This window comes from Neoarius graeffei, chromosome 1, assembly GCF_027579695.1.
Source record: "Neoarius graeffei isolate fNeoGra1 chromosome 1, fNeoGra1.pri, whole genome shotgun sequence".
Classification (NCBI taxonomy): Eukaryota; Metazoa; Chordata; class Actinopteri; order Siluriformes; family Ariidae; genus Neoarius; species Neoarius graeffei.
In genome coordinates, this window is record NC_083569.1 from 86,062,403 (window position 1) to 86,278,340 (window position 215,938).

The window sequence follows — 215,938 nt, forward strand, 5'->3', positions numbered from 1 at the left end:
GCTATTAACAAAAATGCTTTCAAAAACAAGCATCAGCACGCTAACTGTAAATAAAAATGCTGTCAAACTCTAGCGTTTGTCTGCTAAATGTTAAAGTCAAATACAAGTGTCAGCACACTAACTTAACAAAAACTGTCAAACAATAATATTAGTGCACTAACGTTTAACAAAAATGCTGTCAAACTGAAACATTAGAACACTAACTGTTAATGCTGTCAGACTTGACCGTTAGCATGCTAACGTTTAACAAAAACACTTTCAAACACTAGCATTAGTGTGCTAACTTAACAAAAATGTTGTCAAACTCTAGCATTAGCGTGCTAACTGGGAATAAAAACACCTTTCAAAAAACGAGCATCAGCATGCTAACTGTAAACAAACACGCTGTCAAACTAACGTTAACACGCTGTGAACAAAAATGAGCATCAGTGCGCTAACTGAACAGAAATGAGCATCTTCACAAAAACGCTATCAAACTCACGTTAGCATGCTTACTGAACAAAAATGTTGTCAATCTCTAGCGTTAGTGTGCTAACTTAACAAAAACGCTTTCAAACATGAACGTTAGCGTGCTAACTTAACAAAAACGGTTTCAAAAACAATTAGCGCTCTAACTGTGAACAAAAATGCTGTGAAACTTTAACGTTAGTGTGCTAACTTAACAAAAACACTGTCAAACATGATAGTGCGTTAACTGTTAACAAAATGCTGTCAAACTCTAGTGTGAGCATGCTAACTGTTAACAAAAACGCTTTCAAACACTAGCGTTAGCACACCGTTAGAAAAATGCTTTCAATCACTAGCGTTAGCATGCTAACTTAACAAAAACACCGTCAAACTAGCATTAGTGTGCTAACTGTTAACAGAAACGCTTTCAGACACTAGCATTAGCGTGCTAGCATTTAACAAAAACGGTCTGAAATGCTAATGTGAGTGCGCTAAGTGATCACAAAAATATTTATTCATGTAGTTTATTTATTTATGTAAAGAAGAGAATGCAGTGTTTGTAAATAAAAGCTGAAGTTGATGGTGTTTGTGTGTGATGAAGTGTGAAGGAGAAACACAGTGGTGTTGGGTTTTATCTACACAGACATCAGCAGCTGAACTTCATCCATTTTATTGATCAGATTCAATTCTGCAGTAAATCTCAGTGTGAACTGTAAATCAGCTTTATTCAGATTTGATTCGCAACGACAAACTTCCACAATCATAATGTGTAAAAAACAGACTGGAGGATTCAAATGATTTATTGATGAGAAAACAAACCCCAGGTATTAAAATAAACTGTACGGCACTTTAAAAGGGGAAATGTCTTTCTAACATTCACCAGAAAAAGTAAAATATTTCTTTTGATTCTCACCATTTAATAGCTGATTAAATCTGTGAGGTGAAAATTCATTCAGGTTTAAATACAGGAGAGATGATCAGTGGGGCTGCGTTTTTACCTCCATAACTGAACCAAGGATTGAAGAATGGATAGAGTTTCTGAGTGAAAGACTGAGCAGTGAAAGAGTAGATATGAGATCTGGACTTCACATCATAAAAGGAGACCAGACCCTCATCATAATCCACAAACACCCCCACCGTCTCCAGCTTCTCTCTCAGTGGGAGGGGGACAGCGGGATCAGCATTAGCCCAGTACTGATTCTCATTCCTCAGTCCCACAGTCCAGAATCCATTCTGAGGTTTCAGTGTAATCCACCCCTTCCTGTTAATGTTCTCTCTCACAACTCCTAAATCCCACACAGTTTTCCCTCTGACCTGCACCTCATAATAAAATCTCCCTGAGGAGAAACTCTGCTTTCCCACAACATAGGGATACAGATCAAACCTCTGTGGTGTATCAGTGAGTTTCTGCCGCTTGTCTCCATCTGTCACTTGTTTTCCATCAGCAGACAGGATGAGTTCAGGATGAGCTGTATCAGGATCCAGAGTCACATCCACTGAGAGAAACACACAGTGTGTGATGTGAGTTTGCAGGTAAAAAAGATTAAATCATCATCCAGTGGCTCAGATTCATTCGGATTTATAAGAGGATTTGTAGAAGATTAAATAATTCAACGTTTTTAAATGATCTCTTGTAAAAAGAGAAAACTTGTCCACACTGTTCCAAATGTCTGTCGTTTTCACAGCATTTTTACTGAATAATGAACAAATGCTGACTGTCGAACCTGTAGACAGCATGTTGCTGTAGATGTGAAAAGCATCATGGTCTAAACTCTCTGCTGGGTGAATTCCACACTCAATAGATTTTTCCTGTGAAATACAACACCGTCATTTTGAGAGGGATTTTTTTAGCCGGATCTTTTTCACCTGCTTTTCTCCAGACAGTTTTGTTGTCAGAGTTTACTGATAAGATTCCACAATTTCTTCAGCCTTTGACTTCAGTAAGGTCACTGAGCTCATTATTTTACTATTGTACGGTAATTGATCAGTTTTCAGGTTCCCTGTGTGTGTAAGTTTAAAAGCGCACTGGGAGAGAGAAGGAGAGAGACACACCTTCATTAGCTCGTAGGCGAGTGTGTATAATATTCCCAAAATAAACTATTTACACACAGCATTGTGAGAGATTTTATTATCTGGAGGCATTTAGTTGATGACGGTTTGGTGTCGGAGTAACATTATTGGATAAAAGCGAAAGTGGAATCGTGTGTGTGTGTGTGTCACTGAGCTCTGTGTAAAATCTGGAGGGCTCAGAGCCCATCCCCTGCTGTAGAGACGAGTGAAGCCACCTGGCCGCCATCTTACTGCTCACATCGCGTGTATTTGGTTTATGTGTTAAAGCGTCGTATCCGATCAAATTTGCCCCAAGAAAAGTATCTCCTGACTTTTTCCTCTTTCATTCCCTCCTCTTATTTTCTCCACTTTATCCCCCATTCCTTACAGATCTTTATCGCACTCCGCTTCACTGTTATTGGTTTTTCCCTTTTCCAGTTCAGTCTCTGATCTTTTTTTTGAACGGCTCTTTTACTCCTATAATTATTTTTATGGAGATTATTTCAGTTTCTCTTATACATTCGATATTTCTCTTTCGTATATTTCTTCTTCCTTTCTATCTATCTAGAGCAGCAGCTACAATTATCGACAGTCCATAATTATCGACACCTTTTCAGATTTACCAATAAAAACAATTTTACAAAAGGTGAGTTTCAGTGATAACAGTTATTATTGGTTAATTAATCAACCGGAAGACCCGCCTCACCCTTTGATCATGTCGTCTGATGACACAGCTCGTTACCTGAGATGGAATTTTTTAGCATGATCAGCAATTTGAGGAAAACCCGGGCGTCATCATCGCAGGTAAGCATGGTGGAAAGATCATGGACATGTTTTTACTGATCAAATTCACCGATATTTCATGATCTCCTTGTCGAAACCTACTTTGTTTCTGACTCTTTCATTTGACAGTTGCCATTTTGTATCTAAACGCGTGTTTGAGAGTCACGTGAGGTGTCGATAATAGTGATCACTTTCATTTAGTAGATATGTTACGTTCATTATGTCTTCTTATTAAATCAAATCATTAGTTTTCTTTTGTTTCAGACATGTAAAAGTTTTTTCCTTTACCTGACATGTTTCGACGGTGTGACCTCCCTGTCAATATTGACCCTCTGATGAAGACGGAAGTTACACCGTCGAAACATGTCAGGTAAAGGAAAAAACTTTTACATGTCTGAAACAAAAGAAAACTAATGATTTGAATAGTGATCACTTTCACCGGTGTCCACCATTATCGACACCCTGTGGAATTAAGGGACATTTACAACTGTTATGGATCGATCTTTGTGTAACATTGTTGAAGTAGATGAAGTACTTAAAAAAATATATAAAAGTGCTGTGATTTGTAATAATTTTTTTTCTGATTGATAACAGAATGGAATGTTTATCGAGTATTTGGAATCCGATTGCAAGAAATAGAATTACAGCAGAATTAAATTCCTAACATATAAAAAATTACATGCTTGAAATATTCAGATTTTTCAATTCCATTCAGATTTTTTTTTTGCAGTTTGTTGTAAATATCGACCACATATTACAATATCAGGAGACATTTTATATTTTGGTTTGAGGAATGACATGCGACCTTTGACCCGGATGTCCATGTGGTTACAATGTCAGTTGCCTGTTGAGATTTATTGGTAAACGACAAAACTAGAAATTAATACAAACAACAATGAATGACGAACAAAATATGATCGATGAGAATACTTAGAAAGTGGAACAAAAAGATTTTCTGACAGGTTCAACATTATCAGTTCATTTGTTTACAAACATTAGAATTACTTCCTCATTTACGTAAACACCCACATCCATATATTTATATAAAAGATATTTTGTACTAAATATAAAAGTCTATGTAAAACTAATTTGAAATAAAAACTGTTTTGTTAACTTAATACCACATACCGACTATTTTTTAATGTAAATAATCATCTGGATGTCGATAATTGTGGAACGGTGTCACGTGATCTGATACGCTCAGTAATCAGGAATCAACTCTTGTTTTTTTTTTCCCCAGTGGAAGTTTGAGTCATTATTCATGCACAATTTACATATTGAAAGTCTTTTATACTTTAGCAACGGCCAAAAGATCGTTAAAGTGCCGATAATTGTAGCCGCTGCTCGCTCTATCTATCTATCTATCTATCTATCTATCTATCTATCTATCTATCTATCTATCTATCTATCTATCTATCTATCTATCTATCTATCTATCTATCTATTAATTATTATACAAACACACAGGCTGTACAATATTTCCTTTCTATTTCGGACAGTTGCTGAAACAGGATTATTTTCTCGTGTTATTTGCCATTTTCACTTCATTCTCACAGTCATGTCTTAACAGTGTTTATTGGTCACATAATTCACCGTCATTTTAGACACAAACAACTCAATTTTGATGCTTTTTCTTTTTAAGACCGCACAGTGTTTAGTAAATGGTGTGACCTTTAATGTGTGAAACAAATGCAATGAGAAATAGAACTTGGCAAATGATGCGACAAACAAATGCGACTTTTATCCGCACAAACGGCGCTGTGCGCACACGTGTAAAAATGATCACACTATCAACACTCGCAGGTGAAATGTCCGTCCACAGCCTTTGACCTGACGGTTTGTACAGTTCACTGCTGCACATGCAGACGTTTTTCTTGTCATTTTTCTCACCAACTCCATAAATAACTTGTCCAGTTTTTTCTCCTTGTCAAACCGGCCGAGTCGACAGATTTGTTGATTTTCGAAGGTAAATCTGCCATAATTTTCTGAATATTGTTGCTATTAACATCAGGTTTGTGAAAATCATTAGATGATGAAATCTAAAAAATATTGGTTAATAAGTTAGTTAATGAAATCTTATTTCTTTGACATCACCATTCACTAGTTACTGCTCACAGATTCACTGGGTAAGTCCTTTATCTTTCAAATGAATATGTACATGTATTTATATGGTCATGTGACCTTACTAATGAAGTGTTAATTCGTATTAAAACAATTCTATGATCAATAAAGTCAATAAAGAAGCAGCATCAATATCTGCATATCTGTAATGTGTGTACAATGTCTCATCTCATCTCATCATCTCTAGCCGCTTTATCCTGTTCTACAGGGTCGCAGGCAAGCTGGAGCCTATCCCAGCTGACTACGGGCGAAAGGCGGGGTACACCCTGGACAAGTCGCCAGGTCATCACAGGGCTGACACATAGACACAGACAACCATTCACACTCACATTCACACCTACGGTCAATTTAGAGTCACCAGTTAACCTAACCTGCATGTCTTTGGACTGTGGGGGAAACCGGAGCACCCGGAGGAAACCCACGCGGACAACATGCAAACTCCACACAGAAAGGCCCTCGCCGGCCCCGGGGCTCGAACCCAGGACCTTCTTGCTGTGAGGCGACAGCGCTAACCACTACACCACCGTGCCGCCCTGTGTGTACAATGTGTTTAAATTATTCATTTAATCCCTATAATACGCCCTTTAATGTCCCTCGGCCCACATCATTTTAAATGTATAAAGTTATAAATGTGGTATTTTGGGATCATAATGTAGCCCCCTACTAATTTTAGTTCATCCTTTTGTATTTTTTTTGTTGTTATCTGCAGTGTAGGGTTGCCCTGGTTTATAAAATATCACCTCATTTATTACTTGTGATTTATTTTATGCATTAAAAGAGGAAACTGTATTTTTGTTAAAGTGTTCAAATATCCCATGTTTAGAGCAGACCTTGAACTTCTCATGTCTGTTTTCTGCGGGGGATAGACAGGTGTCAATCAAACAAGTTGGGATAGACTTTTGCCCTGTTGGATTTTGTGAGGGGCGGGACTTAGTTCAGACACGACGATACGGAGCGAGGAGAGAAAAAGAGGATAATACCTGTTTTAAGTTCATTTTATTCTTTGGAAATACTTTTTTTTGGAAGAATTAAAAACCCAGTGGGATTGCGACTTTGTGTAACTCTAACCAGCGGAGTGTGGGCTGCGTTGGGAGACGTTTTAGTGCAAACCTGGGCATTTTCTGGCCCGCGGGCCGCATCCAGCCCTTTGGTTCATTCTGACCGGCCCGCGTAAGGTTAATTAGAAATTACAAAATAAACGTATTTTCTAATTTTACCTCATGCATGGACTGAATGTGCATTGCTTTTATTTTGAAGTTGTGTTCAACAAAAACGCAATGCGCGCGACATGAACATGACATGAAATCCCACGAAACCTAATCCCGCGATAACTACTTCCGTAATTTTTTTTTTTTTAATTTTTTTTTTAATTAAAGAAAAATCAATTGGCAGTACATTACACAGTAACAAAAAAGAACAATGTCATTACTAGTAATTACAAATAAGCACATTAATAAAATTGTAATTGCTATTGCTATCAGGGGGTTACTGATTTACAGGCAAGTTAAAAATATATACAGAGTTCAGCACAAGCATTGATAGTCCTGTTAGCTTTCAAATTGGGGGAACACAGTATAGAATACACATATTGGCTCATTTCATTCTGAAAGGCACAGAATGATGGCTTGCTGCCCAGGAATTTACCTCTGTGTATGTGATATTTAGCCATTAAAATGATAAGGTTAATGATGTGTGTGTGTGTGTGTGTGCTACTGCGTGTTTCACAATCTGGGAGACCAAAAAGAACATCCTTCCAGTATAGTACAAATTTCTCCCCTGTTACCTTTGAAATAAAACCACAAAGATCGTACCAAAAATCATACACAAAAGGGCAATACCAAAACAAGTGAATAACAGACTCAGGGTATGACTGACAAAACGTACAATTCTCTTCAATGTCAAGTTTGAATTTGGATTTAATGTAGGATTTAGCTGGATATATTCTATGTAATAACTTAAAAGTGACTTCTTTTACTTTATTGGAGATAAGAAAACGGTTTGGCAGAAGCCAGACCTTCCTCCACTTTATATCCTTCACAAGTTGATTCCAGTAAACTACTGAGTGTGGTGTACCAGATGTCTCTTTTTGGAGCAGTGTTCTCACAAGCTTATTACTGCATGATATTGAGAGCAAGCTTTCTCCTATGGGGGTAGAAGTTGGTGAGAATGTTGGAGTGAGTGTGAGTGTGTGGTGTATTCTTGCTTGACCCCTGTATAACATACATACGGGAAATGAGATCGCACCAAAGACCTTTGCATAATCCCCAGGTGTTACTGGGATTTTGTATTCTGCCAAAAATTCTTCATGGGAAAAGAGCAAGCCATCCCTGTTAAATAATTGGTCAACCAGAAAAATATTGTTGATAAACCATTGTTCCAAAAACATAGATTTACGTCTGTACAAAATATCCTTATTGTTCCATATGTAATATTTATGAGGAGAGAAGTTATGTTTGTAAATGAGACACCAAGTGAGGAAGGCCTGTCGGTGGAAAGACGACATTTTTATAGGAATTTTATGTACGTCAAAGTTACACGTGAGAAAGAAATTTAAGCCACCCAATTTTGAGATAACATGGAGCGGAATAATATTCCAAACAGATGAAGGATTGCAAAACAGATATCTTACCCAGTTCAACTTGAAGGTGTTATTTAAAGTTGTGAAGTCTATAAAGTTCATTCCTCCCTTTTCGTATGTGTTCATAAGAGTTGTTTTCTTTAAATGATGTATTCTATTTTTCCATATGAAGTTGATGAGAAGCCTATCAATTTCTCTGAGCAGTTTGTCATCCAGGTGCAAAGCGAGCGCTGCATATGTCAGTCTAGAAATGCCCTCCGCTTTGGTGATTAGAATTCTGCCTCTTAGTGATAAGTCTCTCAAGAGCCATTGATTAAGTTTTCTACGTGTTTTATCAATAATAGGGTTAAAGTTTGAAGTTACTCTTCTGTTTTCATCTTTACTGACTATAATACCTAGATATACAATTTCGTTTTTTACTGGGATGTTGTAGAGTGAGGAGACGGCACACTCCTTGATAGCCATAAGTTCACACTTGTTTATATTCAGACACAAGCCTGAGGCCTTAGAGAATTCTGTGACGGCTTCTATTGCAACTGGTATTTGTTTCTCATCTTTTAAAAAAAGAGTGGTGTCATCTGCCAGTTGGGTTATGGTTATTTCTTTGCCCACTATAGAGATACCGTCTACTGTACTAGCTTTTATATGGTCCGTTAAAAGCTGAGCTACCAGGAGGAAGAGGTAGGGGGAGGCAGGACAACCCTGCCTGATCCCTCTAGACAGACTAAACCTCGGGGATGTACCACCTTTTAGTTTAATACAACTGCTACCGTCCTTATACAGAGTTTTGATTGCTGTATAGAAGTAAGCCCCAAATCCGAATTTCTTAAGCGACTGTAGAATAAATGCATGCTCTATGGTATCAAACACTTTATAGAAATCTAAAAATAAAATAAAACCATTACTCTCAATCAGTTCTGAGTAGTCTAGAAGATCCAGGACAAGCCTGATGTTATTAGTGATATGTCTTTTAAGCATAAAGCCAGACTGTGTTTCTGCAATCACAGAATTGAGGACTGATTTTAGTCTTCTTGCTAATAAGAGCGCAAATATTTTATAGTCGTTATTAAGCAAACATATCGGACGCCAGTTATCTATAAATAACTTGTCCTTGTGGGGTTTGGGGATTAAAGTAGTAAGACCCTGAGTCAGTGTAGGTGGAAGTTGCTCATTCATCATGCTTTCAGAAAAAACTTTAACAAGAAAGGGGGCAAGTTTTTCATTAAATAACTTGTAAAATTCTGCTGTTAGGCCATCAATACCTGGAGCTTTGTTCTTTTTAAGACCATCCACTGCGTTTATTTCTTCCACTGAAATTAGCTTGTCACATGTCTCCATATCACACTTATCAATAGTTTTCACTGTCAGAGTGTTCATGAAATTGTCAGAGGAAGACTGTGAGAATCTGGATGTATATAAGTCATTATAAAAGTTGCAACAAAAGTGAGAAATCTTCTTCAGGTCCTCTGTGACCATCCCGTTTATGTTTAACCGATTAATGTCATTATTGTTGGAGTGATGTTTTTCTAGATTAAAGAAGTAATGAGAGTTCTGTTCACCTTCTTCGAGCCATTTTGCTCTAGACCTGATAAACGCACCCTTTGCTTTGAGAGTGTATAGATCATCTAACTTGACCTGTAAATTAGCTAATTCCAGTTTTTCATCATGTGACAAAGTGTTAGGTAACTGATAAGAGAGTGATGAGATTCTAGACACCAACTTCACTTCCTCTTCCCTTTTCAACTTTGCTTTAATACTGCCAGTTTTTCTGAAAAATTGACCCAATTCAAATTTTAAAAGTTCCCAGTTCCTACCAAAACAGTTTTCTTCATTTGCTTTGAACCAGTAGAGAGAAATAAGTCTATCAGCCTCTTTTTTGACTTCATCATCTTTCAGTAAGGAGTTATTAAGCTTCCAGTATATAGAGTGTGTGGTTAGTTTAGAAGGGCAGAGATTTAATTTAATGTGTATTGCTTTATGGTCTGTAAGAGGGGTAGGGCATACTTCAACCTCTACCACTTCCTTATTTAAGTTCTTAGAAATTAACCAGAAATCTATTCTAGACTTACAAGAACCTGTTTTGTTACTCCACGTGTATATCTTATCAGATGGGTGTTTTTCTCTCCAAATATCTACCAAATTAAATTTATCCATAAAACATTGGAGAAATGTGTTAGATCTGTTACGGTGCCCAGAAGGCCACTTATCCAGCTCGCTATTCAACACCATATTAAAGTCTCCCCCTAACAACAATATGGCATTAGGGAAAGAGTTAAGCCAGCTTACTAGTATGTTTTCTATAGATAATAGTAGGTTTACATTTTCTGTTCTGTTGTTATACCCATATATGTTGGCAATTAATATTATTTTGTCGTTGCACTTAATGGCATGACAAATAAAATGACCCACAGGATCGCATTCTGTTCTCAAAATTTCCCCGCTAAAACGGTTTTTCAAAGTGGCTACCCCAGCCGACCGTTCTGTGCCATGAGAGAGCCATATTGAGTTACCCCATTGTGATCTCCAGAAGTTGTCATCATTTAAAGTAGAGTGAGCCTCTTGGAAAAAGAAAATATCTGATTTAAACTGCTTAGCAAAAAGAAATAAAGCTTTGCGCTTGACATTGTTACGTAACCCCCTGGCATTGAGTGATACGAAAGACAGAGACAGATTAACAACTCTAAACAGAACAAGCTAAAGCGTTTTGTTTTTGTTAGTGGATTGGAATCTTAATATCGAGCTCAGCACCGAATTGCTGAATCTATTTATAACTTATTGGACCCCTCACGTTTAAACTAAAATTTGAACATTTTGTGAGAAGTTATAATCCTTTGATATACTTGAGAAGTTGGTGAAATACGGATGAGAGATAAAAAAGTAGTGAGCCTAACGTGAACCAATGGCTCATTCATCCGAAGCTCAACAGAAGACCTCTTGAGGATGACTCCATGTGAATTGAAAAACAATGCAGAGGTATGTGTAAAATACAAAAAAGAAATCAACCATAATGCGAGTAGTGAGTGTAGATTAGTTAACACTAAGTTTAACTATGAATTTCAGACGCTTCAATGAAACCCTTACCACCTACAAAGTAGGCATTTTTCCCATTATCCCGTGCAGCTTTGATTTTTGGCCACAGTTTCTTACGATTGTCTCTGTCCTCTTTAGTTAAATCCTCGGCGAAGCGGAGACCGTTGTCCTGGAGGAAGGAGTTTTTCTTGGCTGCCTTCCACACTGCATCCCTTAGCCGACGGGAGATGAACCGGAGGATGATGCCACGCGGCTTCGAATCAGTGCGCTTGTTTTTCCCCAGTCTGTGAGCAACATCTATAGCATCTGCTAGTTTTTCTTTCTCTGAAGGAAGCGTTTCTTGACAAATGTTGGTTACCTCATCCATTATGTTTTCCTTAACATTTTCCTTCTCAGGCTCCGGCACACCGTACAGTATCAGGTTCCAACGTCGCCCATACCGCTCCAGATTTGACACCCGGTTCCTGCAGTCCTTTCCCGCCACTTCATAGTCTTCTACACGCTTTTCGATGCTGTTCACTTTTTCGTTCAGAGTTTGCATGTCCATGTGCACCGCCTCCAGCATTTTTTCAAGTGCATCACTTCTTGAGTTGATCAGCTTTGCCAGGGCACGGACCGAGTCATCAGAAATCACTTTGTCCAAGCTTACATTATCTTTCCTGACCTGTTCACGAGCTGGCTTTTTTGCAAGAGGAGGCTTACTTGGTGTGGCAGGCAACTCAGGAAATTCATGCCAGTCGTCCACACGTAAATCCTGGCCATCGTAGCTGTGGTCGTTGAAGATTCCATTCATGCTGCATAAGGTTTCTTCCTCACTTTGTTCACTTGATCTTTTTTGTGCAGTATTCATTTCCAAGGTTCAAAGGTTCCAACTTATAGCTTTACTTTTGTAGAAGTATCTACTCATATAAGTGACCATATAAACAGTAAAAATAAAAGTGGTGCTGAGAGCTCAACAAAGTTCGACTACTCACGCCGCCATTTTCGACATGAACATGACATGAAATCCCACGAAACCTAATCCCGCGATAACTACTTCCGTAATTTGTCCAGACCAACCACAAACTTGTACGTCATCCTTCAAACGGTCCAGCCAATCACAGAGTGTGACGTCACCAGCAGGCGCCGGAGCCCGAGCCGATCTGTAGATCTGATTCCTACTTTTTGGTGAATAATCCCATTATTTTTACAAAATATTACATACGCAAGTGTCGATATGCCAAATCCCCCCTTCATGGCCTGCTCTTAAGAATGAACTGTCCTTGTTACAAAAATGTCTGAAATATATCAACAATCCCCATGCAGATATACTGTACACATTCAGAGCAGAAGTTAACCTTTCATAAACCCCTCGTTTTTTTGTTGGTTTTTTTTTCATTTTACATATATTGTATATACATGTATTTGATGAGTTTTCTTTTTATATTATATTTTCAGAGGAGGTGTGATTTTATGCTGTAATATAAAATAATTGTTTGTTTGAATTTAATAAAAAAAAATCTGATTCCTACACCGAATCGACTGATGATCATCTGCCAGCTGTGCTTCGCATCTCCACCTCAGACATTCAACCTGACTCTGATGCACTCGTTAAAGACCAACAGAGACTAGATTTCTCTCACTGAACAAATACAAAACTGAAAAACACCAAATGAGGTGATTAGACTACAAATGTGGGCATCATTATTATAATATGATGTATCTTGCTTGATATTTGGAGTAGAAAGACAATATTGTGATGTCTTTATTGTGTTTTGGGGTGAATGTGACTGAAAAAAATGGTACAAACGTTCACATTTTGTTAACCATCGTTTTGGGAAATTTGATTGAATAAATGACATTTTTTGTAAGGCAACCTCGTTTTTTCCATACTCTTACCAGTCTTAGCAGCTTGTAAAAACAATGTTATTTACTGCTTTATATAAAGAAATACAATTAATATTATGCAGAATTTAGTTCAGCCTTTTGGTCCGGCCCTCCACAAAATTTTCTGTTTCTCATGTGGCCCCATGGAAAAAATAATTGCCCACCCCTGTTTTAGTGAGTATGGTGACTGAGCTCGTTCTTACCGTTAGTTGCTAAGCTACTACTGTTAGCATGTAAACGGAGTTAGCTGACTAGCGTGCGCCTTCACAGGAGCGAAGGAGACCTGCGTTGGGCTGCATGTAGGAAGCCTGGGATTATTTACAAGTTTCTGAGTGAGTATAGGTATTGTGGATGCTAAAATTATGCACATGGTTGTTCATCAGTGTATTCATTTGAGATTTTGACTTTCAATGTTAGTGTGCTTCAGACATCGCCACTCATGCTGCTGCAATAGAGGTGCTCAGGACTTGCAGCTGCCAGGGACTTTCTGCACGTGGACCGAGTTTTTCTTCGTCCTCCTGCTCACTGTGTGCGGAAGGTTTGAATGGACTGTTACTACCATCTTTCTGAGTTTCCAAGGGACTGAGAGTACTAACTATTCTCCAGCTGAGGGTTACATATGAGCTCCAACAGCGCAGCAACGAACATGGTACCATAGACTGAGTTAGAAAATCCCGGGTAATATTATTATTTTCATTTGTTTATTTTATTTATTTATTTTTTTTTTTGGGGGGGGGGTTGAAATAAATACTGTGATATTTTTGCAATCAATGTGTGTGTATGAGAGTGATTCGTGTTCAATAGTGATGTAAGCCATTTCACTGCAAGATCTGATTTATGTGGAACATTAAAGGGCCATATCTGAGTAAGTACGAAGCATGGGAGTTAAAGCTCACACATACAGTATAGCTAAATTATAAGCTAACTGGGCCTCTTTGCACCTTGGTTTGAATCATGTTTTTTTTTGTACAACCCTGATTCCAAAAAAGTTGGGACAAAGTACAAATTGTAAATAAAAACGGAATGCAATGATGTGGAAGTTTCAAAATTCCAAAAATTAATTCAGAATAGAACATAGATGACATATCAAACGTTTAAACTGAGAAAATGTATCATTTAAAGAGAAAAATTAGGTGATTTTAAATTTCATGACAACAACACATCTCAAAAAAGTTGGGACAAGGCCATGTTTCCCACTGTGAGACATCCCCTTTTCTCTTTACAACAGTCTGTAAACGTCTGGGGACTGAGGAGACAAGTTGCTCAAGTTTAGGGATAGGAATGTTAACCCATTCTTGTCTAATGTAGGATTCTAGTTGCTCAACTGTCTTAGGTCTTTTTTGTCGTATCTTCCATTTTATGATGCGCCAGATGTTTTCTATGGGTGAAAGATCTGGACTGCAGGCTGGCCAGTTCAGTACCCGGACCCTTCTTCTACCCAGCCATGATGCTGTAATTGATGCAGTATGTGGTTTGGCATTGTCATGTTGGAAAATGCAAGGTCTTCCCTGAAAGAGACGTCGTCTGGATGGGAGCACATGTTGCTCTAGAACGTGGATATACCTTTCAGCATTGATGGTGTCTTTCCAGATGTGTAAGCTGCCCATGCCACACGCACTAATGCAACCCCATACCATCAGAGATGCAGGCTTCTGAACTGAGCGCTGATAACAACTTGGGTTGTCCTTCTCCTCTTTAGTCCGAATGACACGGTGTCCCTGATTTCCATAAAGAACTTCAAATTTTGATTCGTCTGACCACAGAACAGTTTTCCACTTTGCCACAGTCCATTTTAAATGAGCCTTGTCCCAGAGAAGACGTCTGCGCTTCTGGATCATGTTTAGATACGGCTTCTTCTTTCAACTATAGAGTTTTAGCTGGCAACGGCGGATGGCACGGTGAATTGTGTTCACTGATAATGTTCTCTGGAAATATTCCTGAGCCCATTTTGTGATTTCCAATACAGAAGCATGCCTGTATGTGATGCAGTGCCATCTAAGGGCCCGAAGATCACGGGCACCCAGTATGGTTTTCCGGCCTTGACCCTTACGCACAGAGATTCTTCCAGATTCTCTCAATCTTTTGATGACATTATGCACTGTAGATTATGATATGTTCAAACTCTTTGCAATTTTACACTGTCGAACTCCTTTCTGATATTGCTCCATTATTTGTCGGCGCAGAATTAGGGGGATTGGTGATCCTCTTCCCATCTTTACTTCTGAGAGCCGCTGCCACTCCAAGATGCTCTTTTTATACCCAGTCATGTTAATGACCTACAGTATTGCCAATGGAGCACTTGCATGTGACGTCACAGCCGATCCAGATTGTGACAGACGCCATCTTGTCGGTCAAACACCATATTTCCGCCTTCTACTTCTACTTCTGGTTCTACTTCTGCTTTTACTTCTACCTTTTCTTCTGGAAAACCCTACCATATACAATTCTACTACAACGGCTGCGGCTACAAGCTCTCCCTACCTGTGCACGTTTTTGGTGTGTATTTTTGCGTGTTCTTCGTCTGTACTGGACTTCAATATCCACTACAACCGTATGGACTTACTGGACATTGGTTTCCAGCAGAAAATGACGGTTTGTAGCGATTTCCATCGCATGCACAACATTCCGGACGAGATAGCGAGACCAGCGGGGTCTCCGTGGATTGTTATCGGAAGCAAAGCGAAGGAGGCGGCGCCGGGAGAGGAAGCAAAAGCGAGGCTGCAGGCAGAGCCGGCCTGTTGACTAAGCTCAGAAAACAACCACTCAAATCTCCACTACTAAGCCTCTACCTCTCCAACGCCAGATCCATGGTAAACAACACGGACGATTTGGAATTACAGCTGGAATTACCTTATTCTATTCTATAATTGGCTGGTCAGTGCTATACCCAATACTTAAGTGACTTACCTGTCCAATGAGGATTATTTTCTTGTTTACAAGATGCCACATCTGAGTCGCTGACAAATCCTGAATTTCTGTAAAGATAACTGTCCAGAGATTCATAAGCACGCAGTGCTTCACCACTGAACAGCGAGGGAAAGTTAATGAGGTAATTATACACGTCCGGGTATTCCGCTGGCAGTTCAATATCCACTGACACGGTTGTGAAAACTCCGTCCGGTAAGCCATAAGGGTCACTAATCTGTAGATCGTTTATTTTAGACATATATCTAGTTATCTATTCGTTAGAAAAATGAGCCGTGTAGTCCGTCGGTTGAAATTGATCCATTCTGTACACCAGTGCAGCAGTATTCAGCGGTGTTTTTGACCGACACGATGGCGGCTGTGTACTTTCCGGTCACGTGACTGCAAGATCTCTATTGACCTAATGAGTTGCAATTTGGTCCTCCAGCTGTTCCTTTTTTGTACCTTTAACTTTTCCAGCCTCTTATTGCCCCTGTCCCAACTTTTTTGAGATGTGTTGCTGTCATGAAATTTCAAATGAGCCAATATTTGGCATGAAATTTCAAAATGTCTCACTTTCGACATTTGATATGTTGTCTATGTTCTATTGTGAATACAATATCAGTTTTTGAGATTTGCAAATTATTGCATTCTGTTTTTATTTACAATTTGTACTTTGTCCCAACTTTTTTGGAATCGGGGTTGTACGCAATTCCCAGTTTTATATTTGTAGCCATCACCTATTCCTCTCCCATGCTAAAAGGTGTTTAAAGGGTAGTGTGTACTCACAAGGGTGTGTTAAAGAATAGGAATTGAGTGAGGGGGCTACAATAATATTTCATTGTTTCATTATGTTTCATGAAAGCTGCTGTTGTGGTCAGAAATATAATTTATTTTTGTTGGCTGTAATCATTCATGCAGAGAGAGATTCATATTTTTCCAGCTTGGTAAAGCAGCATGTTTAACATGTGATGTTTACTAATAACTTCTCTTATCGCCCGCTGGCGGTCGTGACTCCTGACATTTATTTATTGTAGATCAGGATTTTAAAACATGAATCAGCCTCAGAGATGCGCAGAAACGTCAGCAGTGATTCCATAATATCCATGCAAATTTAAGCTCCAAGATTCATGTCGGGGAAATAATATGGTTTTAAAAAGCGATGACTGAGACAATTCTTTGTATATTTGAGAGGAAACATCAACTTCGAGTGTTTGTGTCACTTGTTGATATTCCACGTGCGCCGGATCCGCCATGTTTCTATCGCAGAGTCGAGGTCGGCAGTGAGGAGACTCGAGCTAAAAAACTCACGAGGTGCAGGTTCACATCAGATTATTTGAGCTCACGCCAATATATATATGAGACCATCTAAGCTTCTGTTTATGTAAAAATTGATGGATTTTACAATTATCGAGCCGTTTTGTAATCAGAACTAAAGGTTGAATTGAACAGTTAAACCACTTACAGTGGGGTGATGGGCTTAATTTTTATCTGAAAATGCGGCTGAAGAGACGATCGATTAGTCTGTCAGTGTTTAAACCTCTGTGGGAAACTGAGCAAGCCGTCAGAAAACAAAAGAAAAGATGAATCTCTCTTTTCTCTGTTCCTGCTTTTGTGTTCTCGTTTCTTTCTCTGTAAGATCAAAACATTAGGTGTATAACTCCATACTCACTACTGTGGAGTCGAGCCCATGCGTTCTCAGGCTAAGATCGCTAAGCGCCAGCTAGAACAATTTGAACAATCTGTCCAGAAAAATGATGTCATCTAATCCTGCTCTCTCTTCCAGCTGCACTCACTAGTCAGGTTTTCCTTTTCTTTTCCTCTGGAGGGAGAGTCGAGTCCGCCATGTTTGCCCACGCCGATGTGTTTCGGTTAAAAGTAGGTCAGACGCCGCATGGTGGTCACGTGATATTGTTGCTCACTTGCTTCAGCAATCTCCAGAATTGTAAAATGCGGGACGCTTTTTATCTCAGCAAAACATTTACACACAGGATACACGGTGTGTGCAGCAGCAAAACATCTCCAAACTCCAACAGCAACAGAAATAAAACATTTTACCCAGAATTCAACTTTGCAGTCAGAACCTTTAACTGCATGATGATAAAACTCTTCGACTTCTTTGTCCAGCACAACAACAACATTCACCTCTGAAAGGGAAAGAGTTTTATACTCATCACTTTTCCACACACATGGTGGAACAAATCATTCTTTCAGAATAATCTGTTTTTTCCACACAATGTTTTACTCACATTTATAATCTTTCATTTTTACAAGTGAAGCTGAATTCAATCAAATCATAAAGCTGAACAGGGCGTCACGGTGGTGTAGTGGTTAGCGCTGTCGCCTCACAGCAAGAAGGTCCTGGGTTCGAGCCCCGGGGCCGGCGAGGGCCTTTCTGTGCGGAGTTTGCATGTTCTCCCCGTGTCCGTGTGGGTTTCCTCCGGGTGCTCCGGTTTCCCCCACAGTCCAAAGACATGCAGGTTAGGTTAACTGGTGACTCTAAATTGACCGTAGGTGTGAATGTGAATGGTTGTCTGTGTCTATGTGTCAGCCCTGTGATGACCTGGCGACTTGTCCAGGGTGTACCCCGCCTTTCACCCGTAGTCAGCTGGGATAGGCTCCAGCTTGCCTGCGACCCTGTAGAGCAGGATAAAGCGGCTAGAGATAATGAGATGAGATGAGATAAAGCTGAACAGTGAAGGCTAAAGAACAGTGGTTTACTCAGTCTGGGGATTTGGACTCAACCCCTTCCAGTCTGATCTACCAGCGGATAAATAGTTTGTATGATCTATAACGATGTCCAAAGTTGATGCTAATCTGTGTTTCTCTCCTATGAATGAATGAATGAAAAGTACAAACAGGTCTCGGGTGCTCCATTATAACTCACTAACTCCCCCACACTCCTGCTGCAGACTCCGGAGAAAGAAATAACCTGAGAGTTATAAAACACATTTCTTTATGGATCTGATTCAAATCCACGATGACCTTCACTGTGTTCTGTTGCTATAGTGATGCAGGTGCGCGCTCGTGAGAGGGGAGACATTTAATGGCAGGAGATGTGAAACGGTACGACACGCTCCAGACTCGATGGCCTTTGCCTCGCCCAGAGTAACCCGGATGTTCAACTGGAATATTTGTGGTGTTGAATTTTGCAGCCTGAATCTGACTGGTTGAATCCGACACTGAAATTAGCGACCTGAATCCAGATTTCTGAAGATCTGAAAACTCAATTATTCTGTCTGAATTTGTGAACACTGAAAAAATATATTTGAAGAAACATCCTTGATTTTTTTTAATCTGAATTTTAAAACATGAATCTCTGAACACTGAAGAACAATAACTTGCATTTCAAGGATGTTAATTCAGAATAAATAAATACAGACATGAGGTTTGCAACTGTATATATTTCACTCCTGGGTGTAAATTAGAGTGTTTTGGGTTTTAACCCCCCAATAATCAAAAGCAGCCAATACAACGCCCCAAATAATCATATCGTCATGATGAATGAAAAATATTCACTGTTATAAAACATGATAAAGTGGTCGGTTTTCTTGATTCGATGTAATTAGGAAGTAAAGAATGACATTTCTTTCAGCCCCCCGTCCCTGTGTAAGACATGTTTGTGGAACCCATCCTCCTCTCCCCGCGTCTTCTCACAAGCAGTAGCCGGTGCGAGCGGGAGCGAGCCGTCATACAAAATGAAAAGAGGAGCAACAAAAAACCAACCGACAGCTTTAACTTGTTGGTGTAAGAAAAAGAGAAAAGCCTCTTCCCAACAGGAGGTATGTTACTGTAATGGCGCTGACACTCATGAGTCAAAGAACTGAATGAAAGTCTGATTTTCTGCTGTGGTTTCACTGTGTGAGGTGAACTGTTCGCTAACTAGACTAGCCTTCAGAGAATCACCGCTTTCATCTGAGAGACTCACTAACTGTGATCATCTCGATTATTTCTAAGGTTTATCAAGATATTATTTATTGTTAAATAATAATAATTTAGGAATTCCCCATTGCCAGGGTTTTAACAGCTATTAATGCTGCAATAACGATTCATTCAGTTCATGATTTGAGTCCCGATATTTATGAAAGGGAAAAAAAGGAATTTACCACAAAATTGCAGCATTTATTTTCCTATTCTTTATCAACTAAAATATTCATTTTCTTTAAAAAAAAAAAAAAACTTTCGTTTTACATGCACACGATTTTTCCCATTTTTGTCTGAATGCTAATTTTTATACATCTATGAGGGTCATTTATGAGATCAGTGTAAATTCTTGGGGTTAAAAAAAAGTGTTTTTTGCTGGGTTTTTTTTTTTGGGGGGGGGGGGGGGGGATTGCTTGGGCTCGGGTTCGGGCTGCACCATTATGTCTAGTTCTGTCTGACGTGGTCGATGTTATTCCTCAGTGTTTATAACACATGTTTTGATGCTGCCGTGTCCTTCGTGCTTCTCGGCTCAGTGTCGATGTTGCTGATTGGTTGGTTGGGGATAATTTTGACGAAGGATTGCAATGCTGTGAACTGTGTGGCATGAACAAAATGGCAACAATAAAGATTTGGATTCTTCCGTAAAAATAAATCGAGGTGGTCATGGCTAAAAGAAGAAATAGTGATATAAAATTACTGGATGACAAGGGTGAGAAAGTTATACAACTCAAACCGGGAGAGTTTATTAAAAAGATCAATCAGCCGGGCAAAGCCATCTGTGAACTTTGCACAGATACCATCAACTACAGAGCACAGAGTAGGTTAAATATAAACATTTGAATAATTAGTGTGGAAATATTCTAGATCAAGGCTTCCTTCTGTCTTAATGTAAATTAAGCCAAATGTGTGTATAAAACTACAGTACTCCCAGCTTCCCAGAGTAAACTTGTGTGTGTAAGACAGAATGCACAGTAGTTGGTCTCCCTGCTTCTGGATCGAGGTAGGAATCAGATCCACTGTTGACACTCTGCAGTGTCCATGTTGTCTAAAGTCTGGCAAAGGGTGCAGGCTGTCATATTATATATATGTTATTTCCCAGCTGGGAGGTCTGTATGGTGAAATACCGTGACCGAGGTCTTGAAAGTACTGACTGAGGCCCTCTGGGCCGAGGTTAGTATTCAGGGCCAAGGTGAAATACCGTGACCTCGGCCCAGAGGGCCTCAGTCAGTACTTTCAAGACCTCGGTCACGGTATTTCACCATACGGACCGACCTTAAGCTGATAAATAATATATTTATTTTTTTCTTTACCAAATTCTAACAGAAAACGAGAGCGCCCGAAAGGGAAAACCGAGCCGAGCCGCTATTTTGAATCCTCATTCACGTCTGTAATGCAAATGGCTTCCTCCTCGGTATACAAGTGCACTTTCATGGCAGGAAAAAAACTACATTTTGCCACCTATGTAGTCCCCTATTTATACAAATAGGAGTCATTCAGGATTCAGCCATGTTTTTGCTCGGCGTTAGCAACAGTTAGAGGTTTTTAGCTTTCTCCTGAAATGTTTTTTCTTTAATTTCTTCTTCCTCAGGGTAGTAAAACTCGCTTTCACTGTGAACACTGTCGTTATCGCTATCCATGATGTAAAATTAATGCTATTCTCATGAGAAATGCGAAAATAAATGTTGACAAAAATTGCGACTATGTTGTTTGTTGTTGTGAACGAGCGAATCGCTAGATGTCCGTAACTGCGGTCCGTATCTTAGGATATGGGCCCGCTTGCCAGCCAATCAGAGTGCAGGATTTGATGGAAACCGGACCGCGAAAAAAAATAAGAGAGTTTATTATATGGACACGAGTGTTTTACTGGGAAATACACCACTCATATTTATCATACCAACTTCATCCAGGACATTCCATATTTTCCAATATCTTCCCTCGTGAAGAAATTGATGAATTGTTTTGATTAACTTGTGTAGTTTTTGTTTATGGATGTATTGATAGAATAAAAAGAAAAATTACACAATGGCTTGAAGATGTGAAGTTTATCTTCTCATGTTGAAAAATTCATTTTCATACGAAATACATCCCAAACCTGAGTGACATTTTACACACACACACACACACACACACACACACACACACACACACACACACAGAGTACAGACTGTTATTTAACTGTACTGAAGATAAAAAATTCAGATTGTTCTTACCTGCAAATAACTTCTTTAGAAGCACTGAAATATGAAAAGATTTTAGATTAATTTTCCAAACAACTAGATTCAACAAAAAAGTAAAATAAAATTATAATGTGAATGATGTTTACAGACCAAAAGTAAAAAATATGGTACAAATTAATATTTGAGATCAAAAACAAGTTTATTGCCAACAGTAGATTTTTCCTAAAAACACTGAATGTAAAGAAAGAAGAAAAATATAAATCTCATAATCTGTTCCTCTTACTATATATATATACAGTTCCCTCCATAATGTTTGGGATAAAGGCAGATGTTTTATTTGCCCCTGAACTCCACAGTTTTAAATTTGTACTCAAACAATTCACATGTGGTTATAGTGCACATCCTCAGATTTTAATAAAGCAAATGTTTGTCCATTATAGTTTGACCATGTAGAAATTACAGCACTTTTTAATCCATACACACACAAGGCACCAGAAAACAGGGTGTTTCAAAAATTTGACATCATTTCACAGTCTAATAACTTTGCCAATTCTCGTTCAATTGACCTCAAATTTTAACAGCATGTGTGGAAACAGGTCAAAATTTTATGTTTCATGTTTTTAGGTATAGAAATGCCATTCACTGGAAAAGAAAAGGTGTTTTGTGTGTTAGAGTACGCTCGAATACAGTCAAACAAGACTGTGCAGCGTGCATTTATGAGAGAATTCGGTAAAAATGCACCAACTGCAATGCAGATTTGGACACGGCACAAAAAGTTGAAAGAGGAAAGCTGACTGTGTGTGTGTGTCAGGCGGCACGCATGTTGAAAATCTGTGAAATCCTTCATGGAATCCACATACCTTTTGAATTTCTCATTCAAATTTTGAGGAATAAATCTTATATTGCTCACCATTAAGCCTGCTCAGTTTCATTTGCCTAGACTATGTAGTTTCTGGGATATTTACATCTCAAATAATATCACATTTTTTGAAACACCCTGGATTTGGGACACGGGGCTTCACAGGTGCGAGTGATTATTCAGGTGTTTAATTGCTTCATTAGTGCCGTCACCTTTAGAGTCGTCTTTTACTGTTTGTCAGCACGAGGAACAGAGTTGTGCCAGTGAAAGTCAAGGACACATTAAAAGGTCGAGAGACGAAAATAAAACAGTGAGAGACATTGGCCAAACTTTAGGCTCAGCAAAACCAACTGTTTGGAACGTTCTTAAGAAGAAAGAGAGAACGGGTGAGCTTAGTAACCATAAAGGGTCTGGTAGGCCAAGGAAGAGCTCCACAGCTGATAACAGAAGAATTCTCACCATAATGAAGGAAAATCCCCATAAACCTGTCTGACAGATCAAAAACACTCTTCAGGAGGTAGGTGTGGATTTGTCAGTGAAAAATGTCTGCAGAAGACGTCATGAACAGAAATACAGAGGCGACACTGCAAGATGCAAACCACGAGTTCGCCACAGGAACAGGAGGGTCAGGATAGTTTAGTAAAAAGTGATTAAAGGAGCCTGCAGCGTTCTGGAAAAAGGTCTTATGGACAGATAAGAGCAAGATTACAGTCGTGCTTGAAAGTTTGTGAACCCTTTAGAATTTTCTAGATTTCTGCATAAATATGACCTAAAACAATCAGATTTTCACACAAGTCCTAAAAGTAGATAAAGAGAACCCAGTTAAACAAATGAGACAAAATATTATACTTGGTCATTTATTTATTGAGGAAAATGATCCAATATTACTGTGGGGCAAAAAAGTATTTAGTCAGTCACCAATTGTGCAAGTTCTCCCACTTAAAAAGATGAGAGGCCTGTAATTTTCATCATAGGTATACCTCAACTATGAGAGACAAAATGAGAAAAAAAATCCAGAAAATCACATGGTCTGATTTTTAAAGAATTTATTTGCAAATTATGGTGGAAAATAAGTATTTGGTCAATATCAAAAGTTCATCTCAATACTTTGTTATATACCCTTTGATAGCAATAACAGAGGTCAAATGTTTTCTGTAAGTCTTCACAAGGTTTTCACACACTGTTGCTGGTATTTTGGCCCATTCCTCCATGCAGATCTCCTCTAGAGCAGTGATGTTTTGGGGCTGTCGCTGGGCAACACGGACTTTCAACTCCCTCCAAAGATTTTCTCTGGGGTTGAGATCTGGAGACTGGCTAGGCCACTCCAGGACCTTGAAATGCTTCTTACGAAGCCACTCCTTCGTTGCCCGGGCAGTGTGTTTGGGATCATTGTCATGCTGAAAGACCCAGCCACGTTTCATCTTCAATGCCCTTGCTGATGGAAGGAGGTTTTCACTCAAAATCTCACGATACATGGGCCCATTCATTCTTTCCTTTACACGGATCAGTCGTCCTGGTCCCTTTGCAGAAAAACGGCCCCAAAGCATGATGTTTCCACCCCCATGCTTCACAGTAGGTATGGTGTTCTTTGGATGCAACTCAGCATTCTTTCTCCTCCAAACACGACAAGTTGAGTTTTTACCAAAAAGTTCTATTTTGGTTTCATCTGACCATATGACATTCTCCCAATCCTCTTCTGAATCATCCAAATGCTCTCTAGCAAACTTCAGATGGGCCTGGACATGTACTGGCTTAAGCAGGGGGACACATCTGGCACTGCAGGATTTGAGTCCCTGGCGGCGTAGTGTGTTGCTGATGGTAGCCTTTGTTACTTTGGTCCCAGCTCTCTGCAGGTCATTCAGTAGGTCCTCCCGTGTGGTTCTGGGATTTTTGCTCACCGTTCTTGTGATCATTTTGACCCCACGGGGTGAGATCTTGCGTGGAGCCCCAGATCGAGGGAGATTATCAGTGGTCTTGTATGTCTTCCATTTTCTAATAATTGCTCCCACAGTTGATTTCTTCACACCAAGCTGCTTACCTATTGCAGATTCAGTCTTCCCAGCCTGGTGCAGGTCTACAATTTTGTTTCTGGTGTCCTTTGACAGCTCTTTGGTCTTGGCCATAGTGGAGTTTGGAGTGTGACTGTTTGAGGTTGTGGACAAGTGTCTTTTATACTGATAACGAGTTCAAACAGGTGCCATTAATACAGGTAACGAGTGGAGGACAGAGGAGCCTCTTAAAGAAGTTGTTACAGGTCTGTGAGAGCCAGAAATCTTGCTTGTTTGTAGGTGACCAAATACTTATTTTACTGAGGAATTTACCAATTAATTCATTAAAAATCCTACAATGTGATTTCCTGGATTCTTTCCCCCCATTCTGTCTCTCATAGTTGAAGTGTACTTATGATGAAAATTACTGGCCTCTCATCTTTTTAAAGAGCCCATGGCATGAAATTTTCACTTTCTGAGGTTTTTTAACGTTAAAATGAGTTCCTCTGACCTTCTTAAGTCACCCCAGTGGCTAGAAATTTCATAATGTGTAAACCAAACTAGGCCCAACATTTGAGAATGGCGCGTCAAAACGGCGCGTTGAGAAGCTCTTCCCTTGCCGACGTCAGCAAGGGAGATGATCCCCACGCCCCCCCCTCTGGATTCCCACCCACCGTATGGATTGCCCGCCCAACTCAAAAGTTGCGGTTTGTCCTACCAAGCCTACTGCGCATGCGCAAAGCCTACTGCGCATGCGCAGAACACATGACTACATTTTGTAGTGAGGAGCCCATAGAAGACACAACATGGAAATTGCGCTATACATGGATGTGACAACACAGAAAGAGTCTGTTTTTACTGCCGACGGGAGAGCCCCTGAAGACGCAGTGGCTTAATTTTATTTACTTCAATAATACGCCGTGGAGTCTACCTAAGACGCTGTATGTTTGTCAGAAGCATTTTCCTGAGGAATGTTTCCACAACTTGGGACAGTACAGGGCAGGTTTTGCACATCAACTGTCACTGAAGCCTGGGTCTGTGCCAAGCATCCCTGCCGCATCAGCAACAAACACCAAACAAGTAAGTGTATAACTGGTCATTTTGCCGTGTTTTAAAATTGGTGCGTTAGCCTAGCAATGGCTACATTATCTGTGCAGTTAACCGCTTCCTGCAGTTAGCCAGGTACTCTGCGCTACCTCTGTTATAATAGCCAATCAAAGCAGTTTTTACAAAGACACCCACATTCTTTTTAAGTCACTCGTTCATTTTATTTGTTTGTTCAGTAAAAACCCAAACATTTGTTGAATTTATTTTATTTCCTCGCGTCGCACCTTAATGACGTCAGCGCGCGGTATTTAAAACTGCTCAGTTTTACCATGGGCCTCAGGCTGAAAAAAAAACGACAAAGTCCCAGTTTTACCATGGGCTCGAGGTGTACCATTTTTTTTTAGACAGGGCGGACGGACCAGGGCATTCGCCCACCTGGCCGTGCCCGACGAGGAGCGCTCTTCGCCGGCTTGGGAGGCAGATGGCAGCCTCTCCCCCATGGCACGGCCACACCCTCTACCCTTCCCCGCCTCCTGCTTCTCATTAGCAAAACGACGCACTGGGAAAAGCGCTGAAATGGGGCTTTCTTCCAGGAGACTATATCTACGTTCCGAGGGTTCATTTCGAGAAAGGCTGCGGATATAACATCCGGAAGCCTCCACGATCCCATTTAAAGCATCAACAAACCACCATGCCATGGGACCTTTAAGTGGGAGAACTTGCACAATTGGTGGCTGACTAAATACTTTTTTACCCCACTGTACATATCTGTGAGTGGCAAAAATACAACCCCAATTCCAAAAAAGTTGGGACAAAGTACAAATTGTAAATAAAAACGGAATGCAATAATTTACAAATCTCAAAAACTGATATTGTATTCACAATAGAACATCGACAACATATCAAATGTCGAAAGTGAGACATTTTGAAATTTCATGCCAAATATTGGCTCATTTGAAATTTCATGACAGCAACACATCTCAAAAAAGTTGGGACAGGGGCAATAAGAGGCTGGAAAAGTTAAAGGTACAAAAAAGGAACAGCTGGAGGACCAAATTTCAACTCATTAGGTCAATTGGCAATAGGTCATTAACATGACTGCAGGGTTCCTACAAGTTTCTTCAAGTCAAATTCAAGGCTTTTTCAAGGCTTTTTAAGACCAATAATCCACAAATTTAAGACCTTTATCGCAGTTCACCATAATTCACCGGAAACAAACATCTCAAGTTGTGTGTACTCGTTTCTTAGAAAAATGTGAAAATGCGCAAAGGATGATGTACAGAGTACTCACCGAACACCACCACAATACAAAATCATGTAATGTTCAGCAGACGATGCTTAATTAAGAGACTGTTATTTATTTTCGGGGTCAATGGAGGATGTCCTTTTGTGTGATAACTTTGTGTGACACCTTGCTGAATTAATTTCTGTCTCTAAGTTGTCTTTGACGTTAAAAGATTCTGGATATTCTGAGTCACTGATAATACATTGCATAGGCTTCACTTCCAAATTCTGTGAATGAAAAACACATTTAAGTTTACCATTAACAGATTTATTAAAATTATTAACAACAGTTATTAACAACAGTGACTTACCACAAGAGCTATGCCTTTACATCCATTCCTGCCTAAAGCATCATAAAAAAAAAAAACCACTTGCTAAATGACAACCATTTTTGGGCAACACGTACTTCAAGTTAAAAAAAACATTTTAGGTGAGAACCTTCGTTGCCATTGTAGGACTGGTGTTGGGCTACTGTGTGTAGCGTCCACAACACCTCAGCCTTCATCGTAGGTGTTGAACCGAGTGTTGTCCGCAAATCAACTCTAGTACTAGGGACTACTGTAGCGGCAACAGACTGGCCATCCTTAGCCGTGCTAGGTAGTTGGCTAGGTACCAGCTGGCTAACGTCAACAGCTGGTCGAAACACAGATGAAACAGACGGCGTTTGCCGTTTATCATTGAGAAGAGCCATGTGTTTTGAAGACTGCGCGTGAGAATCCAGCGCCTTAACGCCCATTGTGCCCAATTTAAACGTCCTTTTGCAAACTGAACAAAAAGCTGCGAATATGTCACCATCCACTGGTTTAACCCATTCTCGAAATGAACTATGATGTAGCCATAACTGGTTAAACTTACATTTGCCCATTTTTACACCGTCGAGTTATCGTTTAGCCTGCTTCCACCTCCCTGACCTTCCGAATTTCCATTAATCGCCAGCTGTAAACTATTAGCAGCTACCTCAGTCGGTGTGCGCGCGTAATTGTTCCGCCCACAACTCCAGTTCCACCACTATTGGCTACTTGGCCACCCGTGCCTCATTTACTAAAACAATGACGAAAAAATAACGCCTGCTGGGGTATTTAAGTAATGAACAATGCTAAAATACAAATTATCATCGGTGCACAAATTTAAGACCTACACATTAAAATTCAATGCTTTTTCAAGGCTTTTCAAGGTATTATTTCCAAATTCTCGAATTCAATGCTTTTAAGACTTTTTAAGACCTCGCGGGAACCCTGTGACTGGGTATAAAAAGAGCATCTTGGAGTGGCAGCGGCTCTCAGAAGTAAAGATGGGAAGAGGATCACCAATCCCCCTAATTCTGCGCCGACAAATAGTGGAGCAATATCAGAAAGGAGTTCGACAGTGTAAAATTGCAAAGAGTTTGAACATATCATCATCTACAGTACATAATATCATCAAAAAATTCAGAGAATCTGGAAGAATCTCTGTGCGTAAGGGTCAAGGCTGGAAAACCATACTGGGTGCCGTGATCTTTGGGCCCTTAGACGGCACTACATCACATACAGGCATGCTTCTGTATTGGAAATCACAAAATGGGCTCAGGAATATTTCCAGAGAACATTGTCTGTGAACACAATTCACTGTGTCATCCGCCGTTGCCAGCTAAAATGCTATAGTTCAAAGAAGAAGCCGTATCTAAACATGATCCAGAAGCGCAGACATCTTCTCTGGGCCAAGGCTCATTTAAAATGGACTGTGGCAAAGTGGAAAACTGTTCTGTGGTCAGACAAATCAAAATTTGAAGTTCTTTATGGAAATCAGGGACGCCATGTCATTTGGACTAAAGAGGAGAAGGACGACCCAAGTTATCATCAGCGCTCAGTTCAGAAGCCTGCATCTCTGATGGTATGGGGTTGCATTAGTGCGTGTGGCATGGGCAGCTTACACATCTGGAAAGACACCATCAATGCTGAAAGGTATATCCAGGTTCTAGAGCAACATATGCTCCCATCCAGACGACGTCTCTTTCAGGGAAGACCTTGCATTTTCCAACATGACAATGCCAAACCACATACTGCATCAATTACAGCATCATGGCTGCGTAGAAGAAGGGTCCGGGTACTGAACTGGCCAGCCTGCAGTCCAGATCTTTCACCCACAGAAAACATTTAGCACATCATAAAACGGAAGATACGACAAAAAAGACCTAAGACAGTTGAGCAATTAGAATCCTACATTAGACAAGAATGGGTTAATATTCCTATCCCTAAACTTGAGCAACTTGTCTCCTCGGTCCCCAGACGTTTACAGACTCTTGTAAAGAGAAAAGGGGATGTCTCACAGTGGTAAACATGGCCTTGTCCCAACTTTGAGATGTGTTGTTGTCATGAAATTTAAAATCACCTAATTTTTCTCTTTAAATGATAAATTTTCTCAGTTTAAACATTTGATATGTCATCTATGTTCTATTCTGAATAAAATATGGAATTTTGAAACTTCCACATCATTGTATTCCATTTTTATTTACAATTTGTACTTTGTCCCAACTTTTTTAGAATCGGGGTTGTATGTGAACTTCTAGGATTAGCAGTTAATTTGAAGGTGAAATTAGAGTCAGGTGTTTTCAATCAGTGGAATGACAATCAGGTGTGAGTGGGCACCCTGTTTTATTTAAAGAACAGGGATCTATCAAAGTCTGATCTTCACAACACATGTTTGTGGAAGTGTATCATGGCACACACAAAGAAGATTTCTGAGGACCTCAGAAAAAGCGTTGTTGATGCTCATCAGGCTGGAAAAGGTTACAAAACCATCTCTAAAGAGTTTGGACTCCACCAATCCACAGTCAGACTGATTGTGTACAAATGGAGGAAATTCAAGACCATTGTTACCCTCCCCAGGAGTGGTCGACCAGCAAAGATCATTCTAAGAGCAAGGCGTGTAATAGTCGTCAAAGTCACAAAGGACCCCAGGGTAACTTCTAAGCAACTGAAGGCCTCTCTCACATTGGCTGATGTTAATGTTCATGAGTCCACCATCAGGAGAACACTGAACAACAATGGTGTGCATGGCAGGGTTGCAAGGAGAATGCCACTGCTCTCCAAAAAGAACATTGCTGCTCATCTGCAGTTTGCTAAAGATCACATGGACAAACCCGAAGGCTATTGGAAAAATGTTTTGTTGACATCTGAGACCAAAATAGAACATTTTGGTTTAAATGAGAAGCGTTATGTTTGGAGAAAGGGAAACACTGCATTCCAGCATAAGAACCTTATCCTATCTGTGAAACATGGTGGTGGTAGTATCATGATTTGGGCCTGTTTTGCTGCATCTGGGCCAGGACAGCTTGTCATCATTGATGGAACAATGAATTCTGAATTATACCAGTGAATTCTAAAGGAAAATGTCAGGACATCTGTCCATGAACTGAATCTCAAGAGAAAGTGGGTCATGCAGCAAGACAATGACCCGAAGCACACAAGTCGTTCTACCAAAGAATGGATCTCATCTCATTATCTCTAGCCGCTCCATCCCTCTACAGGGTCGCAGGCAAGCTGGAGCCTATCCCAGCTGACTACGGGCGAAAGGCGGGGTACACCCTGGACAAGTCGCCAGGTCATCACAGGGCTGACACATAGACACAGACAACCATTCACACTCACACCTACGGTCAATTTAGAGTCACCAGTTAACCTAACCTGCATGTCTTTGGACTGTGGGGGAAACCGGAGCACCCAGAGGAAACCCACGCGGACACGGGGAGAACATGCAAACTCCACACAGAAAGGCCCTCGCCGGCCCCGGGGCTCAAACCCAAGACCTTCTTGCTGTGAGGCGACAGCGCTAACCACTACACCACCGTGCCGCCCCAAGAATGGATAAAGAAGAATAAAGTTAAATGTTTTGGAATGGCCAAGTCAAAGTCCTGACCTTAATCCAATCAAAATGTTGTGGAAGGACCTGAAGTAAGCAGTTCATGTGAGGAAACCCACCAACATCCCAGAGTTGAAGCTGTTCTGTACGGAGGAATGGGCTAAAATTCCTCCAAGCCGGTGTGCAGGACTGATCAACAGTTACCGGAAACGTTTAGTTGCAGTTATTGCTGCACAAGGGGGTCACACCAGATACTGAAAGCAAAGGTTCACATACTTTTGCCACTCACAGATATGTAATATTGGATCATTTTCCTCAATAAATAAATGACCAAGTATAATATTTTTGTCTCCTTTGTTTAACTGGGTTCTCTTTATCTACTTTTAGGGCTTGTGTGAAAATCTGATGCTGTTTTAGGCCATATTTATGCAGAAATATAGAAAATTCTAAAGGGTTCACAAACTTTCAAGCACCACTCTAGCTTGTATTAGAGTGATAGCAAGAGCAGAGTGTGGAGGTGAAAAGGGACTGTCCAAGATCCAAAGCACACCACCTCATCTGTGAAACATGGGCCTGTATGGCTGCCTCAGGTACTGGCTCACTCATCTTCACTGATGATGGAACTGCTGATGGCAGCAGCACAATGAATTCTGAGTGCTGTAATGTCCATATGGTAAAACTCAGGAGGATAAAAATACCCTTTATTAAAATCTGAGGATGTGCACTTTAACCACGTGACAATGGATTGAGTACAAATTTAAAATTGTGGAGTGCAGAGGCAAATAATATATGCTTTTTCCCAAATATTTTGTGTCTAATTTCTGTTTTTACAGTTCTTCACAAATTGGGGGGGGTTCCCAAAAAGTTTCACAAAGTCAGATGTCCTTACCTTCATCCACTTCCTGTTTCTGCAGCTCTAAAAGAGAAACATATTTTAGCAGAAAAATAATAATGGCGTAAATAATCCACGTCGTTCACGTTCATTATACCAGAGTCTGTAACACGCCTACTGGTGACGTAATACAAATTCTAACCAAATGGCTTAGAATTTTTAGAAATATTTGTTCATTGGTGTGCACAATTAAGGGGGCGTGTCACGCTGTGTAGTCACATGACACGGTTGCATCTGATTGGCTGTATGACCCTACAACAGAGAGAGTCTCCCTGACTACAGCACTGGGTTCATTACAGTTCACCCACAGACTCGCACTTTATATCATTCTGTGTGTGTGTGTGTGGTTTTTTTGATTGTTTGTTTTTTTGTACGACCGCTAGTGCTGCTGTTACACTCGGTTTAAAAAAAAACCTCAATCATATTTTAAACGTTTGTTGACCGCAGATAAGATGATGTGCATGCCCGACATGAAAAATTATGTTGACTGCTTGCACTGACATCACATTTATGTTCGCAACCATCACTACCCTTGTCCTGGGGGACAAGTGAACTTTGTTTACATACTGTTCACATACTGAATCCAAGAGAAGATGTCCAGTGTCTGTTGCTGTTGTCCAAAGAAAACTACAGCTAAAAAAAAGCTCTACTACTGGATTACTTGGATAATCTTTGTCAGAAAGAAGTGAAGGATAGATATACGTGGAATTAGTGTTTATTAGCGGTTACGATCAGTACAAAATTCCTTGAAACGACTGGAGACAGTGCAGATGTGTGACCTAGTGTTAGTGTTAGCTACATGTTGGAATATACCTTCTTTTTCCCAAGAGTCCCGACACGGAAGAACAGTTTAAAAACAAAACAAAAACTACAAAAGCAAGAAAACCTTCTTTCTGTAAAGACTTTTTCCCCCAGACATCAGCTTTTGGGAACAGAATATTGCAAAAGCCAAAGCATTTACTCTCAAAGGACTCCGACCTGAACTGTGGGCTAGATGGTATTCCCACCCCTCTGTCTCAGCAACCCTAAAGCCTAGGTCACAACCAGACGTAGGATTTTTTGGCCGTGCGATTTTTGGCGTTTCCCAAATCGCTGCATTTTTTTTGTTCATGGAGAAAGACGCGCGTTGGCCGTAAGTTTGTCTTGCAACCTGAAAAAAATGCAAGCGCCCGTACAGTTTGTTTGACATGACAAAGAACCTCTGCGGCCGGTCTGCGGCCAGTCTACGGCTTGAAAATCAGCATGTCACACGCGCGCCCTCCGTGCATTTCATGCACACCCTCCGTGCATTTCTTGCGTTTTTTGCACGTAGACCGGCCGTAGGAGCACGTATGGCCAGTTGTGACCGAGGCTTAAGGACATCTGGTTACACAGCTATCTGCACTCTGTCATTTATACAGCGATACTTATTCTTGTTAAAATAATATCCAAAGTGTTATTTGTAAAATAACAAAATATCTTGCTCTAGACTTTCAAACAATATTGTAAGATTTGATTTTAATTTTATCTAATAGTGGATGGTACAATAATTAAACACTAACAGAATCAGCACATTCCCGTTGTAGCTGTAGTCATATCATAACTATAATCAATGATTTCAGTAAACAGTTAATGTTCAGTTCCCTCTTTGTTTATTCTCCATTCAAAAGGCACAACTGAGTCACACAGGTTGATCAGTGTATAACGAACAATAACAATTTTATTCAAAATAGTTTTTCCTGCCTTAGTCGATTTATTTCCGTTTCACATGCATGCAGCTGTTGTAAAGTTCAGTGTGTTTGTGTAGAACTCTCTCAGACTGTAGGGTCATTTCTACACTCTGACTCCATGGAGACATTTTGCACAGAACTGGGTTCCTCTGATAACAGAAACAAAGCTTCAGCGCTCTCTGCTCTTAATCTCTACTGTTCTTTCAGGATATATCGTGCATGCTGCTCCTTGTTGGTGTTTTTTACTGAATTGAGTCCGAGTTGTTTGAAACCAATCTGGGAAGCTGCTTCACCTGTAAGAAAATCATTTGATTTTGATAAAACACTTTCATGAAAAAGCGAACTCAAAAGTGAGCAGAAACAAAACGAGATTCTTAAGCAAACGCTTCCATACTCACGACTTTCTATTTAAAAAAATAAAACATTTTAAATACATTTGTGAATTTCTCTGGAGGTTTTAGGCTTGGTTCTTCTCATCGTATTCTCTTTAACCAATCATTTCTTTGTTGTTCTTGAAGCATTTGCTTCTCTTTAACATTTTCCTTGATAGCGGGGAGACGCTAATACCTTTTATGTATTTCTCTGTTTGAACAATTGGAACCAAAAACAGCGCAAAAATGAACCATATTTGAAGACAGATTAAACCTTGCTTAGAATCCTTGACTTGCAAATGACGTCAAAGCAAAATAGAAATCCGGATGTCGGCCATGTTGGTGGATATACAAATGTGGGGTCAAGTGACATTCCATACAAAACATGTGCTGTATATGGTTGTGGTCACAACAGCACTCGTGACCGTGGCACGTTCTGATTTTTTAGAATTCCGTCTGTGATTCAGAAAGAGGGTGAGGAAACTCTGAGGCTTAGAACAGAGAGGAGATGAGCATGGCTGAACAACATCGGCAGGGCTGATCTAACAGAGGCTAAAACCAAAACAGCTCGTGTTTGCAGTACAGTAGACCCCCGCCTATTCGCGGTTCAGTATTCGCGAATTCACATATTCGCGGGATTTTATATAGAACAAAACTCCTATACATTCGCGGAAATCTCAGCGATTCACGGTCATTTGCGCTGAACATATTGAACGTTTACGCACTGCGAACGTTTACGCACTGCTACATTCTCGGAGCCGAATGCTCGCTCGCTATTGGCTGAAGTTTGAATGGCGGGCTGCTGCTCATTGGCTGATACGAATGAGTGCATTGTACAGTACAGTCTCGCGGTTCCCGTAGTTCAGATTTGTTCACGTGTTGTCCGTTCTTGGTATTTTTGAATAATTTTTACGCCCTACAATGGCTCCTAAATGCTCTGCATCTCCTGCCGAGGAACCTAAGCGCCAGAAGAAGGTAATGATGCTGCAGGAGAAGGTAGGACTTCTCGATATGCTAAAGGAAGGGAAGAGTTTTGCGGCAGTGGCTCGTACATATTTTCAAAAACTGTCTACAAATTGGTCAGAAGTGTATCTAAAGTGTTTGGGATCATAGCCTAGGGTATAGGGAGTGTTTTAGACATCAAAATAAGCATTTGTGAGCAGTTTTTTTTTTTGGGGGGGGGGGGTTTACAAGTATTCGCGATTTTGGCTTATTTGCGGCCATGTTCTGTCCCTAACCCCCGCGAATACTGAGGGTTTACTGTAATCATTTTATCTCAGGTGAGATTCAAAAGCTTTCTCAATAATATCGTGGAATAATTTTATTTCGTGTTGCTAGAATTTTGCTATAAAATGAGCGTTCTCTTGTCATAGTTCACTCGGTCGTTGTTATAATTTTAATATGTGTATTACCATTTTCGCTTCTAGGAGCGACAGCAAAATTATACGATAGAAACAATCCAGACTGGGCACCCACTCAGAAAATGGGCTATATTTCGTCCAAGGTTGGACTTGATTCTTCGGCAGCCAAACCTGATAGAACGCGATACCTGGGTACTCAATGGTTGTTAGAAGCGTCTTATCTTAAGAAAAGTCTGACTTTTTTAAATAATATGTGTGGTTTTGACACATATCTATCTACTCTTTGTATCGAATCTTCTCTTTGTATTGACCGTTCAAATCGTAGTAATTCTGAGAAAATTCAGCCTCGCTTACAGACATGCTTGCGGCTGCTGTCCTAGTTGCTTTGTATATCCACCATCATGGCGGATGCTCGTGACGTAGCACATTTTGATCATGTCGTTGCAAGTCATCTATGGAGGCTTTGCACCATCACATGACCCCATACCAACGGTAACTACACCGCCATGACGGGGCATGCTTGTAGTGCTTCATTCAGCCGAGTTAATTGCTACTGATTGGTATGGGAAGGTTTTGCTGCATTTTTGGATATGTTCTGAATGAAACAAAGACATCAAATTTTTTTAATTTACCAAAAGTAATTCATCATCTGGGAAAAAATCTAGAGATATTTCTAATCTTAGAAGGGAAAATGGGGGAAAGGACAAACATTCAGCGGAGCTTTGTGTCAAATGGACAGGTTAAAAACCCTATCGTAGGGGGCGCTATTGAGCGAGCAATGGAGTAGGACGTATGTGGTTTGAGCTCCTGCCGAACTTTTGTTTTATTTCGAATTAAGGTTCGCCTTACATTACAAAACACTGTGAAATTGACTCCAAGCATCTGTTAAGGTTAAAACCACAGTTTAGATTTAGGTTGATGGCCTCAAAACCATACGACTTGCGTAAATATTCGTACAGACCGTCGAGCAGCACGAGGCCCGACATGGCCCTGACCTCAAGTTCCACTGACACGCCGGCCACGACTCCGCTTCAATCAGAACAAACCGCGAAGATGGACGCTGAAGCCCTGAAAAAAGATATTCTCCTCTCGTTGAAGGCGGACATTGCGCAAGTGATAAAATCAGAAGTGAAAAATGCACTTGCAGAAGACTTCAACTTTCTTAAAAGCGAGTTACAAACCGTCAGAGGGGAGATAAAAAACAACACTATAGCGATTCACTCTGAACTCGACACAATGAAGGCTACAATTAAGGAGATGGAAGGCGGGTTGAATACGTGCTCAGACGAGGTGACAGCTTTGCAGACTACGGTATCCGACCTGAAAGCAGAGGTGAAGGGGCTTCGGGAGAAATGTGAGGATATGGAAGGAAGATTAAGGAGGTGCAACATCAGAATCCTGGGGGTGGCAGAGACGAATGGATCATGCTCCACAACATCGGTCTCAAATCTGCTGAGAGAAGCGTTACATTTGGATAAGGACGTGCTCGTGGACCGCTCACACAGGAGCTCGGCTCCGAAGAGATCAGCTGGGAAACCGCGCGCCATAGTTGCTAAGCTCCACTACTATCAGGACTGTGTAGAGGTGCTTAAACGTGCCCGCACCCATACCCCAATCCGATTCAACGGGGAGACAATTGCCATCTTTCCGGATTACACCGCAAGCGTCGCCAAAGCCAGGGCAGCGTTCAACAACGTGAGGAAACTGTTGCGCAACCACCAGAGTGTCCGGTATGGTATAATGTTCCCAGCCAAGCTGCGCATTACGCACAATGGAGAGGAGAGGGAGTTCACGGATGCAGTCAAAGCGATGGCCTACGTGAAGAAGAATATTGCCCAAACAGAGGTCTGAATGTGAATGTGGGACTGAGTTTTACTCATGCAGCATTTAAAGCTGTATAACCTACCTACCCCAAGGAAACAATATTTTTTGTATTGTGGCAAATGTAGCCTAAATGGCTAGACTTTTCTGTTTATTTTTGTTTTTGCCTTTTTCCTCTGATATTTGGGGTAGGTTGATACTTGTTCAAATAGCCTAATAGGGGGGGATAAGAAAAGGAAATTGAGGCCTGTAACTGTTACTGCCAATGCTGCTACAGTTCGATTTAGCGTTTCTCTTTTAAGGCAGTGGTTTTAATACAGGTGTTAATACAGTAGCAGTCTAATGTCCTTCCCCATTCATTAGCTTTAATGCTCTGATACATTTCAAACGTTAACTTCATGGGGCAATTTGCCACAGTGAATAATTTTTGATATGTGATAAAGTTCGGCGGGAGTTTGAGCGGGTGGCTCTTTAGGGATCCCAAACACTGTTTTACCTGCAGCTTATGGGTGGGGAGATAAGCTTAGGTGTGTGTATATATGTGTGTGTGGGGGGTGGGGGGATGATGGGGGGATGGGAGGGGGCAGGGCATGTTTTTGTCTTGTTTTTCTGTTTTGTCTTTTTTACTCTCACTCATTTTCTTATTCTTCCTGTTTCTCTCTCCACTCACTCTGTTTATTCTCAAGTGTAACTCTACACTCAAGAAAATGTTGTTATTGTGTGAAATAGTAATAGATTTGCTAGTATATATGGCTGTTTGTCTGAACCAGATAGTGTTCCACAATTATTTGAACATCAAATTTTGCTATGGCAGATAATCCAATGATGCAAACACAGGATGGTATACATGACGGGGGAAGAGGAGGTCTTACATTAGCCAGCTGGAATGTACGTGGTCTTAATGGCCCAATCAAAAGAGGGAGGGTTTTTGCTCATCTCAAATCGTTAACACCAGACATAATATTTTTACAAGAGACACATTTGAAAAATGACTCTCATGCCAGGCTGCAGTGTAAATGGATAGGACGTATATTTCATTCATCATTCAATGCTAGAGCTAGGGCTACAGCAATTATGATACGGAAGAATACTCCCTTTATTCACGCAACCACAATATCTGATAAGGAAGGACGCTTTTTGATTGTAACCGGTGAAATATACTCTACGCCCCTCACTTTACTGAACATATATGCACGCAATGTAGACAGCCCTTCATTCTTTAAAAAAAAGTGTTTTCTCTAATACCAGATATATCCCAGACAAATCTTATTATTGCAGGGGATTTCAATTGCATCCTGGACCCATACTTAGACAGGTCCTCTACACGTAGAATAGATAAAAGCAATTCATGTGTCTTTCTTAATACTTTCATTAATGATACTAACATGACTGATATTTGGAGAATTGCAAACCCTACTGGTAGAGAATATTCTTATTATTCAGTGACACATAACTCATACACCAGGATAGAATATTCCCTCATTGATGCAAAATTGATGCCATATGCTACAAATGCAAAATATCATAATATAGTGATCTCAGTTCACAGCCCTCTCACTTGCACCCTGGCTATTCAGAATATGGTGAGACCACAATGGACCTGGAGATTAAATCCTGTCTTACTAACCGAAAAGGAGTTCTGTGAATATCTAAAAGCTCAAATAACTCTTTATTTTGAAACTAATGATAACACGGAGACTTCCCCTGCTATACTATGGGAGGCGTTTAAAGCCTTCCTTAGAGGCTCTGCTATTTCATTTGAAGCATTACAGAAAAAAGAAGAATAGAGCCAGATTAGTGGAAATAGAGCAGCAAATTAATATACTAGACAAAGAGAATGCTAGGACACCGTCTGGTGATCTGTATAAAAGGATATCATCCCTAAAATATGAATACAACAAGATACTCTCAGCAAAAGTTAGTAAGTCCTTTTTATACATCAGACAGAAATATTTTGAGTTTAGTGACAAACCACACAGACTTTTAGCGCGGCAACTTAGAAAGCAAGAAAATGACCGTATAATACATAAAATTAAGTCAGCCAAAGGGGATGTTTTGATGAAACCCAAAGATATTAATGACCGATTTTTACAATTTTACAAAAACTTATATACATCCAATAAAAATTTAGACTACGCTGCTATGCAAGAATTCTTAGATGGTTGCAACCTCTCTCAATTAGATGAAGAAGAGTCAGCCCACCTGGACTCTGAAATTTCTGTTGAGGAAATTCAAAGGGCCATCATGTCACTTAAAAGTAACAAAGCCCCTGGCCCTGATGGCCTCCCAGGGGAGCTGTATAAAAAGTTCAGCGAAATTCTCTGTCCGTATTTACATAAGGTGTTCACCCAAGCCAACAATGACGGTGTTTTACCTCCAACGCTAACAGAAGCAGTTATAACAGTTATATATAAAAAAGCTAAAGACCCAGAAGAAGTCGGCTCTTATCGTCCCATCTCCCTACTAAATCTGGATGGAAAGTTGTTTTCTAAAATCTTGGCCAATAGAGTGAGCCCTCTTTTAAATAAATTAATACACCCAGATCAGACTGGTTTTATACCAAATAGAAAGTCTTTTTTCAATCTCAGACGGCTATTCAACATAATATATTCTACTGATAGACAGAAAGAAGAGCTTGCCATTCTGTCACTCGATGCAGAAAAGGCATTCGACCAAGTCGAATGGCCTTACCTGTTCGAAACTTTGAAAAGATTTAAATTTGGTCAAAAATTCATTTCAATGGTCAAGCTCCTATATAACAGCCCTTCGGCGCAAATCCTCACAAATCAAATATTATCTCCTCGTTTCAATCTACACAGAGGCACAAGACAAGGTTGCCCTTTGTCTCCCTTGATCTTCGCCCTTGTAATTGAACCTCTCGCTGAGAGCATTCGTTCAGACCCTTTAATTTATGGTCATATATCAGAAAAATCAATAAATAAAATATTGTTATATGCTGCTGATGTTCTTTTGTATATTACTCAGCCGGAAGCCACTATTGCAAAAATTTTAGAGAAAATCAATCTATTTGTGACCTTCTCTGGGTATAGGATAAATTGGAATAAGAGCGAACTAATGCCAATACATATGCGAGATGCCTCTTGGTTACAGACTCTCCCTCTCAAAATATCACTGGACAAATTTACATATTTGGGAATCCAAATTACGAAACACCACAATATGTTATTCAACGCAAATTTTCCTCCATTACTGTCTGAACTACAGTCGAAAATACAATTTTGGAGGACTCTTCCAATATCACTACTGGGCAGAGTTAATGCTATTAAAATGGTATTCCTACCCCAATTATTGTATTTATTTCAGAATATCCCAGTGTCTCTTGCCAACTCATTCTTTAAACAATTAGATGCGATTGTAAACCCCTTTTTGTGGGATTACAAAACACATAGAATTGGCAAGAGACATCTCTGCAAATCTAAAGGAGAGGGGGGCCTTGCACTCCCAAATTTTCTATTTTACTATTGGGCTTCAAATATTACGATTATAACACACTGGTTAGATGACACAACATCTCCACCAAATTGGCTTAAATTGGAACAAGAGGCATGTCAACCCTACTCGTTGGGAGCCATCCTTCTGTCTCCGTCCATTGTTGAAAAGTCTGTATATAAGAGCAGTATAGTGATCCACACCACTCTGCGCATTTGGAAAAAAATCAGATCACACTTTAACTTACCTCCCATATCCTATGCCCTACCCATTGTCGGAAACCCTGGTTTTCCACCATCTAATCTGGACTGTGCTTTTAAGCTTTGGAAAGGGGCAGGCATCCACACAATAGGAGACTTGTACATTGGAGATACATTTGCCTCCTTTGCACAACTACAGAGTAAATATAAGTTGCAAGGGATTGACCACCTTAGATATCTGCAGATAAGAGATTATGTAAGGAAACACCTACCAAATTTTGAGACCTTTGCAGGTTCTAGTCTAGATGGATGTCTCTGACTCACATCATGCTCGGTTAAAACAATATCTTATATATATCACCTTACAATCCCTTAGTCCAGTTGATTCCAACCGAATAAAATTGAAGTGGGAGGAAGAAATGGGCATTGTGATCTCTGACATAACATGGAAGGGGGGGTTGGAGCACGTCCATCGATGCTCTAATAATGAAAGGCACTGCTTAATTCAATTTAAAATCCTACATCGTCTTCACTATTCCAAGGAGAGATTACATAAAATATATCCTGAGCTCTCCCCGATATGTGACAAATGCCTGTCAGCAGATAATACACTACTACATAGCTTTGTTGACTGTCCCAAGGTTCAGGCTTATTGGATCAATATTTTCAGATCAATATCTGAAATACTTCAAATCCAATTGGAACCAGACCCACTAATTATCATTTTAGGAGTATCTGATGATACTATGAAGTTGACCAACGCTCAGCAATGTTTCCTTTCCTACAGTCTTATTACTGCAAGGAGGTTGCTTCTCATGCACTGGAAAGAGAAGGAGGCCCCTCCTACAAAGTTGTGGCTCAGTGATCTTATGAACACACTCCACCTAGAAAGAATACGATAGACTCTTATGGACAAACTCCCCTACTTTGATAAGGTGTGGTCACCTCTAAGTATCTGGCAAATTAAAATCATGGTTCACTTAATGTCATTAAGCTTGACGGGGGAATAGGGTGGGGCCTGGGGAGAGTCGGGAATAGAACTCTGAGACTAAGTTAATGGAGAGTCCTTTTTTTTTAAAAATTGTTGTTCATGTTTTTTGTTTTCTTTTGTTCTATTATGTTTTGGTCCTGTGGGTATTTTGTGTGTGTACGGGTGTTCATGGGGAAAAAAGGAAAAAGAGCAACAAATGATGAAACATGTGCGTGTGAAAGATACGAGACATACTGTATGTATATACTGTATATATGTATACATTGCTCAAATAAAACATATTTGAAAAACCCTATCGTATGCTCACTTAATTTCCACGAAGGTAAGAATTCCAAAAAAAAAAAAAAAATTCACAACTACAGCAAGGTGCTTATTCTTATACAGTGAAGTGACCATGAACAACACAGCGACTCTGCAGAGCCTCACTGAGATTTAAAGCACCTTTACATTCGGGAGCCTTCGGAGTGCGTTGTGCGCACGCTCGGGACCCAGTCATTATGGGAAACCCCTGATACTGATTTGAGCACAATCGGGACACTGTTTTCACAGAGACTTTGAAGTATTCTCCCAGGTATGTGGTGATAGATGGGTCTAAGTGCAGGAAGAGTATTTATTAGCAGGTGTGATATTTACAAAAACAAAACACAAATGAAACTGAAAGCAGAGTCATAAGCATGGCTACAAACAAACGTGACTGTGATAATGATAATACTTCACAAAGCCTCTGTGTCCTTATATGCATGTGCTGACTGCATTCAAATCAATATCAGGTGTTTCCCATAATGACTGGGTCCCAAGTGCACGCACAATGCGCTCCGAAGGATTCCAGAATGTAAATGCACTTTGAGTCTTGGTGAAAGTTGGGCTGTGCAGAGCCGCTGTGCTGCTCATGTTCACTTCACTGTATAAGAATGAGCACCGCACTGCAATTGTGAAATTATTATTATTAGAATTCTTACCTTCGTGGAAATGAAGTGAGCATATTGTAGGGTTTTTGTCCTCTCCATTTGACACTCAGTCCCGCTGAATAGAAAAAAAAATCCCCTTTCTAAGTTTAGAAATTTCCCTAGTTTTTCCCCCAATGATGAATTACTTTTGGTAAATTAAAAACCTGATGTCTTTGTTTCATTCAGAACGATTTGCCTATCCAAAACGCAGCAAAACCTTCCCATACTGATCAATAACAACTAACTCGGCTGAATGAAGCACTACAAGCGTGCCCCCTGTCATGGTGGCATAGTTACCATTGTTATGGGGTCACGTGATGGTGCAACGTCTCTATAGATTTTTTTACCTTTGAAAGCTGGGCGGGGCTTATCCCTGCTAGCCCATTGATCCGAGCCGTCCCTGCATTACCATATAATGGATTTATTTACAGAAAACTATTGTGTTCATATAAATCTATTATAGAGCTAAAGTGTGAAGCTGTAGTTCAGTATAACGGTGAGTTTAATCCTGTAGGATCAGACTTTACTTTCTCTTTCTTCTAACAGACTCCCAGTAAACTCCCAGTGTAGGTGATGGAAACCACAGCAACCCAATAACAACTATTGTTACTCCATGATTAATGAACTGTGGATTTAAATACGAGTTACATTAAAATTTTCCAAACAAAACCTGCTCAAGCAGAGGAGATGATAAATTTCAGAATTCACTAGTCTTTTTTCCCTCAGCACTTTTGTTTCAAAACAAAATAATGTCTGTTAGCTTCTTTTTATTATTCCCACAAGGAAACACGAAAGATTCTGGTGTGGGTTGTGTAACAGTGCCTCCTACAGAACACACTCAGGTTATGGGCAAGCAGTGGTGGACAGTAACAAAGTAGATGTAATTCATTACTGTACTTTACCAAAGTATTTCTATTTGGGGAGACTTTATACTCTGACTCCACTATGTTTCAAAGTCAAATGTTTTTACTCCACTATATTATGCGAAACCTATCGTTCCTTTTTACCAACGTGGATAAAAACTGTAACCTGTCAAAACAACTGCACCGCAAGCACACCAATCAGGAAACAGTGCACGATTTTCTCTGAACTTGTTTTGATGTGTTATTTATACAGTCTGTGGTTGGAACAGTGCCTTGTAGGTTGGCTATCCATCACGATACTTCATCACTGCAGCATTTTGAGAGCGCTTATGCCTATATAATTCATTTAGTGATGGAAGAAACACCTGACACTGACTTGCTACAACACCCGTAGCCTTATGAGTGAATTTTTTTGGAATAGTTGAAAAGAAGAATGACTCGTTTATTTTTAAGTGCCTTCTCTGCCTGCATCAGCATCATACCATTTCCTCTTTCAAGAATTCGCCATCCAATTTGAAGAAACACAGAGACGTAAATAATTTTCATTCTAGTGAGTATTTTCTCTAAATGACTAATCTAACCGTACCTTGGAACAAACAATTATTTTAAAAATATACACGCACGACTAAACATCTCATCTCGCTGCTTTATCCTGTTCTACAGGGTCGCAGGCAAGCTGGAGCCTATCCCAGCTGACTACAGGCGAAAGGCGGGGTACACCCTGGACAAGTCGCCAGGTCATCACAGGGCTGACACATAGACACAGACAACCATTCACACTCACATTCACACCTACGGTCAATTTAGAGTCACCAGTTAACCTAACCTGCATGTCTTTGGACTGTGGGGGAAACCGGAGCAAACCCCCGCGGACAACATGAAAACTCTGCACAGAAAGGCCCTCACCGGCCACGGGACTCGAACCCGGACCTTGAACCCGGACCTTCTTGCTGTGAGGCGACAGCGCTAACCACTACACCACCGTGCCGCCACGACTAAACATACATTGCCTAAACATTGTGTGTATTTGTGTGCTTGGCTAAGTTAGTTAACTATCAGCGAGCTCAGTAACACCACTCAAAGAGACATAGCAACGCAGGCTCGAGCTATTTTATTCAAATTCCATTCACAGGTAATCTATTTATTATTGTTTCACTGCAGTTCATAGAATTTGTAGATGAATGCTGAAATGATAAACATTCAATGTTAACAGGTGAAGTTGGAACATAAAATCTACTGCATTTGACTAGTTTTACATGCAAGTTATGGCACTTAAACAGCTGGCTGTTGGAGTCTGCTACTGAACTGAGATCACCTATTTTGTAAAGACGAGCTATGATAAAAATATCAACATACTCTGTAACCTACATCTAGGGCATGCTACAACTCATGAAATGTGTATTGTATTTATCAGAAAGACGGACATTAGTACGTGGATATGTTGTTAATGATTGGAATGTTTTCTTTTTGCAGAGGAAGCATAAAAGTCACATGGGTAGATACGATGCTCTGACAGCCCCACGGAAAAGAAAAGCAGAAAGCCAGGTGGCTCTTTCAACCTCTTCCAGACAGTTGAAGCTTGGTGAAACGAAGCTAGTTACTCAGAGGAGTGTTGATTGTGCGGTATTGAATTTTGTAACCCAGAGTCTCCAACCCTTTAGTGTGGTGGACCAGCCAGCATTTCCAGCTTTCTTGCTAGATCTTCAGCCCAACTCCTCTCTGATGTCAAGGACCACCTTGCGGTGTAAGATAGACAAGGCTGCACTTGAAATGAAGAGGAATATTAAAAAAGCAATGTCAACAATAGATTTCACTGCTACGACAACAGACTGTTGGAGTGCAAGGAGAAGAGGTTTTCTTGGCATCACTGCCCACTGGATTGATCCAAATAGTCTGGAGAGGTGCTCAGTAGCGCTAGCATGAAGGCAGTTCAAAGGTTCACACACTTTTGATGTCTTGGGTAATGCATTAAATGACAAATTCTGAATTTGGCATACAGAACAAGATTGTATGAACTACCACAGACAATGGGTCCAACTTCTTAAAAGGATTTTGAATATATAGAGATCAAGATGAGAACAACAACTGCGCTTCAGGTGAAGCTGAAGATTGTGTGTTTAGTGATGAGATGGGTGATGAGGACCAGGAAGTGGATGGAGTTGAAGTGGACTTTGTTGAGGTCACATCTATCTTAAATAAAGATGATGGTTTACAATTTCAACTCCCCAAGCATCACTGATGTGCCTGCCACTTATACCTTGTCTCCACAGTGGATGCAGCCAAAGCCATCTCAAAGGATGTGTACAAAAGGCTGTCTTGATCAGCTTTCTCAAAATGCCCTGCACTGCCGAACAAATGTGGAAGATCTTCTATGCTGCAGAGATTGTAGAGGATGTGTGCAAAATTCGGTTGATCGGCCCCAACGCAACAAGATGGAATTCCTTGTTTCTTGCCATTGAGAGAATCATTCGATTGTAAAGCTCAGGGAGAGGGGGTGCTCAGAACTGTATGCACTTCACTCAAGTTGGCAATGTAAGTGTTGTTTTTTGGAGTTGCTTTTAAATTCATGTCTGGCTTCAAATTGATTGAAATTCATTCCAGTATGTAATAATCTATACGGTAAAACTGCTTTGTAAAACCTCTTAGCGTCAGTTGTTGCATAACTACTTGGTGGTCAGTAGGTAAAGTGGAAATGGAGCGCTAGCCTTGCAATGCCACTTTGTAAAATGACCCTCCCCATCACCACCACACACACACACACACACACACGTGTGATCACATGAAATGATGAATTGTTGTTCCTTGAATGTCTGTTACGTTGAATCCAATTGAAATTGCCTTTCTGGAGGAGTATGCCAGAACCATGAGCCCACTCTTCAAAGCCCTCAACATTCTTCAACCTGAAACCGATGTTCAGATGGGATGGCTTTTGCCTACTCTGATGCTCCTCATCACGAAGCTCGACCGAATCTGCATTAATTCCAGGTACTGCAAACCTCTGGTGGATGCTGTACAGTAGCAGTTTGGAGATATGCTTGTGGAACCAGAGTTTATTGCTGCTGCAATCCTTGTCCCGAAATTTAAAACATCATGGACAGTGGATGAAAACATAGTCATCCCTAATTTGACTATCTTAGCGAGCCAGTTTTATTTCAGAAAAGTGTCACAATTTAGATTCACAGAAACAAAGTAACCAAAACACTTTAAAAAGCTATCAAACTCAACTGGGTTTACGCAAGTTTTAAATGTACCTTCAAAATACATGGGCCAGTATTGTTGTTTTGATATAACATGGAGGGATATATGATTACTATGACTTGATTTTTTGCATCTGTGGAAATATCCATGTCAGGTCTGGACTACATCAAGGACCATCTGAAGGAAGAGACTTCACATCAGTCGCCAGCCAGTGGTTCAAGTGCTTCGTATGATGAGGACTTTTTTTGCAAGCATGAAGACAACTCATGGGCAGGAAAGGATAAAACAATTAGAAAGCTACCTTGCCTCAAAAATAGACAACAAAGAGATACTGCGGTCTTATCCTGCAGTGTGTAAATTGTTTCTGAAAATCAACACTGCATTACCGGCCTCTGCTGCCTGCGAACGTCTTTTTAGCATCGCTGGACTGATTTTCAGTCCGACGAGGGCAAGGTTGGATGCCACAAATTTTGAGAATCAGCTCCTCTTAAAACTAAATTAAAAATATTTTAGCTTTAGGTAGGTCATTTAGTTAACAACTCACTGCCATTTTAGGCTTGCTGTTTTAGCACGTCACTTGTGATGTCTGGTTAAGTAGTTTTTGACTTTCTTCTCTGTTTGTATCAGAGTATTACGAGATACTACTTTATAGTCTTCTGCGCAAACTGGTATAACATTATGGTTCCTGATTTTGTGGAATTTATGCAAACACTAGTTCCTGTAATGGTAAATAAAGATTTATGTTTACACACAGACATACAGATGTGATGTAGTAAAGGAAAACTCATTTGTGAAAACTTGCAACTAAGTTACAAATACATCTTAAATTGGATCTTTGTTTGTTCTCGAATCCTGTTATTTCATAACCACTTGGTTCTACTTAATGGAAATGGTTTGCTTTTAGTGTTCTGTGCTTATGATCATTTTAATAGACATCAGCGTCAGACAAATGAGTAACAATCTATTTAAAGATTGGTGTGCCAAGAGTGGCATTAGTCTTTTCACCTAAAATAAGTTGATTGAGCAAGAGTTTTGGTGCGAAAATGATAATAGGACATTTGGAACCATAATACATCAAGGTACTTTTACTTTTGATACGCAAGTACATATCTCATTATCTGTAGCCGCTTTATCCTGTTCTACAGGGTCGCAGGCAAGCTGGAGCCTATCCCAGCTGACTACGGGCGAAAGGCGAGGTACACCCTGGACAAGTCGCCAGGTCATCACAGGACTGACAATACTTAAGTACATTTGAAGGCAAATACTTTTATACTTTTACTCAAGTGGAAGTTTAAAGGGAGTACTTCCACTTTTACTGGAGTAATATTTTATATTAGGTATCTCTACTTTAACTCAAGTACATAGTTTGTGTACTTCGGCCACCACTGCGGACAAGAAGGAAAACTTCACTCTGTGTGAGACATCAGTGTAACATGTCCTGACTTTCACACAGAGTACATCTCAGCCCTCATATATAATCAACACACACACACACACACACACACACACACACACATCTATCTCTGTGGGGACACTCATTGATGTAATGTATTCCCTAGTCCCTTAACTTCAAGCTAGATGGCCTTTCGATTTCATAAAAATGGGTGAAATTTAGTTTCCTCTGAAATTTGGTCATTGTGATGTATTCATTTCTATAATGTCTCAAAAACAGGTCATTCTGCGGCTGGGAAGTTATTTAATTTGAGAGGATTCCCAAGCAAATAATGTGCATGAAATAATCTCTTGCATCACACAGTCAGGCAGACACAGTAAGTCCGTGTGCGAATGCACAGGTTTACCTTCTTCTTTTGGGTTTTACGGCAGCTGGCATCCACAGTGTTGCATTACTGCTTTAAATTTGACCGTGCACTGACAGTTACATCATTCTGTCGCTAAATGAACAGCTGATCATACCGAGGTGCTCGCTGACCGCCAATATTTATTAGTTTGGTCCTGTGTTTCCTTTTCTTTGCAACATAATGTCTTTTCTTCTTGCTTTGTTACTGTAGTTGGTCTTTTCACATTTCATTTGCACACTCACATCCTCCGTTTTCCTCTAATGTTTCACATTTGTATCCCACAATGCCTTGTGCAAACAGGGAAAGCCCACCACGTGATGCATGGTGCAGTATCTTGAATTGGGTCATGGTGAAGCAGGAAAAAATAGCAGAGAATTTAGGGTCATGTGGCTCTAAATTCATTAATTCTTCTATTTAAAAAAACAAAACAAACAAATAAAATTGGAAGTCTGTGATTCGAATTCAGTAGTTTACGGTCCACTAAACAAAAATAACTGGGTGTCAGGGAAAATTCTTTTTATGGTCTAAACTTGAAAAATCTGAAAGGCAGTCTACCGTTAACTTGCGTATTTTTTTTTTTGGTGTGTGGATGTGTCGATACAACATAAAGAATATTACATGTTGGCTTGCAGATATGAAGTTTATCTTCTCATGTTGAAAAATATTTCACTTGTTCGCTTTGCTCACTTGTGAAATTATGGATTCTCTGAGGTGACTGGCATAGGAGTATTTTGTGAGGGGCGCAGAACCGAACATGGCAGGCAGCCCTTCTTCTTTTGTTTTATTAACCAGGCCCGCAGTAATTGGTGTAAACTGTTGTGGTGACGACGGCATGGTGGTGTAGTGGTTAGCACTGTCGCCTCACAGCAAGAAGGTCCGGGTTCGAGCCCCATGGCCGGCGAGGGCCTTTCTGTGCGGAGTTTGCATGTTCTCCCTGTGTCCGCGTGGGTTTCCTCTGGGTGCTCCGGTTTCCCCCACAGTCCAAAGACATGCAGGTTAGGTTAACTGGTGACTCTAAATTGACCGTAGGTGTGAATGTGAGTGTGAATGGTTGTCTGTGTCTATGTGTCAGCCCTGTGATGACCTGGCGACTTGTCCAGGGTGTACCCCGCCTTTCGCCCATAGTCAGCTGGGATAGGTTCCAGCTTGCCTGCGACCCTGTAGAACAGGATAAAGTGGCTAGAGATAATGAGATGAGATGTTGTGGTGACTCTGCCTAAGTGTAATTGTACTTATTATTTTGTTTTCTTGTACATGTTATTTTCAATTATGATATCAAGGCGAAGCTCAATAAAATAAAATAATAAACAGCCATGTTTGTTGTTTACTTCGGAGCGACTTTCAACCTGTGCATGTGCAATGTACCATGCTATTGTCTGCCCCGTTAGGCATGATCAGGACACGTAGATCTACACACACAGAAATGCTTGTGGAGCCACAGCTGTGACTCGAGTTGGCCGTATGGCTTGAAATTGTGATGTCAGTTCATGGTAAATCCAGGATATACTGTGACTGACTTACACCATATCCAATTTTTTTTTTTGACGCCGCGAGATACATGCTTAATCAATGGTGGAACTATTTTATGTCACGTGAGCCATCCTTGGCCAATCCCTGCACAGGAATTTTTTTTATCAGAATATATCCCTCACTAAAAGACTCCCATGCAGGAATTGACCAAGGATGGCTCATGTGGCATAAAATAGTATGTATACTATTTATAGTAATTATATAAACACACACACACACACACTATAATAGTATATAAACAGTAGAGACTCTTATTTAATTGGCTTGAAAATAAAAGTGCAAATTGTTCTTACCTGAAAACAAGTTATTCTTTATAAACTCTGAAATATGAAGCAATATTTGAGATTAATTTATCCAAATAACTAAATTCAACAATAAAATTAAATAATTTTGCAAAAAATATTTACACTACAGACCAAAAGTACAAAACACAGTACAAATACTGAAAATACAAAAAAAAAAAAAAAAGTTCATTGCCATCAGTAGATTTTCCCTCAAAATAGAGAATGTAAAGAAAGGAGAGAAATATAAATCTCTGTTCCTCTTACTAAATATATACAGTTCCCTCCATAATGTTTGGGATAAAGGCAGATGTTTTATTTGCTCCTGAACTCCACAGTTTTAAATTTGGACTCAAACAATTCACATGTGGTTAAAGTGCACATCCTCAGATTTTAATAAAGCAAATGTTTATCCATTATAGTTTGACCATGTAGAAATGACAGCACTTTTTATCCATACACACACAAGGCACCATAATATTTGGGACACAGGGCTTCACAGGTGTGAGTGATTATTCAGGTGTGTTTAATTGCTTCATTAGTGCCGTCACCTTTAGAGTCGTCTTTTACTGTTTGTCAGCACGAGGAACAGAGTTGTGCCAGTGAAAGTCAAGGACACATTAAAAGGTCGAGAGACGAAAATAAAACGGTGAGACATCAGCCAAACTTTAGGCTCACCAAAATCAACTGTTTGGAACGTTCTTAAGAAGAAAGAGAGAACGGGTGAGCTTAGTAACCATAAAGGGTCTGGTAGGCCAAGGAAGAGCTCCACAGCTGATAACAGAAGAATTCTCACCATAATGAAGGAAAATCCCCATAAACCTGTGTGATAGATCAGAAACACTCTTCAGGAGGTAGGTGTGGATTTGTCAGTGAAAAATGTCTGCAGAAGACGTCATGAACAGAAATACAGAGGCGACACTGCAAGATGCAAACCACGAGTTCGCCACGGGAACAGGAGGGTCAGGATAGTTTAGTAAAAAGTGATTAAAGGAGCCTGCAGCGTTCTGGAAAAAGGTCTTGTGGACAGATAAGAGCAAGATGAACTTGTATTAGAGTGATGGCAAGAGCAGAGTGTGGAGGTGAAAAGGGACTGTCCAAGATCCAAAGCACACCACCTCATCTGTTAAACATGGGCCTGTATGGCTGCCTCAGGTACTGGCTCACTCATCTTCACTGATGATGGAACTGCTGATGGCAGCAGCACAAGTGCTGTAATGCTGAGTGCTGTAATGTCCACATGGTAAAACTCAGGAGGATAAAAATACCCTTTATGAAAATCTGAGGATATGCACTCTAACCGCATGACAATGGTTTCAGTACAAATTTAAAATTGTGGAGTGCAGAGGCAAATAAAAACAATATGCTTTGTCCCAAACATTATCCATCTAACATCTCTTCTCACAATTCTTCACAAATTTGGGGGAAAAAACCTCAGAGCTGTAAAAAGAGAAAAAAAATCATATTGCAGATTAGACATATTTGTAGGATACTGTTTAATACACTTATTGTTTTCCCATTGTGTTAGTTGTACATATTTAATAAAATCAGAGAGTCCCCTTTATTTATATTTCTACTTCTCTACTATACATTTTTATGGAGAGTAAAATCATGGTGGTTAACGCATGAATGCATTCATATGTATAATATTATATACACTACATGGACAAAAGTATATGGACACCTGACCATCACACCTCCTGTGCATGAGCTTGTTGGACGTCCCATTCCAAAACCATGGCTATTAATATGGAGTTGGCATTGCGCATAGTGATCTTAAACTTGTGTGCAGATGCTTGGCCATGGAAACCTATTTCATGAAGCTCCTGATGCACATTTCATGTGCTGATGTTACAACCCCAAATCCAAAAAGTTGGGACGTTGTGTAAAACATAAATAAAAAAAAAGGATGCAATAATTTACGAAATCTTGGAAACCCTATATTTCATTGAAAATAGTACAAAGACAACATATCAAATGTTGAAACTGAGAAATTCTGTTGTTTTTTGAAAAATATGCTCATTTTGAATTTGATGTCAGCAACACATTTCAAAAAAAGTTGGGACAGGGCATGTTTACCGCTGTGTTACATCACCTCTACTTTTAACAACACTCTGTAAATGTTTGGGAACTGAGGAGACCAAGTGCTGTAGTATTGAAAGAGAAATGTTGCCCCATTCTTGCCTGATATACAATTTAAGTTGTTCAACATTTCAGGGCCTCCTTTGTCATATTTTGTGCTTCATAATGTGGCAAATATTTTCAATGGGAGACAGGTCTGCACTGCAGGCAGGCCAGTTTAGCACCCAAACTCTTTTACTACAGAGCTATGCAGTTTTAATTTGTGCAGAAAGCAGTTTGTCATTGTCTTGCTGAAAGAAGGAAGGCCTTCCCTGAAAAAGATTTTGTCTGGATGGCAGCATATTGCTCTGCAACGTGTATATATCATTCATCATTAATGATGCCTTCCTAGATGTACAAGCTACCCATGTCACGTGCACTAATGCACCCTCATACCATCACACATGCTGGCTTTCGAACTGTGTACTGATGATAAGCTGGATGGTTTCTCTCCTCTTTAGTCTGGATGATGGAAAAAAAGAATTTCTACTTTTGATTCATCAGACCTCAGGACAATTTTCCGCTTCGCCTCAGACCATCATAAAAGAGCTCGGGCCCAGAGAAGGTGGCGGTGTTTCTGGATATTATTTATATCTGGTTTTAACTTGCATTTGTGGATGCAGTAATAAACTGTTTTCACAGGCGATGGTTTTGTGAAGTGTTTCTGAGCCCATACAGTGATTTCCACTACAGACACGTGTCTGCTTTTAATGCAGCATCTCCTGAGGGCCTGAAGATCACAGACATCCAATGTCAGTTTTCAGCCTTGTCTCTTGCATACAGAGATTTCTCCAGATTCTCTGAATCTTTTAATAATATTATGTACCATAGATGATGCTATCCCCAAATTCTTTGCAATTTTATATTGAGGAACATTATTCTGAAGTTGTTGCACTATTTGCCCATGCAATCTTTCACAGAGTGGTGAACCCCTCCCCATTTTACTTCTGAGAATCTCCACCTCCCTGGGATGCTCTTTTTATACCCAATCATGTTACTGACCTGTTGCCAATTAACCAAATTAGGTTTTTTAAGCATTACACAACTTTTTCAGTCTTTTGTTGCCCCTGTCCCAACTTTTCCGAAACATGTTGCTGACATCAAATTCAACATGAGCAATATTTTTCACAAAACAATAAAATTTCTCAGTTTCAACATTTGATATGTTGTCTTTGTACTAAAGCGGTAGCTACAATTATCGACAGTCCATAGTTATCAACACCTTTTCAGATTTACCAATAAAAAAAACAATTTTACAAAGGTGAGTTTCAGTTCCAACAGTTATTGTTGGTTAATTAATCAACCGGAAGACCCCCCTCACCCTTTGATCTTATCGTCTGATGACACAGCCGAGATGGAATTTTTTAGCATGATCAGCAATTTGAGGAAACCCCGGACATCATCATCGCAGGTAAGCATGGTGGAAAGCTCATGGACATGTTTTTACTGATCAAATTCACCGATATTTCATGATCTCCTTGTCGAAACCTACTTTGTTTCTTACTCTTTCATTTGACAGTCGCCATTTTGTATCTAAACGTGTGTTTGAGAAGTCACGTGAGGTGTCGATAATAGTGATCACTTTCACCGGTGTCCACCATTATCGACACCCTGTGGAATTAAGTGACATTTACAACTGTTATGGATTGATCTTTGTGTGCTCCCACTTGGGCAAATTATCAAGAACAATTCAATTTTATATCACTGCTATGCAGATGATACCCAAATTTATCTTGCTCTATCACCTAATGATTATGCCCCCCTTGAATGTCTCTACCAGTGTATCGATCAAATCAACAACTGGATGTCACAAAATTTTCTTCAGCTGAACACAGATAAAACAGAAGTAATTCTATTTGGAAAAAAAGATGAAAGACTCAGGATTACCACTATTCTTGACACAAAGGGGATTAAAACAAAAGAAATGGTTAAAAATCTTGGTGTTTTCATTGACAGCGAGCTAAACTTTGACAGTCACATGAAAGCAATCACTAAAACGGCATTTTATCACCTAAAAAACATTTCCAAACTAAGAGGACTTATGTCAAAAAATGATCTGGAAAAACTTATACATGCCTTCATCTCTAGTAGGGTTGATTACTGCAATGGCCTTTTCACAGGCCTGCCAAAAAAACCCGTCAAAGACTTCAGCTAGTTCAAAATGCAGCAGCTAGGGTTCTCACACGAACAAAAAGAACAGAGCACATTACTCCAATTCTAAGGTCCCTTCACTGGCTTCCAGTAAGCTACAGAATTGACTTTAAAGCATTGCTGCTGGTGTACAAACCTCTAAATGGTACAGGGCCTAATTACCTCTCTGATATGTTGCAGCGGCCTAACCCAATCAGATCTACCAGATCGCAGCAGCAAAATTTACTGGTAAAACCTGTTGTTAAAACAAAGTGTGGTGAAGCAGCTTTTAGCTACTATGCAGTACAGCTATGGAACCAACTGCCAGAGGACATCAAAAATGCTCCTGCTGTTGGCAGCTTCAAATCTAGACTAAAGACCAAGCTGTTCTCAGATGCTTTCTGCTAAATTATTAATATTGCCATCTCTACATGTTTTAAACTCTTTACTTTTACAGTCTCTCCATGTTTTAAATTTTACTTAACTTTTATTCTATTTTATTCTGCTGTTTTTTTTAAATTGAAATTTTATCTCATTTTATTATTTTATTTCTACTATTGTTTAATTCTTATTAATTTTCTTCCCCATTTATTTTATGTAATTTTACTTTCTATTGTTTACTGTTTTGCTTTTACTTCTGTAAAGCACATTGAACTGCCACTGTGTATGAAATGTGCTATATAAATAAACTTGCCTTGCCTTGTGTAACATTGTTGAAGTAGATGAAGTACTTAAAAAAAAAAAGTGCTGTGACTTATAATAAATTTTTTTTTTTCTGATTGATAACAGAATGGAATGTTTATAGAGTATTTGGAATCTGATTGCAATAAATAGAATTACAGCAGAATTAAATTCCTAACATATAAAAAATTACATGCTTGAAATATTCAGATTTTTCTATTCCATTCAGAAATTTTTTTTTGTAGTTGGTTGTAAATATTTACTACATATTATAATATCAGTAGATATTTTATATATAAAGTTTTAGTTTGAGGAATGACATGCGACCTTTGACCTGGATGTTCATGTGGTTACACTGTCAATTGCCTGTTGAGATTTATTGGTAAACTACAAAACTAGAAATTAATACAAACAACAACGAATGATTAACAAAATGTGATCTACAAAAATACTGAGAAAGTGGAACAAAAAGATTTTCTGACAGGTTCAACATTATCAGTTCATTTGTTTACAAACATTAGAATTGCTTCCTTATTTACGTAAAGCACCGACATGCATATATTATGATATTTTGCACTAAATATAAGTCTATGTAAAACTAATTTTAAATAAAAACTATGTTCTGTTAACTTAATACCACATACTGATTTTTTTTTTTATAAATAATCATCTGGATGTCGATAATTGTGGAACGGTGTCGATAACTGTCGACAAAGGTGTCGATAATTGTGGAATGGTGTCACGTGATCTCATACGCGAAATAATTGGGAATCAACTAATTTTTTTCCAGTGGAAGTTTGAGTAATTATTCATGCACAATTTATGTATTGAAAGTCTTTTCTACTTTTGCAGCAGCCAAAAGATCGTTAAGGTGTCGATAATTGTAGCCGCCGCTCTATTTTCAATGAAATATAGGGTTTCCATGATTTGCAAATCTTCACATTCTGTTTTTATTTATACTTTACACAGTGTGCCAGCTTTCTTGCTATTGAGGTTGAACTTCCAGAGGCAGTTTGGATCTCTGTAGTGAGTGATGCAGCAGAGGGTTTTTCTGCACTCCGTGCTTCAGCACTCAGCGGCCCTGCTCTGGGAGTCTGTATGGACTGTCACTTCGTGCTCAAGCTGTTGTTGCTCCTCGATACTTCACAATAAGAGCACTAACCCTGTGTTCACATTAGCACATGACAAGTCACTCATGTAATTTTTAGTTTGTCTCTTGTGGGCATGGAGCGAGCACTACTGTTGTCGCTGGTGGGTGTGTACCGTCTGTTCAGCTCCAATGAGAAGGAGTCCTGAACAAAATGTCGCCTCCAGCACACAAGTTACGACAAGATATGATTTATATGTCTTTAAATTATTTTAATTGTAAATTTTAAGTGGAAAAAAGTGAGAAAAATTGATTGTGATGTACGTCACATCACATGCATATTCATATTAGCTATTAAATTAAAAAATAATTCATATCAGTAATGTGTGTATGTACTGTAATTCCTTTCAGACCACACACACACACACACACACCATTTCTTTTTACAGAAAGAAATCTAGACCTTTTACAGAGCTTTATTATCTTATATTCAATTAACTATTCAGCATGATTTTAAAGCACAAAAAATTTATTCTCACCTGTGAATCTCTTCTCATCTTGAAGCTCTGAGGTTAAAACACAAAAATTGTTTTGGGTATTCTGTGTAAATTCGATATAAATAAAAGTATAAATCGATGAAGCAGTGTAATATAGTAATAAAGTAAATGAACAACACATCAGATTGCAGTTATGAAATGTAAGTGTCCTCTGATGTTCTATATTTGTTAAATGATGAAACACACTTCACACAGTGGAACATGATGTTACAGGTCAGTTATGACTCCGATAGAAGACAACTCATTTAATGAATTGTGAGTGATGTGTTTGTGTCTCTACTCTTCTTACAGAACCCTCGATGGAGTGAAATCAGAGTCAGTAGAAACTGAAACTAATCTGAAACTGAAGCAATCACGTGCTCTCACTGGCTACTCTATGACTAGGATATCAGCTCATATACCATGAGTAGAGAAAAACAAAATGGTGGAGCATGTTGCTGATCCAACCGAGGACGAAATAAAAACAAAACCCCAAAAATACAAAAAAAACCCACCCACACAACAAAATATGGAATAAAAGTATGTGATGGTAATAACATCTTTTCTTGTTTTTCAAGAATTATTATTACAGCATTTTTCACAAATTGCTACTGTCATTTCACTGGTTTGTTTACATTCTTAGCGGAAATTATTTTGTCAGACGTTTTTGTCAGAGTGCAGGCTCTTATGGATGCAAATGCAGGGGAGAGCGGGTGCGTTGTAAACTGGTAAACAAATCCAAATCTTGAGATGAGAATCAGAGTCAGGTTCGCGCTAAGGGTCGATCGATGAGCAAACGAGATATCAGAGATAAACAACAGTGTCAGAGCCGAGTGAGTAATGTAGCAGGGGTCAGAATAACTTGGAATCAGGTCAAAACAACAAAGGCTCAGTATGATCCAGTATGCAGACACAGAACGATACTTCATAATGTGCTGGAGTGTTTGGCGTGTTTATATACGGAGCTTAGATGTGGAACAGGTGTGCTCCCAATCAATAGTCGGGAGAGGGAGAGTTCTGTGGTGCTTGGGAATTGTAGTCCATGGCGGCCTTCAAACATGGGCTTGCGCAGTCACTGACAGTTTTGTGTAAAGTTTTTATTTATCGAATTTGCAAAAAATAAAAAAGCTCTGTTTCTAAAAATCCAGTGAATGTGGATAGAATAAAACATTTATTCCACTCAATCTCTTCGTACATTGCTTATAGCCAACTCAGTGCAACACGTCTCATCGGCAATCAGCTCATGTACAACTTGATTTCATGGAATAACTGAAATTCTGTGAAATGTGAAATTCAGACACGGAAAATTTATAGTGCCTTGAAAAAGTATTCATACCCCTTGAACTTTTTCACATTTTTCCACCTTACAACCACGAACTTAAAAGTTTTTTATTGAGATTGTATGTGATAGACCAACACAGAGTAGCACATAATTGTGAAGTGAAACGAAAATGATAAATGGTCTTCAAAATTTTAAACAAATAAAAATCTGAAAAATGTGGTGTGCATTAGTATTCAGCCCCCCTGCGGCAATACTTTGTAGAGCCACCTTTTGCTGCAATTACAGCTGCAAGTCTTTTGTGGTATGTCTCTACCAGCTTTGCACATCTAGACACTGAAATTTTTGCCCATTCTTCTTTGCAAAATAGCTCAAGCTCAGCCAGATTGGATGGAGAGCGTATGTGAACAGCAATTTTCAAGTCTTGCCACAGATGCTCAATGGGATTTAGGTCTGGACTTTGACTGGGCCATTCTAACACATGAATATTCTTTGATCTAAACCATTCCATTGTAGCTCTGGCTGTATGTTTAGGGTCATTGTCTTGCTGGAAGGTGAATCTCCTTCCCAGTCTCAAGTCTTTTGCAGCCTCCAACAGGTTCTCTTTCAGGATTGCCCTGTATTTAGCTCCATCCATCTTCCCATCAACTCTGACCAGCTTCCCTGTCCCTGCTGAAGAAAAGCATCCCCACAGCATGATGCTGCCACCACCATGTTTCACAGTGGGGATGGTGTGTGCAGGGTGATGAGCAGTGTTCGTTTTCCACCACACATAGCGCTTTGCATTGAGGCCAAAAAGTTCAACTTTGGTCTCAAGCACCTTCTTCCACATGTTTGCTGTGTCCCCTACATGGCTTCTGGCAAATTGCAAACGGGACTTCTTATGCCTGTCTTTCAACAATGGCTTACTTCTTGACACTCTTCCAAAAAGGCCAGATTTGTGGAGTGTACGACTTATAGTTGTCCTGTGCACAGATTCTCCCACCTGAGCTGTGGATTTCTGCAGCTCCTCCAGAGTGATCATGGGCCTCTTGGCTGCTTCTCTGACCAGTGCTCTCCTTGCTCACTCTGTCAGTTTAGGTGGATGGCCATGTCTTGGTAGGTTTGCAGTTGTGCCATACTTTTCCATTTTTGAATGATGGATTGAACAGTGCTTCTTGAGATGTTCAGAGCTTGGGATATTTTTTATAACCTAACCCTGCTTTAAACTTCTCCAGAACTTTATCCCTGACCTGTCTGGTGAGTTCTTTAGTCTTCATGATGCTGTTTGTTCTTCAGTGTTCTCTAACAAACCACGGAGGCCTTCACAGAACAAGTGTATTTATGCTGAGAGTAAATTAAACACAGTAGGACTCTATTAACTAATTAGATGACTTCTGAAGGCAACTGATTGCACTGGATTGTATTTAGAGGTTTCAGAGTACAGGGGGCTGAATACTAATGCACACCACATTTTTCAGATTTTTATTTGTTTAAAATTTTGAAGACCATTAATCATTTTCATTTCACTTCACAATTATGTGCTACTCTGTGTTGGTCTATCACATACGATCTCAATAAAAAACTTTTAAGTTCGTGGTTGTAAGGTGGAAAAATGTGAAAAAGTTCAAGGGGTATGAATACTTTTTCAAGGCACTGTAGGTGAAGAAATTCAAGGTTGCAGAAATTCTGGTTTCAAGAATTCAGGTCGTAATAAAATGATGTAGTATAATATCGGGTTCTGCTGACTCTGATTTCACTCCATAAACCTCCTTCCTGTTTACTTCCTGTTGTCCAAATCTGGATACATGACCTGAGCTGCCCATAATCTGGTAGCATTCATTTCACTAAACATAAGAAGCAGCTGTAATTTCTGCCCTCTGCCCCGATCTGCACCTTCTCATGAACCTTCACCATGTTAAACTGTGTCTCTATAAGTCCTGGGTACTGAGGGGAAGGGGTTGATAAAACACTACTGAGTCAGTGTTAGTGCGAGTTCAGCACAATCACTACCACATTTAATATCACACAGTGCCTTACTGCTGCACAATATGATAGAAAATCATCAAATACACTACCAGGACAAAAAAAAGTCACAGTTTGGATTTAAATTAGTAAATGCTTAAGAGCCTTTGATTGGATAATTACTGAGGTCATTAATATGTTTCAGCTGGCAGCAATTACTTTCAACAAATACAATGAGATGAAAAAAAAAAACAATAAAATAATTATGTGAATAATATTTACACTACAGAGCAAAACTTCAAAACAAAGTACAAATATTTAAAATAACAAAAGTAAGTTAATTCCCATCAGTAGATTTTCCCTAAAAAAGAGAATGTAATGAAAGAAGAAAAATATAAATCTCATAATCTGTTCCTCTTACTAAATATACACAGTTCCTTCCATAATGTTTGGGATAAAGGCAGATTTTTTATTTACCCATGAACTCCACAGTTTTAAATTTGGACTCAAACAATTCACATGTGGTTAAAGTGCACATCCTCAGATTTTAATAAAGCAAATGTTTATCCATTATAGTTTGACCATGTAGAAATGACAGCACTTTTTATCCATACACACACAAGGCACCATAATATTTGGGACACGGGGCTTCACAGGTGTGAGTGATTATTCAGGTGTGTTTAATTGCTTCATTAGTGCCGTCACCTTTAGAGTCGTCTTTTACTGTTTGTCAGCACGAGGAACAGAGTTGTGCCAGTGAAAGTCAAGGACACGTTAAAAGGTCGAGAGATGAAAATAAAACAGTGAGACATCGACCAAACTTTAGGCTCACCAAAACCAACTGTTTGGAACGTGATTAAGAAGAAAGAGAGAACGGGTGAGCTTAGTAACCATAAAGGGTCTGGTAGGCCAAGGAAGAGCTCCACAACTGATAACAGAAGAATTCTCACCATAATGAAGGAAAATCCCCATAAACCTGTCTGACAGATCAGAAACACTCTTCAGGAGGTAGGTGTGGATTTGTCAGTGAAAAATGTCTGCAGAAGACGTCATGAACAGAAATACAGAGGCGACACTGCAAGATGCAAACCATGAGTTCGCCACAGAAACAGGAGGGTCAGGATAGTTTAGTAAAAAGTGATTAAAGGAGCCTGCAGCGTTCTGGAAAAAGGTCTTGTGGACAGATAAGAGCAAGATGAACTTGTATTAGAGTGATGGCAAGAGCAGAGTGTGGAGGTGAAAAGGGACTGTCCAAGATCCAAAGCACACCACCTCATCTGTTAAACATGGGCCTGTATGGCTGCCTCAGGTACTGGCTCACTCATCTTCACTGATGATGGAACTGCTGATGGCAGCAGCACAATGAATTCTGAGTGCTGTAATGTCCACATGGTAAAACTCAGGAGGATAAAAATACCCTTTATGAAAATCTGAGGATGTGCACTCTAACCGCATGACAGTGGTTTCAGTACAAATTTAAAATTGAGGGAGTGCAGAGGCAAATAAAAACAATATGCTTTACCCCAAACATTATGTATCTAATTTGTCTACTCACAGTTCTTCACAAATTTAGGTGGAAAAAGTTCTAAAAAGTTTCACAAACTCAGATGTACTTACTATCTCGCTCTTCTTCTGATCTCTTTCTCTGCAACTCTAAAAGAGAAAAAAATCATATTAGAGATTAGACATACTTGGAGGATCCTGTTTAATACATCCATCCATCCATTATCTGTAGCCGCTTATCCTGTCCTACAGGGTCGCAGGCAAGCTGGAGCCTATCCCAGCTGACTACGGGTGAAAGGCGGGGTACACCCTGGACAAGTCGCCAGATCATCGCAGGGCTGACACATAGACACAGACAACCATTCACACTCACATTCACACCTACGGTCAATTTAGAGTCACCAGTTAGCCTAACCTGCATGTCTTTGGACTGTGGGGGAAACCGGAGCACCCGGAGGAAACCCACGCGGACACGGGGAGAACATGCAAACTCCACACAGAAAGGCCCTCGCCGGCCGCTGGGCTCAAACCCAGGACCTTCTTGCTGTGAGGCGACAGTGCTAACCACTACACCACCGTGCCACCCCCTGTTTAATACACTGTTACTATTTTCCATTGTGTTAGTTGTACATGTTGAATAATACCAACTTATTAAGCGTTGTTATTATTGAATAATAATAACAATGCTTCACATTAATAGCACTAGCCCTATGGTCACATTAGCACATGACAAGTCACTCATGTCGCTTGTAGTTCGTCTCTTGTAGGTGTGGAGCGAATACTACTGTTGTCGCTGGTGGGTGTGTACCGTCCATTCAGCTCCAACACCTCTGTCCTGAACAAAATGTTGCCTCAACCACACAATTTACTCCAAGATGTGATTTACTTGTCTTTAAAATATATTTTCAATTGAAACATTTTTTTAAAGTGGAAAAAGTGAGGAAAATGTGATTGTGATGTACATTAAATAACACGCGTATTTGTATTAGCTATGAGCAACACGCACTAACTGTAATACCTAGTTTTCTTTGTAATGTCTCTATACAGGTTTTATGAGAAATCACATGACAGTTAAAATTAAACCACTATGAGGTAGGAACTAAAGTGAGGTGGAAATGAAAAAACTGTGACACTACGTACACCATACGATTAGTCTGAGGAATCATTTGAGCCAGTTGCTTGGATTTACCACTTCATACCTTCTTCTTCTTCTTCTTTTAGCTGTTCCCGATTAGGGGTCGCCACAGCGGGTCTTTCATCTCCGTTGCTCCCTGTCTTCCGCATCCCTCTCAACCACACCTGCCACTTTCATGTCCTCTCTCACCACATCCATGCATCTCCTCTTTGGCCTTCCTCGTTTTTGTGTGCCTGGCAGCTCCATCCTCAACATTCTCCTTCCAACATGCTCTGCATCTCTTCTCAGGATGTGCCCATACCATCTCAGTCTCATCTCTCTTAGCTTAATTCCCAAGCTCTCCACATGTGCTGTCCCTCTGATGTGCTCATTCCTTATCCTGTCCAACCTCCCATCGCAAACCTTAACATCCTCAACTCCACCACCTCCAACTTTGCCTCCTGTCTCTTCATTAAGGGTACGGTCTCCAATCCATACATCACAGCTAGTCTCACTACTGTCTTATTCAGCTCACCTTTCACTTTTGCTGGGACTTTCCTATCACAAATGACTCCCGAAATCCTTCTCCAACTGCTCCACCCTGCCTGCACTCTCTTTCTCACCTCACTATCGCAGCCCCCATTTTCCTGCACAGTTGACCCCAGGTACTTGAATTCACCAACTTTCTTTATGTCTACTCCTTGCATCTTCACCACTCTCATCCCCATTCTCATTGATACACATGTATTCTGTTTTGCTACTGCTCACCTTCATTCCTCTTCGTTCCAATGCATACCTCCATCTCTCCAAACCCAACTCAACCTCCTTTCTACTTTCACCACATATCACAATATCATCTGCAAACATCATGTTCCATGGTGACTCTTGCCTCACTTCATCCGTCAAGCTATCCATCACTATGGCAAACAAGAAAGGACTCAAAGCAGATCCTTGGTGAAGTCCCACCTTCACCTTGAACCATTCAGTCATTCCAACTGCACACCTCACTGCTGTTTCACTGTTCTCATACATGTCTTGCACCACTCTAATACACTTCTCATTCACTCCACACTTTCTCATACAATACCATAACTCATCTCTTGGCACGCTATCGTATGCCTTCTCCAGGTCTACAAACACACAATGTAGCTTTCTCTGGCCTTCCCTGTACTTCTCCATTAACATTCTGAAAGCAAAAATTGCATCTGACGTGCTCTTCCTTGGCATAAACACGTACTGCTGTTCACAGATTGCTACCTCTCTTCTCAATCTCACCTCCAATACTCTTTCCCATAACTTCATGGTGTGGCTCATCAATTTTATCCCTCTGTAATTACTGCAGCTCTGTACATCTCCTTTATTCTTGTATATTGGGACTAGCACACTCTCCATTCATTTGGCATTTTCTCATTCTCTCGGATCTTATTAAACAATCTTGTTCGGAACTCCACAGCCGTCTCACCCAAACATCTCCAAGTCTCAATCGGGATACCATCTGGTCCGACTGCTTTCCCAGTCTTCATTCTTTTCATGGCTGCCCTCGCCTCATCCTTACTAACCAACTCTGCTTCCTGATTTGCTGTCTCCAACGAATCTGACCTTTTCTCTCTTGGATTCTCCTCATTTAATAAATCCTCAAAGTACTCTTTCCACCTTCTTAATACACTCTCTTTGTTTGTCAGCACATTTCTGTTTACATCTTTCATCACTCTTACCTGCTGTACATCCCTCGCTTCCCTGTTTCTCTGCCAAGCTAGTCTGTACAGGTCTTTCTCTCCTTCTTTGGTCTCCAGTCTTTCGTACAACTCCTGGTATGCATCTGTGTTCGCCTTCGCTACCACTCTTTTTGCCTTCTGTCTCGTCTCTCTGTGTAACTGCCTGCTTTCCTTATCTCTCTGATCATCCCAATTCTTCTTTGCTAGCCTCTTTTCTTTTATAATTTCCTGCACTTCTTTGTTCCACCACCATGTCTCCTTGTCTTCCTTCCTCCTTCCCGATGACCACCCTAGCACCTTCCTTGCTGCCTCTCTTACTAGTATAGCAGTAGTATCCCAACACAGCAAAATCCCCAGTGTTGAATTAACACCCAGAGTGTTGATTTAACACCCTACTGTGTTTATATGTGTCCAATTGGACACATATAAAACACAGCAAGTAGGGTGTTAAATCAACACTCTGGGTGTTAATTCAACACTGGGGATTTTGCTGTGAATCTTCTGGCAGACTTCCATTACCACTCAATGCTTGTCTCATTTCTTCCCTAAACTCCTTCTGATGTTCAACCTCTTTTAGTTTCCACCACTTAGGGTGTTTTCACACTTGGTCCCTTTCAGCCATCTAACCGAACTCAGATCGATGACTCAGCATTTTTTGCGCATATGTGAACACTCCAACCGTACCCAGACCCCTTTAAAGCGAACCGAACTGAGACCACCTCAGGAGGTGGTCTCAGTACGGTTCGCTAAAAATCAACGGTACGGTTCACCTAATCTGCACATTGTGAACAAAAAGCACACCAGGTTCACTTCGCCTTTTTCACTGGAGTTTAACCTTCTTCATTTGCCGTAGTTGATCACGTGACTGTAGCAGGGAAACTCAACTTCCTTTTGCAACTTACCACAGCCGCTTTACAGTTCTCTGAACTTACTGACTGACGAGTCGGCCACAATAATATAACTATATAATTTATATATAAATGTTATATCTATATTTATATATAAAACATATATATAAATGTTTATATTTGTATGTTTATATTTATAAATATATAAACACACACACACATATATATATATATATATATATATATATATATATATATATATATATATGTGTGTGTTTATATTTATATATATTTTAATATATATAAATAAATATAATATAATACATTTATTGTCCTTAATCCGCACTATTTTGATCAAAGAATACAGCAGGGCAAGCATGGCAGCAGACATTTTGATTCAAGAGAAAATTACCCAGAATTCCGTGCACTGGGGGTCTGAGGGCTCTAGAGGTCCTGGTGTGAACAGAAAGAGGACTGAGGCCCCATCAAAGCTTAACTAGACCAGAAAGAGAACCCAGTCCTCTTTGTAATAAATTCACAGTGTGAACACAAAAAGAACTGAGTTCTTTTTCTGTTGGTCCACTTTTTGGTCCACTTAAAGAGGACTGAGTCTGGTTCCTTTAAAGGGAACCAGGTGTGAAAACACCCTTAATCTTTGGCTCCACTATTTCACGCTTCCTCTTTTTCACTTTCAAGCTCATCCTGCACATGATCACTCGATGTTGTCTAGGCTACACTCTCCCCTATCATCACTTTACAGTCTCCAATCTCCTTCAGGTTATCCCTTCTGCAGAGTATGTAGTCCACCTGTGTAGATCTTCCTCCACTCTTAAACGTCAGCCTGTGCTGCTCTTTCTTCTCAAAGTATGTATTGACTATTGTCAAATTCATCCTCTTTGAAAAATCAACCACCATTTGCCCTTCCACATTTCTCTCTCTTACACCATATCTGCCCATCACGTCCTCATCTCCTCTATTTCCCTCACCAACATGTCCATTGAAATCTGCTCCTATCAGCACGCACTCCTCCCTCAGTATACTTTCTACTACTTATCCACCAGGGGCGGTTCTAGCCATTTTGGGGCCCTAGGTGAAATACAGACATGGGGCCCTCAAAAGTCAGTCTTGAAACACACCTACAGAATAATGGTCATCCCTACTTGGCACATGCCATATCTCCTTGCTCTAAATTCAGAAAAAAAAAAAGATAGCAAACTGCCACTAACAATGTGCCCCAAATAAGCTCCACAGTGAAACAGGTTTGAGATTACTCCAGCATTTGCCAAAATTCTGACAGTGTTTATTGCTCAGATCAAACCAGAAAGAGAGAGAGAGCGACAAGGCAAACAACAGAAGAAGAGACAGTAGAGCGAGAGAGAGCCAATTTTAAGAGTCAATCTCCATATTTTAATAAAACAAGGATATCTGAAATCCAATTATTATTTTTACTCCACAGATACATATTATCAGATATAAAATGATCTTATTCTTATCAGAAGTAGAACACAAATGGATACATATTAACAGATACACATTACCAGAGATACAAAATGATCTTACTGTTATCAGAACTACAACACAAATGGATATTACTCTACCGAAACCTCTACATTTCAATGGGATAAGACTGATGCCAAGATAAATGTACGAGAGAGAGAGAGAGTTTGTGTGTGTGAGAGAGAGTGAGTGAGGGAGGGAATGAGTGAGAGAGAGAGCCATTTAGTGACAGGCAATACAGTGGTTGAGAGACAGATACAGAGGGATTGTGAGTTTGTAAAGGATGCAGCCAGTACATTATTGAAATGTCCTTAATCTTCAAAATTCCATTGTTCATGTATTCCATCACCATTCCATAATGGGGTGTAGGTGGTTGGGTAAGTGTGGACAATTGAACGCCTCTCTGAGTCTGACAGCGTTGCTGGCCACAGTGCCGGATCATCGCTTAATATGACATTGTCTCCTCTTTGATTGCTGCTGGTAAATGACTGTTGTGGCCTACTCACCACCAAATCATCGTCATCTTCTTCGTCAATGTCATCAATATCCACCACAGTCTCCTCTGTCCCAGCTTCCCCCTCTTCTACCTCCTCCACACGAACACATTCCTCAACAGAGTCAACAGTGGAGGTTGAGGCTGTAGCAGACTCAGGTGATTTGAAAAATGTAGTTAGTTTCAGAAGTGCAGTTGCATTCTTTTTGCTTTGTGCCCTTTCTTTTCGTTTAGCGCAACCACTCTCATAAATGCACTTCATCTTGTTTACAGTTCCCTCTGCTTTGGTTTGAATTTCTGTCGCGCACCTGTCTACGTCGTCAGATCATGGACTAGTCCAATGTAAAACAACCAGGGTGTGTGCTGGGACAAATACTATATACACATGAATTCGATATTCTGATGCTATTTTGGTGTGTTTTTCCATTTATATCGTTGACTACTTAATATCAGAGACAAATTAAGATTACATATATATTGTTTGGTGTTTACCGTGACGGGGCTGACTGTTAGGGGCCTCCAAATTTTGGGGGCCCTAGGCAACCGCCTTGGTTTGCCTAATGGTAAGTCCGCCCCTGTTATCCACACTGCATTGGCTCCCAATCAAATTTCGTATTGATTATAAAATACTACTGTTGACCTTTAAAGCACTGAATGGTCTCGCACCACAGTACCTGAGCGAACTTCTGGTCCTTTATGACCTGCCACGCCTACTTAGATCAAAAGGTGCAGGCTATCTGCTGGTACCTCATATAGTGAAGGCTACATCAGGGGGCAGAGCCTTTTCTTACAAAGCCCCACAGTTATGGAACATTCTTCCAAGTAATGTTCAGGAATCAGACACAGTCTCAGCATTTAAGTCTAGGCTGAAAATATCTGTTTAGTCAAGCTTTTTGTGAATGGTGTTTATGAGGTAAAGGTGTAGATCTGGAGGGTCCTCAGACATAGAGTGTTTTGGTAAACTGGGATGTATAGATGCTGTCAGTCCCCCACTCGCTTGCTCACTCAGAATCAGAATTACTTTACTCGAGTTTGTTGACAGTGTAGTGGCTGGCTGCTTTATGTCCTGGGGCTCCTTCATGCCTGTGTTACCTTCTGGCTCTCCCCTTTTAGTTATGCTGTCATAGTTAGTTTTGCCAGAGTCCCTGCTTGTACTCAGTGCAAAATGTATACTGTACCTACTTATTCAGGTGACATTGGGCATACCTAACAACCTGTGTTTTCTCTCTCTTCTCTCCCACCCCCCCCAAATCTGTCCCTCTGTGTTACATGTCAATCCTGGGATCGAGATACTGACCGCTTCTGCTCCTTGGACCTGCCTGATCCATCCTGATGCCCTGTGTCTGGTTGGAGTCTCATCACATCGCTCCTGTGGAGGACGGCCCCATATGGACAGTTGAAAGTCACACTTGGAAGACGCTCTGGACACTTACAGTAATGCTTTTATGGCTGAGGACTACAGTTGACTTGCTAACTTTAAGTCTGCAGTTGTCATGAAAAGTTTTGCACTCAAGTTTCCATTAATGAAGAGTTTATAACATCAATGAAACTGACTTCATGTTAAAACTGCTAATGTTACAGTCATGTTGTCTGTTGTTGTCCAGGTGAGAATAGGTTCCGTTTTGAGTCTGGTTCCTCTCGAGGTTTCTTCCTCGTGTCGTCTGGGGGAGTTTTTCCTTGCCACCGTCAGCATGGGTTTGCTCATTGGGGCTAGATTAGGGATAAAATTGGCTCATGTCTTGGGTCATTCAGATTCTGTAAAGCTGCTTTGGGGCAATGTCTATTGTTAAAAGCACTATACAAACAAACTTGACTTGACACTTCATCCATCTTTTCCCAGAAAGACTCTTTCTCTTCATTCTCACATCCAACCTGTGAGGCATATGCACACACAACATTGATTACCACTCCTTGAATCTCCAACTTCATGCCTATCACTCTGACACCCTCTTCACATCAATCACACTGTTGGCCAACTCTGCCCTCAAAACAATACCAACACCATTTCTCTTTCCATCGACTCCATAATAAAACAGCTTGCATCCACCTCCAATGTTCCCACATTCAGTATTCCTACCCTCAGTTCTAAGCTCCTTCCCTTCCATCTTTCATGCTTTCTCCTAAAACACCTCCCCCCTCTCTTTTTCCTACTCCGTTTTGATGCAACAGTAGCATACTTTCCAATGGCACCCTGTTGACCAACAGTACTGGAGGCTGTCGTTGTTAACCTGGGCCCTGACCAATCCGGTATGGTATTTCTTTTTTCAATCCACATGTTAGATTTGGCACAGTTTTACAACGGATGCCCTTCCTGACGCAACCCTCTCCATTTATCCGGGCTTGGGACTGGCACCAAGAGTGCGCTTATGCACCCCCAGTGGCTGGATTATAGCTTACCACTGGTATTTGTCCTAATTCATTCATTCATTCATTCATTCACACTGGAAGAGTGTGAGTGTGTGACACTGAAAAGTGGGAAATAAAAGAAAAAGAGCGTGTGTGAACATCAATTCCCACCTACCGTGCTTCTGTACTCCACTCTCATCAGGGAACTGTTACAAGCACCTTTATACTTCAGCCTACTCAATACTTCAAACTTCCGATTTGATTTCACTTCTTTCCTCTTCTCTTTCTGGCTCTTCTATCCTATTCTCATTCAGGGTACTGAGTGCCATTCGCGCCTCTTTTTAGCAGGACTGAAATGTGGAGATGTATACCCACCACACAAACACCATAAACCATGATCTCACCCGCACACTGAAAGGTCATAGTACCGGTGCAGCAGCAAAGTGATTGAGGGCATTTATTGTGATTTGAGATTTCCCAGAGGTATTTCCAGTCTGCCTAAGTGCATCATGGCAGCAAATCTGCCCAAAATACTGATTTTCCTTCAAAATATGCCCCAAAAATCGCAAGGTAGGAATCTGATATGATTTTTCAGTGAGTGTTGGAACAAAAAATATAACGCGTCGGCAAATTTAAAGGGTGTCGGCATGGCCTAAAATGTTTAAGGCTGAGAGAAAAGAGTATTCAAATTTTTACATTTGGTGAGTCGTCAGTATTAATGTTCTGATTTGCGTCATGTTGCAGAATTAAGCGAAGTTGAGGAGTTTATTTCGTAAAATACTGTACAAAATAGTGCACATTAAAATAAATGGACAGCACATTAAAGTGGAAACACTTATTTCCATTGTGGTCCAAGTAATTCAAGTGCCAATCTATTTGGAAAAAAAGATGAAAGACTCAGGATTACCACTATTCTTGACACAAAAGGGATTAAAACAAAAGAAATGGTTAAAAATCTTGGTGTTTTCATTGACAGCGAGCTAAACTTTGACAGTCACATGAAAGCAATCACTAAAACGGCATTTTATCACCTAAAAAACATTTCCAAACTAAGAGGACTTATGTCAAAAAATGATCTGGAAAAACTAATACATGCCTTCATCTCTAGTAGGGTTGATTACTGCAATGGCCTTTTCACAGGCTTGCCAAAAAAGACCATCAAACGACTTCAGCTGGTTCAAAATGCAGCAGCGAGGGTTCTCACACGAACAAAAAGAACAGAGCACATTACTCCAATTCTAAGGTCCCTTCACTGGCTTCCAGTAAGCTACAGAATTGACTTTAAAGTATTGCTGCTGGTGTATAAATCTCTAAATGGTACAGGGCCCAATTACCTCTCTGATATGTTGCAGCGGCCTAACCCAATCAGATCTACCAGATCGCAACAGAAAAATTTACTATTAAAACCTGTTGTTAAAACAAAGTGTGGTGAAGCTGCTTTTAGCTACTATGCAGTACAGCTATGGAACCAACTGCCAGAGGACATTAAAAATGCTCCTGCTGTTGGCAGCTTCAAATCTAGGTTAAAGACCAAGCTGTTTTCAGATGCTTTCTGTTAAATAATTAATATTTTTACATTTTTTATAATCTTTACTTTCTCTGCATGTTTTAAATTTACTTTAACTTTATTCTATTTTATTCCGCTGGTTTCTTTCTCTTTTTCTCCTTTTTTTTTTCTTTTTGGCATTTTATTATTTTATTTCTACTATTGTTTAATTCTTATTATTTTCTTTTAATTCTTTTAATTCTTTTAATTAATTGTTTTAGATTAAAAATAAAATTATTTTATGTAATTTTATTTCTCTATTGTTTACTGTTTTTTGTTTTTGCTTCTGTAAAGCACATTGAACTGCCATTGTGTATGAAATGTGCTATATAAATAAACTTGCCTTGCCAAAAAAGGGGATTATAACCAAAAGAGGGGAGAGGGAAAAAGTGTCCAGGACGTATACAAAATAAAAAAAAAAAAATGGCATGAACTAGAAGGTTCACTAGGACATAATAAAAGAGTTTTGTGAATGCTGATAGAATTGATGAAATAAGAATTTAGTGACATTGGATTTAAAACTATATAAAACATTTATGGACTACAGCTGGTTGGTTCCAGGCAGTGATCGTGATATGCCTAAATGAAGACTGGCCAAATGATTTTACAGAGGGAACATAAAGGGACATGGGAACTGAACGGGTATTATAGCGGGCATTCCGAACACTTATAGAAGATGTGAGATATCTCAGAGCATTACCATACAACATGGTGTGGATATGATTTAGTTTTAACTGACTCAGAGATAGACTGGCAACATGTTGACCTGTTTGAACTCAGTATACCTGATAGGACTCATGGGGGAGGCACTAAGTATGAAGCAAATAATTTTATTTTGTGTAACCTGAAGATGATTCTTATTATTCTTGGTAAGGCCAGAGTACCAAGTGGAGCTGGCATAGTCAAAATGACATTGGATAAGAGCAGACGTTAAAAGTTTCTTGATTGCCTTATCGAGGTTCCTGGCCTGCCTATATAGAAACTTGAGTTTGGCGTTGGCCTTACGTATAATATTGTCAGCTAGAGTGGTGCTTGAAAGTTTGTGAACCCTTTAGAATTTTCTATATTTCTGCATAAATATGACCTAAAACATCATCAGATTTTCACACAAGTCCTAAAAGTAGATAAAGAGAACCCAGTTAAACAAATGAGACACAAATATTATACTTGGTCATTTATTTATTGAGGAAAATGATCCAATATTACATATCTGTGAGTGGCAAAAGTATGTGAACCTTTGCTTTCAGTATCTGGTGTGACCCTCTTGTGCAGCAATAACTGCAACTAAATGTTTCCAGTAACTGTTGATCAGTCCTGCACACCGGCTTGGAGGAATTTTAGCCCATTCCTCGTACAGAACAGCTTCAACTCTGGGATGTTGGTGGGTTTCCTCACATGAACTGCTCGCTTCAGGTCCTTCCAGAACATTTCGATTGGGTCAGGACTTTGACTTGGCCATTCTAAAACATTAACTTTATTCTTCTTTAACCATTCTTTGGTAGAACGACTTGTGTGCTTAGGGTTGATGTCTTGCTGCATGACCCACCTTCTCTTAAGATTCAGTTCATGGACAGATGTCCTGCCATTTTCCTTTAGAATTTGTTGGTATAATTCAGAATTCATTGTTCCATCAATGATGGCAAGCTGTCCTGGCCCAGATGCAGCAAAACAGGCACAAACCATGATACTACCACCACCATGTTTCACAGATGGGATAAGGTTCTTATGCTGGAATGCAGTGTTTTCCTTTCTCCAAACATAATGCTTCTCATTTAAACCAAAAAGTTCTATTTTGGTCTCATCTGTCCACAAAACATTTTTCCAATAGGCTTCTGGCTTGTCCACGTGATCTTTAGCAAACTGCAGATGAGCAGCAATGTTCTTTTTGGAGAGCAGTGGCTTCTTCCTTGCAACCTTGCCATGCACACCATTGTTGTTCAGTGTTCTCCTGATGGTGGACTCATGAACATTAACATTAGCCAATGTGAGAGAGGCCTTCAGTTGCTTAGAAGTTACCCTGGGGTCCTTTGTGACCTTGCCAACTATTACACGCCTTGCTCTTGGAGTGATCTTTGTTGGTCGACCACTCCTGGGGAAGGTAACAATGGTCTTGAATTTCCTCCATTTGTACACAATCTCTCTGACTGTGGATTGGTGGAGTCCAAACACTTTAGAGATGGTTTTGTAACCTTTTCCAGCCTGATGTAGCCTGGCAAGCCAGACTAAATGTGAATATTTAGTCTGGTCTCGGTCGTAGACATTTCCGAAGGGTGTGGGTAGGAACAACCCGTTGTCTTTCAAATTGTCTCTATGCATATAGGCCAACGCTCTGACCAATCAGCGCAACAGTGACTGTGACGTAGTCAGAGCGACCGAAAGCAGTGGGGGAGGGTAAACAAACAGCATCTAGCTTCTAAGTGCTATTTCCAAATCACCCGGACAATACATTCAATATCACAAAGCAATTGCGTTAATGTAAACTTGCATCTTTCGCCCATAGGCTTCAGATAGTTAACATTAAAAGGCCGTAAACTGAGGAGGATAAATAAGGGAGCAGTCCCGACATTCGGCCTGTTGTACTGGCAATAGCTAAGGGCCAAGCGTAACTGTTACCAAGCATCGCCGTCATCTTTTAGGAATATACTTTACACACACTTTACTATTGCGTAGTTAAGAGTATGCCTCTTACCATTTGGAACTGAGGTGAACCTCATCCACCACGACTCCAAGGACGTTGTCTTGAAACACTTTGGTCCCCAACATGTCGCGCCAATTCTTTTGTAAAAGGCATGCCTCCGGACTGCCGAACACCAACTGGCACTGGCCCCTTCGGATCTTCGCTGGTTCATCGACGCCCAATTGCATGGCTGTGAGTCCGAAATTGTTTGCCTCATTCACCTGGTCCTCCATTAGGGCTACCAAGGGCGAGACAATTACCACCATAGGGTTTTCACTTAGCCCCATCCTTTTGGCTACCAGCGGAGCCAGCTGGTAGATCAGACTTTTGCCATAGCCGGTCGGCAAAACAGTGAAAACGTCCTTCTTGAAAAGGAATGAGCGGAGAGCCTCTTCCTGCTCATATTTCAATGAAAACTCCAAGTCTAATTCTTCTAAAACTGATTCCAAAGCGGAGTCAAATGAGCGCTGTTAAATAGCTGTAGCCATCTTCCCTGTTGTGCTTTCTCCAGCGTCGCACAGCCTTGTCGTCACTCCTGCAAAAGCCCACCCAAAGAATCCAAACAAAAACCTTGCATTGTGATTGGCGGGCACGATTTGATGCCCGGGGTGTGTTGTTGATATGGTCCGAGGCTAGACCCACTCGTAGGCAAAAATATTTTTGGCCGCTAGGCGGGTGGGTCTAGTTTACTAGGCTAAGCCTGATGAGCATCAACAACGCTTTTTCTGAGGTCCTCAGAAATCTCCTTTGTTCGTGCCATGGTACACTTCCACAAACGTGTTGTGAAGATCAGACTTTGATAGATCGCTGTTCTTTCAATAAAACAGGGTGCCCACTCACACCTGATTGTCATCCCATTGAAAACACCTGACTCTAATTTCACCTTCAAATTAACTGCTAATCCTAGAGGTTCACATACTTTTAAAACTCACAGATATGTAATATTGGATCATTTTCCTCAGCAAATAAATGACCAAGTATAACATTTTCGTCTCATTTGTTTAACTGGATTCTCTTTATCTACTTTTAGGACTTGTGTGAAAATCTGATGATGTTTTAGGTCATATTTATGCAGAAATATTGAAAATTCTAAAGGGTTCACGAACTTTCAAGCACCGCTGTATATGGTTACCATGAAGAAACTGGTCTAAATCAACACCTAAGTATTTTGGCCCTTTTCCACTACCCTTTTTCAGCTCACTTCAGCTCGCTTCAGCTCACTTCAGCCCGACACGGCTCGCGTTTCGACTACCAAAAACCAGCACGACTCAGCTCGCTTCAGCCCTGCTTAGCCCCTAAAACTCGCACCGTTTTGGAGTGGGGCTGAAGCGAGCCAAACCGTGCTGAGTGAGGTTGGGGGCGTGAGCAGACACTCCCCTGTGCACTGATTGGTGAGGAGGAGTGTCCTCACATGCCCACACACGCCCCGCGAGCACGCTGGGATCTGTAAACACCGCAAACCCGGAAGAAGAATAATTACGAATTACGAGAATTTCTGAAGCCTTATGCGCCTCGCCTCATCTATACGCTCTTGCCAGTATCTGTTGGCCACAGCACCAAGACCAGCAACACTAACGACTCCATGTCCTCCATGTTTATTGTTTACTATTCGGGTCGTGAGACTACCGCTTAAAAGATCACTGAATCAGTGACATACAGAGCATCGTGGACGAGTTCGCGGAGCGCAAGGCTCGTCGTATGCCCTTCAAATAATGCGCGCAGTAGGCTATTGATGTTTTATTATGAGCCATGTACAGTATGTCGCCTAATGTTTTTTTGTTTCTGAGTTACATGTTCGTTTGAAGGACTTAATGTACAAAATAACATAGTTGCACCCCGGAGTGTTGAAATTGGTAAACACAGTGCATTCAGTGAGGTTTGCACCGCCCTCCTTTTATTTCTGACTCTTCCTGTCACCGTTGCAACCTCTGAGCGCTCATTCGTATGCCCTTCAAATAATGTGCGCAGTATAGGCTATTGATGTTTTATTATGAGCCATGTACAGTATCCTAATGTTTTTTGTTTCTGAGTTACATGTTCGTTTGAAGGACTCGATGTACTAAATAACATAGTTGCACCCGGTAGTGTTGAAATTGGTAAACACAGTGCATTCAGTGAGGTTTGCACCGCCCTCCTTTTATTTCTGACTCTTCCTGTCACCGTTGCAACCTCTGAGCGCTCATTCGTATGCCCTTCAAATAATGTGCGCAGTATAGGCTATTGTGTTTTATTATGAGCCATGTACAGTATCCTAATGTTTTTTGTTTCTGAGTTACATGTTCGTTTGAAGGACTTGATGTACTAAATAACATAGTTGCACCCGGTAGTGTTGAAATTGGTAAACACCGCAGTTGCGGACATTTTGTAGCCTAAAATGATGTTATGATAAGCTTTAATAAAGGGCCCGGTCATTTGCCCCGCCCCCGGCCCGGCTCTGACTTGTTCCGCCACTGTCACTGATGTCACTGTTTGCGCTGCTTAACGACATCACGTGACGTCCACCCACTTTCGCTAACTCCACCCAATGTGTCCACCCACTTCCAGCCAGCACGGTTCAGCGCGGTTGTAGTCGAAATGCAACTCCAACAGCCCCGCTCAGCTCGACTCAGCTCAACTCGGCACGGCACGGCTCAGCCGCGTTTGTAGTGGAAAAGCGGCATTTGACACAGGATTTACTGGTAATTTTTTTGACCATTACATGTGACGTCCAGAAACTCGTTACTATAGTCTACGTTTGGAGCCAAAAAAGTATGGATTCTGTCTTGCCAAGATTCAGAGACAACTTGTTTTCTACAAGCCACTCTTGGACTGATTGAAGCTCACAAGACAGACGCTGCTGAATATCCACTATGTTTTTGCCTGATACTAGAAGGGCAGAATCATCAGCATACAGCAGTAGTTTACGTTTCACTGCTGAGGTCATATAATTAACATAAATCAAAAAAGAGTAAGGAACCTTATATTGATCCCTGGGGGACCCCACAGACCACATTTGCAGGTGAGGAGGTGACACCACCAACCCCAACACACTGCTGCCTATCAGAAAAGTGGGCTTTAAACCAGTTAACAGCAGGTTTTTGAAGACCAAAAGCTTCCAATTTAATTAACAAAATACTATGTTCCACAGTGTCAAATGCCTTCTGAAGGTCCAATAAAACCATTCCTGTAAAATTGCCTTTGTCCTGTTCTGATTTGATATAGTCAGTAAGATATGCCAAACATGTATCTGTGGAGTGAGAGGATCAGAAACCTGACTGATGCTCATATAGGAGCCAGTGATCTGTGAGATAATTAATAAGTTGTACATATACAGTTTTTTCCAAAACTTTACTAACAATACTGAGGACTGAGATCAGACGATAGCTGCCAGCTTCAGTTTTGCTATGTTTCTTGTACATAGGGGAAATTTTTAGCAGACTTAATGTCAGAAGGGATCTTACCAGTAGAAAGGGACAGATTTAGAAGATGAGTGAGTGGAGAGGTTATGAACTTCGCTCCATCTTTTAAAAAACGTGTGGGAATCTGATCCAGTCCAGTAGCCTTATTTAGATTTAGATTGAGGAGAGTCTTTTGGATGAATTCCTCAGAGATTGGTTCAAATGAGAACTGAGAGACGCACCTGTTCATAGCACTTATACACATGATTAGGGCCATATTTTCCACATCCGGATGGTAACTGCAGTTGCAGAGATGATGCAGTGGTTGAAAAGAAGTTATTGAATTTCTCTGCTACCTTGGTCTTATCAAAACAGATCTGGTCATCAATGTTTAAACCAATAATCTGAGAGTTTGACTTTACCTTAGAAGTGCCAAGGTTTTTTAAAATTCACCAAAGTTCAGTTAAAGTTAAACAACACTGATGACATTTAAATTAAAAGCTTTTGTTTTAACTTCAAACTTTAAGGTATAACTACAAAACTTTTTCAAGTGAAATGTGCTGTAAACCTCCTTGTCCTTTTACTTTTCACTTTTGCAGAAAGGGCTTGTGGTAATGGAAGTGAACAGATAAAGAAATAGAGGTGAGAGTTTGAGACAGGACTGAATTAAATCATCCTCTTCACAGAGAGCACGGCCAACTGGACTCCTGTGGACTGCTGACTAAAGCACAGGTTCTTTACCCTGGTCCTGGAGAACCCACTGTCCGACACATATTAGTGTTTTCTGTGCTCTAACACACCTGATCCAGACGATCAGCTCATTAACAGCCCTTCCTGTTAAGTCCCTCAATACCCATAAGTCCTGGGTACTGAGCGGAAGGGGTTGATAAAACACTACTGAGTCAGTGTTAGTGCGAGTTCAGCACAATCACTACCACATTTAATATCACACAGTGCCTTACTGCTGCACAATATGATAGAAAATCATCAAATACACTACCAGGACAAAAAAAGGTCACAGTTTGGATTTAAATTAGTAAATGCTTAAGAGCTTTTGATCGGATAATTACTGAGGTCATTAATATGTTTCAGCTGGCAGCAATTATTTTCAACAAATACAATTAGATTCAATAACAAAAATGTGTGTAGTGTACCATGTGAATAATATTTACACTACAAACCAAAAGTTCAAATTCGAGACAAGACACACTTGTAGGATCCTGTTTAATACACTGTTATTATTTCCCCAAACTCTCGCGGTTACCAGAGGACTAGCCCCCCACTGTAACCCTAGCTATGTAATAGGCAAGAGGCCGAGGGCTACAGAAACGGAGATCGGCGCCGCCCTATGCGCCATATGGTGCGGGAAAGGACTTTATCCTTTATTATTTCCCATGGTGTTAGTTGTACGTGTTGAATAAAACCAGATTTCACTTGACTGAACTTGAGATTTCTACTTCATGATTATACATTTTATAGAGAGTAAAAATGTGGTGTTGAACACATGAATGGGTTCATATGGATAATATTATATACACTATATGGACAAAAGTATGTGGACCCCTGACCATCACACCTCCTGTATCTGAGCTTGTTGGACGTCCCATTCCAAAACCATGGGTGTTAATATGAGGTTGGCATTGCGCATAGTGATCTGAAGCTTGTGTGCAGCTGTTGGCCATGGAAACCTATTTCATGAAGCTCCTGATGCACATTTCTTGTGCTGATGTTGCTTCCAGAGGCAGTTTGGATCTCTGTAGTGAGTGATGCAGCAGAGGGTTTTTCTGCACTACGTGCTTCAGCACTCAGCGGCCCTGCTCTGGGAGTTTGTGTGGACTGTCACTTCGTGCTTGAACTGTTGTTGCTCCTTGACGATTCACAATAATAGCACTAACCCTATGGCCCCTGATGTCACAAGTCACTCATGTCGCTTGTAGTTTGTCTCTTGTGGGCGTGGAGCAAGCACTACTGTTGTCACCGGTGGGTGTGTACCGTCCATTCAGCTCCAATGAGGAGGAGTCCTGAACAAAATGTCGCCTCCAGCACACAATTTACTCCAAGATATGATTTACTTGTACTGAAAATATACTTTTAATTGTAACATTTTATCAAAGTGGAAAAAGTGAGAATTGTTTGTTGTACGCTGTATAACATGCATTTTTGTATTAGCGGAACAGAGCTCCATACTGAAGAGAATATGAGAATGCATCGACCTGATTTCTGATGGCTTTTGACCGTACAATGTCCGTATGAACATCTCATGAACACTTGACCACCAGACAACGAGATTTGTATCTTTATTTACATAAGACAGATTTTTCCTCCCAGTGCTTATTTTTAATTTGATTTTGAAAAAATAACTCTACAATCATATTTTACACTAATCGGGAGCACCGCTGTTGGGCAGTGCCATATACAGTGTGTGTGTGTGTGTGTGTGTGTGTGTGTGTTGTCTCGATACAGGTTTAATGAGAAATCCTAAAGGACAGGTTAAACTGAATCCACTGTGAAGAGGTCCCCCCATTTTAGTTTAGTTAAGCAGTACATAGGAACTAATTGCAGGTCGGAAATAAAATGAGGCAGGAAAGAAAAAAATATTGTACTACGTGTCCCAAACGATTAGTCTGAGGAATCGTTTGAGCCAGTTGTTTGGATTTACCACTTCATACCTAATTTGCATAACGTTGAGAAAATGTAAACTCGCATGTTGCTTGTCGCGTTGTCACTGTCGCTGAAATCGCAGCTCTGTGTCACGTGTGTATAGAGAACATGAATGGCTGCCTGTTGCTTTGTTGCTCGTGAGTGTGAACATATCTTTCCAGCTGACTGAGGCAAATCTAGCAGAGCAGAAATTTCACAAACTGGCTTTTGGTAAAAGCGGCATCCTCTGACAGAGCCGTGTTTAAAGTCACTGAGCTCTTTAGTCCGACCCATTCTACTGCCAGTGTTTGTCTGTGGAGATTGTACAGCTATGGGCTTGAGTTTATTCACCTGTTAGTAATGAGTGCGGCTGAAACAGCTGAATTAGGAGGGGTGTCCACATACTTTTGGCCATGCAGTGTACAGCAGAGCTAATGTTGGATGTTAAAATGATCATTCATATCAGTAATTTGTGTATTTACTGAAATTCCTTTCAGACCACACACACACACACACACACACACAGTTTATTCTCACCTGCATTTTGCTTCTCCTTTTGAAGCTCTGAGGCTGAAACAGAGAAAATAGTTTTGAGTATTCTGTATAAATTCAGTATAAATCGATGAAGCAGTGTAATATAGTGATAAAGTAAATGAACAACACATCAGATTGCGGTTATGAAATGTAAGTGTCCTCTGATGTTCTATATTTGTTAAATGATGAAGCACACTTCACACAGTGGAACATGATGTTACAGGTCAGTTATGACTCCGATAGAAAACAAGTCATTTAATGTATTGTGAGTGATGTGTTTGTGTCTCTGCTCTTCTTACAGAACCCTCGATGGAGTGAAATCAGAGTCAGTAGAAACTCAACCTGAATTTGTAATGCTTGAAAAGAAATGTGTAAACGTGATGATTGAAAACTGAGAGTGTGAATCTTAAGATATTTGAATATATTTGTCCTAAATTAAACGATCTGAAATTCTGATACTTAAAATTTAGGTTACGAAATTCACGGTTTCAGAAATTCTGGTTTCAAGAATTCAGGTCGTAATAAAATGATGTAGTATAATATCGGGTTCTGCTGACTCTGATTTCACTCCATAAACCTCCTTCCTGTTTGCTTCCTGTTTACTTCCTGTTGTCCAAATCTGGATACATGACCTGAGCTGCCCATAATCTGGTAGCATTCATTTCATTAAACATGAGAAGCAGCTGTAATTTCTGCCCTCTGCCCCGATCTGCACCTTCTCATGAACCTTCACCATGTTAAATTGTGTCTCTATAAGTCCTGGGTACTGAGGGGAAGGGGTTGATAAAACACTACTGAGTCAGTGTTAGTGCGAGTTCAGCACAATCACTACCACATTTAATATCACACAGTGCCTTACTGCTGCACAATATGATAGAAAATCATCAAATACACTACCAGGACAAAAAAAAGTCACAGTTTGGATTTAAATTAGTAAATGCTTAAGAGCCTTTGATCGGATAATTACTGAGGTCATTAATATGTTTCAGCTGGCAGCAATTATTTTCAACAAATACAATTAGATTCAATAACAAAAATGTGTGTAGTGCACCATGTGAATAATATTTACACTACAAACCAAAAGTTCAAATTCGAGACAAGACATACTTGTAGGATCCTGTTTAATACACTGTTATTATTTCCCCAAACTCTCGCGGTTACCAGAGGACTAGCCCCCCACTGTAACCCTAGCTATGTAACAGGCAAGAGGCCGAGGGCTACAGAAACGGAGATCGGCGCCGCCCTATGCGCCATATGGTGCGGGAAAGGACTTTAGCCTTTATTATTTCCCATGGTGTTCATTGTACGTGTTGAATAAAACCAGATTTCACTTGACTGAACTTGAGATTTCTACTTCATGATTATACATTTTATAGAGAGCAAAAATGTGGTGTTGAACACATGAATGGGCTCATATGGATAATATTATATACACTATATGGACAAAAGTATGTGGACCCCTGGCCATCACACCTCCTGTATCTGAGCTTGTTGGACGTCCCATTCCAAAACCATGGGTGTTAATATGGGGTTGGCATTGCGCATAGTGATCTGAAGCTTGTGTGCAGCTGTTGGCCATGGAAACCTATTTCATGAAGCTCCTGATGCACATTTCTTGTGCTGATGTTGCTTCCAGAGGCAGTTTGGATCTCTGTAGTGAGTGATGCAGCAGAGGGTTTTTCTGCACTACGTGCTTCAGCACTCAGCGGCCCTGCTCTGGGAGTTTGTGTGGACTGTCACTTCGTGCTTGAACTGTTGTTGCTCCTTGACGATTCACAATAATAGCACTAACCCTATGGCCCGTGATGCCACAAGTCACTCATGTCGCTTGTATTTTGTCTCTTGTGGGCGTGGAGCGAGCACTACTGTTGTCGCTGGTGGGTGTGTACCGTCCATTCAGCTCCAATGAGGAGGAGTCCTGAACAAAATGTCGCCTCCAGCACACAATTTACTCCAAGATATGATTTACTTGTACTGAAAATATACTTTTAATTGTAACATTTTATCAAAGTGGAAAAAGTGAGAATTGTTTGTTGTATGCTGTATAACATGCATTTTTGTATTAGCGGAACAGAGCTCCATACTGAAGAGAATATGGGAATGCATCGACCTGATTTTTGATGGCTTTTGACTGTACAATGTCCATCTGTCCGTATGAACATCTCATGAACACTTGACCACCAGACAACGAGATTTGTATCTTTATTTACATAAGACTGATTTTTCCTCCCAGTGCTTATTTTTAATTTGATTTTGAAAAAATAACTCTACAATCATATTTTACACTAATCAGGAGCACCGCTGTTGGGCAGTGCCAGTGTGTGTGTGTGTGTGTGTGTGTGTGTGTTGTCTCAATACAGGTTTAATGAGAAATCCTAAAGGACAGGTTAAACTGAATCCACTGTGAAGAGGTCCCCCCCCATTTTAGTTTAGTTAAGCAGTACATAGGAACTAATTGCAGGTTGGAAATAAAATGAGGCAGGAAAGAAAAAATATTGTACTACGTGTCCCAAACGATTAGTCTGAGGAATCGTTTGAGCCAGTTGTTTGGATTTACCACTTCATACCTAATTTGCATAAAGTTGAGAAAATGTAAACTCGCATGTTGCTTGTCGCGTTGTCACTGTCGCTGAAATCGCAGCTCTGTGTCACGTGTGTATAGAGAACATGAATGGCTGCCTGTTGCTTTGTTGCTCGTGAGTGTGAACATATCTTTCCAGCTGACTGAGGCAAATCTAGCAGAGCAGAAATTTCACAAACTGGCTTGTGGTAAAAGCGGCATCCTCTGACAGAGCCGTGTTTAAAGTCACTGAGCTCTTTAGTCCGACCCATTCTACTGCCAGTGTTTGTCTGTGGAGATTGTACAGCTATGGGCTTGAGTTTATTCACCTGTTAGTAATGAGTGCGGCTGAAACAGCTGAATTAGGAGGGGTGTCCACATACTTTTGGCCATGCAGTGTACAGCAGAGCTAATGTTGTATGTTAAAATGATCATTCATATCAGTAATTTGTGTATTTACTGAAATTCCTTTCCGCCCCCCCCACACACACAGTTTATTCTCACCTGCATTTTGCTTCTCCTTTTGAAGCTCTGAGGCTGAAACAGAGAAAATAGTTTTGAGTATTCTGTATAAATCGATGAAGCAGTGTAATATAGTGATAAAGTAAATGAACAACACATCAGATTGCGGTTATGAAATGTAAGTGTCCTCTGATGTTCTATATTTGTTAAATGATGAAGCACACTTCACACAGTGGAACATGATGTTACAGGTCAGTTATGACTCCGATAGAAAACAAGTCATTTAATGTATTGTGAGTGATGTGTTTGTGTCTCTGCTCTTCTTACAGAACCCTCGATGGAGTGAAATCAGAGTCAGTAGAAACTCAACCTGAATTTGTAATGCTTGAAAAGAAATGTGTAAACGTGATGATTGAAAACTGAGAGTGTGAATCTTAAGATATTTGAATATATTTGTCCTAAATTAAACGATCTGAAATTCTGATACTTAAAATTTAGGTTACGAAATTCACGGTTTCAGAAATTCTGGTTTCAAGAATTCAGGTCGTAATAAAATGATGTAGTATAATATCGGGTTCTGCTGACTCTGATTTCACTCCATAAACCTCCTTCCTGTTTGCTTCCTGTTTACTTCCTGTTGTCCAAATCTGGATACATGACCTGAGCTGCCCATAATCTGGTAGCATTCATTTCATTAAACATGAGAAGCAGCTGTAATTTCTGCCCTCTGCCCCGATCTGCACCTTCTCATGAACCTTCACCATGTTAAATTGTGTCTCTATAAGTCCTGGGTACTGAGGGGAAGGGGTTGATAAAACACTACTGAGTCAGTGTTAGTGCGAGTTCAGCACAATCACTACCACATTTAATATCACACAGTGCCTTACTGCTGCACAATATGATAGAAAATCATCAAATACACTACCAGGACAAAAAAAAGTCACAGTTTGGATTTAAATTAGTAAATGCTTAAGAGCCTTTGATCGGATAATTACTGAGGTCATTAATATGTTTCAGCTGGCAGCAATTATTTTCAACAAATACAATTAGATTCAATAACAAAAATGTGTGTAGTGCACCATGTGAATAATATTTACACTACAAACCAAAAGTTCAAATTCGAGACAAGACATACTTGTAGGATCCTGTTTAATACACTGTTATTATTTCCCCAAACTCTCGCGGTTACCAGAGGACTAGCCCCCCACTGTAACCCTAGCTATGTAACAGGCAAGAGGCCGAGGGCAACAGAAATGGAGATCGGCGCCGCCCTATGAGCCATATGGTGCGGGAAAGGACTTTAGCCTTTATTATTTCCCATGGTGTTCATTGTACGTGTTGAATAAAACCAGATTTCACTTGACTGAACTTGAGATTTCTACTTCATGATTATACATTTTATAGAGAGCAAAAATGTGGTGTTGAACACATGAATGGGCTCATATGGATAATATTATATACACTATATGGACAAAAGTATGTGGACCCCTGGCCATCACACCTCCTGTATCTGAGCTTGTTGGACGTCCCATTCCAAAACCATGGGTGTTAATATGGGGTTGGCATTGCGCATAGTGATCTGAAGCTTGTGTGCAGCTGTTGGCCATGGAAACCTATTTCATGAAGCTCCTGATGCACATTTCTTGTGCTGATGTTGCTTCCAGAGGCAGTTTGGATCTCTGTAGTGAGTGATGCAGCAGAGGGTTTTTCTGCACTACGGGCTTCAGCACTCAGCAGCCCTGCTCTGGGAGTTTGTGTGGACTGTCACTTCGTGCTTGAACTGTTGTTGCTCCTTGACGATTCACAATAATAGCACTAACCCTATGGCCCGTGATGCCACAAGTCACTCATGTCGCTTGTATTTTGTCTCTTGTGGGCGTGGAGCGAGCACTACTGTTGTCGCTGGTGGGTGTGTACCGTCCATTCAGCTCCAATGAGGAGGAGTCCTGAACAAAATGTCGCCTCCAGCACACAATTTACTCCAAGATATGATTTACTTGTACTGAAAATATACTTTTAATTGTAACATTTTATCAAAGTGGAAAAAGTGAGAATTGTTTGTTGTATGCTGTATAACATGCATTTTTGTATTAGCGGAACAGAGCTCCATACTGAAGAGAATATGGGAATGCATCGACCTGATTTTTGATGGCTTTTGACTGTACAATGTCCATCTGTCCGTATGAACATCTCATGAACACTTGACCACCAGACAACGAGATTTGTATCTTTATTTACATAAGACTGATTTTTCCTCCCAGTGCTTATTTTTAATTTGATTTTGAAAAAATAACTCTACAATCATATTTTACACTAATCGGGAGCACCGCTGTTGGGCAGTGCCAGTGTGTGTGTGTGTGTGTGTGTGTGTGTGTGTTGTCTCAATACAGGTTTAATGAGAAATCCTAAAGGACAGGTTAAACTGAATCCACTGTGAAGAGGTCCCCCCCCATTTTAGTTTAGTTAAGCAGTACATAGGAACTAATTGCAGGTTGGAAATAAAATGAGGCAGGAAAGAAAAAATATTGTACTACGTGTCCCAAACGATTAGTCTGAGGAATCGTTTGAGCCAGTTGTTTGGATTTACCACTTCATACCTAATTTGCATAAAGTTGAGAAAATGTAAACTCGCATGTTGCTTGTCGCGTTGTCACTGTCGCTGAAATCGCAGCTCTGTGTCACGTGTGTATAGAGAACATGAATGGCTGCCTGTTGCTTTGTTGCTCGTGAGTGTGAACATATCTTTCCAGCTGACTGAGGCAAATCTAGCAGAGCAGAAATTTCACAAACTGGCTTGTGGTAAAAGCGGCATCCTCTGACAGAGCCGTGTTTAAAGTCACTGAGCTCTTTAGTCCGACCCATTCTACTGCCAGTGTTTGTCTGTGGAGATTGTACAGCTATGGGCTTGAGTTTATTCACCTGTTAGTAATGAGTGCGGCTGAAACAGCTGAATTAGGAGGGGTGTCCACATACTTTTGGCCATGCAGTGTACAGCAGAGCTAATGTTGTATGTTAAAATGATCATTCATATCAGTAATTTGTGTATTTACTGAAATTCCTTTCCGCCCCCCCCACACACACAGTTTATTCTCACCTGCATTTTGCTTCTCCTTTTGAAGCTCTGAGGCTGAAACAGAGAAAATAGTTTTGAGTATTCTGTATAAATCGATGAAGCAGTGTAATATAGTGATAAAGTAAATGAACAACACATCAGATTGCGGTTATGAAATGTAAGTGTCCTCTGATGTTCTATATTTGTTAAATGATGAAGCACACTTCACACAGTGGAACATGATGTTACAGGTCAGTTATGACTCCGATAGAAAACAAGTCATTTAATGTATTGTGAGTGATGTGTTTGTGTCTCTGCTCTTCTTACAGAACCCTCGATGGAGTGAAATCAGAGTCAGTAGAAACTCAACCTGAATTTGTAATGCTTGAAAAGAAATTTGTAAACGTGATGATTGAAAACTGAGAGTGTGAATCTCAAGATATTTGAATATATTTGTCCTAAATTAAACCATCTGAAATTCTGACACTGAAAATTTAGGTTACGAAATTCAAGGTTTCAGAAATTCTGGTTTCAAGAATTCAGGTCGTAATAAAATGATATAGTATAATATCGGGGGGGCGGCACGGTGGTGTAGTGGTTAGCGCTGTCGCCTCACAGCAAGAAGGTCCTGGGTTTGAGCCCCGGGGCCGGCGAGGGCCTTTCTGTGTGGAGTTTGCATGTTCTCCCCGTGTCCGCGTGGGTTTCCTCCGGGTGCTCCGGTTTCCCCCACAGTCCAAAGACATGCAGGTTAGGTTAACTGGTGACTCTAAATTGAGCGTAGGTGTGAATGTGAGTGTGAATGGTTGTCTGTGTATGTGTCAGCCCTGTGATGACCTGGCGACTTGTCCAGGGTGTACCCCGCCTTTCGCCCGTAGTCAGCTGGGATAGGCTCCAGCTTGCCTGCGACCCTGTAGAAGGATAAAGCGGCTAGAGATAATGAATGAATGAATGAAAAAGTGTCCCGCATTTTATGATTCCAGAGACTGCCAACGCAAGTAAGCAACAATATCACGTGACCACCGTGGGGTGCATCTGACCTACTTTTAACTAAAACAAGTCAGTGTGGGCAAACATGGCGGACTCGACTCTCCCTCCAGCTAAAAGCCAGCGGAAAAGAAAAGGAAATTCTGCCTAGTGAGTGCAACTGCAAGATAGCGCAAGATTAGATTACATCATTTTTCTGGACAGATAACTAAATTATTCTAGCTAGCGCTTAGCGATCTTAGCCTTAGAATGAGTGGGCTCGACTCCATGGTAGCGAGTATGGAGTTATACACCTAATGTTTTGGTCTTACAGAGAAAGAAATGAGGAAGACAGTAACAGAGAAAAGAGAGATTCCTCTTTTGTTTCACGGATCTATAGGTTGCTTGCATCCGACATCACATCCGCCTCATTAGATATGCAAGACATGAAGTGGTGGTCAGCGAAGCTCACTGTTTACAAAGTGTTACTATCACTGGGGCACCTTGCGAGTCGTTAAAATGCCCGACACTTGCATTGTTTTGGGCTGCTCGAATCGAACAAACCATGCAACTGATAAATTTCTTCTGGGTTCCCCGTGAAGTGATAAAGGGTGAAAGAGCAAAGGATTTTACCAAAAGACAATAAGAGAGGCGGCTCTTTAATGTTTCGTTGCAATCGATGGGAACAGAGTCGAAGAACGCTCCAGTTTGCAGTGATCACTTTGGGAAAGGTTGGTAAATTCCTCTGATTTATTTTGTTTGGATTCGCAAATGACTCTTCTCACCATTTTCTGTTATTTCTTGGTGTTCTGAAGTTGAGGAGATGCTTCAGTCCTCAGGTGTGTTTTTGGTTACTGTTTGATCGTGGTCTCCATATTGTAAACTAATACATATGTTTTCACTTTATTTATCAGGATGTCCACACAATCTTGACAATATGCAGCATTTATTTATTCTCGCTGCACTTTCTCTGTTTTAATAAAAAAAAAAATTGTCTGCTGGAAGAGAAGAGCAGGGAGGATTGAGAATCAAGTGGCTGTGGTTTGTTTACACCCCATACTAAAACTTGTAGCGTCCTAGCAACCATCGCAAAGATGGGTACAAAAAGCCACAAAATTCCTCCTTACCCGGGCATAAACGATACAGGATTTATACTGTAGTGTCCTGATCCCCAGATCCTTAACCCAACAACATATAAAAAGTTGTTCTCCTCCATGCTCTTCCAGGTTTTCATCTGTTTGTCTGTGTAGAACGATGTCTGCAGCACCAGGGTGTTTGAGATGTTGGGGAACTCAATGGATGGATAATTTTGCAACTCAGAGGAAAAATCCTTCTTTACTAGCGAGTAAGGGTCTATCCCATTGCAAAGAGCAACTTTTTGAAGGTATCTTGACCGTGTATTGGCCTCTAAACTGCAAAAATAATCAGAGACGGTTTCACTCACTCTTTACAAAATGGCAGCCAAACTGGTTTGTCTGACCACCACTTCATTCACCGGAAGTAAACTCACAAGCAAAAGTCATGTGACTGACATTCGCAAATAGCTTCTATTCAACCACAAATTACATCCCTGTGACTCAAAACTCTCTGAGGTCGATGCAGAGTTACATTGTTTTCTGTGTGATCTTGGTGTGACGCAGTTCCATAGTTATGCTAATTAGTTAAAGCTCCTCACATTCGGCTGTTTCCGTGGGGCCGTACTGTTTACCTCAAGAAGTAGGAAAACAGTCCCAAAATGGAGAAAAGTGACCCTCAGCACATCAAAATGATCACATCTCGTCCACGTGATATTGTTCTCGCAAGACACAGGAAAATGCCATGCACGATTTAAAAAAAAAAAACCTGAAAATTTCAGATGACTTTGCAGTCAACACCTTTAGGTTTCCTTCAGTTAATTAATCAGTGTGATTTTAAAAGGCCAAAAAGCTCATTCTTACCTGCTTTTTGCTTCTGCTTTTGAAGCTCTGAGAAGAAAACAGGTCCATTATTTTAACAAACAAATAAAGAAACATTAGTCAATGATTTTCAGAGTAAATAATATCATATACTGTGAGTGATCTGAAGCCCTGCTGAAATTCTCTGTGAATTCAGTTGTGGATTTACTGATAAATCATCTGTTCTACTGTTTTGTGTTTATCCATCAGTTTATTGTTTTTTGAAGATCATATTCTCTTTAAATCCTGTTTTCTGGATTTCTCTGTCTGCAGCTCTTTAATAAGTCTGCAGTACTGCGTCTATAATGCAGTCAGCCACAGAAGCACTGGGCAGCAACACTGTGACTGCTGTGCTGAGAAACTTCAGAGCTGCCCACTGTGGCAGTGGCTCGGCGATGTGGAGGATCAGCAGCAGTAGCATGCAGTGCTGACAGACACAACAACATGCTCTCGACTCACAGTTCTTCCAGCTCCTGATTACTGCTGAATGTGTGTGATTGGCGACCCCTGTATATTTTTTTTAAATCCCTGTAGCCACTTTTGATTGGATCCTCTTTATTTTGAAAAAAAAGGGAGCCCATGTGGTGGCATCTGGTGACTTTTTGGAGCATTCTATGGTGGTACTGACACTGACACTTTTTACTGTTAACACGGTTGAAAAGTTTCCTACAATAAGTGGAGGTCTGTGATGCTGTGGTTTGCAGCATGGGGTTCACATGAGCAATAAATAAAGTCATCATCTGACAACAATGTAGTTTATAATAATGCTGTTTTATTACTTGAACCACTGCCAGAACACCATGAACCAAAAGTTTAAATGAGTTCTGTTGCAGTTAAAAAAAAAAAAAATTAATAATACCCCCTGCAGACTGCACTTACTGCACAAATGCCACAATCTTGAGTAGCACCTTCATACCTCAGCCGACTTAATACTTCAAATTTTCGTTTCAGTTTCACTTCTTTCCTCTTCTCTTTCTGGCTATTCTGTCCTACTCTCATTAAACTGTCAAGAATACGAATCTATGGGGTGCTGAGCGCCATTCACGCCTCTTTTTAGCATGATTGAAAGGTGGAGATGTATACCCACCACACAAAAACCATAAACCACGATCTCGCCCGTGCACTGAAGCGTCATGGTACCGGTGCAACAGCAAAGTGATTGAGGGCGTTTGTTGCGATTGGGGGTTTTCCCAGGGGTATTTCCGGTCTGCCTGAGTGCATCATGGCAGCAAACCGACCCAAAACTCTGATTTTCCTTCAAAATATGCCCCAAACATTGCTAGGTAGGAGTGGTAATGGGGGCACACACACACACCCATATATATATATATATATATATATGCCTTATAAAGGTTCCTGGCCTGCCTATATAGAAACTTGGGTTTGGCATTGGCCTTACAGTGGTGCTTGAAAGTTTGTGAACCTTTTAGAATTTTCTATATCTCTGCATAAATATGACCTAAAACATCATCAGATTTTCACACAAGTCCTAAAAGTAGATAAAGAGAACCCAGTTAAACAAATGAGACAAAAATATTATACTTGGTCATTTATTTATTGAGGAAAATGATCCAATATTACATATCTGTGAGTGGCAAAAGTATGTGAACCTTTGCTTTCAGTATCTGGTGTGACCCCCTTGTGCAGCAATAACTGCAACTAAACGTTTCCTCTAACTGTTGATCAGTCCTGCACACTGGCTTGGAGGAATTTTAGCCCATTCCTCCATACAGAACAGCTTCAACTCTGATATGTTGGTGGGTTTCCTCACATGAACTGCTCGCTTCAGGTGCTTCCACAACATTTCGATTGGATTAAGGTCAGGACTTTGACTTGGCCATTCCAAAACATTAACTTTATTCTTCTTTAACCATTCTTTGGTAGAACGACTTGTGTGCTTAGGGTCGTTGTCTTGCTGCATGACCCACCTTCTCTTGAGATTGAGTTCATGGACGGATGTCCTGACGTTTTCCTTTAGAATTCACTGGTATAATTCAGAATTCATTGTTCCATCAATGATGGCAAGCCGTCCTGGCCCAGATGCAGCAAAACAGGCCCAAACCATGATACTACCACCACCATGTTTCACAGATGGGATAAGGTTCTTATGCTGGAATGCAGTGTTTTCCTTTCTCCAAACATAATGCTTCTCATTTCAACCAAAAAGTTCTATTTTGGTCTCATCCATCCACAAAACATTTTTCCAATAGCCTTCTGGCTTGTCCACATGATCTTTAGCAAACTGCAGACAAGCAGCAATGCTCTTTATGGAGAGCAGTGGCTTTCTCTTTGCAACCTTGCCATGCACACCATTGTTGTTCAGTGTTCTCCTGATGGTGGACTCATGAACATTAACATTAGCCAATGTGAGAGAGGCCTTCAGTTGCTTAGAAGTTACCCTGGGGTCCTTTGTGACCTCGCTGACTATTACACACCTTACTCTTCGAGTGATCTTTTTTGGTCAACCACTCCTGGGGAGGGTAACAATGGTCTTGAATTTCCTCCATTTGTACACAATCTGACTCTGGATTGGTGGAATCCAAACTCTTTAGAGATGGTTTTATAACCTTTTCCAGCCTGATTAACATCAACAACGCTTTTTCTGAGGTCCTCAGAAATCATCTTTTTTTGTGCCATGATACACTTCCACAAACATGTGTTGTGAAGACTTTGATATATCCCTGTTCTTTAAATAAAACAGGGTGCGCACTCACACCTGATTGTCATCCCACTGATTGAAAACACCTGACTATAATTTCACCTTCAAATTAACTGCTAATGCTAGAGGTTCACATACTTTTGCCACTCACATATGTAATACTGGATCATTTTCCTCAATCAATAAATTATCAAGTATAATAGTTTTGTCTCATTTCTTTAACTGGGTTCTCTTTATCTACTTTTAGGACTTGTGTGAAAATCTGATGATGTTTTAGATCATATTTATGCAGAAATATAGAAAATTGTCAGGGACCAGACAGGAGAGGAGATCAAATGCACTCAAACCACAGTTTATTAATAACAGGGGAAAAGGGAGTTGGGAGAATGTGTGTGAAGTTCATTGGCAGGAGGACTAAGAGGCAGGGATGGCTGGTGGGAGCATGGTGGTGACTTCTGAGGCCTCCCATCCAAGTACTGACCAGACCCTGCTTAGCTTCTGAGATCAGACAGGAGCAGGCGTTGTCAGAAAGGTGTGGCTGTAGGCTGACAGCACTTGGGTTTCAGGCAGTCTCCCAGCAGTAGTCCCTCAGCAGACTGGAGTTAGGGAGCAGGCTGGAACACAGTCACAGATCAGATAGCAAGATAGGGGACAGAAATGCAGGGTCAGGTTACTGGGGCTGGGGAGTAGGGCTCCAGGCAGGGCTGCTCACACCGGGCTGATGGAGAGGCAGGTGAGCAGCAGGGCTGGGCAGGCTGGAGATCAGGCGAAGGTACAGGAGAGGCAGGCAAGAGGCAGAGTCGACAGGACAGAAGGCAGATCAGGTTACCGGGGCTGGAGAGCAGACAGAGTCAGACGGAACAGAATATCGTCAGGAGCCAGAGTAGTAGGACCACAGAGCAGGTTATCACGCTGGAAGTTGCAGACGATCTGACACAGAAGCTTGGGAGGACTGCAGCTTAAATACACACAGGGGGGAAGCAGGTGATCAGCAACAGCCAATGACAGCCACTGGAAGTTAATAAGAGGAAGTGAGTGTGGGCGTGGCCGGTAATGCTGAGTGGAGATGTTACCTGAAGAGAGAAGCCCACAGGTAGGACCATGACAGAAAATTATAAAGGGTTCACAAACTTTCAAGCACCACTGTATGTATAATATTGTCAGCTATATGGTTACCACTAAGAGACTGGTCTAAATCACAGCCTAAGTATTTGACACAGGATTTACTGGTAATTTTTTGACCATTACATGTGACGTCCAGAGACTTGTTACTATTAAGTCTACGTTTGCAGCCAAAAAGTATGGATTCTGTCTTGCCAAGATGCAGAGACAACTTGTTTTCTACAAGCCACTCTTGGACTGATTGAAGCTCACAAGACAGACATTGCTGAATATTCACAGTGTTTTTGCCCAATACCAGAAGGGCAGAATCATCAGCATACAGAAGTAGTTTACATTTCACTGCTGAGGGCACATCATTAAAGGGATAGTTCGGGGTTTTTGACATGAATCTGTATGGCATCCCCATCAATAGTGTCGTGCAAACACACTGACTTACCCCTGACAGCATCCTGTGAGTCCAGTTCTTGTCCAATTTTGGTCCAGACGAAAGTAGTCCGGCAAGTTTGTTGGGGTCACGAAAGTAAAACGTTTTTCATCTCAAAACAGTACGTGTTCAAAAGAGTGATATATTTGCATCACAAAACTGTTGCCAAATAAAAAAAGTCAGACCTTGAAATTGCTTGGCACTATTTTCTCTCCCTCGGTATCACTGCGCGCTGTCATGTTGACATCTGCGCAGGAATCAACACCTTTCCCATTGTTTGGCAGTGATTAGGAGTTCAGATCAGCGGCGCTAACAAGCTAATTTGAGAGCAAGAACAGCGACAAATTTATCACCTTCTATAACCTATACAATAATATATTTGTGAAAATGGTGCGCACTTGCGACTATCCAGGCTGTAGCAACAAAGATGTGGCTGAATCTCCGCACACATTTCACCGTCATAGTCAGACATGTTGTCGCTAACTTTGCTAGCAGTAAACAATGTAGTGATGTGTCGGTCGCGAACGATCTGGTTCAAAGAGCCAGCTCTTTGAAGTGAACGACGGGAGCCGGCTCTTCGGTGGGAGCCGAATTGGGGAACCGAATCAGTTTTTTGTCCTTAGGTGCCTCAGAGAGAGAGAGAGAGAGAGAGAGAGAGAGAGAGAGAGAGAGAGAGAGACAGAGTTCAGCTCAGCTGAAGAATGATTGTCTATTTGACAACCATGATCATTGTTTTGTTGCCGTGAATTCCTAAAGCTCATGATATAAATTGTCGCTCATAAATTGACAGGTTCAGTCGGCAACCGCCTTGGCATGGCCAGATTAATCTGTGGTATACAACGAGACAGCAGTCATTTGCCGCTTTTCCACTACAAACACGGCCGAGTCGGGCTGAGCCGTGCCGTGCTGAGTTGGGCTGAGTCGAGCTGAGCGGGGCTGTTGGGGTTGCATTTCGACTACAACCGCGCTGAACCGTGCTGGCTGGAAGTGGGTGGACACATTGGGTGGAGTTAGCGAAAGTGGGTGGACGTCACGTGATGTCGTTAAGCAGCGCAAACAGTGACATCAGTGAGCTTTTAAGCAGTAGTCTCACCACCCGAATAGTAAACAATAAACATGGAGGACATGGAGTCGTTAGTGTTGCTGGTCTTGGTGCTGTGGCTTGTTGTCACCGACAACGCCAACAGATACTGGCAAGAGCGTATAGATGAGGCGAGGCGCATAAGGCTTCAGAAATTCTCGTAATTCGTAATTATTCTTCTTCCGGGTTTACGGTGTTTACAGATCCCAGCGTGCTCGCGGGGTGTGTGTGGGCATGTGAGGACACTCCTCCTCACCAATCAGTGCACAGGGGAGTGTCTGCTCACGCCCCTAGCCTCACTCGGCTCGCTTTGGCTCGCTTCAGCCCCACTCCAAAACGGTGCGAGTTTTAGGGGCTAAGCAGGGCTGAAGCGAGCCGAGTCGTGCTGTTCTTTGGTAGTCGAAACGCGAGCCGTGTCGGGCTGAAGTGAGCTGAAGCGAGCTGAAGTGAGCTGAAAAAGGGTAGTGGAAAAGGGCCAATTATAACAGGAGCATATTTGCTGTTCCAGCGGCTTCTCATTACTGGTGGAGCAGTGCGCGGCACTTTTTTCTCTTTTTACATGCGCTCAAGGTGCCACATATTTTGTTGCACATTGTTCTGTGTTTGTTAAAATAATTTCCAACTTTGCTTCATAGTTTCTTAGGCCTGATTTATACTTTATAATTTATTTTGTGGCATTTTGTTCAAGGTCGAGTGTGAAATAAAGCCATAAAGGATAAACAGTTGATGTCTTCTGTGTCTTCTGTGTACTTACCAATTAATAAATTATTTTCTCACAAACATAATGCAAAACTGTGTTATATTACCAATATAAAATACACAGAAGACATCAACTGTTTATCCTTTATGGCTTTATTGATTGTTGATTGTTGATGTCTTCTGTGTATTTTATATTGGTAATATAACACAGTTTTGCATTATGTTTGTGAGAAAATAATTTATTAATTGGTAAGTAAGTTTTATTTCTATAGCTAGAACATTGTTACACTGCTATACTTTACAAAGCTTTACAATGGCTACAAAAACTAAAAACTAAAATGGAAACCATCCTCATCTCATCTCATTATCTCTAGCCGCTTTATCCTTCTACAGGGTCGCAGGCAAGCTGGAGCCTATCCCAGCTGACTACGGGCGAAAGGCGGGGTACACCCTGGACAAGTCGCCAGGTCATCACAGGGCTGACACATAGACACAGACAACCATTCACACTCACATTCACACCTACGGTCAATTTAGAGTCACCAGTTAACCTAACCTGCATGTCTTTGGACTGTGGGGGAAACCGGAGCACCCGGAGGAAACCCACGCGGACACGGGGAGAACATGCAAACTCCACACAGAAAGGCCCTCGCCGGCCCCGGGGCTCGAACCCAGGACCTTCTTGCTGTGAGGCGACAGCGCTAACCACTACACCACCGTGCCGCCGGAAACCATCCTATTGATAAAATATAAATAATAATGTAATTAATTAACTAGTTAATTGCAGCAATTAAATCAAAAATAAAATCTCAGGAGCCGTTTGGGAGCCGAAAGAGCCGGCTCCTTATAGTAAGAAGAGCCGGCTCCCGAAAAAGAGCCGAAATTCCCATCACTAAAACAATGAATGAAACAGCCGTGGCTGTCACCTGGCGGCAGTGCGCAGTGATAAGAAGGGAGGGAAAATAGTGTCAAGCGATTTCGAGGTCTGACTTTTTATTTGGCAACGGTTTTGTGATGCAAATATATCACTCTTTTGAACACGTACTGTTTTGAGATGAAAAACGTTTTACTTTCGTGACCCCAACAAACCTGCCGGACTACTTTCGTCTGGACCAAAACTGGACAAGAACTGGACTCACAGGATGCTGTCAGGGGTAAGTCAGTGTGTTTGCATGACACTATTGATGGGGATGCCATACAGATTCATGTCAAAAATCCCGAACTATCCTTTTAACATAAATCAAAAAGAGTAAGGAACCTAATATTGATCCCTGGGGGACCCCACAGACCACATTTGCAGGTGAGGAGGTGACACCACCAACCCCAACACACTGCTGCCTATCAGAAAGGTAGACTTTAAACCAGTTAACAGCAGGTTTTTGAAGACCAAAAGCTTCCAATTTAATTAACAAAATACTATGTTCCACCATACTATGTTCCACCATTCCTGTAAAATTGCCTTTGTCCTGTTCTGACTTGATATAGTCAATAAGATATGCCAAACATGTATCTATGGAGTGAGAGGATCAGAAACCTGACTGGTGCTCATATAGGAACCTGTGATCTGTGAGATAAGTAATAAGTTGTACATATACAGCTTTAGTGTGAATGGTTCTTTGTGTCTATGTGTTTGCCCTGTGATGACCTGGTCCTGGAGAACCCACTGTCTGACACATATTAGTGTTTTCTGTGCTCTAACTCACCTGACCCAGACAATCAGTTCATTAACAGCCCTTCCTGAGTTAAAGTGAGTGCGTTAGAGCAGGAAAAACATTAAAATGTGTCGGACGGGGGTTCTCCAGGACCAGGGCTGGGAATCTGTGGACTGAAGTGATGGGATAAACTGCAGTATAATTGAAGCTAGAGGCATTACAATGGAAAATGATTGAAATATTACCTTTCTTGTTACAGATAACTGCAATTGCTATCGATCCGGCAGCAATAAGACATGCTGAAACTGAAACACCGACAACCCACCTCCAAGCATCAAAGACTTTACCTAAAATGAGAGCAAGATTAGTGTTAGAGATATTTTTAAGAAACTGTGCAAGAATTTGATAACTACTAAACACACACTTACTGACAGAATGTGTGTGTTTAGTAGTTATGCAATAGATATATATTACTGTATAATAGATATACAGGAATAAAAATAATGTAAAAATAGTGTGTTCATCATGCTCATGTTTCATCTTTTATCACCTCACCTGTGATGATGGCAGTAGAATCTTACAGTATAAATATAAGAGCTTTTAATCATAGACACTTACGATTAATGATGACCTCTGTCTCCATCATGTGATGTTTTTGTTGAAGTCTACAGTAATATCTGTTGGAGTCGCTATAATCATAAACAGTGGTGCGGCTTTTCACACTGAAGCCCTCAGTGTCTCTGTGTGCCTGTGTATCTTCAGCAGGCAGAGCGGCTCCTTCTCTGTCCAGCCACACAACCTCAGGTTCAGGTTTCCAGCCTCTGGACTCGCACACTAGATTAATCCCTCCTGAGTGATCATAACTCTCCATCATGATCACTGGGTGGCTTCCCTGAGCTACAGGCAATCAACAAAGTATTGCTTTAAATATATTGAAATCATGTTCAACTGTTAACCCCCATAGAGGTGATTATTTTATGCTCATTTGCAGTTTAAAGATTGTTCTTGACATAGTGAAAGATAATACGATGAAGTGTGACACTAAATATAAAACTATAGTAATTTCACCAATTTCCTCATCAAAATCATCAAATTGTGTACTAGATCCCATACCTACATGTTTTTCAAACAGACAATACCAGGAGCACTTGAACCTCTTCTAAAAATAATCAGTTCTTTCTTCAGCACTGGCTATGTACTTAAATCCTTTAAACTAGCAGTTATCAAACCCCTGATTTAAAATCCTGACTCAACCCCTGTTAGCTGTCCAACTATATCAAACCTCTCAGTTATCTCCAAGATCCTAGAAAAGGTTGTGACACAGCAGTTATGCTCACACCTATATAGGAATAAAATTCATGAAACGTATCAATCAGGATTTAGACTTCATCACTGTGCTGAGACGGCACTGGTTAAAGTGGTAAACGACCTACTACTGGGCTCTGATCAGGGCTGTCTCTCCTTGCTTGTGTTGCTTGAACTTAGTGCAGCTTTTGACACCATTGATTATACTATTCTCCTTGATAGACTAGAAAATGTTGTTAAGGAATGGCCCTCTCCTAGCTCAGGTCTTATTTGACTGATTGTTTTCAGTTTGTAGATGTAAATGGAGACTTCTCTACACATAGTAAGGTAAAACAGACATCTCAACCTGACAAAATTCATTTCAGGGAGGTCCCTCCCAGACCCCTTCTTTGGGGATTTTTTTTTTTTGGGGGGACAAATACATTGCTGGGGGTTATGGGGGTACTCCCCCAGAAAATTTTGGATTTGGTTGATGTGATTTCCTGCATTCTGGTGGATTTTGGGGTGGCCTTTTGGAGATGAACAATACCTGAATTCACTCAATTCACTCAGATTCAGAGCTGACACCTTGACTTGGGGACTTGGCTGCCCCCAACCCATCAACTATGATAACTACAATGTGCCATATATTAAGCTCCTTACTGATTGAATCTGGACACCCCACCCCCCATAAATAAGGACAGATGGCCAGGATAGATGTTTCACCACAGAACATTGCTTTACTTAGATACCGAAACACAGATGAATATAACAGAATAATGAATGAATTGCATGAAAGAAAATGAATGCAATTGTGCATGTAGGCCTAGGCCTAAAGGGCTCTTTCCTTTCCTATGTTCTATGCCTGTTCCTTTTGCAAACTTTCATTGTATTTAGAGGCTGCTTGCTTTGCAGATTTGAGCAATTTTCCAGACACCTCCACCTCGTAGCACTCTGTGTCAATAAACTTGTTAATCTTGCAAGACAGATTCACAAGTGTTTGGTGAAACAACTGACTCCTAAATTCTGTCTTGATGAGATGCACCATGCTGAATGCCCTTTCCACATCACAGTTAGAATTTGGCAGCACCAGTAGCAGCTTCATCAGCTGACAGAGCTCCCTGAATCTCAACTGCCCTGAGCTCACAGATGTGACTTTGGACAGCTTCCCCCAGAACTCATCAACTGGTAAATTCTTATAATTTGGCACCAGTGCTTCCAGATTAGACGAGCCATAATCCAGGACTTCTAAATGGAGTTGTTCTCTGGCATCTGCCTTCATTACATTTGGAAATCTCTCTGCCAAGGTCAAAATCTGCTCTGGTTTCACATCATCATGGCTCTCAGGATTGACCACTGACAGATTCGTCAAGATTTGATCTCTCACTGGAAATTTTTCCTTTATTTTTTTTAAAGCTTCTGACATAGAATGCTCTCGCATCTCTGTAGAATTGCTTTGTCTTGTGACTGGAGAGTGCTGATTTTCACATCGGAAAATCACATATTTGACGGAAGATGGATATGATGGATTTGACGGAAGATGGATATGATGTGTTACCGAAACACAGATGAATATAACAGAATAATGAATGAATTGCATGAAAGAAAATGAATGCAATTGTGCATGTAGGCCTAGGCCTAAAGGGCTCTTTCCTTTCCTATGTTCTATGCCTGTTCCTTTTGCAAACTTTCATTGTATTTAGAGGCTGCTTGCTTTGCAGATTTGAGCAATTTTCCAGACACCTCCACCTCGTAGCACTCTGTGTCAATAAACTTGTTAATCTTGCAAGACAGATTCACAAGTGTTTGGTGAAACAACTGACTCCTAAATTCTGTCTTGATGAGATGCACCATGCTGAATGCCCTTTCCACATCACAGTTAGAATTTGGCAGCACCAGTAGCAGCTTCATCAGCTGACAGAGCTCCCTGAATCTCAACTGCCCTGAGCTCACAGATGTGACTTTGGACAGCTTCCCCCAGAACTCATCAACTGGTAAATTCTTATAATTTGGCACCAGTGCTTCCAGATTAGACGAGCCATAATCCAGGACTTCTAAATGGAGTTGTTCTCTGGCATCTGCCTTCATTAAATTTTTCCTTTATTTTTTTTAAAGCTTCTGACATAGAATGCTCTCGCATCTCTGTAGAATTGCTTTGTCTTGTGACTGGAGAGTGCTGATTTTCACATCGGAAAATCACATATTTGACGGAAGATGGATATGATGGATTTGACGGAAGATGGATATGATGTGTTAATAGTACCTGAAGACACAGTATTAATTGAACAGCGTAAATTTTGCTTGTGTTGTGAGAGAATCTCTTTCAGATCCTATAAATACAGGAAAAAACGATGAGTTGAGAGAGATAACAGGATGGCGTGTTGTGACGCTCTGCTTATTGTTGGTAGCTCCGCCTACCTGGTTAACCTATTTCCCTGTCCAACTAGGTGATCTAGTGCAGGTGCGCGTCTATAATTGGTCTCCCCTTCCTCCTTTGGCCGATTTTGCGTTAGTTTGAACACCCCTAGACATTCTTTGCAACACATACACACAACTGATCTTGCATACACGTTACTTTATTCTTTATTTAATAAATATTCTAAACGTTTTTTCGTCTGCGTGTGGTTTCTTTTTATGTTACATTGCCCTTGAGCCAGATGATCGTAACATAATTGGAGGCTCGTCCGGGAGATGTTTTTAAATCCGCGGGATGTACTTATCTTTTTAGATGAAGTACATTTTTAATTGGAAGCCGTGCGCAGATTTTTGTTTTGGTGTGGCATATTAAGATCTTGTTTTGATTCGGTGCATTTTTTGTTTGCCAAGGAGAGGGGAGGACACTTTTGGGCTGCTATTTTTGTTGTGGTGGAAGTCAGAGCAGGTTGCAGGTGTCTCTGTGCACTGGAGTAATTAGGGCGGGTTTAGATCCGCCAGAGCTAAGGTGAACCCCTGCCGCAGGTAAGCGCGCTTAACGCGGGTTATTTTGCCTTTCTTATTTTGTTCTTCTGGTGTGTCAAACGCGGGGGGACTGTTTCAGTTCAATCGTATGAGGGCACACGAAGACTAGGTTAAAATAAGTAGGGCCTCTTTCTCTGTCCTGTAGGTAGATGCGGGCCAGCTCAAGTGTGTTTTGTTTCTCCTGTTGCATGCTGAGATTACCTGCACCGCGCGTTTGGACTCCACAAATTTTACTTGGTTTTTTTTTTGTGATAATAGCTATTGGTAATTGTATTTTGGTAACTGATATTGTACTTCGTCCTGGTAAAATCGGATTTGTTGTTGTTAAACATGTCGTTGTCTGAGAGCCGTGGGGCCTTATCTGAGGATGATTTGGATAGAATGAGTAAGGATGAGTTGTGTAAGACTGCTGAAGAATATAAATTGGATCTGCCTAAGGCACTTAGGAAAGCTGAACTGAAAGTCAGTGAAAAATAAGTTGATTGAGTTGGGCATTTTATTGGTTGTCATTTTCCGAGGGTGCAGGCATGGCAGCCGCATCTATGCCCTTAAAAATGGGTTCTCCGCAGCGTTCTGCTATTGCAGCGCTGACTTTTGAACAGCAAAGGGAGTTGTTGCAGATGCAGGAACGTGAACGGGAAAGGCAATTAGAGTATGAAAAATTGCGTCAGAATGAACGAGTAAATGAATTGGAGCGCCAGAAGCTTGAGCATGAGAAACGGCTTGCTGAAAAGTCGGAAACTTCGTCTGGGCACGGACATTTATCTCAATGTCAAATTGTTGCCTAAGTTTAATGAAAGGGACCCTGATATTTTCTTTTTGTTGTTTGAGAATGTCTCTGTTGAGCGGGGCTGGACCGATGCAGAGCGCACTCTGCTATTGCAGAGTATTTACGGGGAAAGCCCAGGAGGCATTCATAGCGTTATCTGCATCTGAGCACAAGGATTATGCTGCTGTTAAGGAAGCTGTTATGTGTGTTTGCCTTGGTTCCCGAGGCGTATAGACAGCATTTCAGGAACTGGAGAAAAGGTGAGCGACAAACGCATATGGAAGTTGTGAGAGAACTTACCAGTTTCTTTAATAGATGGTTGGCAGCGGCAGAAGTAAAAACGTTCGAACAATTGTGAACTTGTAGTGTTGGAACAATTTAAAAATATTGTGCCTGAACGAGTGGCTACCTACATTAATGAACAGAAGGTAAAAACGGCTGCAGATGCTGCTGTATTGGCAGACGAGTTTATTTTGTTTCACAAGAGAAAACAAGAGTATGGACAGAATTCTGATAACAGATTAAGTCGTTATCAGTGGGGCAAAGGCGGTTCTCCTCTATCCAGGTTGGACCAGTCAGGTCGCGGTAAGGATTCGCAGAACAAATGTCATTACTGTTTAGAGTTTGGTCATTGGAAAAATGAATGTCCTGTGTTGCGTAACAGGAAGAAAAATCAAAATCGCCCTGTTTCCCCTAAACCGTCGATGTGTGCGGTGCCTGTTGCTCGTTCTGTTTCTTGTGAAGTTGAAATTGATGTCTCGTCTTGTAGGAGTGCGTCTGCAGGTGGTGAGGTATCTGGTGCGCTGGCAGATGCTCCGCCTTCTGTGGAGAATGATGCCGGTAATGAACGGGTGGAAGACCACTATGGTCCGTTTTTGACGGACGGGTTTGTTTCTCTTTCAAATGGTTCGGAGAAGGTGGCTGTAAAAATATTACGTGATACTGGAGCCTCTGAAACGTTTGGTCAGCAGTCTGTTTTGCCTTTTTCTTGTAGCTCCAGCACGGGGAGATTTGTTTTGATTCGGGGGATTGGTATGACTACTTTATCGGTCCCTCTGCATAAGGTAATGTTACGTTCAGATCTGGTACAGGGCGAAGTAGTTGTTGCCGTGCGTCCATCGTTACCTGTAGAGGGGGTGGATGTAATTTTGGGAAACAACTTGGCTGGTGGACGAGTGTGGCCTAGTGTTCCACCTCTGCCAGTAGTGGCTGCCGTTCCTGTTGGAACAGAGGAGCATGACTGCGCTGTAGATTTCCCTGATGTCTTTAGTGCGTGCGCTGTAATAAGGGCGAAAAGTCGCGCACAGGGGGTGGATATGTCACTGGGTTTGGTCGATACGCATACTGTTAAAGTTGCCTATCTTACCTGATTGTTTAACTCGTGACGAGTTGATTGCAGCTCAGAACAAAGATGAGTATCTTAAAGAGTTAATTGCAAGTGCTTTGCCATCTGACTATATGAAAAATGCAGAACTTGGGTACTTTATGCAAGATGGCATACTGGTGCGTAAATGGGTGCAGCACGATGGGGAGTTAGAGGTGGATATTATCCAAATTGTGGTACCTGACTCTCTTAAAACTGTAGTGTTGAAGACAGCTCATGGGGATGTAGCTGGCCATTTTGGTGTTTGCAAGACCTATAACCGGTTATTGCAGCATTTTTATTGGCATCGTATGAAGAAGGATGTCGCTGCATTTATTAAAGTCTGCCACATTTGTCAGATAGCGGGTAAGCCAAATCAGGGCATTAAGCCCGCACCCCTCCATCCGATTCCGGCAGTGGGTCACCCTTTTGAGCATTTGCTAATTGATTGTGTCATCCCATTACTCCATCGAAAAGTGGCTCCGCTTATCTGTTGACTGTAATGTGCCTGACTACACGTTATCCCGCAGCCTACCTGTTGAGATCCATTACCACCAGGTTGATTGTAAAAGCACTAGCACAATTCATTTCTATCTTTGGTATTCCTAAATTTATTCAAAGTGACAGGGTAATTTTACCTCGAACATGTTTGCACAGGTGTTGAAGGAATTACATGTGAAACATAGTTTGAGTAGTGCGTATCATCCCCAAAGTCAAGGCGCACTCGAGCAGTTTCATTCCACCTTGAAGTCATTATTGCGCGCCTATTGTTTGGAGCTGGATCGTGACTGGGAGGAGGGCCTTCCCTGGCTGATGCTGGCAGCCAGGGAGGTCACTCAAGAAAGCATGGGTTTCAGTCCTAATGAGTTAGTTTTTGGACACAAAGTTCGGGGTCCCCTTTCTGTTTTGAAAGATTGTGTTAATGAGGCTGAGCCTCCAGTTAATTTACTTGAGTATGTCCAAGGTTTCCGATGAAAACTGTTTGTCATGTGAGCTGGCAAATAAAAATTTGTCCAAAGCGCAGGGCAAAATGAAAAGGTTGTTTGATCGTGCTGCGGTGGAGCGCGGTTTCAGCCCTGGCGATAAAGTGCTGGCGCTGTTGCCGTTACAGGGCTCACCTTTTAAAGCACGTTTTTCTGGTCCTTATTCCGTTGTTCGGCAGGTCACCGAGCTGGATTATTTGGTGGCAACGCCAGATCGAAAAAAATCTTCGCAGCTTTGCCACATTAACATGTTAAAACCGTATTACACTCAGGGTGTGAAATCGGAGGTATCTGATGGTAAGGTTTCATCTGCGTTGATTGCAGACGGGTTGCATTGCGAGTCTCCTCAGGTGGTAGCTGGGGAGGATGAGGGCGCTCCCGACGATTCTGTGCTATTACCTAGACTTAAACTCCCAAATGTTGAAAGGTTTGGATGCTTTTTTTAATCCACATGTCTTCTGAACAGCGTGAAGAACTGAAATCTGTCATTTTGTCTTTTCCCTCATTGTTTCATGATACACCTACATGCACACATTGGATACAGCACGACATTGAATTAGTTGGTGATATTAAGCCCATCAGGCAACGCTTTTATCGCGTCTCACCAGATAAAGAGGTTTATGGACACAGAGGTAACATACTTCCTGGATAAGTTTGGCAAAACATTCATATTCCAGCTGGGCGTCGCCGTGTCTCTTAGTAGGGAAACCAGACGGTATGTTTCGTTTCTGTACTGATTATCGTAAATTAAACATGGTAACTAAACCTGACTCCTTTCCAGTCCCCAGGATTGACGACTGTATTGACCTTGTTGGTTCTGCTCGATACGTCACCAAATTAGACCTCCTGAAAGGTTACTATCAGGTACCTTTAACACCTAGGGCTCAGGAGATCTCAGCTTTTGTGACACCATCTGGCCTATATTCGTATAATGTCATGAGTTTTGGTCTTAGGAATGCACCATCTACCTTCCAAAGACTCATGAATTGTTATTGTAGGTCTAGATGGTTGCGGTGTGTACCTGGATGATTGTATCGTGGCAGCTGACACTTGGGAACAGCATATCAGTCAGATTCATGCCTTGTTCACTCGCTTGGTTGAAGCAAATCTAACTGTAAATTTGGCAAAATGCGAGTTTGCAAGGGCAACAGTTGTTTATCTGGGGAAGGTTGTGGGGCAGGGGCAGGTGAGACTTGTGAGAGAAAGTGTTGGCCATCGATAAATTTCCTCCTCCTAGTACCAAAAAGGAGTTGAGGCAGTTCTTGGGAATGGTAGGTTATTATAGGGGGGTTTTGTTCTAATTTTTCTACTGTTGTGTCTCCCCTTACTGACCTACTGAAGGACAAAGTCCCTTTTACCTGGTCTCCTTCCTGTCAAGAGGCTTTTGAGCAGGTGAAGATGTTGCTGAGCACCGCACCGGTGTTGGCTGCCCCGAGGCCGGACAAGCCTTTTCAATTGCAGGTGGATGCCAGCAATGTTGGTGCAGGGGCTGTACTCTTGCAGGAGGATGACCAGGGTGTGGGTAGGCCCGTCAGTTACTTTTCGCGAAAATTTAAAACACCAACTTTTGTATTCGACAATTGAGAAGGAGGCCCTGGCACTGGTGTGGGCTCTGCAATACTTTGATGTCTATGTTGGGGGTGGGTCACATTCAGTGGTAGTATATTCGGACCACAACCCACTAACCTTTTTACACTCTTTGCAGAGCCCAAACCAGCGTCTGATGAGGTGGGCCCTGTTTTTGCAGCCTTATAGTCTGGTTATCCGACACATCCGGGGTGTGGATAATGTAGTTCAGGACACTGGGGGTGGTTGCAGGGGGAGATGGTGTACGTGGGTATGGCTATACATTTGAGGATGCATTTATTGTATGGCTGTATTGTTGGAAAATGGTGTACATTTTGTTGTGGAATATAGTGTTTTTTGTAAGGCCCATTTGTATCTATTTTGTGTTTAGCTTGTTTTTTGGTGTAATTGTGTAGAGTCCCATTAGTGGGCCTCTGTTTTAAGGGGGAGGGTGTGACGCTTTGCTTATTGTTGGTAGCTCCGCCTACCTGGTTAACCTATTTCCCTGTCCAACTAGGTGATCTAGCGCAGGTGCGCGTCTATAATTGGACAGGGTATAAAAAGACCAGTGGTCCATTCTGGCGGGGCCTCCCCTTCCTCCTTTGGCCGATTTTGCGTTAGTTTGAACACCCCTAGACCTTCTTTGCAACACATACACACAACTGATCTTGCATACACGTTACTTTATTCTTTATTTAATAAATATTCTAAACGTTTTTTCGTCTGCATGTGGTTTCCTTTTATGTTACATTGCCCTTGAGCCAGGTGATCGTAACAGTGTCCATTCATTTGATATTGAAATCATGTTTTTAGATGTAATATAACATCACATGTTTCAGTGGACAAAAAGGTAATGACAAGCTTCAGAAATACACAGGGAAGTTTATCATAAAGTGATAAATTACAAATTAATCTTGCAATGGCCTTTTCCTTCACGCCAGTTCCATGATTATTGTAGGGACTTTGCCTTAAAATTTCAAACAGGTTCAATTCACCTTAAAATCAGCTCTGTGTAAAGGGACACTGCAAGTAGATCATAGGTTTGGGAATTTTGGAAAAACAATCTTTTATGGTTGCAGAGATACGATGATTTTAGATAAATAAATAATGGTAATTGTGCGCTGACCCCCAACACACACACACCTCTACTTAACATTGTAGCACAAAATAGAAAGGGTGTACATGGTCCTAACTGGTTTTGTTTGAACCAGAAAAGGTTGTAGTTTTATGAGCAACTTAGTTTTGGAGGTGAATCCTCACAAATTCCTGCCTGTTGCATGACACCTGCTCCTGCCGCTCCAGCACTGTAAAGTGAAAGTAATTTCTCTTCTCATCTCATTATCTGTAGCCGCTTTATCCTGTTCTACAGGGTCGCAGGCAAGCTGGAGCCTATCCCAGCTGACTACGGGCGAAAGGCAGCGTACACCCTGGACAAGTCGCCAGGTCATCACAGGGCTGACACATATAGACACAGGCAACCATTCACACTCGCGGTCAATTTAGAGTCACCAGTTAACCTAACCTGCATGTCTTCGGACTGTGGGGGAAACCGGAGCACCCGGAGGAAACCCACGCGGACACGGGGAGAACATGCAAACTCCGCACAGAAAGGCCCTCGCCGGCCACGGGGCTCGAACCCGGACCTTCTTGCTGTGAGGCGACAGCGCTAACCACTACACCACCATGCTGCCCTGAAAGTAATTTATTCCCATTATTTAGCCTTGTGCCTAGCAAGTGAGCTTACAAAGATGACAATTACAAAGAGACACTGCTTTATCATAACTGTGAAAGTTGACAATCGAATCAGTTTAAAAAAGATGATTTGTACCATGTATTAGTTTCCTGAGTTCCAGAAAATGGCTGGAGCAGCTGCTGCTCTTCATGCTCTATACACTGACTGATTGGTCGATAGGTTCGGGATGAAGCTTGCTCACTTGCTCTAGATTCCGTGAGATTGTATGTAATTTGCGGGCATCAGGGAGCCGCTATCAATATGCAGGAGACTTCTGGAACTTCCAGGAGACTTGGGATGTCTGGGTAAAATGTGATGTTCTGCAAGATTCTGTTTTAGGTCCAGGCTCTTATTATGAAATTATTCATGAACATGGTATTAGTTTCCACTGTAATGCTAATGACAGATGAGAGACTCCAGCCTAATTAGGTTGAGGAATATGTCAAGGGCATTAGACACTGGATGATTATTAACTTCCCCGTACTTAAATCTGACAAGATAGAAGTCGTTGTACTACAACCACATCCAGATAGAAGCAAGCTTTCTGATTACGTAGTAATTCTGGATGGCCTTTCTGTTTCATCATGTGCAGCAGTAAAAGACCTTGTTATAATTATTGACTCCAGACTTCCATTTGAAGCTCATGTAGATAATATTGCTAGGATAGCCTTCTTTCATCTCAGAAATATTGCTAAGATGATAAATACAATGTCACTGCATGATGCGAAAACACTAGTTCATGCTTTTGTTACTTTTAGGTTGGATTATAGTAAAGCCTTACCGCCTGGATGTTCCAGTAGGTGCATAAACAAGGTCCACTTAGTACAGAACACAGCAGTGAGAGTCTTTACATGACCACATCACCCCTATCTTATCCACACTGCATTGTCTCACAATCAAATTTCTCACTGATTATCAAATATGACTATTGACCTATGAAGCTAAGTGGTCGTGCGCCACAGTACCTGAGCTGCTTCTGGTCTTTTATGTTCTATCATGCCTACTTTGATCAAAAGGTGTATGACATTTGTTGCTGCCTCAAATCGTGAAGGCTTCAGCAGGGGGAAGGGCCTTCTTGTACAAAATCCCCACATTTATGAAAAAGCCTTCCAATGAGCGTTCAGGACCCAGATACAGTCTCAGTTTTAAAGTCTAAATTGAAAACATTTGTTTAGTCAAGCCTTTTGTTAATAGATATTTATTAGGTAAAGGAGCAGATCTGGCAGGTTCATGGGCATAAAATGTTTTGGTAAACCGGGATGGGATTTTGGTAAACTTTGGATGCTGTCAACTTAATATACTCCTTCTTTTGGACCTTCGCTGTGCTTTTGACACTGTTTGTCATGAACTGCTTCTCTCCCATCTCTCTGCTGTTGGTATTTTTAGTTCTGCCTTTTCCTGGTTAAAATCCTCTCACACAGATAGGCAGCAGTTTATTTCCATTGCCAAGTACAAGTCCTCCATGGCATCCATCAGTTGTAGTGTCCCACAGGCTTCTGTCTTTCATCATCATCTTTTCATCATCTATGTACTACCCCAGGCCAAATTATCCACCATCATGGTTTGAATTTTCATTGCTATGCAGATTTGTATCACTTGCAGGCCTTCTGCCCTGCCCCTCCCTTTCTGAATGCATTCACTTAATACTAGTACAACTGGTAATATTTCTTCTGATTGGTTCCAAATCGATAACCTCTTCCAATAGTAGTCTTAATCTGGTCATTGATGGCACTGTGATTAAACCTTCACCCCACTGTATGTAAACTGTTGTATCTTTGATTCTGCCCTCTTTTGAAAAACACAAACTCCGTGTCTAAAATGGCCTTTTCACCTTCACAACATGGCATGTCTACATCCTGCACTCAGCTGAAACACTCATCCATGCTTTTATTGCACCACAGTTAGGTTATTGTAATGCTCTGTTCATTGGTTTTTCAGCTACATCCATTGCTCGGCTTCCATACAGTGTCTTGCAAAAGTATTCATGCCCCTTGGTGTTTGTCCTGTTTTGTCACATTACAAGCTGGAATTAAAATGGATTTTTGGGGGATTAGCACCATTTGATTTACACAACATGCCTACAACTTCAAACATGCAAATTGTTTTATTTGACACAAGCAATAATTAAGATGAAAAACAGAAATCTGGAGTGTGCATAGGTATTCACCACCCCCAAAGTCAATACTTTGTAGAGCCACCTTTTGCTGCAGTCACAGCTGCAAGTCTCATGGGGTATGTCTCTATTCGCTTAGCACATCTAGCCACTGGGATTTTTGCCCATTCCTCAAGGCAAAACTGCTCCAACTCCTTCAAGTTACATGGGTTGTGTTGGTGTACAGCAATCTTCAAATTATCCTACAGATTCTCAATTAGATTGAGATCTGGGCTTTGACTAGGCCATTCCAAGACATTTAACCTCCTAGGGCCTAGCGGTCACATACGTGGACAGCACTTTTTAGAAATTCAGAACAAGAATCCACATATGTGGACATACTTTTTCTCAAAAAGTACATCTTATCAAAGATGATGCTTAGTTTTTATTCTAATCAGGTTCTAATAAGCCCAAATAGCAAAAAGAAATAAAAAATGCATGTAAAAAAAACAGCTTGGGTCTTAGGAGGTTAAATGTTTCCCTTTAAACCACTCTACTGTGGCTTTAGCAGGATGTTTCAGGTCATTGTCCTGCTGAAACATGAACCTTCATCCCAGTCTCAAACCTCTGGCTGACTCAAACAGGTTTTCCTCCAGAATTGCCCTGTATTTAGTGCCATCCATCTTTCCTTCAACCCTGACCAGTTTTCCTGTCCCTGCAGATGAAAAATATCCCCACAGCATAATGTTGCCATCACCATGCTTCACTGTAGGAATTTTGTTCTCAAGGTGTTGGGTTTGTGCCAGCCATGGAATTTCCCATGATGGCCAAAAAAAAAATAAATCGTAGTCTCATTTAACCAGAGAATCTTCTTACATTTGTTTCAGGAGTCTGACACATGCTGTTGGGTAAACTCCAAACATGTTTTCTTAAAGGAACAGTCCAACGTACTTCCATAATGAAATATGCTCTTATCTGAATTGAGACGAGCTGCTCCGTACCTCTCCGAGCTTTGCGCGACCTCCCAGTCAGTCAGACGCGCTGTCACTCCTGTTAGCAATGTAGCTAGGCTCAGTATGGCCAATGGTATTTTTTGGGGCTGTAGTTAGATGCGACCAAAGAGAGCTTGGCTTTGACTAGGTCATTCCAAGACATTTGAATGTTTCTCTTTAAACCACTCCACTGTGGCTTTAGCAGTATGTTTCAGGTCACTGTCCTGCTGAATCGTTATAGGTGCAATAGGCTTATCGAATCAGTATCATGTAAAAAGGGATCAGTCTCATAAATTCATTAATTCAAGTGTCTAATAGTTTATAGCTAAACTATTAAAATCAATGGAATAACTTAGTGATGTTGCTATAGTTTTAGTGAGTATTGGAGCTCTAATGCAATACCTTTACTCTAGATCTATAACATTCATATAACAACCAAATGGGTGAAGGCAATTAGAATACTTGTTGGCAGAGGTTGGCACTCAGTGAATGTTGTAGCAGAGCAATTCCAGCGTTATGGACGTGACACTTGAACTCAAAATGGCAACAAATGACCCAGTGCATGTTTTATTGTCTCCCAGTATTTAAACAGGTGTTGCATATTTTAAGGCTGTACCATACTGGAGAAGTGATAGAACAAGAACAATTCCCATAGTACATCTAGGGCATGCCAGAAAATGCCAATAAAAGATGCGTTATGGATGTGACAGAAAAAGTATCACTTTTCTTGGGTGACTGTACATTTTTATCAAACTCTGTGAAATCGTAAACCTAATGTCGAAATGGAGATATCCGTTTGATAGAGGGGTCCAAGGTGAATATTAAAAAATCTTTGTTTAAAATATTTTGTATTTCATGCAGAGTTTCGGAAGGAAAAGTCAGCGTTATGGATGTGACGAAATTCCGTTATGGATGTGACGCGTCTGAAATAGACATGGCATATGTTTAGAAAATCAGCAATTTAACGACCATAACCCTTTGAAAAACTCTAAATATCAGCTAAAACTATCAAAGTTCTTAAATAATATTTAGGATGGCTATTGTTTTGCTGTTTTGTGGATTTTAGCATACATTTCTGTGGCTTGTGGCAATAATATAGAATTGTACATGATCAAAGTTGATTTTAGCTTGGGTTTTACATTATAAGAAAGAAAGCCTGACAGTGACATATTAGGTTGGTTACAAATTGGTTCAGCTTGTTCACATCTGTAAAATACAGGCCTAGATGATATCTCTGGGAGTGGTTTTGATGTATTACATGTTGCTTTATTTTTGCATGGTGAGGTTGACATTTACATGGAATTGCCCAGCAATAGACAGGACACAGTTTACTCCAAATGTACCACTTATTGAAATAGCTGGCACAAATTAGCAAACCAATACTGATCAGATATAGCAACAATAGCAGCCAAGGAATAATTCAATATAAATGGTGATACAATGTATACAAGTAATAATCAGTATTAAGTAGAATAATAACCAGCAGTAAACAGAGTAAGAAATCAGCAGTGAATATGATAACCAAGGCACTAATGGTGATCAGAAGTAATGGGCTATATGCAAGTGTTACAGTGTAGGGAACAAATGAGTGTACGGGCAAGTGAATGTTAAAATGTGAGAGGGAAATCACATGTTTGTGTGTCTGTGTGAGTGTGCGCGTGTGAGTGTAGACGTGTGCATGCGTGTGCGCAGCTGTGCACTAACAAGATGAGGAGGAGCTAGGGGGAGAGCGTGCGCAGGTGCACGACAAGGAGGAGGGGAGTGAGGGAACGAAGCTGTGCGCGGTGCGCAGGCGAGAGATAGGTGTGGTATGTGAATGTAGTGCGCGAGCCTTTGCGCTAGGCACCGCCTAAAGGGGGGGGATGGGCAACAAGGAGAGCGCATGAGGGAGAGTAACAAAGGATCTGTAACTTAAGCGCTAGTCTCAACTAGGCCTTAAACCCAAACTTCTACCCAACCCTTAGCTACTCCTGAAATCCCAATATTGAGGTGTGCCTATGTTGAGGGTGTAGTGCGACGGAAGGAGTTGAGAGAGAGAGAGAGAGAGAGAGACAGGGTTTCCCCAGGTTTGACCACCATAAATTTAAGACTTTAAGACCTTTTTAAGACCACTTAAATGAGAATTAAGACCTACATCGCACCCATTATGCGGTCGTAGAACACCAGATCAAATTCCCAATAATGACAAATGTTTCAAGTAAAAATACTTTTATTATAAAAGTTATATTGTTAGGACTGGGACTGTTTTGGCCTCTAGAGGCCGCTGTTTTTTCCTTTTCTGGTCATGTTTGTTTTGGCCTCTAGAGGTCACCACTGTGTTCTGTGTTTTGTTTTTGTCTTATTGCCTGTTTCCTGCCCCGCCCTGTCCTTAATTAGTTTGTGTATTTATACCCCTGAGTTCAGTCCTCTTGTTACGGAATCTTTGTGCTGTTATGTTTCGCTCCAGTTTCCTCTGTACTGTGTTCCTTGTCTTTTTGGTTTTGCACTTTGCTTTGCGGACCTAGTATTTACTGTGTTTTTGGATCTTCTGAGCATTGGTATTTGTGACCGCTCACCGAATCCAGGGACACGTCAGCCGAAACGAATCAGAGATAATCGCAAAAGAAGCATTTTTTTTATTTATTTGTGATTTGTTTTTTTCCATCATGTGCAAGTTGAGATCTTGAAGAATGCAATTAGTATTTCAGATAATAGATTGTTTTGTTGGAAAAGCATACATTTTTTGTTGCAAATTGTCTCGTTTTTGTCAGGACTGTAGCCTGCTAGGGGGTGTGGGTAAATTACCATATGGGCCATTCACATGATGATTTAAAAGTCATTTGGTTTTTTTTCCGCGAATCAGCTGTATGATCCAGGCTGAGCGCATGGTTACTTAACCTGCATACAGGCGTGTGATTTCACTATGGAATGAGTTACTAAACAGAGCGCAGAGGAGCAAACACCGCGAAGCAAACAGACACACGGTTTTTACATCGGAGATAACCATTTCTAGCAAAAAAAAACCGCAACCTCGTTTTCCAGATTGAATGGAATACTTGAATGATCGGATGATACACGGACCGTTCTAGGATTACATTCCATCGGAGGCATTGGTGTGTGCAAGGCGCCGTTTCTCTTTCTGATGGGGTGAGTTTATTAATCTAAGGCTGTGTGGTTATTTTTGCATGTAACGGAGAGTGTTGTGGTTTGGTTAAGCCTAGGTCACAACCGGACGTACGATTTTTTGGCCGTGTGATTTTTGGCGTTTCCCAAATCGCTGCTTTTTTTTTTTGTTCACGGAGAAAGACGCGCGTTGGCCGTAAGTTTGTCTTGCAACCTGAAAAAAACGTAAGCGCCCGTAGAGTTTGTTTGACATGACAAAGAACCTCTGTGGCCGGTCTGCAGCTCGAAAATCAGCACATCACACGTGCGCTCTCGTGCGTTTCATGCGCGCTCTCGTGCGTTTCTTGCGTTTTTTGCGTGTAGACCGGCCGTAGGAGCGTGGTACTGTACGGCCGGTTGTGACCGAGGCTTTACATGAAACTAGTGTTAGTTGTGTCATCATCGTGCTATCTTTCTTTCTTTCTTACGGTGTGAGTAATTTTTCAACCACAAAACGTTAAAGTATACTTTAGGACTTATTTTTGTACTTCATAATTGTGTTGGGCATACTTTGCATGGAAGGAAAATTTACGTGGTGATCTTTGTTTACATGAAAGTAGTATCGTGCTAGCTCGTAGGGGGTAGGGCTTTCCTTAATGTCATGCAAATGAGCACCATTATGTGCCCGCCCTACACCCAGAGTAGCTGAGATGGAAAACTTTGAGGGCGATTTTCTCCCTTTTCTGTTTTAAGAAGTATACACTTTCAAAAGGCCACACATTCTTCAAATATTGTCAGATCTCCACATGGAAGGCATCATTGGAAAGCTTAGAAACTGTACTTTCTGAATCTGTCAATAACTCAAAATGCCCCCGGGCCAACATGTGTCCCTGGATTCTGTGATCTGCCACATTTTTGCCTTTTCTTTTCTGGTTTTTTGACTTTTTTGTTTTGTACTTTTGGATATTTTATTTTTCCCTTTGTCTTCTCAGCTTTGGATTATACTTTTGTTTCTTTTGCCCTGGATTGTATATAGTGTATGTAGTATAAATAAACTGTTTTTGCTACTTTCTACTTTCGCCTCACGCCTCTGTACTTGAGTCATTCCCCTGGTGGCCTAGTGGGGGTTTGCTGGGTCATTACACCAGCAACCCGGGTTCGATTCCCAGCAAAACCCTAACATATATACTTAAGTCATTATGTGAATTGCTTGTCGAATCTTCACATTCAAGACAAAAAAATAAGTCTAAACCTGTAAGAAAGGAGCACAACATAGGGTCCACGTCATGGCCTTAAAAGGTACACAAAAATGCAATAGGCATACCAACACATTTAATGCCAAAGGTGTGCACTCGCCAGTCAAAAAGCCAAACTGAGGGCCCAACTCGAGGCCTAAAGAACTGTCTCTGAACTAATTATGACCATGCACCCAGAGATGATACTTAAAATAAAAGTGATGTGGGTGTATTTTTTTTTTTTTTAAATAACATATCAAAACATTCACAACACTCTAAACAGACAAACTCTTTGTCTTAGTTTCCCAGCACTTGCTTCAACCATTTTACATTTTGTACCCTTGTAAACGAGGGAGGGAGAGAGATACAGAGGGGCATAGATAAGAGACGAGGGGGATAGATGGGAAGAGAGATAGATAAGAGGTAAGCCCAAAGTCTCTTAAAGGTGCACAAAAATGCAATTGGCGTACCAATACATTGGTACAATGGTGTGCACTCACCAGTCAAAAAGCCCAACTCAAGGCCTAAATAACTGTCTCTAAACTAATTATGACCATGCCCCCAGAGATGATAAACAGACAAACTGTCTTAGTTCCCCAGCATTCAACTTGCTTCAACCATTTTACATTTTGAAGAATAAAAAGAAATGTAAATACTCCTAGTAAACAAGGGAGGGAGGGAAGACATAGATGTGGAGGTGGATAGATAAGAGACACAATGAGAGAAATCCACCACTTGCCTCGTTAACGTCTTTGACCAACTCCTTCGTTATATAAGGAGCAAGACCAAATTTTGTTCTGTAAGGCGTTTTGTTTTTTCCACAGGAGAATGTTATAGTGACTTCCGAGTCTGGAAACATGGCCTTAGAGTTTGCTTATGCCCTCATTCGAGCTGTACGAGTGGTGTTCCGTAATTGTTTTTAAAATCCAGAGCACCTCTGCCCAAAGTGTCGGGGTTCCACCGACACTCATCATGCCACTGCTCAGCCCTTGTGTTGTTGCTAGCCTTGCTGATGACGTCTGGCTTGGCTGATGCTGCTGACGTTCGACAGTGGTGCGAGTGCCAACTCCAGGTGCATTCGGAGATTGAACCGTGCAGAACTGAGCGATGGGCTGGTGGCGGTGGAGGGCAGATACAATGTGCTTTGAGCTCTTCATGTGAGACTCTAAAGCAAAATGACCTATAGTGGACAACTTGAAGGTCTTTCAACAAACACAGCATCTTGCTTCAACGTCGCTTCCAGGAACCTCCCTCACCCAATCATGATATCTTTCATCTGAAAGCCACTGCTGATTAAAACGACACTTCCCCATGCTGCAATTCGCGGAGTCTCCTCTCCACCACGGACTCCGATGATTGCACCGGCGCGAAAATGTATCAATATTGTTTCTTTCTTTGCGCATACTCCAAGAAATTCACTGATGTTACGCAAAACCCACGTTTTCACATTGTAGAATAGTATAAGTAAATTTAAGACCTTTGTTTAGAAAATTAAGACTTGGGCAAAGCAATTTAAGACTTTTTAAGGCCTTAATTTTGGAATATTAAATTTAAGACTTTTTAAAGACTAAGACTTAAGACCCCGCGGCTACCATGGAGAGAGAGAATGCATGCATGCTCTAACTAATACGAATAGTAAACAAAGCAAATCAAACACGTGGTCTAAGACCAACTTTCACGTGAATCAAAATGCGTACATTTAAACCATGAATTAATTCAAATAAACAACACTCTTCGCATTAACTAGCCACAGATAAGATTAACAATTGCCCAGATGCCAGCCTTACTTGAGATCGCTCTTGCTTGGCGACCGAAGGTGCATCGTCCGCTATCCGAAGACAGTGCGGAACGCAGGTCCAGGGAGAAAACAGTTCTGTTCCTTTTGCTTTTACAGTTCGTCAGCTGAAGATCTTCGGTGTCCTGTCAGTCATCCGATGATCTGGAAGGAATCTTGCTTGTAGTTCGTCGACGTTGCGAAAGGGAAAAGGGATCCGGTCACCTTTTCTCTTTTAAAATACTGCAGTAACTAACCGGTTCAGTTATTATTACAACTATGCGAAGATCAAATACATTGAACTTTGGCTAAAGGTCTGGTATCAGTAGCTCATTCTTTGTTCTTTAGCACAGATGCAACGACGTCTCTTTCACGCGTGGGGATCCACCACCAAAGAGAGAGAATTTCGATTCCACCGCGGGTTTTAAAGCACAGTCGTGTCGTCACTGTATTTGGTATCCAGTATCATCTCTGTATCCAATACCATTACAGTGAGTGTGAGAAGAATGGGCGGAGATAGAACATGGCATCAAGTACAGGGATTGTTGTGTTCAATGCTGTAACAGTGAAAGGGGAGAAGATGGGCCATCAAGTGAAGCAGGGAATTGTGGGTACTATGGCTACAGCATGGCAGCCCCCTACAACGTGAACCTTCATCCCAGTCTCAAACCTCTGGCTGACTCAAACAGGTTTTCCTCCAGAACTGCCCTGTATTTAGTGCCATCCATCTTTCCTTCAACCCTGCCCAGCTTTGCTGTCCCTGCAGATGAAACCAGATGAAATCCCTGCAGATAAACCACACTTCTTTCCTTTGTATAAAGCAACAATCATTATGTTGACTGACCATGTGTTTTCGAACCATAGCTAATCCAAAAGGCCATAAATTGATGGAAAATTAATAAGATCAGCCAGTTTTCATGGAATCTGCCAAGACTGATCCGGAAGATCCCGAAGGGGTGCGTGACATCACACTTAAAGATCACATATCAATTTCATTCATGTGCGCAGCAGTGGTTCGACCAGTCTCTATATGGAATCACGTTTTGGACAGAATTCTGATAGTGTTTGGGTATTCTTATATGTCGGATGAAGGGGCAGATGATTATCAAGGATATTCCAGAGTAAATGATTATCTTTTCGAGCCCCCAAGATGAGAAACATGTCAGCTCACTCCAGTCCTACTCACCACCGGTAGCGCACCACCAGCCAGAGAGAACTGGAGAAACAGATTGGTTTGTGGATTTTTATTCTAAGCTGGTCACTGCAAAATATAGGGAAACTATTTACATGTACTCAATAAATGCAGAAATATTATCTTTAAAATGTACACTTATTCAGTGTAATTACTGAAAGAAAATATGAAGTGGGTGGTAATAGGGGAATCGACAAACTATCCAAATGTCAGATCAAATGTCATTTATTAAAATCAGTGGGTTTCTTTTTTGCTCCAGTAATTTCCATGTGGTTGTTCTGGTGGTAATGAACACTTGATAAATCAGATTTATTATTAGTAAGCCTAGTCATGTGTAGATCTATGTGCAGTAAAACACTGGTAAACAGTGGGTCTAGACTCTAGTATCTCTACGGTCCGTGCACGTTAGCAACTGAATGGTGTGCAAATGTGCATGTTATGATGTACCAGTGTATATCAGTATACATATGTGTACAGGTATATCTGATACATGTAGATCTATATTCCATCAAGCTACATGTATTTGTATTATATATAAAGAATAGGGTAATCCTTAGACCCATACAACAAAATACTTCAATTTGTACGCATAATTTTATTGCGCACGACAAGCCTGTTTCAAGAGCGACTTGCTCTCTCATCAGGTCAGGGGCGGAGCTGTGGCCACCCCAGGGCACGCCTTGGCCCCACCCTGGCCACCCCAGGGCCGGACAATAAAATTTATAAAATCGATATGCCCCACGAAATGTTAGTTCCACCCGCTGGATTTTTGTTCCGCCTATTTGGTTTCTGTGGGGATGTATATTACCGTAGCACAAACATTTCGCGCATTCAAGCAGCAGGTGGTATCTGATAGTCATGCTCTAGTCCGACAACACAACCTACGAACTACGTGAACGTGCAATTAATTTGGGATGCAAGTTATTCATCTCTTATACTCTCATCAAGTTCTCTCACTTTGTAAACATACAGTTACAATTCTGTCCTCAGACAATTCAGAGTTTCCAGAAATCTCCCAAGTTTCCAGAAATTTCCACTTTGCCCGGGATTTTCAAAAGTATCCGTTTTCAGTGACTGAAACCTTCGTTTACATGTAAATGCAAATGTATAGATAAATATACGTCTTTATAGATATCCGGCTACAGTGGGATTTGTGCTGTGTGCACACAGATAGATACTAGATAGAAAGCAAAACGTCTGTGGTTTTTGATTGTACGACTCAAAAGAGAAAATTACGTCGGCAAGTTAGCTGTCTGTGAATCACTTTGCTCACTCTAACCACAGAATACAACTTTTAAAGTTAATGTTTGTCTGTTACATGAAAATATAGAGATGTGTGTTACTGGTGGGAGTACACACTGATTAATAATTGTCACACTCATACATACACAACACTCATGCATTCTCTCAACACACACTCTCCCCCTACCTCTCTCTCTCTCTCTCTCTCTCTCACACACACACACACACTCCCCCTACCCCTCTCATGCACCACATTTCTATATTTACATGTAACACACTCACTCATAACACTTATGCACTCTCTTAACACACTGTCTATCTCACTCTCTCACACACACACACACTTTGTGCACTACATTTCTATATTTACATGTAACACACTCACTCATAACACTTATGCACTCTCTTAACACACTGTCTATCTCACTCTCTCACACACACACACACTTTGTGCACTACATTTCTATATTTACATGTAACATTCATACACTCAACACAGACACACAACTCATGCACTAAATTTTTATATTTAAATGTAACACTCATGCACTGTATTAACTCTCTCTCTCTCTCTCTCTCTCATATATATGAACACATACTTCACTCTCTTAACCAGACCCTCCAGGATTTCGTGATGTTGCGATTTGCAACATCAACGCAAATTCAACCAATCCCCGCGAATTCAGGGCGGTGTTGCAATTATATCCAAATCACCGCAACTTTCCCGCAAATTTGACCAATCGTTGGCATCGTCTTGAGGTGACGTTGACAAACTACCTTCCGCCTTACTTCCGTGTTTCTGTTCAAGAGAAGCAGCAGCCAGTGTTTATATAGGCTTAAATTCTGTTAGTGAAAGTGTGTTATGTTTACAGTGAAGGACTGTGTGCACTTTACATTATTTTTTTTTACTTAATACAAGAAATTAATGGATGCCAACATTTTTGCCAAAATGGTATTTTATTTTCCATTGTTTAGGCAGCTTCAGCATCATACTGTGAGATTCTGTTCAAATTGTTTTTTCCTTCTATGAAGCCTGAGCCATTTATTTTATTAGTTTATAATTATTGTTTAATTTAGTCTTCAGGAGAGACTGCCTGCACACAGTACTAGTATTAATAGTTTTTTTTTTCTTACATGAAAGCTGAGGCATTTATATTATATTTTAAGGTAACTTCATGTTGTGCTGTGAGGTTCTATGCACTTTAACTTTTGAACCAACAGGTGCATTTGGATCAGTAAAGCCTATTTTTCTGCGTTTTTGTAGTCCTGGTAATCTTTTATATTGGTAAAAGGCAATCCCATGTAAATGTCAACCTCACCATGCAAAAATAAAGCAACATGTAATACATCAAAACCACTCCCAGAGATATCACCTAGGCAATAAACAAATAAATACATACATAAATAAATAAATATTTTGATCACCTAATATGTCACTGTCAGTTTTTCTCTCTTATAATGTAAAACCCAAGCTAAAATCAACTTTGATCATGTACAATTCTATATTATTGCCACAAGCCACAGAAATGTATGCTAAAATCCACAAAACAGCTAAACAATAGCCATCCTAAATATTATTTAAGAACTTTGATAGTTTTAGCTGATATTTAGAGAGCTTTTCAAAGGGTTATGGTGGTTAAATTGCTGATTTTCTAAACATATGCCATGTCTATTTCAGACGCGTCACATCCATAACGGAATTTCGTCACATCCATAACGCTGACTTTTCCTTCCGAAACTCTGCATGAAATACAAAATATTTTAAACAAAAGACTTTAATATTCACCTTGGACCCCTCTATCAAATGGATATCTCCATTTCGACATTAGGTTTACAATTTCACAGAGTTTGATAAAAATGTACAGTCACCCAAGAAAAGTGATACTTTTTCTGTCACATCCATAACGCATCTTTTATTGGCATTTTCTGGCATGCCCTAGATGTACTATGGGAACTGTTCTTGTTCTATCACTTCTCCAGTATGGTACAGCCTTAAAATATGCAACACCTGTTTAAATACTGGGAGACAATAAAACATGCACTGGGTCATTTGTTGCCATTTTGAGTTCAAGTGTCACGTCCATAACGCTGGAATTGCTCTAAAGTTGTTTATTGGACCATTTCTCAGTGTCTTTGTTTTTTTTTTTAATCAACAGTTTCAGTAATAACTTAATATTTAACATATCACTCAATTTTAATCACAAAAAGAGAAAATCGCAACAATTTCTCACAACTTTCACTTCCTCCTGCAATGTAATCGCAACAAAAACCTAAAAAACACCGCAACTTTCATTGCAATTTTTTGGACCCCCCCCACAACATCAGACATTTTAGCCCGCAACAATCACAAAAAAGGCCTGTGAAATCCTGGGGGGACTGCTTAACACACACTACGTCTTTCTCTCACTCACTATAAGATACAACTCATGCACTCTCAATACACACCCTCTCTTACATACACCACTCATGCATGATGCACTACATTTCTATATTTACATGTAACACACTTGTCACAGTGTTTTTTTGTAGTGATGTTTTCACTGTAGTGTGCAGTGCTCGATTATATGTTTGTTTCCTTTTCTGATATGTTTGCTGTGTGGCCTGAAACTAACAACTCACAGGTGTTCCTTATGATTGGACAATGGCAAAGTCAATTACTCTATTACAAACGCGGAAAGACTGATTGGGGGACAGGTGGGGTAGGCGTGTTTTCTTCCTATTTATAGGGGTCCAGCGAGGAGGAATAGAGATGCGACCGACCAGGAAAGAGAGCACGGCAGAGCAAGCGGAGCGCAACGAAGGGCGCCGACATTTAACTGTGGTTTCCACATTGTGTGTGCACAACGCGTTTGATACTTCATCTGGGTTGTGGTTAAGCCACACCCAGGCAAAGCATCGTCCAGTGCCAACCTGACATAGGGAGGAGGAGCTGACTGGAAGGGACGGTACCGAGCATGTTATGCTAAGCTAACTGCTGCTGACTGTGGGATTGCTTGCTACTGCTTAATTGCCTTGCTTGCTGGGTCGCTGGGATTGCTGCTGGCCGCATGTTGCTTGCTTGCTGCTTCTGCTGCGCTCTGGTGGTGGGATCGCGCTGACTTTAGTTATTGCATGGACTGAGTTTTAAAGGACTTCTTTTATGGATTGTCATTTTAACGTTTTGAATTACAGGTGCATCTACTGTTTACTTTCAATAATAATAAATTATTGAAACTTAAACTTTGTCTGTCTGCTCACTGCTTTCCACCACACCTGTACAACTGTCTGGTCACGGACACTAAAACTTGGTGACACACTCACTGGTATTGAGGTATTTCACCCACGTGACCAAGTCATGTGATGCTGCCATTTTGGACGGCACGGCTCGAATCAGTTTGAATGCGAGGAAGGCGACAAATGAAAAACATAAAAGAAAAAGGAGCGAGATGCAGAAAACACCTTCACTATCCAGCGACGTAGGGCATTTACAGGGCGAGCAGAGGGAGAGGTATTTGCAAAAATTGAGGTTAGCAGGCTTAGAGAGCGACGTTTACCTGCTTCCACCAGGATTGTTCACTGACGTACGGAAGTACACGAAGCCCTCGTCTTTACCTGACTTCGGCCCACATGATCTGTATACCTATGTCGTTAAAAACCCATTGCCATACACAGATATTGATCTGAAAGCGTACGAGTTTGGATGCCTAAAAGTATTTTGTGTCAGGCTGGGTAACATGCCTACATCAGCGGGTCGTCCCTGGAGCTGGTGGTCGCCATCTTATTACAGCTAAGGTTTGTTCACATTTTCATTTACTTTCGGTCCTCAGGATAAACAAAATGCTATTAAATGTCATTGAAATAACTTCTTAGTCTGTTGAGACATGGCCCGTTATAAATTTGCTGTTATCAGGCAATGACCAAGAACTGTATTATTAGGGTCGGTGTCTGTGTTGTAGCAGTGTACTAGCAGCTAGCTGTTAGCACTAGCTAATGTCAACAACATCATAGCTGGTATGTTACTGTAGCAATGTTTACGTTCAGTCATTTGGATGACTGTTAAAACCTTTCAGTCTCAAGTTTCTCCTTTACTGGATTTACTAGTTTACTGAGCTAGCGCGCTCGGGCAAGCTGGGAGCTAGCGCGCGCTAGCTCCCCGGCGGCCGGCGCGTGCTAGCTCAGTAAACTAGTAAATCCAGTAAAGGAGAAACTTGAGACTGAAAGGTTTTAACAGTCATCCAAATGACTGAACGTAAACATTGCTACAGTAACATACCAGCTACTGTTGTTGACATTAGCTAGCTTGACGTTCAAAATGGCGGACACCGGGGCGTCACGTGACCCTGTGACGTCAAGTGAAATACCTCAATAGAGAGTGTGCACCACTGGCGGCTCGTTAATAGGGGCGATTTGGGCGACGCACTCCCAAACAGGGAGGGAGATTTTTTTTTTTTTTATCTACTCTTACTACCACGGCAACAGTAATGTCATTGTCCAATCAGGCTAAGGTCGCGCCTGGTGTAGCCATGCCCTTTTGGGGCGATTTCTGTCCGGTTCAGATTTGCCCCAAAATCTCCCATTGACACTAATGGTACATACGTTTTTTTCGAAAATCCGCTCCCAATGCATTTTCTATTAGGTTTTATCTGCTTGCACAAGCAGCGTGCTTACGTCATACGCCTGTTGCGCCGCGCAAGTGTTGCCAGATTGGGGGGTTTTAAGTGCATTTTAGTGGGCTTTGAACATAATTTTGGGCTGGAAAACGCAACTTGCGTGGGAAATGTGTGAACATTCTATGAAGATGGCGGCGAGTGTTGAGTGCAACAATACGATAGCGTCTCTGAAAGAAGTTCCCTTTAGTCGTCGTACCAATGAGGAGAAAACGGCAATCAAACAGCTGGGACCTCCTAGACCGAATTTAAACATCAAACAAGTGTCTACGAAGGGGGAGAAGACCTACTCGAGGTTTTAACAAGAACTGGTACCACCGGAAAACTTGGCGAGCTGGCTGTGATGTAGTCAATGCTCTTTTTTGCTACCCTTGCGTTCTCTTCCACTCTGGAAGTAGCACAGCAGACGGTACAGTGATATCTGATATTTGAATTTACTAGGCAAAAGTTGTTTTTGTGTGTGTGTGTGTGTGTGTGTGTGTGTGTGTGTGTGTGTGTGTGTGTGTGTTACCAATGGCAGTTTAACATTGCCATGCTTGGAATATTTAAGTAGCCTCAAGTTCTCTCTGACTTGGTGTAAATTAAGCATATTTTCAGTTTTTATATATTGTACAGTATGTGTTCATTGGAGCCAGCAGCACCTTACCTTTTTTCCAACTTGTTAAGCCAAGTTGCACTGACTACAAAACCTTGTGTAACCTTGTGTGTATATAGCTAAATAACTAAAGCCTTTTGTGTTCATTGACATGCTTGTAATACTTTAAATTTCCTTTTAAGGCATGGCTTTCTGGAGGGATTCTTGGGAAAAAAAACCCTGCAGAATTTATTTAGAATTATTTGTTGTTAAAATGGTGCAATTCCATATAAAAACACATAATTAAGCTGCACATGTTTGTTTGATGGTTATGCTTTTCTTCATTTTTTTCAAAACTTAAACACTTGTTTTGGATTTATATCCTGCCACTTTAATTGCATTCTTTAGAATGAAGAAATTAGAATGTTTATAATTAAGAATGTGTCTACTTATTATAGAATACTGGAATAATATGAGAAAATAAATGAGTAATGTAATATTAATTGATTGTGATGCCAAATGTTTTGCTTTGAAGGCTTCGCAATGAATCTTCCTTAGTTTTAGCCTGGCAAGCCAGACTAAATGTGAATATTTGCCACTCGTAGGCAAAAAATTTTTTGGCCGCTAGGCGGGTGGGTCTAGTTTACTAGGCTACCTTAGTTTGCCACCTTTAACTTGTTCAGTGTTGCCACCTAGTGGAGAGAAGATTGTCTATATTGATATCTGAATTTACCAGGCAAAAATAAAGTTCGGCCAATTGATTTGCTACCTAGGTCAATTTACTTCAGTCCTATGGACATTTACGGTCTGTGTAGACATAACGGGGGAAAATTGCCCCCCCTGAAAAAAAAATTCAGGAGCCGCCACTGGCGTGCACGTGATGTCACGAGGTCACGTGATATATTTGTTTATCTGCCATCTTGGACAGCAAGGCCGCGCATAGAACTTAGACGAACCCGTTCTAATTATCAAGTGTGTGGGAGTAGATCTTTCGAGAATGGTTATATCTTGTTCAGCATTTGGTTGTACCAATAGACAGGGCCAAAAGGAGGGCCTGTCATTTTATAGATTCCCCGCAGACGAGGAGAGACGCGCAAAATGGGTGTCCGCTGTGCGAAGAGAAAACTGGAACCCCAGTTCTACCAGCCGAATTTGTAGTGAACACTTCATATCAGGTAGGGGTCATCTTCTAATTCAATACTCCTAGTACATCTGTTAAGTTGATTTTCGGATTGAATGATAACTGCATACTTAGAAACTAGACAGTCTCTAATGTTTAAAATGGCTATGCCTAGCCCTACTACCCTGGCCTAGTCTATGACAATGTTTTATCTTTTTGGCTCATATATGCCTTTGAAAGGCCAATCCATAGTAGGGATGGCGAAAACTAAAAAAAAATCTTGACCGACCACCGAGCCTCATTAGCCGGTTAAAGTCGGTTAACCTATGAGTTTAAACAGGGATGCAAACGGTGGATGCCGCCTTTTTCACGGCTGAATCGTGCAGATCCGATTTTTTTTTTTTTTTGGGGGGGGGGGGGGGGGGGCGCGTTGGAGTGTCTGAATAATTTCATCAAAGTAAATTCTGTATTAAAATTACTAAATGAGCAAATGCCGTTACAGTCCATGAAACATAGGAAGTATGAGAAAAAAACAGTAAGTCAGAAAGCTGCGCACGTTTGCGCAGCTTCTGCGCAAACGTGCGCAGCTTTCTGATTTACTGTTTTTCAGACAAAAACATACATATTTACAACCCTGTCATTATTTGGAACAGAGTTTAGATTTCGAACATTCTTATGATAAACGTCCTGCATAGTCTCTTTATGATAAACGTCTTAATGCCACTTACCCGTGAAGTTATCAAGTAGACATTCTTCTTCGGAACCTTCCAGAGGTATTAGTTGGGATACCCATCCCGCAACAAAATATTTATAAGCTTCCAGGCTCTTGTAAGCTTTGAGGGCTTTGCCAGTGTAACACGATTCACGATTAACAAGAAAATTGTAAATGTCGTGGTAGGCCAGATTGGGCAAATCGCCGACACCGCAGCTCCGAATTTCCCCGAACAAGGATTGCGGCAAGTTGTACGGATCTGCAATCCCCAACCTGGAACACTTTTCCACGTAACGCTGCCTCACGTCACCTTCAAGATGCTGAACAAACTTAGACAAGTAATCGCGCGATGTAGATGGGGTATTTTCCGAATTTTCTTGGGAATTACTCCCTGGATCCATTACGCGCAAGGTAAACAATCCTGAAGCCGTCCAATATGGCGGAGTAAACACGGATGGGTCATGTGACTGCACATCCTCTATACACAACATTCATGCACTCTGAACACACACACACACACACACACACACCACCCATGCACTACATTTCTATATTCACATATAACACACACAACACTCTGAACATACACTCTCTTTCTCACACACACACACACACACACACACACACACACACACACACACACACACACAACTTATGCGCTTCATTTTTGTATTTACATGTACAGTAACATATCTTCTCTCACACACAATTCGTATACTACAGCTTATCTATATCTACATGCAGTGCACATACTTTCCCCCCTCTCACACAGACACACACACACCACTCATGCACTACACCTCATCTATGTCATGTGTTACATCAGTGTAACACTTTCACTCACTCACACACATTTTGTAACTCAACACATTTAGTTTGTACAGTACTTACAATGGACAATATCACAACATGTTGTGTTTACATATGTTGCATGTATGAGTATACAAGTATACAAGTATTTTCCTTTTCCTGAGCAAAGCACTCTTTAGTCAAGCCTGACTAATATCCTTACTACTTCCCAGGTGCCTGGGACAGGTGATCTTTTAGTTTTTACTTTTGCATTTTAGTAGTGATCGTTAAAATCCTGATGCTTAACTAGAGTAAACAAGTTGGATGGTTTCTTTGTTTTGCAGATGCTTTATGTTACATAAATAAATTAATACATTAATTTCTGACCTCTTGGCTCACATGGGTTTTGTTCAGGAGTTAGGCACCAGATATACCAACAGATACATCAGAATACAGGAAATCAAATCTAGCTAATTCAAAATTTCCCGGGGGAGGACCCCCCCTTATTTAGTCACAGCATGGCCACCCCTTGTATATCCTTGGCCCCCCTTTGGCAATCCCATGTAAAAAATCCTGGCTACACCACTGCATCAGGTGCGGCAAGAATATCAATGCATGGCTGCTTTTATACTCGAGGTGTTTGCTAAAATAAACCTACTAGCGTGCCGGCATGCACTAGTTAGTTCATTACGCTTGTTTAGCATGCCTTGGTGTGGTTTGCATACAATGTAATATTTTTCTGTGAGGCACAAGTTACAGCGCTTAGTGCTATTATTATATGCTGGGGCACGTCAGTGTGTAATTTTTTTCCGGATTCCTTTAGAATCCATATATGTTTGCTCAGCTCTGTCATGTGACGCTTGCCCACGTGACGGAATGACGCAGTGTGATTATTGTAGCGTGACTTGAATGTATCCCCCGTAAGCCCAATATACAGTAGGTTTCCTTACCGCGCTCACTCAACGGTGGCTTGGTAAATAGCATTCTTTGTAAGGCACGTTATTCCTTCCACAATAAAGAAGGAAATATGCAAAGTATTCACCAACAACAGCCTGAAAATAACAATAGATGCAAACAAAAAAGTGGTTAATTTCCTGGATGTGACTCTAGATCTTAATAAGCAATCATATGAGCCCTACGCTAAACTTAACAATATCCCACTGTATGTACACAAGGAGAGCAACCAATCCCCCACCATTACCAAGAACATTCCAGTAGGGGTAAATAAACGCCTCAACGAAATATCTTCGTCTGCTAAATGTTTCGACAGAGCGGTGCAACAATACCAACATGCCCTTGATAGCAGCGGCTATGGGCACCGCCTACGCTTTGATGTGGCCAACGCCCAAAGACTCCGCGCCAGACGAAACTGTGGCCGGAAGATAATGGGGTTTAAACCCCCTTACAACAAACAGGTTAAAACAAATGTGGGAAGAAAATTCCTCGCAACATGGGCATCCCTTGGCCAGGATTTTCAACAAGAACACCCTCAAGTTTAGTTATTCCTGTATGCCAAGTCTGGCCGCCAAAATCAGTGCACACAACAAGAAAATACTGACGGAAACACCGGAGTCGCCCAAGATGTGTAACTGCCGCAATAAGACGATCTGTCCCCTCAACGGTGCGTGCCTTACAAAGAACGTTATTTACCAAGCCACCATTGAGAGTGAGCGCGGTAAGGAAACCTATATTGGGCTTACGGGGGAATACATTCAAGTCACGCTACAATAATCACACTGCGTCATTCCATCACGTGGGCAAGCGTCACGTGACAGAGCTGAGCAAACATATATGGATTTTAAAGGAATCCGGAGAAAATTACACACTGACATGGGACATTATAGCACGTGCCCCGGCATATAATAGCACTAAGCGCTGTAACTTGCGCCTCACAGAAAAATATTACATTGTATGCAAACCACACCAAGGCACGCTAAACAAGCGCAATGAACTAGCCAGTGCATGCCGGCACGCTAGTAGGTTTATTTTAGCAAACACCTCGAGCATAAAAGCAGCTGTGCATTGATATTCTTGGCGCACCTGATGAGAGAGCAAGTCGCTCTCGAAACAGGCTTGCCGTGCACAATAAAATTATGCGTAGAAATTGAAGTGTTTTCTCTATTTTGTTGTGTATATATATTTTAGTGGTACATGAACTAATATATATGGTATAGTTCATGTACCACTACATGTACTAATAAATATCATAATTGGTTAGCCTGTGGGTCTCCAGAGGCAGCTGACAGATACTGACAGGCCAAGCAGAACATGGCTCTCGTGGTAACTGAAGTAAAAACTCAGGTGTGGGAGGAGTTCGATGAGGCCATAGAAAGTGACTTTCAGTTGGCCTCAGAGATTCTGGCAAACCGTCCGGTGGCTCAGGAAGAGGAAACAGTGGTCTGTCCATACTGTTTACAGTGAGGATGGAGGGCTGTTGACCTCAACTGGGGACATCGTCCGGTGGTGGAAGGAATACTTCAAGGATGTCCTCAATCCCACCTTAGGCCATCCTTAAAAAAAATCCGTTTCCTGTCCACCGGGTGAGCAAAAAAATTTTCAGTCGAGAGGGAGGGATTTTTTTTTTTATGGATGGATAAGAAATCGCAATGCTGTCTTTGCTTTTTCTTTCAGTACTTTTTTATTACAAAAGCAGACACATTTAATAAAATGACGGTTTAATCAACTGAAACTTGTACAAAAACTTTAAGTTAGCATTTTAAATGCTGACTGCAACATTCGCAAAACTTTTACAAAGGTACTTAAAATGTCCGACACACGGTAGTTCTAAATCGACCGTTAGGCCTAGTTCAGATGAAATTACACTATTAAAATGATCACTGAATGATTTGTTTATCTGAATCTTTACTATTTTGTTGTTCGCTAGAATACCATTTTGGGATTTCACACTTAAGCAAATGTTTGAAAACTCCGGATCTCCTTCCTTCATGGTGGCTGCCATTTTTTTGTGCCGCACGGCACATGCGCAGAGCTGATTCAATTCTATATTCTGCGCGGAATGCAGGGCTTTCCACAAGCGCCGGCTGCCGGCCATACAGCCGACTACACAATTAAGTCCAGCCGGCTACTTTAATGACTTATTTTTGTAGCCCACAGGCTCTAAATATTAATTTTCGATTTTAATAAAATTAAATGTTTATCTAACGGACTGACAATAATGTCAAACTGAACCGCACTCCTTTAAGTTGTGATTCGCGCTGTTTGTACAGATAATAACCACAAATTCCCCGCCGACTTCGTTGATCAAGGGAGAGTAACTCATCTGCGACCCCGACATGCGGTGTGTGCATGCACACGCACTCGGCGGAGGCAGTAGTGTGTCGGGGCCGTCGGAGGCGACATCGGAGGGAACAGAAGCAGAGATAACGCTTATTTTGTCTCCGGTAAACCAGTCTTCTCTCGTTCAATTACGTGCTGGCATCAAAAGACACCGTTGGTTGAAAATGAAACCAAACTGAGTGGTTGGAGTGTATTTTCATACACAAATGGAGAAATGTTCGCTGAGTGTTTAATTGTGTAGCCACCACTGCAGACCGTTGTGTTAATTCATAGCATGCTCAGTTGCGTGAATGTGTCATGCACCGAAAATAAGAGATTTACAAGCCAGGAACGCCTCATGATGCAATACGCAAGAAAAGAAGATTTACTGCCATTTTACTTTGTATTTGAGTAAAGTGAATAAATAAATGGTCTGTGGAAAATACATTTAATCCTGGGAACTGCGTGCACAGGAGTTTTTGTGTTTACTCCCCCCGGCTGGCTACTTATTTGTCATGGCTGGCTAGTATGAGCCTTAGTGGAAAGCCCTGGGAATGCGTAAATGTCAAGTTCGATTTTAGATTTACGAACCCGAAAAAATGTTGAAAAACCGGTGTTAAAAAAAAAAAATTAAACCGCACAAACGGCACTCACCTGGCCGGTGGACCAGAAACAGAACATTTTTTAATAATGGCCTTATGGTATATCGTCGTGCTCTCCACGAAGGTGGTTGCATTTTTCTCCCTCTCCTCTCCCTCATCTTCCCTGCTTTGCTCCTCTCGTCTCGTCTGTCTACTGTCTATACTTCTGAGAGACTCTCTCCGCACTGCTCTCCAAACTAAAAATCATGAAATTGATAAATTGGTCTCTCAACGCAATTGACAATTTTCTCGACAAGAAGCCGGGGTTCGGGGGAGCTGGCCTGCCCTGCCGGAAAGTTCGCAGCTGGCTACACGATGGATGCGTGGGAGAGGTGGCGGGTCGTGTGCCTGGCGGTTCTTTCTGTGGAGGACATTGAAGACATTTACCTATTCAGAACCATGATTACAGGACTTTTGCTGATTTGGATTAGGCATTGCCCTGGTTTATCGAGGAAATCAGAAAACAGTGACAGCTGTCCAAAGCCCCATAAAGCTGCCCGACATGACTGAAGCGGTGGGCAGAGCTGTCGGCACTCAGACTATGGCTATTTAGAACTTGAACCGCAACATGGATAACATCATGGAGAAGCTTTTGGCTTTGCAAAGGGAAATGGATCGATTCAGAGACCAGAATGGACAAACAGAGTAGTCGTGTAAAAGAATGCGTCTACTCTCCCCAAGACCAAACAATCCCAATCTTATCTGCTTTCGGCCCCCTCAACAGCACTGGCCTCGGTCAAGGCCGTTGCCGGAACAACAACTCCCCCTGAAGATCACTGCGGTGAGATGCTCTTGCATTCCTTCCCCCATTTCCCACAGTCGCCGCTTTTACCCCCCAGTGTGATGAGCGGGTCCGCGACCAGTGCCTTGATGGCTGGAGGAACGGACGGCTGCTTGCTTGCGCTGGGTTACTCCCCCCTCCCCTGATGCAAGTCCCGAGTTTTTCATGTTGTAAAGTGTACTTATTATGTTCTTATGTTGCTGAGGTGTTTATGTTCCCACACTGTACTCCCCACAGGAGCATAGTGTGGGGGTTGCTTTTTCTCCTCCCCTCTCCTCATATTACTCTGTATTTTTTGTTCTTTATCCCTGTCTTCCTGTCCTGTCTACCCCCCCTTGTCAATTGTATGTTGTATATGTACAGACGGGTTGATGGCTAATTTTGCTTGTACTTGTGACTAGTGACAATAAAGGGTTCGTTCATTCATTCATGTCTGAAAAGGATGCGGTGCTTGGGAGGACTAGCCCATCACAGGGGCTGAGGTTGCCGAGGTGGTTAAAAAGCTCCTTGGTGGCCAGGCTCCGGGGGTGAATGAGAGTTGTCCTGAGTTCCTGACGGCACTGGACATTGTTGAACTGTCTTGGCTGACACGTCTCTTCAACATTGTGTGGAGGTCGGCGACAGTGCCTCTGGATTGGCAGACTGGGGTGGTGGTAACCCTTTTTAAAAAGAGGGACCGGAGAGCATGTTCCAACTATCATAATTATAATTTTCTAATAGATAGAAATATGCAAATATTAGTGTCCATCATTTTATGCCTTGACTAATACCAATGTAAATATATTCTAATCAATCTAAACCATTAGCTGGTGGTTATTAACTGATGACAATAATAAAAAAAAAAGATGCATATTTACACGGGCTGTCATCAACTTGTCAGCGGCTCTCCTGTTCTTGACAGCAGGTGTAAGTTGTAAGCCACTGGCCCCTCCCAGTCCAAGACAGCTCCACTGAAGTCAACACATCACATCTCACTGGTGAGATCATCAGTGACAAGACCAAGCAAATGGAAAGATGGGTAGAGCACTACTCGGAGCTCTATGGAAGGGAGAACCAAGTTTTGCAGTTCACCCTGGACATGATTGAGCAGATGCCTCTCATGAATGAACTGGAGGTTATCCCAAGGAGAGAGGAACTGGCAGAGGCCATACAGAGACTCCCAAATGGTAAATCCCCTGGGCAAGACGGGATTCCTGCAGAAGTCCTCAAGTGTGGGCAAGAGAGCCTCTTTGAGCCGCTCTTTCAGTTGTTGTGCCAGTGCTGGGAAGAAGGAGAAGTTCCACAGCAGATGAGAGACTCCATTATTGTGACCCTGTACAAGAACAAAGGAGATAGGAGCGACTGCAATAACTACCACGGAATTTCACTCCTGTGCATTGTAGGCAAGCTGTATGCCCACGTAGTCGTCCGAAGACTACAGAGGCTTGCAGAGAGAGTCTACGCTGAATCCCAGTGCAGCTTTCGCTCAAAGAGGTCCAGAGTGGACATGATCTTTTCTCTGCAGCAACTGCAAAAAAAGTGTAGAGAGCAGCAATATCCTCTCTGTCACATTTATTGACCTGACCAAGGCCTTTGACCTTGTAAGCAGAGATGGCTTGTTCCAGGATGCTAACCCTGATAGGCTGCCCACCCAAGCTGCTGAGCATAGTCAAGTCATTTCACGATGACATGAAAGCCACTGTGCAGTTTGATGGAAGCACATCTGACCCATTCTCCATCCAGAGTGGTGTAAAGCAGGGCTACGTGTTGGCCCCAACACTTTTTGGAATTTTCTTTGCCCTCTTGCTCAGGCACACTTTACACTTGGCTAATGAAAGGATTTACCTGCACACCAGCTCAGACGGAAAACTGTTCAACCTAGCTCGACTGAGAGCAAAGACAAAGGTCCGCCGCATTTTGCTTTGTGACATGCTTTTCGTTGATGATGCTGCTGTTGTTGCCCACTCAAAAGAGGAGCTCCAAAGCCTGTTCAACAGCTTCTCATCTCCCTGTGATGACTTCAGCCTCACCATCAGTCTGAAGAAGACAAATATACAGTAATGGTCCAAGGCATAGTCCCCACCCCTAGCTTGACCATCAAGAGCTACACTCTGGATGTAATCTCCCACTTTACCTACTTAGGCTCCGCCATTATGGACACTGTCTCTCTTGGTGCCAAGATTGGGAAGAGGATGAGAATGGCTGCTACCTCAGGGGCATGGGAAAACAAGAAGCTGACCACTAAGACCAAGTTCATCGTCTGTAGAACATGCATCCTGAGTTCTCTGCTGTATGGAAGTGAATCCTGGGCTCCCTATGCCAGTCAAAAGAGGAAACTGAACTCCTTCCACATGCGGAACCTCCTGCACATCCTGGGCATCTCACGGGAGGACAGGATACCCAACAAAGAAGTACTGTCAAGGGCAGGGTTCCTAACAATGCATACTCTCCTGAGGCGATGCAGACTACGGTGGTTAGGGCATGTACATAGGATGCAGGATGGCCGCATACCAAAAGACCTCCTTTACAGCAAGCTAGAGAGAGGGAAGAGACCTACTGGATGGCCCAAACTGTGCTTCAAGGACGTCTGTAAAAGGGAAATGAAAGAGACAGGAATCAATGTGGAAACCTGGGAGAGCACAGCAAAAGACAGAACGGCGTGGAAGGCAAAAATCAGGTGTGCCCTACAAAGAGGCGAGGACAACATTATGGCAGCTGCTGAAGCCAGACACAACAAGAGGAAGGCCTGCACAAGGACATCACCCAACGCCTTGGACTTCATATCCCAGTGCTGCAGCTGCATCTGCCAGTCAAAGATCAGCCTGATCAGTCACCAAAGAAAGTGCTTCAACCAACAAGGAATGAAGAGTCAAACCCCTGGCGCACTTTCCATGGACAACCGTTTGACAGATGCCTAAAGATACACTTTCCATAGTCTGGGCCTATTAAAACCTCTTCGTGTGTGAGATCAGTCAAAAGAATTCTGAGAGAGATTAAATTTTGGTTCATTTCTTAAAAAAAGTGATTAAGATTCTTAATTCCTGATCATGCTCAAATTCATGAGCGTTCAAGAAAACTCCCAATGAGTTAGAAGTTGATAAAACAGCTATATTCAGACAAAAGCATGTATTTTTAGGAAAGGTTTCAAACAGCTTAAATCATCTTCTTTTGGCTGCTCCCGATTAGGGGTCACCACAGCGGATCTTTTGTCTCCATTGCTCCCTGTCTTCCACATCCTTCTCTACCACACCTGCCACTTTCATGTCCTCTCTCACCACATCCATGTATTTCCTCTTTGGCCTTCCTCGTTTTCATGTGCCTGGCAGCTCCATCCTCAACATTCTCCTTCCCACATGCTCTGCATCTCTTCTCAGGATGTGCCCATACCATCTCAGTCTCATTTCAAACAGCCTAAATAATCATGATAAACTGAAAATGTTCTAATTTATGTTATAGAACTGATTTCTTCATCTTAAAAACAGAGAAGATGCAACACAGTGCTAGAGTGATGATTGAGACACATCAGGAGAGAATAAATAGAGAGCACTGTGTCCAGCACTACCATCTGCAAGGACTTGAGAGAAAGGAACATTACTGCGAATAGGCTACTCTTTGATATTGAGATGTACCTCAATGTATTCTCTGTCAATATTCTTTCTTCCTGCATCCTGGTTGCTTTACTGTTTATGAGACCTGGGACCAAATGACGCATTTCCCTCCAGTTAAAAAGGCAGACAGTGCGTTTGGACACTCAGTGACTATCGATAGCACGTCCTTACGATTTCTGGGAGAAGTTAATGTTGTGTTTTCGATTTTGCTGTTGTGTTATGTTATTTACCATTGTGATTACCTATTTGTTGTTGCATTTTTTGATTTATTGTTTTAATTTGCCCTCCAGGGCCACTGTGGTAAATGTGCACTGAAGGGTCTCTATAAACTGACAACAAGTTCTTTGTACATTCAGGTTTGGACCTGTCCTGTGTGTTTTAGTGTTTCCCCTTCAGCTAATTAACAGCCCTTCCTGAGTTAAATCAGGTGAGTTCGAACAGCAAAAACACATTTCACTGCATAAAGCTTCAGTGCAGAAATGGATCTTACCCTCAACAATGATGTGAACAGTGATGTCATCATACCAGGATTTGTCCTCAATGAGACACTTATAGCTTCCTTCATCAGAGACTCGGAGAGGTGAGAGTTTGAGTGAAGCATTGCCTTTCTGTAGCTCCTCTTTAAATAGTGATGTTCTTCCTCTGTAGGGCTGAGCCTGCTTTTTATTTCTGTCTTCATGATCCTCATAGAGATGCACTAATGAAGCCACTTCCTCTAGTCTCATCCATTCCACTGTCATGTCCACAGCGCTGGTGTTGGGTTTGAGAAAACAGGGAAGAACCAGATCTTCACCAGCTACAGCAACAAGAGGAGCTTCTGGACCGACCACCTGGAATCCCTCTGTAGTTAAAAACAAACAAACAAAAAACAAACAATAAAAACCACAGTATATCAATCGTTATTCAGTCCACATTCACTGGATATGAGCAATTGCACGCTCTGATTGGCAACTATGAGGCTAATAAGCTCACATACCATGAGGAGAGAAAAAACAAATGGTGGAGTGTTTTGCTGAACCAACTGAGGATGAAATACAACACCAATTCCAAAAAAGGTGGGATGCTGTGTAAACTGTCAATAACATATAGATTTAGGCACTGCCTAAAAGCGGAGCTCCCATCTGTTTCTGGGTTGTAGAATTTTTTTACATCATAGCCAGCCTCTTTTGTTTTATTTTTCTACCGTTATAGTTACTATACTGTTTCATTATGTTGCACAAAATGTCAAGCGACAACAGTGACAAGTTACTCGCTACTGTCCCGACTACTACTCTACTTCACTAGTTGATGGGTTTCCTGTGGTGGCAAGCACGCCCACACAGGATCGAAACCATCAGAAAATAACTTGATGGGTTTCTTTATCATGGTTTTCCCCAAAGCGTTTTAGCGTATTGGGCCCGATACGCTTGCTCTGCCTGCCGATATGCTTAGTCGCTTTAGTTAAAATCCGATACGCTTAGATTTATACCGATATGTTAAAATTTCCTACCGACAAGTAACTACAGTAGATACCAGCGGTGTGGGAAGACATTGTCGGCAGGGGGTGCTGTGATGTGACCTGGGACATTTTTTTGAAGGGGGGTCCTCCCCCAGAAAATTTTGTATTTCTTAGATGCAATTTCCTGCATTTTAACCAATCAGGCGTCCGAAATCCTTTTAAGCTTGCAATTGCAATATTTCGTTAAACTGCCTACTACTTACAGGCCTAATCCGTAAAAACGACTTTTTTTTTTTGAGTGATGACGGAAGAATCTGAAGCCTGTCTGTCAATGACAATTCTCAGTTAACACGATTACGAAGGACAGGTTATTTTAGAAGCAGAAGCGCACAGCTGTGGTTTAACAGTCGCAGGTTTTACATCTGCTCAAGATAAACTGAAGGAGACGCGGATTCCACCCGATTACAGCCTTACATACCCAGATCCAGTCAAGCGAGTGTGCATTTCAAATACAGTAGTTAGTCGCACGCATGCACACACACACACACGAAACAGAACAACACTCTCGCTGGAACAACACAAACACCATGGTTCTCTCAATCAACAGACCGAAATCCATGAACCCACTCATCCTACTACTATGGGTTAGTGACACTAACTTAGTGTTCTATTGCAAAAATCACTCATAAGTGATGCAGCAGTATTTCACACTCCATTAAGAAAAGTAAAACATGATGAGCATGGACACACCGTTTTAAACGAACATTTTTTAAGACTGTAGTTACATCTGAGTCAACTTCAAAGCATGATGCTAGCAACACCTGCACTTGTTCAAGGCATACCAAATAGGCTCAAGTGAACACGACACAGCGGGCAAAATTAATAACCAAATGGCCTTACCTTAAAACGCTGTCTTGATCCTATGACTTCTCGCAATTATTCCACTTAAATCCACACGGTTCTCTTCTGAGACATAGTAACTTAAGTATCAACTAACTAACTCTTACTCTTCTCTACAGACGGTCGACTCGTACTCGCTTCCTGTTGTAATTTCGCGCGCTGAAAAGCTGAACGTCAACGTCACGACAAAAAAAAATTCTGATGGTCCACTAGGCTACATATTAAGTTAAGTTTTAATTAAATCCTTTTTTAAATAACTAAAATGTAGCCCTCATCATCCTACATCTAAAACATGACATATAAAATCAGCAGAGCCAAATGAAAACAAATAAATAAACAAATATTTTCACGCAAGTTTTGTTTTATGTTCATGTCAGTTTTGAGGGTCCACCACCAGGGGGTGCTGCCGCACCCCCCGCACCCCCGGTTCCCGCGCCGGTGGTAGATACATAGGAGAGCAAATAACAGATCCATTTACATATTGATTGATATTTGTGTTAAACAAGCGGTCTTTTTTTTCCAATGTTTGTGTTGATTCTGTCAAAGTAATATGTCCGCATGGTATGATGTAAACAAACTAATCTGTTGGCTACGTCAAGATCACGTGTTCAAACCGTCCAATAAAAACATCGAAAGAAAACATCATCCCGGAAGTTTCCGATTCATTATAAGCGATCTCATTGGCTGCCGATGTTGTCCCCCACCAGACGGACAAAGCAGACTGATTTTAATCACAAAATTTTGACCCAGTCTATTATCATTCATGAATGTGTTTATAAGTACATAATCTTTCTGCAAACTTAAATGGATGAATTAAGTTTTCTTTTCCTTTAAATATATTTTAATCTGAATCTAGTCCATTTAATAAAGTGCCAAAATTTAAACTTGATAATATACAGTTGCCTTACTTTTCTTTTCAGTGCATCTTAGTTCTACATGTATTACGGTAATTGCATCAGAAACATTCTAAATCATTACAGTTATAGTAATACAGCAACTTATTTTAAGGTGGCAGTTCTTAAATTCAGTTCTTTGTGATCAACAGGAGGTCATGATCGATTCTCTTCATTGGATTGCATAAGATGGAGCAAACAACTGTTTATATTTTCATGCACATTTTTGTTACAGCACTACTTGATCATAGATAATTAAAGGAATACTCTGGAGTGAAATGCTTTCTTGGTCTATTTTCGCATTATTGGGAGTGCATACGTTGAGTTGCTACCACAATCACGTCAATCGGATGTGTTTTGAGAAAATTCGTTTTTTGCGATTTCAATCGGAAAGCGCTAACACGGCAGTGCGAGGGGCGTGTCTTTTTGCCGATACAAAACGCTAGTTTTAAAACCATTGCAAAGCTCAAAACAACATGACAGTTTTGTGGAAGTGAGTAGAGGGTTCCTACAAACAAAACGAAGTGTCCCTAGCTCTGCAAGTGCATGGACAGAGTGTATAGAAAAGAGTAAATACAAAGCCAGTGACCTTACCTGAAGCTGTTCTTCTCCGGACGCCATCTTCAGGGAAAAGTCCGTAAAAGTCGAGTGCCGAGCCCATCCTGCTGGAAATGCACAATTGTGGTATGTTGTGCACTTGCAGAGCTAGGGACACTTTGTTTTGTTTGTAGGAACCCTCTACTCACTTCCACAGAACTGTCGTGTTGTTTTAAGCTTTGCAATGGTTTTAAAACTAGCGTTTTGTATCGGCAAAAAGACATGCTCCGCGCAGTGCTGTGTTAATGCTTTCCGGTTGAAATCGCAAAAAATGAATTTTCTCAAAACACATCCAATTGATGTGATTGTGGTAGTAACTCAACGTATGCACTCCCAATAATGCGAAAATAGACCTAAAAAGTATTTCACTCCGGAGTATTCCTTTAAGGCAGTGTTTCCCAACCACTGTGAGAGATCATCAGGTGTACCGTGGGACATTATCCAATTTCACTTAATTGTTCCGAAAATTATTTATTTCCTGCAAATAATTTGTCTTCGTTCGTCTATGCCAGCGACATATAGTGACCGGCAGAACAATTAAATACTCTTCCAATAGATGGCAGCAGGTAGCTAATTAACCGGTGTATCTACCTGTTGCCATTCAAACAAGAGAATTAGTAATGCTTCGGGTGTGACAGCGGTGATAGCGATAGCAGGGATGAGAGTTTTCCGCTTTTCGGCGGATTTCCGCTTCTTCTGAGTAAAAATCGACCCTTTTATATTATGCCAAATCTGTTGAGATTTTTTTTTTCATTTATTGGGGTTGGGGTATGTTCCTTTATGATACTCAAGCGTAATTCATACCTACGACAATGTTACATGTTTACATTTTCGCCATCTTTATTCTCACTACAGTGGTGCTTGAAAGTTTGTGAACCCTTTAGAATTTTCTACATTTCTGCATAAATATGACCCAGTGGCGGCTCCTGAATTTTTCAGGGGGGGCAATTTTCCCCCGTTATGCCTACATGGACCGTAAATGTCCAAGGGCTGAAGTAAATTGACCTAGGTAGCAAATCAATTGGCCGAACTTGTTTTTGCCTGGTAAATTCAGATATCAATATAGACAATATCTCTTCTCTCCACTAGGTGGCAACACTGAACAAGTTAAAGGTGGCAAACTAAGGTAGCCTAGTAAACTAGACCCACCCGCCTAGCAGCCAAAAATATTTTTGCCTACGAGAGGCAAATATTCACATTTAGTCTGGCTTGCCAGGCTAAAACTAAGGGAGATTCATTGTGAAGCCTTCAAAGCAAAACATTTGGCATCACAATCAATTAATATTACATTACTCATTTATTTTCTCATATTATTCCAGTATTCTATAATAAGTAGACACATTCTTAATTATAAACATATTCTAATTTCTTCATTCTAAAGAATGCAATTAAAGTGGCAGGATATAAATCCAAAACAAGTGTGTTTATTTAAGTTTTGAAAAAGATGAAAAGCATAACCATCAAACAAACATGTGCAGCTTAATTATGTGTTTTTTTTAATATGGAATTGCACCATTTTAACAACAAATAATTCTAAATAAATTCTGCAGTTTTTTTTCCCCCCAAGAATTCCTCCAGAAAGCCATGCCTTAAGAGGAAATTTAAAGTATTACAAGCATGTCAATGAACACAAAAGGCTTTAGTTATTTAGCTATATACACACAAGGTTTTGTAATCAGTGCAACTTGGCTTAACAAGTTGGAAAAAAGGTGCTGCTGGCTCCAATGAACACATACTGTACAATATATAAAAACTGAAAATATGCTTAATTTACACCAAGTCAGAGAGAACTTGAGGCTACTGAAATATTCCAAGCATGGCAATGTTAAACTGCCATTGGTAAAACACACACACAAAAACAACTTTTGCCTAGTAAATTCAAATATCAGATATCACTGTACCGTCTGCTGTGCTACTTCCAGGGTGGAAGAGAACGCAAGGGGAGCAAAAACGAGCATTGACTACATCACAGCCAGCTAGCCAAGTTTTCCGGTGGTACCAGTTCTTGTTAAAACCTCTTGAGTAGGTCTTCTCCCCCTTCGTAGACACTTGCTTGATGTTTAAATTCGGTCTAGGAGGTCCTAGCTGTTTGATTGCCGTTTTTTCCTCATTGGTACGACGACTAAAGGGAGCTTCTTTCAGAGCCGCTATCGTATTGTTGCCCTCAACACTCGCCGCCATCTTCATAGAATGTTCACACATTTCCCGCGCAAGTTGCGTTTTCCAGCCCAAAATTATGTTCAAAACCCGCCAAAATGCACTAAAAACCAATCTGGCAACACCTGCGCGGCGCAACAGGCGTATGACGTAAGCACGCTGCTTGTGCGAGCACATAAAACCTAATAGAAAATGCATTGGGAGCGGATTTTCGAAAAAAACGTACGTACCATTAGTGTCAATGGGAGATTTGGGGGCAAATCTGAACCTGACAGAAATCGCCCCAAAAGGGCGTGGCTACACCAGGCGCGACCTTAGCCTGATTGGACAATGACATTACTGTTGGTAGTAGGAGTAGATAAAAAAAAATAAAAAATCTCCCTCCCTGTTTGGGAGTGCGTCGCCCAAATCGCCCCTATTAACGAGCCGCCAGTGATATGACCTAAAACAACATCAGATTTTCACACAAGTCCTAAAAGTAAAGAGAACCCAGTTAAACAAATGAGACAAAAATATTATACTTGGTTATGTATTTATTGAGGAAAATGATCCAATCTTACATATCTGTGAGTGGCAAAAGTATGTGAACCTCTCGGATTAGCAGTTAATTTGAAGGTGAAATTAGAGTCAGGTGTTTTCAATCAATGGGATGACAATCAGGTGTGAGTGGGCACCCTGTTTTACTTAAAGAACAGGGATCTATCAAAGTCTGATCTTCACAACACACGTTTATGGAAATGTATCATGGCACGAACAAAGGAGATGGGTGCAGATCATGTTCATTTGCTCTTGCACTCTGAGGTTTGTTGGCTGTCACTGGGTAAAGTGGTGAACAGAGTGTAGGAGTTGAGGCATGAGGTTGAGGCATTCTTGACAAATAAACAGTCCAATCTTGCCGATGACCAGTCTTGGCTTATAAAGGTAGCTTATCTTTCTGACATCCTGGACCATTTCAGTATGCTAAACCTGTCGATCCAAGGCCAAGCGTGTGACATTTTTCAAGCCAATGATAAAATCATGGCTTTCAAAAAGAAGCTCTCAGTCTGGACCAACAGAGTTAATAGAGGTGTGTTTGACACGTTCAGCTGTCTGTCGTCTCTGGCCAATGAAGGTGTGGATTTGGGGCAGGTGCCGGCAGTGATCGCACAACACCTTACCGAAACACTGCGTCATTTTGATTCATACTTCCCCTCAAAATCCCATCTCACGGAAAAGCAATGGGTAAGAGATCCGTTCACCAACCCAGAAACGAGTGCTCTGCCACCTGTGGTGCAGGATAAACTTCTGGAGCTTTCATGCGATGCTGGTCTGCAGTCAAGATTTGGTTGACTTTGTCTGTCTGAATTCTGGCTGTCATGCTGCAATGAATATCCCCAGCTGAGTGAGATGGCAGTGAAAACACTGATGCCTTTCCATTCAACATACCTCTGCGAGACTGCATTTTCACATTTGACAGCCACAAAGACAAAATACCGAAACAGGCTCAACTCAGAAAACACGCTCCGAGTGGCCTTGTCACCCTGTCTTCCTTGTTTTGACCTGTTAGTGGCGAGAAAGCAGGCACATCCTTTGCATTAGAATGCTGACTTTTCTTTTACCAAATCTCTGTGGGTGACTGGGCCTGTCATTTGAGGTTAAAGGTCAGCATGTAGCCTACGTTCAGTTCTCCCTTCATACTGGGACTGTGTAGTCAGTATTAGGGCAACAGTGGGGTTTAGGTTTCTCGGTTTGAGGTCCCATGTTTCTGGTAGACCTTTTTATAAGCGTGTGTATGTTATTGAGGCACTGTTTGGCAGTGCTTCAAGCTCAAAGGTGTAGTTTAAAAAAAAAATCTAAAACACAAAAGTAAAAAAGAAAACCTTGGTTTAATGGTTCTTACGCAAATGGTAATAATAGGTTATTATTATTATTAATAATAATAATAATAATAATAATAATAAGTCAAATTATTGGGCCTACATATCAGTATATTTGGCAATAATCTCAAAGCCAAAGCACTTCTGTTAGTTTCCCTTGTTTAATAATAGTTTAGGCCTAAGCAATAATAATAATAATAATAATAATAGGCCTACTACTACTACTAATAATAATAATAATAATTATAATGGCATATCTTTGGACAGTTACTGGTCATTTTGGCAATTTTCTACAATTCTGCCAATGCACTCCTGTTAGGTCTTATTTAGCCAAAATATTGTTATGCTGGTATAAGCCTGCTACTTGTAACAAGTACTACTAACAAAAAAATAATAATAAACTACGGGCGGCACGGTGGTGTAGTGGTTAGCGCTGTCACCTCACAACAAGAAGGTCTGGGTTTGAGCCCCATGGCCGGCGAGGGCCTTTCTGTGCGGAGTAGGGATGGCGAAAACTAAAAAAAATCTTGACCGACCACCGAGCCTCATTAGCCGGTTAAAGTCGGTTAACCTATGAGTTTAAAATTCTAGAATTGGAATTATTAGAATCTATTCTAAATCTAACCGCGAGCATCCGCACATTCGGTCCCAGTCGCTGCCCTCCACTCACATTACCTTTTCTACAGCGCGAAACATTTAGTCAAACGCAGCACTGATGTCGAGGGTTTGTATTGGAGCGGAGGACAAATGGCTCCAGCTTAGAGACAGTTTCAGTTGGCCATGATGGCGTTGAAAATAAAGTCAAGTGCTAGAAGAAGTACATAACATTCAGTGATGGGAATAACGGTGCGCCTTTTGGCGGATGCCGCCTTTTTCACGGCTGAATCGCGCAGACCAGATTTTTTTTTTTTAGGGGGGGCGTTGGAGTGTCTGATTATAATTTCATCAAAGTAATTTCTGTATATAAGCAAATGCCGTTACAGCCCATGAAACATAGGAAGTATGAGAAGAAAACAGTAAATCAGAAAGCTGCGCACATTTGCGCAGCTTTCGCGCAAACGTGCGCAGCTTTCTGATTTACTGTTTTCTTCTCATACTTCCTATGTTTCATGGACTGTAACGGCATTTGCTTATTTAGTAATTTTAATACAGCATTTACTCTGAAGTTATAATCAGACACTCCAACGCCCCCCCTAAAAAAAAAAATCGGATCTGCGCGATTCAGCCGTGAAAAAGGCGGCATCCGCCAAAAGGCGCGCCGTTTGCATCCCTGAAATAGTCATTTGTAAGCTAAAATGCCTGTGTCTACACTTTTCTTTCGCCAAGTGGCAGCTGTCTTCAACTGGGGCGGGAGGGCGGGACATGACTGAATTGGTGTTTCTGATTTGTTAGCTGTCGTCCTTACACCGCATGGCATGCCCCAAGCATTTACAACACAGAATTCCAGGTTCTCCACTCCAAAATCGGCAGCTTCAAAACGATTGATTTTTTTTTTAACCGACAACCAAAAAAAAATTAACCAGTTGACGTTGATTCGGTCAACCATCGGTCAAACGGTCATCGGTTAACATCCCTAGTGCGGAGTTTGCATGTTCTCCCCATATCCGTGTGGGTTTCCTCCGGGTGCTCCGGTTTCCCCCACAGTCCAAAGACATGCAAGTTAGGTTAACTGGTGACTCTAAATTGACCGTAGGTGTGAATGTGAGTGTGAATGGTTGTCTGTGTCTATGTGTCAGCCCTGTGATGACCTGGCGACTTGTCCAGGGTGTACCCCGTAGTCAGCTGGGATAGGCTCCAGCTTGCCTGCGACCCTGTAGAACAGGATAAAGCGGCTAGAGATAATGAGATGAGATGAATAATAAACATATGTATGTATGTACAACCCCGATTCCAAAAAAGTTGGGACAAAGTACAAATTGTAAATAAAAACGGAATGCAATAATTTACAAATCTCAAAAACTGATATTGTATTCACAATAGAACATAGACAACATGTCAAATGTTGAAAGTGAGACATTTTGAAATTTCATGCCAAATATTGGCTCATTTGAAATTTCATGACAGCAACACATCTCAAAAAAGTTGGGACAGGGGCAATAAGAGGCTGGAAAAGTTAAAGGTACAAAAAAGGAACAGCTGGAGGACCAAATTGCAACTCATTAGGTCAATTGGCAATAGGTCAGTAACATGACTGGGTATAAAAAGAGCATCTTGGAGTGGCAGCGGCTCTCAGAAGTAAAGATGGGAAGAGGATCACCAATCCCCCTAATTCTGCGCCGACAAATAGTGGGGCAATATCAGAAAGCAGTTTGACAGTGTAAAATTGCAAAGAGTTTGAACATATCATCATCTACAGTCCATAATATCATCAAAAGATTCAGAGAATCTGGAAGAATCTCTGTGCGTAAGGGTCAAGAGCGGAAAACCATACTGGGTGCCCGTGATCTTTGGGCCCTTAGACGGCACTGCATCACATACAGGCATGCTTCTGTATTGGAAATCACAAAATGGGCTCAGGAATATTTCCAGAGAACATTATCTGTGAACACAATTCACCGCGCCATCCGCCGTTGCCAGCTAAAACTCTATAGTTCAAAGAAGAAGCCGTATCTAAACATGATCCAGAAGCGCAGACGTCTTCTTTGGGCCAAGGCTCATTTAAAATGGATTGCGGCAAAGTGGAAAACTGTTCTGTGGTCAGACGAATCAAAATTTGAAGTTCTTTATGGAAATCAGGGACGCAGTGTCATTCGGACTAAAGAGGAGAAGGACGACCCAAGTTGTTATCAGCGCTCAGTTCAGAAGCCTGCATCTCTGATGGTGCATCTCTATGGGGTTGCATTAGTGCATGTGGCATGGGCAGCTTACACATCTGGAAAGACACCATCAATGCTGAAAGGTATATCCAGGTTCTAGAGCAACATATGCTCCCATCCAGACGACGTCTCTTTCAGGGAAGACCTTGCATTTTCCAACATGACAATGCCAAACCACATACTGCATCAATTACAGCATCATGGCTGTGTAGAAGAAGGGTCCGGGTACTGAACTGGCCAGTCTGCAGTCCAGATCTTTCACCCATAGAAAACATCTGGCGCATCATAAAACGGAAGATACGACAAAAAAGACCTAAGACAGTTGAGCAACTAGAATCCTACATTAGACAAGAATGGGTTAACATTCTTATCCCTAAACTTGAGCATCTTGTCTCCTCAGTCCCCAGACGTTTACAGACTGTTGTAAAGAGAAAAGGGGATGTCTCACAGTGGTAAACATGGCCTTGTCCCAAATTTTTTGAGATGTGTTGTTGTCATGAAATTTAAAATCACCTAATTTTTCTCTTTAAATGATACATTTTCTCAGTTTAAACATTTGATATGTCATCTATGTTCTATTCTGAATAAAATATGGAATTTTGAAACTTCCAAATCATTGCATTCCGTTTTTATTTACAATTTGTACTTTGTCCCAACTTTTTTGTAATCGGGGTTGTATGTATGTATCTATCTATGGAGGCGCACACGATGCATGTGTGTGTGCGTGGGGGCGCACAGAGACGTAGGCCTATGCATCCCCTTGCAGCACCAAAGCCAAACATTACTGGGCCCCAGAGCAAAGAAGTTTGAGAAACCCTGCACTAGTGTATAGAGTTGTGTGTGTAACAAGACAGAGCTTCTTTAATTGTCCTTTGTGGAAGCAAGGTCATACTTTGTTTGTTGGTTTCTTGTCTTAATGCATCCCTAGGTAGGAAGATTACCTCAAAATATCTTTCAAAATCATTTTTGATGGTACATTGACATGTAATAGGGAAAATGGATCAAAATCCATTTCAATATGGGAAAAAGCTAAAACATGTTTACCCTCACCTATACCAGCTGGCACATCAGTGTTGATGTTCACCAGCATCCTCAGTCCCATGTGAGAGAGTGTTCTCCAAGGCTGGGGAGGCTGTTTCTAACAAGAGGAACTGCCTCAACCCAACCACAGTGAAGAAAATAATTTTCTTCAAAAAAAATCAAGAAAAATTTCCATCCCTCCTTCATCTGTGTGTGTGTAAAAAAAAAAGATAATTGTCTGGCTTATTGTTATCATTACTGTTATTGTTAACTACACTGGTCACCAGGGATGTCAACAATTAATCGACTTACAATTAATTGTCGATCAAGACGTTGGTCGAACAAAATAAATTAATTGCAATTAATCGCCAGAGGGCGCTACTGCACTAACTTGAATGTGAACACGAGATGTTAACCCGTCTCGCGAGAAAGACCAGAGGTGAAAACTATCCATGAAGCGGTCAAAAAGAAGTGCGGTATGGAACCATTTCAAATTAGTTGATTCCGGGAAAGAAGCCAAATGTTCTCTGTGCAATGCAGTATTTAAATACAACAGTTCTACTACTTCACTCAGTTACCATCTCAACAACGTGCATGCGGCTGTCCTGCAAGGCGCGAGTGCACCAGACCAACCTACAATCACAGCTGCACTGGGAAGGTGATGATCGGAGGATGGAGGGCATTACAGAGAGGATATGTAGCATGATTGAGAGAGATTTGATGCCACTCAGCACAGTTGCCAGTGCAGGATTTCAGGAGATCATTAGGTTCCTAGAGCCAGGGTACAATATCCCTTCAAGGGCAACAGTAACCTCCCGCCTTGAAGCTCGCTACGAAAAAAAGAAAAGTGAGCTAAAAACAATGTTGACTACGGCTACTGTGGCACTGACAACAGACTGCTGGATGGCTCTAAGAACAGAAAGTTACATTACCGTAACGTGCCACTATATTGACGAGAACTGGCAGCTAAAGTCAGCAGTCCTTATTACGACTAACATGTCGGATAGACACACAGCTGACAATTTAGCTGACAAGCTCAATGATGTTGTGGAGACATGGGGACTCTCTGGTCGCGTTACAGCGTGTGTTCACGACAATGCTAGAAACATTGTCCAAGCTAACAACCCCACACGAGTCAGCTGGAAATCAGTTGCATGCTTTGCACATACCCTAAACCTTGCAGTCAATGACGGATTTACTGCTGCTGATGTGAGCAGAGCAATAGTGGCAGCGGGAAGATTGGTGAAACACTTCCACCACAGCACAGTCGCAACCAAAGCCCTCGAAGAAAAACAACACCAAATGCGGCTTCCACCTCATCGCCTCATCCAATCCTGTAAAACCAGGTGGAATTCGGTCTGCGACATGTTCGAGCGCCTGGTTGAACAGTGGTGGGCCATGTGTGCCGTGTTGTCAGACCGGTCCGTGATAAAGCTGACAGATGAGAGGATGCTGGAGTTAAGAGATGACTACTGGCAGCTGATGGAGGACATGGGACCGGTGTTGAGAGCTCTGAAGTGTGCCACTACAGTCATGTCTACTGAGTCCGAGGTGTCCATATCAAACACATACCCCATCGCATTCAGTCTAATCAACAAGCATCTCAATGTTGCAAACGGTGACAGCCAAAAAGTGGCGGAATTCAAGTCAAAAGTGCGAGATTCGCTGGGTGAACGCATGAAAGTATGTATCCATTAATTAGTCTATCTATCTATCTATCTATCTATCTATCTATCTATCTATCTATCTATCTATCTATCTATAATAATAATAAAATACAAAAGTAGCAATAATTATAATAATAATATCATTAATATTATTCATTTTACCGTTTTTATTTAAACAGGTTGAGTCTGATGACCTCACATCATCAACCCCAATGATTGCAACCATGCTTGACCCTCGGCATAAACACCTGGGATTTCTACGTCCAGCAAGTAGGATTTCTGCTCATTCCAAACTGCTTGCACTGGCTTCAGAAGAACATGAGAGCTCCACACCCGCAGGTGCAGCCACCGCGAGAGACGAGGGGAGCACTGATGTCCAGGAAGCTGCGCATCAGGGATATAGGCCTACGTCTGCTATGAGTCTACTCCTGGGTGATACCTATTCCAGTGCCCGCGACGGTGACGTGGAGAGCGAAGTGGAAATGTATCTAAAGGACCCCTCTCCACTTCTTGACTCTGATCCCATAGGCTGGTGGAAAGTTAATGAAGGGAGGTTTCCGAGGCTGGCAAATCTAGCACGATGGTATTTGTGCATACCAGGCACATCAATCTCATCCGAACCTGTATTCTCAGCAGCTGGCCTCACTGTCAACAGGCTGCGTACATGCCTTACTCCTGACCACGTTAACATGCTCATATTCTTGAACAAAAATATATGGTTCTAGGTCCAGCTCTGCTATGAGTTGTATGGCAACATTCAGACAGGAAAGGCTAACATGATTTTATAATTTCTTAAATTGATTGTTCTGGTTTGAGGCCCTGTAATGTTTTATGCTGTGTCTAGGGACCCTGTGAAGTTTTCATTTTATTTTACTGTAACCCTTCACAGATTAAGGGAGAGAAATATTGTTGATGTTTTAGTTCAACAGAAATGTTGAGGATTTCCTAAATAATAGCCTGGATTCACAGTTTCTTCATAATATATAGGCTAAATAATATTCTGTTTGGCTCTCTATTCAATTTCTTCTGTTCCTTCCCAGATTTCTAATGTTTCAAGTGCAACACCTGAGCCAGTCCTCAATTCATTTTCAATAAAGAATGTATTTTGTTATTCAGCATCAATACATTTGTCTGCTTTTTAACTAATGAATAATTAATTGAGGAATATAATATAATATAACAATAATATAATATTTTTTTAACTCAGTGTTATGAATACTGTAGCTTATATTCTTAAAGACCCAATTGAAAGACTGAAATTCAGGTGAAAAATGCCGCTTATCAATTAATCGTAAATCGATCGATAAGGTCAATCAACTAATGATTAATGAATTAATCGATAATTTGCATCCCTACTGGTAACAGAAGAATGGTTATATTCACTCTGGTCATTAATTTTTGCACCATAACCAAGGGCTCATGACCGCACGGGCGCAGATAGAGGGGGGGACGGGGGGATTCGTCCCACCCAGATTTAAATTCACCTCGTTCGGTCCCCCCCACTTATAGGGAGGAAAAAACGTCTATGCTGTCTTTCTTTGCATAAGGCAAACCTCACGGAAAAATCAAAAGACTAATTACCATTCGGTTTATTGAGGTGCACAGCAGTACAGACAACTGCGCAGACTGCACGGGTTGCGAGCTCGAGCTTGGTTGCTATGGTTACCCATAACAAGTTTGACAGGCATATCGGGGACAGCGCCTCCTAGTTCAGGACCCCAACACGGCATGATGAAGGGTGCCAAAAGGCAGAAAACGATTGCATCGTTTTTCAAAAAAAAAAAAACAACGACTGTAAGTAAACTGTGCCTTACTTTATCATATCACCTTGCAATTTTTTGATAGTCTGTTCAAAGTAATGTCGTAGTGAAAGTAAAATCGTACGGAGTAGAGAAGCCTGTCTGGTAGCCTCCTTCTTTCGGTGGTAGCCTGTAGATACAGTGCTCAGAAGGCAGTTTTAATGTTTAATCTGGCGTTCCCTGCCATAATTTCAGCGAGCATATTGTTTCATAAGGAAACTTTGCGAAGAGTTGTTGACTGACTGCCGCTCACGCAACACACAGGCATAGTTAGAAAGTCAGGATGCACTGGTTTACACTTTACACACACACACACACACACACACACACGCAGCCCAGCCTCTCGCTATGTTTAACAGTTGGAACTTCGCGGTTTTAAAACTAGTTTTGCAGTTTTGCAATTTCTGTGCGTGATGATAATGTGTAAACTTTGGATTTCCATAGGCTATGTTAAAATGTTATCATTGTCCTGGCCTGCAGGTAGTTCCTGGTGATGGCAGTGAGGGAGGTGAAATAACATGTATACACACTACCGTTCAAAAGTTTGGGGTCACCCAGACAATTTTGTGTTTTCCATGAAAAGTCACACTTTTATTTACCACCATAAGTTGTAAAATGAATAGAAAATATAGTCAAGCCATTTTTCTGGCCATTTTGAGCATTTAATCGACCCCACAAATGTGATGCTCCAGAAACTCAATCTGCTCAAAGGAAGGTCAGTTTTATAGCTTCTCTAAAGAGCTAAACTATTTTCAGCTGTGCTAACATGATTGTACAAGGGTTTTCTAATCATCCATTAGCCTTCTGAGGCAATGAGCAAACACATTGTACCATTAGAACACTGGAGTGAGAGTTGCTGGAAATGGGCCTCTATACACCTATGGAGATATTGCACCAAAAACCAGACATTTGCAGCTAGAATAGTCATTTACCACATTAGCAATGTATAGAGTGGATTTCTGATTAGTTTAAAGTGATCTTCATTGAAAAGAACAGTGCTTTTCTTTCAAAAATAAGGATATTTCAAAGTGACCCCAAACTTTTGAACGGTAGTGTGTGTATATATATATATATATATATATATATATATATATATATATATATATATATATATACACACACAAACAGAATGGAATCATTTACTGACAGCTCAGTCCCCCCCAGTTCAAAAATCCTATCTGCGCCCCTGCATGACCGTCACTTGATTTGGCTGCTATTCATAAAGTTTAGCAGTAGGTGTCACCAATGAGCACTGGGTTGAATGAAGCCTCGAGTTATGAATCTTTTGGTGAATCAGTGGGCTGGAAAACCTCATTGCTTCATTAAGCCTCATTTGGCCTTCACTAATTCTGGTTATGATAGCTTAGCATGCTGCTGTTCTGCGTTGTGTGTAAAACTTGTGCAAACTTTGACTTGTATTTCGGCAAAAAAACAAAAAAGTCTGATTGATGTACAGTGGTATGCAAAAGTTTGGGCACCCCTGCTCAAAATTGCTCTTACTGTGAACAATTAAGCAAGTTGAAGATGGAATGATCTCCAAAAGGCATAAAGTTAAAGATGACTCATTCCCTTTTTATTTTAAGCAAAAACAATTTTTTTTATTTTCATTTTTTACATTTTCAAAATGACAAAAAAGGAAAAGGGCCTGAAGCAAAAGTTTGGGCACCCTGCATGGTTGGTACCTAGTAACACCCCCTTTGGCAAGTATCACAGCTTGTAACCACTTTTTGTAGCCAGCTAATAATCTTTCAGTTCTTACCTGGAGGATTTTCACACATTCGTCCTTGCAAAAGGCTTCCAGTTCTACAAGTTTCTTGGGCTGTCTTGCATGCACTGCTCTTTTGAGATCTACCGTAAATCCTCTAATATAGGCCGGGGCCTTTATTTTACTCAAGTGCATCTTGGTCCAGGCCATTATTGGAAGGAGGCCAGAATTAGAGGCAGGCCTCTATTTCTATTTGAGCAAAACAGACTACCAGTGGAATGAATAAAAACGAGATTTTGTGTCTATTTGAACCTATAAAATAGGTTGATGCTTGGTTGCCTGGTTACCACCAGACCTACCGGTAATCACAATCAGGGGCGCCTGCAGGGTTGAACTGTAAGGTACGCACTAGCGGTGTAATCCCCCCCCCCCCCCCCCCCGAAAAAAAAAAAAACGCTTGCGTGCTGCAGTTTCTATGAAGAGTCGATCTATAGGCTTATACACAAAACAACGATAGAACTTTAACTTGAAATTGAACAATAGCCTTCCATGAACACAGGCTGATATTTGAACAACATATGTGAACTACACACGACAATAAACAATAAACTCTTTATAGCCTCGATTAGAATCTAGTGAACTTGCTCAGCACTACCGCACGCACGACTCTGACACACACTGTAGCGCAACGTGGGGTACATAGACTCGCTGAAAAACTCCTCGGGTATTTTTCTGAGTTTACCGAAAATCAGAGTAGAAGGAGCCACCCACCCTCTGTCTGGTTTGAAGCGGTTCTGTAGGACATCGAGCTTTACAGAGTCCGGTGCACATTTTAAGGCATCTGGTTGAAGTTTCCCTATGTCTGATAAATCTGATGTCAGTGATAGCGGGCTGACTCGTGGCTCATTAGTAAAGCTATCTGATGGCTCATTTGTCAGCAAGGTGGAGCAACCATCTACTTCTGATCGTAAGGGACATGGGGAGATGTAGGTGTTCTTATATGAAATTCACTGGATGTGTGGCTAGTTTCAAACTCAGAGGTAGATGAAGGCAATTCCCTCAAAGGAACTGAGCTAGCATCCAGCTGCAGCGTACTGCTGCTCGGTTGCGGAGGAGTGGAAGCTGCCGGTGCCGTGTTACTAGCTGATACTGGAGAGGACTGGCAAGCAGATGACACCCCTGGATCACTGCTTTTGGACTTTTTCGTAAAAGTCTGAAACAAGCTCGTTTGTTTCAGGGTTCGTTTACTCATTTTTGACTCGCTTCTCAATAAATTCTCGCACAAGCTCTGACTACTGACGATTGTCTGTCTCCGTTTCTCAAAACTGGAGAGAATCTCAGTGGTGCAAGAAAAGTATATCTGCATTGACCAATGAGCTTTCTTGGTCACGCACACCCCGCCCACTCCTGAAGCACACAAATGCGCCGGCACACACACGTGTCTCTCTGTGTCTCTCTCTCTCTCTCAAATTATGTTGCATTGCCAAAGCATTCAGGTAACAATTATAATTTAAAAAAAATATCTCTCTCCCCAAGGTACGCCTAGTGCGTACGGCCATACGCCTGGCGGCGCCACTGATCACAATTGTCTTTCAGATCGGAACGATTGTGTAAGGCCACTATGATCTCAGAAACATCGTTGGTTATAGCCCCGGCCTGTATTAGAGTCCGGCCATTATTTACCTCCTCCGACAGCGAGACCGGCCAATATTAGAGTCCCGGCCAGTAATGGAATACAGGCCAGTATTAGAGGATTTACTGTATCCACAGATTTTCAATGATGTTTAGTAGGGCTGAACGATCTATCATTTTCGACCGAAAATCGCGATCTCAGACAACACGATTTTGGGATCGTCAAAGCTGCGTTTTTTCTCAGTGCTCCTAAACTGACCCGTGTTTTGTTTAGTCAATAAATTGTCCTCATTTTTTACACTACAGACAAAAAAATTACATCTATGTGTTCAGGAAAGCCTTGTGGCACTCAATGTTAAAGAATTTTGTGAATATCTCCTTCCGTTTTCGTGTAAATCCCCGTTGTTTGGAGGGAGCACTCTGAGGAAAAACTGCCCTTTCTGTGTCTCTGTGCGCAGCGGGGGAGGGACTGCTCGCTCTCTCACACACACAGTAGGGCGGGGCTGCTCCCTCTCACACACACACACAGGAGGGCGGGGCTGCTCCCTCACACACACACACACACACACACACACACACAGGAGGGAGGGGCTGCTCCCTCTCACACACACACACACACACACACAGGAGGGAGGGGCTGCTCCCTCTCAGAGAGACACAGGCTTGTAGCATCAGGGCAAGTCACACATTCACACAGTACAGCTCAGCTCCTGCAACTGTTACGCGCACTGCATCACTCTCACAATTTCCCACAGTTGGCTCTAGTTATAATTTATAATGCTTATGTACATTCTTTTACAAAAGTGCAATATTTTGATGCTGCTGAGCCATTGATCAACTTTTTTTTATGTCTGCTATGTTGTAGATGGGAAAAGTAAAAGAAGCAAAAGTTTACTTAAAAAAGATGGCTCTCTTTTTATTTTTATTTTAAGTTATTATAACTTGTTCCTCAGGCACTCAATGTTTATAAACAGGCCTACGTTTGAAATCTGTTGACCTCAGTTTTCATTCTTGCATTAGCTTTATGGAATTCATTGTATTAATTAATTTGCACTGAAACTCGATTTAAAGAAAAAAAATTGTGGTTGAAATCGAAATCGCAATATTCATTCATTCATTATCTCTAGCCGCTTTATCCTTCTACAGGGTCGCAGGCAAGCTGGAGCCTATCCCAGCTGACTACGGGCGAAAGGCGGGGTACACCCTGGACAAGTCGCCAGGTCATCACAGGGCTGACACATAGACACAGACAACCATTCACACTCACATTCACACCTACGGTCAATTTAGAGTCACCAGTTAACCTAACCTGCATGTCTTTGGACTGTGGGGGAAACCGGAGCACCCGGAGGAAACCCACGCGGACACGGGGAGAACATGCAAACTCCACACAGAAAGGCCCTCGCCGGCCCCGGGGCTCGAACCCAGGACCTTCTTGCTGTGAGGCGACAGCGCTAACCACTACACCACCGTGCCGCCCGAAATCGCAATATCTGCCAGAAAAATCGCAATTCAATTTTTTCTTAAAATCGTTCAGCCCTAATGTTTAGGTCAGAGGAATGTGAGGGCCAGGGCAAAACCTTCAGCTTGTGCCTCTTGAGGTATTCCATTATAGATTTTGAGGTGTGTTTTGGATCATCGTCTTATTGTAGGACCCATCCTCTTTTTAACTTCAACTTTTTTACAGATGGTGTGATGTTTGCTTCCAGAATTTGCTGGTATTTATTCGAATCCATGCTTCCTTCGACCAATGAAATGTACCCTGTGCCACTGGCTGCAACACAACCCCAGAGCATGATTGATCCACACCCATGCTTCAGAGTTGGAGAGGTGTTCTTTTCCTGGAATTTGGCACCCTTTTTTCTCTCCAAACATACCTTTGCACATTGTGGCCAAAAAGTTCTATTTTGATTTCATCAGTCCACAGGACTTGTTTCCAAAATGCATCAGGCTTATTTAGATGTTCATTTGCAAACTTCAGATGCTGAATTTTGTGGCTAGGAGGCAGGAAAGGTTTTCTTCTGATGACTCTTCCATAAAAGTCATATTTGTTCAGGTGTCGCTGCATCGTAGAACAGTGCACCACCACTCCAGGGTCTGCTAAATCTTTCTGGAGGTCTTTTGCAGTCAAACAGGGGTTTTTATTTGCCTTTCTAGCAATCCAACGAACAGTTCTTTCAGAAAGTTTTCTTCATCTTCCAGACCTCACCTTGATCTCCACTGTTTCTGTTAACTGCCATTTCTTAATAACATTACAATCTGAGGAAACAGCTACCTGAAAACACTTTGCTACGTTCTTGTAGCCTTCTCCTGCTTTGTGAGTATCAATTATTTTATTATTCAGAATGCGAGGGAGTTGCTTAGAGGAGCCCATGGCTGTTGATTTTAGGTACAAGTTTGAGGAGTCAGAGAATTTATACAGCTTTGAAATCTGCATCATCTGACCTTTCCTAACGAAGAATTTGAACAAGCCACAGCTCAGTAAGCTAATTAAGGTCTGGAACCTGGGTAAAAGTTACCTGAGAACTCAAATGTATTGGGGTGCCCAAACTTTCGCATGGTGTTCCTTTTCTTTTTTCACTCTCCAATTGTACAAAACAAAAATAATACACAAATCTTGCAGAAAATGCTGAAAAGAAATGTCGTCTTTCCCTTTATGCCTTTTGGTGATCAGTTCATCTTCTGCTCACTTAACTATTCACAGTAACAGACATTTTAAGTAAGGGTGCCCAAACTTTTGCATGCCACTATATGTTTACTTCAAGACATAAGTAATGATGTTTCATGGCTAACGGGGAAAATACTGACAATCAACAGCAGAGTCTCCATCCCTGTTAATAATATTTATGAAAGATGGTGATGTAGGCTGTAACCTTATCAGTGTTATCCCTGTCTCACACAGATTTGTAGTTTTTCCAATGACAGAAGTCATCTAATCTCAGTCCTGTCTCAGGCCAGCATGGAAATAAATAAATCCATCTCACTCCAGAACACTGGGTCAGTCTTTGTCAATCTCACACCAAATAAGCCTTGAGAGTTCGTAACTTTGAAAACCTGTCTCAGCTTGTAATAAATTACACTGCCCAATGTATATTATGTACGATGTTTGTCTATATCATGTCAATTACACACAAGCGCCACATTCACACACCGTCACTACATGCCCCAATACACAATCCTCCTTGGTCTTCTTTTCCTACAAGTTATGATACGAAAAGATCCCAAATCTGAGGCTTCCCGTGTTAGAAGTCATGTATTTTGTAAACTGCTAGCTCCACGGCCAGTCTACCAACCTTATTTTGATCATGAATCAAGGAAGATTATTTGGCCCAATATGTTATTCAAGTCGATAGTTTTGATCCAAACAGTCAATATTTTTTCCCCCCAACTAAGAAGAAAACTTCCAGTTTACTCCGCCAGTGCTGCCATTTTGAAAATCACATGATGCATTGCTGTGTGCTGATTGGTTGAAAGGTGAGTGACTTTGAATTCATTTGCAAGAAACCACTCACCAATGTTTTAAATGTGAGCTGTCAAAATGAGTAGCAAAAACGGGACTAAAGGCTCACAACAACATACCGTGTCACGGCATGGAAGGGTTGGAAATTAAACAAGTAGTACACAAAGTCTAAATTTATGATAAACTTGAGAATGATTTGAAGCCACACAGTGTATTTGGACGCGCTGATTGGGGGATACTGAGAGGTAAAACAGCACGGCGCGTGAGGTTCACAAATACTGAGCTTTGGCCAATCAGCGTGCAGGAATGCAATCACGTGATTTTTAATTATGGCGGCGCCAGCGGAGTAGATTAACTTTTCAGCTTGATTCAGAAAATTGGCAGCAGGGGACACTAATATTTATTTGAAGTTGCTGAAATATTTATTTGGGAAACCTTTATTGTTTTGTGATCAAACTGAGACCGACAGATTGTATGTGGAGTGGACCGTTCATGAATTACAGCTTTGGGGATTTTTCAATGTCATAACTTGTAGGAAAAGACAACCAAGGAGGATTGTGTATTGGAGCATGTAGTGATTGTGCATTCACATAGTTAGCAAACAATGTATATGGCCTGAAAATGCAAACACGGTATTTCACCAAAACTAGAACTTTGTTATTCTTTTTGTTACATTATTATTCATATCTGATGTCACAATAAATGAAACTATGCAGCAATATTTGTGTAAAATTCTGTAATGGTACGCCATCTTGTCAGTCGATGTGTTTCTTTGGCTTCTGCCGGTTTCGTATCCTTTAGTTTGTAAACAGATGCATGAGCACAGCCAGGGCCGTCGTAGGGGGGGTGCGAGGCCCTGTGCGAACTTGAAATGCGAGGCCCTAATCTTTGACATGGATGCGTAAAGCTGCTAAAATGCGTGTTAAAACGTCCTGCCAGTGTGCCTTTTCTCTGTTTATCTCTCTTTGATGTGACTCGTCTATAGCTGTGTGTGTATTTAATCTTTGTTTTGTCTCCATCCATTTTGCGGCATATGTGATATGATCAGGGGACGTTTCGTGTTGTTTCAGCAGAGTACTCAAATGTCTCCAATCATTATTGCCATCATTAGCCAATTTAGGCTGACTTGTACTGTTGTTAAACAGTTTGCAACAAAAGCAAAATACAGCATCTATTTTCTTTGAATAAACAAGACAGTCTCTGCGAGCTTTTTCACCGTTGGGCAACTTCCTAACATAGAAATGATCGGAAAAGTGTCTTTTTTCCTGATTTACGGGGAAATCAAAGTTGGAGACCTTGACCGGGCCCTTTTCCACAAGTAAATCCACCTTTTTGCTATCCAGATGCACGGGCCAATTGCTGGGATCGTTAAGGTCCACAAGATGCACTGCCGCTGATACTTCACTGTCGGACTGGCAGCGCTGCTCTTCATCAGGCGTTGGCGGGACCGCGTCTTCCAGGGCAAACTCTGATCGATTGTAATAGAAAAAAAACAGAATTGATCGTGTGGTCCAGCTCAACTGAATCGGGCACAAGCCTCATTATAAAATATTTCTCAACCACAGCTAGCCTACTTATTATCCTCCTTCCTCACCTTGGACTTCACCGTCATCCTCAGTGCGCGCGCGTACAACAGTCCTGCTGTTGTAGAAGCCCGCTCGGCTCTGCCACAGTGTCGGTGTGCGTGATGGAGATGCTAGTTGCTGCCACAGCATCACTGGCAGTACTGATAAATTTATCCAGCGATCCCCGCAGTAACTTGTGAAATTCCTCCTTCTTTTTAAATTTTTTCCTCTTCTCAGCACCCGATTCGTGCTTGCGAAATCGGTCGCGTTCTCTTGCCGTCGACATGTTTACTTTCCCCCGCTTTAACTTTCCTCCTCTCCCGTCTTCAGTGAGGATGCATTACGTAATGACAATGAAAAACTCGCTTTGTTTGGATTTGTTTTTTATTTGTTTGTTTTTATGTGACATCTCATTGATACAAAATCATACATAACTAATATATTTATTTAAAAAAAAAAAAATAATAATAAAAAAAAAACACAGCAAGATTTAAGGCGCGAGGCCCCCTAGTGGCGCGAGGCCCTGTGCAGTTGCACAGTTCGCACAGCCTATGGGACGGCTCTGAGCACAGCTGTCCATGAGGGGAGCTCAAAACATCAGTGGCATAAAAGTGAATTACACTCTGCAACTGTAGGGGGCGCCCAAGAGCATAATGGGGTTTTAATGAATAGATGCAATAAATCTCATCTCATCTCATTATCTCTAGCCGCTTTATCCTTCTACAGGGTCGCAGGCAAGCTGGAGCCTATCCCAGCTGACTACGGGCGAAAGGCGGGGTACACCCTGGACAAGTCGCCAGGTCATCGCAGGGCTGACACATAGACACAGACAACCATTCACACTCACATTTAGATGCAATAAATACAGGGTCAAAACAGTAAGAATAAAACTGTCTGAATTAATTTATATATTGTTAAGGTCCCATGTATTACTAATTTACTTAAAGTTCCCATGCCACAGATGTTTTTCTTGTTGTTTCTGAAATATGGTAATGTCGATGTGACTTGGGGACGTACTGGGCCTTTTAAAGTGGACTGTTACCTTCCCAGTCTGTAAAGGCCAGAGAAAATAAATAGGCAGAGAGAAAAGGCTAATTAGAAATGTGTGTCACTCTGATGTAGAACTGAACCTGGTGCCACCACTCATTAACATATGACCATGACACTATATGAACCAAGAAGATGAGGAGGAGCCATCTAGTTCTTCACTGAACAGTTCCTTGGAAAGAAGATGAGATGTGGGAAGAAAGTGCAAGTGCTGTTCCAGGATGCACAAAATAAAACTGGAGTCTCAATAGTTTTCCAAAGGAATTTAAAGGTGTCATTCCACGACAAACCGTTTAATACTGGCTCTTTTTGAAATACCATAGGTCACTCCGAGTTGCATATGCATGCTGCACGTGAAAATGTTCTTCTACCCCCATTCCCTGTATTAGCCTATGAAAGAAAATAGATAGAAAAATGACGTCACTTCGAAAATTAGTTGTCATGGCCTCGCCCATAACCCACTGGAGGGAGCATCATAGTGCTGTTAGCCAATCAGAAGCGATATGTTTACATGTCATGAATATTCATGAGCAAGAGCTGAAATCCTGTCATTCTCTCCCCACCCACTCCTCCACCAAACTAGAACAGCCTGAAACAGGAGCACCACAGCATTTTTTTCACCAAAACCGGCTCACAGGGCATTTATTCATACTAGAGACCACCACACAATTAATGAAAAAACGATGCAATGACACCTTTAATATACAAAAAATGTGGATGAATTTTATTTTTGGGGTTAGTCCCTGAAAATTTCAGCCACATATTAGTGTTGTGCTCAGCAGGGTTATCATCGTTAACGAAAACTAACGAAAAAACGAAAACTATTATGGAAAAAAACTTTTCGTTAACGGAAACTAACTGAAACGATCATTAAAATAAAAAAACTATAACTAACTAAAACTAAAATGCGTGTGAACAAAACTAATTGAAACTAACTGAATTTGGAGATAAACTGCCATTCGTTTTAGTCTTTGTATGAAAAAAACCCCCCACTGTAGCGCGTTTACCGCCATTGACAATTCCGGTTCCTTGGGGCTATTGTTTACAGCTGGCTCAAGGGCGCGCCCGCACCTTTCAATCAGGCGGAGCCAGTAGGCTATCAGAGCATGGCGAAACTTAAGAGGAGGAACGCCAGCCCTATATGGGATTTCTTTGAATATTCATGCGAGACGGACAAGAGCGTGTGTATGGTGGTGGAGAATGGAAATGTATGTGGAGCTGCGCTGAAAGGAAAAAATCCCACAAATTTAAAAGTCCACCTGAGAAGTTTCCACAAGGACGCTAACAGTTGCTATATGGCTCAATTAGCTGCTAGCCCTCCTGAAGCACGAGCAGAGACAGACAAACTGAGCACACGGAGTGGGGAAACTCCAAAAATATTCGACTTCCTCAAAGGTCGCCAAGACAGCTGGTCAGTAAATACACATGAACACTGTAAGAGGGAGGAAGCTCTGGTGAATTTGTTTATCCATACAGGAATGTCTACCCGACTCTGTGAGACACCGGCTTTCAAACAATATAGCTATGCACTCGAGCCGAAGTTCAAGGTTCCAGGGGCTGCTCGAGTGAACAACCTGATTGCAGGGCGGATGGGAAATGCCAAAATGAAGTTGAAAGACATACTGAAGGATGCCAGGAAGATAACCCTATGTGTAGATGGATGGACTAAGAAGGGGTTGACTGCATCATTCCTAGGTGTGTCAGCGTGTTTCTATCATCCACCTGGGGGACGGGTATACCACGCGCTACTAAGCTTGCATCGTTTGGCCCATCCTCACACTGGGGAATGCATTGCTCGCTGTATTGATGAGACCATGGTGGCATGGGATATTGTTGGAGACAAAGTTCTGCTCGTTGTGACGGACAATGGCTCGAACATCGTAAAAGCAGTGCGGCTGCTTAGTGCAAGACGTCCTGATCAAAGTGAGCAGTCAACACACAGTGCACGGCTTCAACCTGGAGATGGCCTGGATGACGTGATGTGGGATGAACCAGAGTCTGACGAGGAGAATGTGGAGGATCTCAGCGAGAGTGGAGACATTGGTGAGTACAGTTATAGCCTATTTAAAAGTTTTGTGGCATGCTCTAAAATGGCTTGATGTGTGTGTGTGCGCGCGCGCTACAATCGAAAATTCTCCCTCTGAATACGATGCCATTTCTCTGATGTGACCACTTAGTACTGAACAGTATGCCACGCTACTCCTGGTCACGTTTTTATTGGTTGTTCTTGGCTATAGACGCTTGCTGCCAAAGGGTGGTGGCACGTAGGGTTTTGATAACAAATGTTTAAACAAAGTAGGGAGAGGTTTTTATTTTATTTTTAAAGATGTTTTTATTAGGCATGTCTCTTATCTTGTGCGTGTGTGCGCGCGGGGGCGTGTGTGTTGTTGACCTGTGTATCACTGAGCATATCTGGAGTCTGGCGAAACACAATTTCAAATCTATGTATGTAAATTATGTAGTAGGTTTCGTTTAAGTATGTACACAGTTTAAGTATGTACACAGGATTCACACAACATTGTTAACTAATGTGTCAAGGAGATAGCATGTAGAAGGTTTTCCATCTGAACTCTTCAATTATACAAATAAAATATTAAATATATTTAATGTGGAACTCTACTCAGCTCCTGTGAAACAAAACTCTAAAACCACATAAAGGATTCGGATTGATGAAAATGTATTGAAATTTTAATGTTTCAATGTGCTGTCTGTTCTTATGTCTTGGCTTAGAACTTGATCTGCCAGATGACTGCAAATTCCAGAGGATGCCATGCCTGGCCCATACCCTTCAGCTCAGCCTGAAAGATGCCATGAAGCACCCAAGCACAGATCTGCTTTTAACAAGAGCAAGAAAGCTGGTACACTCAGTGAGGAAATCATCGTTGGCAAACGAAGCACTGATCAAAAAGTGTGGTAAAACTCTGGTCCGAGATTGCAGCACACATTGGAACAGCACTTTCGACATGTTGAGAAGGCTGCTGGAGATCAGAACGGAACTGAACCAGGTACTGGAGGAGCTGGGCATGGACACACTTCTCACAAGTGATTGGTCCAAGATGGAGAACCTGGTCATGTTGCTTGAGCCCTTTGCCGTTCACACAGACCAACTTCAGAGTGACAGCCAGTCACTGTCACAAGTAGTGCCATGCTTGCTCAACCTTGAGGCTCACCTGCAGACCACTACTGTTGCTGCGAAGCCGTTGGCACAAACGCTACTTAAGTCCTTAAGAGAGCGCTTTGCTGGCATTCTGAGCCCTGCTTCCCTACAATTTGATGCAACACCAGCAGCCGCTTGCCTGCTCGATCCAAATGTGTCAGTAATTCTTCAGATACCAGACATGGTGCCACTCAAAATGGCCGCACAGTCTTTCATTCAGAACATGGCAGCTCAGTACAACCAGTACAACCCACCAACAACTCCTCAGGAGGACGTTGGCAATGAAACTGAAACACCTTCGGCTCGTGCTGTCTTCCAGAAGTATCGCTTTCTTGCCACTCGTATGGAAGTCAATGAACTTTTCCAAAATGGCCCCGAGTATGGATCTCTGATGGCAGAACTAAGGAGGTATGAGGATGACGTCAAAAAGGGTGTGTCTGATGAGAAGCCACTGAAATTCTGGCAGTCCAGAGAGGCGGTGTACCCAAAGCTTGCCCCTCTGGCACTAGATCTTGTCAGTGCCCCTGCCTCACAGGCCTTTGTTGAGAGAATCTTCTCAGTGTGTGGACTGTTGTCCTCTGGTCTGAGGAATAGAGCGACTACATCTCTGGAGCAGCGAGTTTTCCTGAAGATAAACAAGGACTTACTCAAGTAAACCCATCTCTCTGACACTTGCATACAGTACGCAATAACACTGGTTCACACATGGTCACACGCACATGCAAGCACATCATGCACACGCAAGCACGCACACCCATGCGCATACGAACACACACACACGAGATGGACACAAGACAAAGACAGGTGGATAGATGCACATAAATCAACATTATCTCACACACATACAATACACTGACATGAACACAAACTAACTTTTTTCCTTTTGTTTTACATTCAAAATGAGTGGTTTGTTGTTTACTCATGAATGCCTCTGGTTGAAGACGTTAGGTCTTGATGGCTGTTGGCTCTTAGGATGCTATGTTTCATTGCATCACAGTTTGACAAAGTAAATGTCACAGACATAAACGCATATAATACAGGCCAAAATGTAGCTTCTTTTTGGAATGTCTTTCAGTCGTGTGTTGCAGAAGTACAGTGTTTTTTTTGTTTTTTTTAAACAACTGAGGTTGGTATTTTGATTACGTGTAGCCACAGGTTCTGGTTGTTCTGGAGAAATGGGGAAATTCTTCTGTCCTACATTATTATCCATGGTCTGTATTAAATAAAGCCTTTTAATTTTCATACTTGATCATTTGAATCTTGTACTACACAAATTCACAAGATATGGGAAAACTAAAACGAATACTAAAACTAATAAAAACTAAACTAAAACTAAACATTTTGGACAAAACTAAAACTAACTAAGACTAAAGTAGTTGCTCAAAAAATAACTAAAACTAACTAAAACTAATGAGCTACAAGGCAAAACTAACTAAAACGAAACTATACTGAAAAATCCAAAACTATTATAACCCTGGTGCTCAGTGCATTTCACTGAAGACAATTTTAGCAACTTGGGGTCGGATCAGATGGGCTTTGTTACACATCTTATATTGAAAGACAGAGCTGTTGGAGTTGACTGCGAGTCCAGTAAATAAACCAATCAGAGTTTCAAAAAAATTAAATTAAATTTTCAAAAAATGTTAACTGCAGTATTGGATATTGTAATATATTTCTCCTTTAGGAATGAAAATGATGATGCTAAATTTAGATAAAACATATTGTTTGACATACATAGTTTTCTCAGCCACATTATCTGAATTAACCATAATATTGGGGAAATAATAAACTCCCTCACGTCAGACAGTTAGCTGTTGTTAGGTCAGTTAGCTTGGTCAGGTATCTTACCCAACTTTATGGATGGGATGGGGCACACAAGCTAAATAAATATTACATATAGTTTGGGGATATTTGTTTCAGATGTACACAAGCATCTGGATGTCATCATAAAAACAGCAACATGAAGACCGGAGCAAAACAATTCTGTGTCAGTGTGATCGAGTCATCGTTTTTTGGTGAACGTTGAGAGGAGACTCCCAGATTAAAGACTTTTCTTTTGTGATGCATTTGCACTAAACTTTCAGTAAAGTAGCTGGAATTATAAACTTATCTCAAAAGGGACATGCATACACTTTTTGATTTTTATATTATTTCCTGAAATTCTTTTGTAAAATTTGTGAGTTGTTTTCATTGGGGAAAAATGCCTTTGATCTTTTTCTCATGCTGTTTTAGCATGGTATGAAACCCCAATCATGATGACGGGCTGATTTTGCGGCTGTGCCTTTAAACTTGTGTATGTAAATAGTTTTAATCTGATTGGCTAACATTTTTTAATTGTCATCTACACAGGTTCTGTTAGCCAATCAGAGGGATGTCGAACACAACAACAACAAGAGAGACTTTTTTTTTCCGATTACGTTCATTATGTCTTATATTGAATATTGTTAGTTTTTTTTCTTTTTTATCAGACATCTAATTTTTTAGGTTTGTTTACCTGACATGTTTCGACGTACGACTGTCGTCTTCCTCAGAGTGTCACCGGATGTTATTGGTGACGCATCTTTTATCAGCTGATGTTTCCGAAGGCGTGGCCTTCCTGTCTGGATTGACAGGTCGGTCACGCCTTCTACTGTAACAGTTAGCCAACTAACTAATTTGGTTTAGTTACATGCCATGCTGATGTCACACGTTACCGTAAATTCTGTCCTAAAATGTCGTTCCAAACAAAAGTCCTGAGATGCCTTTAGTTGAAAGTCCTGCCTTATGAGACACCTGTCTATTATGGCCATGAGGCAACAAGGCAGCAACCTTCTGTTTCGAACGCAGATGATGGTTGACAGGAAAAGAAAGTTCGATCAGCGTCTAATGATCCTTGATGCCTCACTGTCTTGTTAAACATCCTCCTGAGACAGCATTGTCCCCTTTTTTTGAAAGCACCTGATGCAATTCTCGTGTGCTCAGTAAAAGTTCTTCATTAAAACTGTCAGTCTCTTCACTACACCAACATAATGGGTGTCTTTTCCTCCGTCCTTCACAGCTTTCCTTCAGCTCATGATGTTTTCCATCAAGGTTAACGAAAAGTGGTGAGGAAAGGACAGAGGACGGGGTATTGGGATGCAGCCCAGGGTTCAGTTAAAGAGAGTCACACACCAAGAGGAGCTGAAATCAGTTCTCTCAAACAACACTTATACGCCAATAAACTCCACTAAACTTACTGAATTCCACAACCTTAGAGTTTACGAACGCACAGAGAGAGAGAGAGAGAGAGAGAGTTTTTCCATACCTGATTGAGATTCCACAAAGCTGGAGAGAATCAGGAGAGTCACACAAATAACCCCTGAAAGAAAGGTTCTCATTATTGCTTCAGTCTGTTTCACAAGATAAATAACACTTTACACATCACACTTGTTTCAGCACAATTTAACACATCACTTCTCTCAAAAAAATCTAAATACTCCAAAATACTCATTTTAAGATGAATATTTTCACAAGACACTAAAAGTAAACGCGCTTTGTTCCAAAGTTCATGCTTTCAGTTGGTGTACTTTTGTTTTTGTTCTTTTGAGAGACACCTTTTTTCTGAAGAAACATGAGAAGAGGTCAGGTGGTGTCTTTGAAGCAACTAGTTTAGGTTCAACTTGCACCAGGCCGAAGTTGTGTGATTATAAAATTATAGTATGAGGCTGTATGTATGATAAAGTGTGAGTGATCTAGAAATACAAGTCCTCTGCCGCCGAGGAGATTCTGTCTCACAGATATCCGGGAGCAACAGTCACTGACACAGACTCAGCTGCTCAGAGATGTTTCTCAGTTTATTGAAGGATAAACATGAGGATATATCCACATTCAGGAGTGTGGTGGAGTGATATGATTGGAAAATGTAATCTCAGGAAGCAGAGTTGTCGGAGTGTGATGGGGAGCTTCAGTGGGTGATGGAAAATTACTGAGCAGGATCGCTTTATGACAAACAGAGAGCAGATGTGCGAGCAAAGATCAGTTTCAAGGATTTAACTGAAACTCACCAAAACAAGCTACAAGCACAAATCTCTCTATTAATGTATTCATACTAAAATACTCACTCGGGTTTTAAAGGAAAAATCCACCCTAAATGATTTGCATGTTAATCTTTATAATTATCAGCTGAGCTTCAGTGGAGTTCAAGATTTATTTTGGAATGAAATGCAAAGTTGATCTTTTCATCTGCACTCCCCAGCCACTTTATTAGGAACACACATACTGTTTTACACACTTCTCGAATCAGCCAATCCCTCGACAGCAGCACAATGCATAAAATCATGCAGATACAAATCAAGAGCTTCAGTTAATGTTCACTTCAAACATCAGAATGGGAAAAATTGTGATCTCTGTGACTTTCACTGTGACATGGGTGTTGGTGCCAGATGGACTGGTTTGAGTGTTTCAGAAACTGCTGATCTCCTGGGGTTTTCACACACAACAGTCTCTGGAGTTTACACAGAATGATGTGAAAAAAAACACCATTAAGTAAGTGACAGTTCTGTGGGTGGAAATGTCTTGTTGATAAGAGAGGTCAGAGGAAAATGGACAGATTGGTGCGAGCTGCCAGAAAGAATATAGTAACTCATAGCAACTCTTTACAATCATGGTGAGCAGAAAAGCATCTCAGCATGCAACAGCAGAAGACCACACTGGTTTCCAGTCCTGCAGCCAAGAACAGGAATCTTAGAATCAAGAACAAGTTCCTATTAAAGTGGCCGGTGAGTGTACATGTTGGTGATTTGAAATTTTAATCGTATCCTGCATTACCTACAATGCCATTCAACTGCCTGGTTATAGTGTCAGAAAGACTGTAACTCTCAATCTCTGTGTAAATACTGATGCAGCAGAGCTTTAGTCCTTTAGTCTGTCCAGCCCTCTCACCTCCTCCTGTGTTCATGAAGCTCAAACTGAGCTCCTCTTAATCCCATTTTACACCAGACTGCTGTAACACCACATTCAACACACTCACATGTTCACCAAGTGCACTTTACCCCAGACACTGACAGAGTACAGAGCAGCGATTTAAAATTAAATTAGGACATTTATTAGGAATTACGATATCTTGAAACACTACAAATTAAAATGTTGATGCTGATAATCTAAACAGCACAAGGGCAATATTTCAGTCTGTAGACGACTGTAACAGCAAGTGTTCTGGTATCAGGGAAAACTTTTAAAACTGCCACAGAGCAAAGAACTGAAAATCTCACTGCATTAACACACTGTCAGCTAATCATATACAGTCGGGTAATGCATGTTTATAATATTTAAAGATATTTACAGATTATGTTCTCATCCATTGCATAAAAAAGCACAGGAATTAATGCTTTGTTTTAACACAGTGCAGGAAATCCTGCAGTTCCAGTAGGAGATTTTGAGCCATGCAGGTCGGCACGAGACATGACTTTTTTGTGCTGATCTCAGTGGAGTCTCTCACACCACAAAGCTGAAATAATTAATCACATATAATTATTTTAAATCAGGTTAAATGAAGCCATTAACCTGATTTAAAATAATTATATGTGATTAATTATTTCACATTTGTGGTTGTTAGGACTAGGACTGTTTTGGCCTCTAGAGGCCGCTGTTATTTCCTTTTCATGTCGTGTTTATTTTGGCCTCTAGAGGCCGCCACTGTTCCTGTGTTTTGTGTTTGTGTTAATTGCCTAATTATCTTCACCTGTGTCCTTAATTAGTTTGTCTATTTATACCCCTGAGTTCAGTCCTCTTGTCACGGAGTCTTTGTGCTGTTATGTTTATCTCCAGTTTCCTTTGTACTGTGTTTTTTGATCTTCTTAGCTTTTGTATTTTTGCACTTTGCTTTTCTTTTGGATTTTACTCTTTGGTTTTTTTTTTGTCTTTTGTTTTGCCCTGTATATAGTGTATATAGTTTAAATAAACCTTTTGATTCTTTTTCTACTTCCGCCTCACGCCTCTGCATTTGAGTCATCCCCCTGGTGGCCTAGTGGGGGTTTGCTGGATTATCACACCAACGAACCAGGTTCGAATCCCAGCAAAACCCTAACAGAAAGACTCCGTCATGACCGACTCAGCAGAGGCTGCTTCAACTGTCTACCCGGCCAACCTTCAGGGAATTATGGCAGCTTTGACACGCTTCGGAGCGACCATGGACGCTCATGGACGTACGCTCACCAGCCAACGTGAGGCCCTCGCTCGCCACGAGGAACTGCTTCAGCAAATTGGGAAAACCCTGGCACAGCTGACATCTCTGCCTGCATCTCCTGCTCCTGATCCAGTTCCTGCTCCTGATCCAGCTCCCACTCCTGCTCCAGTGCCTCCTGCAATGCTGCCTTCTTCACCTCGCGAACCCAGCCTTCCTGCACCACAGAGGTATGACGGCAAGCACAGTGAGTGCCGAGAGTTCCTTACCCAGTGTCAACTCACCTTTGAGCTTCAGCCTACCACCTACACTACGGATCGCCGCAAGATTGCCTTTGTGATCACCTTATTAGCTGGTAAGGCGCGAGCCTGGGCTACTGCTATCTGGCAAAGACAGGGACCTGAGTGCTTTGATTTCCAGCTGTTTTCTGAAGAGATGCTTCGGGTCTTCGATCAGGCAGACATCAGTACCGACGCAGCCCGAAAGCTCATGTCCATCCGGCAAGGAGGAAGCGTCGCAGATTACGCCATCTCGTTCCGAACACTCGCAGCAGTAAGTGGATGGAACGAGACTGCCCTGGTGTCAGCCTTCCACCATGGTCTGTCTGACCCCATCAAGGACGGTCTGGCCTCTATTGGATGCCCAAGTGACCTCGAAACCCTCATCTCACATGCTATTCGTCTGGACAACAGGATGAGAGAACGCCACCAAGCCTTGAGCCCCCCCAGCCTCCCTACCTCTACCTGGAGACCGTCTACCTCCTTCAGTGACTGTCCAGAACCCATGCAAGTGGGTCGTACTCGCCTCTCCGCATCTGAGAGGGAGCGCAGAAGGAGGGACAAGTGCTGCATCTACTGTGGCAAGCCTGGTCACTTCCGAGCATCATGTCCCGAACTCTTGGGAAAAGGACCGCCCCGTCCAGCCGAGGGAGGGTTGTGACGGGGCCTACCCTCTCTCCCGGACTCCCTGGCCAAGGAATCTACATCCCGGTCTCCATCTCCTGGGGTGAGTCTGTCCACTCTTGTCAAGCTTTGATAGACTCAGGGGCGGCTGGGAACTTTATGGATATTCACTTCGCCCAAAGCATCAATATACCTACTGCACCTCTTGAAGTCCCTCTGTCTGTGTCTGCCCTCGATGGCCAAGCGTTAGGTGATGGAAGAGTCACTCAAGTTACTTCTCCAGTCTTCCTCCAGTCTCAAGGTCACAAGGAAGAAATATCCCTGCACCTGATTCCTTCACCTGAGTTCCCAGTTATTCTAGGCCTTCCTTGGCTTACTCGCCACAACCCTCGCATAGACTGGGTAACAAGCCAGGTTGTGGAATGGGGCCCTGCATGCCATGCCTCTTGTCTGCTCTCTAGCTCTCCTGTGTCTCCTGCCGAGCCCCCTGATCTCACCGAGTTATCTCAAGTTCCCACAGAGTACTGGGATCTCAAGGAGGTATTCAGCAAGAGCAGGGCCGCCGTTCTTCCTCCGCACCGGGCCTACGACTGTGCCATCGACTTGCTCCCTGGGACTACCCCTCCTCGTGGCAGACTGTTTTCACTCTCTCAGCCAGAACGCAAGGCCATGGAGGAATACCTCAAAGATGCCCTGGTCTCTGGGTTTATTCGACCCTCCACTTCACCTGCTGGAGCCGGCTTCTTCTTTGTCGGCAAGAAGGATGGGGGGCTCCGACCATGTATTGATTACAGGGGCCTGAATAAGATCACTGTGCGCAACCGATATCCCCTTCCGCTGATGTCCACAGCTTTCGACCTGCTCCAAGGCGCCACCGTCTTCACCAAGTTGGACCTACGGAACGCATACCACCTCATCCGTATCCGACAGGGAGACGAGTGGAAGACTGCCTTTAACACCCCGTCTGGGCACTACGAATACCAGGTGATGCCCTTCGGACTCACCAACGCACCAGCTGTTTTTCAGGCCCTAATCAACGACGTCTTAAGGGACATGATTAACCTATACGTTTTTGTCTACCTCGACGACATCCTTATCTTTTCCAAGACCGTGCAGGAGCACCGCCACCATGTCCGCCAGGTTCTCCAGAGGCTGCTACAGAACAATCTGTTCGCCAAGGCCCAGAAATGCGAATTTCATGTTCCCGAGGTCTCCTTTCTGGGATTTATTGTACGGACAGGCCAACTCCAAATGGACCCTGCCAAGACCCTGGCCGTCCGGGATTGGCCTACTCCCAAGTCCGTTAAGGAGGTTCAGCGGTTCTTAGGATTCGCTAACTTCTACCGCAAGTTCATCAGGAACTTCAGTTCTGTGGCAGCACCCATGTCAGACCTCACCAAAGGGACAGGTGGATCTTATGGCTGGTCTCCTCAGGCAGAAAAGGCGTTCAAAGACCTCAAGGACCGCTTCTGCACGGCACCCATTCTGGTTCTCCCGGACACCTCCCAACCATTCATCGTGGAGGTGGACGCCTCGGACAGTGGTGTCGGCGCGGTGCTCTCTCAACGTTCGGAAGGAAAGCTGCACCCCTGCGCTTACTTCTCCCACCGCCTGAGTCCTGCTGAGTCCCGGTACGATGTGGGGGATCGAGAACTGCTAGCGGTCAAACTGGCCCTTGAGGAGTGGAGGCACTGGCTGGAGGGAGCACAACATCCATTCCTGGTTTGGACTGACCACAAGAACCTGGAGTACCTCCAGCAAGCCAAGAGACTGAACCCTCGACAGGCTAGGTGGGCCCTGTTTTTCAGTCGGTTTGACTTCACCCTCTCATACCGCCCCGGCTCCAAGAACACCAAACCTGACGCACTGTCCAGACTGTTCTCTGCCACTAACAGGGAGAATGAAGTCGGGCCTATTATCCCTGTGTCCCGGATTGTGGCCCCTGTCCGCTGGGGTATTGAGGAGACTGTCCGACGAGCCCAACGCCAGGACCCCGGTCCTGGGACGGGGCCACCAGGCCTCTTGTACGTCCCACATCAAGCCCGGGCCAAGGTTCTCCAGTGGGGTCACTCTTCCCCTCTCACCGCCCACCCGGGAGCTCGGAGGACCCTGGACTTCCTGAAAAGACGCTTCTGGTGGCCTAACATGGAGAAGGAAGTAAGGTCATTTGTCCTGTCCTGTGAGGTTTGCACCAGAACCAAGAACCCACGACAGCGTCCCCAGGGTCTCCTGCATCCTCTGACCATTCCCCGGCGTCCCTGGTCCCACGTGGCAGTCGACTTTATCACGGGTCTCCCTGAGTCACAAGGTAACACGGTCATTTTGGTCTTAGTTGACAGATTCTCCAAGGCCTGCCGCTTCATACCACTGTGCAAACTCCCCTCTGCTCTTGAAACTGCGAAACTTTTGTTTAATCATGTCTTCCGAGTCTTTGGTCTTCCACAGGACATCGTCTCAGACCGAGGGCCCCAGTTCTCCTCCCGAGTGTGGCACGGGTTCTGCAAGGTCATCGGAGCCACTGCCAGCCTCTCCTCTGGGTTTCACCCACAGTCCAATGGTCAGACGGAGAGGCTCAACCAGGACCTGGAAACCACCCTGCGAGGCCTGGCTATGGATAACCCGACATCGTGGAGCACCTGGCTGCCATGGGCGGAGTACGCCCACAACACCCTGCAGTCATCGGCCACCAAGCTGTCGCCATTCCAGTGCCAATTCGGGTTCCAGCCACCTCTGTTCCCGGACCAGGAGGAGGACGCGGGGGTGCCCTCGGTCAACCAATATGTGAGACGGTGTCGCAAGACCTGGAGCAAGGTCAGGAAGACCCTCATACAGACCTCCAGAACCAACCAGACTCAGGCCAACCGCCATAGAAGACCTGCACACGCTTTCCGCCCTGGGCAGCGTGTTTGGCTGTCCACTAAGGACCTTCCACTGCGGGTGGAGAACCGCAAGCTTGCTCCTCGCTACATTGGCCCCTTCAAGGTGGTGCGCAGGGTGAACCCTGTCTCCTACCGGCTCCAGTTGCCCCGGACTCTGAGGATCAACCCCACTTTCCATGTTTCCCTGTTACAGCCCGTACTGACGTCTACGTATGCCCCTGCCCCTAGGAACCCCCCACCCCCCCGCATCTTCCAGGGGCAGACTGTGTTCACTGTGAATCGCCTGCTTGACTCCCGCCGGGTCCGCGGCGGGTTGCAATATCTGGTGGACTGGGAGGGCTATGGTCCTGAGGAGCGCTGCTGGGTTCCTGCTCGGGATGTCCTTGATAAAGAACTATGTCGGGACTTCCATTCGGCCCATCCGGATCGCCCTGGGAACGTCAGGAGACGCTCCTAGAGGGGGGGGTCCTGTTAGGACTAGGACTGTTTTGGCCTCTAGAGGCCGCTGTTATTTCCTTTTCATGTCGTGTTTATTTTGGCCTCTAGAGGCCGCCACTGTTCCTGTGTTTTGTGTTTGTGTTAATTGCCTAATTATCTTCACCTGTGTCCTTAATTAGTTTGTCTATTTATACCCCTGAGTTCAGTCCTCTTGTCACGGAGTCTTTGTGCTGTTATGTTTATCTCCAGTTTCCTTTGTACTGTGTTTTTTGATCTTCTTAGCTTTTGTATTTTTGCACTTTGCTTTTCTTTTGGATTTTACTCTTTGGTTTTTTTTTTGTCTTTTGTTTTGCCCTGTATATAGTGTATATAGTTTAAATAAACCTTTTGATTCTTTTTCTACTTCCGCCTCACGCCTCTGCATTTGAGTCATCCCCCTGGTGGCCTAGTGGGGGTTTGCTGGATTATCACACCAACGAACCAGGTTCGAATCCCAGCAAAACCCTAACAGTGGTGTGAGAGACTCCACTGAGAGTCAAGTTTTAAATCGAGTTAAGTGAAGCCATTAATCCAGCCACTGGGGGTGCATAAGGGTACTCTTGGTGCCAGTCCCAAACCCGGATAAATTGTAGAGGGTTGCGTCAGGAAGGGCATCTGGGGTAAAACTGTGCCAAATCTAACATGCGGAATGAAAAGAGAAATGCCATACCGGATCGGTCAGAGCCTGGGTTAACAACGACGGCCTCCGGTACTGTTGGTCAACAGGGTGCTGGTGGAAAGTATGCTACTGTTGCGCCAAAACGGAGAAGGAGAAAGAGAGGGGGGAGGTGTGTTAGTAGGTATGATGGAAAGAAGGAAGTTGGACGTTTTGTGTGTGCAGGAGACGGAGGTGGAAAGGAAGCAAGGCCAAGAACATTGGAGATGGATGCAAGTTGTTTTATTATGGAGTCAATGGAAAGAGAAATGGTGTTGGTATTGTTTTGAGGGGAGAGTTGGTCAACAGTGTGATTGATGTGAAGAGGGTGTCAGAGTGATAGGCATGAAGTTGAAGATTCAAGAAGTGTTAGTCAATGTTGTGCGCGCGTACGCCCCACAGGTTGGATATGAGAATGAAGAGAGAGTCTTTCTGGGAAAAGATGGATGAAGTTGTAGAAAGTATACCAAGGGCGGAGCGCGTGCTGATAGGAGCAGATTTCAATGGACATGTTGGCGAGGGAAACCGAGGAGATGAGGACGTGATGGGCAGATATGGTGTAAGAGAGAGAAATGTGGAAGGGCAAATGGTGGTTGATTTTTCAAAGAGGGTGAATTTGGCAATAGTCAATACATACTTCGAGAAGAAAGAGCAGCGCAGGGTGATGTTTAAGAGTGGAGGAAGATCTACACAGGTGGACTACATACTCTGCAGAAGGGGTAACCTGAAGGAGATTAGAGACTGTAAAGTGATGGCAGGGGAGAGTGTAGCTAGACAACATCAAGTGGTTGTGTGCAGGATGAGCTCGAAAGTGAAAAAGAGGAAGCATGAAATAGCGGAGTCGAAGATTAAGTGGTGGAAACTAAAAGAGGTTGAACATCAGAAGGAGTTTAGGGAAGAAATGAGACAACCATTGAGTGGTAATGGAAGTCTGCCAGAAGATTGGAATACTACTGCTGTACTAGTAAGAGAGGCAGCAAGGAAGGTGCTAGGGTGGTCATCGGGAAGGAGGAAGGAAGACAAGGAGACATGGTGCTGGAACAAAGAAGTGCAGGAAATTATAAAAGAGGCTACCAAAGAAGAATTGGGACGATCAGAGAGATGAGAAAAGCAGGCGGTTACACAGAGATGAGACAGAAGGCAAAAAGAGCAGTAGTGAAGGCAAAAGCAGATGCATACCAGGAGTTGTATGAAAGACTGGAGACCAAAGAAGGAGAGAAAGACCTGTACAGACTAGCTAGGCAGAGAAATAGGGAAGCGAGGGATGTACAGTAGGTAAGCGTGATGAAAGATGTAAATGGAAATGTGCTGACAAACAGAGTATTAAGAAGGTGGAAAGAGTACTTTGAGGATTTATTAAATGAGGAGAATCCAAGAGAGAAAAGGTCAGATTCATTGGAGACAGCAAATCAGGAAGCAGAGTTGGTTCGTAAGGATGAGGCGAGGGCAGCCATGAAAAGAATGAAGACTGGGAAAGCAGTCGGACCAAATGGTCTCCCGATTGAGGCTTGGAGATGTTTGGGTGAGACGGCTGTGGAGTTCCTAAGATTGTTCAATAAGATCCTCAAGAATGAGAAAATGCCAAATGAATGGAGAAAGAGTGTGCTAGTCCCAATATACAAGAATAAGGGAGATGTACAGAGCTGCAGTAATTACAGAGGAATAAAATTGATGAGCCACACCATGAAGCTATGGGAAAGGGTATTGGAGGAGAGATTGAGAAGAGAGGTAGCAATCTGTGAACAGCAGTACGGGTTTATGCCAAGGAAGAGCATGTCGGATGCAATTTTTGCTTTAAGAATGTTAATGGAGAAGTACAGGGAAGGCCAGAGAAAGCTACATTGTGTGTTTGTAGACCTGGAGAAGGCATACGATAGAGTGCCAAGAGATGAGTTATGGTATTGTATGAGAAAGAGTGGAGTGAATGAGAAGTATATTAGAGTGGTGCCAGACATGTATGAGAACAGTGAAACAGCAGTGAGGTGTGCAGTTGGAATGACTGAATGGTTTAAGGTGAAGGTGGGACTCCATCAAGGATCTGCTTTGAGTCCTTTTTTGTTTGCCATAGTGATGGATAGCTTGACGGACGAAGTGAGGCAAGAGTCACCATGGAACGTGATGTTTGCGGATGATAGTGATATGTGGTGAAAGTAGAAAGGAGGTTGAGTTTGGCGAGATGGAGGTATGCATTGGAACGAAGAGGAATGAAGGTGAGCAGTAGCAAAACAGAATACATGTGCATCAATGAGAATGGGGATGAGTGTAGTGAAGATGCAAGGAGTAGACGTAAAGAAAGTTGGTGAATTCAAGTACCTGGGGTCAACTGTGCAGGAAAATGGGGGCTGCAATAGTGAGGTGAGAAAGAGTGCAGGCAGGGTGGAGCAGTTGGAGAAGGGTTTCAGGAGTCATTTGTGATAGGAAAGTCCCAGCAAAAGTGAAAGGTAAGATGTATAAGACAGTAGTGAGACCAGCTGTGATGTATGGATTGGAGACCATACCCTTAACGAAGAGACAGGAGGCAAAGTCGGAGGTGGCGGAGTTGAGGATGTTAAGGTTTGCAATGGGAGTGACGAGGTTGGATAGGATAAGGAATGAGCACATGAGAGGGACAGCACATGTGGAGAGCTTGGGAATTAAGCTAAGAGAGATGAGACTGAGATGGTATGGGCACATCCTGAGAAGAGATGCAGATCATGTTGGAAGGAGAATGTTGAGGATGGAACTGCCAAGCAAACGAAAATGAGGAAAGCCAAAGAGGAGATACATGGATGTGGTGAGAGAGGACATGGAAGTGGCAGGTGTGGTAGAGAAGGATGCGGAAGACAGGGAGCAACGGAGACGAAAGATCCGCTGTGGCGACCCCTAATCGGGAGCAGCCAAAAGAAGAAGAAGAAGGTTAAGTGAAGCCATTGATTTGAAGTTGCTCGCGTTTACATAAAAACAGTTACAAGTTTTCATAAGTTTGTACACCCTTTATAATTGCAGAAACCAGTTCTCAAAAACAGCTTTTATAACTCAAATGTACACAACTCTGAGGGAAATAAACCCTGAAGTAGTAAAATGAGCTTAGGATTCACTGTATATAGCTATCACACACACACAGATATCTGATTGAGATTCCATAAAGCTGTAGAGAATCAGGAGAGTCACACAAAAACAGAATGAAAGACAGTTTATCATTATTACTTCAGTCTGTTTCACAAGCTATCAATAACATTTACAACATTTACAAGGAACAACTTTCATTCAGTGAACAATTTTACACATCAGTTCTGTCAAAAACTCAAAATACTCACTCATTTTTAAGGTTTATAAGAAGACGCTAAAAGATAAAGCCTCTTTGTCTCTGTGCACACTTCAGTTTGGTGTGCTTTCATTTCTGTAACCTGTTTCTGAAACACACCCTTTTTCTACAGAAGCACGCTAAGAATTCAGGTTGTCTCTCTGAGGTCATGTAGCCGTTCAATAGGAGTGGATGGAGCACAGAGGACAGCAGGACAGAGATCAGGTTTGTATGTAAGCTTTTTATTGCCACACTTTTCAGTCTAACAATGTTTTCTTCCTACAGTAGAGACACACACTAGTGTCTCGTCCGAGGATGAGCCCCTCTGCTCTCGCTCTCCCTCCCTAAATAGGGTGCGGTCACTGGGAAGACACACACAAACACAGGTTAATTGCAGTCAGGTGTAGTGATTCTGCCACTTACCTTCCCTGACTCCGCCCTCCTGTCACAGACCGGCGCTTGACCACGCCCCTGCTGCTACAGGTCACTAACTTTGTTGAACATTATAATGGTCCAAATTTAAATATTTTTCATTTCTTACTTGTACAAATAAGTACAAAAAATGTCAAACAAGGTTTTACTGTGGCTGAGAAAACCTGTTGAAAAAGCTGTGTTACTGTCCGGAGTGATTGCTTACATGTGTCTCATGTCAGTCATTTTATCGATGCTTCCCAAAACCCATTCACTTCGACCCCATCTCAGTTTGTAGAGAAAGGAAAAATGTGTTGAAACTCAAGGAGCACCCAGTTGGTCCACCTTTCATCCGCCCCGATACCACGTGCACGTCCATGATGAATGATTTAAAGTGCAGCTTAAAACAGCGCGTTGGTGAAGTCAAAAGCTGAAGTCATCAGTCAACCACAGCCTTTAATTTATCACAAAACAATTCCTATAAAATTCATTTATCATGTTGAGGAAGATATTAAGATCAACTGAAAACTACAGAACACTATTCCTGAGAATAATTTGTGGAGATGGAACTAAAAATGGAGGTTTGGCTCAGTCTCCTTTCACTAACATGGGAATGGGCGGGGTTAAAAACTGTACTGTAACCAGCGAACAGACCACAGACACATTTGGGCTTCACTTTTGACCCCCTGTTGGGACGTTCACTCAAATATACACTCACTGGTCTGGACACTGTGAAAGTGAAAAGTGGTCATGAGTGAGCCATGTGCTGTGGTTTATAGTTGTTCAGTTGCAGAGCATTCTGGGAAGTGTAGTTCATTGGTTCAGTGGTGTTCAGTGGTGCTGAGAGCCTCCTGACTTTGAGTGAACAGCTCACATCACAGCTGCTGTTTATACAAGTTGTGTATTGAACAATCAATCACTGAGTACCATTTTCCCCAACAATCAATCACTGAGCACCACTGTTCCTAACACCACCCTTATCCAGAGCGACTTTCCTCTCATTTATACAACTGGGGCTATTTCAGAAAGCATATTTAACAAACTCTGAGCCAAACCCTGAACTCTGAGTTGATGAACCCTGAGATGGGAAACTCCATGTTTTTGGTTCCAGAACAGCTGATCTGAGTTTGTTCAGTCAACTCTTGAGTATGTTCAAGTGCATGCATGATGAATATAAAAAGCCATCATCAATGGTGCTTGGATACTATGAATCACCATGGCAAGTAGTGAGAAAGTTCTTCCTACTTCCAGGTTTCCCAAAGTGTGGTACAGGTACACCAGGGGGAGCACAGACTGCCTTGAGAGGGTGCGCAAGGCAAAAAATAGTAATGGCAGAAGTTAAAAATAATAATTTTAAAAATCCAAAATAAACTTGTTAAAGTGTTTTGTTGTTGTTGTTGTTGTTTATTTTTTTTAAGTTTGCAACCATTTATTAATATAAAATTTCAGTATACTGTAGTCTAATCATTCGCATTTGGATTAGCAGTCCAAATGTCTGAACCACTGAGCTCCCACTGCCCAACAACCAATCACTGGCCACCATTGAGCCCACTGACCAATGACTGATCACCATTGTTTTGGCTCTTTGCACACTTTTTTGTACTTCATTTTCAATCACAGGTTCTCAACCTTGTGGTCACCTGAGATGTGGATTGGGTCGCAGAAAACTAGGCATGTCACCAAACCCTTATTATTAATAAATAATAAATTAGGGGATAAATTAAGGATAAAATTAGCTCATATTTAAAGTCTTTAATTTTCTGTAAAGATGCTTTGCGACAATCTCTGTTGTTAAACGCACTAGACAAATAAACTTGACTTGACTGAATGTAGTTATACACATCAATTAGATTTTTGGAATATTTAAAAATAATAATTAAACTTTTCTTCATCATTTTCTTCTTCTTCATATTATTATTACTATTATTATTATATAGGGAAAACGCACCCTTAAATTGCAAATGAAGCAAAATGTTTGACATATTTCAATAAAGAAAGTATTGAATCATAAAATTGCAATGTTTGAGACGACAACAATAAAAACTGACATTTATATGAGGCAAAGAAGTTTCATGGGTTTACTAAAAAATTTTCTGTTCGTGTATCGCGGCCAAACATATCATACAACACCGCCATAATGTCACGTTGGTTGTGAACTTACCATCACATATCGCATTTCACTATTGTGGACAGTAAACGCCAGAAAAGAGGAGGTCGATATTGTGTCACTGCAGAGCCGGTTCAGACCTCCATGGGGCCCTAGGCAAAATTCTGCTAAGGGGCCCTCTTAACTGAACCCCAAAATGTTCAACAGTCGCACCTGACACCCAGTGCTTCCACTCATCTCATCTCATCTCATCATCTCTAGCCGCTTTATCCTGTTCTACAGGGTCGCAGGCAAGCTGGAGCCTATCCCAGCTGACTACAGGCGAAAGGCGGGGTACACCCTGGACAAGTCACCAGGTCATCACAGGGCTGACACAGACACAGACAACCATTCACACTCACATTCACACCTACAGTCAATTTAGAGTCACCAGTTAACCTAACCTGCATGTCTTTGGACTGTGGGGGAAACCGGAGCACCCGGAGGAAACCCACGCGGACACGGGGAGAACATGCAAACTCCACACAGAAGGGCCCTCGCCGGCCACAGGGCACGAACCCGGAACTTCTTGCTGTGAGGCGACAGCGCTAACCACTACACCACCGTGCCACCCTGCTTCCACTCATCCCCCCTTTAAACATATTGCACTAGTGTCACCACCTATTGGTCTAACTCCAAATAAATACAGACCAAATCGAATTAAATGTGTAACAAATTACTCACCATTAAAAATGTCCCTTTCTGCACTTTCTGGATGCAAAATCATCAATAATATCATCATATGATATTTGCTTCCCCACATCATGGATGATGCTCATGATGGCCAAACCACTCAGACGTTCCTGGGACATGGAAGATCTCAGATAGTTTTTGATCATTTTTAACTTGCTGAAGCTCCTCTCAGCTGAGGCAACTGTCACAGGCAGAGTGACAGCAATTCTCAGGGCTCTCCAAAGGTTAGGATAGAGTTCCTCCAGATTTTTCTCACAAAGGAAAGAAAGCAGCTCAAAGGCAGTCATATTAGCTGATGGTAGGTCAGGTAAATTCTTGATTTTGTTTGCCAGATCCAACTCCACTGATGTCACAGTCTTGGTTGAAGGTCAAAGTTTTCTCAAGTTCCATACACTGAGCCTTTCAGGAGTCACTGGACATCTGACATGCAGTGCTGAAGTTCAGCACTACTCCATATTTAGTCTTCACCTGGTTCAGAGTTTCAAATTGTTCATCAATGGATGCTATTGTGGAGTCAACCACAATGTTGAAGAAGTTGACCTCAAGATTCCGCAGTGCATCAGCCACTGGCTCATCAGGTGCTTCGGAGCTAAAATGCTTTTTGCTGGTTCTCAGCCTCTTGTCCTTCAAAACAGCTTCTACATTCATTTCCTCACAAATGCTTCTCACACCACACTATACAGCAAATCAAGAAGTGGTAAGAACCAACTTCCTCTGCAAGTGACTGTGCCTCCACTTTCGCCACAGGATCATTAATCTTCTGTCTGGCTTCCAGTAAGGCTTCTCGAATCTCAGAGGCCTGATACCTGACTGCATGGACACTTTGAAGCCTGCTCTCCCATCTTGTGTCAGTCCATGACTTCACTGTTATGTTCACATGTTGTTTCAAGATATTCCACCTTTGTGTGCCAGCAGAAAAAAAGGTGAACAGCTTTTGTACATAGCCAAAAAAACCAACAGCATCTTTGGAGGATTTGGCAGCATCTGCAATGACGAGGTTTAATGTGTGTGCACCACATGGAACAAACACAGCTCTGGGATTCATTCTCAACAGTCTGGCTTGTACTCCTTGGTGTTTACCTTTCATATTGGCCCCATTGTCATAGGCTTGCCCTCTGCAATTGTCAAATGGAATTTTCAGATCAGTCAGCTTGTCCAAGATGACTGTAGACAGACTTAAGCCAGTTGTAGCCTCAACATTCACAAAGCCGAGGAAGTGCTCCTTTATCTCTGGCTGTCCCTTTAAAGCCACACTTCTGAGGATAATGGACATCTGCTCCTGGTGACTAATGTCAGGTGTACAGTCTAAGATAATGGAGAAGTATTTTGAATCTCTCACTTGAGTCACAATAGTTGTGAGAATCCTGTCACTCACAAGCTGTAGCAGCTCATTCTGTATGTCCTTACTAAGGTAATGAGCATGTGTCTCTCCGTCTTTAATTCTGCTGACATTATTTTCCAAAACAGGGTCAAATTTAGCTAATAATTCAACCTATTTTAGAAAGTTTCCATTATCTGGTTGGAAGAGCTTATCTGATGAACCTCTGAATGCTAGGTTTCTTTCAGCTAGAGACTGTGTGATACTTATGAGGCGTGTAAGGACATCTCGCCATCTCTTTCTTTCAGCCTCCAAAGCTGTCATTTCTATGTGGTCAAGTGTTTTTCCACAACTTAAGCGCAGATCAAGTTCTGTCCACTTAATCATATTGCTTGTGTGTTCAGGACTACCCTCATGTTGCTTCAGAATGGCGTTGGTATTTGACCAGTCATTAACACCTTCTCCTATTATTTTGTGGAAAAGAGCTTACAGCAAAAACAATACACATCGTTGTTTTTCACTGAGTATGAAAGCCAGCTCCTGGTAATCTTTTCACCATTTGACAGCCACCCCTGTAATAATCCTGGATGGAACCCTCTTCTGGACTTGTCTTTAGGGTAAGAAAAATCTACTCCTGGCTTGAATGGACCTATGCGCACTAACTCAGTCTGCATACAGTCCGTTAAGACTGGGGGCCAGTCTGCTGGATCATTTGGTGGAGCAGAGACTGTTGCTTTAGGGCCTGAGCTAGCTTCTGATGCTTGCTGTGCACACGTGGTTGTGTGAATAGTGGCCGAGGCTGCCTGTTCTTCCCCTGTATCTGTACTTGACAACGGTGGCTGTACTGGACCTGTGCTGCTGCTTGTACTGGCTGAGGCAGCTGCATATGACTCATCTGTGCTGGTTGAAGGTGGCTCATCTGTGCCTGTCCTATCTGGTTCTGTCCCTCCACTGGCTGACTGGCTGGACTCTGTGCTGCTTGTTAGAAACTTAAGCATAGCACCTGTAAAATATAGATAAAGCTACTATTAATTCAGCTCCATCAAATTGGCTGCACTTGTTTTACCTTCAGATACTGTACTTAAAATGTAGGTGATTTAGATTATTATTTAGCCTATTTAGCACCATTTGTCATAATATTTCACGAGTTTTATTTATTCACTAATATATCTGCATCTATATTTGCCTGTGGGCTATCCAAGCAAACAAAATTCAATCTTAGTAAATATTTATCCATTACTTTCCATTTTGTATAAGTGCAGTTGTAACTACACTCAGAACGACTGATATAACACAAATTGTAGAAGCCAGCAAGACGCACACAGAGACCGTCCGGGGTTCACCCAGGGCTCACCGCCCTGTTATGTAGGTCAAACACCGACTAGCCCCGTCCCTCCCACTCTCCCACCTGGAGAGGAGACTTACCTGACTGCTGTTCCCGCTGTTCATTTTCATGCAGTTTCTTTTTCCTTTTTTCACTCCCTGAGGGATAACTCCGCTTCATCTTGCTAGGTTGATGCACATGCACTGGGAATCTGACATGCACGAGCAGCGCGATGGATGGTCACGTCGTCACGGTTTTTTGTTTTTTTTTCCCACGGGGCCCCTATGAGTTTGCGGGGCCCTACGCAACGTGCGTATTGGGTGAACTGGTACTGTGTCACTGGAGCACCAAATAATGTTCGTTGTTTGAACACAGCTTTTACTCTGGTATAAGGATGCATCAGTTCCCATCTGATCCGGCTCTGAGACAAAAAAGGGTCAAATCTGTGCAGGGCATCTCCTGGCCTTTCGTGAACCTCTGAGCAAATATACTTCACTATACTCAGCACATTTCAAAGAGAGCTGATATGAAAGAAGGTATTCTGCCTTGATGGTTGGTGAAAATAAACTGTAGACCATTCTGCGAAATCATTAGTGAACGCCAAAAACGACGAGTAAGTTTATACACCAAAATGTTTTATTTTATGTCGATAGTGGGTGAACAATCTGCGTCGCATGATTTATTGTTCTTACTGTTCATTTCACAGATCTTCCTCACAGGTAAGACTATTAAGACCTATTCTTGTAGAGCTGGAATAATGAATAAACATTCAGGCTAGTCCATTTATTATTCATTATGCAAAAAAAAAAATCTAGGTATTGTTTCGTAAAGAGCCTCATCTGTACCACTAAAAGTAAAATGAAAATGAAGGGCTGGGTTTCATGTTGTAGTTCATGCTGTTATGCCAGTGGTAATATGGCATAAACATTAAAATAAATGTAGCTTAATTTCACCAGAAAGACAAGTGAGAACAAAGCACTTTGTTCGCAATGAAATATAATTTTAAAACAATTTCTATGCACTTTTATTTAGCACAAGAGAGATACAGGATCTGGTCTGGTTGGTAACAAAAAGCAAAAATCTACTAAATTGTCAGTGACAGAATGGCCTGAAGATGAAACCAGCAGTAGCATTGACAAGGAAACAACATCAACACCTCCCCAACCATGTCCATCAACTACTCTTCCAGGAGATATCCCCTAAACATCAACACCAACAGAGACCCAAGCAACACCCACTGCCCTTGGAGAAGCCCTGACACCTTTGGGGCAAACACCACTTTCCAGCACAAGTGTTCGCACTCCGAGTCCATGGATGATGAATAAAGTATAACTGATGGGACAGAGAAGGAAAACTGAACTTGGAGACAACAATGTGAGGTAAGAATTTTGAATTTTGTTTGTTGGAGAAATTATTGTTTTTCTCATGCTCTTTAGCATAATAATAATAATAATAATAATAATAATAATAATAATAATAATCCAGTTTTTTCTTTTTTTTTCTTTTCAGGGTTGTTCCAACAATCCCAGAATGCAATGAGCCAAAGTTCAATGTACTTTATAGTTTGCTTTTTAGGGTGTTTTCTCTTTTCTGCTTCAATTGTAAAGAGGGAAAGCCCAAGGTGTGGATGAGGGAATGGAACGATGGTCATCGTTACACAACAGTGTACACATGGCACTGTCAGCTTTGTCTGGTAATCTCAGCCATTTGTCTTGGAGCGACATCCAGCTGGTAACATCATGCTAAGTTTTGCTGTGCTGAAGGCTGGAGAATCAATCAGCAAAGTTTTGTTGATATTTCCACATAGGGGTCTTGCTGTGTATTCTGCTCGTCCATTCTTTGCTCACCAGAAACAACTTCTATTCCCATCTGTATTTCACTACTGGCAGACAGACAGAAAAAGTCTTGTGGACAAAGTGAAGGGGATGAGTCGAGTGGTATGGTCTGGAGATGGCCATTTTATTTCAATGGGACACTCGGCAAAATATGGTGTTTACACCAGGTATTGTCATCCATCAATGAAACTGTACATTTTGAACTTGTTCAGGTGAGTTTCCTGCTACTTGTGGAGTTAAAGTCAACCATCAGATACCAAAACACACTATTTTTGGTTTATTTGTAACCACAGACCCTGTAATAAAAGCCCAGCGAAAAAAAATTCATTTTTAAATACCCAAATCCCAGCTGACTGCAATATTCAGTTTCATAATATGATTTTCATTTGATCAAATCAGTGCTATAATGCCCCATTTATGTGCGACAACAAATAATTTATCTTCTTGAACATCTCATCTCATTATCTCTAGCTGCTTCATCCTGTTCTACAGGGTCGCAGGCAAGCTGGAGCCTATCCCAGCTGACTACGGGCGAAAGGCGGGGTACACCCTGGACAAGTTGCCAGGTCATCACAGGGCTGACACATAGACACAGACAATCATTCACACTCACATTCACACCTACGGTCAATTTAGAGTCACCAGTTAACCTAACCTGCATGTCTTTGGACTGTGGGGGAAACCGAAGCACCCGGAGGAAACCCACGCGGACATGGGGAGAACATGCAAACTCCGCACAGAAAGGCCCTCGCCGGCTACGGGGCTCGAACCCAGGACCTTCTTGCTGTGAGGCGACAGCGCTAACCACTACACCACAATGCCGCCCCTTCTTGAACATTTTACAGGCAAATGAAACTGGTGGCAGTCAACAGACAGAACTGGAAGGACCACAAAGGTCTTTTGCATCACTAACTAATGATGGGGTGTCCATGAGGACATTTATATCAGACCGGCATCGAGGGCTTGAAAAGTGGATAAGTGAAGAATGCAACGAGACCAATCATTTTTATGATATCTGGCATGTGGCGAGATCAGTCACCAAGAAGCTCCTCCAAGCCAGCAAAGAAAAGAGGTGCCAAAACATTAGTGAGTGGATGAAGGGTATTCGCCGGCACATGTACTGGTGTGCAACATCTACAGCACCTGGGTTTGGTGCTCTTATCAAAGTAAAGTGGCTCACTTTCATGTAACATCTTGCAAACAAACACAACAATCACCCTGATCCCCTGTTTAAGAACTGTAATCATGGAGCTTCAACCAAGGAAATGGATTAAAACTGCTGTTTTTATTCTATTTTAACCCTCGTTTCTTCTTGTAAAACCAGTTTCCCATAATTTACAGGGTTCCTTAGCTGTTTTTAGTTCACACCAGGAACCCCTTTTTATTCACGAGCACATTTGTGGAGCTTTTTTTTCCCCTCAGGAACACCTGCTTATGGCAAACTGAAGAGCAAATTAACAAAAACAACTCTCCTCAGTGATATTGAGAAACTTTCACCTGATGCACAGACAAGCTGCATTGAGAGCTTTCATGCCACCCTTAATCACTGGCACCCAAAGATGATTGGCTTTTCATGGTAAGGGACATTTTGCAGGTCCAGTATGTATAGTTTACTGAATTAAGAACTGAGATTGGTATCTCGACATACAATACCTATACTTTTAGATCATGAAAATCTCAGAATTACATTTCTATTATCTTTTAATAATCAACTTTTTAGACACGTGCTTGTAAGTCTCCGTTTTATTGAAAATGTGCACCAGGATTGTAAGTTATCTAAACAGGGGACAAAGTACTTCAGAGTGATGTTTCCCATATCTAAACCTGGAGAGGAAGTGGTTCGAGAAGTGTCTGTACCACCTATTTATAGTAAGAATCAACTTGTTATCCAATAAACAGATGTGTGTTCAGTAGTAAATCTGTGTAAACATATCACTTATGGTTTGATTTGAACCTGTTGCCAACTCTTGTAATAATCTTTCTGTTCTTGTACAGATTTCATTGGACAAATTAAATACTAGAGGTTAAAAATTATGTGTTTAGACTATGTGGATTGCACAAAGACAACTTTTTAGTCCAGAACAAGCAGAGCTGGAAATGGTGTATCAGAAATATGATCAGATCACACCCCAGCCACTGAACACTCAGTTCCCAGAACGAGTCACAAAGAATGCTGCTGTTCAGAGTGACATGGAGAGATGCCAAAGAAACAATGACAGCAGCTTTCACAACAAGTACGATTACTGCAGAACCTGTTTCACAGGCTGTTACTTTGAACTACTGTGTGGTGCAATTAGTTCCCTTTGTGCAGTCCATGTCATACTTCAACTTCTTTCTCCAACCCCAATTCCAAAAAAGTTGGGACACTGTGTAAACTGTAAATAAAAACAGAATGCAATAATTTGCAAATCATGGAAACCTGATACTTCATTGAAAATGGTACAAAGACAACATATCAAATATTGAAACTGAGAAATTTTATTGTTTTTTGAAAACTATATGCTCCTTTTGAATTTGATGTCAGCAACATGTTTCAAAAGAGTTGGGACAGGGGCATGTTTACCACTGTGCAGCATCACTTCTACTTTTAATAACACTCTGTAAACATTTAGGAACTGAGGAGACCGACTGCTTCACAGTAGGGCTGCATGGAAAACAAAAACATGAGTGATAAAAACTGTCAGAGGAAAGAAGCTTTTTCAGACGTTTTCCAAAGACATTTCATGTGAAACTCCTCAATTCAGAGCCCTTCATCCACATCAGGTTTTACTGCAGTGATGACTTTGGTGATTCAGGTCCCTTTTCCATGGAAAGCTGTGAAAGTGAGAGCAAACACTGTTCTGTTATTTATATTCACACTGGAGTAATATCTGGAGGCTTGACGCAAGACGTTTGACAGACACTTCTTGTCGGTTTACTCCATTACGTTATTATGCTCCCCCGTGCAACACAATACAAGTCCACAAGGTTCCTACCCAGGTATTTTACCGAATACTACATTCCCCTTTCTAAATACAGGATCTTCCCTGGGAAGATGCATGAGTAGGCCTTAGTAAACAGTATGAAAACTGTAAATGGAGAAATATTCACTTTACAGATGTAACATATATGACAGTGTTTTAACTCAAGTATTAACCAGATCAATATTAATAAGAACACTTATGGCTTACCCTGCCTTTTACCATAATGTTTAGCTGTGAAACACTATTGCTAAGTCAACAACAAAACACTTTTCAGCCTGTGCTGATGTAAACATTTTAACTCCTTTCAGCATAAGTGCTTGGTAAGCAATGAAACATGTTTCAGTGTATACTTCAGTAAACACATCTAGCGTTTCTTTATAGGAGGTTCTTATTATAACAACAAAATAATGAAATAGTCTTTAAAAGGAGTCTTTTCAGCAATCAACTGTTCTTCTCCTCCTATCTACGAGGGATGGGGTGGATGACCCAAACCCTCCACTTGAGTGTGGGAATTATTCTGTCCCATCGCTAACTCAGATTCTAAATCTATGAACAAACAAAGTCTTTCAGGTACGCTGGAGACGCCCTGATTCTGGTAGGAAAGCATTGCTCACACACTGGAGTCTGCTGACTGCCATTTTGCTGGACCTCAGGTGTGACATGAGTAGTCACTGCATCAGGAGCAGTATTTTCAGGTGTTGTCTCAGGTAAGTTAGTCGGTGTTTCAGGCCCTCCAGGGGTTGGCGAGAGGTGGTATCTGTTTTTACACAAGGTGCCTCTAGGTGTCTCAATGAAGTAGGACCTTGGCGTGCCTGCTGTAGACAAAACTGTGCCTATTTCGAGCATATCTTTGACCCACACCTGATCTCCAGGTCGCAGGTGCGGCATGTCATGTGCTCGCTGTCTGCAATCTCAGTTTTGTTGCTGTTTTTGTCTGTATCTCTGTTCTGTTGTTTTCAGTTTTCCATGTCTGCACATCTTGGGTTGAGCTAGGATGGAATGACAGGAATAGTTGTTCTTATTCTCCTCCCCATGAGGAGTTCTGTGGGACTATATCCATTCGCCAGAGGTGCAGCACGGTAGGCCATAAGGCCGAGGTAAGGATCGCTGGATTTCTTGAGAAGACTTTTAATTGTCCTTAAACGCGTGCTCAGCCTCCCCATTGCTCTATGGGAAATGGGGACTGGATGTCATATGTCTGAAGCTCCAATCCTGAGCAAACTTTCTGAAGGGCTCAGAAGCAAACTGTGGCCCGTTGTCCGAGCACACTTCTGGTATCCCGTGATGTGCAAAGATAGACTTGAAGCACTTGATCACTGCTTCTGACGTCATGGATGTTAGTCTGGCCACTTCAAAGTATCTTGAGAAATAGTCTACAATGATGCTTGTTTCCTGTCTGAAACAGATCTGCTCCTACAGTGGACCACAGCCTTGATGGGAACTCTGTAGGTAGCATCGTTTCTCTGAGATTTGTTCTCTCGCAGGCACATGTCACAATTCTTGATCATTTTTGTCAGCTCTCTGCTGAGGCCCAGTCACCACACCAAGTGCTTAGTTCTCTCCCTGCATTTGGTTATTCCCAGGTGACCCTCGTGCAGCTTGGACAGCACATCATGCTGGGATTACTATTCTGCTGTCATAGAGTAGCAGACCGTTATGGCCTGTGAGCTCACCTGAGAATGGCAGATAGAGCTGGAACACTCATTCAATAGAGAACTTATCTGGCCATCCCTCCACACAGAACTTCTTTAGCTGCTGGAGAATGGTGTCGTTGTCCTGATGTGTCTGTATTTCTCTGAGTCTCTCTTCTGTCGCTGGCAGGCTTGCAATGACAGAATCAACATACAGGTTGAGTTCTTCCTCTTGCAGACCGTCTGCCATGTTGCTGACAGGAGCTCTGGATAGCACATCTGCAGTTGCGATGTTTTTGCCAGCCACATGTGAGATGGTATAGGAGAACCTCATTAGTCTCATGCGCAGATGCTGTATGCGTGATGGGAGTTCATCTAAGCTCTTGGAGTCCAGCAGGGGAACTAGAGGTTTGTGGTCAGTCTCAATATGGAAGCTTTTCCCTATAAGGAACTCACCAAACCTCTCACAGGCCCATGTTGAGGTGAGTACCTCCTTCTCGAGCTGGGCGTATTGCTGTTCGGTGCTGCTGAGGGCTCTCGAAGCATATGCCACTGGTTTCCATCCTGTGTCTGCCTACTGCTGGAGAAGTACGGTGCCCAACCCAAATGAGGATGAATCGGCAGAGACGAGTGTTTCAGCATTCGGGTCATACAGTGTCAGCCCTGTAGGTGACGTCAGTTCTGCTTTGATGTGTTCAAAAGCCTGCTGCTGCTGTGGCCCCCAGGCCCACATGTTGGACTTTCTCAGTAGGTCTCTGAGGGGACGTGTTTTCTCCACCAAGTGAAACAGGAACTTCCCAAGATGGTTTGTCATCCCCAGAAAGCATCTCGCCTTGCTGATGTTGTTTGACTCCTTCATGGCTCTGACAGTGGTCACCTCATCAGAGTCTGCGCTGACCCCTGATGCCTTAATGACCTGCCCCAGGAACTTTATCCTGCTCTTTGAGAACTCACTTGCCTTTTAGTGTGATTAAAAAGCCAGACAGACTAAAAAGCTTTGGAAACTCCTTTTTTGCAGTCTCTTCAGAGCTCAGGCTGATGTTCTCCACTCTAGCGACCAGCTGCAATGCTGTGGCAGCTATTCGGCCTAGCAGTGGCACGCTCAGCCCTTTCACAACATACAGTGGTGCTTGAAAATTTGTGAACCCTTTAGAATTTTCTATATTTCTGCATAAATATGACCTAAAACATCATCAGATTTTCACATAAGTCCTAAAAGTAGATAAAGAGAACCCAGTTAAACAAATGAGACAAAAATATTATACTTGGTCATTTATTTATTGAGGAAAATGATCCAATATTACATATCTGTCAGTGGCAAAAGTATGTGAACCTCTCGGATTAGCAGTTAATTTGGAGGTGAAATTAGAGTCAGGTGTTTTCAATCAATGGGATGACAATCAGGTGTGAGTGGGCACCCTGTTTTATCTAAAGAACAGGGATCTATCAAAGTCTGATCTTCACAACACATGTTTGTGGAAGTGCATCCTGGCACAAACAAAGGAGATTTCTGAGGACCTCAGAAAAAGCGTTGCTGATGCTCATCAGGCTGGAAAAGGTTACAAAACCATCTCTAAAGAGTTTGGACTCCACCAATCCACAGTCAGACAGATTGTGTACAAATGGAGGAAATTCAAGACCATTGTTACCCTCCCCAGGAGTGGTCAACCAACAAAGATCACTCCAAGAGCAAGGCGTGTAATAGTCGGCGAGGTCACAAAGGACCCCAGGGGAACTTCTAAGCAACTGAAGGCCTCTCTCACATTAACATTAGCCAGTGTTCATGAGTCCACCATCAGGAGAACACTGAACAGCAAATGGTGTACATGGCAGGGTTGCAAGGAGAAAGCCACTGCTCTCAAAAAGAACATTGCTGCTCATCTGCAGTTTGCTAAAGATCACATGGACAAGCCAGAAAGCTACTGGAAAAATATTTTGTGGATGGATGAGACCAAAATAGAACTTTTTGGTTTAAATGAGAAGCGTTAAGTTTGGAGAAAGGAAAACATTGCATTCCAGCATAAGAACCTTATCCCATCTGTGAAACATGGTGGTGGTAGTATCATGGTTTGGGCCTGTTTTGCTGCATCTGGGCCAGGACGGCTTGCCATCATTGATGGAACAATGAATTCTGAATTATACCAGCGAATTCTAAAGGAAAATGTCAGGACATCTGTCCATGAACTGAATCTCAAGAGAAGGTGGGTCATGCAGCAAGACAACGACCCTAAGCACACAAGTTGTTCTACCAAAGAATGGTTAAAGAAGAATAAAGTTAATGTTTTGGAATGGCCAAGTCAAAGTCCTGACCTTAATCCAATGGAAATGTTTTGGAAGGACCTGAAGCGAGCAGTTCATGTGAGGAAACCCACCAACATCCCAGAGTTGAAGCTGTTCTGTACGGAGGAACAGGCTAAAATTCCTCCAAGCCGGTGTGCAGGACTGATCAACAGTTACCGCAAATGTTTAGTTGCAGTTATTGCTGCACAAGGGGGTCACACCAGATACTGAAAGCAAAGGTTCACATACTTTTGCCACTCGCAGATATGTAATATTGGATCATTTTCCTCAATAAATAAATGACCAAGTATAATATTTTTGTCTCATTTGTTTAACTGGGTTCTCTTTATCTACTTTTAGGACTTGTGTAAAAATCTGATGATGTTTTAGGTCATATTTATGCAGAAATATAGAAAATTTGAAAGGGTTCACAAACTTTCAAGCACCACTGTAGATGTCCTCTGTGGTGCTCTTACTGTTCTTCCTGAGAGCGGCTGTGAACATGTCTTTTACCTTGAGATGCATGCCTCCTGGCCCCTGCAGAATTTTTGTAGGCTTCACTAGCCTGCTGAATTGGCCCTGGATGAACAGTGTTTCTGGAACTGCTGTGACATCCGCTCCAGGGTAGATTTTAAACACTGCATTGTGGTTGTCCACCTTTCTGTCTGTCATACATGGACTGGTCTTTGCCTCAGCTGACAGTAAGCCCAGGAATGTGACTTCATCATCATCATCCTCAGTCTCAGTAGCAACACTCACTTCATACAGTTTTTTTTTTTTGTTCTGCACACTCTCGGGTAATGTCCCTTTTTTCTGCAGTGATTACACACTGCTTCTCTTGCTGGGCATTGTTGCCAGCTGTGCCCTTTTGTAGCTCCACATCTTTTGCATCATGTCTGTCTGTCCTGCAGTGCTTTCTTGCCTGTCTGTCTGTATTGTGGCTTGGTTTGTTTTGGCTGCACATCTCCACATTAGCACATGTGCACATGGTCAAGCTGTGTGTTGGAGATTTCTGCTTTAACTCTTTACCCCTTAAAGCAGTTGCTACAGCCACCCTTGTATATGTTTCTACTGTTCCCCCTTAGAACATAATCCAGCCACTGGGGATGCATAAGCGTACGCTTGGTGCTGGTACCAAGCCAGGATAAATTGGAGAGGGTTGCGTCAGGAAGGGCATCCGGCATAAAACTGTGCCAAATCTAACATGCAGATTGAAAACAGAAATGCCATACTGGATCGGTCGGGGCCCGGGTTAACAACAGCCACCTCTGGTACTGTTGGTCAACAGGGTGCCGGTGGAAAGTGTGCTACTGTTGCCCCAAAACAGAGAAGGAGAAAGAGAGGGGGGAGGCGTGTTAGGAAAGAGCATGAAAGATGGAAGGGAAGGAGCTTAGAATTGAGGGTAGGAACACTGCATGTGGGAACACTGACTGGCAGAGCGAGAGAGTTAGTAGGTATGATGGAAAGAAGGAAGTTGGACGTTTTGTGTGTGCAGGAGATGAGGTGGAAAGGAAGCAAGGCCAAGAACATTGGAGGTGGATGCAAGTTGTTTTATTCTGGAGTTGATGGAAAGAGAAATGGTGTTGGTATTGTTTTGAGGGGGGAGTTGGTCAACAGTGTGATTGATGTGAAGAGGGTGTCAGATAGAGTGATAGGCATGAAGTTGGAGATTCAAGGAGTGTTAGTCAATGTTGTGTGTGCGTACGCCCCACAGGTTAGATGTGAGAATGAAGAGAAAGAGTCTTTCTGGGAAAAGATGGATGAAGTTGTAGAAAGTATACCGAGGGAGGAGCACGTGTCGATAGGAGCAGATTTCAACAGACATGTTGGCGATGGAAACCGAGGAGATGAGGACATGATGGGCAGATATGGTGTAAGAGAAAGAAATTTAGAAGGGCAAATGGTGGTTGATTTTTCAAAGAGGATGAATTTGGCAATAGTCAATACATACTTTGAGAAGAAAGAGCAGCACAGGGTGACGTTTAAGAGTGGAGGAAGATCTACACAGGTGGACTACATACTCTGCAGAAGGGGTAACCTGAAGGAGATTAGAGACTGTAAAGTGATGGCAGGGGAGAGTGTAGCTAGACAACGTTAAGTGGTCCTGTGCAGGATGAGCTTGAAAGTGAAAAAGAGGAAGCGTGAAATAGTGGAGCTAAAGATTGAGTGGTGAAAACTAAGGGGTTGAACATCAGAAGGAGTTTAGGGAAGAAACGAGACAAGCATTGAGTGGTCATGGAATCTGCCAGAAGATTGGAATACTACTGCTGTACTAGTAAGAGAGGCAGCAAGGAAGGTGCTAGGGTGGTCATCGGGAAGGAGGAAGGAAGACAAGGAGACATGGTGCTGGAACAAAGAAGTGCAGGAAATTATAAAAGAGAAGAGGCTAGCAAAGAAGAATTGGGATGATCAGAGAGATGAGGAAAGCAGGCGGTTATACAGAGAGACAAGACAGAAGGCAAAAAGAACAGTAGTGAAGGCGAAAGCAGATGCATACCAGGAGTTGTATGAAAGACTGGAGACCAAAGAAGGAGAGAAAGACCTGTACAGACTAGCTTGGCAGAGAAACAGGGAAGCGAGGGATGTACAGCAGGTAAGAGTGATGAAAGATGCAAATGGAAATGTGCTGACAAACAAAGAGAGTGTATTAAGAAGGTGGAAAGAGTACTTTGAGGATTTATTAAATGAGGAGAATCCAAGAGAGGAAAGGTCAGATTCATTGGAGACAGCAAATCAGGAAGCAGAGTTGGTTAGTAAGGATGAGGTGAGGGCAGCCATGAAAAGAATGAAGACTGGGAAAGCAGTTGGACCAGATGGTCTCCCGATTGAGACTTGGAGATGTTTGGGTGAGACGGCTGTGGAGTTCCTAACGAGATTGTTTAGAGCAATTCCAGCGTTATGGATGTGACACTTGAACTCAAAATGGCAACAAATGACCCAGTGCATGTTTTATTGTCTCCCAGTATTTAAACAGGTGTTGCATATTTTAAGGCTGTACCATACTGGAGAAGTGATAGAACAAGAACAATTCCCATAGTACATCTAGGGCATGCCAGAAAATGCCAATCAAAGATGCGTTATGGATGTGACAGAAAAAGTATCACTTTTCTTGGGTGACTGTACATTTTTATCAAACTCTGTGAAACTGTAAACCTAATGTTGAAATGGAGATATCCATTTGATAAAGGGGTCCAAGGTGAATATTAAAAAAATCTTTGTTTAAAATATTTTGTATTTTATGCAGAGTTTCTGAAGGAAAAGTCAGCGTTATGGATGTGATGAAATTCTGTTATGGATGTGACGCGTCTGAAATAGACATGGCATATGTTTAGAAAATCAGCAATTTAACCACCATAACCCTTTGAAAAACTCTCTAAATATCAGCTAAAACTATCAAAGTTCTTAAAAGATATTTAGGATGGCTATTGTTTTGCTGTTTTGTGGATTTTAGCATACATTTCTGTGGCTTGTGGCAATAATATAGAATTGTACATGATCAAAGTTATTCGTGTCATTAGCTAAAGTAGTGAAGGTGAAGGGAACAATTCTTGTGACAAATTGGTTCAACTTATTCACATCTGTAAAATACAGGCCTAGGTGATATCTCTGGGAGTGGTTTTGATGTATTACATGTTGCTTTATTTTTGCATGGTGAGGTTGACATTTACATGGAATTGCCCTTTAATAAGATCCTAGAGAATGAGAAAATGCCAAATGAATGGAGAAAGAGTGTGCTAGTCCCAATATACAAAAATAAGGGAGATGTACAGAGCTGCAGTAAATACAAAGGAATAAAATCAATGAGCCACACCATGAAGCTATGGGAAAGGGTATTGGAGGAGAGATTGAGAAGAGAGGTAGCAATCTGTGAACAGCAGTACGGGTTTATGCCAAGGAAGAGCACGTCGGATGTAATTTTTGCTTTAAGAATGTTAATGGAGAAGTACAGAGAAGGCCAGAGAAAGCTACATTGTGTGTTTGTAGCCCTGGAGAAGGCATATGATAGAGTGCCGAGAGATGAGTTATGGTATTGTATGAGAAAGAGTGGCATGAATGAGAAGTATATTAGAGTGGTGCAAAACATGTACAACCCCGATTCCAAAAAAGTTGGGACAAAGTACAAATTGTAAATAAAAACAGAATGCAATAATTTACAAATCTCAAAAACTGATATTGTATTCACAATAAAACAGACAACATATCAAATGTCGAAAGTGAGACATTTTGAAATTTCATGCCAAATATTGGCTCATTTGAAATTTCATGACAGCAACACATCTCAAAAAAGTTGGGTCAGGGGCAATAAGAGCCTGGAAAAGTTAAAGGTACAAAAAAGGAACAGCTGGAGGACCAAATTGCAACTCATTAGGTCAATTGGCAATAGGTCATTAACATGACTGGGTATAAAAAGAGCATCTTGGAGTGGCAGTGGCTCTCAGAAGTAAAGATGGGAAGAGGATCACCAATCCCCCTAATTCTGCGCCGACAAATAGTAGAGCAATATCAGAAAGGAGTTCGACAGTGTAAAATTGCAAAGAGCTTGAACATATCATCATCTACAGTGCATAATATCATCAAAAGATTCAGAGAATCTGGAAGAATCTCTGTGCGTAAGGGTCAAGGCCGGAAAACCATACTGGGTGCCCGTGATCTTCAGGCCCTTAGACGGCACTGCATCACATCAAGGGAGTAACTTTGATTTTGACATTGGTGGAGACACAAAAGCGATCCAAGGCAGAGCTTCCGGAAGATGTTTTTTTTTTTCCATTAGCAATCATAATTTCATGTCATGCAGATCTTATAGGTTAACGAGGGCAGCCGTGGCCTAATAGTTAGGGAGTTGGTCTTTGGATCCTAGGGTTGCAGGTTCAAATCCCACCCTTACCTCTCCCTACATCTCCATCCATGGCTGAAGTGCCCTTGAGCAAGGCACCTAACCCAACGTTGCTCCAGGGACTGTAACCAATACCCAGTACCAAAATAGTAACATTAAGTCGCTTTGGATAAAAGCATCAGCTAAATGTAATGTCATGTAATGAAAGTCAAGGAGGCAACTTCAGAGTTCTCAGCTTTACTCATGCAGGATGTTAAGGGGTGCAAAAGTGCAACATACTGCCAATCAAGAACATTGAAACACATAACTACAACATGTAAGTACACATAAATGTAAATGTGTTGGTTACTGATACTCAAACATGAAGCTCTGATTTTAAAGCCACATGGGTGAAGCATTGTTATTCAGATCAACATCACACTAACAAACATTTGCCACAGTGGGGCTGAATCTCATGACTGACATATCCATCATTAACCTCACCTGTGAATTTCCAACCTCTCTTTCCGCTTCTCCATCTCCTCCAGCTGTGGATTCCCCTCCTCTACCTCCTCCATCCTCCCCTTCAGCCTCTGCTCCTCTTTCTCTTCCTGCCTCTCTTCCTCTACCTTCTCTGCACTGTCTTTAATCTCCTCCAGCCTCTCTGCTGTCTGTCACCTTACAAAAATGTTGATGCATGACATATGAACAGATTAGGGATAGAATGACTGTAGAGTTTCATGGTAAGGTTGTAGCCTCAGCAAAAAGGGCTAGCCAAAAAGGACTAAATTATTACATAGACTATAATTTATTCCCCACAAAAACATGGATGCATAATATCACATGATCTTCTAGAATCTGATGATTTATTACTTTTACATCACACAATTCCTAATTTGTGTTTAAGCAGTCGTTCTGTCTGTTCCACAGAAATACATGAAAATAAGACTTAAAAACTTTAAGCATTTTTAGCATTAAATATTGTTTTTTTTTAAATTCAATATCTGTCTTGTTTGACATGGGGGGGGGTGTCTCAAAATTCACTGACACTCATAAATAGGTGCTACTGGTGGCATTTTCTATTCTGTAATTAAGCTCAAATTTAGTTAAAATGATATTTGGATATATAATTTAGTGATTGCCTATTATAGCATGATTATGATTACATTAGTATTGCATTTGTAGTATACCCCCATTTTTTTTGTCTTTTTGTTGCCCCTCCATTTTCCATATTCTGTCTTTTTGTTGCCTGTTTCTGTGTTCGTAACGTGTGTTATGATTTTCACTGCAGATGTGCTTGTGACTTTTTATGTTCATGCTGCAGTTACCAATATTCGTCTGTAGGTGGCAGTAAAGGACCATGGATTTGTTGTATCTAGCCTAGTAGTAGTAGAAAGAGGTCTCTGTAAAACTGTGAACGCAGCAGACTTAGCGGCTGTCACGCTGTTGATTCTGAAATGCAAGTCGCACGTCTGCATGGCCATGCAGTAGCCTACATCTGACTACTGACATTCTGTAAAACCATTAGGTCTATAAATTTAACATTCATTCATCGAGGATATTATCTAACACCAAGTTACATTGCTCCAGCATTCCTTTTCTCTGCAGCTATGCAGTAGCCTAGCTCTGATGCGTCCTGTCACGTTGCTAAACCTGCCTAAGGAGCCGCAGCAATACTTTTATGAAGGGTTTCCATACATCAAAAGGATTTTGTTGAGTTTTTAAAGCTCGACGGAAACCCTGCACTTACATTCTTGACTTTGAAGAAGAATGAACGAATGTCTCGTTTCTTGGGAGGGGGGCCGTCATCCATGATACTCAAGTCAGCATGCGAGTCGTAGGGCAAGCATGCATGGACATCAAAGTCCAGCTCAATTTGTAGGCTGACGGAGAGTGGGGGGTGCGTGGGGTAGGTCAGGTGTGTACATGTGAGATACGGGGGGTTGATGGGCGGGTAGTCACGGCTGCTGTGGGAAGTGTGCTGCTTTTACAGTAGATGGAGTGACAGCTGGGATAGCCAACCATGTAAGTTAGCAAGAAACAGGTAGCTAATCAGAGAATGTATATCTACGTTAGAGGGTGGATTATTAGCAGTGTCATACATTTAACCCTTTGTGTGCCATATAATCATTGCTCAGGTTAGGACATCGGTTTTATTGATCGTGATTACACAGTAGCGGCTGAATATTGGTAGGGACACGTCCCTAGCGTCCCTACCCAAAATTACGCCCTAGCATCACATACTACAGGCATGCTTCTGTATTGGAAATCACAAAATGGGTTCAGTAATATTTCCAGAGAACATTATCTGTGAACACAATTCACCATGCCATCCGCCGTTGCCAGCTAAAACTCTATAGTTTAAAGAAGAAGCCGTATCCAAACATGATCCAGAAGCGCAGACATCTTCTCTGGGCCAAGGCTCATTTAAAATGGACTGTGGCAAAGTGGAAAACTGTTCTGTGGTCAGACGAATCAAAATTTGAAGTTCTTTATGGAAATCAGTGACGCCGTGTCATTCGGACTAAAGAGGAGAAGGACGACCCAAGTTGTTATCAGCGCTCAGTTCAGAAGCCTGCATCTCTGATGGTATGGGCTTGCATTAGTGCGTGTGGCATGGGCAGCTTACACATCTGGAAAGACACCATCAATGCTGAAAGGTATATCCAGGTTCTGGAGCAACATGTGCTCACATCCAGATGACGTCTCTTACAGGGAAGACCTTGCATTTTCCAACATGACAATGCCAAACCACATACTGCATCAATTACAGCATCATGGCTGCATAGAAGAAGGGTCCGGGTACTGAACTGGCCAGCCTGCAGTCCAGATCTTTCACCCATAGAAAACATTTGGCGCATCATAAAACGGAAGATACGACAAAAAAGACCTAAGACAGTTGAGCAACTAGAATCCTACATTAGACAAGAATGGGTTAACATTCCTATCCCTAAACTTGAGCAACTTGTCTCCTCAGTCCCCAGACGTTTACAGACTGTTGTAAAGAGAAAAGGGGATGTCTCACAGTGGGAAACATGGCCTTGTCCCAACTTTTTTGAGATGTGTTCTCATCTCATCTCATTATCTCTAGCCGCTTTATCCTGTTCTACAGGGTCGCAGGCAAGCTGGAGCCTATCCCAGCTGACTACGGGCGAAAGGCGGGGTACACCCTGGACAAGTCGCCAGGTCATCACAGGGCTGACACAGAGACACAGACAACCATTCACACTCACATTCACACCTACGGTCAATTTAGAGTCACCAGTTAACCTAACCTGCATGTCTTTGGACTGTGGGGGAAACCGGAGCACCCGGAGGAAACCCACGCGGACACGGGGAGAACATGCAAACTCCGCACAGAAAGGCCCTCGCCGGCCACGGGGCTCGAACCCAGACCTTCTTGCTGTGAGGCGACAGCGCTAACCACTACACCACCGTGCCGCCCCCTGAGATGTGTTGTCATGAAATTTAAAATCACCTAATTTTTCTCTTTAAATGATACATTTTCTCAGTTTAAACATTTGATATGTCATCTATGTTCTATTCTGAATAAAATATGGAATTTTGAAACTTCCACATCATTACATTCCGTTTTTATTTACAATTTGTACTTTGTCCCAACTTTTTTGGAATCGGGGTTGTATGAGAACAGTGATAGAGCAGTGAGGTGTGCAGTTGGAACAACTGAATGGTTCAAGGTGAAGGTGGGACTCCATCAAGGATCTGCTTTGAGCCCTTTTTTGTTTGCCATAGTGATGGATAGCTTGACAGATGAAGTTAGGCAAGAGTCACCATGGAATATGATGTTTGCAGATGATATTGTGATATGTGGTGAAAGTAGAAAGGAGGTTGAGCTGGGTTTGGAGAGATGGAGGGATGCATTGGAACGAAGAGGAATGAAGGTGAGCAGTAGCAAAACAGAATGCATGTGCATCAATGAGAATGGGGATGAGAGTGTAGTGAAGATGCAAGGAGTAGACATAAAGAAAGTTGGTGAATTCAAGTACCTGGGGTCAACTGTGCAGGAAAATGGGGGCTGTGATAGTGAGGTGAGAAAGAGAGTGCAGGCAGGGTGGAGCAGTTGGAGAAGGATTTCGGGAGTCATTTGTGATAGGAAAGTCCCAGCAAAAGTAAAAGGTAAGATGTATGAGACGGTAATGAGACCAGCTGTGATGTATGGATTGGAGACTGTACCCTTAATGAAGAGACAGGAGGCAAAGTTGGAAGTGGCGGAGTTGAGGATGTTAAGGTTTGCGATGGGAGTGACAAGGTTGGCCAGGATAAGGAACGAGAACATCAGAGGGACAGCACATGTGGCGAGCTTGGGAATTAAGCTAAGAGAGATGAGACTGAGATGGTATGGGCACATCCTGAGAAGAGATGCAGAGCATGTTGGAAGGAGAATGTTGAGGATGGAGCTGCCAGGCAAATGAAAACTAGGAAGGCCAAAGAGGAGATACATGGATGTGGTGAGAGAGGACATGAAAGTGGCAGGTGTAGAGAAAGATGCGGAAGACAGGGAGCAATGGAGACGAAAGATCCGCTGTGGCGACCCCTAATCGGGAGCAGCCAAAAGAAGAAGACTGCACTCTTTTTGTTACTGTCTGGAACATGTCAATTTCCCCACCGAGGGATGGATAAATCTTAAGTTTTGAGACTCTCCACGACACTGTAAGATGAACTTTCTTATCAACACTCCTAAATAACATGAGAGTAAAATGAGTGAATAGTTTTCGGGCCAAGGTCACTCACAGGCGGACCGCGGATCGATAACCGATCAATTAGCTATTGAGAATTATTACATTTTGACGGAGAGTTTTTATTTTAACTGGTGCAGCTTTTCTCGCCTTTACAGCACTGGTTTAGTTGCCCAAGAAATTCATAAACCAATTACGTATGTTGATAAATCATCTCACGTGATGCGATTCAGCCAATCAAATCTGTGCAGTTCTCGGGTCAAGGCTGCGAGTCAGTGGCTGAATTCCAAACCGCTATGTGCTGAGCACAAAGTGCACTACATAGGGCATACAAACCTGATCTTCGGAGTGCACTTATCTAGGGAGCATGAAGAAAAAAAGAACCACGGCTCTTCTCCTCCCCCAATTAAAAAAAAAAACCTCCTCAACTTTCCAAAAGCATCTCAGGGAACAATATAGATGGGTTTCATGTGCCGTATGCACACTAAAAGAGGCGCGTGAAAAAAACAAATTCAGTGTTGTTTACATCCGGGTTGTTGAAGTTATTGTTCTGTTGGTGTTTATCATTTATTTTACCAGACGAGAAGTAAAACTAGAGCAGTCTGAGTAATCTATCGAATCCCTGCAGGATCGCATCCTTTTCAGCAAAACCGGTACCGACTTTGGCTCCGTGCAATAAACCGGGAAAACTGGACCGAGACACAAATTAAAAATGCCCGTGTTTGCAGTATTTTATATCCGGTGAAGTTTTCAGTGTAGTTTAATACAGATCTAATAAGTAACAGTGAAGTTGTTGTGAATGTAGCGATGCCTCAGCTTTCAGTAAGAGAGAGAAATTCCGCCGAACCCCATCTGTTATTACAGCATTAATACAGACCTAAACCTGTGTAGGTGATATTAGAGGAATATTACAGGACCCTGGCTGTTAAAATGCTAAATTCCCTTGACTCCTGCTGGAACACTTCACAGACTGAACATGTCCATAAAGGACATAATTATATGCGTCCAAAGACTGAAGCTTTCTTTAGTAAAAGCGCTGGGTTTGTCAGTGAGCTGTGTGTATATTTGGCCACTTGCTAATATCACTAGAACACTTGGCATTAGCAGCTGTGTGCGGATCTGAAGCTGCTCACCTCAACTTAATGTCTTTAAATAAGCCGCAGTGTCCTCAGGTGAAAGCCTGTTTAAGTACTTTAAACTATTTAAGGTACGATTCATTTTATTTACTCTTGCGTGAAAAATCAATGCAATGTCCGGTAAGTGCACAAGTAAACATGTCAAAACCGGAAGCTTCTTTTGCCTCCATGCTGCGCGCGCAACTGCGTGATTAAGGCAATGGGAGGCAACTGGTCTTTCCTCAAGAGCAGAAAAAGGAACAGAATGGACAAGGAGGATAACAGGAGCAAACACAAGAACATTGTCATTCCCTACATTTCTGGTCTATCTGAGAAACTCAGGAGGATCTTCTACAAACACAACATTCCGGTACATTTCAGACCCAGTAACACCCTGAAGCAGAAACTGGTCCACCCTAAGGACAGAATAGCCAGACACAAACAGGACAGCGTAGTGTACGCCATTCAGTGCAGTGAGGAATGCACGGACTCGTATATTGGGGAAACAAAACAACCGCTATACAGGCGCTTGGCTCAACACAGGAGAGCCAGTTCCTCAGGCCAGGACTCTGCTGTCTACCTTCATCTTAACAACAAAGGACACTCATTTCAGGATTGCAACGTACGCATTTTAGCCAAAGAGGATCGTTAGTATGAGCGAGGAGTTAAAGAAGCCATTTTTGTCACCCTGGAACGGCCATCACTGAACAGAGCTGGGGGTCTAAGACATCATTTATCAGCCACCTACAATGCAGTCCTTGGCACACTTCCCAGACAACTGAATGCACACCAAAACCCAGCTGTTTTCAGTGACTCACAGGAGGACAGAGAGAATCAGCATTCCATTGATCACCATAACGAGACTCGAGGCCGTTCACAACCGCAAAACCCTGTGACCCACACCAACAGGATGACTCAATGACACCTTAGATGAGCTTTTCATCCATGAGAGGATAAATACCTGATGCTCCCTACCAGTCAGACAGAACTGAAGCCTTTCGATTGAGAGGTGAAACGTCTTCAAGAATCTTCAAGCAAGTCCAGTTGCTCTCTTTTACCACCCACAGTTTTCAATGGGAGAGTTCGCCAAACTAGAGCGTGACGTAATATTGCGCATGTGCATAAAATTGGTTGGCAAGAACCATTCACAACGGCCGACAAAATTGCATCATCACCTAGTTTTCTTAGCGGTTTATCGCAGTATGCAAGTTCGTTGCCAACTGATGCTAAGCAGAGATATGCAGCAAAGCTTCTGTACAACAGTGGCACCAAAGTTTTGCCTGATCCTTACGCAGTTACGAACAAATGGGACCCAAATCCAAGCACCTGGCCTGACCTTCAGCGATATCTACTGTATGTGATTGACACGCCTTCAATATACACAAAAGAATCAATGAAAGCCTGAAAGTCTCTTGATGCATACAATTGTTAATTATTCAGTTGTTTTATTGAAATACTCATTTATATTTGCTTTTTGTGCCTAATAATAAAAAGACAAAGATTAAATAGGCACAATATAATCTTTGAAACATAAGTTAATGTTGTTGCTTCACACGCGCACACCAAAGATATACAGTACAGTACTAAACTTCAGCAAGTTCTACATTTAGAATGCACAAGCAGTGTTTTAAATCCAGGCTACGCTATTTATCTTCAAATACATATCATGAAAAGTTCGACCAATCTTCTAATGTCAAATATTTATACTGCAAAAAGTACATACATTTGCCGCGAGTGCGTTTGCGTAAATGGTACTCATGTGTGCTGCATACAAATCAGCTTTTGGTTGATATCTAAGCAATATCATAGCACAACAAATTATTTCTGATGAGGAAATTTTTATCTAATATAATATTAAACTGCAAAACAAAATAATAAAAAATCATGTGTCTTACCAGGTATAAAGTGTCGAAAGCAAACATGATCATTGTCAGTAGGTTCCCACTTGTCACGCTTAATTGCTGCGATCCAAAGCTTTCAGCGAGCTTCAGGTTTCTTTGGTATGCGGTAAAAGTTCTTGGGATCATTCTTATCAAATATGTATATACAGCCAATAACACGACACTACCATAATTAATTAATGACCCAATAACTCCGATCGGCCATTTATAAATAGCTTCTTGCCAACCGAAATGTCACGTGACCATTTGATGTCACGCCGAACTCTCCTATATTTATTAACATTAAAACCGGTCTATAAATTAGTATAAACACGCAGGTGATTATAGAAAATCACATGCACTGATTATCGACAAATTCTGACTATTTCTCGATAATCACCTCGAGTGACTCGGCAAAATGGCGGCCAATCACTTCATCACTGTAAGTGGGGAAGAATTACAAATAATGAAAGAAAATGCTGTTCCTAAAAGCACTAAAGATGCTCCGAATTTGATCTAAAACTATTCAAAGGTAAGGTGGAGTTGTGATTTATCGATTCAAAACAAAGTATTTTATGTGAGTCGGCGTAGATAAGTGACACAAGTCTGCGCTGTGACTTTATTACATTTGCGTAACACTTTTGAAGATTGAAAGAAATAATTTTTAATATGATTTATTTTTTAGAATAATCACCTGTGTATTGATACTAAAACAATTATCTGTCTCAGGTTCAGTGGATATCGTGATTATTATACATATGGGCCACTTTTTCCACAGAATAAAAACATATATTCTATTCCCGTCTAGTGGGTTTATTGATGGCATGCAATATTATCATATCGCTTATCCTCCATGTATTACGCCACTCTACCCAATGGAGAATGAGTGCGCAATATTGTTATAATATTGCACGCTGTCAAGACAACATGATGTCACACATCAGAGCTCATGTGAAGATCCAATTACAAAACTTTCCTGCTGCGCATGCGCACAATCATTTCTTTGTCAGCCGTGAAAAAGACGGGGTTAATTCAGTGCTCGGATTAAGCACTAAATAAATAACGTGAAACTAAAGAACACCTGAGAGGCAACCAAAACTTCATTATATATTTTCTATGCATATTTACAAGAGAAAAACAGACCAACGGACATCAAAAAACTGGGAGAGAGAGCAATAGCGGAAATATTGTCAAAGTCCTACTTGGAGGTGAGGAAAAGTGATGGAGACTTTTGCAAGAGGACTTCACTCGTGGACTTCACTCAGTAAAGCCCTTTTGTTTTGAACAACTGCAATGTAACAATTAACTACGACCAAAAGTAACTGTGAACTTGAACCGTCAAGCTGTATATTGCTTATATATAAGTTGGGTTGTTGTTTAGGCTTTTTGGACTTGCACCATTTTTATTGTTACAGTAGAACTTTGACTTTGTACAATACATTGGATTGAAAGAATATTGAATTACATTCGATCAGACTCAGCACTCAATATTGGTAAGTTCCCCACCGGTTCTTAACTTTTTGTAAAATCTATAATTGTTCCATCAAATGTGTATGTAGTATAATAATAATAATAATAATAATAATATTGGCTGGCTTTTTTCATGGTATGTCAGATATATTCCATTCAGCTACTCATCTTCAACTCGTTCAATATCATGCTAGCTGAATGGAATATATCTGATATACCACGAAAAAGCCAGCCAGTACTATTTAAATGATAACCTCGACTTCATCTTGTTATTATTCACCTCCCCTTCGGTGAGTAATTGTTAAATAATTGAAAGAGAGTGTGTGTCCTTTCACTACATACTGTACATGTCAACCTATACGGAATGTCCGTATTTTATACGGATTTGATTCAATAAACATAGTATACAGGTGTATAAATAAAGTTATACGGATTCTTTAAAAAAACTTCAATATTTATTTAGAGCTTTAATCAATTCCCACGATGATAAAAGAATTCGTAACATTTACAAACGTACTGTACACCACAGGCAGCCAGTAAAGAGTCTTATGAAATCGCGCGTTATCTGGTAGCAGCACACCGCATTGCAAGAATCCCGCCAACTGTGAAGTCATAGACATATAAACATAGACGCCGCATTCTGCGTAGAATCATACGTCATCCTCGCCGCCATATTGGATGTGGCAAAGTGGAGATTCTTCAACCGTCTCTGGTATAGCGTCCAGACAGTAGCTGAGAATAAAGATGCCTCATTCATGTGCTGCGTTTAACTGTACCAACAGGTTTACCGTCCAAACGAGATCACATGGGATTACCTTTCACAGGTGAGACTGGAAAAATACTTTTCATTGTATTTGGTCATTATAACGTAATATTACGAACAGATTTTTCTGACTTTGTGGCTAATATGAAGTCTCGCGCATAATAGCCGCTCGGTGAAACCTGTCTCCAAACAACGAAGTATTTCCTTCGTAACTACGCTGATAACACTTTGTGTTTTTGTCAAACATTGGAGCTTTGTATTCATTCTGAAGGTTTATTGTTATTAATATTGAATAAAAAGTAACTGGGATATCTCATCTCATTATCTCTAGCCGCTTTATCCTTCTACAGGGTCGCAGGCAAGCTGGAGCCTATCCCAGCTGACTACGGGCGAAAGGCGGGGTACACCCTGGAAAAGTAGCCAGGTCATCACAGGGCTGTAACTGGGATATATCATTGTTAATTATCAAATACATTACGTTCATTATGTCTTCTTCTTTAAATCAAAATAATTAGTTTTCTTTTGTTTCAGACATGTAAAAGCTTTTCACCTTTACCTGACATGTTTCGACGGTGTAACTTCCGTCTTCATCAGAGGGTCACCCGGATGTTGGTGTGTGACGTGCCTTTATAATTAGCTGATGTTACGGAGGTGTGACCTCCCTGTCAATATTGACAGGTCGGTCACACCTCCCACTGTCCGTGTTGCCCCCTCAGGACGGTGCTCCAGGTGTGGGAGAGCATGTATGCCCCCTCATCCCTGTTTATTGTTCTTGGGCTACGCTTTCTGATTTCTATTGACTCCTTGATCCAACGGTGGTATTTGTTGTTCTCTTGCTGTATGATCTGAGCATTGTCCCAATCCATTATATGATTTTCCCTTCTGCAGTGGTCCGTAATTGCTGATTTCAGGTTCTCTTGCATAGCTTTTTCTTTTATTGCTCTTGTTTGTCTCTGTTCTGTTCCTTTTTCCATGTACTAAAACTCCTTCCTGTCTCCCCAGTGTAGGTTTTATTGCATGACAGGCATGGTATTTCATATATGACATTACATTTATTGTGTTGGTTGATTTTGTCCTTAGGATGAACTAGTAGCTGTCGTAGTTTGGTGTGTGGTTTCACGGGTGTTTGTATGTTGTGTTTTTTCCATGGCTCTTTGGATTTGTTCTGTGACTCCTCTGACATACGGTAGAGTCACTACTGCTTTACTTTCTTGTTTTTGGGTTGTCTGTTTTCTTCCTTTTTTCTGTGTCTTTTCTTTTGTTTTCACTTGTTGTGCGCCTTTGTGTATGGCCCATGGTGGATATTGACATGTGATCAGAGCTTGCCGTATGTGTTGTTCTTCTGTTGCGCGTTCTGTGGGGTCGGTTATGATTGATGCACGTTCGTAGAGAGTTCTGACAACTGACAGTTTGTGTGCGATGGGGTGTTCGGACGTCCAGAGCAGATATTGATCAGTGTGTGTCGGTTTTCTGTAGATTGTTATTTTGATGTCTCCGTCGTCTGTATGATGAATTTTTATGTCCAAAAACGCTATTGATTTTTCTGTTTCCTCTTCGTGCGTGAATTTTATGTTGCCGGTGTCGTCTATAGAGTTGAGGTGATCTGTCAATTGTTGGGTGCGTCCGACTTTCACTTTCTCCAGGATGTCATCTACATACGTCCTCCATAATGTGGGCCTGCATTCTTCTGGGGCAGATGTAATAGCCTCTCTTTCAAGGTGTTCCATGAAGAAGCCGCACATTATGGCAGAGAGTGGGTCCCCCATCGCAAACCCCTCCTTCTGCCTGTATATTGTTCCGCGGAACTGGAAGTATGTGGATGTGGCAATGAAATTGAGCAGTTGACTGATGTCTTCTACTGATAACTGTGTGCGTTTCTTGAGAGTCTTGAGGCACTGTCGTACGATTCTCAGTGTAGCTTCCACCGGTGTTTTTGTGAATAGGGAGACGTCATGTGATATTAATATTTAATCCTTTTCCACTTTTATTTTACTGAGTTTTTCTGCTAGTTGTTTTGAATTTTTGCAATGTTGTTCTGTTTGGCCCAGTAGTGGTTTGATTATCTCCGCAAGCGCTTTAGACAGGTTGTAAGTGACTGATCCGATGCTGTCCACAATCGGACGTAACGGTGCTTCTGGTTTATGTATTTTTGGTGTGCCATAGATCTGGGGGGTTATGCTGGCTGTGGGTATTAAATTGTTGTATGTCTGTTTTTCAATTTTGTTGGCTTCCAATAAAGGCTTCGGTAAATCTTTTAGTTTTTTCTTCTTGTCCTCTGTGGGGTCTTTTTTGAGGATCTCATATGTGGTGGTGTCTGCCAACATACTGTTCATTTGGTTTTCATATTGTGCTGTATCCATTATGACTATTGTTCTGCCTTTGTCTGCGGGTAATATCATGATGTTTATATTCTTGGCCAAACTTCTTATTGCTCTTTCTTCTTGCTTTGATATGTTGCTTGGTGGTAGTTTTGCGGATTTCAGTATTCCTGCTATTTTACTGTGTAATTCTGCTTTGTGTCCCTGATCCTGTATTCTTTCGCATGCCAGCTCCTGTCACACAAACTATCAGTTGTCAGAACACTCTACGAACGTGCATCAATCATAACCGATCCCACAGAACGCGCCTGGAGCGCTGTCCTTAGGGGGCAACACGGACAGCGGGAGGTGTGACCGACCTGTCAATATTGACAGGGAGGTCACACCTCCGTAACATCAGCTGATTATAAAGGCACGTCACACACCAACATCCGGGTGACCCTCTGATGAAGACGGAAGTTACACCGTCGAAACATGTCAGGTAAAGGTGAAAAGCTTTTACATGTCTGAAACGAAAGAAAAACTAATTATTTTGATTGTTAATTACCATTCAAATTTTAGGTAAATTATTTTAATTTGCATCTTATATGGATTTTATAAGGGAAATACGGATTTTGGAGGTTGGTTATACAGGTTTGATTGACCAAAGGTTGACATGTATGTCACTAACAAACTAAACCTGTTAAATTCTTAGTGAGCAACCCAACACCACTGGTATGATAGTCAGCTCCTTAGCCAAGATTAGACATAAATCATATTTAGGCTCCTGAGACAACAAAACACAATGTCAAAACAAAAATTCCACACACAACTTAGTGGTGGCGGCACGGTGGTGTAGTGGTTAGCGCTGTCGCCTCACAGCAAGAAGGTCCTGGGTTCGAGCCCCGGGGCCGGCGAGGGCCTTTCTGTGTGGAGTTTGCATGTTCTCCCCGTGTCCGCGTGGGTTTCCTCCGGGTGCTCCGGTTTCCCCCACAGTCCAAAGACATGCAGGTTAGGTTAACTGGTGACTCTAAATTGACCGTAGGTGTGAATGTGAGTGTGAATGGTTGTCTGTGTCTGTGTCAGCCCTGTGATGACCTGGCGACTTGTCCAGGGTGTACCCCGCCTTTCGCCTGTAGTCAGCTGGGATAGGCTCCAGCTTGCATGCGACCCTGTAGAAGGATAAAGCGGCTAGAGATAATGAGATGAGATGAGACAACTTAGTGGTCATTTCTAACAAATTTAAGTCCATAATAAATCTTTAATATTCAGTAGTTTATTTGCCATTTTCTCTGTAATAAATGTTAATGATTTGCAGTATAGTGATCAGTGATGGCTAACTGAGGCTCTGAAGTGTGTATGGAGTATAAAGGGGCGTGGCAGATGAAGATTCATGACTTGAAATCTCACTCGAGTTCACTAGCGATACCTACTGCTCAGAGACGTGTACAGCATGTTTCAATATCTACATCACAGCAGTGTTCTGACATGTCACATTATTTACATGGACTTTACACAATGTTCTGTTTGAAAATAACTTATTACACAAGTGTTTTATGTGCCTTTTATTTGGTCTCTATGCTTTTTATTCTCTCCCTGTCTCACACACACTTTTTGTATGAATTTATGCTCAGTATAATTGTATCTGCACAATAAAAAGGTGTCCATAAATATAAAGAGAGTAATGTTTGTGTTTATTGTGTGTGTGATGGACTGTGAGTGCTCCATGCAGGATACATAGTCATATTTAGGGGAACCTTTATTGATTATGTTCTTTTAAAAAAAAATAATAATAAATAAATAAAAGTAATTGTTTTACTGTATTTGGATTGAGGCGGTTCATTTCTTAGAAATTCCCTCCCCAGCCTCGGAGAACACCCTTTCACATGGTACTGAGGATGCTGGTGAACATAAAAACTGAAGTGCCGGTTGGTAGTGGTGGGGGTAAACATGTTTTTGTGGACTCCAATATACAAGTGGATCTACAATTTTTGGAAGGTTGGCCTCGTCCAAGTAACGTTCCCCTTCTATTGTTGCATCAGCAGTGGCATTTGAGCTTCTTCTGCTCTGATTCACTGTGGGGTCCAGCAGATGCTACAAGACAACTAAGGAAAATTTTATATAAACATTTGAGTGGTTAAAATACTTCATTACATTTTAAAATATCTTTAGCAGAATAATAACACAAATCAACAGAACCATTTTATACTTACTACAGCTGTTTGCATCCCAGCTGTTTCAGAGGAGGCTGGCTGCTGGATAAAGGGCTCACTCGATCTAGCAGATTCAGCAATTGTAATTCTATTGGCCCACTCTACTGTCAGTTGCTTTACTGCTTCATGCATCTTATTTTGGCATAGGAACCCAGTGGCTTTAAACCTCGGGTCGAGCATGGTTGTCGTCGTCATTGCACTAAGTGACTCCATTGTAGACAGGTATTTGAAGCAGATACCCTTTTCTCCTCAGATAGTTCTACAGTAGCCTGATGGATTGGAGCCAGAATATGTAAAGTATCTCCAACAGCCTCATGTTCATGAGCATTAACTGGGGAGATGTTGGTCTTTAAAGATGCCAGGGCTGCTCCCACTGGTTCGGTCTCATTATAAAGGAGTTCCAGCATGTGGAAAGTGCTGTTCCAGCGTGTATCTACCTCTATTCAGAGTCTGCCTCCCCCATTTGCTTCTGTACCTGGCACAGTCTCTCTTTTGCTGTAGGACTTGTCCAGAAAAACAGAGAAGATTTTTCTGGCTTTGGGATGCATATCATTAAAGGTGGGGTACGAGATTTTGGAATAACAGTTCCTGCAAGCCACATTTTGAAAAGAAACACGCCCGCCCTCGCCATGCTCCCCCCCGTGTCTCCACCCCTCTTCCCCCTTACAGCAGAGTGTAGAGAGCTTGGAAAAATAGCTCAAACTTTCTCATTTAAACTGTGTTTTCAGCCCCAATTTTCACTCCACACACAATTTTCTCAAAAGTAGTAGCCACACTTGTCCTGATTCACACAATGTGTCTACCTACACGATAGGACTTGCAGTTTTTGAATGAGAAGCCTGAAAGTGAGGAGAGCACAGCCACCCAGCTCATAGACTTCCATTATAAAACTTGCCAGAAAAGTCACTCGTTTTTAACTCGCTCTAGTGACCTCATTTTTTACACTACAGACAAAGAAATTACATCAGTGTGTTCAGGAAAGCCTTGTGGCGCTCACTGTGAAAGAATTTTGTGAATATCTCCTTCCGTTTTCATGTAAATCCCCGTTGTTTGGAGGAAGCGCACTGAGAGAATCCTGTGCTTTCTGTGTGACACTGCTCGCTGTCTCTCTCTCTCACTCACACACAGAAGGGCCGGGCTGCTCGGGCTTCAGTCTGATTGACGTGTCAGTATCCAATCATTTTGAGGTGGTACCTCGATATGATTGGATGGCATTTTTCCTTTATTTTACACTGTAGACTGGATTAAAATATTTCGTTTTTGGGTCAAACCTTCTATTGTACTGCTTGCAACATGGGTGTGAGGAGCTTTTCAAGCAATATGGTAAAAAATACTCCTGAAAAAACTCTCATACTCCACCTTTAAGGGCTGGGACATGGTCAAATGACTTTTGCACTATTAAATTAAGTGTGTGTGATGCAAACAGCATGTCTCACAGGCAATGCCTTGGCACAAGCTTATCATATTTGGTGCAGCATCAGTGATGAGACACTTCACCTTTTCTTTTATGTCCCACTCCTCCATCAATTTTGCTTTTGCCAGAGCCATATTTTCTGCTGTGTGACGACTTGGAAAATGTTCTGCTCCAAGCAAAATCGTTCCAAGTCTGTCATTGTCATCAATGAAGTGGCAGGTTACTGGAAGGTAAGTCTCCATATTCATGGATGTCCAGATATCAGAGGTGAGGCTGACTGTCACTACATTCTGACATCTTCCTAGTAGGGAGAAGATCAGTGGGTTCCAGTATGTGCATGAGCTCCATCAAACCCACATCTTCCACCACTGACAATGGCTGGGTGTCTGGAATTATCATATTAACCAAGGCCTCATCCATCATTTGTTTTTCTGGAATCTATGACACAAAGATGATATATTTAAGTTAAACATAGTTTGATTTTGATGACACAACTGAAACAGAAAAAGATTCTTACTGTCGCTTGTGTCTGGTCTGTTGGCAGGCTGCTGATTCTCATGAAAAGCTCTATAATGCCTCAGCACTGATGATATATTCTTGTTCTACACTCGCTCCTTCTGGCACAGCAAGCACTTCACCTTAAACCATGAATATGCAATCTGAATATATTTGTGCATGATGGTGATATAATCACAATAATAATAATTTACAGTGACAAACCTCATTGGGAGGAACCATTTCAAAAATGTTCCACATGGGTGAATATTTCCTCTTGTGTGTAAGCTCCATTTTTTGAATAAAGACAAGAAAGGGGGGGGGGAGTGGATATTACCACTATTACAATCAGGAGATAAATATTATTTGACAACACAATCACTACTACTTAATAATACAGATTCCAAATGTTGGAATGATATAAAAACTTTGATCAAAAAAGTTGAGAGAGAGAGGGAGATTCTCTCCAACCAAACAACCCACAAAGTGTCAGCTGTTTTGCTGGCTTTTATCTGGGAATGAACACTCAGGATGAAATGCTGATGCGAACCAAACAAACCGAGGCCTCGCCTGTCATCGGCCACATTTTTTTTTTCTAAACGATACATGCCTCAAAGTGGGGCTTCATCAACCCTTATACTCAATACGCGCTTTGGAGTGTCGGCTTCCGACGGTCCATCACTATCTGTACTCAGGCATGGTGGCCAAGTGGGAAGGTGTCGGTTTCGCAAACCGAAGATCATAGGCTCAATCCACATTCATGCAGTGTAAAAAAAAAAATACAAGGGAGTGAATTGGTGGCAGATGCTGACCAAGATAACGATGTGAGGGCACGCTTTATCTGGAGCTGCACACCTGAGACGTTAGAGAACAAGTGAAACACTACTTTAACATCGTACAATTAGTAAGACAGTGCTATGAGCATTCTGAAGCAGTAACCTCACTTCAGTGGCAGCGTTACCTTTATACACCTGCACCTACCTGAGTGGACTGGCTGTGCTAATAGCATTAGCACTGTTAGCTATGCAGCATAGAGGCACGAAAGAACCCGCTTATGAACAACTTACACGACTACTGTTTGGTAGACCAATTTGTGCTGGTGGTTGTGGATTCAGAGCTTCCTCCCTCACCTGTGACACTGAGCAAAACTCTGGTATCAAAGAAAAGTCAGTCACAACACTCTTTGATATGGACAGCACAGACATTGTGCAGAAGCTCTCACTGGTGTTTAATTGTAGAATTGATACACTTGAGAATAACATAGAGGAGCTGATAAAAGACAAGAGAATGAAGGATTGAAGGACGAAAGAAAACAGTTGACTTTGCTTGAGCTGAGATCCGTGATGTGAAAGGGAAAGTGACACGTGTTGAAGAATGAACCCGCATAGTAGAGAAGAAACTACACCTGATGGAGCAATGGATAGCTGAGCTGGAGAGTTACTCACAGCGTGGGAACCTGTGACTCTATGAAGTAGCCAAACACATGGATCAAAATGTACTTCAAGAGGTGATGCAGATCTGCCAGACAGTCTTACCTGAGTACCAGGCCAAGTTTCCTGAGGTTATCAACACAGTACATCGGCTCGGTCAGCCAATGGAAAGACGACTCCAAACCTCGAGCGATTATCCTCCAGTTCACCTCACACAGCTACCAGGATGCAGTCTGGAAAACAGGAAAAAAAAAAATCAACTCCCCTCCAAAACAACAAACTGTTTTGCTGAGGACCTGTCCCAGACTGCCAGAGAGAGAGACGATGGCAGCTCTGGCCCTTGGTGGCCAAGAGACACCAAGAAGGGAAACGGCATACTTCATTGGTGGTTGGGCCTTTGTCAACGGGACTGAACTGACTCCAGCTACCTGAGGCCTGATGAACATCTACCATGACTGTATAAGTTGCACTGACCATGATGCTTTAAATAGTTAATATACTGTTGAGTTTGTTTCTTTCATAGCATGGGTCACCACCCGGTAAGTCTGATCAGCACAAACTGCTCAGGTGAATTTATGTTGATAGAGCTGGAGGTTTTATTTTCTTTTTACACAAAGCCTCAGTTCAATGTCACTGACTTTGGTTAATTGTTTTGAGTGATTAATACCTGATGCAGGTTGGATTTGCAATAGAAAACTTAAGGACCTGTGGTTAATTTATGTTTAACTAAGACACTTCATAAAAATTTGAATGGTGCGGCCCTTGACAGTGGGTTCCCGTATTCTGTTTTCTTCTGAACTTATTCTGTTCTCATTTTATTATTGTTGTTGCTAATACGTTCTTGTCTGATATTACTCTCAATGCCAGGGAGTTAAGAAATATTGCAAAGCATAATGCAATTTTTTTTGTCTCAAAACAGCATAAAACTGACTTGTTTTATTCAAGTCACACTCAGTTTCCAGTGATGCAAGATTACGGAGGGCCCAGTGGGGTAACGATCTCTGGCTGGCTCATGGACCTGAACACACTGCTGGGGTTGACACGCTAAAATATACTTTCTCTGGTAGTATTCTACAGACTGTGACACAGCAGGACATTTTCTTTACCAGGTTATTCGCATTGAAAGGTTTACTTTTTTAATTGTGAATATTTTGGCTAAAACTCAAAATCTAAGAAGAATAAGTTGCTTGAAGTGTGAGAGACTCACACTGAATATACTCTGAATAAGTTTCCAAACACTGGTATCGTAATCAGAGGAGACTTTAACATGATTCTGGATCATAATAATGTATTTGCTCCAAACTGAGAGAGTGTATTTAACTTACAATTTCTGT

The 215,938-nt window shown here is 41.7% G+C and overlaps 1 protein-coding gene and 1 long non-coding RNA gene across 2 annotated transcripts; both read right to left on the bottom strand.

Annotated features, from left to right (window-relative positions):
• Positions 1-1,101: 1,101 nt before the first annotated feature.
• Positions 1,102-177,528, bottom strand: LOC132864631 (butyrophilin subfamily 1 member A1-like). The gene is made up of 12 exons (XM_060898080.1): positions 177,430-177,528; positions 166,365-166,418; positions 135,863-136,213; positions 97,602-97,880; positions 97,229-97,330; positions 86,492-86,518; positions 83,440-83,472; positions 80,379-80,411; positions 61,703-61,738; positions 47,304-47,311; positions 21,913-21,925; positions 1,102-1,943 (listed from the first exon to the last, which is right to left on the bottom strand). Exons 1-12 carry the CDS (start codon positions 177,431-177,433, stop codon positions 1,396-1,398), a joined length of 1,488 nt encoding a protein of 495 aa, XP_060754063.1. The 5' UTR covers positions 177,434-177,528; the 3' UTR covers positions 1,102-1,395.
• Positions 177,529-187,603: 10,075 nt separating this feature from the next.
• On the bottom strand, positions 187,604-197,577 carry LOC132889236 (uncharacterized). The gene is made up of 2 exons (XR_009655028.1): positions 197,335-197,577; positions 187,604-187,957 (listed from the first exon to the last, which is right to left on the bottom strand). It is a non-coding gene; the product is annotated as an uncharacterized LOC132889236 (long non-coding RNA).
• Between the last annotated feature and the right edge of the window lie 18,361 nt (positions 197,578-215,938).

Bases quoted from the DNA above. Each gene is read 5' to 3' on its own strand.
- LOC132864631 (XM_060898080.1), bottom strand. The intron at 83,473-86,491 runs GTGAGAATAAAC...TCTCTGTTTCAG, and splicing joins AAAGGAGAAGCAAAATGCAG to CCTCAGAGCTTCAAAAGGAG. The intron at 61,739-80,378 runs GTGAGAATAAAC...TTTCTCTTTTAG, and splicing joins AAAGGAGAAGCAAAATGCAG to AGTTGCAGAGAAAGAGATCA.